At 44.3% G+C, this 243,793-nt stretch overlaps 2 protein-coding genes, 1 long non-coding RNA gene and 1 pseudogene across 10 annotated transcripts; all 4 read right to left on the bottom strand.

Annotated features, from left to right (window-relative positions):
- Nucleotides 1-1,753: 1,753 nt before the first annotated feature.
- MATN2 (matrilin 2) lies at nt 1,754-138,048 on the bottom strand. 7 transcript variants are annotated; one of them, XM_045050201.1, is made up of 19 exons: nt 137,811-138,047; nt 123,776-123,946; nt 90,098-90,667; nt 80,923-81,045; nt 63,595-63,717; nt 50,249-50,371; nt 40,639-40,761; nt 34,140-34,262; nt 30,474-30,596; nt 30,097-30,219; nt 18,284-18,415; nt 16,706-16,843; nt 13,642-13,764; nt 9,761-10,174; nt 6,756-6,908; nt 5,423-5,494; nt 4,939-5,016; nt 4,461-4,559; nt 1,754-2,306 (listed from the first exon to the last, which is right to left on the bottom strand). In XM_045050201.1, exons 2-19 carry the CDS (start codon nt 123,918-123,920, stop codon nt 2,251-2,253), a joined length of 2,841 nt encoding a protein of 946 aa, XP_044906136.1. In that variant the 5' UTR covers nt 123,921-123,946; nt 137,811-138,047; the 3' UTR covers nt 1,754-2,250. The 7 variants fall into 7 exon arrangements, with proteins under 7 accessions (XP_044906136.1, XP_044906134.1, XP_023103890.1 ...); XM_045050199.1 differs by having other exon boundaries at nt 4,939-5,073; nt 137,811-138,046; XM_023248122.2 differs by having other exon boundaries at nt 4,939-5,073; nt 16,721-16,843; nt 137,811-138,045.
- LOC109496120 lies at nt 75,685-80,903 on the bottom strand (annotated as a pseudogene).
- On the bottom strand, nt 99,384-99,975 carry LOC123383232. The gene is made up of 2 exons (XR_006592777.1): nt 99,747-99,975; nt 99,384-99,579 (listed from the first exon to the last, which is right to left on the bottom strand). It is a non-coding gene; the product is annotated as an uncharacterized LOC123383232 (long non-coding RNA).
- A 13,490-nt stretch (nt 138,049-151,538) lies between the features above and the next one.
- Nucleotides 151,539-230,064, bottom strand: LAPTM4B (lysosomal protein transmembrane 4 beta). Of its 2 annotated transcripts, XM_023248771.2 has the most exons (7): nt 229,746-230,062; nt 198,298-198,409; nt 181,987-182,060; nt 181,510-181,632; nt 178,206-178,304; nt 173,453-173,548; nt 151,539-152,717 (listed from the first exon to the last, which is right to left on the bottom strand). In XM_023248771.2, the coding sequence occupies exons 1-7, from the start codon at nt 229,842-229,844 to the stop codon at nt 152,640-152,642; spliced, it is 681 nt and encodes a 226-aa protein (XP_023104539.2). In that variant the 5' UTR covers nt 229,845-230,062; the 3' UTR covers nt 151,539-152,639. The 2 variants fall into 2 exon arrangements, with proteins under 2 accessions (XP_023104539.2, XP_044905517.1); XM_045049582.1 differs by lacking the exons at nt 151,539-152,717; nt 173,453-173,548 and adding an exon at nt 177,805-178,050 and having other exon boundaries at nt 229,746-230,064.
- Nucleotides 230,065-243,793: the final 13,729 nt, after the last annotated feature.

Here is a 243,793-nt window from a genome sequence, read left to right as displayed (position 1 = left end):
CTGAAGAATAAAAACATAAATAGTGTACATGTTAAGCCATTTAATCCTCTTGACAATCCATTAAGATAGTACCGTTAGTCCCATTTGACAGATGAAGAAAGCAAGGCCTGGAAAAGTCACACAAATAATGAAACCTGAATGCAAAACTTTTAACACCTAAGACATATGTACAAATAACAAAACAAGGAAAATGGGGAAGTATTTCAGATTCTAGATAATCTTAAATATCTTGGATTAATATGTAAATGTGATGAATTGGTTGGAGACCTTTTTTTCTTATGAAGGCATTTTCCTTCCCAATATGAAGAAAGTTGAAAACCTTATGATGAAATGTATTCAATAGCTAAAAATGAAGTGGGGGGAGGTACAGTCTAGAGCCACTAGGGGGAGCAGGGACTCAACAAAAAGTGAAGTACAACTGTGCCAAGGAAGCAATGCCTGAACTAGAAGTGTATCTCAGAAGGTAAGGCCAACCCAAATCAATACTTCCTCATGAAAACCTGTTTTCAGGGTCAACTGGATGACTCAAATACAAATATAAACTGAGGTTTGATACTCTGAACCACACAACTTTTATACTTAAATTCCAGTGATTTTCAGATAGGATTGAAGCTTAGATGTTCTCACTCTACCACACTGCCTTTTGGGAGGACATTCTGATGAAAACACTCATTTTAAAATATTTAAACAAGCATACTAAAGGTGTTTCATTTAAAAAGCATCATTTGGCCTCAAATACAGTAGCTTCCATGGGAAGGATGTCATGTTGGGGGTCTTCATTTCTTCATGAAGTTGTTACCTGTATTGTTTCCTGCTGCTCTAAGTGCTTTGAAAGACTTGATGTCTCCTTTGACCCTTATATTCCAACTTTCTTTTTTTCTCAGGGATGTGAGATCATGCAATCATGACCAGAAACCAAGAGCCAGATGCTCAACAGACTGAGCCACTGGGTTCCCTGATTTGTTTTTTTCTTTTAGTAGGCTTCACACCCAGTGGGAGCCCAATGCAGGGCTCCAACTTATGACCCTGAGATCAAGACTTGAGCTGAGATCAAGAGTCAGATGCTTAGCCTAATAAGCCACCCAGGCGCCCCTAGTACATTCCTTTTATTTTTAAATTATTTTTATTTTTTTTAGTACATTCCTTTTAGATGGAGTAGTTCTGAGGTATGGACTGTGCTACAATTTGACAGTTCTCTTTGTGATGATTAGGTTATTTCTAATTTGTAAATTCGAGTAACATTCTGTACAGGTTTCCTTGCCTGTATGTGCTAAAGTCCTCTAGTTAGATGCTGGTAAGTGCAGTTGCTAGAGTGCAGGGTTGTGGGCATTTTTAGTTTACTAAAATGTCCATTTGCACGAGCATGCCTGTTTGCATTCTCGCTAGTAGTGTACAAGCGCTCCATTTTTTACATCCTTGTCATACATACTAATTTTTGCCAAGCTGATTGTTTTAACTTGCATTTTCCTGATTGCCAGCAAGTTTAAATATTTTTTGAGAGAGAGGGAGAGTGTGTGGAGGAGGGGGGGAGACAATCCTAAGCAGGGTCCACGCAGCACAGAGCCTGACGTGGGGCTTGATCCCACGACCCTGGGATCATGATCTGAGCTGAAATCCAGAGTCGGACCCTTAACCAACTGAGTCACCCAGGTGCCCCAAATACTTTTTTTCAAATGCATATTGACCATTTCCCATATACACATACCTTGTGTTTAAAGTTAAACTAGGAATATTTACACAGAATACCATCCTCTGAAGTGGTGAACTTTAATACTGTATAAAAAAAAAATCCCAACTTGTTAATTCAAGTACATACGTTCTATGATTTTATGCATACATCCATATACATATATCAAGGTAAAAGTCCAATACAAAAAAATAGCTTTTCCTATGGCCAGTGTTCTACAGAATTCAGACTGCAAACTATTTTGTAGTCAAATGAGATTGCAACACACTAAGGCAGGACAAGGCAAAAGCAAATCAGGTCCACAGTATGTTACAGAATATCTTGCATAGCTTACTTGCTCTCACTTGATAATCGCATTTTAGGATTCTGAAGGATTTTTTTTTTCTCAATAAATGTATACAAGTTAGTGTACACTTTTTGTTCTATAGCAAACCAGCTCTCTCAGTACTACTTATGTTTTACTTGACAACCTAGAAGTAACAACAGCCTGAGCTTTGGGGCTCCGAACTGCTTTCACTGTCAGCCTTGATACGATGTACAAATATGTAGAGCATTTCAAATCCTCATCTGTATCTCAGGCGATTTTCCAGGGCTTCCATCCTCTGTGTCATTTCTTCTAGTAAATCTCAAATTAAGGAAGAGGAATCTGAATTGCCTGTTTTTATTTGCATTCAAATACAAACTTGATTTATCTACATAAAAATTTGTCCTGAAAAATAAAAATTTTTCCACTTCTGTTAAGTTTTTTTTTTTTAATTTTTTTAAAGTTCATTCATTTTTAGAGAGCGACAGAGCATGAGTGGGGGAGGGGCAAAGAGAGAGGGAGACACAGAATCTGAAGCAGGCTCCAGGCTCTGACAGCACAGAGCCCAACATGGGGCTCAAACCCATGGACCATGAGATCATGACCTGAGCCAATGTTGGATGCTTAACCAACTAAGCCCCCCAGGTGCCCCTCTGTTAAGAATTTTTAAACTCTGACTTGAGGGGCGCCTGGGTGGCGCAGTCGGTTAAGCGTCCGACTTCAGCCAGGTCATGATCTCGCAGTCCGTGAGTTCGAGCCCCGCGTCGGGCTCTGGGCTGATGGCTCAGAGCCTGGAGCCTGTTTCCGATTCTGTGTCTCCCTCTCTCTCTGCCCCTCCCCCATTCATGCTCTGTCTCTCTCTGTCCCAAAAATAATAAATAAACGTTGAAAAAAAAAAACAACTCTGACTTGAAGGTTTTCATTTAACACATGCTATCAACACTATAAATCTCTTTCAGGTTAAATGTTTCTTTAACATCAAAGCCAGAGAGTTCAGTTAAAATTCTTTTAGAAAAATGTTTAATTCTACTCACATCTGTGTGCTTGTAAAGTAGTTTGCCATAGCACACCTTTGGGAGCCAGAGTGATAATGTTGGGAATGTGAAGAGAAGGATGAGGCCTTAGTAAATAATGTCAGGAAAGAAAAGAGATTGGGGAGTTTTCACCCATGATGCCAGATACAGCGAAAAGGTACCAGCCTTGAAGTCTTAAGACCTATGCTCTTTTTTTTTTTTTAATCTAATGTTTATTTTTGAGAGAGAGAGAGAATGTGAACAGGGGAGGGGCAGAGAGAGAAGGAGACACAGAATCAGAAGCAGGCTCCAGGCTCTGAGCTATCAGCACAGAGCCCGATGTGGGGCTCAACTCAAGCACAGCGAGATCGTGACCTGAGCCGAAATGGACGCTTAACCGACTGTGCCACCCAGGGACCCCTATGCTCTTTTATATGTAACTTCCTTAGTCACTTCTGAAACACCCTCAGAAGTGGGGTGGGAAAAGGCAGAGGAGAGGGGCATTAGAACAAGCATTTGTCTTCACGTAAGCTCCTTAATCCCCTCCACCCATCCCCTTGGTGACAGAGTGAGAGCCTGGATTCATCACCCACGTTAACCACTGTCAGGTTGTTTTACTTGAGGGAGCATATTTCCAGCTTTCAGAAAGGGAATTGCTACATCTGTTCCTTATTATATCAACCCATTGGCACAGAGATAGTTCAGGATTCAACCATTTCCCTATAGGCTAATTGATGCATGTGGAGATAGACATCAGCCAGCTTTAGTAAGCTTACTGTAATTTGAAGTTCAGAGCAGCTGGCAGTATAAAAACACTGAATCCTCATTTCTCCATTATCTCAAAGCATTCCTTTTATTTGTAATAATTGGTTTAATGAATCATTGGACCCTGCTGTTCCCTTGATAGCATGTTTCATCTTAGGGTGCTGATATAAAAGATCTCTGCTGCCAAACAAACAAACAAAAAACCCTAGTCTTCTAGAAACTACACACTGACCAACTGTGGCTGCAGTATGGCTTGGGGCCAAAGGAAAGGTCTGGAGTTTAGATGGAGTTTGAAACCTCTTCAGTCCACATTCTTTGCCTGTACTTACAGTACCTTTGATGCACATCAGACCCAGTACATTTCCTTTTCCTCCCAGCAGAGAGGCAGTTAAATTTTCAGTCTGTTTTCTCTTTACTTTGCAGACTTTTACTTTCCTGGCAGACTGGCCTTCCTGCTAAACCCCTAGAACAGCAGATAGCAACTACGTGCTTGACCCTGGCCACGAAGCTTGGCTTGCCCTTGGCTCTCAAACACCTATCAGGTTGCTTAAGTAAAAAAGCCTTTCTGGGAGTTCACTACTCTTGACTTCATGGAAATAGCTTCATTTGATATACACCCACAAATAGTATTTGTGAAGTTTGGTAAGATTCTTTGCATTGCACATAGAAGCATAATACTAGAAAAGGATATAGCGTTGTGTTAACTTTCTCACTTCTTCATTTGCAAGGTTCTGGAACATTATTAGGTTTTCACATTTGCACTGATCGTGTTTTTCTTCCAAAGGACTTCCTGAGAAAGCACACGGAAAGTGTTCACTCACCTCTATAACCCACCAGGCTTCCCAGATGCATAATAATAGGACTGAATCAGCATACGGAAGAAACCAAAATGAAGGAACTGTTCAACTTTTTCCGCACAGCCAAATCCAGTAAATACCAGGAAAGGGCCGTGTACACTTCCAACACTGCCTTTCGTGTGGACTGCAGGGAAGGCTGCCCCAGTTTCTTTCAGTTAATTTTTTTTGAGTTCTCGTTTTACTTAAGCTGTTCTCTTATCCTCTATCCTGGTTCCTCCTCCCTCCTTACTTTTCCTCCTCTCAGCTGAGTTTGTTGGCAAGCTAAGAGGCTGGTATCACATTCCCTTCTAGTAATACTGTATTTGGAATTACCTGAAGATTTTGTTGAATGGAAAAGCTTTTGTGTGGACCGTGAAACACTGTCTTCTTCAAACAGATATCGGTGTTGCACTGCAAAATTAGAACAGGAAAGTAGGTCTCGGATATTTATGGTGACTGGCTCAGATTCTGTAAAGAGAAAGAAAACTGAAGTCAAACCTGCTTACCACGGTTGTGGTTCTAAGACAGCCATCAGCTGTCTCAGTAAGGTACTTGATGTTCCTAGCATGTAGTACACGGCTTTACTTTGGGGACATACTGTGGCAAAAGACTCAGCAGAGAGGCTATTACCAAATAGGGCTTAAAGTGGAGAGTAAATATTTCCTATCTGACCAAGGGAAAAAAGCCATAGTTAACGTAATTCAAATCTTACTCACTTTCACTCCTTTACAACTTTTGTCTGAGGGTGGAAGCATCCACCAAAGGTTCTAGAAACACTGCTTTTTAAAATTTACCTATTGGCTTTTTAGGATTTTACCTGTTGGCTGGTGGGCCTTCTTTGGCAGTTCCCCTGCTGGGGAGTCCTGACTTCCGTCGGAGTCTTCCAGAGCTGAGAGGAAAAAGATGACCAACAGGAGTGACAGCTGTCTGCATGCATGTGTGCTCTTTAGGAAACTGGTCCCAGACCAGCTCCTCACCTACCAGCTGTAACCCAGGGGGATTTTGGTTTTATTTGGTGACGCCAGTTTCAAGAAGCAATTGGTTCCCAGGGTAATCCAAGATCACTCTGGGGGTGTTCTCTAGTAAGAGAAACCTGGACCCCTCAAGTGCATCTTCCTTAAGAATGCCTCCAAAAATGTCATGTCTACAAGGTGGGTGGGGAAGAAACTTAAAGTTGTCCAAGGACTAAGCTCTAGTGGCAAAGGCTCCACTGAACATTCCAGTTTGAACTAAACAGCCTAGAGGTGAAATCAAATCTACTCGCATCAGAAATTGGAAAGGCCTGGGGTGCCTGAGTGGCTTAGTCGGTTAAGTGTCCGACTTTGGCTCAGATCATGAACTCATGGTTCATGGGTTCGAGCCCTGTGTCGGGCTCTGTGCTGACAGCTCAGAGCCTGGAGCCTGCTTCAGATTCTGTGTCTCCCTCTCTCTCTGCCCCTCCCCCACTCACACTCTGTCTTTCTCTCTCTCAAAAATAAATAAACATCTAAAAAATTTAAAAAAAAAAAGAAGAAATTTGAAAGGCCTTTCCTCCCTGGGTCCCCCTTCATCTCGTTGTTCTTTCCTTTAGAGGAGTGAAACACATGATTTCGCTTGGGATTTTACTGGTGACTGAACCTGGGACATAAGTAGGGGAGCTGGGCAGAGCTGCTATAGAGAAGCTTCCTGGCCCAGGAGTGCAGTGGAGATAAGCAGAGGGAGCTCTTGGACATAACGGAATCTACATTCTGTAAATAGGAGTGCTCCGTGCAGGAAGGCATTCTTTAAAAATTTGAAATATGAACCCCTTTCCACTCCATCATAGGCATATCCTGAAATTGCGCATCAGCTCTCTGATGTGTAGAATGGTTGTTTCGTAGTTAAATGATCATTTCTGTGGGGGTTTTCTGGGGATTAAGTATACTGGTGTGTCAAAAGATTTATCATACTGCTCAGCACGCAGCAAGCACTCATCAATTCTAGCTGTTCCTTTTGTCCTCTCTCTCTCCCGTTCCCCTTTTTGTGCTTAGTGTTTCCAGGCATTACTGGCCCTGAACACCAGGGAGGCACTTTTTTAAGCACTTTGAAGGAAGAGGTTGAGACTTTCTCATTCAGGGGTCCATGCCGTCCCGTGTGATGTGAGGACCTCTCCTATAGGTAAGCGATAGTACCTTCACATATGCCTTTCTTTAGTTTTTCACTTATCTCTCCCATCGTACTGAAGTCTTCGGCATAGAAGAGATGCTTGTCCGTGGGCTCAGAGGCAATCTCTTGTAGCTCTTCCTCAATAGCTTTTCCTACCCCGACAGCATACATAGTTATACCTAAGTTGCAGAGCAAATTAAGAACAAGGTAGTTAGAGCTGTGCTCCCGGGGTCTGGAAGTTGTCTGTACGGCACCCAGAGCCAGGTGGGGATTAAGTGGTGTGACTTGAGGGGTCCATGTCCCCCTCCCTTTGTTTCTCCACCATTTCTGTTTTGGCCCTACGGAAAACAATGAGGGGTTTCCAAGAGGGAGGAAGGTGAAACCTCTAGGGGAAGTTGGGAGCTAGACCACCAACCTGTTGCTCAGCTCAGGGCAAGGTCATTTAACAAACCTTCAGCTTCTGCCTGAATTAGCCTTAGGGATAGAGTAGAAAAGAGCACTATCTTATGGCTTACTAAATGGGAATCTCTTCGGGGAGAATTCTAAGAAACAGGTCAATTTATGACCTTCTAACCTAGATTCTACTTCTCCAAGGTACAGGACAGGATCCTTAAAGGAGGGGGTGGGAGGGCGGGGCAGGGGAAGCTGCTCTCCACTCACATCTCTTGGAAGGACAAAGCCTTATGAGGGGTGCTAAACTGAAAAGGGAAATCTGCAGACCAGTGGAAATCCCCAAAGTGTGAAAGAAAGAACAAACCCAACTACCAACCTTAGGTTTCAACAGAGACATGAAATTGCTCCAAAAGCTTTTCTAAACAACAGAAATCACTAGACTGCCTTCCTCCATAGGTGCTTCACTTGAAAGTAAAACATGGTAAGAACTTAAATTCTGCCTGATTTTCAACATTTTTTTAGCACTGATATCTTGCTCTGGCTAATTCATTAGGCTAGATTTTTTTTTTTAATTTTAAATACACATAAAAATGGCTCTTTAAGCCAAGGGGAAAGAGTTATGTCTTGTTCTAAGTCTGTATAAGGTCAATAGGCGAGTTCAACATATTTGTCCAGGAGCCCAGTGACCTGATCAAACTCCCTAAAAAGGAGAACTACTATTTTAAGATTATATTAGCTATGCATAGGAATAATTAAAGTCATCAGAGGATGTCATTTCAGGTAAATCTTGTTGGTTAAAAAGTTTTTTTAATGTTTATTTTTGAGAGAGAGAGACATAGCGTGATCTGGGGAGGGGCAGAGAGAAAGGGAGACGCAGAATCTGAAGCAGGCTCCAGGCTCTGAGCTGTCAGCACCGAGCCCGATGCGGGGCTCGAACCCACGAACCATGAAATCAGGACCTGAGATGAAGTCTGGTGCTTAACTGACTGAGCCACCTAGGCGCCCCATATCTTGTTGATTTTAGAACCAAATTTCACCTACCACTTACCTGTCTTTGGGTGATTTGTGGAAATTTAAGTAGGGGAAAGAGTAAGGTAGATGGGTCTTAATGGGACAAATAAGAGGGCTAACCACTGTCTTTGGAAACAAGATGCTTCCCCGTGTGCGCTTTAAAAATGCAGGGGTAGAGGTGGGGCACCTGGTCGTGCAGCAGATTCAGCATCCAACTCTTGATCTCAGCTGGCGTCAGGATCTCACAGTTCATGAGTTCGAGCCCCACATCAGGCTCTGCGCTGTTTGGGATTTTGTCTCTCCTTTCTCTGCCCCTTCCCCCACTTGTTCTCTCTCTCAAAATAAAGAAATAAACTTAAAAAATGCAGGCTAGTGGGGTTCATGGGTTTGACATGAGCTCTAGCAAGCTAGTCTGGAAGCAGAGGAACTGAGTATGAGCAGCCAGTTTCACAGTCCACTCAGATGATTTAGAACAGGACACTTTTTGTGGCTACTATTCTATTGGGCTAGAGGAAAAGGAGTCAATGTTCTATTCTCGGACAATAGAAAGAGGAGGTACAATACCAATAAAATGGCCTCCTTCACAAAGCGTCGTTGAATGTCAGTGTGAGCCAGCCTTTCTGTGGGGAGGAATGGAGTTCACTAACGGGATTGCTAGTACTTTCTCTCCTTGTTCATGGACTCAGATTAGTCACACACGTCCTATGTGCCGTGCCTGGTCAGGGAATGGCTCCGTAAAGTCTTAGGCGAAGGCCTGGTCTGCACACCCTTTCCCCCCTTATAGGACTTGTTAAAGCAATGTACCCTCAACAAGTTCTTAAAGAAAGTGGCTTTCAAGCAAACTGCTGCAAAGTCTCAAGTTTCCTCATCTCCCCGAGGAATCCAGTCACTTCACCTTACGCTACCTCTCCCGACCATCCTAGCTTTCGGGTTTCCTTTTCGGAAGGCTGTACTCCTCTGCCATACTTCACATCTCTGCACAACTCACGTGAGCTCAAGCCCCCGTCTCCCCCACCTTAGGCACTGTGCTTGTACGGCTGTGCTTGCCTGAATAAGAGCCTAGAGTGGTAATCTCTTCCAACATTTTGATTTTCTCAGAAGCTAACTTTTGCCTCCTACAAACACAAGAGTGTTCGCTATCAGAAGGCTATTGTGCTTTCAGAGTTCACCTGAAGCACTGGTTTAAAAAAAAAAAAAAAAGTATCAGCAAAAGTTCCTCCCACCAGGAATCTATTTTTACCGAACTCTTGAGGTGATTCTAAAGCCACCAGACCAGTGTTTGGAAACGGTCATATATCTATCTGCGGTTAAACAGCACGTGCAGACTCGCTTCTCTCCCCTGGAGGTCACACACTGGGAAATCGCAGTTGGTGACTACTCAGGCGTGTTTGGTGTCTAGACTAACAGCACAGCCCGCAAGACGCCCGCCTCCCAAGTCCTGGACGCCCGCGGGCTCCCTTTACAGCCTCTAGGTGGCAGTGCAGCACAGGTGAATGAGCACTTGCCACGAAGCCTCTCCCAGTGCTCAGAGGCTCTCACTCCTGTCACCCACCACCCTTTGACCACCCGGTGAGTTTAAGAAACCCGAACCTGAAGTGATGTAAGCCACACCTCCATCCCTTATTACCGTTGGCCTGGGCTTTACTGGCCCATTCCGAGACGTCATCCTGAGCCCGTCCATCTGTGAACACGATGGCCACTCTGGGCACCCGTGCGGAGAGAGGTCTGGCCCCTTCTACTTGGGTAAAACTTCTCTCAAACATGTGTTTCAGGGCCAGCCCGGTCATAGAGCCCTTGCCCATGTATTTTATGTGGGCCACGGCTTTCTTCATGTCTTTGGCCGAGCTGAAGTTTCTCAGGGTAAACTCTGTGCGGACCTGCGTGGAATACTGGAGCAGTCCCACGCGAGCAGCTTTGGGGGAAATCGCCAAGGAATCTATAATGCCAGTGACAAACTGCTTCACAATCTCAAAATTCTCTTCTCCGAGGCTCTTGGATCCATCGATCACGAAGACCAGGTCAACTGGGCCTTCAGTGCATCCTGCAGGAAGGAGAGGAAAGGCGAGGTAGTTAAAGGGTCACATAGAAGAAAACTACGCTGCAGTTGGAGGCTGAGCCACTTTGGAGAACTACCTTTGTTCTTCAGATAACACACGGGGCAGGCGGAAGGTGTGGGAGTCAGGAGCCACGATAATTTTCACATTTGCCTTCCCATGTGGCTTGTTAAATTGATAAAAAGAGTGTTTTTCGTAAGCAAAATCACACAACAGAGGCACAAATCGTCAGGGGAATCAGGTCCACACCGTACTCTGGGTCACTGACAGCCAAGTCTGGCAGGGACTGTGTCTAGAGTACTGTAGGGCCTGACAGCTTCCAAAAGATTCCTATAACTTCCCTCCAGGAGGGTGACATCACCCCAGTGCTGGCATTCTGACAGACGGCAGAGAAGGAAATCCTTAAATTCAGCTCAGCCATCATCTCTTCCAGGGAGTTCTCCCTAGGAACCCAGCTTGTATTACTCTCTCTCTGTGTACTCGTAATAATGGCTAATGTATTCAACGAAAATTGGCTTCTTGAGCACCTGCTTCACGCAAGGCAGCAGGCAGGATTGCAAGAGGAACCAAGGCAAAATCCCCCACATGAAAGTGCTTAGAGTCCAGGGTGGTTGGTACAGTCCACACGGCACACTAGCTACCTGAGGATGTGTCGATCTCTCTGGTCTGCAAGTTCCTCCTCTGGTCTCACTTCTGTACCCCCACACCTGGCACGCAGCAGTTGTTCAATAAATGCTTGTTGGCAGATTAAATGAAAGAGGTGGTGCCCATTGGGGAGCACACCTATAAGTAGCCTCCTGACCTATTCAAGCTGAAAAATGAATCATCACTGTGAATTCTTGATCTATATGGAAGCTATTCAGGCAACTCAGATGGTTGGCAGGAAAGCTCTACGTGACTACTTAAGCAATCTGGCCGTGGACAGACTTTGTTATTTAGGGCTGCATAAAACAAATTTACAGATCCTGAATGAATGATCTCATTTCAAACGGTCTACAGTATGTGATATAACATTCTCTTTTATATATCAAGCAGTTGTCTAATATTTGAAAGTAGAGCACAACAATAGAAACAATATAAACACGGACACACAAAAGCAAAATTATTTCTGGGCATGGGCCCAAATAATATGCAGTGGGGGGGGGGGGGCGCGCGCGTGTGCGTGTTGGGGGATTGACTTCTCCTTTCCCATTAAGTTCTTGTCCCTATTATTTAACTTATTGATTGCTTATTAGTAAAAGAAGAAAGGTCAGTTCAGAGCTTCATTTACATTCATAGCCTATTCTTGAATCGAAAGGAAGGAAGAAAAAAAGAAAGAAAAGAAAGGAAGGAAAGGAAAGGGAAGGAAGAAAGGAAGAAGGAAGGAAGGAAGGAAGGAAGGAAGGAAGGAAGGAAGGAAGGAAGGAAGGAAGAAAGACTCTCAGGAGGTATGCACAGGGCTCTCTAGCAGACTGCAAAAAGACTGGAATAATTTTCCAGCAGTAGGTCTGTTTTCTCCCCTCCCCCACACACTCTTCTTAACGGAACAAAATCAGTACCTGCAGCCTCCATGCACAGAGGCACAGAAGGCTTCTCCAGGAAATAAGAACACTAGGTAGAGTGGAAGAGCACAAGGCAAGAAGTGCTAGAGTTTTGCTTTCAGACCTGGGAAGAATGATAGCTCCCTTGCTGGCTACTCGTTTGCAGGACGGTCACTCCAACTGCAGCTGAGCATTTTCTTTTGGTAGTTAAGTCAAGGAGACCGCAATGGAGCTGTGATTTGCTTTCAGAACATAATTTTCACAGAGTTCCAGAATTTCAGGGTTGGACAAGACCGTTAAAGTCACTCGTGCAGCCCTCCTGTTGCTTGCATCTTTACAATATCCCTACCCAGCAGCCAGTTCAGCCCGGACCTGAACACCTTTCCTGATGGAGAAGTCATCACTTCACCATTGAAGCCCCATCTCTGGACATCTCTGCGGTTGATGATTACAAGAGCTGCCACTTGTCAAGCAATTAGTATGTGCCAGCACCGGGCTAAGAACCTTCGAATACCTGATCTCATTGATCTCTCCTGACATTTCTGTGAGGTATTATCCTCATATTATAGCTGAAGAAACGGAGACTCAGAGAAGTTAAATAATTTGTCCAAGGTCACCCGAGTACTAAGAATAGGGTCAAAGTCCAGGTCTGCCTGACTCAAAGCTCATGATCTTAACTAATTAATCACACGGCTTCCCTGAAAGTGTCTCTGTCCTGCTTCTGGGCTGTAGTTTCTCTTCACTGTTCTTTCTTTCCCTGGGGGTATGTTATAGATCATGAATGAAGTCACTGTCACTTTGGCATTTGAACGGTACCTTAGGTCTTTTTCTATAAAGATCCCGTTTCTTCGTTCATTTTTCACTTGACATCATACTGAATGAACATTGTCACTGTGATGGTTTCTAAATCTTGCTTGTCACTATCCTTTTTCTTTAAATATGTTTTCCTAAAAAATAATACATATACTGGAACTGAATTCAAACATTACAAAAGGGTATATGTATATGTATATGTATATGTATATGTATATGTATATATGTATGTGTGTGTATATCTATATCTCTCTATATTTACATAATACAAATAGAAGTGGAATTGCCTTTAAAATATTGCCAGAGGCCCCTGGGGGGCTCAGTCAGTTAAGTGTCCGACTCTTGGTTTCAGCTCAGGTCATGATCTCACAGCTTTGTGGGCTCTGAACTAACAGTGTGGAGCCTTCTTGGGAGTCTCTCTCTCCCTCTCTCTCTGGCCCTCCCCAACTTGTACTGTCTAACTTTAAATTAAAATAAAATATTGCCCAACTGCCCTCCTAAATGTTGGTACCAATTCAGACACCCAGTTGATAACTTTATGACTGCCTATTACACTAGACCTTTGTCAACATAAGGACTCATCAACCTTTCTGATCTCTGTAATAGGTAAGAAAAAAAAAGGTATCACAGCTTTAATCTATCACTATACATCAGCTCTTTTTTAAAAATGGTTTTTATGTTTTATGTTGTGTTTAGAAAGGTCTTCTCTATTCTGAGATTATAAAATAATTTTAAGGTTTTTTTTCTGCTACCTTGGAGGGGTTTTTTTGTTTTTGTTTTATTGGTTTTTTGTTTGTTTGTTTTTTAATGTTTAAACTTTGCTCTATCTCTCTCTTCCTAAAATGCAATGCCCAGAACTGAATGTCATTCCCTGGCACAGAGCAGAAGACAAGTCTTACCTCTTTGTTTCCAGATATTCTTATTCACCCTAAGATTACTCTAGCCTTTTGGCTGATAGTGAACTTGCTGTCAACTAAAACCAAAAGTTTTTCCACAGGTGCTTTAGTTAAGCTCCATTATGAGACAAGCAGAGAGGTGAGGGATTTGTTTCCTGAAAATACTCCAAAGAGCAATTGCTCCCAAACCAAATTAAAGCAGAAATCCAAGTTCAGATCACTTACTCTTGCACCGTCTTCCATCCTCAGCTAGAACAAATCCCTCTGAGCATTTGCAGATGTAGGAATTGCCACGATTAACACAAATGTGTTCACAGCCGTGGTAGGTCGATTTGCAGATATCCTTCCCTGAGGGAAATGCAGAGAGTTGAGAAACCCCATCCATGCAGGAATGAGCCGGACTGAATGGTCAAGTCAGGACAGACCACAGAAGGAATCCATTTTTAAAAAACCCATCCTTATTATAAAGGAGAATTAAGCCTTTTTTATTAAGATTTTTTTTTAGTGTTTATTATTTATTTTTGAGAGAGACAGAGAGAGAGCACGAGCAGGGGAGGGGCAGAGAGAGGGGGAGACACAGAATCCAGAGCAGGCTCCAGGCCCTGAGCTGTCAGCACAGAGCCCGACGTGGGGCTCGAACCCACGAGCTGTGAGATCATGACCTGAGCCGAAGTCGGACGCTTAACCGACTGAGCCACCCAGGCATTCCTAGACCTTTTTCGTTTTAATACTCGGGACAGGGAGTGGAAAGGGAGGAGTTTCCTCTCAGAAAGCCCCAGCCCCCACAAGCCTGAATGGTAAGATGGGTGAGCGGGTGTCCTGTGTTTCTTATTAATTTTTGGAATCATATGAAGTTGCTTTGGGTTTTGATTTTCCCAAGCTGCTGATTTTTCCCCGTAGATATCCCAAACACCCCAGCCTTAATTAATGAGCATTTCTAATGTGTGAGGTACTTTAAACATTTCAGAGTAGTCACACCCTTCAAGCTCCACAACGTCCTGTGAGGAGAGGAAAGCAGGCACAATTAGAGCTGTGTATACATGAAGAAACTCAGAAAATGTCGTGGAGTTGCCCGAGGTCAACAGGGCAAGTTGAGAGCACGGCTGAGACGGCTGTCCCCTGTGCACTCCTCCCCCATCACATGAAAGCCTGTGGCTCTTTTCTGTCGTTAGCTCCCTAGAAAGAAAGCTTCCGGTAGAACGGGGTTAATCACTCCAGATCCCCCCAGAAGTGGGAATGGGGGTGTCTGACCTAGTGACCAAATTCCAAGAAGTAGGCGTCGTGCCTGGTGTACAAGTGTATAACCGCTCAACTTAGCAAAAAACACGCTGCAGGAACAAATGGTGTCCGTGTGGACGCCTGCGTTTACAGAAATAAAATCATGAGCCGACAGTTCGGGCAGACACAAGGAGCACAGCCGTGGACGTGGTCCCCACAGTGCAGAGTGAAGGCAAGACAGGAGGGCGCAGGGAGGCCTGCAGACTTCCGCCAGGGTCCCAGGGGCATCCCTGGACTCAGCCGTTCCAACAGAACTCTTGCTAAAGGTAGAAGCCCCTCTTCCCAGTGGAGGAATGAGGAACGTGGGTTCCACTCAACCCGGCTTTGCTGACATGTGGGACGCCCCCAGTGGTCTCAAGGGAGTCTGGGAGGAGATTCCCCCGAATCAACTTCAAAAGCAAATGCACTGATTTTGTCTTAACTAAAACAGAGCCATCCTGCCCACTGGAGCAGAGTGTCATAAAAGCAAGACGGCTTCAAAAGTCCCCCAAATAGGGATTAGCAGCTCAGAATCTCACAGTGGAGAAAGATCCCTGCCCTGTGCTCTCCTAGTGCCCACTCCACTGGGTGCATCTGTCTCCATCTGTCTCTCTCTGGATGCTGTGATGGTTCATTTTATTTGTCACCTTGTCTAGGCTATGGTGCCCAGCTATTTGGTCGAACACCAGTCTAGATGTTGCTGTGAAGGTATTTTTTAGATGAGATTAACATGTCAATCATTAGACTTTGAGTAAAGCACAATACGGTCCATAGAGCTGGCCTCATGCAACCATTTGGAGGCTTTAAAAGACAGAAAACTGGGGGAGCCTGGGTGACTCAGTCGGTTAAGCATCCAACTCTTGGTTTCAGCTCAGGTCATGATCTCATGGTTCGTGAGTTTGAGCCCCGCATCAGGCTTTGTGTTGACAGCATGGAGCCTACTTGGGAATCTCTCTCTCAATCTCTCTCTCTCTCTCTCTCTCTCTCTCTCTCTCTCTCTCTCTTGCCCCTCCCCAGCTCTCTCACACACTCTCTCTCTCTCAAAATAAATAGTTTTTAACAAAAAAGAGAGAGAGAAAGAATACTGAATCCCTGTCACCTGTACCCCAAGGAAGAAGGAATTCTGCTTCCAGACTGCCTTTGGATAAAAGCTGCAACATCAGTTCTTCCTAGGTCTCCAGTCTGCTACCCTGCCCTGATATCAGATTTTCTCTCTCTCTCCATCTGCCTCTATCTCTGTAAATATGCGTACGTGCGCACACACACACACACACACACACACACACACATCCTATTGGTTCTGTTTCTTTGGGGAAGCCCTAATACACCTTCTAAGTAAACTCTCACAACCTGTACCGAGTGACCTACAGAAGAAAATGATAGAGGAAAATGGATAAATAAAACCCACAGAGGGGCGCCTGGGTGGCTCAGTCGGTTGAGCGTCTGACTTCAGCCAGGTCACGATCTCGCCGTCCGTGAGTTCAAGCCCCACGTCAGGCTCTGTGCTGACAGCTCAGAGCCTGGAGCCTGCTTCGGATTCTGTGTCTCCCTCTCTCTCTGCCCCTCCCCCGCTCATGCTCTGTCTCTCTCTGTACCTCAAAAATGAATAAACATTAAAAAAATATCTAAAACCCACAGAAAATCCCTTAGTCCCTCTCTCACCCTCTACCCTTACTTATAAGGTCTTCCAAGAAGAAAAAGCACTGTAATTATCCTTGGATCCTCATAGTGATTGCTGGCAGAGATTCTAACTGTCCAATGATTAGCCAGGCTCTGTGGGAGGCTCTGGGCATCCACATAATGGTTGTGGAAGGGCCAGCAACTGGGAGAAAACAGACAGAAGCCAAGAGCCTGACAGCTCAGGACCTTGACCGAAAAATTCCTGAAGAATTAAGGCTGCTCCCTAACAAACACTTTCAGAGTACCCAAGGCAGGAACTTGTCATTGTAACATTGATTATAAAGGAAGATTTAAGTATTAAATGAAGCTATGTAACTGTCCAAGTCCCACAGATGGAAAAGTTCATCTCTACCTTGAGGCCACTTACTTCTGCAGCGTTTCCCGTCCTCGGCAAGCCGGAACCCCTCCCGGCACTTGCAGATGTACGACTCATCACTGTTCACGCAAATGTGCTCGCAGCCATGGTCTACGGCTTGGCAGACATCTTTCCCTGGGGACAGCACAGCAAGTTACAACAATTTCGCCAACAGAAATTTCCCCCAGGCTTCACCTTGGAGGATCCATCCACCTCGGCCACCACATACCCCGGGGCTCCTTGAGCTCAGTGGTCCATGGGAGGAAAATAAAATTAAGGATGAAGTTCAGTGGCTCTAATTTAGCTTCTTCAAACTTCCTCAGTATCACCCCCCCCACCCCCCCACTCACCAGCACCTACTTCGGTGTCTCATTAAATTCATTCAATCATCAGCTTTCTGCAGATGCAGTTTCTGATATCAAAAGGAAACACCTTTGGTATGTCATGATTACTTAGAAGATTAAACCTCAATTTAGATTAGTGGCATTGAAATCTAATTTTGGCTTTGTCCCTGACACATGACTTTAGAGAATCACTTAACCTCTTGGAGCCTTATGTTTCCTGTAATAATTCCAGTTACCTACGTTTTCTTCAAATCTATCAACACGAGTTGCTCTTTGTAAAGTGCTTTGAGAAGCTTGTGGAGAAAATGACCGATAGGAATGAAAATCATTTGCTCAGAGTTACACGCTCCCCTTTGGGTTAAACAGAGGCATATCATGGCCCCTCGAAGAGACTTGGCTTTCTGGGATGTAAGAATAGACTCATCATAAGGTAGTCTCTGTGAGAGATTCGTGCTACCAGCAATAACAATATTATTAAAGATGAACAGGGGCACGTGGGTGGCTCAGTCAGGCGTCCAACTCTTGATTTTGGCTCAGGTCAGGATCTCACAGTTCATGAGTCTGAGCCCTTCATCCAGCTCTGTGTTAACAGCGTGGAGTCCATTTGGGATTCTCTGTCTGTCCCTCTGTCTCTCCCTCAAAAATAAATACATAAACTTAAAAAAAAAAGAAGATAAGCAAAGAGAAGCTCAGAGAAGTTAAGCAACTTGTCCAGCTAATAAATGATCTTGGGATTTCTCGGATTTCAGACCGTCTTCCTATTAGAGCATAACCACTAAATCACTGCTTCTTGCCACAGGGTATAAATAAGCAACTTCACTTGTAGCTCCAGCATTGACTTTTTTCATTCGTCCATGTGTTTGTTTGTTTTCTTTCAACGGACTTCATTTTTTAGAACAGTTTTAGATTTAGAGAACCTGGGAAGATAGCCCAGAGAGTTCCTACAGACTCCATATCCAGTCCCACCAGTGTGGGCATCTTACATTAGTGTGATACATTTGTTACAATAAACAGACCAATACTGATACATGAATACCAACTAAAGTCCCTGGTTGGCTTACATTTCCTTAGTTTTTACCTTTTTTTCTGATTCCATCCAGGGCCCCACATTACATTTAGTAGTCGTGTGGCATTGGCTCCGGGGGATAACTGATTTAAACAGAGATCAGGAAGGCGGAATTCATGCAGAGAACAGACACAGGAACGTGAGGCAACTCCAGCAGAAACTTACTTTTGCAGGTTTTCCCATCTTCCCGGAGTATATAGCCTTCAAAGCACTGGCACACAAAAGAGTCTCCCCTGCTCACACACGAATGTTCACAACCATGGTCGCCCAGAGCACAGGGGTCCAATTCTGAGAATCCAGTTGGAATAAGAAAAACAGAAGAAGGAAATGATTCATACATACATCAGTGACTTATTCAATCTTAAAAGACATTTTAGACACCTTAAATTAAAGCAGTGTCTTATCCCACAATGCATGTTTCAAAACAGAAAACGTGTCTACGAACAAAAATTGTTCATATATAGTGAATAAGACAAAATCGTCTCCATAGGAAAAATGAACAAAAGACACGAAATACCATTCATAACAGGAGAGATATAAATGGCTTATAAATACTAGGAAATAAGTTAAACTTCACTGGCTACCATATATGACTGTAACATGAACTTATCTACACATCTACTCATGTATGCACGTATGTGTCACCCTTGTCCATTCAGTCATCAACTACTTCCCGAGCCCCTACTCCCAGTCAGGCACCCTCCTAGGCTCTGGGGATTTAACAAAAGGAATAAAACAAAGTTTCTGCTGTTGAGAAGCTTATATTGGACAGCAGGCGTGGGAAGGGAAGGGGGGAGACAGATAGACAAGTCTATGTATCCGATGGGCAAAGCACCACGGAGAAAAGCAGGATAAGGGAGTGAGAACGTGCCCGGGCTGGACGTCCCGCTGCAGTCAGATACAGTGACACTCAGCAGAGCCCTGGTGAGACCAGTGAGTGTGTGGTACCTGGAGAGAACCGCACCCTCAGCAAAGAACAGCATTTGCCAACTGCAGAGGTAGGAGTGTGTGTGGCATGTTTTAAGAAAGGCAAAGAGACTAGCGCGACCCCAGCAATGCAAGCCTGGCAGGCGACAAGGCCAGCGAGGCCAGAAGTGGCAGACCATGCGGGATTCGCAGGCAGCAGGGGGATCTGAGTGAGAAAGGGGCACTGGCGGATTTTAAGCAGTGCAGGGACACGAGTGGCTTTGTTATAAAGGAGCCGGGGCACTTGGGTGGCTCAGTCGGTGAAGCGCCCGACTTCAGCTCGGGTCATGATCTCGTGGTCTGTGAGTTCGAGCACTGCATTGGGCTCTGTGCTGACAGCTCGGAGCCTGGAGCCCTCTTCGGATTCTGTGTTTCCCTCTCTCTCTGCCCCTCCCCCACTTGCGCTCTGTCTCCCTCTGTCTCAAAAATAAATACACATTAAAAAAAATTTAAAAAAAAAAAAAAAGGAGCCCTCGGCACGGGCGAAGATGGAGGACGGAAAGCTGAAAGAAACCTCCCACAATATGCCTGGTGGCCCTGACCAGGATGGTGGCACGTGGTCAGACTGTTGGCTGATGACTGAAGGTAGAGCCCACACGCTTTGCTGATGGGATGATATGAAGGGACCACCTTCATATGGATGTGACGGAAGAGTCACGGATCACTGAGCTTGTGGGACACAGCAGAACGAATGGCTTTGCCGTCCACAGGGCTGGCGTGGCTTCTGTTAGTGCATCTGTGCAAACCAAGCTGACGTTGGAGAAGTCTGACACTGAGGACATGTGGGAAGTGACTTTTTATAAGAACGACACCCAGTTCCGAGAGTCGACGCCAATCATTTCAGATGGAGAAGAATTTTACAATGGAGAGGCACTGACGTGGTTAAATAAAGGCTCTGAAGTACATAATCACTGCTATAATCAGTCACGGACCACACATTTATTTCTAAGCCATTTTTGCAGTATTTCTTTTTCGGAGGGGAGTCCTGAGAAGCACCCTGTGGGGTAGTGAAGGCAGCTGTTGTTATTCTCACTTACCAGCTGGGAACCGAAGTTTGGGAAGGTTAATGGCTTGCCAAGGTCAATTGCTACTAAGTGATACCGCCAAGACTCAAAATGTAATCTTCTGACAATAAATTGCACGTTTTCCCCTACGACACTGCATTGCTGTCTCCTAAAGTGAGCTTTCAAACATGGAGGGAAATTTGCCTGTGTCTTCCTTTGGGCGTTAGTGCTGCCAGAACCTTTGACCGATGGGAAAATGTTGCAGTAACTAAAATGATAACTGCAGAAGAGAGTCGAAGCAGAGCCGGGCTGTCCCGTTTGCTCTGAAAATGACTTACTTCTCTGAGCACAATCTAGACTCTTGATTAACGCAGAACACTCCCCGATGGCTTGGGGTAGTTCCTCACATAGTGTTGAGTGGAAATATAATTGAGTGATCCATAATACAGACAGCTGGCTGGCTGTGGAGGTGAGCATTTTTTTCCACCGTAAATTTATATCAAGAATACTCCATCTTCCAACATAATAAAATAGCTATAACTCTTTCAGTCCAGCCTTGTCAAGCCATAATCCAGACAAATACTCACCCCCTCAACCCACCACACCTCTTCTTTCTGCAGCTTCCCCCCGCATGCCCTGTCCTGTCCTCTCAGCTTCATATCAGGCTGCCATTGAGAAGAGTGGCTGAGTCTTCCCACATACCGCCTGAGCCATGGTGGTCCGCACCTGCCCCCGGCAGACGGGAGCTGCTTTCCTTTATCAGGAGCCTGCTGAGCCCAAAGCCACTGTCTACGTCACCCTTGGCTGTAGACCATCACAGGAGCTCCCGGCCCAGCTTCTGAGTTCTCCTGGGTATTCCTATTAGCAGCTGTTTGAAACCTTATTGGGTGCATGCTTTTAAAGCATGTGCAGAGTTTGGGTTTTTAACCTTTTCCCTCCTTGCCCCTTCGGAGCATCCGATCAGTTAAGCGTAGAGCAGTGGTGAGTTCTCCATCTCACACGAGCATCAGAATCACCGGCAGAGATTTTTTTAAAGGCAAAACAGACACACGATTCAGAATGCAAATGTATTAAAGGGCATACTTCCCCTAAGGAGGGGTGTCTGGCAATATCTGTCAAAGTTACAAAATGTACCTCTGACCTAGCAACTTTGCTTCTGGAATTCTCTCCTGCAGATACCCTTGTACCATATGAAGGGATATACTTTCAAGTTGTTTCAGGCGGCACTGTTTGTAATAATGACAAGGGGGAAGCAACCCAAGCACCCAGCAATATGGGACTAGCTGAGTAAATGTTCAGTAAGCAGCCGCAAAAAGAATGAGAACGTTCTCTATGTAATGGTATGAAATGTCCAATATATCGTTGAGTGAAGAAAAAAAAGTCATACAATGGGGTATATACAGTATACCATTTTTTGTGTGTGTAAGAAAAGGGAGGAAATAATATATTGGCTTTTACTCACATAAAGAAACATCTTCATAAAGAACAAACGAATGAAAATGGTGTATTAGCTATCTGTCGCTATGGAACAAGTTACCCAAAACCTAGCAGCTTAAAATAAATAACATTTCTTATCTCACATAGTTTCTGGGGGTCTAGAATCTAGGAGCGGCTTATCGGGGCAGTTCTGACTCAGGGCCTCTCATGAGCCTGCAGACAAGCTGTTGGCTGGGGCTGCAGTGATCTCAAGGCTCTAGTGAAGCTATAGGACGTGCTTCTGAGCACACTCACGTCTTTATTGGCAGGATTAGGTTTCTCACTGGCTATTAGCTGGAGGCTTCAGTTCCTCAGCACGTGGACCTCTCCATGGGGCAGCTTACAACAAGGCTTCCCCCAAACTGAATGATCCAATAAACGAGAGAACACTCACTATAGCAGCCACAGTGTCTTTTATAACTTAATTTGAGAAGTGACAAGCCATCATTCTTTCCATATGCTATTGGGCACACAGACCAACAGTGAAGGAGGGGACTACACAAGTGTGTGAATCCCAGGAGATGGGGATCTCCGGCTGCCATCTTGGAGGCTGGCTACCACCACGTATGGATAGGAACTGGAGGTAGGGAATGGGATGGAAAGGCAAGAGGGGGAGCAAACCTTCTTAGTGTATGTCTTTTTGTATTGTTTTGGCTTTTCAACCATGTAAACCACTGATCTATTCTAAAAATAAGTTAAAATTTAAATAAAAATTCTTATGGGAAACAAAGCGTTTACAATGAAGAGCATGCCTTTCTCTCACCTTTGATAGTCTACATCATTACTTTTTTAAAAAAATTCTTGGGGCGGGAGTGGGGGGACACCCGGGTGGCTCAGCAGGTTAAGCGTCCTACTTTAGCTCAGGTCATGATCTCACGGTTTGTGAGTTCAAGCCCTGCATTGGGCTCTGTGTTGACAGCAAGGAGCCTGGAGCCTGTCTCAGATTCTGTGTTTCCCTCTCTCTCTACCCGTCCACTGCTCATGCTCTCTGTCTCTGTCTCAAAAATAAATATTTAAAAATAAAAAAATAAAAAATAAATTACAAAAAATTTTTTGAGAGAGAGAGTGTAAGTGGGGGAGAGGGGCAGGAGGTGGTGGGGAAAGGGAGAGAGAGAGAGAGAGAGAGAGAGAGAGAGAGACAGAGAGAGAGAGAGAATTCTAAGCAGGCTCCACACTCTGTGGAGCCTAATGTGGGGCTCGATCCCACCACCCTGGGATCATGACCTGAACCAAAATCAAGAGCCGGATGCTCACTCAGGTGCCCCTACCTCATTACTTTTAAAGCACATACCATAATTCATTTAATCAATGTTTTATTGGATGGGCATTTAGGTGGTGCCTAGTCTTCTAGCATTATGAACATCACTGCAGTGGATATTCTTGGGCACATGGTTTTACATGCAATGTGAAGGTATATCTGAAAGATAATATCCAGAAGCAGAAATTTCTAGTTAAAAGGTAAGAGCATTTCCAAATTGTCTTCTAATGAGGTTACATCAGCGTAAGATGCTTTCTGCTTCAGGGAGGCTAGGGTGCTTCCTGGATGCCTGGCTGTTTTAAAAGCCCCACAGATGATGCCAATGAACTACCAGGGGTAGGATGTGGCAGCAGACTCAGACCTTATGCTCAGAGACCCTCTCAAGTGTCTAGATTACTCTGCGCCTCGACCACCACGAACCAAGCACCACTGTCTTCCTCTTGGGCTGCTGCATCATCTACTAACTTGTTCCCACACACCTTTTACGCCCTCCGGTCTCGTCCTGAGTCCTCTTTCTAAAAGGCGCATCTTCTCCCATCACTCCCTCCTTCTGCCTGAGACCCTGAGGATCTTCAGAAAAGACACAGGATCCTTGGCAAGGTTCCCAGGACCTTCCCTTGAGCTTCATCTTGCCCGCCCTCCCCAGCTCTGAGCGCCATCTTTCAGTGCGTGCCTCAGTACCAAGCCAGGGCCCTCCCACCACTGTGGTCTGCACGGCCATCTGCCTCTCCTTCCTCCCCCACCATCTCTGGAGGTCTTCCCGGACCTCCCCACACAGGGCCTCCAAGCAGCAGGCATCTGCCTCTCTGGCAACGTCACCACTGTCACTGAACAGGTAGTCATATGTTGGTTTAGGTTTTCTCCTGCCTCCTCATCGGACTGTGTTCCCATGGGCTCTGATCAAGGGACCACAGACCGTACCTGCCCTTCCCTCCATCTCCCAGTGCCCAGCGCAAGGCCTGACACACAACAGGCCCTGTAAATACCCGGTGAGTAACAGGAGACATTTTCTCAGTTTTCTACTCTGAAAATCAAGGGTAACCAGACCCTCCTCCCAGGGGTTTAGTGTAGATGTTTTATTTTAATTTTTTAAATGTTTACTTATTTTTGAGAGACAGAGAGAGAGAGAGAGAGAGAGAGAGAGAGAGAGAGAGAAACACAGAGTGTGAGTGGGGGAGGGGCAGAGAGAGAGGGAGAGAGAGAATCCCAAGCAGGTTCTGCTCTGTTAGCACAGAGCTTGACGTGGGGCTCAAACTGATGAACTGTGAGATCATGACCTGAGCCGAAGTCCAAGGCCAACTGACTGAGCCCTCCAAGAGCCCCGGGTGTAGATGTTTTAAACGAGAACCCTGCGGAGGGTGGATGCTGGTGGGCCTCACTCTCTCCCCTACACCAGCCTTGCAAAGTGTACCCTTCACATTTCCTCAACAAGACACCCAGTTTCTGCATGTCAGGGATGTTCTGGGTCACTCGTAAATTAAGGAACCACTTGTGGTAAATTAGAAAACGCCAAAATGTGGGGGGCACCCGGCTGGTTCCGTCAGAGGAGCATCCAACTTTTGATCTTGGGGTCTGGTGTTGGAGCCCCACGTTGGGTGTAGAGATTACCTAAAGGAATAAAACTTTAAAAAAGAAAAAGAAAATGCCGAAGATGGGCTGTAGTCACCTTCCTGAGCTCGGGTTCTAGCTGCTTCCTATTCAACCAAGTCTGGAAACCAGCTTGGAGTCAGCTTCTGCCCAGAGCCAGACACTCCCCTCTAGGAAAGGACTCCAGTGGTTCTGAACAGGCAAAGCGAGCCACCATCCCTGACTCATGACCATGGGGTGCCTTCAGCCCCGGGAGAACGGTGGGTACCCCAGCAAGGAGATTATTCATTCAGCAGGTGTTTCTGGAGCACTATCCTCATCTTTGGGTTGGAAGGGGCCTGGGCGATAAACAGGTCCAGCCTTTTATTTTACAGTTGAGGAAGCCGATGACCAGAGACGGGAAGTGACTCTCCCAGGGTCCCTCTGCAGAGGTGAATCGTGTCAGCTGGGCTGGGGGCAAAGGTGTGATTAGACCACAAATCCACCACCCCCGTGTTTCTAGTGGCACATGCAGTGGTCATCCTGGCTCGGTGGAGTCTACTCAGACTGGGAGGTTCGCAGAAGACAAAAGAAAATAGTTTTCTCAAGGGAGGCCAGGCCTCCAAACAGTTTAGTGGAAGTCTAAACGCTGCCGGTGATCTGTCCCCTCCTATCCTTCCAGGTCCGGTTCTCACCCGCCACCCTCTGGCACTCAATACTCGGTACTCAGTACTCTGAACACTCAACTTCCTCCAGTTCACTCTCTGCACCTGGGCCTCTACACGCTGTTTCCTGTGCCTGGGATGCTCTTCCTCCTCTGTCTTCGGCTGTTCCAGCTGCTAGACCAAAACACCACAGACTGAGTGGCTGGGAAACAGCAGAAATCTATAGCTCACAGTTCTGGAGGCTGTAAGTCTGAGATCAGGGTCCCAGTGTGGTTTCGTGAGGACTCTCTCCCAGGCTGTAGACTTCCCCTAGTATCCTCACATGGTGGGAGGGGCTGGGGGGGCTCTGTGAGATCTGGTTTATTAGGGCGCTAATCCCATTCATGAAGGCCCTCCCATGCTTAGGACCTCATCACCCCCAAAGCCCCGCCTTCTAATATCATCACCTTTGGCGGTTAAGGTTTCAACATATGAATTTAGGAGGATGCAAACATTCGGTCCATAATACCCCCCATCTCTGGCTTGCTCTCTCCTTCAGTCTCCAGATGGCCCGTCAAACATCTCTTTCTGCGGAAACTTTCTCTAGACTAGCTGAGGCCCCCCCGCCCCGGCGCATGCTTCTGTGGTACCTCTTCTTTCCACATCACGAGAGAGGTTTCTAATATCTTTCTTCCCTAAAAAACTTTAAACTCTGTCAGGGCAGAAACTGAACCGGCATCAACCCCAGAGAAGCCCAGCGCCCAGCGTGATGCGCCCAGCCCACTGACGGTACAGGGTAAACACCCGTGGAGAATGGGAACAAACGGACCAAGAGCTTACAGAAGTACCCAGACTAAATCCAGAGACGAGAGCGAGGACAAATTCTATTGGGAACCATCACTTACAGGAAATGGATGAGAAGACATTCGAGAAATCTCAGGATGTGGGAAGAAAACGTTTTCCCTCCAACAGCAGCCTCCTCTACCTTTCAACCTTCAGGAGGCAGGTCCACACGTGTAATTAAACCCTCAGCGTGAATGAGATCTACAATTTGTGATCAGGATGATGACACATTTCGGGACAAAGCACAGGTTTTTAGGTTTTTAGGACCCACATCTAGCAGCCCTGTGTCCGGATGCGGGCTGAGCGCTCACATCTGGATCCCACATCCGATGAGTCACGGATGTCTGTGGTACAGCGATCATAAGGTCACGTGTTCCGGGGACTCGCACCTCTGCGGTGATGACAGATGGCAATCCTGTGTCTGCGGTTCCACATAGGAGGTTGTTGAACCAACCCCACCCCAGAGGGAGGAGAGCCACAGGGGCCGGCCAAGAGGGTAACGAGGCCCGGGAGATAGAATTACACCATTTTCTGGCATTTTTTTATAATAAAACTAGGAGCAGCCAATGATTTGCTGACTCTGCAATGGCTTTTGCTGAGACAAACCAAAAAAATAGCTGAAGTGAGACCTACTTTTACAGGGCATCTCAATCTGGGCAAGAGGTCCTGAATCAGGGGACCCAGGTTCTATTCCTGACTCTTCCACCGAACCTCAGGGCCAGCTTGGAGGCACCAGTTTCCTTTCTCTGCTTCTTTACCACAAAAGAAATGCAAGACCTCTAAGCTTCCTTCTGTTCCATCGAACTTACAATACATTGAGGGTGAGGGTGGTCTTCTCCCCTCATTCCCTGCTATGGACTGAATTGTGCCCCCCTCCCCCACCCTCCCTGCCAAATTCATATGTTGAAGCTCTACTCCCCCAGTGTGGTGGCATTTGAGGTGGGGTTTTGGAGAAGTACTTAGGTTTAGACGAGGTGGAGACCCCATGATGGGATTAGTGCCCTTTGAGCTTATTCTCTCCTCACCCACCGCTATGTGAAGACACAGCAAGAAGGCGGCCATCCACAAGCCAAGAAGAGGGTTCTTACCAGAACCTGACCACGCTGGCACCTTGACCTTGGACCTACAGCCTCCTGAACTGTGAGAAAATCCCAACCCATGGTACTTTGCTATAGGAGCCTGAGCAGATTACAACACCCCATTTACCTTTGCTCAGAGCTGCTTCCCTTCAAAGTCAAGCCGGGGAGTATCAGGTCTTGACAAGGCCTCCACAGACCTACCTGTGGTGGCTGGACTAGAATTCCCAGTGCTCTGCAGCTTTTGGCCCAGATCCCCGCCAGCACCCTCCCCTTGCCGCAAGGAAGCAAGGGCCGCCCTAGGGCAGCCCTTGGGCTCCTGAATCTGACCTTCCCCAGAGTGGCCCATCTCTAGGACCCCTCCCACAGAAGCAGGCCCAGCCCTAGGAAGCAGACCTCCACGCCGCAGGGCAAGGCGCTGCCTCAGTCTTGTCCTCAGTACAGGGCAGCGTAACCGTGAGAGTGAGAGGTAAGACCACAGCAAGGGTACCTTAGGGGTTTATGTCAATTTACAAGTTCCCAAAGCACGTCAAATTTTGTCTCTCCCTGTGCCATGTGGCAACAGGAATAATCATTCCAAGTTGACAGTTGAGCGATCAGATCCAGAAAGGGTCAACTCTCTTGCCCAGGGTGGAAGCAACAAGGTTCAAACCCAGCCTTTGGGCTCTTCAGTTGAGCATCCTTTCTACTCTGCCACATTAGTTCTCAGATGTGTACAAAGAGTCCCATACCACAGGGCGAGTCCTGGGTAGGAGAGGCCAGCTGTGCCGGCAGGGGGTGCAGAAGAGGAGCTCCCGGTGGGGCCTGGCAGCAGAAAGTTCCCGTGGGGAACTCATCCGCAGGCTGGTTTCCACCCGCAAGAGTGGGAAGGGAAGGCTGTGCTGCGTGGAGACAGGGCAGCTGGAGGTGCAGTGGGCTGGGTGCTCCGAGCACATCCAGACTGTGGACTTGCCTGAGGCTGGGATGCCCTTGCCAATGGTCTACTGCAGGGAAATCACCAGGAGCTAGAGGGTGGGAGAGGCCTCTCAGCTGCAGCTCATAGAAGACACTATCTCATTGCCCCATTACCCTCCCCACCTGATCCCCTAGTATGTGCATCAACCTCTCAAGGCAAGGAAGGCTCCTGGGGAGAATCTAGGCAATCACAGCTTGGAGGCCAAGTTCAGGATGAAGGGAGGACGGGTTTCATCCCAGAGGCCAGAGAGCCCAGGGGTGTGGGGGTAACAATGCCCACTTAGTTCCAGGGCCCTGGGACCCTGGGTCTGCTCTGGGTTCTTTAGACCATCTGCTATCAAGGCTCTAAGTGGAGGCTGCCTTTCTGAAGGGCGAAGGACACCCTCATACGGTGAGCCAGGCCTGGCGGGCCCCCAGCAGGCCCCCCTGCTCCACAGCTCAGCAGGCTTTTCCAAAAAGTTGGAGTCATGTCATCAGGCTCTTTGTCATCTGGCACAGAGCTGGGAAACGTAGCCCCCAGTTAACTATGGCCACACTGAAAACAGAGCCCATTATTACAGGACAGAGCAGCCAAACTGAATCATCCCGGGGCAGACAGACAGCCTTCAATTAGGGGAGTAGCTCAACGCCTATGTATCAGCTGCTGGTACCACCGTCTCTTAGGTACCACCATTCCCAAAGGATAATTCTAACCCATCTGAGGATCTCACAAGTTTTCATACAGTCACAACCGTACATAGATATATACACATCAAAACTCACTTCTGATTGTACTTCAATTAAAGGGAAAACGCGCAACATTTAAAAGGGTCAGTGCCATAAATCAGCGGTGGACCTGGGTAAGGAGGGGAAGGGGGCATGTGATTGTAAGAAAAAGGGACAGCGCTTGTTGGGAAGGGCCGTGAGAATTTCTTAGAAGTCCTGCAGCCAGTTTATAGTGAGCCCGTGATGATCACAGTGAGCGGAGGGGACAAAGGAAGGGCATGGATAATCTAAGATGATGGAAAATTAAAGCAAACCAATAAAAAAACCCACGCAGCTGGCTCCGGCATGCAGTCAAATGTCGATGCAATTCCACGCACCCACCCTCCTTCTGCACCCCAGTGCCCACACCCTCTCCGTGCTGGCTGCAGCAGCGGTCCAGGAGGCAGCTGGCAGGCAGGCAGCCACACGTTAGCCATAAATGGATAATCCATTTGTCGAGACTCAAGAATCTGCCTCAAACTAGGGAAATGTTTTCTCACAGTCTGCACGGAGGGGCACACCCAGCTCTGCATCAGTCCACCTGCCCATGTGAATGGACAATAGAAAAAGGTAGATACATCAGGTTGTGGCCACAATTGTATCAGTAGTTAGGGAGGCCAGCCCTGTAACCAGAAAGACCAGCAGGACGGGGAAAGAAAATGATAGTCCTTTTCCTCCATTGCTGACACCTTCTGTCAAAGTGTCCATTTTTTAAATTTTTACCTTAGTCTGCTTGGATTGGAGGGCAGAAAGCACAAGATTCTTGAGTGAGGAGAGAGGGAGGTCCAAAGGCTTTTTTTTTTTTTTTTTTTTAAATTAATGGAGCAGGAGTTGGGGCCAGCTGCAAGGAAACATGTACCCAGGAAACATCACTGCCAACTTCTCCATCTGCTGCTAGGTTATGAAGATGGGAGAGGGGAGGTTTCCCAGGAGTCTCCTCTTCTCCCAGAACTGACTCTGGAGTTACACAGACCAGAGTGGAACCCACCCCTCTAAAAGGGGTGACCTTAGGCTCCTTCCTTAACCCGAGCTGCAGTTTCACCGCATGATGGGGATCCCACAGTATTGCTGGAACTCGGGGTTGTGTGTGCTTAGCACAGTGCCCGGCATGAGTTCAGCCTTGAACAAGGGGTCCACATCATCATCATTATTGCGCATGGCAGGCCAGCTACCACTTTCTGCCAGATTGTGGTAGAGAAGACGAGGCCAAGACATAGGGCCCTGTCCAGCTTCGAAATGGCCCCGCGGCAGACGGCAGAAGTAGGAAAAAGCTGTGCTGGGACGTAGGGCGAGGAAGCTCCCAGGCAGGGGGAGCGGCACCGGGGCTCAAATCACTGAGAGCGGCCTTTAACCCACACTCAGTGCCCAAGAAGCCCAGCCTGGCACATGCTCCACCCACAGACCGCCGGTGGCAAGTCCCGCTGGTCACCAGACCCAGAGCACTCACTGGCACAGGTCTTCCCGTCACTGCGGAGCACGTGTCCCTCGGGACACTGACAGGCAAAGGATGTGTCCGTGTTGACGCAGGAGTATTCGCAGCCATGGTTGGTCAGCAAGCAGTAATCCGCCCCTGCAAAACCAGACAGCCAGCTGAGGTGGTCAGTAAGCCTCTGAGCTACTGATGAGGGGAGTCAAGTGGCCACAGTCTTGCTTATCCGCCCCCCACCCACTCCACCAAGGCATGCGGTCCCCAGGGGACATCCCCCACAATCTCCCCGGAGCAGAGAAGGAGAGGACCACGAGGCGCCCTCCTCTGCAGCGGTCAGATTTTCCACTCGTGTTGCAAACCTTTTCCATGTAAGAGAAGCATAGAGGGGGACTCACTGGAACAGGTCTTGAGGTCCTCGTTGATGAGGAAGCCTTCTGAGCACTGGCAGACGAAGGACTCCTCGGTGTTTAGACACAGCTGCTCACAGCCATGGTCCTGCTCCGCGCAGTGATCCACTCCTGCGTTTGCCACACGGGAAAAGACAAAATAACCTGATGGAACAACACTCACCAGCACCGGGGCATTAACACAAACCTCCCTGGAGAGGGGAGCCTATAGGGGCCTTTGACTTCAAGGGCATCGCAAAGAGCAGTGCTGGAGGGTTTTGTGCAACCAGGTGCAACTGGTCTCCGGAAAATCAGCCTTGTTTGCTTGTTTTCCTTCCCGTGTCTGGGTTTAGAGAGTCAAGTGCGCGTGACTCCTGTGCTGGTGTGAAAGCCAGCAGCACTTTGTGCCAGGGCCTTGGCACCATAATCTGCAGTCCTCAGGGCAGGCGTGAGCCCCATCTCGGGGAGGAAAGCGAGGCTCAGGAAGGCCGAGCTGCTTGCCCAAAGCCACACAGGTGACGGTGCTTAAGACTGAAGGCTGTGGCATCGAAGCAGCTGGGCTCAAATCCCACCTGCACCAACCCCTTCCTCGCCAAGAGATGCTGGGTAGTCAGTCGCTTGGCCTCTGGGTCACCATTTCCCGACTGGAGGAAGGGGGGTGATGATGGGCGCTTTCTTAGAGGAATGTGGCAAGAAGGAGAGGAGTTGATACACGTAAGGCCCTCAGAACTGTAGCTGGCACACAGTAATCGCCGACTGGATGCTTCTTAAGTATCGCTGGGAAAGAACTCATTGTATAGTTTCATTTTTCTCTGGAAGTGACACAGAAAAAGTGTTCTTATCCCCCATACCCAGGACACCCAGATTCTGAAAACAAACCAAAGCCACAGCCTGCATGTGTGGCCGATCCTGGCACCTGAACGCTGTGCAGCTGGCCCCTCTGGGCAGCGAGCACTGAGGGACAGTGAACACACAGCTGTGGCGAACCGCTCCCACAGACGGCCCTGCAGGCTGCCTCCCAGATTTCCTTGATGGAGAAAAAGCACACCCAAGGACTGGAGACACACTGAGGACCTTGTGCAGGGCCATCAAGTAGGCCTCTTGGACTCCTGAAGGGCCTGGGGCTAGTGCCTTCTGGAACATTCCATTGGTGGATGTGCCTACTGCAAACGCTTGCAGGACCTCAGGAGCCAGAAGCCTGTATTCACATCTTGGTTCCACCGTTAACCAGTCGTGTGACTGCGGGAAAGTGACTTGATCTTTTTGTGCCACAGTTTCCCCGTCTTTAAATAGGGACAAGAATGTAGATGCCTCAAAAGTCTATTGTGAGGATAAAGTGAGTGAGTGCCTGGGAAGTGCTCACAGAGTGTGCACCTCATAAGGGCTGGCTGTCATGGCCTGGGGCTCCCTGAGTCCTTAAGGGGAACAGGATACCACGGTTCTCTGGGAACTCCTAGGAAGAGATCACTTGGTTTACACTTTCTTGAAGCTGACTAGGTGGTCTTTTTTCCTTTAACTTTTTTTTTTTGTTTATTTATTTTTGAGAGAGAGAGTGAGACAGCAGGGGAGGTGCAGAGAGAGAGGGAGAGAGAGAGAACCCCAAGCAGGCTCCAAGCTGTCAGCACAGAGCCTGATGCAGGGCTCAAACCCATGAATGGTGAGATCGTGACCTGAGCCGAAACCAAGAGTCTGATGCTGAATGGACTGAGCCACCCAGGCGCCCCCAGGCGGTCTTTCTTATGAGATCCCCAGAGAGAAAGTATAGCCCAATCACTTCTGGCCCCCTCCCCCTGAGCTCCTCTAGGCTCCTTCAAGGCATGCTGGGAGGGAGGAGAGGCTATGGCCTCCGGGGCTCTATGCGGGCTCAACCAGGTCATGCCCAGCCTGTCCTGGGATGCTTGCCAGGGCTGTCAGCTGGCAGACCCTGTACCCCCGAAAGAAGGCAGACTGTACCCAGATCCACCTTGACCAGGGTGTGTCCTTGTCAAATGGAAGACTTCCGGCTCCCCACTCACTTCTCATAAGACCTCAGAGACTTCCAGAGGCAAATGCATAGCAGTGCCAACTTTCTAGTTCAAAAGTTGACCTCTGGGATCAGTCCTTAGAAAGCCTAATCGAGGTGCTTTGTTCCCCCTAACGACTGAAGGGGAACCAGTTTTCCTCAGGACTGCTCTGCCCCTAATACTTCATCTGTGAAACCTCCCCTTGTGGCAGTTTGAGGTCCAAATGCTGAACAGCTGCACTGTTCTCATTCACAATCTATCTCTGTCCCCAAAGCTGGAGCAGATGTGAAGCCTGCTGTGTGGAAAGCCACACACACAAAGGGCCCCTTCTGCGCTGGCCATGTCACGGAGCCCCTCTCCCAGCAGACCAGGGTCCCAGGCATCGGCCGCAGTGCTCGTGTGCCCCCGCCCCCGCTGGCCTGGACCAGTGGAGACTGTGCCTCATAAAACAGGACAGAAGCCGCCAGCTGGCAAAGCCTGCAAGTTTCCGTGCGTTTACATCACCGAATGGGGGTTTGTTGTGCCTCTTACACAAGACAGTTAAGAAAGGCTTAACAAAAATCCCATATTTCCCAGCTCTGCCCTCAGATCAGCCCTGTGGTAGCCCATGTACTTTCTGAAGTCTGTCTCTTTTGGCCTCTTGTCCCAGCCCGGAGCCTCTCTGGTCACTCTCCCAGGCTCCGTGGGAATAATGAACAGTTATCTTTCATTGTGCTTTCCTTGGCCCAGGCACAGGCTAAGAGCCTAAATCGGTCTTGACTATTCCCCTTAAAAACCCTCGCAGATCGGGGCGCCTGGATGGCTCAGTTAGTTAAGCATCCGACTCTTGGTTTCAGCTCAGGTCACGAACTCGCGGTTCATGAGTTTGAGCCCCAAACTGGGCTCTGCACTGATATGCAGAACCTACTTGGAATTCTCTCCCTCTCCCTCTCCCTCTCTCTCTGCCCCTCCCCTGCACTAGCGCTCTCTCTCAAAATAAATAAATAAGCATTAAAAAAACATAACATTAAATATATAAATAAATACATGAATACATAAATAAAACAGATGGGAAAATCAAAGCTTGGCAAAGTTAAATAACTTGCCCAGGGCCACACATCTAGTATGTAGTAGAGCTTGGATTTAGATTCCGATGGGTCTGACTTAATCAGTGCTCTCAACAGCGAATAATAACATTAGCTAATATTCACTGAATGTTTATTAATATTCAGCAGCACTTTTCTTTATTTCTTTTTTAAATTTTTTAACGTTTATTTATTTTGAGAGACAGAGAGAGAGCATGAGCGAGGAGGGGGCAGAGAGAGGGGGAGACACAGAATCCGAAGCAGGCTCCACGCTCTGAGCGGTCAGCACAGAGCCCAACGCTGGGCTTGAACTCATGGGCCACGAGATCATGACCGGAGCCGAAGTCGGATGCTTCACCGACTGAGCCACCCAGGCGCCCCGTAGCAGCTCTTTTCTAAGTGTTTTATACGTATTGATTCTTTTAATCCCCACAAACAAACCTATGAGGTAGGTGGCACGAACAGTCCCATTTTATGGATGATGAAACTGAGGCGAGGAAGGTGAAGCCTGTTGGACCGTCAGGCTCACAGGAAACCCAGCAGCTTCAGAAGTGAGCCTGCGTGTGAACCGCACCCTCCCGTTGGAACCCCCGCCACAGCACACTCACGGCTGCAAGTCTTGCCGTTGGGGTCCAGACTGTAGCCCCGACGGCAGCGGCAGGAGTAGCCTTCCTCCGTGTTGATGCATTCATGCTCACAGCCCGGTTTGTTCAGTGCACAATAGTTGATTCCTGAGGAGAGAGAGAGAAAGGGCAGACCTCCTGCAGGCTCTGGACCTCCCCCAGGGCTGTGGGGTCAGCCCCTCACAGCAAATATTCAGTAAATAAGGTGTTCTATTGGATGGAGAAGACAGCTCCTGCTCTCAGGGAGCTGGCTGGAAGGAGAACCGGGGATCAGAAGTCTAGATTCTCCAGCATGGGTCTTTTTCCCCTATGATGGCCAAAAGCTGGTGAAATGGGTTGAGGACCCCAAATCCCAGCCCACCGCTTCCCGAGAAAGATGGAAAAGCTGGGAAAATCCAATTGGGCTTTCCTTCGAGTTAACCTCATCACTAGGGCTCAAAGCATGTAGGGAACCGCTGTCTTCAATGATATCTGACAATGACATTGGACAGCGCAAGGCAGAGTAAACAAAAACTGATGGTGTAAGATATCTAACTCTCTAGGAGAGGCAGGACACGGCAGTTACATTAAGAAGGGTCCAAATGCTCAGCCTCGCTCGGGGAGAGATCATGACAGCCTCCATATCAAGCAGCTGAAGACACATCTGATGCCCCCCAGATTGCTGCAGTTCGTCCTATGGCGACATTCACCCCCGTCCAGACTGTGTTTCTGCCAGCAGGTGGGAGCGTCATCATAAGCAGGAGCCAATTAGCATTTCATTTGCTGGTAGAAAATGCTAAAACCACAAGATCCTCCCCCCCCCCACAAAGAGCAGGTTATGGGGGAGATGGAGAACTGTAAAAGGAAATAAAATGAGCTTGTGGGGGGGCCTTTAGGAGACTGGTGCTGGAGGAAATCGTCCCTCTTGTGGCTGAGCCGGATCTGTTTAACTGCGTTGTTCTTTCTTGTAGGGACGTGGCAGACCCTGTGGGTTGCCTTGCCAACAACCGTTACCCTGTCTTCTTGGGACTAGCACCCTGACCCCACAGCCATGAGTCGTGACTGATCTCAGCCAGCCTGGCAATCATCCCTTCAAGGGTCCGTGATGTGCCCTCCCAGGCGACCGGCGGATGGAACTTGCCACGTGCACAGAGTTTGAGCAGAAGTGGATGCGGACTGAGCACATGGAGGAGAACTCTCACCACACACAGGGAATGGCCTGGGAGAAGAGATGCCACCACAACGGTCATCGGCCCCTGGGAACTTTCTGTAACTCATCCCTTCCGCATGAGGGGGGCCAGAAAATCGTTAGCTGTGTGTGGTTTCAGTTCATCAGCCCCGAACTCGTCAACAACCTTACCTGTGTGGAGCAGAATACAATGCCACAAAACTAGGGGCTTCAGTGAAGGAAAAGGGGCCTGTCAATAGAACACTGGCCACATACCAACAGACAAAAAAAGAGAGAGAGACAGACAGACAGAGAGACAGAGTACAAAGGGTGCTACAGTCTGGAGCCACATAGGGGAGGGTCTGCAGGAATCCTTTTGTTAACGCCTTAGAGAGGGGTGAAGTTACTTTCAGTAAACCCAGTTTTAAAAAGGCAGCACTCAGCCACTATGGAAAACAGTACGGAGTTTCCTCAAAAAATTAAATACAGAATTACCAGATGATCCAGCAATTCCACCTCTGGCTATTTACTGAAAAGAATCAAAAGCAGGGACTTGAATTCAGCCTTAAAAAGGAAGGAAATTCTGACGTACGCTACATCATGGAGGAGGCCTGAAGACATTATGTTAAGTGAAATAAGTCAGACACAAAAGGACAAATATTGTATGATTCCGCTTATATGAGGTAACTAGAACAGGCAAATTTAGAGAGACAGAAAAGAGAATGGTGGTTGCCAAGAGCTGGGGGCAGACAGGAACGGGGAGTCGTCGTTTCATGAGTACAGAGTTTGAGTTTGGGGAGATGCAAAAGTTCTGGACTTTAAGGGGATGATGGTTGTATAAGAATGTGAATGCACTAGGGCGCCAGCGTGGCTCAGTCGGTTGAGCGTCTGACTTCAGCCCGGGTCATGATCTCACGGTCCGTGAGTTCGAGCCCCGGGTCGGGCTCTGTGCTGACAGCTCAGGGCCTGGAGCCTGCTTCAAATTCTGTGTCTCCCTCTCTCTCTGCCCCTCCCCCACTCATGCTCTGTCTCTCTCTCTCTCTCTCTCTCTCTCTCTGTCAAAAATAAATACACATTAAACAAAAAAAAAGAGAATGTGAATGTACTTAATGCCACTGAAGTGTATTAGAATAGTCAGGGGTGCCTGGGTGGCTCAGTCGGTTAGGAGACCGGCTCTTGATTTCGGCTCAGGTCCTGATCTCACGGTTCGTGAGATGGAACCCCACTCTAGGCTCTGTGCTGACAGCGCAGAGCCTCCTTGGGGTTCTCTCTCCCTTTCTCTCTGCCCCTCCCCCACTGGCACTCACACTCTCAAAACTAAATAAATAAGCATTTTTAAAAAATGGTCAGAATGGCCATTTTTATATTATATATATTTTCTCACAATTTTATAAAAGCCAGCATTGTCTTTCAGAAAGATTTATATTACAAAATACCTAAACTGAAAACCATTTAGAATTTTTTTTTAAATTTTTTTTTTAACGTTTATTTATTTTTGAGACAGAGAGAGACAGAGCATGAACAGGGGGAGGGGCAGAGAGAGAGGGAGACACAGAATCTGAAACAGGCTCCAGGCTCTGAGCTGTCAGCACAGAGCCCGACACGGGGCTTGAACTCAGGAACCGTGAGATCATGACCTGAGCCAAAGTCAGACGCTTAACCGACCAAGCCACCCAGGCGCCCCAAAAACATTTAGATTCTTAAAGATGTTCTCGCTCAGCTATCTGGCAAACAGCAATTCAACACTGACTCCAAATGGTTACTTATGGCAAAGTAACTGCAGATCTCTGCTTTCTTTACATGCTTGAGTTACATTTCTTTATGCGCGTGTTACTTAATTAGTATTTACGGAGCGCCTACAATGTGCCCCGTGTCTGGTCTGGTCTCCTCGCTAAATGTATGGTACTACATGTGGGACAGGCTTGCAGGTAGCTTTATCTGGTGAAGCCCAGAGTGTCCAGTGAGCCCCATGAGAGGTCAGTTGGCAGAACGGTCAGACAAAAAATTGTATTTTATTTTTCTTAAGTTTATTTATTTTGAGAGAGAGGGAGAGAATCATGGGGTAGGGGCAGAGAGAGAGAGAGAGACAGAGACAGAGGATCTGACAGCAGAGAGTCTGATGTGGGGCTCAAACCCATGAATTGTGAAATTATAACCTGAGCCGAAGTTGGAGGCTTAGCTGACTGAGCCACCCAGCTGCCCCTCCGACAACACAATTTAAACAGAGCTCATGCGTGCCAACTCGTAAAAAGCTGGAGACTTCACTGAGAAGGTAAGACATCAAAACATGTAAGATTAGTGACCCTGGACAGTAAATTATAATGCCAATGGAGTGGCACAGTTAGCAGGTCTCAGAAAAATTGGTTAGGCTACACAACGTTAAAGCCGTGTTCCTTTGGTTTAGCAAACCCAGGTCCAGAGAAGAAAAGCAGCCTGTTCAAGGCCACACAGCCAGTGTGAGTGACACTGCTAAGACCAGCCCTGCCATCTCCATCCTGTCTCTTCAGAGTGTGATGCCTCCAGCTCCAGGGAAAACCAGCTATGGTGCCCAGCATGAGCAATCCTGGAGCCCAGCTCCCCGGGTCACACCCACATATGATTCCACCCTCGGGCCCCCCCTCGACAGCCAGGCCAGTCCTGGCTTCTGTGCTTTGCACCACCGCCTTAATAATTTATGCCTTAAATCAATGACACTACTTTCCAGAGAAAGAAATTGTGCCCAGATGAGGAGGAAGAATAAATCCCGGCCGAGAGACTTTTCTTCAGTAGAATTCTGCCTTGAACTGTGTTTTCCACCTTAATTGGATAACGTCAAATTCCTCTGAAAAATAGATGTCTTATTAGATTTGAAAATAGCCCACATCCATCAACTGTCTATTAAACGTAAATGGCTGTACCCTGAGCTTGAGATCTGTAATGCTCTTGAGATCCTCAAACTCCTAATAACAAACTCCAGATTTAAATCTAATTTCTTGCTTCCCTCTTCCACGTAATGCTCTAGAGAGACAGTGAGTGCTCGTTGTCGTGAACAGCTGTCTGCCATAATCGACTAAGTGCAAACATGAAGTCAGGGGCAGCTCTAGGAGGCTGACCTCAGGAGCCCAGGGCTGGGTTTGCAGCAGACAATGGAAAATGTAACGATGAGGCAGGATGTTGGGAGAAGGGCTGATGAGGACATCGGCTTTTAGACACAAATTCCATTTTTCTTGGATGAAAAAGTAGGGCACCTGGCTAAAGAGGAAATGGAGCTATAATCACTCAACATATATGAAGGAGCATTGGGGACTGTGGAGAGGGCCACGACCCGCGAACAGGCCCGTCTGTGGTGGTCAAACTGCTCCCAATGGTCACTGCCTCTCCACTGGCCCTTCTGTTCCCCACTTCCCTGCCCTCTTGATAACAATGCATGCATGTACCACCTTGGACCCCTCTCTTAGTGCACGTGCCTCTCCTGGCAGGATGTGAGGCAGAGGTCGAGGGAATCCTAGATGACTGGTAAGAGGTGAAGACTTTCAAGCATATTCCCCTGCCCTGATGGCCACGTGCCTAACTTGTTCCCCTTTTCCTCCACAATGTGTGTGTCTGAGTTGAACCGGATCTAATTATTCCCCACATAAGAGCTTTCGGTCCACAAACGAGTCCACCTGCGACTGATTTTCCCTGGGTGTAGTCAGCCACTAACACACTTAGACCTAGAAGAAGGTGTAAATAGCACAGAGAGGCGTGGCCAGTCCAGAAAAGTTGGTTTTCCACCATAGTTATGCATGTGTGGTCTAACGAAAAATATTCCACTTCATTGTTTTCGGGTGTTGAATGATGCCATCGGTTAAAATTCCCATTTCATGCTCAAATGGTTCCAGGGTTTGCATCGAGGCTAGGCAGCAGGGATTACCTTTTGTAAGGCACCAGTTTCGAAAAGTGGTGTCTACAACCATCTACCACCATCCAAGGTCAAACACTTATTAGAGTGAGTTGGTAAGTCCACACGTGCTGGGAGCAGAATGTGGCTTGTCTGGATTCAGTGACATAGCCCACAGTGCTTTTTCAAAAGAAATACACGGTCAAACTTTTGGAAATTCAGTCCTGCTTTGAGGCAGAGCACTGCCATACATATCACCAAGAAGAGGTGGTGAAGAAGCGCATAAGAAAATACACCCCTAAATGGAGGCTCCAGAAAGTTCTACAAACACCACTGCCAGAAGAACACAAACAATTCAGCGTACATAAGTGTGGACTGACTATGGAAGTACTTTTAAAAAGTTCACAACCTGTATGGCTTAAAAGGGCCATCTTTCTTAATTATTTTTTAATGTTTATTTATTTTTGAAAGAGAGAGAGAGCACACGAGACGGTGGGGGTGGGGGCGGGGAGCAGAGACAGAGGGGGACAGAGGATCCAAAGTGGGCTCTGTGCTGACAGCAGACAGCCCGATGTGGGGCTCAAACTCATGAACCACGAGATCGTGACCTGAGCCGAAGTCAGACACTTAACCAACAGAGTCACCCAGGCGCCCCAAAAGGGCCATCTTTCTAACAAGACTGAGCAATTCAAATAAGAGTTGCAATTTCTCCAGGATGATAAATCTCAGAGAGATCCATTTACTCACTCGTTCAATCATTCATTCGTCTTGTGTCGCACTTTCACGTGCCAAACCCTTGAGGTGTTGAGGATTCAAGAGTGAGAAAAACAGGAGAATCTTTGTCCTTGTGGACTTCCCATTCTAGTGGTTTCTCAGGGACAGTCTAGTGTAAAGAGATCCCATATGGGGCTCATGCTCTAGATCCCCCTTGATGTGCCAGCCGACAGGCATTTGAGTCACTCAGCACATCATTAATTTCATCCTGCTGACGCCATGTACCTCTCGAACGCTGCGGAAATACCCCAGAGTCCTGTTTTTTTCCTTCCTTTATGTCAAAGAGGATAGAGCAGCAATTTTCCCCTCTTAGCGGCCAGCAAGTGTCTCATCTGGTAGGACCGGAAGAAACGAATCCCTTTTACCTCCTGTCTCTGGGCCCAGGCTTTTCTTTCGCAAGGTCCCAAATACATGCTGTGGGGCTAAGGAGGAGGGAGGGTGTGCGCCCTCATTTCATGTAGGTTAGGGCTTCGGTTTGGGCCTCGACTTTGCTCAGTGAATCCCATAGGCAGACTCAGTCTAGTCAATCTCTAAAAATCATCTCCATCACAGAACTGGGAGTGACAAAAGGTAAAATAAAGGGCAGAATAGTATCAGTGAGCACAAATGCTGAGTACACGTATACTTGCTGAAGTTTTGCAAGGAAAAGGAAAATTAGCAGAGCATTTATCAGAACAAGCCCTTCTACAGCCAGTGCAACTTACTTCTGCAGGTTTTCTTATCTGGATTCAGGATAAAACCTTTTAGGCAGCGGCAGGAATAGGAGTGATCTGTGTTAACACACTCGTGCTGGCATCCATGATTAGGTGAGGCACAGTAGTCTATCTCTGGAAAGAGAAAAATCGTAAGAATGGTGAACAAAATAATAAACATCACAGAGAAAAACCAAGGGGATTTCATTCTTTTTTTTTTTTTTCAACGTTTTTTATTTATTTTTGGGACAGAGAGAGACAGAGCATGAACGGGGGAGGGGCAGAGAGAGAGAGAGACACAGAATCGGAAACAGGCTCCAGGCTCCGAGCCATCAGCCCAGAGCCCGACGCGGGGCTCGAACTCACGGACCGCGAGATCGTGACCTGGCTGAAGTCGGACGCTTAACCGACCGCGCCACCCAGGCGCCCCGGATTTCATTCTTAATTATCCCTAAATAGTAAATTCCTGTAACCTCAAACAGTCCTGCTATGAAGGGATCTCTCAGTGAAGCTATCTCCATGTTTAGGGATATGGCCTCCCAGAGGGAACTTTCTCAACATGTTACAAAATGTTTATGCAGCAAGTGAATCTGTGAGATGCTTTCCTTGTCTGGGTTCACGTTAAAAGCCACTAAAATAAAAGCGTGGTTGAGTGTTGTTTGTTGTCTCGCAAGCTGGGAAGAGGGAGCTTAGCTCAAAGTTTTATGGAATTCATGCAATTAAAACAATGGAAATCTTCCCCAAGTCGAACTCCAGACCACTTAAACCCCTCAGACACTGAGCCAAACAATAGGACACAAAGTCAGATCCTGGGAAAAAGAAGGAATAAGTGACAGAGACATCCTCAGTGTAGAGTACTGCCCTTGTTACATCACGGGACTCATTTGCACTTAGGTTTTCTCAAGGTTGCACAGTCAGAGATTGTGATCTCTAGGTACACGTTAATTTAAATCAAAACACCAAGAGAAAAGAAAGGTTACATGGAATTTTTTATAATGGGATTTTACTTATATGAGTATTTTTAGATAGGGAAAGAGACTTCTATTGAAGGGTCTGATTATTTTGCTATAATGGAATTAAACACACGGTTTAAAACTGCCTGAAATAATTAGCAGCTGATGGGGTCATAAAAGAAATATTTTTGTTTTGATGAGGATTTTACTGTATTACAGAATATGTGACCTATGGATATCATGTTAATAATGAAGAATTTTAATAATGAAGAATTTCCTAGCCTGTAACAGAGGAAACAAAATGAGTAAGAGAAAGGCGCACAATAGCCTTAAAAGGAAAAACATGTAGTTTTTAAAATCAAGTAGTTTAAATCCTCCAACTTTGGGCATCTTTTTCAAAATCCATTTGACTGTTTTAATCCTTTGCGTTTCACACATATTTTAGAATCAGCTTGTCAAAGTTTCTGCAAAAAAGCATACTAGGATCGTGATAGATACTGCTTTGATGTACAGATTTGGAAAGGACAGACAGCCTAACAGTATTAAGCCTTCTGATCCATGAATGTGATATATCTATTTATTTAAGTCTTCTTTAATTTCCCTTAGCAATATTTTGTAGTTTTTGTAGTATAAGTCTTTTACATCTTTTGTCAAATTTGTCCATAGGTAGTACATATTTTTGATGCTATGGTAAATGGTTTTTTTAATCTTAATTTTTGATTCTCCATTGAAAAAATGTAAAAAATAGTTGTTTTTTGTACATAGACCTTGTATCCTGCAATTTTGCTAACCTCACTTAATAGCCCCTTTTTGTAGACTCCACTGAAGTTTCTACATAGATGACCCTGTTGTCTGTTAATAAAGATGCTTTAATTCTTCCTTTCCAACCTAGATTTCATTTCTCCCCCCGCCCTTCTTTTTTTACCCCTAACACAATGGCTAGAACCTATAGCACAATACTAAAAGGAGGTGGTGAAAGTGGGCATCCTGTTTTGTTTCTGATCCTATAAGGAAAGCATTCAGTCTTTCATCATTGAGTATGGTGTTACCTGATGATTTCCCCACTGATGCACCTCATCAGATGGAGGCAGTTCTTATCATTCCTAATTTGCAGAGAGGTTTTTTTTTTCTTTTAAAAATCATAATTGAGGGGTGCCTAGGTGGCTCAATCGGTTAAGTGTCCAACTTCAGCTCAGGTCATGATCTTGCAGTTCGTGAGTTCGAGCCCTGCATGGCGCTCTTAGCAGACAGCTCAGAGCCTGGAGCCTGCTTTGGATTCTGTGTCTCCCTCTCTCTCTGTTCCTCCCCCACTCTCTCTCTCTCTCTCTCTCAAAAATAAAGATTAAAAAAAATTTTTTTAATCAAAATTGAATGTCAGGTCTTGTCCAATGCTCTTTCTGTATCTTTTGAGTTGGATTTTATGGTTTCTGCTCTTTAGTATGTTAATATTGTGTGTTACATTGATCATGTTTTGAATGTTAAATCAACTCTGGATTCCTGGGATAAATCTTACTTGGTCATGATGCATTATCCTTTTTACATATTGTGGGATGTGATTGCTAAAAATATTTAAACAACTTTTACACGAATTTTATGAGGGATACTTATGTGCAGTTTTCTTTTCTTGTAATGTATTTTCCTGGGTTTTGTATCAGGGTAACGCTGGCTTCATAGAATAAGTTGAAAAATGTTCCCTCTTCAGTTTTCTGGAAGAATTTATGTATTGATATTAGCTCTTCATCCTATATTCACCAGTTAAGCCAACTAGTCCTGGTGTTTTCTTTGTGGGAAGGTTTATAAGAACAAGTTCAATTTCTTTAATAAACAGAGGCCTTTATTCATATGATCTAATTCTTCTTCAGTTAATTTTAATTAGAACAGACTATTCATCAAGCAAATAACACCAAAAAACATGTATTTGTCAATTATCTCTCTATATTACTACCTAATTTTATGAAGAAAGGTAATTAGACATGATAATAAAAAGAGCAGTGAGAAAAAATTTTCTCTTAAGTTAGCAAAAATTTTTTCTTTTTTTTTTTAACACTTTTTTTTTTAATGTTTATTTATTTTTGAGACAGAGAGAGACAGAGCATGAACGGGGGAGGGTCAGAGAGAGGGAGACACAGAATCTGAAACAGGCTCCAGGCTCTGAGCTGTTAGCACAGAGCCCAACGCGGGGCTCGAACTCACGGACCACGAGATCATGACCCGAGCGAAGTCGGCCGCTCAACCGACTGAGCCACCCAGGCGCCCCATAGCAAAAATTTTTTCAATCGCCTCCTCAAAACGCTTACAGTAGAGTATACATTGGTAAAACTTTTTGGAAATAACTTTCAATATACATCAAAAGCCTTAAAACTGTTAACAGACTTTGACTCAGTAACTTTCCTTTTGTGTTTTGTTCCTAAGAAAATGATCAGAAAATGCAAAGACTTACATATGAGGACATTTATCACAATACAATCAGAGTAGCCAAAAAAATTATTGAACACTTTGTGATACATACGTACGATTATCATGAAGACATTAAAATGTTTTTGATAAAGTTTAAAATGACATGTGAAAATACTCATGATTTAATGTTATACTGTATGATCTCAACTCTATAAAAATATATTCATGTGCATAAAAAGGCTGGAGGGAAATGTAGCAAGTCAGTATTAACAATGGTTATCTCTGGGTGATGACAGATCATTTCATTTTATACAACTTCATTTCTATATGATCTAGTTTTCTACAGTAAGTATATGTTACTTTTGTAGTCAGGAAAGGTATTAAAAACAAGTATGTACATTCATAATTGTGAAACTAGTTGCCATGGAAAATAGCATTAAAAAATAGAAAAAAGAACAGTGTGGGAAGTGCCCAGTAATGGAGAAGAAAATAATCAGGGAAAATTGCTGGGGACAACGTGTATAGCTTCTTATGTCTATACCCAAACATAAAATACAGCCAACAAACAAAGCCATTTTAGGCTTTCAGTATAGGGAAGTGGCCATGAGCTCACAGGTATCACTGGAATTTGGGGGAGCAAACCTATGACTATAGAGAGGACAGGCTGTATGCTCTGTGGACCATACTACATTACTATGTCTCACTCTGTTCTAGTCATATGGACTTCCTTATTGTCCCTCATCATTGCCAAGTCTCACAGTTCTTGCCTCAGGGCCTTTGCACTGGTGTTGTATTTTCCCCTGCTTCAAAAGTCTCCTCCTTCCCTCACCTCTTTCAAGTGTTTGTTCAGATTCCACTTTCTCGTGAGCCCTGTATTCTCATCTACTCTGCTCCAACAGAATGTAAGCTATTGCCCAAAAAAAACAGAAGTCTTTTGGTTCGTTTTATGTAGCATTGCATGCTTACTGTCTCCAATGGCATCTGGCACATAGTAGGTGCTTGACAAATATTTGTTGAATGAATAAACGGTTATCAGTACCACTCTTCTTTACATATAAATATTTATTCATTTTTGAGAGAGAGAGACAGAGACACAGAGACACAAAGAGAGAGAGCGTGTGTGAGTGGGGGAGGAGCAGAGAAGATGGGGGTGCGGTACAGAGGATCTGAAGTGGGCTCTATGCTGACAGCAGCGAGCCCAATGCAGAGCTTGAACTCATGAACCGTGAGATTATGACCTGAGCTTAAGTCGGATGCTCAACTGACTGAGCCACCCAGGTGCCTCAGTTATCAGTACTACTCTCAATGGAGTGTTTTGGAGGGTTTAGATGTAAACACCGCCCACTAGGAACCAACAAGGGATCACTAAGGATATAAGACAGCTCTTATATAGTTCTTCAGGCTTCTTTGGGCAGGCTGCTTAAAAAACCTCCCTCCGTGAGGATCTCAGCTCAGCAATTAACATCTTCTGGGTACAGACATTCAGCCAGTTATAGATGCAAACAATTAATTATTCTTTCATCCAGCACACGTTCCTCCATCTGGTCTATGAGGCATAGGGCCTTCATCAGCAAATCGGTCCAATGTCTGTGAAAGTACAGATAGTCCCTACCACGTTTTCCAGGCCTAGCTAGTCTACTAAGCGAAATAAAGTTATTCTGATATGACTTAGTCCTAATGACCAAGAAAATACAAGAAGCCTAATTTGTTCTTAGTTTCAAAATACAAGGAAGTCATTCTCAGCTCAGTTTAATGAACCACTTTCTAAGAGTCAGAGCCGCACAAAATGGAATGCACTGCATGGGGTGTAGTGAGTGTCCTGTCAGTAGGAGTATTTAAGTGCAGGATGGATGACAGCATGATGGGAATATTGTGAGATGGGTGGTTGGGCTAGAACTAGTTTGAACTTTCAGGTCCCCTCCGATTGAGAATCTTTGATTCATGTACAAAAATTCATCTCACAAAAGTAAGTAGCATATTACAGTAGGTTAACCATAAGTTGGCTATGAAACCTAAATTCTATACATTCTATATTTTATGCCTTGGATTCAGTATAAAATTATTTCCTTCCTCCAGGTTTCACTTTTAAAGCAAGTATAAATATTCATGTAGTACTTTCCTCTATGCAAAGCATTCCTACTTGAAAAAGGATGGAAATGCCAACCAAGTTATCAATGGAGTCTAAAAAATAATGACTATAATGATCTCAAAGTCAGCAAATAATAAATAGCAACATGCTATTATATGTTACAAATGTCTACAATTACCTTTACTCACTAGAACAGGTATTAGATGATTAAGCATGAGACTTGAAACCCCCAGTCTCCTTGATACCAAAGACATGAATCCCTGTCCAGTGGACTGAAGTCTTCTATCTTTCTCAGGAAAAGACCCTGAACGTCTGAGAATGTTCTCGTGCCTGGCTCAGTAGTAGTGGTTTCAGATCAGACCTTAAAAAGTCTTGCCATAATATGATCTAGCAATTTGGAAGCAGGGATTTGAACAGATACTTGTACGTTCATGTTCATAGCATCATTACTCACTAGGGCCAAAAGGTGGAAACCACCCACGTGTCTACTGACAGATGAATGGGTAAACAAAATGTGATGTATACATACAATGGAATATTATTCAGCCTTAAAGAAGAAGGAAATTCTGACAGTGATGGCAGTGATGGTTGCATAACAACACATAACAACACGAATGTTCTTCATGTCACTGAACTCTACACTTTAAAATGGTTACAGTGGTAAATTTTATATTACGTCTATTTTCCCACAGTGAAAAAAAGTCTTGGCAATATTTTGCAAAGTAACCATACCTGCATGTTTCCACTCTTCTCCCTTCTACAAAATATTCAGATAGACTTGGATAGGTTGCTTTAGGGGAAAGAACTGATATAAAAGTGGTGCTTTTGGGGGGCACCTGGGTGTCTCAGTCAGTTAAGCGTCTGACTTCGGCTCAGGTCATGATCTCACGGGCCGTGATTTCGAGCCCCGCGTCGGGCTGTGTGCTGACAGCTCAGAGCCTGGAGCCTGCTTGGGATTCTGTGTCTCCCTCTCTCTCTGCCCCTCCTCTGCTCACCCTCTCTCAAAAATAAATAAACATTAAAAAAATTTTTTTAAGTGGTGCTTTTTGAATACTTACATATTTTAAATTATACTCTTTGTTCAGGAACATAAGGCTCTATTATATACACTTTGGTTTAATCATAAATTAATCACGTTTGGTATATTACATTGACAGTCTACATTTTCAGACAATAATTACACTTACTAATTGGGTTAGCCTTCAAATATACTTTTGGTTAAAAATAGAGACGAAATTTAAGGAACTGAGTATCTTTTGTTTTATTTCATTTTTTTTGCAAGTTTACGAGAAGTGGAAAAAATGTTTTAAAAAAACCTCTCAACACCACAGCAGCAGCCAGGCCGACTTGGCTGGAAGCTGATGTGATGTCTCATTAATTACTAACAGGATGACTGTCTTGATTCTGAGTTTCCACCTCCATCCTGTTTCTGTCTTTTTAACTGGCCCCTATTTCACAGTTCTTGTCCCTCACAGATGTGGGGTGCTCCCAAGGGTCTCCATTCTTCCTGCTGGGCTTCACTTTATTTCCCACTCTCGCAGCTTTCCAAGAAAGCCGGGCGGGGGGGGGGGTCTCCTTCCTCCTGGCAGTAGCCTTTCCAGGTCTAGTTCTCACCCTGCCCCCAAGCATGATAGGAAGGGGGTCCTTTTTCTAGGGGACACATCTCCTGGATGCTGCCCACCCAGACCCCTCTGAGTACCCAGCCCTGCCTACTTCTGAGTCTCGACTCCGACAGGGTCCAGAGACACGCTGGAATTGCTGGGCTCCGTGCCTCACTGGCGAGGCCCCCCAGCTGGACCAGTCCTCCCCTGCCTCCCAGCCAGACCTCTTCTCCCAGTGCGCCTGAGCTTCCGTGTTGACTGGAGGGTCTCCTTGCCTGCATCATCCTGGGGCCTGTAATTCTCCGCATCCCCAGGGATTCTGGGATAGGAGACATACTGAGCCACAGGATGGGGGTGATGGCGAGCCTCTGGGAACTGGGGGTGGGGGTGGGAATCGGGGGGTCTCAGGCAGGGAAGGAGTTTTGAGGAGGCAGGAGGCAGACTGGATAGGACGCGTGTTTTCCTCCAGGTCTCATCCCAGTGGAAGCCTGGGGCCAAGTCTTGAATTTTTTATGCACTATTAAACTTAGCTCGGGCATGTGGTATATGCTCAATAAATACCAATTTAAAGTCGTTGAAGGCAGTATCATGCCTTAAAAGAACTTGCTCAGCACCAGACAATTTGCTAAATGGTTTATATGGATTACCCCATTTAGTTTTCAAGACAACGCTATGAAGCAGGCAGTATTATGATCCCCTATTACAGTTGAGGGAACTGAAGCACAAATCAATTGCCCAAGGCCAGCCAGTGAAAAAGCAAAAGAGCTAGAATTTGCTCTGAGGCCGAGACTGCCCTTGGCAGCACATGGCCTCCTCTCTGAGGAACAGACCAACCCGTCAACCTGGCAACCACCTTCCCAGCTGTTACCACAGCCCGGGTTGTTGATTTACGGTTCAGAATGTTCAGAAGGGAAGGGAGACCAGGACCAGAGGAGGCCACTCATCACCCGCTTCTTCTCCCAATAAGCCGCATGCCAGTCGTGTGCCAGGTGTGGGCCTGAGCCTGTCTGGCTTGTATCTTGGCACATCTTTCCTCCTCCCGTCCACCCTGGTCTCAGCCTTCTTTGCCCGGTGAATAAATGACAGCTCTGCCTTCAAGATTCAGCCAAAATATCACCTCCTCCAGGAAGGCCTTCGCCTTGTCCATTGTTACTGGCACATGGTTAGGGCTCCAGAAATGCATATTTTGACTGGCCGTGTTCCTTGCAATTCCAGGCTCCACCCTTGTCTCCAGCTCCGGCGTTTCTAAGCTATTGATATTTCGGGTTGAAGAGCAAGCTTAGGTTTCAGGAGTTTTGTGGGGGTGCTTTTTAAAAAACTGTCCACGTATATCCTGCTTTCCATAATCAATGTGTTTTGGAAAGGCGGTGGGTACATGAACTTTTTATGAATTGAAATCCTATTTTCTCCTTGATGTATGTTTCGGAGATTACGTACACTAACCTGGTATTCAGCTGCACTTTTTAAAAATGCTGGGCCCTAATCCTTTAAAAACAACCTTCTCTTGGGGCGCCTCGGTGGCGCAGTCGGTTAAGCGTCCGACTTCAGCCAGGTCACGATCTCTCGGTCCGTGAGTTCGAGCCCCGCGTCGGGCTCTGGGCTGATGGCTCAGAGCCTGGAGCCTGTTTCCGATTCTGTGTCTCCCTCTCTCTCTGCCCCTCCCCCGTTCATGCTCTGTCTCTGTCCCAAAAATAAATAAACGTTGAAAAAAAAATTAAAAAAAAATAAAAATAAATAAAAAAATAAAAACAACCTTCTCTCAAGTGAACCCCTCAACAGGATGATCGCCCATACATAATCCCTTAAGTACTCTGACATACCTTTACATGTAAAAGAACGCTTTTGGAATCCTTTCGCAAAACATCTCTAGTTTGTAAGTTCTTATGGTCAGATGTGGGGAGCTCAAGTGAATTCTGACCTGTATGCGTGTAGTTAAAATCAAATAGAACTAAATATATCAAACAAAAGAACGAGCAGTTCTCTGGAAACCACCCTCCACCCGCCCCTCCCCCACCCCGAAGCAACCACATTCAACTCCTTCAGGCTCAGCGATTTTCTTATGTGGAGGCAGAGCTGAAGCCCACAAGCCACAGAGCTTCAGTGAAAGTATTTTTTATGCTCTGTTAATACTGATGGGCACAGCCCGGCTGAGCCAGCATGAAGTCAGATGGTCTCATCGTCAGCACGTTCAGCAGATGCTGGAAGAACATTCCCACGTGTGGTCTCCAATGAAAGACACCTCTGTCAAATGCCTTGAAGGGTGATATTGAGACAGGGTGGACTACGGTCCTAGGACAAGTGACGAAAGGCCTGACAGAGGAAGAATGGGGCAGAAGTCATCAGACTCCGCAGCACATCATCTTGTGCCACGATATGCTTGGGAGAATTCCCCGGCCACGGTGCCCACAGCAATAGCAGGAAAGAAAGTTTTTGTTGTTGAATCACTGTGCTATGCACCTGAAACTAATGTAACACTATGGTAACTACACGGGAATTAAAAGTAAGTCAATAAGTAAGTAAATAAAATGTGCGAGCCAAAAACTGTCAAACACACACACAAACTCTTTTTGTAGGTAACTTACTTGCACATGTTTTTTTATCTGGGTTAAGAGCAAATCCTTTAGGGCACCGGCAAAAGTAGGAGCCGTCAGCATTCACACACTCGTGTTCGCATCCGTGGTTTTCCGAGGCACAGTAGTCCACGGCTGTAAATATGAAAACACAGAGTTGAAGGAGACACACAGACAGGAAAGGGAATAATAGTATGGAATGGAAATAACAGCATACTTATAACAAATATCAACGAGGATTAAGATGGTTGTCCCAAAAAAGTGCGTATGAATAAATATGATTCCCAGGCACCCTTCCCGCGACCACCCAAAACATAATCAGGGGTCTAGATCAGCAATTTACTTCAGAAGATAAACTAAAGAGGGGCGCCTGGGTGGTTCAGTCGGTTGAGCATCCGACTTCAGTTCAGGTCATGATCTCACGGTTGGTGAATTCAAGCCTTGCATCGGGCTCTGTGCTGACAGCTCAGAGCTTGAAACCTGCTTCTGCTTCTGTGTCTCCCTCTGTCTCTGCTCCTCCCTCACTCGAGCTCTGTCTCTCTCTCAAAAATAAATAAACATTAAAAAATTAAAAAAAAATACAGGTATAAAGAAGATAAACTAAAGAACACATGACCAATTGTATTTAAAAGTTAAAGAAATGCAGGGTGCCTGGGTGGCTCAGTTGGTTGAGCATCCGACTTCAGCTCAGGTCATGATCTCACAGTTCATGAGTTCGAGCCCTGAGTCAGGCTCTGTGCTGACAACTCAGAGCCTGGAGCCTGTTTCAGATTCTGTGTCTCCCTCTCTCTCTGCCCCTCCCCCGCTCATGCTCAGTCTCTCTCTCAAAAATAAAGATTTAAAAAAAATTATTAAAGTTTAAGAAATGCAAATCAAAACAATCACAAAGCCTACGACACTAATAACTATCAAACTGCAAAAATAAAGAAGGGATAAAGCCCGATGGTGGCAAGGCAACATGGAAACAGAGTCAGGGCTGGTGGCATTATAAATTGACAAAAAATCCTCTTGGAAGGACGTTTGACAGTGTTCACTGTGGAAATGTGACCCAAAGAAATAACTGATAAAAGGGAGAAATTAAGCATATGAAATAAGCTATTTATAGCAGCATTATTTAGAGTGACAAAAAAATCTGGAAAATAAGATGGACATTCAATAATGGTAAATGGCTTAGTAATTTATAAAAAATGCCTTGTCCTATTTGTCATTAAACCTACAAATGTTGAAACCAATTTGACAATAAACTTCATATATTGAAAAAAAATAAAATAAAATAAAATTACTAACAAATTAAAAAAAAAATCTACAAATGTTTACTGAACACCTTACTGCCGGCCTGGCCCTGTTTTAGGTGCTAAGGATAGAGCAAATAACAAAACAAATAAAAATTCCAGGCCTCGGGGCGCCTGGGTGGCGCAGTCGGTTAAGCGTCCGACTTCAGCCAGGTCATGATCTCGCGGTCCGTGAGTTCGAGACCCGCGTCGGGCTCTGGGCTGATGGCTCAGAGCCTGGAGCCTGTTTCTGATTCTGTGTCTCCCTCTCTCTCTGCCCCTCCCCTGTTCATGCTCTGTCTCTCTCTGTCCCCAAAATAAATAAACGTTGAAAAAAAAATTAAAAAAAAAAATTCCAGGCCTCAAGGAACTTACATTTGGATAGTGGTGGTGGTGGACAAAAAATACAATAAGTAAATAAGATAGGCTTGCAGAAGGTGGAGAGAGTATCCTGGGGAAAAATAAAGCGGGGAAAAGCCGCAGCCACCATGGGGAGGCTAGAAGGATGGTAGAGGGTGACCGAAGTGGTCAGGAAAGGCATCATAAGAAGGCGGCCGTTGGGCAGAGTCCTAAATGAGGGTCTGAGGGTTGAGCCAAGCAGATAATGGGGAGTAAGCATCTGAGCAAAAGAAACAGCAAATGCAAAGGCTGCCAGGTGGGAATATGCCTGGTGTGCTGCAGGACAAGCAGGGAGGCCAGGGTGGCTGGAGCAGAGACAGGTGGGAGAGGAGAATGAGTGCACGTCAGGAGGGACTGAGGCCACTACGAGGACTTCGGCTTTCACTCTCATTGAGGAGGGAGTCATTGGAAGGTTCCGAACAAAGGAATCGAGACTAGATGATAGAGAGCAAATGTGACAGTAGAAAACCAGTTAGAAGCCTAGCACAATAATCCCAGTGGGCAATGGTGGAGGGTTCAACCACGTTGGTGCAGGACGGAGGTGGGGGCGGGGGGGAGACAGGGGAGCGGTGTTCTGGTTAAACGTGTCCCCCAAAAGAATGAGGGAGTCCTACCCCCAGTACCTGTGAATGTGATCTTATTTGGAAATAGGGTCTTTGCTGATACAGTCAAGTTGCGATGAGGTCATATGGGTGGGCCCTAATCCGATACAACTGGTGTCCTTATAGGAAGAGGAGAATGCCACGTGAAGACACAGACATACAGGGAGACCACCATGTGAGGACAGAGGCTGGAGGGATGTGGCTTCGGCCTGAGGAACACCAAGGGTCAACAGCCACCTCCAGAAACAAGGAAGGACTCTCCCCTACAAGTTCCAGTGGGAACATGGCCCTGCCAGCACCTCAATTTTGAACTTCTAGCCCCAGAACTAGGAGGTACCACATTTCTGTTGGCGTAAGTCACCCAGTTTGTGGTCGTTGTGATGGCAGCCCTAGGAAGCTAATACACCAGGTATGAGTTGAGGTGGGGCCAGTGGGGGTCCTGCCGGAATAGAGGCGAGCCAGGAGGAAGAAAGAAGGATTGAGGCTGACTTGGGGGATCTGGCATGAGGGCGGAGTGGCTGTAAACTGACGGCGGGGCCGGGGTGGGGGGTCAGGAGCACAGGTGCACTGGGTTTTGTGGGAGGAGATTCGGGCATTAGGCAGTTGTTAACATTATAATCCTAACATAATTGTAAATAGGAAGACAGACAAAATGTGGTGAAAAAAGTAGATCTCAAAACTGAATATTTACAGAGGTGACACCCAGGTAAAACAGAGCTCCAAAGGCATGCCTGAAGCCTGGGAATTAGAAATAAGAATTCTTGCTGTGTCAAGGTGGTGGGATTATGGATGATTTGTTTCTCCTTTAAAAAACATTTCCCTCTATCACTTTTAGGATATTCTGACATCAGAAACTTGGAAATAATAAAAAGGAAATGGAATCTGCAATTAATACACATGTGTGACTTGAAAAACAAAACCCTGCGCTGCTAGGGCAAGGACATACTTAACCCAGCGATCAAAAGATGCAAAGGGTAGGGGCGCCTGGGTGGCTCAGTGAGTTGAGTGTCTGACATCGGTTCAGGTCATGATCTCACGGTTTGTGGGTTGGAGCCCCACGTCAGGCTCTGTGCTGACACCTCAGAGCCTGGAGCCTGCTTTGGATTCTGTGACTCCTTCTCTCTCTGCCCCTCCCCTGCTCATGCTCTGTCTCTCAAAAATAAATAAATGTTATGGAAACCAATTTGACAATAAATTATATTAAAAATAAATAAATAACTTAAAAAATTTTTTAAAGATGCAAAGGGAAAATCTACAGTTTTTTTAAAATGTTTTTATTTATTTTTGAGACAGAGAGAGACAGAGCATGAGCAGGGGAGGGGCAGAAAGACAGGGAGACACAGAATCGGAAGCAGGCTCCAGGCTCTGAGCTGTCAGCACAGAGCCCGATGCGGGGCTTGAACTCACAGAGTGTGAGATCATGACCTGAACTGAAGTCAGACGCTTAACCGACTGAGCCACACAGGCACCCCAAAGTCTACAGTTTTAAAGGGTAATAACCTGCGTTTTGTTTATTCCTTTGCTTCCAGGCTTCATTAACTCTCTGTCTAAAGTATCATTTTTGTGACTTCACCTCCCCAAAGAGTTCTAACAGAGCCTAATAATGGAGGGTTTAATACACAAGTCATTGTGGGAACAGGACATTCACATAGTTACAGGATCTGCATGTCATGGGATGTTAGCCAGTGGCTGGAGTTGAGTCAAAGCATAAACATTGCCATAGCACCAAATCCTTCTAAAAGTTAATAGCTCATCATTCAAGAACCATTGTCATATTAAGCAAAGAATTGCAGAAACGGAGGACACAGAGATCAAGGACACCAAGCCCTGGCACGTGCCCGGCTCTGTGTCACAGAATCGGGCCATGCAGTGGCCCGCACTGACCTGTGTTGGCAGTAGGCACTTCCCACCTCCAGCCTCCACATGTTGGGCCTCATCTTAAGAATCTCCCAACCCCTGATATGGGTATCTGCCATCAGTCAGCCCATGCCATCTCAGGCCACCTACATTTTAGTGATCCCCCCAAAGAGAAGAGATGTTGATCTGACTTCCAAGTTCTGACTTCCAAGGTCCGGGAAATTGACAATACTACAATGAGGAGTGAGCTGGTCTCTGTACCTGAAGGCAGGAGCTCAGATTCTCCCTCTCTCTTGAAACTTCCTCTGTATGTACCATGCGGGTGTAATTTCTGAGTCCAGCCATCTATGTCCCTCAGAAGAACTCCTGAGTATGCTGGCCCCATATTAGACTGAGGACAGGTTGGAGGCTTTGCTTAGGCCTAAAATCTGAGCCTTATACTCCAAACTTGCCTTTTTCCAGAATGCTCTAGAACATCCAGGGGTGGATCAGGGGTTAATAAAGTTGCAGATGAGCTGTTTTAACTGACCTCCACTTAACCAATCCCTAATCCATCAATGCTTTTCATTCCTTCTGAAAATATAGGACCTGATGCCCAGAGCACACTAAATATGCATGTGTGCTCTCTCTCTCTCAAAATTAAATAAACTTAAAAAAAAATCTTAAAAAAATTTATAAGGATTCTGCTCTTAGATTGCTTTATAGAAGTCTTCAAATCCTTGCTGCAATTTAAAGAAAGCAAAATTGAAAATCATGGAGCATACATTACGGGGATGTTTTATGCAAGAAAAAAATTTTAAATCATGCATTCAACAAATGAACTTAAATTAGTAATTTTTAAAGGTGTAAGTAAAGGTGATTATTATTAAAAGTACATTCATATGTTTTATTAAAAAAAATTTTTTTTCAACGTTTATTTATTTTTGGGACAGAGAGAGACAGAGCATGAACAGGGGAGGGGCAGACAGAGAGGGAGACACAGAATCAGAAACAGGCTCCAGGCTCTGAGCCATCAGCCCAGAGCCCGACGCGGGGCTCGAACTCACGGACCGCGAGATCGTGACCTGGCTGAAGTCGGACGCTTAACCGACTGCGCCACCCAGGCGCCCCTTTATGTTTTAAATGAAAATAAAAAGGTTAAGGTAAGTTTGGATATGCAGTTTTTACTGATTCCACTCTTTGAAAAATACCTTCCGTCTCTCAGCCAACCACAGGCCCAATCTCACAGAGTAAGAAGGCTTCTCCTGGACTTTGATTCTCTTGCTGGTTTTGTTTTTTTATGTGCTCAGTAATACGGGGAACTGAAGGGGTGAGGAGAGATTGGCAGGGCGGGATTTAAGCATTCCTGGGTCTTAAGACCCTGGACTGTAAAACCCCAAGGTGTCAAATCCCACCTTGATTTGAGGGCCACTCTCTACCTTACTGCCAGGCTGCTGGGCACAGCAGCGGAGGCCATCAGTACAACATTACATGTCGGGGAGCCTGCTTCCAGGCACGTGAACCTAAAAGCTTTTTAAGACCAAGAGAGATCCAGTCCATTCAACTCTGACATCCTTTGCCACACATTTTGGGTTCTTTGCATAACTTCCTTGGTTGCAAAACTGTACTTGTAACAAGAGAGGCCAAGTTTAGGGAGATGTATGGATGTGCTCTATGTGTGTAACTCAGAAATGCTTCTGTTGTTCCAAGTCCTCATCTCCTTCAATAAAATCCTTTCTCAGTTATTTGCCTGACATATCTATGCTCTCATTTATAAGCAGAAAGGGTAATTCCCTGGCTGTAGGGAATTGGACCCTCCAGATCACAAAGTGTTAAAATCTCAGGGTTAGAAGCCAGTCATGCCACATTCAGTCTCTGCCTAATATGTGCAAAATCACTCAGCTGTGTCCAAGGATAAACGATACTTTGGTGCAAGGTAATGAAGCCTAAGATCAATGGTCTCTGATTTACAATGTGGTCACAATCCAAAGTTGCCTCAGTGGGGATCAGTCTGCAAGGGGATGGCATTAGTAGAAATAGGATATTTCAAAGAGGAGCATTTGGGCTTTAAAGCTTGTTGATGACAGAGTAAGAAAAACCAAGTTCATCATTAGAGAAATTGGAGAAGCAGTTGACTTGCTGAGTATAACAGAAGATAACACATATAGAGTCAGATTCACAAAACCTCTCCCACCAGGGCACAACTGGATTTCTCTATGCAGGATCTCGAAACCTGGACAAAGTTTCTTATCCATTTTGATAACAACAGGGAAATATTCTGAGCTGAATTGTCTTCTCCACCCTAAATTTGTACCTTTAAGTCCTGTTCCCAGTCAGGCTGTGGCTGTATTTGGAGACAGGATCTTTAAAGAAGTGATTCGATTAGGATGAGGCCATTTGGGTGGGCCCTAATCCAATCTGACTGATGTCCTTACAAGAGGAAGAGATATGGACACACAGAGGACCCAGGTATGCATATTCACAGAGGAAAGACCACATACAGAGACAGCAAGGGAGTGGCCTTCTACAAGCCAAGGAGAAAGACAAGCCTGCTGACACCTTGACTTTGGAAACAGCCTCCAGAACGGTGAGAAAAGAAATCTCTAATGTTAAAGCCACTTGGTCTACGGTTTTGTTACAGAAGCCTTAGGAAACCAGTATAGGGACAAATCCAATACTTAATGTCTTGAAATGGGGGAGGTCAAGCTCCAAACATGAGCAGTTACCTGATGAACTAAAAACCTGACATTTCAATATAAAGATGGATCCTCCCACACTTGTCCCCCACTTAATTATCAACAATCCCCTCCTTACTGAGGGCAATTGGTAGAGGAGAATCTAGTGGAAAAAAATATCTCTGAAGGCAGCAGTAACGCTGTGCTAAATCCCCAAGCTATGTGCCACCATAGTTCTGAGTATGGGCCTCAGGATGATTTCTTTTTCTTCCAAGATTTTATTTTCATTCAAGTTAGTTAACACATAGTGTAGTATTGGTTTTAGGAGTAGAATTCAGTGGTTCATCACTTACATATATCACCCAGGGCTCATCCCAACAAGTGGCCTCCTTAATGTCCATCACCCATTTAGCTCATCCCCCTACCCAACACCCCTCCATCGCCCCTCAGTTTGTCCTCTAGAGTCTCTTGGGGCGCCTGGGTGGCTCAGTAGGTTAAGCATCAGACTTAGGCTCAGGTCACGATCTTGTCATGGTTCATGAGTTCGAGCCCTGCATCAGGCTCTGTGCTGACAGGTCAGAGCCTGGATCCTGCTTCAGATTCTGTGTGTGTGTGTCTCTCTCTCTGCCCCTCCCCCGCTCACACCCTGTCTCTCTCTCTCTCCAAAATAAATAAACATTAAAAAAAATAAAAATAAAAAAGCACAAATTCTTTAAAAAAAGAGACAGTCTCTTATGGTTTGCTTCCCTCTCTGTTTTTATCTTGTTTTATTTTTCTTTCCCTTCCCCTATGTTCACCTGTTTTGTTTCTTAAATTCCACATATTAGTGAAATCATATGGTATTTGTCTTTCTCTGACTTATTTCGCTTAGCATGATACACTCTAGTTCTGTTCGTGTCATTGCAAATGGCATACACCTGACGTACTATTAAATGCAAGCATTCATAAGACAAAAATTTATAAAGGATATAGAAATTCAGACTTAGCTAATGTTTATCGGTTGCCCATGTAGCAGACAATATAATGATAGTAATAATATTCACAAACACAGCACTGTCCCAATGCCTTACACATATTAACTCAGCCCTCACAACAATCCTTTGAAATAGGTATTATTGTTATCCTCAATTTACAGATAAAGTCAAACAGAGACAGGTCTTAAGAGATTTACAAAATGTGGTAACAACAGTACCTACTTCATAGGGTTGTTGTAATTCTACATAAAGTATTTCAATGACTTAGTAACATTCAATAAATGTAGATTATATTTTTATTGCCCTGCATCTTTATTCAGATACCATTGAATTTGGGGGTTATAGGATACTTTAATGCCATTCATTTGTTCCACAACCATTTATTAATTACTATACAATCAGGCATTATGCTAAACCCTGGATGGTGACGACAAGCAAATACTATACATAAGACATCTTAGAAGAAAGGCAGAAAGGAGAAGCCAAGCTTTTAGCAGTGATTACTTCCAGAAAGTAAAAGTGGGGAGGAATGACTTTCAGGTTTTGACTTTATACACATCTATACTCCGACAATTTTTTAATATGCAAAAATTGATTTTGTAATTTAAAAATCAATCAAGGGGACAAGATTTTTTTTAAAATACACGAGTGCTTGAGATTGTGATCAATCGCTCAGCCTCAGTCAATGCACTGAGACATACCGCAAGTCTACTCTGAAAGATGAAAAGTACGATCATTGACTTCTATCCCCAAGGGTTTACAATCTGTTTAGGCAGATAAGATGCAAACAGGACCAAAGTTATCCCCAAAGACAAGGCAGTGGGTAAACACCAGAGGTAAACAAGCACAGCAGGAAATTCACCCTTAAAGATAGAGATAAGTGGTCTCTGAAAAATGCTGTTTTGGGTGGAAATTAACACAGCTTTAGTGGTAGCTGATGGATTACAAATACAGGGAACTCAATACAAAAAAGGACCTTAGTTGGGAATCTACTCTCAATCACCTGAATGTGGAAATAAATTCAGTCCTGTCCAGAGTGAAATGAGCAGTTAGGGAAATGGGACTTCGACACTGGAATTTAATGTTCTACTAACTCCGAAGTGTGGAAATGCTGCCTGAGTCTGGCTACGAATTGAATTTTCATGCAGGTCATAGTCATACTTCTGGGATGAGTCAAAGTACTAGAACCTCAGCTTTGAAGATGCTGAAACCGAAAACAATTGTATCCATTCACCCGTAGCTGGATGTGGTGAATTTCTAGCACATCTTTAAATAAATAGTTTAGGCTCACTGCCCCCACTGTCTTACCACCTACCCCTTCTCCTGAAATCTGCCCTTTATCCCTCCCCTCTTGATCATCATCAGTGGGCTCCTGGTCATCTTTGTGTCCCTAACGCCCAGAAGAGGGCCTGGCAGAGAGTTAGGAAATATTTGCTGAGATGAATCAGTGACTCAACTCAACGGCTTTTCCCCTAAGTTCTGTTCCCTTTGGCCTCGCTGGAGCATGACATTAATATTGCCGTGGCTTAGAAATTCTCTTTCTCATCTTATCCCATGACTTTTGATTTTCTTACCCACCTCTCCCACTCCCACCCCTGCCCCCAACCTCAGGCTGTTCCTTCAGGGATATTTTTCCTGCCCTACTTGTCCCCCCTGTTCCCTACATGTGGCTCAGGCCAGCAAAGTTCAGGCCTTCACTCTCTCCTCACTCCATACTTCATGACGGCCAGGAAATGAAGATGATGATGATGATATATGCTATCATAGTAATAACTGTCTCGCGTGTATGAGAGACTTTACTCGTTACCTTATTTAATCCCGCAAAACACTATGATGTAGGTATTATTACTCTACGATATGGGTGAGAAAACCGAGGCTCAGAAATGCAATGACCCATGCCCAGCCAGCAGCAGACTGGGGTTTGAGCCCAGTAAGACCTGGGCTCACAACACACAACACACACACACAAATAAATGTTTAAAGTAAAAAATAAGTAGAAATTAAAATTCAGAAAGAAATGGACTGAGCTGCTTCCCGGCTACATCGATGGCTCTACCCATCTCTCCTCACATGGTGCTCCTTTCTTCTCCCTCTTGACACATCCTTGTCGGGGTCCCACCACAACTTCATACTCACCTGGTCTAAAACTACTCATTCTCTTTCAGAGTCATGGAAGCTCAAACTCAAGTGAAAGCACTTTTGAGTTTTCCTCCTCCCCTTTATTTACAGCCTCTCTTCATCTCTACTCCTTCCCTCTCCATTTCTTCAGTCACCACTCAAACCCCGGCCCTTGTCACCTCTCCCCTGAAGGCTGCCAGAGTCTCCTAACTGGTCTTTCCATCCCTCACCATCTTCCTTCTGGAATCTATCCTGCCGTGCACCACAAGGAGATTAAGTTTCCTAAAATGAGGCTTTGCATTTGCCATTCCCAACTAGAAACCTGTCAGTGTCTCCTTTCCAGAGATGAAGCCCAGACTCTTCAGCCTGATTTTCAAAGCCCTGAACACTATGGTTCCACCTGGTATCTTCATCTTCTACTTCACAGCTGTAGGAATTCTCTGCTTCAGCAGAGCTGGTCTCTTCCATTGTTTAAGTCAGACTGGTCTTAACTAGGGTGATCCTATCATTTATCACCCAAAATAGAACCCCTTTGAAAGTGAAAGGGAGGGCTATTGAGAATTGAGCCAACAAGGCATAAACTGGGATCGTCCTGGATTAACTGGGATTTATGGTCCCCATATTCTTAAACGTTCCCATCTACATACGGGCCACCCAAACTAGCAGCTGATGGAATGCTTCCATAGTCCTTACCAGCCTTTGCTTCCCTAAATTTCCTGTCTAAGTCTGACACCCGGGGTCTTCATCTTTGACAAGCCCCTTCAGACTGATATCTTCAGGTCAGGTTGCCTGTTAAGCTTTCAGTGTGGCATTCCTGTGACAGTCTCCCCCTCCTCCACCGGCTCCCAGGAGCAAGGCCTGCCCCTCCCAATGACCACTGCTGTCCCCACACCATTACTGCCCTCAATGTCTCCCCTTGCCCTGGACACTTGTCCAATGGCTACCCTTCCTGCATTGCCCAGATGTCCCCCCATGCTAGCCGTCATAACGACCCTCTTCTCTGACCTTCTGTAGCCTCTATTACCGTCACCACTTGTTATGCACTCAGCATAAACCCATCAGAAGCACTTGACCTTCTGAAAATTTGTAACATATCCCTAACCAAGGAAACTGGCAACAATGGCCCACCAGCACGTAATCATCTCACTCCCAGCCCCCAACAGGTGCTTGGTTGGGGAGGAGGATGACAGGAATATCTGGTGGATGACTCCTGGATCACACACAGTCTCTCCCCATTTGCCCATTCTTCTGCCTTGATGCCCCCCCCCCCCAAGGAAAGGCATTCTACATACACTCAGCAGCAGAGAAATGCCCATCTCTGATAAACACAGTCCACAACAGCTCCCTGGCAACCATAGCATCTACTCTCATGCTTGTTGCTCTTCAGCAAATGTCAAACCCCCAAAGTTACAGCAAAACCCTTAGAGACACAAAGGTCCTCTAATACACAGGGATGATTAGGCAATTATTTGCCAATACTCAGAAAACTGGGTTCCTCACCACCCTCCAGTTTCCCAAGGGCCAGGGCAGGCCTCCTGCCCCAGCCATGGCCCCTACTGCCCGCCCCCCTGCCGCCTCCACCCCATCACTCACACATGTTCTGGGCCTTCCCTGCTCCTTCCCTCACCCAATTAAGCAGTCACCCTCACCCCTTTTCCTGAAGCTTATCCCCTGGCCTTATCCCCAATGGCCTGATTTCCTTCTGACCCAATAGCACCCAAAGTTCTACCCATTTAACAACTGGTGAGGGAAAAAATATAGGTTAAACAAAATAAATAGTATGACTTCATTTTGTTAAGCATTAACAAAATGTTTTGAATTAGATATTTGTATGGGGGAAAGTCCAGCAGATAATACAACAAACGATTAGCAGGGATTTTCTCATGTGTTTAATCCTCATCCTCAACGAAAGTATGTTGCTTGCAGAATACAAATGAATGAAGCAAAAATAGTAGGAGTTGGTGTTTACATGTCGGCTTCTTTGTTGCCCGTGCTAGTGGATGTGGTGCCTTGCCACCTATCGCTGTCCCCACCAGCAGATTAAGAAAAAAATAAACGGGGGCGCCTGGGTGGCTCAGTCGGTTGAGCGTCCGACTTCGGCTCAGGTCATGATCTTGTGGTCTATGAGTTCGAGCCCCGCATCGGGCTCTGTGCTGACAGCTCAGAGCCTGAAGCCTGCTTCGGGTTCTGTGTCTCCCTCTCTCTCTGTCCCTCCCCTGCTCGTGCTCTGTCTCTCTGTCAAAAATAAATAAACATTTTAAAAAAATGAAAAGAAAAAAGAAAAAAATAAACAGAACCGCTTCGGAGACCAATTCCATCTGTGACGAGTGGAGTTTTCATTCCCATCAGTGTGTACAAACAAGCAAGCAAACCCATTCTATCCTCACCTGCGAAGAACAGGACACCCATGTTTTTGCTTTGTTGCTTTTTCCTTCCACATCCTTAGCTAAGTATCAAAGTGTGCTGGAAAATGTCAATTCTATGTGCAAAATAATAATCATTCACTATGGGAAGGAAGACATACGAGGCCCCTGAAAACCATGGGGTGTGGGCAGAAGAGAAAACGCAGGATTTAGAGTCAGAAAAATGCAGGTTCCAGGTCTGGTGTGAGTCGAGCCCTTTCCCTTCCTTTGCCTCCAGATTTTTTGCCTCCTAAGTACTGAGTTCAGTTAATGGAACACCTACTGTTTGCCGGCACTGTTTGTTGGAGGAAGGACGAAAGAGACCATGCGAGTTTCAGGTGTGTTGCAGACCCACTGGTCGGGGGCGTGAGGGATGTGCTGGCCCGCTCTCCAGGTGCTGAGGAGAACCATCACCCTTCACTGAAGAAATCAGATGCCACCCCACCTTTCCTACCTCCCACCAGGTCACACAATGTGGAGTTGCTCAAGTGGGAAGTCACTCACCCGATGGCAAGTTGGTGCCTGAAATTCTAAGCACTGCCCCTGAAACTTCTTCCCTGGGGTCTGCATTTGAGGCCACTGTTCCTTGCCTCTGACAATGGTGTCTTCCTGCATACAGCTGGGCTTTACACCTAGCGGCCACTTGGGACTGTCACCGAACTGCAGATCTATACTTAGGAGGAAGGCTGCCTACGTCCCTGAGGGGCCACTCAGCAAGCTCGCCCACCGGCAAGTGAGTGTGCAACACATGAGCTGTCCTGAAGTCAGGCCATCCCAAACAGCCTCCGCATTGGCTGAAGACCAGCCCAGTCCTTTTCAAGCGATGTAGTATATAAAGGGACAATTCTATTTACGTAGATTACCATAAATATGCCTTTTGCTGAGGACCCAGTAGGAGAAAATGCCAGCTGCAGCCCTAAATGAAGTCTTCAGAGTTCGCATTCTGACCAAAACTGGGCCAGACACCTGAGCACTTTGTTGAAACTCAAAAGAGAGCAGCTGGGTCCCTGGGGGGCTCCCCTTCCCTCCTCACGGTGCTCAACTTGCCCTTCCTCATGGAACGAGGCGGACGAATACTCACCCACACATCTCTTCCCGTCCTCGGCCAGCATGAAGCCGCTGTAACACTGGCAGACAAAGGAGCCCAGCACATTCACGCAGAGCTGCTCACAGCCGTGGTCCTCTGCCGCACAGAGATCCTGGACTGGGGCAAAGTCACACCGTCAGAAGACACCTCCGTGACCCTCCGCCCTCCGTGTGTGGCCAGACAACAAGCACTTGCTAAAATAACCTTCGGAATAACCTTTAACGTATTGAATAACTGTAATCCTACCATCCAGAGGCAACCACGATTAACATTTCGGTGGATTTTTATGTGTAAATAAAAACAGATCTTTCAAAGTTGGAATCATTCGCCTCTATTAAATGCATCGAATAATTTCGAATTAACATCAGGTCTGTCTTTTCCTCATGTTCATGAAAGTGCTCTGAAGTATTCCGATGGTTCCTGAGAACTAGAAGTTATCATGAGCAGGCATCTGTACCGGTCAGCACCAAGTACCACTCCTGTTCTTCGAGAACGAAAATGCTTTGTAATCACAGTCCCACAGGTTTACAGGAGATAATCTGCACTGTCTTTGACATTTTGCAGATGGGGAAGCTGAGAGAGAGCACAGTGGGAAGACCTGTCACTCCACCCAAAAAATGGCAGGTCCCAATTCTACATCTGTCTTTTTGGACGTACTTCTCCTCATTCCATTTGTCTACCAGAACAATCTTTGGAAATCCTCCTTGAGCTTCATTTATTCACGCCAGCAACACACGAGGAAAAGGCGAAGCCAAAGGAGGTTAGGTAGAGGTAACAAAGATTACTAGGGATAAATGGGTGTATGGTTATTAGTGAGCCTACGTCGGTCAAGTATTTATTATGCGTCCACAAAGTGCTGAGCCCTGGGGTTTCACACAAATGCAATGTAAGAATGCACTCACAGGAATGCATTTGCTGCAATGAAACTAAAAGTATACCAGAGGATGAAAAGGCTCAAGGCATTTTCAATCCATCACTGACTCAGTCTCTCCTTTGCACAAACAGGCTGACCCGATAAACATTACTTCTCAGCTAGGAGAATGCCTTGGTTTCTTAACTAGCTCTTCCAGTGACTTTACCATTAAAGTTGGAGAAAATCAAAGAGCATTAAAGAAATTGAATACATTAAAAAGAGTTTTCTCTGGTTAAAAGTTATCACTATGAAAGCTACAATAAAAACTCAATTAACTAGAAAGCCTGATTGATCCCTGAATCAATCCAATGGCTACACTTCAATGTAATCACCTGTGTCACCGAGTTGTATTATTTATTATGCTTTTAGATAAATATATAAAATTGATAAAAAGATAAAAGCTGATTGATTCATCACCTCTATTAAATGCATTAAGTAATTTTTTTAAATAAAATCTGCTTCTTAACATTAAAAAAAAAGGCTTATGCCTAATATTCCACAAATAAGGACTTAGGCTTTCAAGTGCTAAAAAGAAGTGTTTTCATTCTCAAATCAATAAAGTAGATGAAGAAAATTATAGATGCAAATTCTTCTATTACCAGTATATTTTACCTTAGATTTCCAATTGGGAACTCCAATCGAGAGTTCCATTGGATTTAGATAGAAGAAAAACACCAATAACCAGAAAAAACTTCAGCTCATGTAAAAATCATAGTGAATCATTAAAGAATGATAAAACCTACAGTTAAGTTATAAGCCTAAGCTAGAGACCTAAGAAAAGTCTGAACCACAGGATACTCTTCATTTATCAATAAATGAAGCACCTACAGTGTCCCAAGCCCTGGGGATACAGTGGTGAACCAAACAGAGGAAGGAGTTCCTGCTGTCACCCAGCTTGTATTCTAAGGGTAACATGAAGCTCTGGGAAGAGCATTTCTGACTGAAAGAACGGCAAATGCAAAGGTCCTGAGGTAGAATAAACTAGCCCCATCGTCAAGGGTAGACTGGAAAAGGCTGGCAGGTATAGGCGAGAGAATGGAAAACGGGAAAGGTACTATGGGCCGAGGGAGCAGTGTGAGTGAACGTGCAGAAATGAGGAAAGTAGGAGAGTTGTGGTAGCTAAATCCCATGCTGAGAATTCCAAGGGAAGTAGCAGGAGGGGGGATCAGAAGGACAACTGACACCAGATGGCAGAGGGCTGGAAGGTAGGCTGAGAAGTCCAAGCCGATTAAGCAGGTGATGGGGACCAGTCAGGGTAAAATCCATCAAAAGAGAGAGAGGGCAATGCCACCTGGGTTGTCCTTTAGAAGGAGGGATCTGGCAGCTTCTTCGGCTCTGGGAAACTTAGAGGACTTCTAGCTGTTAAATAAAATCACTGCTTTGTTTGGGAACAGCAGTAGGTTTTTTTTGTTTGCTTGTTTGTTTGTTTTTTAATTCCATGCAGAAATAGCTCTGGTCTGTCTGCACACGGATGGAAAAATTAACCTCCTGATATGAGGACCTTCGCTTGTTCTTCAGGGCCAGAGTTTTCTGCCTCCCATATCGGCTGTCAGTGCAGGCCTGCACTCTTCCCCTTGGCGTGTATCACAATGTTAATTGCATAGGCATTTAAGTAGCCGTGTATTTACTGTTGCCCTTGCTAGACTCTAAGCTCCCTAGTGGGGATGAGACAGTGCCTGCACAAAAGCCTCATGATTGGAAAATGTCACCCCAACACACTGGAACAACCTACCCCCCAAATCCCAAGTCCCTCTCTAAAGTGAGGGGGCATGAGCTTCTTCACCTGGGTCTCCCTTCCCTGCTCTAGCTGCTGCTTTGCCTCCTTTGGTATCTAGCAGGAACCCCACCTAATAGCGGTTACAAAGGAATAGTGGGAGTACAGGTGATTTTTAGGCTCTTATAATGATCTGCTTTCAAGTTTTCTAACAAGAGTTTCTAACAGGAGCTTTTATAATAATGAAAAAAAAAAAACCCAACATGCTACAAAAGAACCCCTCTGAAAGCAGCATTTTGAAAGCAAGGAACCAGGAGCTTGAAGCAACCATCTTTTTTTCCAAAGACCTCTCCCCAGAGGGTAGGTAGAGAGGCAATGCATATTCCTTTTGGGACAGGGCTGGGACACCCACAGAACGGCCTGTGAATAACTGCAAGATCCAGTCTACAGGAGCAGCAGCGTCCGACCTTGGCTACCCATCAGAACCACCTGGGGACCTTTAGAAAACCCTGATGCCCAGGGCACCCCGCTCCTGAAACCAGACTGGCCAGGGTGGAATGCAGGCAGCAGGGTTGGCGAAAGCTCCCCAAATAACTGCAGCGTGCAGCCGGGTTGAGTGTCATCGAACTGGATACAAAGTCCCTTACAATCATCCAAGTGGAAGGTGCCCAGACCCAGGGCCAGTCTCCCCCCTTTATTAACGGAGACTGTGAGGCTGAGTTTCCTCTTTTAAACCAATCTCAGAATTACCGCTGTCCTTGGTTCCCTCTCCAAAGTGGCTGACAGAATCGCAGACACTACGTGCGGGCACGGAGTGTGGTAGGAACAGGAGGCTTATCACTCACATTCCAGAAGTCCGGCCCCACAAAGAGCAAGCTTGCCAGTTGGCTTCGTGTGTATTGTACTTTCATAATGTTTTTATAATGTTGGGGATTTATGGCCACTGGTGATCTGCACCGTCCCCAGGGAAATCTTTGAGGGATTAACTTAATTCAATAAAGACAAAGGAATACATGCAGACTAGGCTCTGACAAAACAACATTGTTTTTCTGGCAGTGGTCACTTCCATTTGAAACAAACACAGATATTTTTGAATGACTCCTGATGCTTTTGAAAAACAGTGCTTCTTTTTCTCACAGCCGGAGGGTTTCACTGAAGGGTAATAAAACCATGAGGGATGGGAGAAGCCCTGAATTCAGAGTTCCCATGATCCTTCCAAGCCTTCTCTACCTGGCGACCCCCATCATGGCTCATGACTTCAGTCAAATGTCGCCTCCTCTAAGAAGCCTTCTCCAGGTTGGCTGGGCTTAAAGGCTCCTTCCTCTGGGAGCCACTCCAGCGCTTACGCATTTATCCAATGGTATTGGAAGGACCTGATCACGTCTGCCTGCCCCGCTGGAATGTGAGCTGATCTGACTCACTGATTTCCCAGAGCCTTGCCCACTGTCCTAGCGCGTGTGCTTGGTGCTCCGTAAGTGTTCATCTGCTGAAAGAAGAGTGACAAGGGCCCACACTCCCTGCCTCCCAACAGGGATGCTCCTAGAGTCCTAAAAATACTCTCTTGCATCAGAAACGGGATCCTGGCAGGATGAGTATCATGGGAACAAAATTCCTCCTGAGCCTCTACCTCTCCCTGTCCTCAGAAAGAGGTGTTCCCATACCAGAAGGGGGCCCAGAGTGCAGTGACATCTGGGAGCCAGCCCCCAGCTGCAGATGCCAGTGTGGTCACGACAGCTAAGGAACTGGCGGCCTTGTTATCTGCTGCATCCCTGTACCTAGCACGGTGCCTGGCTCGGTAAAGACTTACGAATGAGAGAATGAACCCATGTCCGTGCTACATAAGCATGGGGTTGTCAGGTATTTCTCCCTCATCAATCTTACCTGGGCTGAAAACTCCGAGAGGGACAGGATTAGCCTGGGAGTTCCTCCGGATGCCTGTATAATACCATGCATTTCACACAGCAGGTGCATAGTGGACATCTGTTGATTGGACTTGACTGCCACCAGCCTGGAGTACTCAGGTGGCTCTTATTTGACTGCTCCCCATTAGAGGTCAAGTTCTCCCTCATGATCTCCACAACCACAATTTAACACTCCACTTACAATGATTACTGAACCCTATTTTCTCTACCATCTGAGGGCAGGGCTTACTTTGCTCAGCCCTCCAGCTCAAATATCTAGCACGGTGTCTGGCAGATGGTCAATTTTTAAAAATATATTTGAGGGGCACCTGGGTGGCTCAGTCGGTGGAGCGTCAGACTTCAGCTCAGGTCACGATCTCACTGTTCATGGGTTCGAACCCTGCACTGGGCTGTGCTGACACCTCAGAGCGCGGAGCCTGCTTCGGATTCCGTGTCTCCCTCTTTCTCTGCCTCTCCCCTGTTAAAGATCTGTCTGTCTCTCAAAAATAAATAAACATTAAAAAAATTTTAAAATAAATACAAACTAAAAAAATATCTGAATGATTGCATTGATTCATCCATTTGTCAAACTGTTCAAAGTACTGGGAAAATAACAGTGAATAAAAGAGGTAAAAAATCTATCAGTTGATCTCTGTGCCCACGGAGCCAATATTCAAATGGGGAGCCAGTGGTGTGTAGGGGGCCAGCTCCCACTAACCCCCATGACAGATAGTGCCAACCTCTCCCCTACTCTGTAGTCAGCAAGGCCAGGCAGGTGGCTTGAAATCGGCCACGGTGTCAGTATTTACACCACAGGAGTCAGTGAACATTAGAAACCAGAGCATTTTCCCCCTGCAGATCTGGTTGTTAAACATCTGCCAGCACACCACTGATAGGGGCCAGACATAAAATAAACAGGTAAAACCGTATGTTAGATCTCTTAAGTGCTGCCAAGCAAAATTAGCAGGAAAAGGGAGTAGGGCGTGTGGAAAGAAGGGAACTTCTGTTTTATATTGTGTGGCCAGAAGGTGGTCTCACTGAGAATTTTGCCTACATCACAACTGCAATATAGTGTCACTTTATGGGTGCCTGTGAAAATTCCACACCCAGACATAGATTCAGATTTCTTTAAATAATGTCAACGTATCTTTGACTAAGCTGTGGTTTGTGAACTCTCTGCTGAATTGATCTGATACGGCCAAGTAGACAATTGTGAATTTTATAACAAGAGATCTCACCAAACGCAAGCAATGCCTTACCAGAAGGCGATCATTAGCACAGGGCTGACAGAATTTACTTGCTTCTTTTAGTTCCTTGGGAATTACAGGGAGCGATGCTAACTTCAGCTGCTCAGTCTTCCCAGGTGAGATAAATCACTGAGGGTTTGACAAGTAAGAGCCCCACAGTTGTGCTCAAATCCAACCCTAGTGTTTGCCCCGAGGCACGCACGCACCCTAGATTTAAGTGCCTTCCTTAGTTTGTGCTCTCGAAACCCTGGCGCTGTGCCTTGGCTGGAGAACTTGGAAAACCTCCCATCTGGTTACACTGGACGAGAAGCACGGGACAAAGACTGTGGCTGCTGTGGCTGACATCATGCCAGGCGAAATCAAAGGGTTTTTACTGGCTTTTCAGAGTTTGAGACAAGCCACACTGCATGCTGTTCACACCAATGACAGTTTAAGCTAGTTTGGAGCTAAAGCAAAAAAATGAACACCTTTAAAGACACGTTCCACTTTTCAAACAGCTCCTGCTGTTATTTAGCCTGAGATGTAGAAATCAGAAGTTATCTTTCGCAGCAAGAGAGAAGAGAAATGTATTATTAGGGCTGTTACTTCACTCAAGTGGGAAACAATGGGGTTCTCCCTGCACCAATCTGAAGCCCTTCCAGAGTTAAGACTCCACAAACCGAAGCCTGTGTTTCAAGGACCATCCCCCTTCTCTCATGGTGCCTGAAAGCACTAATCTTATTTTGACAGCTGCAGTTCGGATTTTAAGACTTTCAACAGTAAATGTGAGTCATCAGCCTTGTGCTTCTACGCTGGAAGAAACAAAACAAACCCAATGTCACTGAGAAAAACAAACCTGTCCTTTTGGGCAAACCCCAGCTGTGCCTCGAATCCTTCTCTCCCCAAGAGCTGAATTATTTTTCAATCAGTCCTCCTATTCACTCACAGAATTTTCATTCTCTTAAAGGGATATCCCCCCAAATAAAGCCTTAACACGTAAGTAAATCTGACCGAATGAGGTTGATCAAAATAAATAAACATGCACAAGTAATGCCCTATTCTTACAGAGCACTTTGCAATTTCCAAACGGCTGTCACATCATCACGTTCTTAATATAAATTCCTTACTGAGTGGAGCCTCTCAGGGAGAGATTTAGTTCAAAGTGCGTAGGTCAGTGGTTTTTAAACTTGAGCTTACATCAGAATTTCCCGGAGGGCTTGTTAAAAAAAAAAAAAAAAGGAATGTGTGTTTTAAGTTTATTTATTTATTTTGAGAGAGAGAGAGAATCCCAAGCAGGCTCTGCACTGTCAGCAGGGAGCCCAACGTGGGGCTCAAACCCACGAACCATGAGATCATGACCTGAGCCGAAATCAAGAGTCGGATGATGAAAGGACTGAGCCACCTAGGTGCCCCTGAAACACACATTCCTAGGTCCCACCCCAGAATCCCTGATTTGGTAGCACTAGGGTCAGGCCTGGGAGTTTGCATTTCTAACCAGTTTCCCTGCAAAGCTGAGCTGCTGTCTGGGGGGCCACTCTGAGAACCACTTTTCTAGGTGCTTGAGAAAAGAGGAAAGCAGAAAAGCAGGTCTATGAGCTTCAAACTCGCTTTCCCCTGATGTGTGGTCATCCTTTCCCAATGGCCGGCTCTCTGCTCACATGCAGTCAACTCAATTCTCCCATGAGAACGCTACTCACCCCAGATTCCTTTCTTCTCTTCTTCTTCTTTGTTTTTTAACCCTGTAGCCTGGCCCAGCCAGAGGGCGAGCAGACTGCACGGGACCCTCTCCGAGTTCCGGGGCCCAGCAGCCAGGGCGGAGAGGAAGCTCCGTGACCGCACGCCCTCTGCTCAGCAGTCCTCCTCTTCTGCTCAGGGCGGTCCTAGCAGAGCCTGGGGCCAGGCAGGCCATTTGTTCAGAAGCTGCGGGCTGGCTGTTTGTGGGTGCAGCCTGCTTGTTCCTCCACTCTGGCTCCTTGCTCTCCTTGTGGGCTGCCCCAAAGCTCAGACCCTGACCTTCCCTTTCCACGCTCTCTCTCTCTCCCTCCAAGATTTTATCCATTCTCAGGGTCAGTTGCTACTACCAAGCACATCCAGCCAGGGCTTTTTCCTTGAACTCTAACCCCTCTCTCCAGCTGCATCCAACCACTTGTGTGGGCTCCTTCCCAGATTCACTAGTTTTCCCTCAAAGCCAGGTTTCTTCTCTGAAGTGATCTGTCATTCTAAATCGTGCGACCAGGGGCGCCTGGGTGGCGCAGTCGGTTGAGCATCCGACTTCGGCTCAGGTCACGATCTCACGGTCCGTGAGTTCGAGCCCTGCGTCAGGCTCTGGGCTGATGGCTCAGAGCCTGGAGCCTGCTTCCCATTCTGTGTCTCCCTCTCTCTCTCTGCCCCTCCCCCGTTCATGCTCTGTCTCTCTCTGTCCCCAAAATAAATAAACGCTGAAAAAAAAAATTTTAAATCGTGCGACCATCCCACACCCCTTATCCCCTCGCTATGTCATAAACTCCTCCCTGGTGTGGGAATTATTGCTATGGTCTCCTAATTAATTCTGCGGGCATAAGGAAGCGTGCACTGAACTGACCGAGCTGATTAGAATTGTAAACTGATGGCATCTTTCACCTTCTGCTCCACACGTGTGGAGCACAAGGGAAAGCAAGACCTGAGTGTTTCTTGGGTCTCAGACATATAAGAGAAACACTCATTTTCTTCCCACCACCGCATAAGAGTGCCTGGCCCCTAGAAGGAACCAATAAGTATTGGATGAATAAATGAATGAGTGAATGGACATAGGGTGGGTGGATGGATGGATGGATGGATGCATGGTACTTCCCCACCCACTCGGTACCTAATTTGAATCCCACGCATATGTTACTGCTAGACTCAATTTACTACAAGGTAGTTTTACCCCTGACACCCTGTGCTCAGTGCCCCTACCCACCAAAGACTGCTGCTGGGAATCGAATTGCTCCATAATTGGTTCCAGCTTACATTCCTTCCCTCATCCACCACCAATGCCCCAAACAAACCCTTCCAGACAGGCCGTCTGGTCTAGTTAGAACCCTCAAAGACAACAAGCCCTGCATTGTTAGAAAAACCCCCTCCTCCACAACGCCTCCCCTGATTGTTCCACGATTCTCTCTCCAATCTCTTATCTTGCAGGCTTTGTCTCAGCACCACTCACCTTCCAAAACCACCTTGTTCTGACTTTCTCTCTATATATATATTAGCTTCATTGAATCATAAATGACATACAATAAACTGCATAAATTTAGAGTATGCAATTTGATAAATTTGACATGTCAACATATCATCATCATAATCAAGATAATGAACATATCCATTACCCCCAGATCCCCAAAGTTTCCTCATGCCACTTGGTAATCCCTCTACCTGCTCCCTGCCCCCCTGCCCCTGGTCCCAGGCAAGCACTAATCTACTCTCTGTCACATAGATTAGTTGCCGTTTTCTAAAATTTTCTATAAATGGAATCATACAGTGTGTACTCTTTTGTTGTTTGGTTTATTTCACGCAACATGGTTATTTTGAAATTCATCTAGCTTGCTGCATGTGTCAACAGCCACTCTGTTCATTGCCTAGTCACATTACATTGTATGCATATATCACAATTTGTTATCCATTCACCCACTGATGGACATTTGGGTTGTTTCCAGTTTGGGACTCTTACAAATAAAGCTGCTGTGACCATTTGTGTTCAAATCTTTGTTTAGACATAAACTTTAATTTATTCTCAGTAAATACCTAAGAATTGAATGCCTGGGTCATATTGTAGGTACATATTCAGCTTTGTAGAAAACTGTTAAACTGTTTTCCAAAGCAGATGAACTATTTTACATTCCTGCCAGGAACAATGACGGTTCCTGTTGCCAACTTTGCCAACACATACTTTAGGGTCAGTATTTCAAAATTTATCCAATCTAGTGGAAGCGTGGTGGCGGGTCACTGTGGTTTTAATTTGCATTTCTCTAATGACTGATAATGTTGAATATGTCTTCACAGGCTTCTTTGCCATCCATCTATCTTCTCTGGCTAGTGTCTGTTCAAATCTTTTGCCCATTTTGACTGGGTTATTTCCCTAATATTGAGTTCTAAGAATTCTTTATATATTCTAAGGTCTTTTGTTGGATATACGTTTTGCAAATATTTTATCTCAGTCTATGGTTCGTTCACCTTTTCATTTTGGTAGTAGCGTATTTTGAAAAGTAAATGTTTTTATTTTGATGAAGTGCAATTTATTGAGTTTTTTTGTGTTATATCCTATTTAAAAGATCCTTGCCAAACCCTGGGTCATCAAAAAACTTTTTCCTACATTTTCATGTGGACATTTAATTGCTTCCCTTCTTACATTTAGATTTAAAATCAATTTTGAATTAATTTTTGTATATGATGTGAGGTAAGGGATGAAGTCCATTTTTTCACACATGACAATCCAATTGTTATAGCACTATTTGTTGATGACATTATTCTTTCCTCATGAATTGCTTTGGCGCTTTTATCAAAAATCATTTCACCATATGTGTATGGGTCTATTCCTGAACTATATTCTGGTCCATTGATGTCACCTATACATACTGTTTTGTTCATTATTACTTTATAATTAGTCTTGAAATCAGGTAATTTAAGCCCCCAACTTTATTTTTTTTTAGAGTTTTCATTGATCCCATTATTTGCAGATTCCATATTTGCTAATTAATATACTTTCTAAAATTTACTTGTAACACAAATCAATATTTGCAGCATTTTCATGACCATTGATGTATGTGCACAGAATGGTAAAAATTCTAGCTACCTGATGCATATGTTCCCAGTTAAGGTCAAAAAAGGCAATGCTCTGCCTTCTTGTTTTAGCTCTCATACTACACACAAGCTTTCTTTTTGTGTTCTATTTAGTGCCATGTTTTTTGCCTTTTGTGCTTTTTGTTGGTGATTTCACTGTTTTAAAATGGCCCTCAGGTATAGTGCTGAAATGCTGTCCAGTGTTCCTAAATGCAAGAAAGCTGTGATATGCCTTGTGAAGAAAACATGTATATTAGATGATCTCCATTAAGGCATGAGTAATAGTGCTGTCAGCTGTGAGTTCAATGTTAACCAATCAGTAATATATACTCAATAAGGAGTCTTCAAAAGAGGCACACAGGGGCGCCTGGGTGGCTCAGTGGGTTAAGCATCGAACTTCAGCTCAGGTCATGATCTTGAGGTTCTTGAGGTTTGACCCCACATCAGGCTGACTGCTGTCACCACAGAGCCTGCTTCAGATCCTTTGTCCCTTCTCTCTCTGCCCCTCCCCCACTTGTTGTCTCTCTCTCTCTCTCTCTCTCTCTCTCTCTCTCTCTCTCTCTCACACACACACACACACACACACACATACACAAATAAAACATTTCTAAAAATAATAATAAAATGAATAGAGGCACACACAAAACAAGGTTATATATTCACTGATGAAATGCTGTGACCAGAAGCTCACAAGAACCTAACCCTGTATTTCTTCTAGGAACAATGATCTAGTAATCATTAGTTCAATGTTCACAGAGACTTATAAAACATAATAATGAATAGTAAGAATAGACTGTATTTAACTATGATAGTTCTTTTGCATGTTCATGTATATATATATATATATATATATATATATATATATATATAGGAGTCAGATAGTCAGTTTCCATCTTAAAAAGTCTGCTAGGATTTTGATAAGGATTGCTTTGAATCTATAGATCAATTTGGAAAGAATTGACATCTGAGCCATATTAAGTCTTCCATTCCATCATACAGTATATCTCTCCATTTATTTAGGTCTTCTTCAATTTATTGTGGAAATCTTTTGTACTTTTCAGTGTACAGATCATGCACAATTTTGTAAACTTTATCCCTAATTTACATATTTCCAGTTTCTGACTTTTGTTGCCAGTATGTAAAAACACAATCAAATAATTTGGTATCTTGACTTGTATCTTGCAACCTTGCTAAGTTCATTTGTTAATTTTAGTAGCTTTTTGAAGATTCCACCAGCTCTCTACATAAGCAAGCACATAGCCTGTGAATAAAGACAGTTTTACTTTTTTCTGTATGACTTTCTAATTTCTTTTTTTTTTTAATTTTTTTTTTAACGTTTATTTATTTTGGGGACAGAGAGAGACAGAGCATGAACGGGGGAGGGGCAGAGAGAGAGGGAGACACAGAATCGGAAACAGGCTCCAGGCTCTGAGCCATCAGCCCAGAGCCTGACGCAGGGCTCGAACTCACGGACCGTGAGATCGTGACCTGAGCCGAAGTCGGATGCTCAACCGACTGACCCACCCAGGCGCCCCTCTAATTTCTTTTTATTTCATTATGATATCAGTTAGGACCCCCAGTACAGTGTTGAGGAGAAGTGGTGAGAATGAATATACTCTTACTCCTTCTCTCAGGAGGAAAGCATTTAGTCTTTCACTCTTATGATATATTTATGATAGGTTTTTTCATAGATACCCTTTATTAGGTTGAGAAATTTCCCTTTTATTGCTAGTTTGCTGAGAGTTTTTGTCATGAATGAGTGTTGGATATTGTCCAACACTTTGTCTGCATCTACTGAAATGATTATATATGTTTTCATTTTTAAATATTTTCATTTTTAAACTTTTTCATTTTTAAATATGATGAATTATATTGATTGCTTTTTGAACGTTAAAGCAAACTTGCATTCTTCAGATAAACCTCATTTGGTCTTGATTACAGTATATAAATATGGATTCCATTTGCTAAGTCTTCAAGAATCTTTGCATCTGAATCCATGAAGGATGTTGGTTATAATTTTCTTTTCTCTTTTCAATAATATGATTGTTTTTCTGGATCATGCCCCTTGATTAAACTCTAAAATAAACACTATTAAGTCACTTGCATAGCTTGGAAAAAATAATGTCAGAAACATATCTGAAGACTGAAAGCAATAAAATGCATTTGATATGGTTCTTGAGAGAGAGAGAAAAAAAGGCTGGATAAGACAGTTTACATTTTTTGGCCAAGTGAAAATTTCTAAACGTTGTGTTTTCAATATTTTTCCAGATAGATTAAATATTCGAGAAGGGAGGGAAAATTCCTTATTTAAAAACATAAATAAAGAAAAGGAAAGAAGATAAAGTTCTTTCCGACTAGTGGGAAAGGAATTCAAGAGGAGGGGAATGGTGGGAAACAGACACGTGAAGACAGGCATACTTCATGAGGGTTTTTCCCCCATTTTTTTTTAAAAGGGGAAAGCAAAGGACATAAACTTCTCTTGAGCCTTATGGCTACTCACTCTGCTAAGCACTTTTCCATATATCTCATACAGAGGTATTAGATGGGAAAGACATTTTGGAGGACAGAAGAATCCACAATGTTGACTACCAGTACCTTCCAAATTGCTCAGATGGGCAGAACTTTGAAGGCAATATTTATTTAATATGCTTGGTCTAGTCTTTTAATGGAAGAGCACATTTTGAGACACTGACCAAGTAGTGTCCGGAAGAGGATAATTTGGACCACAAAGAGATCCCAAACCCAGTTACTTAAAGATGTGTTTATGCGTCCCCCGAAAAAGAGAAAATTAATGAGAGGTGGGGGGGATGACACTCTTCAATAATCAAAGGGTTTTCTCTTTATTTAGAAAAGGAAATATACTTTCTGGTATATAGCTTTAGCTGGCAGAATAGGATCAAAGGTGGGAATCACAGAGAGTAGGATTTTAGCTCAAGCATTAGTCCACACTGTCTGGAGGTGGGATGGAGGTGCTTTGCAACAACCTGGTATCCCAGGTAGTGGGTGAACATGTGCCATCACCAGGAGGGAACAGAATTCTTGGGTTATGTGGGAGAGGGAGCTCAAAGTCTGACAGCCAGGACCCATTTCCACCGGAAGGATCTCTGAATTAGTTGTGTCTGCCTCCTCTCTTCACACAAACAAGTACGAATAAAAAATGGTGGCAATGGGGGCGTGTGTGTGTGTGTGTGTGTGCACGCGTCCGAAGGCAACTGCCTAAGAGGTCCTCTCAAATCATTCTGTATAGTGAGAGTGTCACAGCAGTGGACTTGGGGAACGACAATCATTTGATTGTTAGTCCTGTTGAATTAGTTCTGAGTCTCCCTGGGGATCAGCGAGCCTGTGAACCTGGGTCTGGAGGAATTTCTCTGGTTGCAGGATTGCCCTACTGCCATCTGGGGGCCCTCAAGGATCATGGGACAGTATCAAATGGTGGTTAAGAGCTAATAATATGGACTCCTACATAACAGGGTTTCGATTCTGGTTTGGTCATAGTACTAGCCATATGACCTTGAGTAAACTGTCTAAAGTTTTGAGGGGAGTACCTTATTTTCCTTCTCTGTAAAATGAGATGATAAAACCTACTTTAAGAGCTTATTGTCAGAATAAAATGAGATAACACATATAAAGCACCAGGAGAGCTCCTGGAACATGGTGAGCACTCAGTAAGTGCAGTGGCTATAGTTAGACCTGACCTCTCACACTGAGCTGGGAGTGGGACACAATTGCTTTTGGTTGCAATTACCTTGGTTGTTTATTTGAATTACTCCCATGCAAGAAAGTGAGCAGGAACACTGCTGTTTTATTCACTATTTTTTTCCCCAGTAGTTTGCATGCTCCCTGGCACATCTTATATGCTCAAAAATGGAAAGAACTGTGTCTTATTCTTCTCCATGCCCACTGGCTTCTCTCAATGTTGGTAGGGGCAGGTCCCCGCCAGCCATTCATAAACAGAAGTCGGGGTATGACCCTGCCTTCCCTTGGCACAACTTTCAACTGTCCAGCCCAGACAGGCTGACAGGGATTTATTGATGAGACAGGTATGAATTTGTCACCACCCTTCCCATTTTATGGCTGTGGAAGTGGAGTCAAGGAATTTAAATAATCAGCTCGGCGTGAGACAGGCACAGCCTGAATGTCAAGATTGAAATTGAAGTCTGTGGACTATACCACTGGCCCAGATAGAATTTCAGACATGCAAACAAGAGTGATTATCTTTGAGAAAGAGAAAGAAAGGGGGGGGGGGGCGGGGAGAGAGATAACTGCTCTTTATGACTGTACCTACTCAGCTAAGTCTGGTGCTGACAGTGAAGGGAGGTTAACTGCTTCCGGGTGACTGGAGGGCTGGGTCAGATGGGACAGCAGACCCCTGGCTCCAGCTCCTTCTCTTCTCCCTTAACTCCGGCCCTTTCCTACAGTCCCCCCGTTGCTGATGCCAGTGGATCTCAAGAGCGTGGCAGCAATCCACGTCAGAAGTTCACTGAAAATGCATTCTCCTGCGCCCCACCCTAAACCTGTTGACTCTGAATCTCTGGGGGTGACACCCCGGGGGTCAGCTTCCTGAGTGGCTCTTAGTTACTGGAACCTGAGAACCTCTGACCTGGGCCGCCTTGCTCCTGTCTGTCTGAAGCCCAGGCAGTTTCTGCTTCATGCTCTTTGCACCCACAGCCCTCCTCCTATAGTGGGGATCCCAGGACAGATCAACACTGGGGAGAGCCTAGGGGTCTCCAGGCTTGAGGTGGGACCAGGCAGGGATTGACAAAACCCGGTGTGGGGAAGGCCTGGCTCATGACACTAGGGGGAGGACTTTTTTATTCTTTATTTGCTAGTCCCCAAATTCCTCTGACTTGACTAAGCCAGCCCATGGAAAATGGACGTCAGCAGATGCCTGGATTGCAGCAAGCCATTGAGGCAGAAGACAGGGGGGGACTTTCTTGTGTTCCTAAGAAGGGAAGGGCATGACAGGAGTAAGCGAGGTGGCGAAAGGCTGAGCATTCTTCAGAGCAACACCTTGCAGAGGGGAGCTCCCGAAGAGGCTGGGAGAGGGGGCGGGCGGAGCTCTTGAAGAGGGTCGGGGGATGTCTAAAAAAGATGTTTAGGTTGTTTGCTGAGCAGTGTGTGAGGTGACCTTGCCAGGGCTCCCCCATTTTCCCAGCGAATTCTATGAGCGGTGGGTGTGAGCAATTTTTGTTGTGGAAACTCAAGAAGGGTCAGAGGTTCAAGCAGAAGATCAGGATGATTCAGGCTGCACTCAAAAATCTGGGACCCTGAGGTCTGGGAGGAGCCCAGGAACACATAGCACCGGGAAGCTTTGTGTTTCCAGAGGCCACAGAACTGGAGGAGTCAAGCAGATGTTCCCTAACCTTGGGGGGCAGGAGGCTTCTATCCAGCTATTTACAACCCCGAAAATGAAGTGGGAAGAAAACAGGAAAATGTGGTTTGGCTCTATATATGCGATACTAATTACAGCCATTTGTGCAGATGCTTTCCATTAATGCTTAATTGCTTACCATGAGGTATAATAACAATTATGTGTTGCATGAACTGCGTGTCAGATTAGCTGAGTTTTATTTGCCTCCGTGTGGGCCGGTCTTCCTCACATCTTTTTGTTGTTGTTGTTCTTGTTGTTTTGTCTTGTTTTGTTTTTATTATGTACTACATTGATACACTGCATAACCTTCCAGAAAGGGCAGATGAACATAACTGAGTTATTCTTCATCAGTCGGGAAAAGGCTTCTTTAATCAATATTCTCCAAACCCTTTGACACATGGTAACGATTAACTCCAGAGATGCGCTTATCTCTTTGCATCAAACTCCAATGATACGGATAATAAAGGCAACCCCTTTTTCCTTGCCCCCGTTACAGAACCTGTGGATGTGCGCAGTGGCTATGCCGGGGATGACCAAGCACACGGCCATGACACCGATCCCGGGCAGAATCTCGAACCACATCGCGCCTCGGCTGCCAGGAGCAAGGTTCCCCCGCCAGTCTTCCTCACATCTTGAGTAAGCCTGGTTTGGTAGCCTGGTTGTCTATGGGCTAACACAGTGGCTTTACTTACAACTTAAAAACATACATATGTAGGCACCGCACTCAGTGTATAGGGAATTCTCTCCTCTAAGAGGCAGATTACCTCTTGCTGGTTCAAATGTCAGTATGTTGTCTAGTTTGGGAGCTTGGCCAAAAAAAAAAAGAGAATCTGAGTTCTCTCCGCACTTTTAATCTGTTTGACCTTTTTTTTTTTTTTTTTTTCTCATTTAGGAGACTTTATAGGTCTACTAGATCCCTGCTACGAGATCACTGCACACCTCTAAAACAGAACTGGAATAATCGTTCCCAGCCAATGTTAATAACTCATCCTAAGTCAATGCTTCAGAGAAGAGAATAAAATACAGAAACAATTCCTCAGGGTACAGTTCATAGAGACAGTGGATGAAAAGGCTCTCCAGTGGTTCCCCCTAAAGAACAGGTTGGAAGAAAAAGACACCAGCTCATGAATTCAAAAAGGCTGTTTCTAAGGAGATGCCTCCAACAGTCTTCCAAACTCCTCCTGCTGGCCTACTATGTGCTGTGCTGGCTCTGGTCCAAGCACTATGATGGCGGGGTGGAGGATGGAGGTCGACACAAAATACACGAGTTATAAAACCTCCTTTCTTTCCTTAAGGAGATGATGACTAGGTTAATTGAGGAGCCACATATGAATTAAATAGGCCCTAGGAGAGAGCAGAGGGCAGAGGAGGACAGTGCAGATATACCAGCAAAGCAATCTTACTTCTGCAAGTAGTCTGGTCCGAGTTGAGGATGTATCCTTGTCTGCATCTGCAGACGTATGAGCCCGGGGTATTGATGCAGAAGTGGGCACAGTTATGCTCCAGGATGCTGCACATGTGGACCACTGTAAGGGAAGACACAGCAAGTTAAGGCAATGATGACGCCTTCTCTGACTTCATCCACCCACATTCACCCAGAACCTTCTGTGAAGGAGAAAGCAGGACCCAAAGGAAAACAAGTTGCAGTCCCTACCCTCCAGGGGATTCAGAGCCTCTCATTGGACTAGTCAGGTCTAGATAAATGCCACCAGGAATCTATAACAGGCCACAGGAGGTTAAAGGGAAATGATGCTAAGGTGCCATATGAAATTGCTGATATCCACTAAAATAGGTCAAAAATGATCTACAAAAAAGAGAAATGTCATGGTTCAATTGATAATACTCAATTGGGGAATCAGAAAGTTTGCTGATACCAGAGGGGGCTTTGGCTAACATGTGGATTTTCAGTAGGCAGCAATGGGGTTGTAAGAAAAGCTATTAAATGAGGATATGGTAAGAGTCAACAATTTTTGGGGGCCGTAAATCCCAAGAGCAATCTTTTAATATGCGAAAGTGTTATACACAATATTTTGGAGTAAAAAATTCATTCCTAAGTTCCATGTTTCCTTAATCTTTCTGTCAATTTAAAATATTACTGAATTTAGTATCTGAAGTACCTCAGCTTTCAGATATATCAATTCTTGCATAAGTCTGTCTGGAGCTCATAAAAATTCTCTCTCTCTCTTTTTTTTACATCTTAATTTATTATTTTATTCAATATAATTCAACTTGAACATATTTAAAATTAACAAGCATCATTATAAACAGAGTACAAGTTATGCAAGTGTTCTCATAAACAAAAAAGATGTCCATATGTAGAAATACATCTTTATGAAGCCCAAATAAAAGAGGCTTTCAAAAGCTAAGAACAATCTCATTAATCCCGTGCTTAGGAAAACGGAGCTACTGGTGAAACTGATGGTGTATCTTAACATATATGTCCGGTTACTTCTAAGTAAGAAATACAGTGGGAAATAAATAAAGTAGGGGATTTTTAACAATACAATTAAGATTGATTGTTGTGAGTTTATGATAGTCTGTATTTTAACTCCTGTTAAGATACAAATAATGGGGACACTTGGGTGGCTCAGTCGGTTAAGCGCCCCACCCTTGATGTCGGCTCAGGTCATGATCTCAGGGTTTTGGGGGTATGAACCTTGAGACGGGTTCTGTCGGGCTCTGCACTGATAGTTCAGAGCCTGCTTGAGATTCTCTTTCTCTCCCTCTCTCTCTGCTCCTCCCTTGCTCGCACACACACGCACGTGCTCTCTCTCTTTCTCTCAAAATAAATAAACTTATCCATTCGTTAGTTGATGGAACTGGAGGGTATTATGCTAAGTGAAATAAGTCAGTCAGAGAAAGACAGATATCGTATGTTTTCACTTGTATGTGGATCTTGAGAAACTTAACAGAAGACCATGGGGGAAGGGAAAGGGGAAAAAATAGTTACAAGCAGAGAGGGAAGGAGGCAAACCATAGGAGGACAAACTAAGGGATGATGGGGGTTGGGGGAGAGGGGAAAGTGGGTGATGGGCATTGAGGAGGGCACTTGTTGGGATGAGCACTGGGTGTTGTATGTAAGGCAATGTGACAATAAGTTACACTTAAAGAATAAAAATAAATAAATAAATAAAAATTTTAAAAAGATACAAACAATGTTTGGAAAGTTAGTAGTTAAATCCTATCAATCAGTTTTACTTTGGTGTGAAAAAATATGTTTCTGTGACCATGGACAATTTTCTTAACCATTTTATATAAAATGGGGATAAGAGGCACCTGGGTGGCCCAGTCAGTTGAGCGTTTGACTCTTGATTTTGGCTCAGGTCACTATCTCATGGTCATGAGATTGAGCCCCACGTGGAGCCCTACGTGGGGCTCCACACCGAGTATGGAGCCTGCTTAAGATTCTCTCTCCCCCTCTCCCTTTACAGCTCCCTCAAAAAATGGGGCTAAAAATAGCTCCTACCTCATAAGAGCCTTGTGAGGGTTAAAATAATTAAGATGGTAAAATACTTAGAACCGTGTCCCAGGGACTGCTCCATACACAGCCGCATGTAGCATTGGGAAGCGTGGTGGTTTATTGTCTTATTTTATATGTGGGAGCTCATCCTACACGTAGTGGTCATCACCTTGGATTTTCACTCAACACTAACTGCAGATTCTATCTGTACTGATGTATATACTATCTACAGGGAATCTAAGATGCACCCCAATGTGAAAGACGTTAAGATGTGAAGCTGCAAACAGGTGATCCCCATTATTCACAGATTCCGTATTTGTGAACTCGCCTACTCACTAAAATGTATTTGTAACCCTGAAATCGATACTCACAGTGAAATCAACACAGACAGGCTCAGTCATGAAAAATTTGAGTCACCTGATGTGCGCACTGCCAGCTGAGGTGGCCTCCTTGTTTCAGTTCTCAGACAGTACACAACTGTCCTTTTTGAGGTCTATTTTTGATTTTTGGGCTTTTTTTTTTTTGTGGGTGATTTTGCTGTTTAACATGGCTCCGAGCAGAATGCCGAAGTGCTAGCGTTTCCTGATGTGACGCGTGCGTCTAGTGCTTCTGGGTGCAAGCAGGCAGCAGGCGCCTTAGAGGTGAAAGTGCGCTAGATACACTTCGGGCTCTGGCTTCAACAACAGTGCTGCTGGCTGTGAGCTCAGTGTTAATGAATCAACATGTGTATCACATAAGGTGCCTCTAGACACATAGAACAGTTTATGTATTGATCAGTTAACAAAAATGTGGAGACTGGAGGCTTGTAGGAACCTAACTCCCTATCTCCCCCAGGAGTCGTGGTTCAGTATTTGCAAATTCAGCATCCACTAGGACTTTATAGAACATAATCACTGAGAATAATGAGAATTGACTGTATATCTCAGGTCTGATCAAATATGTTAGATCTGTTTTATTCCCTTCAATTGCTTTATCTATCGGTCCTATGATTCTTCCTCATTGTATTTAGCCATTTCCCCATCAGCCGTCATTTGCACGGTTCCCAGATTTTCACTTGCATTGACGCTGGGATGCATATTCTCAGATACATCTCCTTGAGCACAAGTGCGGTGGTTTTGCTAGGACTGGATCCTAGTTTGAAGAGACGTGGCCTAATTGCCTTGCAAGCTGGTTCACACCAGCAATGCATGAGAGTAAAAAACCTCAGTGCTCGGGATTATCAAAATGGTTAAGTTTTGACAGCCTTATGAGTGGAAAATCACTATCCTGTTGTTAAAATGCATTTGCTGTGCACTGTTCTCTTTCTTTCCTAGACTGCTGGAGCCCAACTACCCACAGGCATGGCAGGGGGCGGGGAGCATTCCTGAAGAACTTTCGGTGTGTCCTTCTCTGTAATGAAGGAAGTCTCAAGTTTGGAAACCAGCCACAAACCAGTTATCCACTGGTGTGAGGCCCAGGTGATGACCGGTGCCCATCTTCTCATCTGGACCCTGGCAGACAATACAAGGGGGCAGATGTGAGGCAGAGGAAATAGCTGTTGGGCAGCAGGCAGCACAGTGTTGAAGAGGGTGGCTTCTAGAAGCAGACTGCCTGAATGCTCAGCTTCACAACTTATTATGACTTTGTAGGAATTACTTAATTTCCTTAAACTCCACTTCCTTCAGCTGTCAAATGGGGAAATTAAAAGAGTCTTGTTTTGGCCATGTGCCGTAAAAGAATTAGAACCAGGAGACTGTGATTTGGTATAATGGAAAGCGTACCAGATAAGAAGCCAGAAGACTTGGATTCCGGTTCTGCTCTGCCTTGATCAAGGGAGGGAAGTTCAGGTAAGTTGGGTAGCCCTTTTAGACCTGTTTCTTTACCTGTAGAATAAAGTCATGAATGGTGTCTAGGGACCCTTAGTACAGACACTTATTATTTTGTCTGGGTAGCACCACCCCCCATGCCACCTTTTCCACAAACTGCCCTTCCTTCTCACTTCAAATGCGTGGGACCTGTAGGAGCTGCCCATGTGTTGGTATGAGGCAGCCCCGCTCCTGGATGCCACTGACCAGCACAGGGTGTGACTATCAGAGTCCTTTCCTGGCATCCAGGAGCTAGAACTGAGGGAAGAGAGGCTTAAACCAAGGGCAGGTACCTGTCGGGGGCTGACAGGGTGCATGCTTTCTGCCCATGGAACAGAGAGGAACGGGAGGCAGAAGGAGAAGGTGGAGAGAAAGTGGGACTGTCATTCGTTACTCTTCCACTTATTTCCACGGGGTAATATGATACGGCCCCTCCCCCTTAAAAGCTAGTTCAAATTGAATTTCGGTTACTTTCAAGCAAAAGAATCTCAAATCTTTTTACTAAGATAAAGTAAAAATTTTCCGTGTGTAAAATTTTACGGATGAGTGATTGGTGTTCCCAAAAGCAATGGGGTCCTCCCACCCCTGCCATCCCGTGGGACCGGCCTCTGTGGTGTGCTGAAGGGGAGGTGACTGTCCTGCCTCCTCCACTGGCCAGCAGTGGACACATTTCTCAGAAGGCCTGGTGGGTTGTAACTGGGTCAAGGCCTTGTGTTCTGGGGAAGCAATCACTCATCAGCAGACTAGGTCACTGGCAAGACTGGATATAAAAAAAAATTTTTTAATGTTTATTTATTTTTGAGAGGCAGAGAGAGAGACAGAGTGTGAGTGGGGGAGGGCAGAGAGAGAGGGAGACACAGAATCCAAAGCAGGCTCCAGGCTCTGAGCTGTCAGCACAAAGTCCAACGCAGGGCTCAAACCCACAGACCATGAGATCATGACCTGAGCCAAAGTTGGACACTTAACCGACTGAGCCACCCAGGACTGGATTTTTTTTTTTTTTTTAACTAGGAAATATGAATGTGCATAAATGCCTATTAACAGATGCATAAATGATCGAAGGAATGGTAGGGCTGACTGGGGGTCTAGAAAGAAACAATTACTAGGTACGTAGAGTCAGCGTTTGTTGAAATCCATCTAGCCTCCCGCTTAACACCAGAGCCCTAAAGGGCTGTAATAAAAAGTGTAGACTTCGCCCAGGCTGGTGGATGAAAGGTGTGTCTTAGGAACACTATTAGAGCCTTAATTTGTGCCTGGCCTGGGCGGGGTGGGGCTGTTAGGGTAGGAACTGCCAGCCTCTAGGCTCCAAATACCCGGCTTGGCTGATACAACAGGTAGCAAGAGGTTACTTAAAATCAGCCCCGCCCAGGTTACAATGAGTCATCAGAAAGCTCAGGATAGACCTGCATTTTTCATCGCCTAAATTCAGTGTCCTCTCTCCCTGGGTGGCAAAAATGGCAGAGCCCAGGATGTGTAGGTTTTGGTCGTCTTGTAGACAGGGCCTCAATTCACAGGCTACCTGGTCTCCAAGTTTCCCTGGTGCCCTCAGGGGTGGCCTGAGAATGGAACCTCAGCGGCCTCCGCCTTGCTGTGGCTGGTGTGGGAATTCACCGCCGGCAGATAAAAGCCGCTGCTGTGCCCAAGTTCATGTCCACACAGGCAGTGACAGCCAGAGCCAGGTCTCCCACTCAAGGGCAGTCTGGCTCCAGAGCCTAATCTCTTCCTAGTTTGACAATGAAGGACCGGCTCTGCCCACACAGGAAGACTGCCTGTCTCCTCCGACCCGATCCGCAGATAAGCAGAGCTTGTCAGCTCTGCTCGAAGCACAGGAGCCCCAGCCCTTCTTCCCTCTGAAATCTTGTCCCTAGTTGCACCATGGCCTCCACTCTCCTGCCTACCCCTTCGTCAGCATTTTTCAAACATGGGTCGTGTCTCTTTAGCAGGTTATAAAACTAAGAGAGAATCTGGACTAGTTCTTTGCTGCTTCTGCTGCTGCTGCTGCTGCTGTTACTGTTGTTTTAATGAAATGGAAAAATCAAGTGAAAATATCTTTCCTTTCCTGGCTTACTGCTGTTGCCCACCGCACTCCCCTCAGTTAGCCAGGAAACTCCTATTCATCTTTCAAGTTTTTGTAGCACCTAATGGTCAAGATGTGGACACTGAGCCAGAATGCCTGGGCTCACATCTCAACGCTACCACAGTGCTGTGTGACCTTGGATAAGCCATTGAACCTCTCTGGGTCTTAGTTTTCCCTTCTGTAAAATGAGAATTATAAAAGTACCTACTTCACAGGTTTCTTGTGTGAATAAAATGAATTAATGTAGGCTAATAGCTCAAAACAGTGCATGAACATATTAATGTCAATAGATGGTAATGATTAGGGGCACCTGGGTGGTTCAGTTGGTTAAGCGTCTGACTTCGGCTCAGGTCATGATCTCATGGTTCATAGGTTCCAGTCCCGCATCGGGCTCTGTGCTGACAGCTTAGAGCCTGGAGTCTGCTTTGGATTCTGTCTCCCTCTCTCTCTGCCCCTCCCCCACGCATTCTCCCCCCGCCCCTCTCAAAAATAAATAAAACAGTTAAAAATTTTTAAATAAGTAAATAAATAAATAAATGGCAATGATTATTAATATTATTATCTCCTTTTTAAAGCTCTCTAGAAGCTCCTAGGGAGACCCAGGTATTCTCTGACCAGAGTTCCCTCAGTCCCTGGTGCCTCTCCAAGGCCTCGGAGGTGCACATTTTGGAGACCCAACATCCCACTTCTCTGTGATGAGAGCATCTTTCTACCAGCCTGGAACCCTCAGGCCTGGCACGTGGAGGGTAGGGTAGGAGCTTGGGCCAGAGAAACTGCAAACTGAATCTCCGATCCTGCTATCTGAAGTTGCTTATCCTTTCTAAGCCTCAGTTTCCACTTCTGTAAGATGAGAATAATAATAGCATCTGCCTCATAAGCTTGTTGTAAGTATTAAATGAAGAACATATGGAAAGTAGCCCAGGACAAGCGGATTTGCTAAGTATCATATAGGTGGCAGGTGGGGACATTGAGACTCAAGTCTGCTCTTCCCCTACCCTACAATTTCCTATAAATTCTGGGGTGAATGTCAACCTCAAAGTTGGTTTACTCAGCATGGCTGGACTGTGGAGGTGGCCACCAGAAAATGGTTTACCTTAAAAGAGGAATCTATAACCCCTGGTGTGCAGAGGAGTGAAATGAGCAAGAGCTTCGGAAGGAGAACCCACTACCTGCTGGCTATATGTTCTCGGGGAATTCACATAAGCAGGTACTAAGGTGTGAAGGGGGGAGGGATGGTATTGTGTTGCCTCCCCCAGATTTTTGTGAGGATCAAATATAAAAACAGAAGAGTGCTTTATAAATATTAGTTATTGAAATCTTTACTGCACAGTTGATAAAGAGGCCTCAGGACCTCCTCAACCTGTCAAGACGGTTGACAGGTCTGCTCAGCAGAACCCTGCCACGTGGTGGGAGAGAAACTGGTCTCCTCCGGGCAGGCAGGGGGCCTGGGTTCTTGGGCCACACCAACGAATGAATGGCATAATCCCAATATTTTCTTAAAAGCTTCCAGATTACAACAAAGTGCGGGGCGGAGGATCCAAACTGCCTTTTAATTTTGCTGCCTGACCATAAAGTACACAGAAAAGGTCCTTATTCACACAAGTCCACATCCTTAGCCTCATATCGCCTTTCCATTTCCTGATAAATCCAGAGCGCTTGTAAAAGAACTCCATTGACATTTTCCAAGACAAATGAATAAACCCATCAATACTGTCACGGAACCAATTTCTTTTTTAATATTTCCAGGAAAAGGGGAACATAAATTCTGCAGAAGTCATTTAAAGTCATAAACCTTAAAATGTCTGCAGCGCGTTCTACTGGTTGAAGTTTTACCGGGCAACCTGGGCCATGGCACCCCATTGACACGGCCCTTCTGCATGCCAGGCCAAACGGCACTTTTGAAAACTCTCCAAGAGACATTGCAGAGAAAAAGGCTCTTTTTTCCTTCATGGCATTGATTTTTTTAAGTACATCTTTTGACTTGAGAGTCAAGAAACAATGGAGTCTCTGCTTTTTGAGGTTAGTGCTCAGCAGGGGATTGAAAAAAAAACAACACATCAAAACACACCATCTTTCCTCCCTGAGGCTTCAGCGGGAGGAGTGGGGGTCCCAAGGCTGTATAAGAGTCTGAGAAAAGAGTCCTCAGAGCCCCCGCTCTTGGGGAGCTGGAGATGAGTCTGGTCCTAAGCTCATTCTCCACACATACCCATACTTTGGAACACTAGTTATTTCCAAATAGGTTTTTTCCTTTTGCTTTCCCATCAAAAAAGCATGACAGTTGGAGGGGACAGGGACAGACGGATAAGAGCAAGGTAACACCGGACACTGTTTACCAGGTCAGGAGGCACGTCTCCAGTTTCCAAGGACTAGAGAGGAGGCTGGGTGGCCCCCTGAGCCCCTGCCCCCCTGGAGGAAGAAAGGACAAGCAGCCAGCTGCAGAAGCAGGAAACTGGGGAGAGGGCAAGAGGACCTGCTGCGAAAAGCTGAGGCAGGAGCCCTGGGCACAGGTAACTGAGCGCAGGCTGGCAAGAAAGGGAGAGAGAAGCCTTGTGGAGAGGAGGGTCAGAAAGCAAGAGAGGGCAGAGGACCCCTGAAGCAGAAGGCAGCTCAAGGATGTGGGCAGGTATCCCCCTTACAGAAGGAGGGGACCAAATCTCAGCCCTCCCCGTGCCCTGGGCCTCTTCGAAGAGAAAATCTCCACCACTAGCACCACCATGGGGCAATAATGCTTGGTATTTGGCCCCATCCAAGGAGACATTATGGAATTTTTTTTCCCTCCCGTCCCCATGTCTACTCCAACTCATGAATTCTAGCTTAAGGAACGCCAGGGCAGTCCAATGTGTTGGAGAAAAGCTTTGCCCATCTACTTGTACTCATTCTGCTGTCTGAGTTCAAACGTCCCTTCCCCAGAGGATTCTCCCTGGGCACCCTGGTCTAGGTTGGGTCCTGCCCTGAATTCTTCCTCTGTGATACTGTTACAACTGCAGTTACTTACTTATCTGCATCATTACAGCCTCACTATCTGTCTCCTTGGCCAGAGTGTAACCCCAGGAGAATGCCATGTCTATCCTGGCCTTTGCTGAACACCCCTTGCCAACACAGTACCTGGGACAAGGTAGCACAGAAACAACACAGGGAGATGAAAAAAGGAATCCTCATGAGTCCCCCTGGAAGAGCCCCAGAGGAGCAGGACTTACTGCACAACTTGTTCTGGAACACCGAGGTCAGCGACTCCATCTGGCTGAAGTTGGCCACCAGGAAGACGTGGTCCTCATGGGGCTCGCTCCCGATGGCCTTCAGTGTGTTGAGGTCCACCTGGCCCACACCAATGGCAAAGATCAGGATGCCCGTGTCCCGTGCCTTTGCAGCCACCTCGGCCACGGAGTCCTGCGGCCTCCCGTCGGTCACGATCATTATGACCCGCAGCACATTCTCCCTCAGAGGCCGGGCCCCCTCTGCTTCTGAGAATGCGATATTCAGGGCATACTGGATGGCCAGCCCCGTCATGGTGCCCGTGGACAGATGCCTCATCCTCTTGACCGCACGCTCCACTTCAGACTTCCTCTTGAAGGTCTTGAGGGAGAACTCGTTCTTGACAGTGCTGCCATACTGCAGCAAGCCCACTCGGGTGACGTCAGGGCCAATGTCCAAGAATTGCAAGATGTCCACGATGAACTCCTTGACTTTTGCATAGTCGTGGGTGTTGACGCTGCGGGAGCTGTCGATGATGAAGACCAGGTCTGCCCGCTTATTCTCACAGGAGCTCTCTGGGGAAAGAGGAGAGGTCAGATCCATTAGAAGAGTGCTGAGGCCCAGGGCAGCCTGGCTGTTGTTGGAAATCCTAGGGCTGGGGGTCACCTTCCAGACCTCCAATCTCCACGGGCTTTTCTTCCCCGCCCGGGGAAGCTGTAAGGGTAAAAAAATGTGCATGACTGTGTGATCGTGAGTATTGGCTACAAAGATACTATTTATTTTTGCAAGATAAACGGACACTTCAGTTTCTAGAAAGCCATCAATACCGTTTTTAGGTGGGCACACACCTGAGCGGGGCCGAAATGATTTTATTATTTACTGCATGCCACATAAGCCTGGCTGGATACTGCAGGGAATATGCAATAAGCCTAGGATGGGACCACCGTCAAGGAGCTTACGATCCACCTCGGGAACTTAACTAACGGAACAAATGAAAGAATAATTATGCGGTGCCGACACTATAGATGTTCAGAGAACGGGGATGTTAGGGGGCTGGGGTCAAGGAGATAAGACGTGAACTGGTCTCACGTGGCGTTCGCATCCAGAGAAGGAACACATGGAGGCAGACACGTGAACAGAAGCCTACGATGGCACGAGGGTGGTGGAAATGGAGTGAGCGGTGAAGGGCTGCTAGGAGGTGCAGAGAGGAACGGAGTTGGAGGGTAACCCCAAGCCAGCTACGAAAGGCCTGGGAAGTGTGCACCTGATGCCACCGGTGATGAGCACAGTATATTAGCATCACACCATGTAACCTAGCTCACCTGTAGGGAGGTTACATAATAACAAGCCAATGAGGGTGGCAGTGGTTTGCAAGGTGGTTGATGCCGACCATTGCCGCACTGGTTGAGAGGGGGCCTCCACCTCAACGAGGGGAGCAGGTGCTGAAGCTGGAGAAGGGACTGACCGAGAGACAAAGGACACAGTTAACGGGAAAAAGGCAAATGTTAAGTCTCTCCCTCACCCCCACCATACTTGTTCCAGAAACCCCCAAACAAGGAGGCTAGAAGAGGTTTGAGTCTGTGGGTGAAACTCATCACATCCTGGGAAGAGGCTGATAGGGGATGAGATGAGAGGCCTCCTCCCTCAGAGGGTGGAGGAATTTCTCCGATGTTCTGAGCTACTGCCTCCAGCCAAAGGGGGGTGCCTCCTCCCCTTCCCGGACTCTGTAGCTAAATCCAGATTTGACAGGGATTAGAAAAGGGATCCCAAATACTTGCCCTAAATCCCAATCACCACAGCTGCAAGAAAGAGAGAGAAAGCCAAATATGAAACAGTGAACCCAGTCATCGAGATGAAAAGTGGGAAAGGCCCATGAGGTCATCCTGTCCAGGACGGCTTGCCAGGCTGTGACTCGCCCCCAGCGCCTGCACACACACCTCGTCCACCGCGTGGCCTCACAAGTCTTCCGATCTGGGGGCGAGGAAGCACCCCCAAACCACAGCCTCCTGGCAGGAGACCAACCTTGTGCTGCACCCACACATAAAGCCGGGGCTGTGTGAATTCAAAATGTGTTTCTCAAACCAGAGGCCCCAGAAACTGCCTTCAAGGACTCTGGGAGAAAGATCAATATAAAACCTGACGTTTGTGGGATGTTTTAAAATCTATTTTCCAGAGTGCATTCTTCTCTATGGTCTCATTTGATTTTCAGAACAAGCTCTTAAGGGGAAAGCCTAGTGTCATATCCATTTGGATACACAAGAAAATGGAGGCACTGAAAGTTTGAAAATCCCTTTTAATACAGAAAAAAAACCTATATGGAGACAATACCAACACCCACAGCATTAGGTGGTAGCTACAATTCAAGGAACTGACGCTGGTGAAGAGCGTAGCCTTGGGTCCTGTGTGTGGGAACCCCCTTATCTGCCCACACCGCCCCCCATTTGTCTCCTGCCGGGCCCAGGCTGGGGAGAAGGCTGCTGTTCCTGCACACAGGCACCTGCCCTATGAGGCAAGGGGCTGAAATCTTGAACCCCAGGGGCTGTGTCCACCCCGAGAAGCAGCTGGAAGGGGTGCCTCTTGTAATTTTCACAAAGGTGCCGATGGTCTAGCATACAGCCCTGGGTTGGAGCCGTGGACGACAGACCTGCAGGTCCCAGGACACAAGACAAGGGCCAGGACCCAGGCTGGCCCCTCTCCAGAAGCCACCCGCACCCCACCCTTGATGTCTGAACTCACTGCAGGGAGAATGTGACCCAGTGACCTCCGCCTGCTGAGGAGAACTGCAACCAGGCTCAGACCCTGCCATGGAGGAAGACATTAAGGAAAGCCTTCTTGGGAGGGAGAGAGGAGACAGCAGACTGACTTCCTGAGAGCTCTTCCTCGGGAGATTTTTGGAAGCAGGAGGTCCTCTGGGGTTGGGATCTTTGCTGTGGGTCTTAGTCATGGTGTCAACATCCCATCAAGCATCAGAGTCAATTTAAAGGGAAGCCTGGAAGTTCCATGGGGAATTACGTGCTAAACTGGATTAGCTCCCGTCAAAACAAATGTGTAGTTTCCACAACGCCTGGGCATTTACAAAAACACCACAAAGGTTCGAAATATTGTGGGAGGTGCCAAGGGAGCTGTGGCTGTGAGCTGAAAGCCAGTCCTGGCAGCCCGAGTGACCGAGTGCTCCTCAGGAGAACTCCTCACGTCCCTTAGGGGCTGAGGACCACAGTCTTTCAGCTTGTCCCTGAGAAGGCCAGTCCGGTGGTTCTCAAACTTGAGGTGCCTCCCAATCGCCTCAAGGATTGTTCAAAACTAAGATCGGTGGGCCACACCTCCAGAATTTCTGATTCTGTAGATCTAGAGTGACACCTGAAAATGTGCATTTCTAGATAGTTCCCAGGCAAAATTGATGCTGCTAGCCCAGGGACCACACTTTGAGAACCCCTAGTTTAGGTACTAGAGGGATCTCTGGAGAAACGAAGTTCTGGCAAGTCTGGACCTCACCATCTCACTGTGAATTCTCCCAAGTGGGAAACAGTCGCATTCATCTGCCTAACCACGCAGGTGGGAACCGAGTAAGTCTTCGGTCAACATTTGCAGAGTTAAATTTTTTTTTTCAACGTTTTTTTATTTATTTTTGGGACAGAGAGAGACAGAGCATGAACTGGGGAGGGGCAGAGAGAGAGAGGGAGACACAGAATCGGAAACAGGCTCCAGGCTCCGAGCCATCAGCCCAGAGCCTGACGCGGGGCTCAAACTCACGGACCGCGAGATCGTGACCTGGCTGAAGTCGGACGCTCAACCGACTGCGCCACCCAGGCGCCCCAACATTTGCAGAGTTAAATGGAATTCTGGGTGGTGGAGCAAGGTTTAAGGTGAAAGGGATTGAGCCACAGCAGTCAGTTCAAGGAGGTGGATGAAAACCACAAAGTCAGGAAGGTCTAGAGCAAGTGTAGATTCTGCTAATAGAGACATAGATTCTAGACCCAAATCTTGCCATTTTGTGAGGAAGCATAGCCACTTTGGAACTTTGGTTCATAGACTCATAGACTAATAAACTCTTAGAGCTGGAGGGATCGAAATAAAGTCCAAGTCACTCACTTTACAGAAGGGGAAACTGAGGCTTAGAAATGTGATTCCACCTCTGTGAGGCCTTATGGCTCATTAGGGTCAGACCTGGAACTATACTAATGGCCCTTCCTCTACCTCATGGTGGACACCTTGGAAATTCTCAATACAGCTGGCATTACAATATGGGCTTTGTAGATGCTGGGGACATTCTGAAATATTTGCTGTGAAGAATCCCACAGCTTTTCCACGTGGGGACTGCTAAGAGGTGTTTCTAGACTCTCCTCTGTGTGTTCCCTTCACATACAGGTTCTGATAAATGGCATCCCTGTGTCCCTAGCCTGGGAGAAGAGCGTGCAATCTTCCTTCTGGCCCCTCATGACAGACTTTCAACAGCACTGGATGAGGGTCTTTGGGCACATCATAAAATGTCATCCCTTGAACCACAAAGTGACAGTCTGGACCTTGTCACCGGCACTTCAGTACAGTCAGCTTGTCTTCAAAGCCCCCAAAGTTGGGGAAACTAGTGCCTCTTACCCTTGAACCTGAGCCAGGACAATTTTAAGCAACATTTCTACCCCAGCGGGATTACAGTTGCAACCTTGGAAGGATTTCCTCTCCTCAGGGTTGCAGACCCCTGACTAATCAGCCTCCCTTGCTCTGGCTAAATTCAATCACGGCCATGTAATTGTACAGTAAATATTTGGTGCCATCTGCCTGGGAAGATCAAAGCATGTTTGAGGAAGGAAAATATGTGTCTATAATAAGGGTAAAATCATTTCATCCGGAGACTGAAAAGGAACTCTGAAATGCTTAGTGATACAACAGACAGTCCTATGACCTGAGTGTAAGTCCAGCCTCTGCCACCTTCTGTCCATGTGGTCTTGCGCCTCTCCTTACCCTCTCTGACCCTCACTCTCTTCTTCTGTGAAATGGTGACAATAATACCTGCCAGGGATGTTGTGAAACTCAGAAGAATATAGTAATAATTTATAGCTACTGTTTATTGAGCACTTAATGAGTACTGGGCCTTGTTCTGAATACTTTCCAGTTGTTGGCTTCTTTGTTCTTCATGAACACCTTAGGGAGTAGGTGCTGTTACTATCCCATTTTACAGGTGATGACAATGAGCCTAGCACGGCCAGATAACTAGCTCAGGGCCTCGTATTTAGGAAGGAGGGGAGCCAGGATCTGAACCCATTTTGTCTGCCTCTGTACCCCACGCTCTTAACCGCCAAGCAATACTCAGGAAGGATTTTATTCTTTTAGACCTGTCACCCTCAGCATACTCAAGATACACCAGGACTGCACTGGCCCTTCCTTCCCTGGAATCACAGCCTGGAAGCTATGGCTCAAACTTGCCTGCCTCCTGCCAAGGCCTTCTCTCTGCTACATGCCTATTTGTCTTTTTAAAAATTGAATAAAATGATAAAACAGATGCTTGCCTCCCTGAATAGCAGTAGCCCAGTAAATCCGGCTGCTGGTCATTTCCATTCTCATTCATCTGACAAGTGCTTGTTGAGAGACCAGTAGGAGCAAGGCCCGGGGAAACTGCAGGATGGATGTGGGTGATGGAGGGCCGAGGGAAACTGCATCCCATAAGCGTTTGGTTTATGTGAATTGTGGTATATGGGCTGGTCAAAGAAAGACAGCTGGAGAGACGGACAGACCAAGAGAAAAGACTACCATGTGGGGTGCCTGGGTGTCTCAGTTAGTTGAGTGTCCGACTTTGGCTCAGGTCATGATCTCACGGTTAGTGAGTTCAAGCCCCGCATCGGGCTCCACACTGACGATGCGGAGCCTGCTTGGGATTCTCTCTCTCTCAAATATTAATTAAAAAAAAAAAAAAAAGACTACCATGTAACACAGCACCACAACCCTACCCAGTGTCATGCTCAATGAGTACATGTCCACAGATGCCTGAGACATGGCCCCTGAGGCCACCTCGTGTGGCTCTGTCACCTTGTGCCTCCTCCAGACTGTGACTAGTTCTTGGGACTTACAGGTGATTTCATGGATATTTCAGAGGCAGTTCAGACTATTTTTTATCCTATGCCCCCAAAGTGACTTAGCCTGCAACTCCCCTGTATTTAGGGCACTTGATTGGGACACGTGCTCCTTGGCTAGGGCTGCAAAGACCACGGTCAAGTCCCTCCGTCTCCAATTCCCTTATGAGTCAGTCGCCAGCTGCTGTATAACCCCTGCCAGACATCTGACAGTAAATGTTGATGAGCTACGGCCCTCTGTGAATCCATTATGCTCTACTCACAACCTCCTAAAGAATCCCTGGGGAACATCCTGAAAACTTGATTATATTCTATTAGGGAAACACCCTGGGCTTCTTGATGGCATCTAAAACATACTTTGGACTCATTAGCAAATCATTCCCCACTTGGTAAGATTTTCCAAACATTTTTCCAAATGCTGGGGCACTCACGGGTCTCTCAACACCACCACACATGATGCCGGGAGCAACTGCGAGTAAGCAAGCCAAACTACGGAGTCAGGACCAGAAGGGACTTCTGAGTGCTGGAATGATGAGTCAAAACTAACAAGATGAAATCTAATTGGTATAAATGGTAAGCCCTGCACGTAGGGCTCAAAAACCCAAGGGTATAAACCATAGGGAAAGAACATCTGCCTGTCAGCCAGTCACGTGATAAAATCTCAAGCCAGGATGGCAAATCCCAAGCTTTGCACGCCATCCCCCTGGCTTCCCGACCTGGCACCTGTGAGACCCCTAATCAATCGCAGGCTCAGAATCAAAGTTCTGCCACAGCACAGCTCCCGGCTTGGCACCCTGAGTTCCCTCCACCTGGTGTCTGGAGGGGGCTTGGGGAATGAAACCGATTTGCCAACCAGACCCTTTGCAATTGGGCCCTTAGATCCCACCCAACCATAATGTCCCAACCTTCTTCTTCTTTTTTTTTTTTTTAAATGTTTATTTATTTCTGAGAGAGAGAGGGAGACAGAGTGCAAGTGGGGGAGGGGCAGAGAGAGAGGAAGACACAGAATCCAAAGCAGGCTCCAGGTTCTGAGCTGTCAGCACAGAGCCCAACGCAGGGCTTGAACTCACGAACTGCAAGATCATGACCTGAGCTGAAGTCGGACGCCTAACCAACTGAGCCACCCAGGCGCCACCCCCCACTCCCCACCACCCCAACCTTCTCATCAATGGCTTTCCTGGCCTGAGAGAATAGAGAGACTCTCCCGCAAATGGAACTTACTCTTCTCTTTACAGCAGAACTTCCCTATAAACGAATATTTTGGTGAGTTTCATTGATCAGAATCACAATAGCTAAACCTGGCAGCTGTAAATTCTCAGGATACTCTTTCATCAAAGCAATTTCTTCCAAAGCCACCACCTAAGGGTCACTGACAGCATGATCAATCATGTTCATGGGAGAGGTGCCTGGATGGTTCAGTCGGCTGAGCGTCTGATTCTTGATTTCAGTTCAGGTCATGATCTCACAGTCCGTGGGGTCAAGCCCCACATCAGGCTCCACACTGACAGCACGGAGCCTGCTTGGGATTCTTTCTCTCCCTCTCTCTCTCTCTGTCCCTCCCCTGCTCTCTCTCTCTCTCAAACTAAACAAATAAACTTTAAAAAATAATCATGTTCGTGGGAGAACGAACTAATAAAGGCTTTGGCCCAGCCCTCCCTACCCTATACCTTATCCCCTGACAATATTAGTCTGTAGTTTCCTACATCCTCTCTAGGCTGCCTCCTCAGCTTAAGACTCAACCCTGTGGGCACCTATTTCTGAAAACCTTTCTTTGATGCTCCCACCCCACCAGCCTAAATTAGGCCTTCCTCTGAGTCCTCGGGTACCTCCCCCAATTACCTCTGCTTGGATGTGTTCCCACCAGCATCTCACGCATGGAGCTACCCAGCCACATGCGGTATCTTCTATGAATCCCTGTTATCCACATAGTTCCAGGTATGATGCTCCATCATCTTTTTGATGCACATGTATGACTGGGAGGGGTGGAAGGACAGGGAAGAGAGAAGGTGCAGATACTCCTCCAGGAACTGGGAGCACTGGGAGCACTCAGTGGAGATATAAGAAAGAACCCCCATAACAGTAACCTCAATGTCTTGATGACATCAGAAACACCTGGGGTGTGGGGGCCTCTGGGTGGCTCAGTCAGTTAAGCATCTGACTCTAGACTTCGGCTCAGGTCATGATCTCATGGTTCAGGGGTTCTAGCCCTGCTTCAGGCTCTGCATTGACAAGGTGGAGCCTACTTGCTATTCCCCCCCCCTTCAAAATAAATAAATAAACTTAAAAAAGAATAAACACCTGGGGTGTATATTTAAAATGCCGAGCTCCAGGCAGCACCCTAGACCTAGTCAGTGAATTCACCCTAGGCAGTGAATCTGACTCTCTGGGGCTAGTGCCCGGGAATCTACACTTGTAATTCTTTCTGTTGATTCTTGAGACAAATCTGAGAGCTCCATCCCAAGGGGTATGTGAGCCAGAAAGATCATGTACCACTGAGCCAAGAGTCCAGAGGAGAAGACAGTATCAAGGGAGCCCTTTCCAAGACCGAGAGAGACCTTGTAAGTATGGCAACCATACATCCTGGATTTTCCCATGTTCTCTTCTGATGTTGGATCATGTACATGTCAGCTATGTCCTGGCTTTCAACTAGGTTCAGAAAATAAATAAGGCAGGCACCATTATTGCCCCCAGTGCTGACCCTTAGAGTCTGAATAACAAGTCCACTGGCATGGGGCAAAAGAGTGGTGGTGGGATAAGGATTTCAAACCCACGCCAGTCTGATGCTAAGACCTGCACTGTTAGCCCCTACTTCCCAGTACGTGAAGTGATGTAAAGAGTCTCCTATGAACAGGAAAATGTCCCAGAGAAGAGCCTTACCTAACTGCAACTCCTGGTTGCCAATTAACACATTTTTCCCTCGATGAAATCTGGGGAGGACTGGAAGCAGAGACTGGATGAGCCCCGGGAGTTAAAGCTCAACTCAAGACACACTCCCCCAGGGCACATGTCTTCTTCACTCTCTACCCTAGGCCAGTGCCTTGCGGTGGGGGGCACCACTGTGCCTTAGCCCCAGGGATTCACCTGCTGCACGCATCCACGTCCAAAAGTGCCTTGTGCCTCACCAGGCAGTGCCGACACTAAGCACCATTCGCGACAATGTGCCATGATGTCATCCCACAAATACCAGACTTACTGGCCTGCAAACCCACAAAACAGCAAGACAGACCTCTGGGGTCACCACTGGGCTTTATTCATCTGTGTTTCACCACCCCCTGGCTCGGGGCTGGTAGACAGAGGGGAGAGAACTGAAGGCACTATGGGCAAAATACAGTGCTGGAGTTGTTGGTGTTGACGGGTAGAAGATGCAGTCCCTGGCCTCCGGGGGCTTACAGTCCAGGGGTTCGGTGAGACAAGCATACAGAAGCCTGTGGAATGACGCAGGGTAAGGTGAATCATTATCTGGTCATCCTAATCATGGCATAGGCTCAGCCAGAACAGCCCGTCCCTTGACCATAAAGAAGAGTCGCTAGAGACTGTAATTCTGAACAAGGAGGCACAAACAGCAAAAATATAGAGCAAATACGTGCTCTACCTCTTGGCCAACTACTGAAGAGGAGAGTAACAAGTACAGCCAGATGGAGTTGATTTCCACGGACTCCCCCCTTGGCTCCCATTCGTCCCGCTTTGAATGCCTGGTTGGGGAGGAAAGAAGATGGAAGAGGGCTGAGGGAAGGGATGTTGTGGCTGGCCAAGCCCCCATCCTGCCAGAGCCCCTCCAGTTTTTTTCTCTGCTCTGTGTTTTCTTCTTCTCCTTTTTTTTAACGTGTATTTATTTTTGAGAGAGAGAGAGAGAGAGAGAGAGAGCAGGAGAGGGGCAGAGAGAGAGGGAGACACAGAATCCGAAGCAGGCTCCAGGCTCTGAGCTGTCGGCACAGAGCCCAACGTGGGGCTCGAACCCACGAACCACGAGATCATGACCTGAGCCAAAGTCAGAGGCTTAACTGACTGAGCCACCCAGGGGCCCCTTGTGTTCTTTATCACAGACCTGCTTATTCCAATGAGCTGGGTAAAAAGTCGAGCCACCACATACCAAGTGCTTCTCTCAAGAACACAGGAGATACGGTCAGAACGTCAATCCTTATTCTATTAAGGTCTTTCAACCCCCCCCAAGCTGAACCAAAGGTCCCGGGCAGCAGCTGGAATTTCACTACGGCCACGTTTGCTCCGTGTCTACCTTCCCCGGCTATCACCAGGGAGAACGTCTGCAGAGCAGACGGAGACGAGTGCACTGGGAGGGATGGGTGACGGGTGCTATCTGGCTGTGGAGATGCACACTGGGAAGCTTTTGTGCAAAATATACTCTCCAATGTCACAATGAGATTTTGCTGCTGTTGTTCTTTTTTAAAGAAGGTTCTGGTGAATGAACTTGCATCTTTGGGTAGCAGTGAGGGATTCTGGATCGACACCAGCTCAAATTTCAGTCGTCCCTGCTGATTGTCATAAATTCCTTTAGGAACACAGCTCTCTCAGGCCCTCAGGGAGTGTGTACCAACGAGCCAGCAAAATGGAAAAGAAAAAAAAAAAAAAAAAGGAAAAGAAAGAAAGAAAAAACATGCCACATCACACCAGTCTCCTCTAGTAGCTGTTACATGAGCTGAAAGAAAAGACATCATATGAGGTTCAACAACTGTGGTTTCCAGAACCCTGGACAATTTTCTTTGCGAAGGAGCCAAAGAGAAAGCTGCCCCGGTTTAGCCCTGGAGAAAACAGTTTCCAATGAACTGAATGAATTTCCTTGCAAGGTAGAGCAGTTTGTTAAAGTTTCACTAAAAAAAAAAAAAAAAAAATGCCCCTCACATCTTCTCTCAGAGTTTGTCTTACAAACAGGCTTTCTCCCAATCGATAAAGAAAAATATAAAGAAGTCCTAAAATAATCGATGGTTTTTAAACTCACCGAGGTGACGGAATAGGTGCAGAGTGAGTTTGGTATTCTCTATCAAAATCCCTCTCGCTGTCTTTCTTCCTTTCCCAAATTGAGAAATGACTCATATCTTAACATCGTAACCTACACACACACACACATACACACCCTCAAAACCCGCCCTCCCCCCACGAGATAGCACAGAAAGTACTGAGAAACAGTTAGGTGATTTCTTCTCTCTGCAAAGTGAAAAACAGCGTAGGCGGCTTTAAAAAAGCAGTGGGCATTTAACCCACAGGAGCGTTTTAACTTAATAAATTGAGCAATTGCCTCATCTGCTTTCTGGGAGTTTGGCAAATGGAACTCGGGAGCAGAGCAGAGAGGCCCGGGAATAGCCGTGCAGGGTCAGGCCGAACAGATAACAGCCAGGAGGAAGGGGATAGAGGCCCTGACGCGGAGTCTTGCACCCCTTTCCCTGCAAGGGGAGGGCGCAGGCACACACAGAGGGAAGGGAGAGTGGTTTCCACAGCCCTTTGCCGGCAAAGGCAAAATGGGTCTTTGGAGACACTTCTCTCATCATTCTGGTTTGGCTGAGTTATGCAAACATTATAGAACCCCCCTCTTTGTGCTAGGCGTTGAGGATACAGTATGAGAACCAATCTCAGCCTGGGAGGAGCTGACAACCTTTTAAAGAAAGACAGATTCATAAGATTTATGAAAAACACAAGCAACTAGAGCCTGGAGGAGAGCACTGATCCCAAGATGGCGGAAAGGGAGATGCTGGAGAAGCTGATGGGTACTACATTATTTTGTAATATTATTCTATTAGTAGAGGACGAGCAGGTGTTGGTCAGGCAGAGTGGGAGTGGGCACTTGAGGCAAAGGGTCAGTGTGAGCAAAGGCCTGGAGGTCGGAACAGGGTAGGGGGCTCACGTGCATGGGTAACCACAGGGGGTGTGGTATGGCTGGGTCTTGAAGGGCACCATGGAGGATGACAGGGCCAGGTAGGGAGGGCTGCGTGCACCTCCTATTAAGAAGTTTGGACTTTACGGGGTGCCTGGCTGGCTCAGTCAGCACAGCATATGACTCTTGATCTCAGGGTCATGAGTTTAAGTCCCACATCGGGCATCGAGTTGCTTAAAAAAAAAAGAAGTTTGGACTTCGCTAAGGAGCCAACGGGGAACCACTGTGTGCCATCCTCCTTTAGGGGACATTCTAGGGGCTCCTGACTCAGCCCAGACATCACTCTTCCCCTTCCCTGGCCCAACCCAGAACCAGTCTCTCCAAGCCCACCCTCCCACCCCTTGCTTTCCCTTCAAGACCCCAGCCTGGTGTCAGATGTAAATTAATATCTTCTATGTATAAACTAATGGAGAAGGCACCAGAGAGAATTTTAAGACAGTTCCCTCATCTTTAGGAGTTGAGTTTCTGCCCCGTTGGTATCTAACCCTGGAGCGAGTCTGCCTGAAGGACTTTCAGGGGTGGAGCAGACAGCTTAGGTCAGCAACCGGACTCTCCCAACGCCTCTCTCTTCCGTGTCCCACTCCTGTACCTCTGTTGCTCGCCCCAGTTAGTTCAGATGTCACCTGAAATCACCACTGATGGAACGTCAGTTGGCACTCAGCACGAAGTGCTACCTCTTTCAGGAATCTTCCAATAGTGCAGAAGCAAGAACGACAAGAGCCATACTTCCCAGACCCCGGGGCAGCTAGGGCTCTGGGTAACAGGTACCACCAATTAGATGTCCTCACAAAGGAGGAAGCAAGGTGGAGTCTGTTTCTGCTGGCAAGGAAGGTTGTAGAAAGACAGGCTTGGTGTTCTAGTATCTGCTCACCAGCTTCTTGGATGCAGTTATGATGACAGGAGCATTCTGATCCCAGCAATGAATTCTTGTGTGACGGACCCAATTCCCACTTCTCCGGTCTTTCCAACAATTATGTAAGTACCTCATTCCCAGTATGAAATCCCTTTATTTTTTTTAAGTTTATTTATTTATTTTGAGAGAGACAGAGATAGCCTGAGTAGGGGTGGGGCAGAGAGAGAGAGAGAGAGAGAGAGAGAGAGAGAGAGAGAATCCCAAGCAGGCTTCGCACCATCAGCGCACAGCCCGATGTGGGGCTCGAACTCATGAAACCGTGACATCATGACCTAAGGCAAAACCTAGAGTCGGATGCCTAAACCACTGAGCCACCCAGGCGCCCCTGAAATCCCTCTCTCTTTACAATACCTAGAGAGCTTTGTTTCCCGCATTGGTCCTGGTGGTTCCCTCAACTCCTCAACATATCTGCATTTTGCCACCACGCTCATCCGCAGTGGGTTCCTACTGAGAGCTCCAAACACACTGAAACAAACAAACAGAAATACTACTGGGCATGTTCAGTCCTCTTCACAAAGCTCACCTGAAGGCCTAGTGCCTCCAAGCTTTGTGAAAGTGGTGCCAACTCTCCTCCCTTCCCTGAAACCTCTGCATGCCTCCCCCACCCTTCTCGCCACAGTGACTCCCCCAGGCACTTAGATCGTTCTCATTCTCCAACTCATTTGGAAACTGTCCTCTCTCCACTTTGATACGATGCTTCATTTCCTCCATCCTTACTCATCTTGGCGTAGGTCTCCACTCCCTAAAATATATCGAGACCGTGGGTTACACAAAAGGACAACTACTGAGCCTGCTATTTGCTTCCTCGTCACTCATAGCGCTTGGGTGAGTGCTCGGCTCCAGCTGCTGTACTTGACTCCATTAAGCTTAACGCCCTATGTTGGGGTTGCCATGGAAGCCAGAAATAACATTTCAAGCATCCCTCACAGCCTTGGTGACTTTGGTTTCTAGGCTGTTCTACAAATAGTCTTTCTTGCAGCTGATCATTAAAATGAAGATCAGCTAATAAGACAGCATGTTTAATGAACTAAAGTGGTATTTGTTACCGACCTGATAATCACAAAGTATTTAGGATGTGCAAACCTTAAGACCGAAAGGGACCTTCAAGAAAGGATTCACTGTCCCTATTTTACAAGCAGCGAATGTAGATCATGCGGTGTAATGGTAGGGCAGCCTCCTGACTCTCAGGCCACCCATGTGCCCCACCTAACACACATTCCCCATCCTGGGCAAGTTACTTGCTCTAACTTCAGTCTCCTCTTCTGTAAGATGGGGACAATGACTGTACCTACCTCATAGGGTTGTCATGAGGATTAAGTAAGTGAATGTGTGTAAAACATGTAGAATGGTGCCTGGCACAAAGTGAGAGTCAAAAAAAATCACTTATTGTGGTTATTATGATTATTATTATCCCCACCTGGTATTATATTGAAGGCTATAGGGAGGCAATATGGCCTAGCACAAAAAACAGCAGACTGGGAGTCCAGTGGTCCATGTTCTGATCCCTACTCTGCCACATTAGCTACATAACCTCCTTCTTTTGGGGAAGGGGGTGGGGCATGTCACTTTGATCGCTAGGGTTGGAATAAATGATGTCTCAGTTCCTTTCCAGTTCTAGTACACCACAGTGTGAAAGAAATTAAGTTAGATAGGGCTGTTCCTTGACCTTTATAAATGGTTATATCCATATCTACAATGATAGCTAATGTTTACTGAGCAATGGTTATATATCAACACAATGCTAAATGTTGTACATGTATTAACTCCTCACTTTTTGCAACAACCTGTTGTCCGCATTTAACAGGTGGGAAACTGAGACACAGAGAGTTTAGAGTAAGGTCACACTGGTAGTAAGTGGTCGAGCCAGGATTCAAATCCGGGAAACTGAGTCTAGAACTCATACTCTTCAGGATTAACCTACAAGAAACGACAAACTTCCACACACAACTAGACAAGGGTGCGATCTGCATGACTTTATATGACATGAATGTTCCCTAGTTGTAACTGTAGGATACCCTGCCGGCTGTATCCATAAATTCCCAGCAACTGGCACTGTTCAAGAAGGTTTTGGGAAACTTGCCACAGAATAAAATAATTCTTAGTTCTTCATTACACTCCAGAGATGATCACCTCCACCAACATCCCTCACCTGGATGATGGCATTAACTTCCCAACTGGCATTTGCCTTTGCCCCTCTACAGACTGTTCTCAATCCAGCAGCCAGAGTGATTCTTTAAACACAAGGGAAATCACCTCACTCCTTTGTTTAAAACCCTTCTACGGTTCCCATCTGAGAGAAAAGCCAAAGTCCTAACCATGGCTCCCAAAGGCCCACATGTTACTTCTCTAAGCCACACTACACTGGCATTGCTATTTCTAAACACTTCAGGCATGGTTTTACCTGCTGTTCCCTCAGCCTGAACATTCTGGATTCAGTGACTTGCCACCCCCCACCCCCCACCTTTGGGGGCGTGTAGAAAGCGCCCCCTCTCAGTGAAGCCTTCCCTTTCATGATCTAAAATTCCCCACCCCCATCCCAGCCAGCACTCCTAACCCTCTTTCTGGCTTTATTTTTCTCCATAGCATTTATCAACTTCTCTCATATATATTTTACTTATTTATTTTTGATTGTCTGTTTCTTCCATTAGAATACATGATCCATGAGATCAAGGATGTTTGCCTATTTTGTTCCCAGCAGTGTTCCCAACACCCCCATCACTAAGTGACTCAACAGCTATTTGTTAGATGAATGAAGGAACAGGCACATATCTGGGGTCTTGTGACACGAGAAGACAGCATCAGACCGTGACTTGAAGAAGGTTTCTTACAACTTTATTCTCACCTCTCAAAGGTTATTCCTGGAAAAAAAGACTCGAAGCAGCATGCCTGGATATTTATATTTCTAAACTTCTATAGAAACAAGATTAAATCTACTCTTGCATGAGAGAACCTCTAAGAATCCAATAGATAACAAGGGCAAAAATAAGCATATATTCCTTCCATAACAAAAAATGTTTTAAAAAGTGTTTAAAGGTTGGCGATGCACATTTACTCTAGCTCTTGAGGCAAAACTAGTACCAGAGAACGGAAGTTACAGGATCAATCTCGGCATGCTATAGGATACGGACAATATGTATGGATTTCAGCCAGCTGAAATTCCTAGAAAAATTCATTCCTAGAAAAAGATTCCTAGAAAAATTCATAAAGCATTTACTATACAAGTTTTAAATTGCATTAAACACATTTAAATTGCATTTAATACATTTCATTTATTATACAAGCCTTAAATTTGCAAAAAAAAAAAAAAAACAAAACAGTAATAAAATTTAAGGCTTTGACTTCTTTTTTAGTTTTTTTTTTAACATGCACCAACCATTTGGGTAATTTTTTTTCTTGTGCTCTCTCTCATCTGTCACCTTAATTATTACTTCCTTCCTTCCATTTTGTGTGCTTTCAAGAAAATGGCTTACCACAGTAGAGTGGACAACACTAGAGGTTGACTACTTAAAATTCATTCCTCTCCCTGACCCCTTCCTACTCCCTTGCCTAAGATTTCAAGCAGAAAAGAGCTGCCCATGAGCTCCATGAGGGCAGACCCCACCCCACCAGGAAGGATTCTTTACTGAACCAAGCCAGTCATGGTTATCTTACTCTCCAGACTAGGTCGTTGGAGTGGGCATTCAATCCAGTTTGAGCCAGTGAGGAGTAAGGGAAACTCTACTGAAATTTCCAGAAAAGGTTCTGGTCTCTGACAAAAGGAATGAACCGGGGAATGTAAAAGTACTCTTTACTCTCTTCCTGACTTGACCATGATCATGGAAAAAAGTGATGTTTGGAGCTACGGCAATCACCTTGTGACTACAAGGCAAAAGCCCAAGGAAGGAAAGCCAATCTCCTGGGACAACACATCTAAAATCTAGAAAGAACTCTGGCCTCAATGACAAAACAGAGCTGCTGCCACCAGCTGGGAATCACTGACCTCCAAACTTCTTGTGAGATATTTAAATCTCTTTTCATAAAACCACTGTTAGCTTAAGCCAACTGCAATTTACCTACTACCCAGAGAATTCACTACTGATACCAAGCTTGCTACAGAATAGCTGCTCAATAAAAATGTATTCTATGTATGAAGGGATGGATCTGATGGTACAAATTTTGCCATTTGAAAAAATAAAATTTATTAGACTATTTTGCTAAGTATGCATATTTTCTAAAATACTCATGTAGTCAATTCAATAGAGATTCTTCTCTAAGACCGATATCTGATTTAAGGTTTAAAATGGTTAAAAATGCTATTTTATATGTCAGTAGATGCTCAAATAAATAAATACAAATTAGTGATACAAATAATATTAATAAATGTCATCTCTCATTCATACATTCATTCATTCATTCATTCAGTACACCTTTAGTGGGAGGCTACTAGGCCAGATGCCTTAGACCCAGAGATGAAAAGACCTAATTCCTAGATTTAAAGATGTGACCGTAGAGTGGGATCTGTTAATTCCATTTTGCAATGCACAAAGTGTTTTTTAATAATACATTTTAAAATTGACAATAACAGCAATGAGCATTTACTGAATGTTTCCTCTGTGCCAGTCTCCGCGCTAGCCCTTTGTCTGCATGGTCATTCCCACTTCTTATCATCCCCATTTTACAAGTGAGACAACTGGAGGTTAGGGTGGTTTTGTTACTTATTCATGGTCACACAGTGGAAAGCCAGAATTCACATTTAATAAAAGTTAGCTACTGTTATTTTTTTTTTAATTTTTTTTTCAACGTTTATTTATTTTTGGGACAGAGAGAGACAGAGCATGAACGGGGGAGGGGCAGAGAGAGAGGGAGACACAGAACCGGAAACAGGCTCCAGGCTCTGAGCCATCAGCCCAGAGCCCGACGCGGGGCTCGAACTCACGGACCGCGAGATCGTGACCTGGCTGAAGTCAGACGCTTAACCGACTGCGCCACCCAGGCGCCCCGCTACTGTTATTTTTAACACCAACTGACAAGAGTGGTGGCAGGTGTGGGAAGATTCAAGAGCCACAGTTGACTGCAAGCCCATAAGAAAATGGCATTATCAGGAGATTATCAGGAAAAAGGAAGCCATCTTAGGCTGTCTCTGCAGAGCTAGAGGCTCCTGATCCAGGAGTGACAGTTCAGGACACCATTCTGTATTTAAAGGAAACATAGGCAGGGTTATTTCTCCCTCCTGAGCTTTAACCTGTAAACCAAACTAGCAGTTAGGCATCTCCAAGGGATGTCCCTTTAGATGCCCCTTAGACACTCCAACTGAACATGGAATTTGATCTCACACAAGGTACTCAATGTTTGTTGAGTGAATAAGAATTTAGTTGCTGTGGTTGTGTGTGGTAGTTTTAGGTTACAGCGGTTCGCATTCAGGGATTATGTCTGTCTCGCCTGTGTCTGGGGCTGGCCTCAGCTTCAGTGGCTGGTTGGTTTATGGCTTGGTTCCAGCCCTGACTCAGTCTGACCACTGGCTGGGGCAAATATCTACATGAGAAGAGACCATATGGCAGGAGGAGAAAAGAGCTCCCCTGAGCCCTGGGAGACTTGGTCTTAAGTCATAGGTGCTGCTGGTGAATCACTTCATCTCTGGGCTTTGGTTCCCTCATCCTGGTTCTTAACCTTTATTTGTACCAAGAACTTCCATGGCAGTCTGGTGAAGCCCATGATCCCTTCTCGGAATAAACTTGTTAAATGCCTAACATAAAATGCAACACCCACTAGGATGGCTACTATTTAAAAAACGCAGTATACCAAGCGTTGGTAAAAATACAGAAAACTTGGAACCCTTGTGCATTGCTGGTGGGAATGTAAAATGGTGCAGCCACTGTGGAATACAGTTTGGCAGTTCTTCAAAAAGCTAAACAGAGAATTACCATATTTCTCAGCAATGTCATCCTTGGTATATATCCAAGAAAAATTGAAAGCAGAAGCTCAAATGGATACTCGCATGCCAATGATCATAGCAGCATTACTATAGTAACCAAAAGGTAGAAACGACCCACGTCCATCAACAGACGAATGGATAAACAAAATGGGTATCTATATCTATATCTATATCTATATCTATATCTATAGATAGATATATGTATAATGGATACCTATCTATCTATATATATAATGGAATACTATTGAGCCATCAAAATGTTTGGATACATGCTACAACACGGATGAACTTAAAAACATTATACTTAGTGAAAAAAGTCAGACACAAAAGCATGAAAATTATATCACTCCACTTATATGAGGTATCTAGAATAAGCAAGTTCACAGAGACAGGAAGTAAAAAAGAAGTCACTTGGGAAAGGGAGTCACTTCTTAATGGGTACTTTCTGATTGGGATGATGAAAAGTTCTGGACAGTGATGCTGGTTGCATAACAATGGGAACATACTCACTGAATTGTACACTTCAAAATGGTTTAAGATGTTTAATCTTATATGTACCTATTACCACAATAAACAAACGGATGAATAAATGCAACGGCTAAGAAAGAGGTCAAGTATTTGAACTACAGTTATCAAGATATTTTAAAAGCTGGAGATATAGTAACAAATGTACTTTTTTTTTAAATCAGAAATATTTATTTATATGGTGCACTTAATAGGATACTATTGCCATTGACATTTTTTTTCGTTTTTTTCCCAATATATGAAGTTTATTGTCAAATTGGTTTCCACACAACACCCAGTGCTCATCCCAAAAGGTGCCCTCCTCAATACCCATCACCCACCCTCCTCTCCCTCCCACCCCCCATCAACCCTCAGTTTGTTCTCAGTTTTTAAGAGTCTCTTATGCTTTGGCTCTCTCCCACTCTAACCTCCTTTTTTTTTTTTTTCTTCCTTCCCCTCCCCCATGGGTTTCTGTTAAGTTTCTCAAGATCCACCTAAGAGTGAAACCATATGGTATCTGTCTTTCTCTGTATGGCTTATTTCACTTAGCATCACACTCTCCAGCTCCATCCACGTTGCTACAAAAGGCCATATTTCATTTTTTCTCATTGCCACGTAGTATTCCATTGTGTATATAAACCACAATTTCTTTATTCATCAGTTGATGGACATTTAGGCTCTTTCCATAATTTGGCTATCGTTGAGAGTGCTGCTATAAACATTGGGGTACAAGTGCCCCTATGCATCAGCACTCCTGTATCCCTTGGGTAAATTCCTAACAGTGCTATTGCTGGGTCATAGGGTAGGTCTATTTTTAATCTTTTGAGGAACCTCCACACTGTTTTCCAGAGTGGCTGCACCAATTTGCATTCCCACCAACAGTGCAAGAGGGTTCCCGTTTCTCCACATCCTCTCCAGCATCTATAGTCTCCTGATTTGTTCATTTTGGCCACTCTGACTGGCGTGAGGTGATAGCTGAGTGTGGTTTTGATTTGTATTTCCCTGATGAGCAGCGACGTTGAGCATCTTTTCATGTGCCTGTTGGCCATCCGGTTGTCTTCTTTAGAGAAGTGTCTATTCATGTTTTCTGCCTATTTCTTCACTGGGTTATTTGTTTTTCGGGTGTGGAGTTTGGTGAGCTCTTTATAGATTTTGGATACTAGCCCTTTGTCCGATATGTCATTTGCAAATATCTTCTCCCATTCCGTTGGTTGCCTTTTAGTTTTGTTGGTTGTTTCCTTTGTTGTGCAGAAGCTTTTTATCTTCATAAGGTCCCAGTAGTTCATTTTTGCTTTTAATTCCCTTGCCTTTGGGGATGTGTCAAGTAAGAAATTGCTACGGCTGAGGTCAGAGAGGTCTTTTCCTGCTTTCTCCTCTAGGGTTTGGATGGTTTCCTGTCTCACATTCAGGTCCTTTATCCATACAAATGTACTTTAAAAACATTAAATAACAAGGACAAAAGGTGGGCCCACTAACTCATATATCTCAAAGTAGCAATTCATATCAACTGTATTTTGAATTATCTCTGACAACTATAATGTGTCATGAAAATATCTGTGGTCTCTGTTGGTGATACAGTAATGCTACTATTCCTGTGGTTTGTGGTTTTACAATCATAATAGAAGGAAATGCTCAATTGCAGTTAAGAGGTTAGTGAGAAAGCGTGTAATTTTTTTCCCCATCCAAAGTAGGGACCCATTGAAGTCTATCCAAAGGCTCTGTGGTGGTCCATACCCCACCTGCCCACCCATTAAAAACACCTGTCAACTACATGATCTCTAAACTCTCTTCTAGGTAAACTGGCATGATCTACGAGTGACTTCAGCTTCATCTACATGTCATAAATAAGTTAATATCTCTGACCAGATTTGTCCTTATCTGTAGCTGGGAACTGTGGTAAAATCTCAAGCCTCTCAAGGGCTATGTGAGGGAAAGAGAGAGAAGGCAAGCAAAAGGTGCTTTCCAAAACTGTAAAGCCCTCTTATAAGTGCTAGGTGTTATCAGGGAAACCTAACAGTCAATAGAGACATCTTCCCCCCGACCCCACCCCCTGCACACCATCCTCCAGTCTCAATATTCCTTCAGAATTTTGGTATGAGCTTTGTGAACTATGGGAACAAAACACTGAGCACTTTTGTTAAAGAGTACCATGCTCCATATTAAAAGATAGTGTTATGACCTATAATGTATGCCAATAGATTTGAAAATAGAGATGAATTAAGGAAAACACCAATTATCAAAATAGACTCAAGAAGAAATAGAAAACCCAAACAGACTAGTGACTGTTAAAGAAATTGAATTTGTTATGAAATATATCCTCTCTACAGAAGGCACCACCCCGGATGGCTTACGAGTACATTCTACTAGCTCTTGAGGACTTCTTCTCTCATGGATCCTATATGAATTCCCTCCCAAAGACCCATACGACCCTAAACCTCGACAGGTAGACCCGCTTGACTCTGCAGTATCATCGGCATCCAAGACCACGCCATCCTGGCACACTATAGGTACTCAATGCACACCTGTTTAACAAATGGAATAGGTGATAAAACTGAGGCAAATCATGAAACAAAAAATAACATATAAGAACTAAACGATCTGGGTACAGGCACATAACTAGGTAAAATCAATGGCTTTCCTATTCCTCTGCATTTTGGAGACAAATTCAAGTTTGACTGGACTAGAAGAGTGGAGGAGCCTGCTTCCTTCAGTAGATGGGACAATCACACAGGACAGCCACAGGGAGACAGGCATCTGAGCACATTATGGACAAACGGTACCTCTAGGAGAAGAGAACACTTCCCTGGCTACCCCAGCAATGAGTCCCAAACTTTTAAGGATTCTGCATCTTTCACTTGGCCTGACATAGCTTGTAATGTGGGGATTCTCAGGACATATTCATTCAGTCAATGGATCCCGTAGACTGGAACAAGTCCTGATGTCAGGCTGGGGAATTAAGAGCTAGAGATGGAAAGCAGCTTCTAGCAGCCTTTGCCAGGTCTGAGCCCTCTGGACGAGATTCCTCCAGTTTACGTTATGGTCCAACCTGACTTTAAAGGCCCCTGAGGCTCATTCTCCCCAGGTTTCTCAAGGCCAAATGCCCCACAGGGCACGTCACCCATCGTGCCTTTCTGAAGGCCCCTCCTGGCTCTGAACACATGTCGTCAGATGCCTACATTCCTCTTGTTTCTCCCCCCAGACCCTTCCCCTGCATCAGCTCTTTGTACATCTGGCCATCAGCCTCCTCTTTGATGTTCTCACTCCTTGGCTGGCTGCAGCCTTATGATAACTTCTCCCTCCTCCTCCCTTCCCAGCCCCACCAGCCTCCGAGCAGCCAAAATACACATGTTGCCCTCCTTTCATCTTCCCCTGTAAATCAGCCTATTCTGGATATATTGAAAGAAGGCTTTTCTGAGCTAGTGGTTCTAATTCTTGGCTTTTGAAAAATCTTCTTCGGACTTGGCTTCCCATCCTGGCTATGCTGCCTTCATTTCCCATCTGCAGCCCTAGGACGTTGGCTGTCCAACCCACCACGTTTGTCCAACCCGCTCTAAGGACTCAGAAATACCACATCTCTGAAGTCTTTGAGTGTGCTTCTCCGGTGTAACTCAGCAACAGTTTTATCAAAGGAACATGTCAGAGAAGACGTGCTGTCCTCCACAAAGGAAAGTGAAAAGCAAAGCAACTGGCTGTGAGCTGAACTGTGTCCCCCTACAATTCACTAGTTGAAGTCTTAACCCTAGTACCTCAGAATGTCACTGTATTTGGAGATGGGATCTTTAAAGAGGTAAAGTGAGGTCTTAGGCTGGGCTCGAATCTAATACGACTGGCATCCTTATAAGAAGAGGAAATTTGGGGGCACCTGGGTGGCTCAGTCAATTAAGCATCTGACTCTTGATTTTGGCTTATGATCTTGCAGTTTGCAGAATCGAACCCCAAGTCAGGCTTGGCGTTGAGCGTGGAGGCTACTTGGGATTCTCTCCCCCTCTGCCCTTCTTCCCTGCTCGAGTGTGCCTGTTCTCTCTCTCTCTAAAAAATAAAAATGAAAAAAAAAAAAGAAGAGGGAATGTAGGTGTAGACAGGTACAGAGGGAAGGGCAGGTGAGCACGCCGGGAAATGGCAGCTAGCTGCAAGCCTAGGAAGGAAGCCTTAGAAAAAAGCGACACCTTGCCCACCTTGATCTTGGACTTCTAGCCTCCAGAAAGGTGAGAAAATAAATGTCTGGCATTTAAGCCACCCAGTGTATGGGACTTTGTTATGGCAGACCTAACAAACTAATACACAACTCAAGTCTCCATAATATTTCCTCTCCAGAATAAATGAAATGTTTATAGGTTGATCATTCAAGGCAACTTTTTGAAACAGCTCCTCTTGCTATTTTCAGTACCTAGTGGTCATTAAATATTTAAGTGTGAATTTTTTTAAGTAAAGATGATTATTTTTATAAACATTTCAAAAGAATATAAAACATTCTTTTAATATTTTCAGTGGGGACATGAAGATATATAAAGCATGTTATCAAATATGCAAATGACTCTAAATTGCTACGTTAAGAAGGAAAAAGATAGGACTCAAAAATGAGGAACTGAAATGAAGAAGATAAAATTTAGCACATAAAAAAGCAAAGTATCCCACTTATGTTAAAAACACCTGCTATATGTCAGCTACTAAGCCAAGTGTACTAAAGGTCTAGTCCTAATAACTGACTACAAGCCCTCCATGAATTAACCAAAAAAGTGAACACAATTAACCTGTAATCATTCTTTTCATTCATTCAGTTACCATTGCCAGAAGTGAAACTCAGGGATTCAACAAATTATATGTTGCCAGTCACTAAAAATTTCTCAGTTTCTCCCTTGTTTAAACTATGTGCTTGGAAAGGCTCCTAAGGCAGATTGTTCTTGGAAAGCAAATATTTAGCTTTTTTTTTTTTTTTTTAAATAGGGAAGAAAGTCCTTATCTTCCAGTTCATTTCCTAATTCCACAGGCAACTCCATAGAATCTTGGAATGTGAGGGTTTGCCGAGGAGAGGTTTATTTAAGCTTCTACACCCAAGGCTTCCAACATCCCTGAAGCCTGAGGAGGCAAGTTGTTTCCTTCCTGGAATAATCTGGTGGCTACAAAACTTCATATGAAAGAAAAATCTGTGTCCTTGAAAGCACAAGTGTTTGGTTCTGCATCTCCTCTTCAAGGTCTTAATAACAAGCCTGGACTCATCCATAACAGCCTTCAGAGAGCCCTTCTACATCTTCTATTTGTTCAAGCTAAACTTTCTCAGGTCTTTCAAATGTTTTCCACATGCCCTAGCTTCAGAAACCTTCACCAGCCCTGTGGCTCCTCTCTAAAAATGCCTCTTTGCTCATTTGTTAGTTCATTTACTCTTCTCTAGGTATCTACCGAGTGCCTGTTGTGTTCCTGGCACGTTACTAATCACTGCCAATACAACATAGACAATGAAGCAGGCAATCGCTGTACAGGCTGTAAGTGCTGTGCTGAGACATATGGCATGCTGGGGGAATGCATTGTTGGGGTATTAAATGCCAACCTAAAAGACTGGGAATGCTTCCAGTGAGTCCTGAAAGATGAGTCCAATTCGGTTGGATAAAAGAGAAGAGGCAGGGTTGCAGAAAAGGGTTTGAGCAGAGGGAAAGGTAAATTGTATTCTCATATTCTACCTCTGCCGCTCAATGGCTACATGACTTTGAGCAAGCCATTTAGCCTCTGTAAGTTTCAATGTCTTCATCTGTAAAATGGGAATAATAATACCATGCAGAATAAACTGGGAACTACCTAGTACAGTGCCTGACACATAGTAGATGACCCCCCCCCCCACCCAAAAAAAGGTAGACCTCATTATCATTACTTTATTATCGTCAGTGAGGGAGACCTGGGACGTGATTGGCCAGAGGGGTAAGACTGTATGGCTTGCCTTTCCAAGAGGACAAGCCATCAAAGAGAAAAGAAGAGTGGCTATGTCAGTCACAGAGAGGGATGTCCCCCACCGTGATCCCCATGCACGCACACTGCAGCTGCCAAACAGATGGGCAAGCTGAGAATAGAACATCCTGGAACTGAAGAAGGAAATGAGGGAGGGTGGGAAAGATTTAAGAGGGAGAGATAAAGGAGAGTTATGGAAGAAGAAGGGGATAAAGAATCTAAGAGAAGAGAAAGGAAGAAAGAAGGAGAGAGAGAGAAACTGTAGGAGGGAAAAAAAAAAATCATTGTTTTCCCCATTGGCTAGGAAAGCTTTTAACTTTGTAGCTTATTGGAAGTCACCTACTATGCTTAAAAGAAAAAAAAATTCTTCCAATGTTAATTACAAGATAGGAATGAGGAATTCAGTTTATGCAGTTTATTAAACACGAATGATAACAGAGTCATTAGTTTATATATAAAACAGAGCAGAGGCATGAAGAGATGCATTTAAAGATCTTTTTTTAAACGTTTATTCATTTTTGGTAGAGAGAGACAGAGTGCGAGAGGAGGAGGGGCAGAGAGCGAGGGAGACACAGAATCTGAAGCAGGCTCTGGGCTCTGAGCTGTCAGCACGGAGCCTAACGTGGGGCTGGAACTCACATACCGTGAGATCATGACCTGAGCCCAAGTCAGACGCTTCAGTCCGACTGAATCACCCAGGCGCCCCAAGCGATGCATTTTATGCCTCTGGGCTGAGCAGCAGCCATGACAGCCCCTCCACTGAGTCCTTGTTTCCAGCAGCAGTTGTAAAGCAGAGGATGCTGTGGAGGGCTGAAGAGGGGGGTGTGATTTTACTTCAAAGGATTTTATTTTTGAAAAGCCTTTGCTATAGTTAAAACAATTTGATTAGCTCTACGCATTAACCTTCAGTATAATTAGTTCTGATGACAAAGACACACACCAGCCACTTGATGGTTCAGATGTGTGCTAATCACTCTGCTGTAAGAGGCCGGCTCCCAGTGCAGGCTGGGGGCCCACCTTTGCCAACTCCCCACCCCGGGGTAGAAAATCGCCAGCAGCTTATTTTCAAAGCTTCAGAAGGGGTGGGCCCAGCCCACAGTTTATTTTCTCCAACTGCAGTTTCTTAGCAGACGTTACTCATCCCGCAATGTTTCTGGCTCATGCCCCACAGCATCTCCTCCTTAAGATCTTTGCCTCCTGCCCATCCCCCCACCCCACCCCACCTTCTAGATTTCTGTTCTACAGTGGTTCTCAAATGGAGATCTCCAGAAATGCGCCCAACTCAGACCTACTGAATCAAATACTCTGGGCTCAGGGACCAGTAGTCTGTGTTCTAACAAGCCTTTCAGGAGCTTCTGATGTGCAATAAAGTTTCAGAACCACTGTTCTGCTGCCTGATCCCAGTGCCCCCTTACCCCCTTGCCTGATCCTACTGCCTGATCTCACTGCCCCCAACCCCCCACCCCCTACCTGATCTCACTGCCCCCATCCCCCACCCCCTGCCTGATCTCACTGTCCCCATCCCCCACCCCCTACCTGATCTCACTGCCCCCATCCCCCACCCCCTGCCTGATCTCACTGTCCCCATCCCCCACCCCCTACCTGATCTCACTGCCCCCATCCCCTACCCCCTGCCTGATCTCACTGCCCCCAACCTCCCACCCCCTACCTGATCTCACTGCCCCCATCCCCTACCCCCTGCCTGATCTCACTGCCCCCATCCCCCATCCCTGCCTGATCTCACTGCCCCCATCCCCCACCCCCTGCCTGATCTCACTGCCTCACCCAACCCCCTTGCCTGCTCCTATTGCCCCCAACACCCCTGCCTGATCCTACCTCCCCACCTCTGCTCCCAGCTCAATCCTACTGTCCCCTCTACCTCTCTGCCTGACCCTACTACTCTATCCCACCCCTCTGCCTAATACTGCTGTTTCATCCCTCTCCCACCCTCCTACCTGATTCTACTGCCCCACCTCTTCTGTCTCCAAACTTCTGCCCCCTCAGTCTCCAGAATATGGCTCTGTCTTGGCTCTCCCACCTGGAGAAAGTGGAAGAAAGCCAAGGATCGAAGTGGGCGTTTCACCACAAGAGCCAGAGAAGGAGCGTCTGGGAGGCCCGGAATCAGTGATGTCACCACACCTTAGATGAGACATGAAGATCACGGACTTCAACCACCTCCCTTTGTAGATGAACAGACTGCAGGACACAGCGACTTGCCCAGTGTCACTTGCTAAGTAGAAATGGAACCAAGACCAGAAGCATCCAAACGGGGATGAAATCAGCCATCTGTGCATCTCATCCTCTCAGTCGTTCAACAAGCACTGAGCTTTCCCGAGGACAGGACGGACCAGTGCCAGGCCTTGAGGTCCGCAGACCTCGGGGTAACCGGCAGAAGCAGCAGCACCTCCAAATGCGGATGGGCATTTCATGGCCTGCTCAAAAACTCCTGGTCAGCGAGCAAGCTCGAGGGTGAGGTGCCCTCTTCTTTGTTCAAACACATATCTTCCCCTGAGCCGCGCATCTTCTCCCTAAGAGGGGTGGCAGTGGGCACCTTTTCTTTCTGGGTTTGCAGAAGCCTTGACAAGTTTGCCAAATCGCTTAACTTCTCTAAGCCTGGGCTTCCTCTTCTGCAAATGAGATAAGCCAATAACCACCTTGCAGTGTTTTATCTCTTTTCTCTCGGATTAAATGAGCTAGCAGGTCCCAACTCACAGCAGGGGCTCAGTAAATGAGAGTAGCCTCCAGAGGTGCTGTGAGATGTGAGAAACAGTCTTTATCTTCAAAGGTTTGTAGTCTAGTGGTAAAAACAAGTACAAAAATAACTAGAATAGGAATCCATCTTGAGTGGGTGCCACTATTACCCCCAGAAATACAAGGCAGACGGGGTTGACACTTTGGGAGAGGACCTGCGGTGTCTGTGGCCGAGGCCAAGAGGGTCCCACCTGGTTGGGAGAGGGAAGAGCTGGCCCTGGCTGATGCACAGGCCTCCGCTAAAGGAAGATATTCCAGGTAGAAGAAAGAGAGTGTACAAAGCCCCTGAAAGCACAAGGAATGAGACACAAGTTCAAATCGTGATAAGGTGGCTTCAGGGCATGTAGGATTTGTGGCCTCAATGGGTCTGTCACTTGAGGAGCCAAAAGCTCTGATGGCCTCTGGCATGTGCTTTTCCTCCCTCACTGAGAGTGCCAACACTTGTCAATTAGGAGGATTGTTTTAGGATGTGGAAATTCATTTACTGGCAGCCAACACTTGAAAATGTGAATAATTATCAACGTAGGCAAAAACTGCCATTGGCAACAGAGAGTAGGACATTCTTACACTTGATTCTCTTGGCCAGCCAATTCCTTCGGTCATGCGGCTAATTTAGGAGGTTTTGGGTCCTTATATGAAACACATTGCATTTTTACTAATATTTTGATGTCAGATTTAATTGGAAATGTGTGCAAAGATGGAAGTAAGTCCCTTATAAGCACTGTGATTTCCAAGGAACAGAACTTGGGGCTGTGTGCTATGAGTTCTTAGACTGTCTTCATTAGCTTTATTTTTAACTGGTAAGTTAACTGTTGTTAAATTTCACTGAATTCTGTAGCCTGTATCCCTGAACACCTCTGACCCCTGGAATTTTCCCTAGCAGAGCGTGTGCGTGTGTGTGCACGTGTGTGCATTCGCTGGGGGAGTGGTGGTTCAGCTCCCACCACCTGTTAACCGTACTATGGGGCTAGCCTCCTTTAGAATCTCTGCCTCCCACTTGAAACACTCTCTCTTAAAACATAAACGTGAATTCCGTGTGTACTACTGATGTGAAGGGGAATCTATCACAAGGAAAGGAAAAGGTTTCGAGGTTAGTTAGCAGAAATAAAATGGACTACATTGGTAAACTGAGAAAAGAATGCACGTGTCAACAAGACCTTGTAAAAGACAAAAGAGGGAGAGCCAGCTGGCAGAAGTGTAGACAGTTTGTGTACTCTTGCTCTAGGAATAAGGAGAGTCAAGAGTACAGTGGGTTAAGGTTTCCAAAAAGGGTGATATGAATCCAGTGGTTGTCCTGGCGACAGGTCCACCCCCATCCCCCAAGTAATAAAGGGAAAAACTGTGCACATGCAAGACAGAGGTAGTTCGGGTGGAGGCAACATGACCTCTGGTTAGCCCCTCCTTGAAGGGGGCCTAAGGAGGAGGTGGGGAGTTTGGGAGGGGATGTGGGCCACTGATAAAGAAGGAGTACAGAGGGGAAGATTCTGGAGGCTTCTGCCGGCTTATTCTCTGGGTACGGCCCATCCTGCAGCTCCAATTCCACCTGCTGGCATTGTTGCCTGGAGGGGACTTTGGGCTAGAGAATGCATTCTGTCATTTTCTGGTGGCCTCTGCAAGTATAGGCTCTCCCTGCCCTTTGCCACAGCCCACGAGGACTGAGACTGTCCAGATGGCACAGTGAACGGAAAGGGAGTCAGCAGTGATCACCATTGTTGCCGTGTTAAAGTCTCCCAGGCATTCCCACCCCTGCCCTAAGTGATTTGGTTCCCTCCCCCAGGCTGTCTCCAGCTCAGACCACCCACCTCACAAGCATGGCGGTCTCCAGTGCCTGACCAGGTCCCACCTCCACGCTCCAGCCTCACTCCTCCCCCCTGCCCGCTCAGATCCTCAGGGAGGATCTCCACCTTCACTAGGAATGCAGCCCTGAACCAGCTGTTTGCAAAGTGTGGTCTGGGGACCCGGAAGGGTCCCTGAGAGCACTTCCAAGGGTCCATGAGGTCAGAACTATATCCATAATAGCACTAATGTTTGCCTTTTATATTCTTATTCTCTCACGATTATATAGAGTGCAAAAAGTTTACTGATGTGGTTTTAGGTTCTGCCACTAACCTTTAAGAAACCATCATTTGTCAAGTTTTGGTGTCATATCAAAGAAGAATATCCACAATTATCTGAAAAGGCTATTAGAATGCTTTTCCTAACATGGACGAAACTAGAAGGTATTGTGCTGAGTGAAATAAGTCGGTCGGAGAAAGACAGGTATCATGTTTTCACTCATGCGTGGATCTTGAGAAACTTAACAGAGGACCAGGGGGAAAGGGAAGGGGGAAAAATAGGGAGGCAAACCATAAGAGACTCTTGAATACAGAGAACAATCTGAGGGTTGATGGGGGAATGGAGGAGAGGGGAAAATGGGTGATGGGCATTGAGAAGGGATGGTTGGGATGAGCACTGAGTGTTGTATGTAGGCGATGAACCATGGGAATCTACCCCAGAAACCAAGAGCACACTTTACACACTGTATGTTAGCCAATTTGACAATAAATTATATTAAAAAAAAAAAAAAAGAATGCTTTTCCTTTGTCAGACTACAAATCTGTGTGAGGCCATGTTTTCTTCATGTAGTCCAACCAAAACAACATTTCATGACAGACTAGATGAGGTGAGAATCCAGCTGCCTTTGATTAAGCCAGACATTAGGGGTGCTTGGGTGGCTCAGTCAGTTAAGCATCCAACTTCGGCTCAGGTCATGATCTCACTGCTCGTGGGTTCAAGCCCCACATTGGGCTCTGTGCTGACAGCTCCGAGCCTGGAGCCTGCTTCAGACTCTGCGTCTCCCTCTCTCTCTGCCCCTCCCCTGCGCATGCTTTTTCTCTCTCTCTCAAAAATAAATAAATATTAAAAATTTTTTTAAAAGCCAGACATTAAATTGGTTTATAAAAACGTAGAACAGTGCTGTTCTTCTCACTATTTTTTTAAATTTAGAAAATGTCATTTTTTTATACTAGTATTTTATGTTATGGGTTATGTTGGGGGTTTATTTTTTTTTTAATTAATGAATTAACTAAGTAAAATATTTTTTAAGTGTTTATTTTTAAGTGTTTATTACATGTCTGTCTGCCCCACTACTTCCTAATGGCAGTTGTTCTTTCTAAAGCCCCCACATCTGCCAAGTAGCAGAAACCCCAGATGGATGAATGAAGTACGGGAGGAGCCTACGTGGTCACACATCACCACTGATTACCACCTGAGCAGCCTGGAAACATGCATAGGAGGGGCAGATAAATACTGCATTATTTTTTTTTTTAATTGGCTCAAGCTGTTACTGGAACCCTGACTTGAATTTAGACATAAAATATAATCTTCTCTTTAAAAAAATCAGAAAGCCCAAATGAAGAATTACCCTAAGAAACAATTCTGTTTCTCTGTTAAACTTGCACAGACCACCCTTGCAAGTAAGCAGCTAGTGAAATACAGCATGTAGTGCATACCATAACTACAGCCAAAATGATTTGCCACAGAAGTGAAATGTGCCTGGGCAATGTTTAGAACATAAAAAACAGAAAGTCGAGAAAAGCAAACGCCCGTAAAATGTCAGACACCGTATGGGGCGCCTGGGTGGCTCAGTCGGATAAGCGACCGACTTGGGCTCAGGTCATGATCTCACGGTTTGTGGGTTTGAGCCCCGCGTCAGGTTCTGTGCTGACAGCTCAGGGCCTGGAGCCTGTTTCGGATTCTGTGTCTCCCTGTCTGCCCCTCCCTTGCTCATGCTCTCTCTCTCTCCCAAAAATAAATAAATAAAATTAAAAAAAATTTTTTTTAAATGTCAGACATCATATTTTAAGAATGAAGAGAAGGTCACATGACCAGGGCAAGGACTACAACGAATGTGGCTTCTGTATCTTCGTTCCCTGTCAAAGGAGACCAAAAGCAGGTGACACACGAGGACCCAGGCCAAAGTTGTGGTGTTTGCCCTTCCGGCTTCATGACTCTCACTGAACCACGTTCACGAGTCAAGCAGCCCTCTGGAGCATCCGGGAGTAGCCACTGGCCACTCTCTGGGGTGGGGACATGTGCCATGCTCCATCCTCCTCCGTGTCCCTGGCGCATTCTCCGGCAAAACGAGAAACAGGAGGCAAAACTGGATGTGGGGTTGATGCCTTTGGCAAAACAGGACGCCGTCTCTTGTGTCAGAAGACAAGGGGTTTCTACGTCAGAGCCTGAACTTGGGGTGAAGGAGAGGACAGTGAGTGCTGACAACTAGGGAAGACCCAGTGTGTGTGTGGCTGGGGAGGGGGAGGAGGTATTTAGGGCTGAGAGGAAGATGCTTTTCCAGCTAAGTGTGTGGTGGCTCATACTGAAAGCCCCGTCAGAAACCTAACTGCTGGTGATCTAGGGGTCAGGCATTTTCCACTCTCTCTCTCTCTCTTCCTCCGTGTGTGTGTGTGTGTGTGTGTGTGTGAGTGTGTGTATAGCTATAGATATATGGATATATGGATATCTAGATATAGATATCTATATAGATAGATAGACAGATGGACAGGCATATTTGTCATCTTGAAATTGTTTTTAAAAAGCCCTTCAGTGTAGTAAACATCCTCCAGTCCTTGCCATTTTTGCAAAAGTCTTACGTTGCAGTCACTATGGAGATGGAGATTCTCAAAAGACTAAAGACATGGAAGGCCCAGAATCAGGGGGCCATCATTCAGTTAACATGAGTGAGGATTCCAACCTCTCAAAACAAAGTTTTTTTGGGTTCCCCCTGGTCTCTGATTATAATTTTGAATGCTGAGGCTACCAGGCAATAGGGTAGTTCTCTCAATGGACTTCGTAGGGAGTCCGAGTCTGTCAGCTGGCCCACAAGCTATAAAACACAGTTTCAGAGAACGACTTCATAAAATGACAGTTGTGGTTAAACTACCATTCATGGCATACCTACAATTTACATGTATTACCTTATTTTCTCCTCACAAAAATATTCCGAGGTCAGCATTAATATTCCCATTCTATGGATGAGGAAACTGAACCTCAGAGAGACAACACTGGCTAAATATACACATCTGGTAAGTAACCAGAGCCAGGACTTGAACCCAGGTCTAGGCCAAAACCCATTCCCTTTCCACCGGCCAACCTTCCTATTGCTTCCACACCCTGGGCTTTCCAGAGCCTGTGTTTACAACCAGGTCCGTTTATCCATATCTATGTGTTTTCATGACCTTTTCCTTCTCTTGGAGAAAGAGGAAGATTCACCTGAAGAAAACATGTCCGCAACAGAAGCCCGAGATTTTCTATTCTTCATATCTTGATCTGGCTCACCGTGCCCCCGCCTCTCTTCTGTGGCCGCTCCCACCTCCCACAAGCCGGCCTGCTCTTTTCCCCATGCTGCCATGCAGATAAGCTGAACAGATCCAATAAAAAGCTCCTATCACACCCCTGTTCAGATAAGTACACCAGAACCTTTTCAGATCTCTTCCTTGTGTATTGGAGAAAAGTCGTGAACCTGAGATTAAACGGAAGGCCTTGAAATAGAAGGGTGCGATTTCATTTGGAAAACCCCATGCACCCGTTGCCTATGAGATCTGCTCCTCACCCCTCCCCACACACCCAACAGGAGTCCCAGGGAGGAGCTTCCCGACTGACGTGTGTCCACCTCCTAGCCTGGACGTCTGCCCTCAACCACCTCTTCCCTCCTGCTTCAGCGACAGAGGCATCGACACTCACCCAGGAGGGCCGTCTGGGGGTGAGTCCGAGCGTGTCTCCCTCTGGACACGGACCTCGAGGGAGGCCGCTCCCTGGCCTCAACAGGGAGGAGAAGGAGGATCTGTCCGAGGACCAGCAGAAAGCAGCCCACCAGCATCTTCTCCATCTTCAAGAAGAGGAAGAGGGGCAAGGCTGTGACAAACACAAGAAGAGGAGAGAGCAGGGTGAGATTTCCAGATATCCTTGAATTCTAGGTGCTATAGACCCACTGTTTCACCTTTTCAGTGTCAGACATGCCACTTGTCTTTAAAATGCCATTCGTGGGGCGCCTGGGTGGCTCAGTCGGTTGAGCTTCCGACTTCAGCTCAGGTCATGATCTCACGGTCTGTGAGTTCGAGCCCCGCATCATGCTCTGTGCTGACAGCTCAGAGCCTGGAGCCTGTTTCAGAGTCTGTGTCTCCCTCTCTCTCTGACCCTACCCCTCGTGCTCTTCTCTATCTCAAAAATAAATAAGCATTAAAAATTTTAAAAATAAAAAAATAAAATAAATAAAATGCCATTTGTGGGGGGCGCCTGGGTGGCTCAGTCAGTTAAGCATCCGACTCTTGATTTCAGCTTAGGTCATGATCTCATGGTTTGTAAGACTGAGCCCCGAGTCGGGCTCTGCACTGACAGTGTGGAGCCTGCTTGGGATTCTCTCTCTCTCCTTCTCTCTCTGTCCCTCCCCCGCTCTTGCTCTTTCAAAATAAATAAATAAACTTTTAACAATGCCATTTATGTGTTTGATCCTTAAGAACTCTAGCAACTTCCATCAGTAGGTCCTTGGATACTCTGACGGCATGCATACTAAAATTTTTCATCACTTTTGTATCTGTAAGACCGAATGGAAAACTTGAGGGGAAAAATACATATATATATACTGAAGTTTCTCCTCAATTAAGTTTATTATCAATTATTTATAATCACATTCTATATCTTGGATTTGAAAAAGGAATAACTAGGGGTGCCTGAGTGGCTTAGTCTGTTAGGCATCCACCTCTTGGTTTTGGTTCAGGTCATGATCTCATGGTTCATGGGATTGAGCCCCACATCAGACACTGGGCAGCTCAGAGCCTGCTTGGGATTCTCTCTCTCCTTCTCTCTCTGTCCCTCCCTCACTCACACGGGCACACACACACTTTCTCTCTTTCTCTCTCTCTCAAATAAACTAAAAAAATTTTAAGAAAAAGGAAAAATTATATCTGAACATTACAAGTAACATTATTCCTTCAGTCTAATAACAGTGGATGGCACAAATTAATATATATAAATTTCCCAAGGAAATCATATATGGCTGGCCTCACATAGCATTGCAGAGTGAGCTTCCTAGCCTCCCTGCCTCCCACACACATCTATTAAGAGGCAGCATGGTGTAGTGCTTAAAGGCTTGGACTCTGGCATAGAACTTCCTGGCTTTATGCCTTGACTCTGACGCTCACTAACTGTGTATGACCTTGGGCAAGCTACTTAACCTCCCAAGCTTTATGCGAAGATGCGGTAATACTAGTTAATTGAGTGAGTTGATACACATAACTAAAGCATTGAGAATAGTGCCTGGAACCCATGGAGAGGTGGGGACAAGCAAAGGAGGAAAGGGGCTGGGGGACCAGAGAAGAATAGGATCAAACCCAATTTGAGCATGAAGCTCTCAGATGCATAAGGAATTTTAACCCTGAGTTGAGTTTCAGGTATCCACAGGAGCAAGGGGTCCTTCAAACCAGAGGGGCACTGTCTCTACCAAAATAGCACTGCCTTTACCCATTTTCTGTATTGGTGCCAGAGGCCAGCTGGTATAAAGGCTTAGAAGGATTCTAAGCAGGACAGTGAGAGGGTCACAACCAGGTTTTCACAGGATGGCCAATCTCAGTGCTTCACACGAGATGAGAAAGGTACTTGGCCACATGGTGAATGATGTCAAGACTGTTCAGCCTGGAAAAACCTCATGGAGAAGGCAGTGTCCTGGAACTAAGTTTAAATTTATCCTCCCATTTTCTATGTGTAGAGTAAGTATCATAGCAATTTGTTAATTTATATAAATTAGGTGGGGAGGAGGGAATATTTAAGGAGGAACAATAATTCAGTAACATCATCTGCATGTAAAATCTTTACTAAGTCCTCATCTTGTGCTTGGCGATTTCACCCAACTGACTTCATTTAATTCTCACACCTATCTTGCAGAAATCAGGATTATTACTTCTGCTTTTTGGAGATGAGGAAACTGAGGCTCAGAGAAGCTCAGCGATTTGATCAAGGTCATGCAGCTAAAGTAAGTGGCAAGCAGAGATTCAAACCCAGGGTAAGAAGGCCAATTACCAATTCTCTGATTAACAGAAAACTCAATTAGCTGCAAGTCAAGTCCCCAGAAGTCAATTCATGAAAGGGCATAGCTATCTTCTCGTCAGAGGCAGGAAGAGGGCAGGGCCAGGGCAAGGACCATTTCCCAAAACTTAAAAAAAAAAAAATACTCAGTAATTTAGTGAATTCCTTTCAGGAACTGACCTGGAGATAAACCCAAGCCTGTGAACCTTCAAAGTCCACAGTTTTTCACACTTGGCTGTATAGAGCTAGCTCACTTTTCACTAAGCATTAAATTTATTTTAAAAATAGCAAATGTTTATTCAGTGCTTACTATTTGCCAGGCACTGGGCCAAATGCTTTAAATGTATTAAGTCATTAATTCTTACAGTAACTCAGAGAAGTTAAGTAATTTGCCCAACGTTATACAGCTGATAAAGCAGTGAAGCTTCAGAGAATACTGGCTCATTACTGATAACTACTACTCCCAACTTTTTAAATAAATTAAACTCTTTACTAGATTGGTCCCTTTTCATAACTTAAAAAAAATTTTTTTTCAATGTTTATTTATTTTTGAGAGACAGAGAGAGACAGCATGAGTAGGGAAGGGGCAGAGAGAGAGGGAGACACAGAATACAAAGCAGGCTCCAGGCTCCAGGCTCTGAGCTGTCTGCACAGAGCCCGATGCGGGGCTCAGACCCACAAATTGTGAGATCATGACCTGAGCCAAAGTCGGACACTCAACCGACTGAGCCACCCAGGTGCCCCTCCCTTTTCATAACTTTAACTGTAGGATTCCTTCTGAGAAAAGGAAGAAAACCTAGATTTTGCCTCTTTCTCTGGTCTTAAACCTACTATTTACTTTCAAGGTTCCTGGATACTTATCATATTTTATATGACATTATTAGTGTGTTATTTATATGTGATTTATTATTTTAATGTTCTCTCCTTCCTCCAAACTGACCAAATACAAAGTCCACCTTCATTTATTTCAAAATATATACAAGTTCTCAAAGCCCACTTCCAACCTGACATATTTGCACTCAAATCCAAACATTTGCACACATCCAAGATGTGGTGAATAATTACCATTTTCAAGAAAACAATACCATTTCACATGGTCGGGTTTACTGCTGATTTCAAGAAGTGTTTGTGTTTTCAGGTCCCCATTATTAACCAAAAGGCACTAAGAGTAGGTGAAGGGTAGGGAGTTAAAAATCAGTAGAACTTGGGGTGCCCGGCTGGCTCAGTCAGTAGAGCATACGACTCTTGATCTCAGAGTCATGAGTTCAAGCCCCAAGTTGGGCATGGAGCCTACATTAAAAAAAAAAAATTAAAAAGGAAATAAAATAAACAGCACAAGGGGCACCTGGGTGGCTCAGTCAGATAAGCGTCCGACTTCGGCTCAGGTCATGATCTCACGGTCTGTGGGCTCAAGCCCCGTGTCAGGCTCTGTGCTGACAGCTCAGAGCCTGGAACCTGCTTTGGATTCTGTGTCGCCCTCTCTCTCTATCCCTCCCCTGCTCACGCTCTCTCTCTCAAAAACAAATAAACATTAAAAAAAAATAACAAAATAAAATAAACAGCACTAAGTACTTCTAGCTGTCTAACACTGAGCAGACAACACTGTGCCTCAGTTTCCTCATCTTTAAACTGGAGATAACAAATAGAGCTGGTTGCTACATTGATCAAATCAGTCCATATATATAAAGCACACAGAACACTGAGTGGCACACAGTAAGTGCTCAGTAAGGTTAGCTACTTGTTATCATTATGCAATCAAAACAATTAATATAAAGTACAAGTTATTCATGTTGTCATATTAAGCCATTTAATGAACATGAAATTAACCTCTGTGTTTTTTTATGACTATTATAATAAAATGACACAAAAATATATAACTTAAAAATACATGCTAGTATCTGAAAGAATTTAAACCTTTCCATTCTTACAATGCAATGGCATGGCAAGTCACAGGCTGGTAGAAAAGATTTGTACAACATATCTGATCTATTACTGATAGCCAGACTATATAAGCTCTTATAACTCAATAAGAAATTCTAATAACTCAGTAAGAAGAAGACAAACAACCCACCTGCAAATATGTGAAATATTTGAGTGGTCACATCAGCAAAGATGATTTTCTAATGACAAATAACTGTATGAAAAGATGTTCAACATTCTTAGTCATTAGAAAAATGCAAATTAAAACCAGACTGACGACCACTCACAACTACGTGGATGGAACTAGAGGCATTGTGCTAAGCGAAATTAGTCAGTCAGAGAAAGACAAATATCATCTGACTTCACTCATATGAGGACTTTAAGATACAAAACAGATGAACATAAGGGAAGGGAAGCAAAAATAATATAAAAACAGGGAGGGAGACAAAACATAAGACTCTTAAATATGGAGAACAAATAGGGTTACTGGAGGAGGGGGAGCGGCGATGGGCTAAATGGGGAAGGGGCACTAAGGAATCTACTCCTGAAATCATTGTTGCACTATATGCTAACTAACTTGGATATAAGTAAAAAATAAATAAAACATGAATAATAAATAATAAATAAATAAAACAGAAGGAAAAAAACCAGACTGACGGAGCACCTGGGTGGCTCAGTCAGTTAAGGGTCCAACTTCGGCTCAGGTCATAATCTCACTCACGGTTTGTGGGTTTGAGCCCCACATCAGGCTCTGTGCAGACAGCTCAGAGCCTGGAGCCTGTTTGGGATTCTGTGTCTCCCTCTCTCTGCCTCTCCCCCACATGTGCTCTGTCTCTCTCTATCTCAAAAATAAACATTAAAAAAAAAAACAAAACCAGAGTGAGATTCCATGACAAGTCCACTAGAAAAACTAAAATTAAAAAGACTGATATAACCAAGTACTGGTGAAGATATGAAGACACTAAAACCCTACTATATTGCTGGTAAGAATACAAAATGGCGCAGCCACTTTGGAAAACAAATTTCCAGTTTCTCTTAAAGTTTAAAACACACTTGCCAAATGGCATAGCACAGGAAGACCAATTGTCTTGGTTTGCCCATAATTGTCCATGGTTTAGCACTGAAAGTCTTGCATCCCAGAAAACTCCTCAGTCCTGGAGAGACTGAGATGTTTCACCTCCCTACCAGCAGCCCCAATCCTTGGAATTTACCAAAAAGATACAAAAACACAGCTACATAAAGACTTCTACTCAGATGCTCCCAGAAACGTTATTTATCAAAGCTAAAAACTGGAGACAACCCAAATGTCCACATAATAGCAAATGGATAAATAAATTGTGGTGTATCCATACAGTGGAATACTACTTGGCAATTAAAGTGATGAGGTACTGGATGAATCTTAAAATAATTATGCTGAGTGAAAGCAGGCAGATACAAAAAAATTATACACTGAATGGTTCTATTTGTGTAACATTTAATAAAGAGCAACATTGTATGACAGAAAGCAGATCGGTGGTTCCAAGGGCCTGTGGGTGGCAAAAGATCAGCTACAAAGGGGCATGAGGGAAGTTTTGGGGGGTGACAGAAGTGGTTAATAGCATGATTATGGTGGAGGTTACATGGCTTTATGCACTTGTCAGATTCATCAAACTGTCCACTTAAAAGTGATGAATTTTATCTCATGAAGTTATATTTCAAAAAAGCTGTTTAAAAGAAACTAAAGTGAATAGGGGAAAGAATACTGGGTGCATGTCGACATAAAACCAGTAATGACAATATAGGCAAGACAGATTTTTTTAAAAATGCAATGGCAGTGAGGGGTGCCTGGGTGGCTCAGTCGGTTGAGCATCTGACTCTTGATTTTAGCTCAGGTCACAATCCAAAAGTTGTGGGATCGAGCCCTGTGTTGGGCTCCATGCTGAGCATGGAGTCTGCTTGGGATTCTCTCTCTCTCTCTCTCTCTCTCTCTCAAATTAAAAATGAAATGCAATGGCAGTGGGGGCGCCTGGGTGGCTCAGTTGGTTGAGCATCCGGCTTCGGCTCAGGTCATGATCTCACGGTTTGTGAGCTCAAGCCCCCTGTCGGGCTCTGTGCTGACAGCTTAGAGCCTGGAGCCTGCTTGGGATTCTGTGTCTCCCTCTCTCTCTGCCCCTCCCCCGCTCACGCTCTGTTTCTCTTTATCAAAAAATAAATAAAATGTAAAAAAAAAAAAAAAGAAAGAAATGCAATGGCAGTGATACAAGCAAAAATAAATCAGTGCATGGAACCCATATTCATAATGTTTCTCAGCTGGACACTTACAGCTGCTAGTATTTGAAGAACAGGAGCCAGTTCTAGCTGGAAAATGGACTGATGCTAGAGAAACAGTCCCTTCATGTATGGGCATAGGAGGATTGTTGTGCTGGGAAACAGAGGTTAATTCAATCTGAAAAGATTCCATGAAGCATTTAGGGTCATGGAAAGAATATTTTTTAAATAAATACATTAGCTTTGACTTTTGTTTGAACAATTTTTCTCCTCTCCGTGGGACAATGAATCTTTTCATTTAGCTTTAGCAAGGGGATGGGGAAGAGAGAGAGGAGATTGTTCTAACTCTGGGTTCTTCTAGGCATCACTATTCCAAGTAAATGGTCAGGCGAGTAGAATCGCATCAGAGCCAATAGGATGCACTATGGGCCCTAAGAGGAGAGGCCTGGCCCTATTACAATACCCTGTGTGACCTCAGTTAGGTGACTCACCTTTCTGGGCTTTAATTAATTAGCCATAAAATGAGAGGCGTGACCTGGAAACAGTGTTTCTCAACCCAAACGGGACCACAGGCCAGTACAACCCTGCGATCCTAAGGCTGGATATGACCTCCTACCAAGGTGGGAAACTCTGCCTTCTGGACAAGAAGAGAAAGGGGGGAGGGCCACACCGTGAACTGGCCATTTTGTATACTGTCATCTCATTTAACCCCTACAATCATTCTGCGAGGTGGATGAGTTTATGAATGGGACACTAGGATTCACAGATGCGAAGATATGCTCCAAGGCCTGAGAGCTTAGCTAAGTGACAAAGCCTATCCCTGCCATCTCTCAGGCAGGCAGCCTACTTGTTAGAAAAAAGATTTGGAATAGCCTCCCTAATGTTGACAATTCTTGGACCTCGGATTCTATTGTTTTGCTCCTCAAAGGCCTCCCCTGTCAGCACGCTAACCACTCTCTGTGTTCACAGAGTCCCCCAGGACTGGAGCCACAGCAAGATCCGAGGCTCATCTTCCACCTGAGACCGGAATCCCCACCTCCTTCCTGCCTGTCTGGCCATCGGAACCCAACCACTGCTCAGACTCAAGGCCATGGCTTGCATGTGGCTTTCAATGTTAGACTGCCCTTTGCCTTCAGGTCGCCCTGACATTGCCTGTCTGTGATTTTTTCACCCAGTGAAAAAGGCCTGCTTGTCAGCTCAGCCTTTCCAAAGTTCAAACTCATCTTCTTCCACTCAAGCCCTTTCACGGTCAGGGTAGCCCATGTGCTCAGCCACCAGTCAGGAAACTTGCAGCCAGCCTCCATGTCTTCCTCGTATCACCATCACATTCACAAGTGGGCAAACCCTGGTTTCCCACCTCTCCCCGTCCCACCCTCCTGCCTGTCCTATTGCCACAGCAAGGCTCCGTGCTCTCCTTTTCTCGCCCGGACTCTTCCCGGAGCTTCAGAACCGCTCTTTCTGCCTGGCGTCCTTCACCCACTGGTTCTGGCCCTCCTCTGTTCAGAACCCATCTATGGCCTTACTGCATCACATTAGTGGTCAAGGCTCTCCTTGACTGACTGCTGCCCACCCCTCCAACAATGGCAATCCCACAGCCACCCCGGACCTCCCACTGGGGCCTGAAGAACTGAGATTCTTGTCATAGCTGAGTGCCTCCGTCCATGCTGGTCCCTTGGCCTGGAAGCTCTACGTTAGTCAAAATTGCATTCATTCCTCGAGGCTCAGCTCATTGTGTGACCCACTCTCTAACATGTTCTCAATTTTCCCAATGAGGATCGACTTTCCTATACACCCCTGACAATGGGTTTGTTGTCTGCTCCAGCACTTGAGTTTTCTTGCTGCCATATCTGTCTCCCAGCCTAGTCTGTGAGCTGTTCCCTGGGACCATACATTGTCATCGCTGTATCACCCACATGCTGGGTGCCGAATTTTATAAATATATTTTTAGAAAATAAACAAATGTTGAATAAGCACATTTATTGATGAATGAAAGATCGATAAATGTTGACTCAAACTGGCCTTAGTTCTGTAGCTGACAAGTGTCATGCCCCAACTCATGTCTTCATATACATACTACATTTGCCTAACTGCAGGTGACTCCAATGGCTATCTCTTATGACGGGAGGATCCCCTCCCTCAAATTTCTCAGCCAAGTTTCTCTGTCTGGGTGAAGGACACCAGGCAGAAAGAGCAGTTCTGAAGCTCCGGGAAGAGTCTGGGTGAGAAAAGTTAAATATATAATTTTTTAAAGATATAGATAAAATATCAAATATCTAGTTATAACAACTCATGTATCAATTTAGTCACAAACGCATATTCAAAACATTTTAAATTACAAAATAATACATCACTTTACAAATAATGCTCTTTTCATTAAAAATGTTTCATAGGGGCACCTGGGTGGCTCAGTCAGTTAAGCATCCAACTTTGGCTCAGGTCAGGATCTTGAAGTTTGTGAGCTTGAGCCCCGCGTCGGGCTCTAGACTGACAGCTCAGAGCCTGGAGCCTGCTTCGGATTCTCCCTCTCCCTCTCCCTCTGCCCCTCCCCTGCTCTGTCTCTCTCTCTCTCTCTCTCTCTTTCTCAAAAATAAAAATAAAACATTAAAAAATGTTTCATAGAACAATGTTTTGTCTTGTTTCCTAAGACAATGTTTTCAAATGCTTGCCTAACATCAATATTTTGTCACCACTAAAGATACTTTTTGAGTCTTCTAACATCTTCACTTGTGTCTAAGTTGTCTGAGATCCAGCACTTTCCAAATCCATATAGGATGCTGTCACTGGAAGTTTTATCTCAGGCCAGCAATTCCCACTCATATACCATGAGGACCGTGTACGTTCCAGAGGCATAAATTCACCATCTCTGCAAATTGTTCATTCATTGTGTTGCTGTTTAAAGGATTATATCCAGCATCATCCAATCCTTGCAATTGTGAAACTGTGCTCTCAAGAATAATTACAAAATCTGAGTTGCTTTTTTTATTGTTTTGGTCAATTGACTTCTACATGAACCCAAACCAGCACACTGACTGAAGACATTTTGAACTTATGTGTATTCCCCAAACAACGGTTTGTTCAAAATATTTGATAGATTCCTTGTACTTTGAGACACTTTGCAAGGACTCAAATATAGGGCAAGTTCTTCTTTTCTGAGGAATAATTTTTGGGGGGTGCCTGGGTGGCTCAATCGGTTGAGCGTCCAACTTCAGCTCAGGTCATGATCTCACGACTCATGGGTTTGAGCCCCACATCAGGCTCTCTGCTGTCAGCATGGAGCCTGCTTCAGATCCTCTGTCCCCCCTCTCTCGCTACCCCTCCCCCCTCAGAAATAAACATTTTTAAATAAGGAATCATTTTGGGGGGGGGAGCTCTCTTCATCTTATGGTATATATGGTCATATATATATATATATATATATATATTTATATATTCCTTCCATATCTTTTTTCCCTTTCATGCACTCAAGCACCAAGTCCTTCCATTTTTTCTCAGTGATGTCCCTCATGTCTTCTTCCCTCTCCAGTCCATACCAAGGTTGCAGACCTTATTCCCATCAGAGAGACCACAAAGGTCTTGGCAGACACTGCCAATTATCCCCCAGTATCTTCCTTCCTCTCCTTCCTTAGTAATAGAAACCCCACTTTTAACTGGACACGTGATGGGCTGGAACAAAGACCACAGCTCCTAGTCCTTGCTTCTTGCCTACGTGACTGCCTGCTGGCCAGTGGATTCCAGTGGATATGGTACGTACAACTTCTGAAAAGACTCCTTAAGGAGGGATGAGGGAATGACCTCCTTTCCTTTTTCCTTCCTGCTGGCTGGAATGAGAACATCCCGGCTAGATACCTAGCACTCATTTTGAACCCTGACCCACCACGGAAACGGAAGCCGTGCTGCATGGTGAAAATAATGAAGCGCAGGAGTGTGGGTCCCTGACTTTACTCTCACTTTGAACTCACCGCCTCCAGGCTTCTAGAACGCAAGACAGAAATAAACTTCCTCCTTTAAGCCACTGTTATTTCAGTTTTTTCTGTAACTTGGAATTGATCATACTCCTAATTAACAAACTGTTTCCAAGCCTCTCCTATTGAATCCATCTAGCGCCACGGCTGAATTCAATCTTCCCAACACAATATCATGCTTATCATGCTCTTGCTAAAAAACTGCCTGAGATTTCCACATACCAATAGGATAAAATCTAGATTTCTTAGCTTACATTCAAAGCCCTGTTATCTGGCCCTATGTTGTAAATGCTAACCTCAACTACTCTCCCCACCTACCCCACCAGTACACACACACACACACACACACACACACACACACACACACACTCTTTCTCTCTCTCATTAACCCTTCATCCAGTCCCATAACCTCACACAATGTCTCTTTGCTGGTTGGATTGAGTTTATGACAACTGACACATGGGTAGGTGGTCACTCCCTTTCAAAAGGAACTGTGAATGGAAAGAACGCGAATGACCCTTAACAGTAGAACAGACACACTGTGGCAGAGTGTGGATATTACACAGCAAGAGAAAAGAATGAATTCCCATTTCATGCATTAACATAGTAAATTTACAAACATAATATTGAATAAGATAGAATTCAAAAAGGACAAAACTCATCTCTATCATAGGAATCAGGATAGGCGTCAGTGCACAGAAGGAGGCATGCGGGGGGGGGGGGGGTTCTGGAGTGCTGAAAACGTTCTACTAATTAAGTAGAATGCTGGTTACACATTCACGAAAAAATAATTGTGCTGCCTCCCTGCTTTGTGGCACTCAAAGCCCCATGACCTGGCTCTGTGTTACAGTGCCAACCTCAACGACTCCAAGCAGCTCCCTCTCCCCCCCCCCCCGCCACCGCCCCAACACATATACAAACACACACATGGGGCTGAGACTGGAACTCAGCTTCTTCAGGTGCCAAGATCGGTGTGCTGTGGGTTGTACCCGCACTACCTGTCATCACTGTCATCGTCACGACCACCCATTTCTGACAACAGCCGAGACCTCCAGAATCAAGCCCAGCCCTGCCTTTCCCTCTGAGTCCTGAGAGTCCCGAGTCCTGAGTCCTGAGTCTCAGGGTCCTGCCAGGTAAGGCAGTCGTGGCTGTCTGCCGAGCCACATGGCAGGCTTCAAAGATGACCTCACAGTCTGGAGCTCCAAGTGGCAACTGGTTCCTTGGAAAGGCCTGTCTGGCACTATTTACTAGCAACAGTGATGACAGGCTCCGCTCTGTATGGGGCTTCAGCCTCCCTCTTCCCCTGACCCTCCTGACCTATTCTCACATGAATGCTAAACAGGGCAGCCCTCCTGAGCTTCCCTAAAGGTGGGGAGTCCCAGGTAAGGGCTCTCTTGAACACGGGTGCTGCAGGCCAGAGGACAGCGAGTCCTGGGGAAAGCACCAGAGGCTTCCTCACCCCCTTGACTGGTCTTAAACCCAACCACTCATTCCCGAGTCTTAGCAAGTCCTCTGTCACTGCCTGCCCAGCTTCACGCCCAACACCGGTGCCCGCCGGCGTTTCCATCCATCACACCCTCTTCGGTCTGCTTTTCCTGAGGGCTGAGCCTGTCTCTGCCTCTTTCTCCAGACACACCTCTGCCTCATCCCTTGCCTTCTCCTAGGCACCAGCCAGAGCTGCTTCTAGGAAACTGTGGGATTTCCTTCTAGAACCTCCAAAGGCCCTCTTATTTCTTTTGGATTTTTCAAGGCTCAATCATCCATTTCCTTTTCTGTAAATCTTGGGCTTCACTCCAAATACCTCTTGCGGAACAGAGAGATACATGGTGTTTGCCGGTAAGAGCTTAGGGCATGACAACCAGCTCAGGAGATCTCAGAGGTGGATCCTGCTATGGCACCCCCAGTGCATGAGCCCAGGCCACAGTGGCTCCGGCTTGCCTGGGCCTGGATGCTAGGAGCAAGGAACCGTGGAGCTCTGGTTTATAAGAGTCCTGGCAACTGGGGGGCCTGGGGCTGAATCCTACCGTCAGGAATGAAAGTTGGGACAGGTAGTGAAGAGCCACAGATACCCGCATTCTCAACAGGGGATTCTAAGGGACCAAGCTTCAGGGGCCAAGAGGGAATTCATAGGACCTGGTGACTGAGCAGATCTAGGAGAAAACAGAGAAGGAGATGCTGAGGACTGGGCTGATTTTCCTGGCTCGGGCAGCCCAGTGGATGGAGAGGCCATTACCACAGCAAGGAACTCAGGTCTGAGGGTCATCCTTGAGAACATCAATCACCCTGCTGTGCTCAGAAGCCCTTGGGGGGTTATTGAGCCATGCTGGACTGTTTGGGGCAGGCCATAAGCCCATTTTGGGATCTTGATATGGTTTTATGAACCTGTCCCTTGGAAAGCAGGCAGGGAGAACTATGTAGGAGTGACTCCTGAATGGAAAACTCCAGTTAAATACGTGTGGATTATCTGCCACCTTCATGTATCTGTGGAGAGGCTATCTTCCTGAGTTGAGGAGGAGGTGACTGGTCATAGGAACAGCTTGCTTTTTCTGGAAAGAGAGGTGGTGAAACTCACTTTAGGTTGTGCCTGGAACTGTTCTAAGGACTTTAATCCTCACAGCCCTGTAGGTATTATCATCCCCATTAGACAGATGAGGAAACTGAGGCATAGCATAGCTGGGTAAGTCTAAGGTTACTAACCTGTGAGCCTCACAGCCATAATATGAATTTAGGCAGGCTAATCCCAGACTCCATGCCCTTGGTGGTAAGCCCTACAGCCTCCCATCTCCTAGAAGGTAGGTTCAATGCACTTGGCGCAGAAGCATCCCGGCTCCCTGCTTTCTGACAATTTGGAACTTTGTCAATTGGGTTAGTTCAGGGTGAGGGTCTGTTCCCGAGGAGGTTCCTTCCTGCGCATCCAGCCCTGGAGACCTTAAAGAGAGAGGGTCCCCCCTCCCCAAATTGTCCTCGGGGTTTCTAGCAACTACCACAAAATGCCCTCCCCTTTCCCTCCTTTCTCCACAATGGAGAGACACAAGAGGGAGGACCAAGAACAAAATCCAGATGAAGGGCATTAAAATACCAGCCGACCGAGGGGAGGAATCCGACTGCATCTGGCCTGCCAGTATTACACGAACCACACCGATGCCCGCTCAACAAGTCTCCCCTTCCCCGGGTCGCTGGAGCCCAAGTCCGGAGTCTCCGCGGCGGCTGACAGCGCCCCCACGGGGCACTGCGGTCCGGCGGCCGCGCGGTGCGCCCCGCGCGGGGAGCGCGTCTCGCTCGCCCGGCCGAGGTGGCCGGACTTCTCCCCGCGCCGGGGGTCCGGGCTGCGCCGCCCTCCGCTCGCGCCCGCCCAGCGGGGTCGGGGCAACGGGCCCCCGGGCCGGAGGGGGCGCCTGGCCGGAGGGGCCGCGCGCAGCCGCAGGGGCCCGGGGCGAGGCGGGCGCGCAGGCCTGGGGGCAGCACCCGCGTGCGCCCGAGCTCTGCGGCTCGGCGGTCTGCGGTCGGCGTGTCTGCGCCTCGGGGCGGCGGGGCCGTGCAGAGCCCCGGGGAAAGCGCGCCCCGCTCACCTGCAGCCGCTGCCGCCTCGGACGCCTGGGCAGCGAGACGGGCGCAGCCCCCCGGGTCTTCGGCGTCGGCCCCCTCGCCGCTCGGAGAGGCGCGGTCCTCCTCGGGGGTCGCTCGTGGGAGCCGCGGAAGAAGCTGGAGCCGCGGCCGCTGTCTCCTCCTTCGCCGCTTGCTCCAAGTCCCATCCCAGAGCGCTCCCCTCGCTCGCTGGCTGCCTGCGAGGCTCGGGGCCAGCGCGGGAGGGCGGCGGGAGGCGGCGCCGCGGCGAGGGTGGGGAGCGGGCCGGGCGGAAGGAGGGGTGTCGTCTTTGGGGATGGGGAAGGCGCGGACAGGGAGCGGCCGCGAGCGCAGCCCCACCCTGCAGGCAGCCCCGGCGCTGGGCACCCTGGCCGGACGCCCTGCTCGCTGCCACCCGGCTCCGCTCGGTGCCTCCGCAAGCCCAGATGGGATTCGGACTCCAGGGGTCTGGACCGCACCCTTTGAAGGGGCTTGGCGGGGTGGGGTTGGGGGAGAGCATCTCCCGAGGGAAGGCAGGCATGGCAAGGGGACCGTATCCTGAACTTGGGGTCATGATCTCCAAGAGGCGTCCACCGATGACGGGGATGAAGAAAAAATGGTGAGAATTGGGATAATTGGTGACAAGTGCCAGGACCTGTCTTGGCAGTGCCCAGAACACCCCACCAGTGCCAGTTCATATTAACAGAGCGTCCACTGGCCAGGGGCCAGACCAGGCCCGGGGGTGGAGAGGGCAGTAAGGACGCCAGGACAGAGAGGAACAAAGATCCTACCCTGGAGGAGCAGAGAGAGTCTAGTTCAAACAAGACTTTTGCAATTATGGGCGAAGACGTTTGCAACTTTGTGAAGTGGGAGAACATGACCTTCCAGGTCCCTGCAGAACTTCGGAGGTTCTGGATTGGTCAGTGGCAGGGAAAGGGCCTGGTATGCCACTCCACAGGCTACATACATGCCCACCAGCAGGGGTGAGTGGGAGTGCCCACCAGCACATCTCCTAATAATGGATCCAAAATTCTATCCCCAAACCACTAACCCAACACACCCAGGTCAGGTTTTAACAAGCTGTGGAGCAGAGGCAGCAGAACTAACGAGTTTCAAAACCTTTGGAGGTGCCAGAGTCTGATAATTTAAGTGATCTTGGCTGCCTTTACTCCTAAACCATCACTCCTATTTTATGATAGAGTTGGTTTCCAGAATATTAATGAACACCATGTACAAAATCAATTCCCTCAAAAAGCTCCAGGAGTGGGAAGTAAAAATTCCAGTCATAAAGCAAGGGGTTAACATATTCAAGCTATCAGGCAACTCCGTGGTGCCATAATGCAGAGAAAGAATCCCTATCCTGCACCTTAGGCCCACTGGGCACTCCTGGATGCCTGCACAGATAAGAAATCGTTTCTTTGTATGTCTTTGGGAGGAGGTAGGTAGAGGTCAGAAAGCAGAGGAAAGTCTTCAGGAAATGTTTGGTCTCTTAAGTCTTGGATCCCACAGAAGAAAATTCTTCCTGAGTCTGGGCCAGTGAAAATCCCCTAGGAGCTGGGGAAGTTGAGTTGCAGTTTATGGAAAATTGCATTTAAAATGTGTTGCCTTATTCCAAGACACCAGTATGATCCAGTAATTTACCAAGAAAACAACAGCAATTCCAAAATCCCTCCAAATTTTAAGGGATTGTAACTAAGTAACTGATTCCAGGGATTCTAGTATATGCCAACTCAAATGGGTGTTTTCTCCAGGGAGTTCTATCAGAATTCTTCCACATAGGAAATCTCTGTATGAAGCACTCCTGGGGCCAAGTCAAACAGGCCAATGAGTTGTTCTACCTTGTGGAATGATCTTCAGGTCTGCCAGACAAAATGAAGCAAAAGTGAGCTCAACATCCTGAAATCTCAAGTCAGAAAAAAACAATGCCTTTATTTCCCAGTTACCTTGGAGGTGAATGCAAGTTGATAACAATAGAGGCTTTGGGGGAAAGCCCAAATTTGCCTTTTCTGCCAGAGGCCTTGCTACCAGCTTAGTGTACAGAGAATCTTATTCAGAAGTGTGAGGTTAAGATTTTCAGTTCTCACACGGCAGTCGTACAAGTGGACAGGATGAGGGCATATAGTATCTGAAAGTTCAAGGGCCAGTTGGAATCGGGGCGCCTGGGTGGCTCAGTTGGTTAAGAGTCTGACTTCGGTGGTCTGTGGGTTCGTACCCCGCGTTGGGCTCTGTACTGGCAGCTCAGAGCCTGGAGCCTGCTTCAAATTCTGTCTTCCTCTCTCTGCACTTCCCCCACTCATGCTCTGTTTCTTTCTGTCTCTTAAAAACGAATAAACGTTAAAAAACATTTTTTTTAAAGAGTTAGTTGTAATGGATAACTTTAAACTCCTTATACCTGGAAGCTATATCAGGTTCAAATCACTTCTCTCTGCACATGTGGTCTATTGTGGAGTAAGGATTGAGGTGGGGAAGGGCGTCATTTGACCCAGACCTCACGATCATGACTAACCTCACATATAGACTTTTGACATATGAATTCATTTGTTCCTTGTAAACATTAAAACTTACTGTTTTGGTTTGTTTTGCTTCCTAGAGGGCAGATTGAAATGGGACTATTAAATGGAAGGGGACCAGAAACCAAAGAGCAGACAGGTTGGTTCACAGACCCATAGCCTAAAATTAATCTTGTACCGAATGGGTGAGGAGAAATGTATAACTGCAATGTTACCTCACTTACACTGTGTCTCTCAAGGCGGTTGATGACGTTTGAGTCCCATGTAAACTGTTGGAGCTCCCCATTCTCTCATCAAGGAGAAGGGCAGTATGTCTCATCTGGGAGAGGAGACATTGCCTCTTTGGGCCAGCTGCCAATTGGTTGGGATGGGGGGTTAAAAGGGGAGCATTGCGAGGCAGGGGCTGGGTTTGAACTCCAGCCCCGGGCAGTGCTTCCTTCTGGATGCCCCGTCAACACGGACCACCAGTTCCATGTCCAGAGGATCTTCCTTGAGGACAGGCTGGCTGAAGGTACTGTTGTCCCAGGTGAAATGATTTCTAAAAAGACATACTATCCCACCTTGGAAAAATAAGATGAAACTGAAAAGGAAAAAAAAAAAAACAAAACTATAGCAAGTCAAAATTTTATTTAAGAAAACAACACACATTTCAAAGAGGACTCAAATGTTTTCATGTGACCTTGAACTTGAACCTGGCATTCTGCTTGTTTCCTGATATTGCCCCATGCCATGCAGTGGAAGGGACTGGGCTGCTATGGCCTTAACCTGGAGTTTAGAGCCTTGTAATGGCTGTGAAATCGGGTTGATGAGGCTACCTATCAAAAATGAGATTACAGCATGGAGTGAGGAGTTTTAATGGCTAGGCAAGAGTGAGTTGAAATCTGACTTGTTTTCTTGGATATTGGCAAGGCTAAAACACTGGAGACTAGTCTCCCCTTTTGAGTGGAGGATGGACCCCTAGGCGTGAAAGCATCACTCAGCAACACAGACTGCTGCCTCTTTCATCCCTAAACCTAGGAATTGGCACAAAGCGGTCTGCTGTTAGAAGCCAACAGCCTCATCCCTGTGACACTCAACTACCTACCTTCTGTCAATGCCATTAATAAGTCTATGTCTACACTGGCCGCCCGGTGTTGAATCAGATTACAAGATACTTGAGCAACGGCTGTGTGTATCTATCCTACAAAACCCTCCAGGATGCTGGCAGGGCTCAAAAATGGCGACTCAAGAGTGACAAATACAACAAAAATATCAGAAATCAGGACTTTTCCATGTTCTCTCTTGCTGAAGAAAATAACTGGGGCACAGTTAGAACTGGGGTTCAACAGGAGGGGAAACACTACAGACAGTCCAGTGGAAAGAATAAGGCAACAGATACGCTGCTGAGAGCCACAATAAATCATATGATGGAGAAAAATAAGAGGCAATGCAGTACAGAGAACAATTTTGTTGGGAGAGCAGTCTCTGAAAAGAAGCAACGGGAAATGTCTCGATGCATTTAAAACGAGAACTGACAAAGCAATTCCCAAGCACAGAAAGCTCCAGAACATTACTGGCTGCATGTTGTACTACATGTGAACAAAAAGAAGTTCAGAAGAGGATGCAATAACCAAAGTTTTAAAGAGTTGAAAATGTCTTTAATTTTAGTTAGAGCAAAATGTCTAAGACCGCTCAGCGTCCCTGGCCAGGCCGAATGAGAGAGCGCTGACCAGCACTGTTTCACCTTCAGCTCCAGCCTACGCTTGGGGGCAGAACAGTAGGTCAGAACCATTTCTGAAAATCAATGACAGGCATACCTCAGAAATATGTGGGTTCGATTCCAGATCACCCCAATAAAGCAAGTATCACAATAAAGTGAGTCAAGTGAATGTTTTGGTTTCCCAGTGCATGTAAAAAATTACGTTCACACTATACCAGCGTCTATTAAGTGTGCAAAGCACTATGTCTAAAAAATGTACATGCCTTAACTTAAAAAGATTTTATTACTAAAAACTGCTAACATCATCTGAACTTTCAGTGAGGTGTAATCACTGACCACAGGACTCCAAAAGCACAAATGACACAGAAACATAGATAAATTGGAATTCATAGAAATCAAAAGCTTTTGTGCTTCAACGGACACCATCAAGAAAAGACAACCCACTGAATGGAGAAAACCTTTCACAAATCATCGACTGATAAGAGATTTGTATCTAGAATATGTAAAGAATTCTTACAATTAATAATAAAAATGCAGCCCAGTTAATAAATGATCAAAGTTTCTGAATAAACATTTCTGCAAAGAAGATATTCAAATGGTCAATATGCAAGTGAGGAGATGCTCAACATAGTTTGCCATTAGAGAAATGCAAACCAAAGCCACAAGACATCACTTCGCACCCACTAGAATGACTGCAATAAAAAAGACTGGCCAGCGGTTGTACCAAAACCTGCGGGCCAGCACCCGCCCCTGCACCCACCCCGTTCCCATGGCCCTGCCATGAAACAATGGGAGAGATGGTTCCTGGCAGGCGACCGCTCCCAGGGCACTGCACAGACAGCAGACTGAAACACACCCCATTCTTCCCGTGAAAAAGGCCTATTTACTTGTTCTGGAACTGCTCCAAGGGACAGGCTTCAGGTTTACTACACATCCAGAGGCTATGGAAGTGCTCCCAAGCAATGTGGGCTTGGGGGATGCCATTTATGCACTCTCCCTTGGCCTCACTACGGCTTGGTAGTACCATTCAGCAAACAGCTTATACACTTGTCTGGAACCCCAGTTTTTGCAATGTCACCAAGAGGGCGCCTCCAGATCACCTGGTCTGGAGGCCAGTAGGATTTACAGTTGTGGTCTTGTAAGTCTGTATATATTTGCCTACCTTAAAAGCTGCTGCCTGAGGGACCAGCTCCCAATCAATCTGAAACTAGGTGCTGACGGAGGTCCCTCCCTCGGGAACACACAGGTCTTGGCATTCGCTCACCAACTGGGACCCATCAAGAACAAATCAGGCTGCTTAGACAATCACAAAGGTTCAAGAGACAACCAAAAGCTAGGGCAAGTTTAAGTTTCATCTACACAAGACCACTCCTTCAAGATAGAGAGGTGGCCGGTTCATCTAATACACAAAAACAAACCCAAGAGTCAAGCACAATGAGGAAACAGGAATGTGTTCCAAACGTAAGAACAAGATACAACTTCAGGAAGAAACCTTAACGAAACAGAAATAAGTAATTTACCTGATTCAAAGAGTTCAAAGTAATGGTCATAAACATGCTCACCAAGCCTGGGAGAAGGCTGGATGAACACAGAACTTCAGCAAAGAGAAAATATAAGAAAGTACCAAACCGAAGTCATACAGCAGCAGAATACAATCACTGAACTTCTGCCACACGAAATCTTACACACGAATGTTCATAGTTAGTGGTCGCCTTGAGCTGGGGAGGTTGGGGATGGAGACAGAGAGTGACCTTTTCTGGGGGTGGAGTTTCTTTTTGGGGCAATGAAAATGTTCTAAAATTGATTGTGGAGAAGGTTGTATACCTCTGAATAATATTAACCACCATTATATTGCAGACTTTATTTAAAACATTTTTTTAATGTTTTTTTTTTTTATTTATAAGCAGGGGAGGGGCAGAGAGAGGGGGCCAGAGGATCCCAAGTGGGCTGTGTGCTGACAGGCTGACAGCAGTGAGCCCAACAGAGTGAACCCCAAACCATGAGATCATGACCTGAGCTGAAGTCAGAAGCGCAACCAACTGAGATACCCAGGCACCCCAAGTTGCAGACGTTAGATTGGTGAATTGTATGGCATGTGAATTACATATTAATAAAGTTTTGGTTTATGGGAAGAGGGCACATTTTAAAGAGTTTTTGTGTTTTTTTAATTTTTTTTTTCAACGTTTATTTATTTTTGGGACAGAGAGAGACAGAGCATGAACGGGGGAGGGGCAGAGAGAGAGGGAGACACAGAATCGGAAACAGGCTCCAGGCTCTGAGCCATCAGCCCAGAGCCTGACGCGGGGCTCGAACTCACGGACCTCGAGATCGTGACCTGGCTGAAGTCGGACGCTTAACCGACTGTGCCACCCAGGCACCCCGTGTTTTTGTTTTTAAGAGAGAGGGAGAATGAGCTGGGGAAGGGCAGAGAGAGAAGAGAGAGAGAATCCCAAGCAGGCCCCGCAAACAGCAGGGCTTGAACACACAAACCGCGAGATCATGACCTGAGCCGAAACCCTGAGTCAGGTGCTCAACCGACTGAGCCACCCAGAGGGTACATTTAAATTTTGAGTCCTCATGCAAACATGTTGGTCTCTTTGTGAACCAGACTGCTCCGTTTCCTCCTCTGCACTCTGTTTTGAACGCTTTTTCTGGAACCAGGTCTCTCACACGTAGGCAGGAACGGCTTCTTGCCCCTCTTCACCGTCCTTGCCTGTGCGTTCCCATACCTTTTCTGATTATTCTCTGGTTATTGTTCTACACTGTAGGACTCCTGCTGGTGGGACTTCTGTACTAGTGTCTGTGGTCCCTGCCACAGGGAAATTCATGCGGCTTTACTATCAGAGTCTTGTGATATTCTTGTAAAGGATGAAAGGCAAACATGCTTCATCACACAGTCTTTCCGGGGCCTTTTTAAATCTAAAGTGCCCCAGAAGTGGGCGAGCACAACTGCCCTTTGGGGTCACGGTGGCTGTTCAGAATTCTGCCCCCTATACCCAAGGCGTCAAAATTCTGTGGGGCCTCAGATTTGGTCACTGAGTGCTTTAACGGTACACTGATCTACTGGGAAGGGACAAGAAAGTTCCGAGGGGCAGACACATCTAGTAATTTCACTTTTCATTCACAGCCCTAGTGAATTAAGCTCACATAAAAGGAACTTGATCACAAGAATAGTACGAGCTAAGAATGCCATTTTTCTTTGGATTTCAAATTGAAGCAGAGGATTAGCTAGCCTCTCAGCTGCTCTTTAATCTTTCTTCAGAAATCAATCCTTTTAGGGGCGCCTGGGTGGCTCAGTCGGTTAAGCGTCCGACTTCGGCTCAGGTCACGATCTCGCGGTCCGTGGGTTCGAGCCCCGCGTGGGCTCTGTGCTGACAGCTCAGAGCCTGGAGCCTGCTTCTGATTCTGTGTCTCCCTCTCTCTCTGACCCTCCCCCGTTCATGCTCTGTCTCTCTCTGTCTCAAAAATGAATAAACGTTAAAAAAAAAAAATTAAAAAAAAAAAAAAAAGAAATCAATCCTTTTATTACTGTGTTGCTGTTTTTTTACCTATCACCTTTACAACTTGTTTTCTAGAAGTCAGGATGCCCACCCCCCAAAATTACACATTACAGCAGCTGGCATGTTGGTAGGGTTTTCTGGAAGAGTGACTGTCTCTCTCCTTGCACAGTCGATAGGAACGATTTTTTCCCAATGGGCTCCTCTGTGAGAATTGATCTGTGTGATGCTTCAGCCCCACTGAGTTGTTCTTCAGAATTTGCCACAATCGCCATGGGTGGGATTACAGGTGGTTTTCACCTCTCTGGTAAGCTTATCTTATTCTTGTTCTAACAGCTACTTGTTCCTTCTATCTGCCAGACAAGTGCCAGGCAGTGAAGACAGAACACTAAGGAGGACAGACACAAACTCTCTATGAGCTTCTTATATACTGGAGGATTACAGACAAGAAAAGCGCCAGGAACCATGGAGTGTAAGATGTGCCTTGACTGGGTCACTGGATATGCTACAGAATAATACCTTCCAGACCAGTGGGTCATAAAGGCTTCCAAAAGGAAGTGATTTGCAAGGTGAGATCCAAATTATTGAATCCAAATTACTGAATTATTGGCTTCTTTTTTTTCCTTACATTACTTACGTTACTTTTTTTAAAAACCCACAAGTTTACAACGTTCCCCGGTGCCCAAATCATACCTGGATTCACTATAGAGATGTCTAAGGAAGGAAGCTCTCGGGGATGCAGGTGATAGAGTGCATTAACTTCACAGGGCAGAAGAAAGCCTGCAGCCCCAAGGGAAAGGACTGCTCTCTTCTGTCTCCTTCGATAGGCGTGAAAATAGACACACGGACACAAGCTTCCTGGGGCAGGGGCAGGGAAGGAAGGTGAGTCTCAAGGCCTCCAACTATTCCTCCAAGATAGTACAAACCAATTACAGCACTGTTTTACTTACATACTAGTCTGAGTTACGATGCCTGAAATCTTAATATGCATATTTTCCTCAACAAGGATAAATCCGTGCAGTTTAAAATGGTGCCTAATTTCCTCGAAAGCAATTGCTCACTTAAGACAATTATCCACTCTGAAAGGCCCACCGCATTTGATCTTTCTTCCTGCCTGAATACATTCTTTAAAATAAGAATTAAAAGCTGATATTTGCAGAACATCTTCCAGCCTAACTAAATAGGAAATTGACAGCTTTCCTTGTGTAATGCAAACTTCAAGGTTAAAAGATCCATCCAAGTTTACAGCGTTCACATGGCTTTGCATGATGTGCTTTCCTTCTTGGGACGTATTCATTTCAGTTTGTGGAAATCAACCATTGTAAGTGAAAGGTATTACAGAATTCTGAACTTCTAGAGGTCTCAAAGGTACACCGCACCCACATACATGGACTCAACTGGCACTTAAATCCTGTCTCTGCCGCTAACACTAACCTGGGATCAGTTTTCCTTTATTTTGTAACATTTATTTTTGAGAGAGAAAAACAGAGCACGAGCAGGGGGAAGGGCAGAAATAAAGACAGGAAGACACAGAATCCGAAGCAGGCTCCAGCCTCCGAGCTGTCAGCAGAGCCCGACCTGGAGCTCGAACCCACGAACTGTGAGATCATGACCTGAGCCGAAGTCTGATGCTTAACCGACTGAGCCACCCAGTGCCCCAGCCCTTTTCCTTTAAAAGAAAAGTCTCATTTCCACATCCGTACAAAAGAGATGAAGAGTTAGGATACGTAAAGTGCTTAGCAGACTGGCTGGCACATAGGAAGGGCTCAGTAAATGGTAAATGTCATTCCACCTGATCAAAAGATAGAAGCCACAGGGCTGGAGACTGATCGGATATGAGGAAACAAAGAGGGACAAAGCAGAGGACCTACATCTCAAGGAGGAAAGGAAGACTGGAAGGATGGGGAGGCCACTAGCTGATACACGAGTCAACAAGTGCAGATCTGAGGAAATGGAGGCCAGTTTTCCACTTGGGGCACAGTGAATATGACATAAGTCATCAAGATAGAGAAGACTGAGCATTGATAAAAGCAGGGTTAGAGCTGCTATGGAAGGGAGCTCTATGTAGAAACGTGTCATTTTTTAAAATGTTTATTTGAGAGAGCATGAGCGTGTGTGTGTTAGCAGGGGAGGGGCAGAAAGAGAGGGAGAGAGAGAATCCCAAGCAGGCTGTGCACTCAGCGCTCGGAGCCTGACATGGGGCTCAATCTCATGACAGCGAGGTCATGACCTGAGCCGATTATCAAGAGCCGATCACTTTTAACCCACTGAGCCACCCAGGCGCCCCCAGAAGATCTGCGTAATTTTAAAAAGCCTGAAGTTAAAAAGAACTAAAGGAACATCCTGTGAAAGTATATTAATGACAAAGCATCATTACAAATACATTCCTTTAGCCAAAATGAGTATCAGGTGAAAAGTGACATCACACAAAGGCCACCACACCGGGTCAGAGGGGCATCTCCGCCACACAGGACACAGGGTCCTTTGTACTGTTGCTGGTAGCCCAGAGGGTAGAGCCATTGTTCCCTTGTCTTCTTCAGGTGGACACCACAGAGGGAAGCAGCTCTTGAGGCTGGATGTCTCAAATCTAGGATCCCAGAATCTGGGAACTTAGGACTTCTCCAGGTCTGCGCAGGCGGAGTGGGAGTTGAGACTTCACAGCATCGGAGGTGGGAGCAGTGAGTAGCAGGCAAGATGAAGACCCATTCAGTCTGAACCTTTCCTGAGAGAGATGTGGCTCAAACCTTCGATGCTGGCTAATCACGCCCAATCTCCCCGGGCTCACACAGTTCTCTTCCAAGCTCTCTTTGCTCTGTTGCAGCAATGCCCTTGGACGTCCTGGCACACAGCAAGGAATAGATGTTACGCTTGCATTTGCTGAGTTAAAGAGGTTCCCATAAGCAGCTTACTTAATACACAAAAACTGTGTGTGTACCGTAAATGACTTTTTAAAAAGCATGTGTAAGTTTTAGACGGGATAAAACAAACCAAACTGGAGTCCATTACGCCGTTTTGAGCCCAACTCCTCATCCTGAAGCAGCAGCTGTTCCTGCTAATTGGGATCACATTGATGGGTGGATAGTGCTAAGGCTCTTGCCTTGATGTAATTTTTTCTGGGTTGGCCAACGGCAGCTTCTCTCTTCTGTCTGGGTACTTCAGTCAGCAAAAGGCATGCGTGGGCTTCTGGGCAGGTCACAGGTCTGGCTGGCTTCCATAGTCCAGAGTCATTTGGCAGAAAACTTGGCCAGTGTGCAGAGACACTTTTAAGTGAATTTCATGGGTGTGGAGACATCCTCGCAATGCCTCCTTTTTCCTTCCCTTTTAGTACATGTGTCTGAGCTGCCAAAAAACCCATTTTACACAGCTCCAGGCACACTGTTTGGTGTACGTTAGATGTGAAGGTGGGGAGTGCTAACAGTGGCCTAGCTTGTACTTTATGCTGGCAGTGTTTCTGCATGACTCTTTTTTTGATACCTTGGCAAAGACACTGCTCTCTCCCCTCCAGAACATTAGAGACTGTCTACATGACCAGCAGCCGTATTATTTAATGATATTTAAGTCCGTTTCCAGACAGGCTGCAAAAACTCACAGCTTTTTTTTTTTTTTTTTTTAAAGGGAAATGTTTTCACAATCTCATTAGTTTTCCTTTATCACAAAAGCTCAGTTTGCACAGCAGGATTTTTTTTTTCCCCCTTGAATGATGAATATTTCAAAAACGACACATCCCTCTATGGGGACAACAACTTTAATGGTTACAGTCCATAAAGATGGTCTATTGAGATCATTACTAAGAAGTATTGCTGATTAACAAACTGAGAGTGAAGAGGAAAGACAAATGAAATGAGGTGTGGTTTGGGTGAGCAGTCAAACTAAAAATATTTAGGGCCAGAAAGACGAGTAATTAAAAAAGAAAAAATGGGTGGGGCAAAAAGGATGGGAGGGGTAAAGTTTCTTGCATTCTCAGGAGACAACAAGACAGGGTGGAGGGCAGGGACAAGGACACCAGATTTGGGGAGGAGATGCTGCGTATGATGTTTGTGTTGGAAGAAGGGACAGGAAGGGGTGGGCAAGTCTGTTGGGTCTTAAAACTCTTCCATATGGCTGGGCATTCTGGAAATCTGACCAGCTTGTTCAATGAAAGCTCAGTTTGTAGGGCTGACAGACCACATCTAAGCTGAAAGGTGTTAAGCGCCCCGTTCCCTCTGGCCCAGAAAACTGACTCAAAACTCTCTACATGGGCTGCCTCTTGGTGGGTCCATTTGCACACCTGGTGCTGAGCTGAATATTCAAGACCTGGGAATAAAGATCCGGGGAGGGTGGTCGAGATGAAAAAGACAGAGGCGCTCTCATCAGTTTAGTGACTAAGAGGCGTACAGGCATGGGAACCACGGAGGTAATGACTGCAGACAGCAAAACAGAGGAGAAAGGGGGCAGATATTAACGCTGGATCTTTTATTTTTTTTAAATGTTCATTTTTGAGAGTGAGAAAGCAAGGGGCAGAGAGAGGGAGAGAGAGAATCCTAGCCCGACGCAGGGCCCAAACTTATGAACCACGAGATCATGACCTGAGCCAAAGTCAGATGCTCAACCGACTGAGCCACCCAGGGACCCCAAAAGTTGGATTTAAAATACATTTAAGAAAGGTGTTTAACTAGACTGGCGATAAGATAAAGACACAGTGGGGGCGCCTGGGTGGCGCAGTCGGTTAAGTGTCCGACTTCAGCCAGGTCACTATCTCGTGGTCCGTGAGTTCGAGCCCCACGTCGGGCTCTGGGCTGATGGCTCAGAGCCTGGAGCCTGTTTCCGATTCTGTGTCTCCCTCTCTCTCTGCCCCTCCCCCGTTCATGCTCTGTCTCTGTCCCAAAAATAAACAAACGTTGAAAAAAAATTAAAAAAAAAAAAAAGATAAAGATACAGTGAATTGCTGGGTCACAGAATCTGCTCCTTAGAGTCATTTTATTTTTATTTTTCAGTTTATTTTCAGAGAGAGAGAGTGCAGGGTAGGGGCAGAGAGAGGGAGACGGAGAATCCCAAACAGGCTCCAAGCTGTCAGTGCACAGCCCGACGCAGGGTTCAGTCTCACGAACCGTGAGATCATGACCTGAGCCAAAACCCATGAGTCAAATGCTTAACTGACTGAGCCACCCAGGCGCCCCTCTGTGGGGTCCAAACATCACAACCTCCCCACAGCGGAGTTGGGAGGACGATTCCTTACCCTGCAGAGGTAACTATGGAGGCAGCTTTTGTGCAGCCTGGGTGATGCTGTGAGGTGGCAAAGGCCGCATGGCCAGCCCCATCGTGGATGCTCAGAGCGAAGAGATACTCTGTGGTGTGGACTGAGGGTCACGTGAACAAGATCCGCTCTGAGGCTCCTACACAGACTCTCAAAATCAGCACTTCTCTCTGCCTGCCCATGTGTGCCATTTTTCATACCACCACCATTAGACAAAGAGCTGGAAAATCACAGGGAGGAACACGCAAACCACCGTGACATGCCACGTGCCTTCGAGGGTCAGTGAAACTGCCAAGAGGCCTTTTTCCATTCCTAACACCTCTTAATATGATTAACTTAGTGTTGAGTCTTCTGGGCACAAAGCTTCCAGGAACAGCATTTCTCAGGGTGAGTTTATAAAGAACACTCACGAGATATACCAAGAGAAATCACCGAGGCTGATTCTCAGGGATAAAAATCTCCCCTCCCACCTCTCTCATTTAATCTCCCTTGGCATGGAGTAAAATCTGAACTGCTTATTAAAAGTACACCATGGACCTAAACCACCATACGCAAAACAGCCGAGCACGCGGAGCTGGGCAGAGGTGGGGTTTAGGAGTGTTCGAAGCTCGGGTCAGTTTGGCTCCATTTCTCTTGGCCTAAGATGCTCTGATTTTATCAGCACTGAAATATTAAAAAATACATATGTGTGAAACAAGCTGTAAAGCTGCCTCCTCAGGCCAAACTACGTGTGTCGGCATGGCCACATGTGGGTGGGAAGGGTCCCTAGGTACAATGACCACAGAGTCAAAAGGTTATTTTCTCAGATGTGGGCAAATGTCACTTTAATTGCAAAGCCTTCATTTACAGCACACTCAACAATGAACAAACAGGAGAACTGTGACTTCTGAACATACGAAATGTATAAAAGTCCCTTGAAATTCAGATAGTCGAGACACGAGCATTCCACAAGAAAAGCACCCTTCCTCATTTTTCTGAAGACTGTCTTATGTTTCAAAGATGACAAGGCATACTCAGAATCTCAAAACAGTAGGATGTTCCTTGCAGGGAGAGAAGAAGAAAATCTTGTTTCATACTATTAGGCAAATACTTAACGAGAAGGGTCCTGGGTAGGGATGGGAAGCCAGGAGGAAGGAAGCACCAGATACCATGCGAAACTAAACAGATCAGTTCCACCTCTGTAACACAGATGGGACATGCCACTCCACGACCCCCGACACGGGGTGTGCAAGAACAGCCATCGGAGAGCGGCTGCCGTCACTGGCTGGGATTGCTGGAGGGTGTCAATTTAGCCCATGGACAAAATCCTTGAACGGCAGATACAAACTGTCACTGACTTTAAGTCAAAAAGAATCTTAAGGAAATTCTTGTTTTATTTATATAGATATGGACTCCTATTTATCTAATTAGAGCAATGATTACACAGTTGACATTCTTGTTCCATAAGGGTTTGTTCAAACACTGGAATGGCTTAAGAAAAGCATCGTCTAATTTCGATTTTATTTTACACTTTGAAAAGAGACAGAGGGAAGACAGAGAAAAAGGATGACTAATTCCCCCCGACTCTGGGGCCCAGCAGGTACAGACTTCTCTGACTCCAGGTTCATCCACACTGCTGGGAAGTTTCAACGTCTAGGGAAAACCAGGGAAGACTAGGTAAGCCCGCTGCGCCCCACCCCTACACAAAGAATTCTACAGTGAGTCTATCACAGTGCTCTAGCTGAAGCGTATCTTTAAAACTAAAGAGGGACTCAACTGAACATCTAAATTTTAAAACTGTAGCGTTTCAGCAACAAATAAGCTCAGAGAACTCAACCCAGAAGTGAAATGAAAGAACTATTGCTCTGACGTCTGAAAATCAAGCCGCTGCGCTCAGCTCTGCCCCACTTTCAGGTTTAGGCAGACACATAAGGGGGTGGTGGCTCCTTGGACGCGCCATTCACAGTGGCATCATCGTAAGGGGGTAACAGCACCTGAGAAGAAACAGAGAAGACGAGGGTTAGTGTGTAAAGGTGCACATACATTCCCCTGAGCTTTAACTTTAAAGGAACTTTCATGCAATTAAACGTTTACCATAGCCGGTACCAAAGATCAACTTGCCAGCAAGTGGCTACCCTTCGATGAGAGACTTTTTCTTAAGGAAGAAAATGGGAAGAGACTTTTGGCCCTTCTGTAGGTTCTCCTCACCCTGTTCACATGTGCCTGGAGGGACACAGGACTGTGTCGCTAGGACTAGGAAGCAGGCGACTGTGGCTCTCCAGAGCACGAAAGGCTTCTGGGTGAGTTCCACGTGTGCACACAATTGGGGCAGGCACCTAACTGACCACAGGAGCCACACTCATGGTTGAGATCAGCCACAGTTTACCGGCACAGCCATGGTAAGTTACTTAACCTACATTTCTGCAGCCATAATAGGTGGATACCTGAGGTCTATCAAATACCTAACACTGCTTGATGCAGCCCTGAGATGGTCGATATTATCTGTCAATGGGTGAAGAGAAATAAATAAGAATAAACACTCATGTTGATGGACAACCTTTCTGTTCACATTTCAGGTACAAAATCAAGCACTTCTAATTGTTCATGAGCTGTCAACATAAGAAAACACTGACTGATTTGGGGAGTAAAAAACCAACCAGGGAATAGCAACTCAATATAATTAGCCTTGATTCAATCAACTAACATTTATTATGCACCTACTGAATGACAGGCATTGTGGGTACAAGATAATTCAAATAAAAGACAGTCTGTGCCCTTAGGAATTGAGAGATGAGATGAACGAAAACCTTACCCACCTCAAGTGCTTTGTGGAAAGAGGAAGAATATTCATTCACAAATGGAACAGAACAAAACAAAATTATGGACATCACTTAAACTGAAAGTAGTAAATAAATGTAAAAGTCAATTTCCTGCCTTTTCATTTATTTATCCCTTTAGCTTCCATAGGGACATTAAAATTTTCTTTTTAAGTTTTTGTCACACCCCATTCCCCCAATACCACACACAGGCACACTCTTCCCTCTCTTAACACACCTGATTGCTGATTTTTCTCTTCTTCCGGTCTGGGAGCTCCTCTTGAGGTGCAGCCCTGTCTCACTTAGCCCCAGAGATGGCCCCAGTCCCTATTCGCTACTAGGAACTCAGATGTTTGTAGAATAAATGATGGAGGCATCCCCTGGGCTGGCCCTGGGAGAGTCTGTATGGTACATCAGAGGGAGAAGTGCAGCCGGGCATTCTAGGCAGAGGACATCTACACTGGCTAGAGGCCAATTAGGAGACTGGAAACCACCCAGTCATTTGAACAGAGAAAATTTCATAAAGAGTCATTAACAGAGGACTGGAGGTGAAACAGGTAAAATCAGGCACGATCAATGCATGGGTGTGAACACGATGTTAAAGAACGCACACGGAAAACTCCTTTAGGCCTCTCGGGAGGATACGTGGCATCAGGCCCAGAGCAAAGAGGAGGTGCTGCAGGTAGACAGGTAAGAGCACCGGCAAAGGGAGGAAACCTGAACGTAGAGTACCTTCTGGGACCGGAAGGAAAGACGGACAAGGGTCAGAGCATGACCGGAGCCCTGTCTTTCACGAGCAGGCACTTTACCCAGTAACTGGCAGGAGCATCTTGACGAGGGATCCTAAGGGTCTCGGCCTGACATGGGAGAAAAGTGTACTCTCTACAACAAAGCCACAGCTCCGCTCCCTGTGTCGGAACATAGGTGTGTGTGTGCGTGTGTACGTGTGTACACATTCGATGTGGCTACTTAGAACCGGTGGCAACAGCTGGGATCGACACTAAAAACATTTACATTTTCCACGACTGAGCTTCAGCATGATGCTCCTCGGCCTCATTAAATAACGAACTGGTTCCTATCTATCATTATCCTTGGAGAAATTATTCTAAAACACAGCAGGGCTACTAAAAAAGGACTGAAATCAAGCCATTGTATCCAATTTATTTTCTTTCCTGAGCAAAACACAACACTCAGATTCTCCAAAAATGTACACCAAAGATTAAACATGAAATTAAAAAAAATTTTTTAATGTTTATTTTGAGAGAGAGAGAGAGAGAGAGAGAGAGAGAGAGAGAGAGACAGCAGGAGAGAGAGGGAGACACAGAATCTGAAGCAGGTCCAGGTTCTGAGCTGTCAGCACCGAGCCCAATGCGGGGCTTGAACCCACGAGCTACAAGATCATGACCTGAGTCAAAGTTGCCACTTAACCAGTTGAGCCACCAGGGGGCCCCTGAAATTTTTTTAAAAAAAGAAAAAAGTACTGTAACTTTGTAATTTTGTCAAAATATACCTACTTTCGCATTAAGATTGGCAGTTTGTCACTATTTCTTGTGATTTGTCTTCAAACTTGTATTATTATTATATTTTTAAGTTTATTTATTTATTTTGAAAGGGACATAGAGAGTGCGAGTGGGGGCAGGGGCAGAGAGAGAGGGAGAATCCCAAGCAGGCTCTGCAGGCGGTCAGTGCACAGAACCTGATGCAGGGCTCGAACTCATGAACCATGAGATCATGACCTGAGCCGAAATCAAGAATCTGACATTCGACCGACTGAGCCACCCGGGTACCCCTTCAAACTTGTTTTACAGTTTCATTTTACAACAGTTATCTTCACATCCCAATATTGGCCTTTTGTCTCAAATATTCCTATTGCCTTGGACCCTTCATCCAAAGTCAAGAGGCCTGGTGACAAGTTTGCCCTTTCAGCGGGGCTCGTGACAGTCTCACCTATCCTCGCGTCCCCACAACCACACTGAAGATGGTCTTCACACAGTACCTCACGCTCTTTTCACTGAAAGTCATCCGAATGGAATCAGTTTTACATTCTGAAGGGATAGCGTCATTTTTTTTAATCGAAATGACGTTAATATTATTGACAATTTCACGGAAGGGTTGGTGACATGGGACTGCCATACTGTTTCTATTACAGTCTGACAATGCTGACTAAAAACACTTCCTGTTGTCCTTTTCTTCTGAAGATCAATAAAGTACTTAGAAATCTGAAAAAACAACTGTAGAGTCAATTAAGATGGAACATGCCAATTAAGATGCCACATAACAAAACTGGTTGAAATCCAATTACTTTGACATTTTTAGAAGTTGGCTTTTAGTTAAACTCAGTCTTTCATTTTTAAAAATTTAGTCATTCACAATGAATGACTACAAAAATAATCTCTGAGGACTAAGAATATAGGTCACGTCCTACTTCAAACTAAAGGCACTGCCTGGAAAACGGCAGCTGCCCGACGAGTAGACAAACACAGAGACGTTACAAATCTCAACCACAGAGGACTTGACTTCAAGCAATATTCAATCTAATGAAATTCTAATCTAAGTACAGTCCCTTGGAGTTTGTCTTAATGGGAGCTCAACCACAGGGTGACTGTGTGATCGTGTCACTTTCTTCCATGCAGAGGGGAAAATCCCTCTTGCCAGTGACCCCAGAAGGCAGCTGTTCACTAGGAAGATTAGAGTCTGTGTGTCCGTAGTGTCTCTTTCGTTGGGAGTTACCTTGCTAAGTGACACTGTGCTTGTGGGAAAGCAGCTCCCTGGTCATTGCAGTTCAACACAGCAAATACATCAATACATAAAACAGTTGGAGGGAGAAATAAATTAACACCAAAGGTCAAAAAATGTAACACAGAAGTGATTTCATAGAAGGATTCCATAAATCCACAAGTCATTAAAATTTGGGAAACGAATTCATTCCATCAAATACTAAGAGATGATAAAATGGTCGAGAGAAAAGAACTATTTATTGGTAACAACAGGAGATGTTTGGGTACTATGGTTAGAGTTGGACTTCAACCATAATAGTAGAGCTTAGGCATTAAAAGCTTACATGGAACTCTACAGTTGTCAGCTTTACACACACACCTCCCCAAAGTATTATATGTAAGTTACATACATGTCCACAGACATTCACAAAATTACATGTCCAATTTTGTGTTTTGGGAAGAGTGTTCAGAGCTTTCATCATGTTCTCAGAGAATCTTCCCCGGAGATCTGGGGGTCAAGACCAGAGATCAATATGAGGTACAAGGTAAAGTGCACCAGAAGGCTGCTTGCTGGCCCCTGCATCCTACCAGGGCAACGTAAATTAAACTGAAACCAGTGACCAGGACGATGGCTGTGTGGCACCTTGTCCACGCTGGGGCAGGGGGAGGAGAAACCCTAGGAAAAAAAGCGAACTGACAGATGACCTTACACAGTCAAAATACTTGGAAAATAGTATTAGTAGGTGGTTGACAGATCTAATAGCCACACAGAAAGGATGGGGGCTTAGGTAACAGGAAAAAAACATGGCAGCTGAAAAAACAAGGCAAATGTTTACTGGGAAAAAACAAAAACTATACAAGAAAATGTATACCACAGAGCTCTGCACTGAACAATATTCACGTATGTGCATCATCCAAAGTAAACACTGACTGATGGCAGCACCAGAAAATCTGATATGACTGTACGAGGAGGACTAGGGAAGCAAGGAACATGAGGAGGAGAGTGAGAGTTAAATCCTATCCAACAACAAGAAGTCAAAAGAGATCTTGAGCAGATGACCAAACAGCAAGGTAGACACTAGTTTAAAATACAGTGGTAAACACTAGAAGAAACAAGAAAAAGAGTTTGCAGCACTTACTGCTGGGGTAACAGGCAAGAGCTGGGCAGGATAAGTAAGAAAGCAATCTTTCTGTGCAGGATCTTCAGCTATGTATATGTAATACTATGTTAACAACACAAATAACATTTAAAAAATGAAAGAGTAAAAAAAAGAGTAAAAAAAAAAAAAAATGAAAGAGTAATCATGGCAGCGTTGAAGTCGAAGTCCATCATCAAGGGGCAACTTTCAACCTGAGGGTGGTGGGCAGGCTAAGGGCTGCGTCATTCCTGCTGGCTGGAGGCAAGTTGTGGATTTGACAGGAGCTTCTGCAGGGGGCCTGGAAGATGAGCTTGACTGGCCAGATCTGCAACTCTCAGAGCAGGGAAGGGTGGGAGGGCTTGGACCCCAGCAGTACAGACACTTAAAGCAACTGGGGAGCACTGTGCTGGCTGAAGTTATTACCTCAGGTGCAACATGCTCCCACAGAAAGGGTGATCAGGACCAGCCCCCACACCCACCTGAGACCCCCCTCCAGTCCTGTGAGTCCCAACCTCCACACCGGAACATAGTGCAGAGCACCCCACACTCCAAAGAAAACTAGAGAACTATGGTGCCCTGAAGCACCCCCAAGGAAACAAATGTGTGCAACAGGAAAACGAACAATTCCCTCACTTACCATGTTCTTCCCGCTCCTCATGCCCAGGTCAACAGCAGCCCCATATCTGACCCCACCCTACCCTACCCCATCCCATCTATTCCCAGGATTCCTGGCCTAGCGCGCTCATTACCGATCTGACTCCTTCTTGTGATTTTTCTCTCCTGGAACGCTCCTTTCCTGTCACTCCATACAAACCCAAACAACCCCGGGCTCATGTTAAATTCACTTCTAATATGGAGATCTGAAATGTTCCAGCCTCGATCACACTCTTCTCCACTTAATTATGCTGTACAATCACAGTACAGTAAGTTCTTGAGATAAAAACACCACAATGATAGATTTTCATATTCTTTATAGATGATATGAAGTCGTAAGAACAACACTGGAAACAGCAGTAATTATAATACGACCCTCTGAACTCAAACCACAAAATCACTTTCCTGAAGCACTTATGTAAGTTATCAATTGTATATTATCTTGTACTATTAATAGTCTCATATACACTTACCTTTCTCCTCTCCAAAGAGTTCCTAAAAAGCAGGAGTCTCACACTTCTGTATCCCTCTCTCAGAGCTTGTTCTTAGACAAAGGGGTATTCAAATGTGAGTTCTACCACTTAGTTGATGTGTGGCCATGACCATATTCTAGAGGCAATATGGCGGTGGATAGCCATCAGGATCTGATATCAGACCCGGGTTCAAATTCTAGCTCTGTGATTTATGATCCTTGGGTTATGAAATCTACCTGAACTTCAGTCTGCAGATCTATACAATGAAGACCACAACAAGCTCCCTTTGAAAGGGTGTTATAAGGATTTAAGGGAGTTAACATAATGCTAATGTGCAGGATTAGCATTTGGATGCTCAATGAATGGCAGCGATTTTCCAACTACAGCCAGACAATTGAAACAGTGCTATTTTATCTTAAACTAGCTCACCTACGCGCAGCACGCTCTCCTCAGGAAAGTGACACCAGTAAGCCCTCTACTCACATGGTTATTTCCTTGGGTTAGAAAAGAAGTTCTCTCTTCCTGCCCCAGCTCTGGTGGTTGCAGAGAGTGTTAGAGGCTAAAATTGAAGCTGCTCTGGGCCCTGCTTGTTGAGGCAAACAGATGACTGGATAAATACCCATGAGGGAAGGTCACTGAACCAATAACCTATCTGACATGGACCCTCTCTCAAGAATCCTGAAGATATTCCTGTTCTGGAATATGGAAGGATAGTCCTAAGGTTGTGCCGAGAAACTCCTTTGGAAACAAGCCAGCTCATGATTCCTTTTACTTCAAAAGCTAGGAGCAGACAGTATACTCATCTCCCCCTACTATAGGATTTGCCGTCCCCACACCTCCCATGTCCTCCTTTACCAAATCTAAACAAAAGTAACTGAATGATGAGAAAAGACACTACTTGTCCATGAAAAGTGGATGCCATTTTTACTGTAAGAGATGTGGGCATATAGTTATAATTCTAAAATCCACAGCAAGGTTTGGTTGAAAACACCATAGCCAGCACTCACGCCTTACCCACGTACATGGGGGCACCTATCAGAGGGCAGCTGGGCTGAAGGCAGAGATGATGATGGGCTGAAATGTGGAGCAGGATGGCCTATGTCAACAGCAGGGGTCATCCCGGGAGGGGGGAAAAGTACACGCAAACTGCGTGTCATGAAAGACCGAGGCACCCCCAGGAAGGTTTAGGTAGTTTGCTGCCTGGAGACCTGGGTGCGTGAGGTGGGATTACAACGGATGAGTCTGGAGCTACAGGCGGGACCCCAGCTGGTCTTGGAAGCAACGGCAGGGAAGTGGCACCTTCTTTCATAGAAACCAGCAGTCCTCGCCATTTTGGGGAGGGGGGGTGGATATGGGTCTTTGGTAACTGAGGAGGCACAGATTGTTTTTACAAAATCAACCGCCCTCCTCTCCCCACAAAACATGAAAAAGCCAAGAAAATACCACCGTGAATTTAGACTTTTCTTGTTTTGGCTCCTCGGGGGAGGGAGGGGGTGGTTTTCGTGAAGGGGCCTGGTATTTGTGAAAGCACGACAGCTCACGAGAGCGAGAGCAGCCGCTGTTGACAACACATCAGTAACAGTCCCTCAAAGCTGCTTCACAAATAAGATGGAGTTGGCAGGACGAAGTTAGGATTCCGCTCCCTCCTCTCGTTTCAAGGAAATACTAGAATGCGTGCAGCTGAGACTGAGGTTATTGTAGGGGTAAATCCTGAATCTGTTCCTATTTATTAAGAGGGAAACAATACCAAACCACCCCACAGGTCACAAATAGCCATCACACAGCCAAGTGGAGTAACCCACAGTGGAGAAATGTTGCAGTAATAATAAGTGGCACAGAACCCCCTGAAGACTTAAAAAAAAATTTTTTAATGTTTATTTTTGCGCGTGCATGAGAGAGAGAGAGAGTGTGAGCGGAAGAGGAACAGAGAGAGAGGAGACACAGAATCCGAAGCAGGCTCCAGGCTCTGAGCTGTCAGCACAGAGCCCGATGCGGGGCTGGAACTCATGAACCAGGAGATCATGACCTGAAATGAAGGTGGACGTTCAACTAACAGAACCACCCAGGAGCCCCTGAAGACTTTTTTAATTTTTTATTTTTTCTTTTGGAGAGAGTGTGTGAATGTGTGAGTAGGGGAGAAGGGGGGGGGGAGGAAAGGGAATAGAGAGGGAGAGAGGGAGAGAGGGAGGGGGAGAGAATCTTAAGCAGGCTCCGTGTTCAGTGTGGAGACTGGTGCAAGGCTTGATTCCACAACCCTGGGTTCACAACCTGAGCTGAAACCAAGAGTCAGACACTCATCCGACTGAGCCACCCAGGTGCCCCCTATGAAGACTTTTAAATAAAGGGTTGACAAATCAGTTTTATGATTTACATCAGTCTGGCAGCAACAGAGAGAAGAAAACTGAAAAGTAGAGCTGAAAAGACTAAAGGACTAATCGTAACAAGTTTAAAGATGACTGGCCAAGGTGACAAGGTAGACATTGCTACCATTCACTGGAATGGAAGAAAAGCAGCAGATATGGAAGAAACAGTGTGATCTCCGCAGCGTGCTCTTTTGTGGATGACAACTGGACGGTCGGGGGTATAGGCTCGGAGCTGGTCTGGTTCACATCACCTAAGTGACTTCCACCAAATGAATAAAAAAGAGAGCAAGACAAATGATTTATTAAATGTTTTCCATTCATTTCATCAATGAGTGTTGGTGCTGCTGTGTGCCAGGTACTGAGGATACCGCACTAACTGAACCACACAAGGCCTGAACCAGCAGACAGCTCATCTGCTAGCCGAGGGGGGCTGATGAACAGAATTTATTTTCCATGGGGAAGAGCTTCTCAACCAGTATCCATTCACAAGAGTGTGCCATACAAACACTGTTTCTTCCTGTTTGCCACCGTGTCGAGAAGCCTGAGGCCCGCTGGGGTAGTGGCTAAGAGCATGGGCTGTGGGGCAGACCATCTGGGTCTACCAGTCCCAGCTCCGAGGCCTCGGGCCGGCCACGTACCTCTTAAAGCCCTACTTTTCTCCATCTATAAACAGGGGCCATAACAGCGTTTCTCTCACAAGGTTAGTGAAATAAATAAACCTCAGCAATGTGCTTATTAGTACATGGAATGTACTCAGGCTCAACAAATCACTTTATCCCACGCAGTTTTGAAAGGATGTTGTGGCTTGCAGTATTGGTCATACTGCAAAATAAGACAAACGGGTGTTGAAATGACCCAGAAATAAGACAGAATGGAAATTAATTGGGTCAAGAAGTTTTTTTTCCATATATGAATGGATAGATAGATACAGAAAGAAAGGAAAAGAGAGGGAGGGAGAGAGAGGAAGGTGTGTTTTTTCTTTTTAAAAATTTTTTAATGTTTACTCATTTTTGAGAAGGAGAGAGAGAGTGTGAGCGTGTGCAAGCAGGGGAGGGCCAGAGAGAGAGGGGGACAGAGGATCCCAAGCAGGCTCTGCATTGACAGCAGAGAGCCCGACGTGGAGCTTGAACTCACAAACCATGAGATCACCACCCAAGCCGAAATTAAAGTCAGACGCTTAACCGACTCAGCCACCCGAGAGCCCCTACTTTTTTGTGATAGTAAACTACAACAAGACTTTATGGAGCCTGGGTGGCTCAGTTGGTTAAGAATCCAACTTTGGCTAAGATCATGATCTCGTGGTTCGTGAATTCGAGCCCCCATCAGGTTCTCTGTTGTTGGCACGGAGCCCTCTTCAGATCCTCTTCGGATCCTCTGTCTCCCTCCCTCTCTGCCTGCCCCTCTCTCTCTCTCTCTCAAAAATGAATAAACATTAAAAAAAAAAAAAAAAGACTTTAGGGGCACCTGGGTGGCTCAGTCAGTTAAGTGTCCAACTTCAGCTTGGGTTGTGATCTCACAGTTCGTGGGTTCAAGCCCCGCGTTGGGTTCTGTGTGGAGTGTGGAGCCTGGAGCCTGCGTTGAGTTCTGTGTCTCCTCCTTCTGCTTCTCCCCAACCCCTGCTCACTCTCTCTTGCAAAAATAAACATTAAAAAAATTTTTTTAAAAACCTTATGGAATAAATCTTTATATAAAAGACAGTGGGTAATATATACTAACACATAATAGCTTTAGCTACTATTTTTCAAGGCTTTGTGACTATTTTGCAAGCAAATTATTCTTTTATTGATTTTCCACTAGAGTCTGTAGAAAATGTAAGCTTGATTTAATCTAGAGGCAAAACAACAAATAGGTGAGAATTAAAACTTTCTCAGGAAAAAGCTGTCCTTTACAAACGCCAAAGGGTTAGGTGCTGTTTGTGAACCCGCCTGCAGCAGAAAAAGCTCAACTCTGAGATCTACCAAGGCCAAAAGTTGGGATTCTTAAACTCCCCAGGATGGTTCCAACAGTTGTCCTACAAATGCCTAGAGAACTTGGCTTAAACTTCCACTAAAGCAGAGGTCTGTGAACTACGTGGGCCAAATCTGGCCTGCCACCTGTTTTTTGTGTGGCCTATAACCTATGAATGGTTTTTACATTTTTTAACGGTTTAAAAGAAGAAATGCTTTGTGATCTGTGAACATTACATAAAATTCAAATTTCAGCACCCATAAATGAGGTTTTATGGGAACACAGCCATACTTACTCATCTATGTATTATCTACAGCTGGCTTCACACTAGGACAGCAGGGCTGAATAGTTATGACAGAGACCATCTGGCTCACAAAGCCTAAAGTATTTACTCTCTGGCTCTTTATAGAAAGTTTGCCTTTGCCCGTACTCAGGAAAAGCATTACCCTGATTTCTGCCCTTGGAAGACAGAATAATGTCAGATTTGAAATTACACGGCCTCAAAACAATCTCAGAATTTCGAGGCACTTAGGTCTTCCAAAGGTCCTTTTAAATTAATTCCAAGAAGTCAAAATATTTTCTCTTCTTCACCATTTCTTACATCCCACATGGTCCACAATGTATATACAGTTACAGTGTACCTTGTTTAAAACAGGCGGCGTGTCTTACATTGGCCACACCATATTGGCCTGTTTAGACGAGCTTTTCCTTACTCATGCCAAACAGGGAAGGAGAGACAGCTGGCTTACGAATCTTCACGATTAACAGAAATAACCATTTGGGCATTTGGGACAGGGTCACCACGGACATAAAGTCTGGGCTATCTTTAAGGAACCTAGGTTAGCTATTTCCAAACTTTTTTAATATCCTCACGTATGATATAAATAAGTAAACATACACATAATCCCATTTTTTACCTCTAAGATACACATTTTCATACATTTTAACCCCTGAATGGAGGCTTCACCTTGTAATCGACAGCACCTTACAATAAGCAGTACCTGAAATAATGGTGCAATTTACAACCGATGGCATCTTGTTTCCAACATGCCAGGAGGCGGAGAGAACATAAACAGACTTTTTGGGAGGTTCTTGTAAGAAATCCCCACTGAGCCCTGTCTGCCTACATAATAAGGAATCATTTCCAAAGGCAAGTAAAATAGAAGATGATTTTATCCTCAATTCACTGCAAAACTACTCTAAACTGCAATTACTTGATATTATAGGAGGAAGTCATTATTTCTCTTAATTCTCAATAGAGAAGCTACTCAGACTCTTTTACAGATTATATCCAGAATATAGAAAGAACTCATACTTCAAATATTTCAAATTGGGTCAAAAATTCTCACCAGTGAGTTATTTGGTCTGGAAATACCAAATTAACATAGCTGCCCAAACTGAAAGCTAAAATGGTTTTGAGCACTTAAATATCTAATATTTAAATAACGCTATCTAAATGAATACACCTTTAAAAACCTGTACTTTTGTCTAAAGTAAAAGCACCTCATTTAACTACAGAGGAAATGGAAGGGATGGCCGGCCTGCTATCATGCTGTCTATGAAAGGCATCCCAGCTACTTCCTCTCCGCGACCCCAGCCTGATGTGCTACGCCACCTACTGTGCCTCCTCCTTAATGATTCTACACCGCTCCTTCCAGAGGCGGCCAAGGCGGCAGGAAGAACGCTCAGTACCTCAGATCTCAGCTTCCCATTTTACCCAGCTCCCCCTTCCCTGTACACCTCCCTCCCTCCCTTGCGTCAGTGGAAAGGGAGAAATGTCTCCTGCTTTCACTTCCAGCATCCAATGAAGCAATGTTTAATTTTCTATTACAGTGTAATTTGTGCCTACAAGCGTCATTTTTTCATAGCTATAAGTGCACTACCAACTTCCATATTCTGCTTTTCAAAGCATCACAAGCCTTTCGTCTGTTGTTAAACTGTTCGTAATAATTTTCATGACAATAATGACATTTTGTCAAGTGGATATATCCTTATTTAACCAAACCAGTCTCTAATTATTAGAAAATGAGCTTAGGGGCGCCTGGGTGGCTCAGTCAGTTAGGTGTCCGACTTTGGCTCAGGTCATGATCTCGCGATTCGTGGGTTTGAGCCCCCACATTAGGGTCTCTGCTGTCTGTGCAGAGCTTGCCTTGGATCCTCTCTCCCTCCCTTCTCTCTGCCTCTCCCCTGCTCTCTGTGCTCTCTCTCTCCCCAAAAATAAACAAATGTTAAAAAAAAACATGAGCTTGGGGTACTTTTGCTGTTAAAAACAATGCTGCACATACATACATTTTTTAAAATTGCTTCCTTAAAATACATACCCAGAAACTTTTCGTAAAATATGTTAAAAAATAAAATCCAAGGTCTCATTTGTTCCTAGAGCAAAAATCAATACACACTCTTTTTTGGACAAGGGTGATACGTAAGTCCATTTTTGTGTTGTTTTAAAGTAGACTGCAATGAAAATTGAGGGTAACTTAATCCTCTGTTCACTGCAAAACTACTATTAATTGTTCTCACTTGCTATTATTATAGGAGGATTACAATTAAGCAATTGATTAATAGCCTCTTACCCAGGGTCACAAGGAAAACTGGGTTTATTTGAAATGTTCTTCCAGAACTTTTAGGTTTCAAATATTTGTATGTTGACTGGACTGCTCCATGTCCTCAGTGGATGAAATAACTGAAAAGTTATATGGGTCAGAGATAATTTCTAGCAGACCAGGAGATTTTTTTTAAATGCTGTATTTTACAATGGAAGGAAAGAAACATGAACTGAGTTAACATCACATCCGGTCAGCTTGAACCATAGAACATACATGAGAGCAGGTGAAAAGCTTTCAGGAGGAAATCTCGGGGGCAGCCAGTGCAATCTCATGCACAACCAGCCGTGTGAATGTGGGAGCAATCGGGAGGCTGTGTGGGGCTGAGTTACAGGAAGGAGGGCTGCTTAGCACAACTCTGAAGAAGGCAGCTGCCCTGCCGTTACACAAAGCTTCCTTTTAACCTTTGCTTTTCTTCCCACTCTAAGTCACCCTCCCATCCCTTCCACTGTGCTAAAAAGCAAAAATAAGCAAGCAAAATAAAAAAGTCCCACGGCTTCTTTTTTTTAATTAATTTTTAAAAAGACTTTATTTTTAAGTAATTTCTACACCCAACATGGGGTTCGAACCTACAACCCCGAGTCGTAAACTCCACCAACTGAGCCAGCCAGGTGCACTCCCCCCACAAAGTACCGCTGCTTCTAAGGTTTGTGACTTGACTTGAGAAGAATCAGCTCAATGAACTGTGTAGCTGCTTCACTCCTCACCCCGTTCAGGCAGGTGCCAGGCACGGGAGGTGAGAACACATGGTCCTGGCTGCAGTCTGCCGACAGTCTAGGAGGAAGCCGGTGCATAAGGACAGAAGCCAGGTTGCTCAGGTCCGTAATGCCCCTCCTGCCGCTCGCCAGCCGCGTCATCCTGGGAAGCGACCCCCATGGTGCCTCAATGGACTCTTCTGTACACAGGGCTTAGGAGACCCTACTCCAAGGACTCTTGGGGGATGAAGTGAGCTCATATACTCAAAGCACCCAGCACAGAGCCTGGCAGATGGCAACCACCACGTAAGCGTTTGGGGAGAGAGCCATGCTACTGAAGCTCCAGGGCAGGAAGGTAAAACAGAAGCAAAGAGCAGAACATCGCTGGAATTATTCAGCCCCCAGGTGGATGGCATTTGTGGGAACTGTTGTGGAGACAGCACACCAAAAGGTGGTTGGACCAGGTACCTTCCAAGGTACTGTCCTACCCTCAGGCTAAGTGGTTTTATGTTTTATGTACAGTCACACAAGAGATATCCCTGAGACTCATCTTACTCCGTATCCCCTCGACTATCAGCTTGCTTTTCTACCACCTACAGCTCCCTCAAATCCTTCTCCTCTTCCTCTTTCCCTCCACCATGGCCTTGGATCAGACCTTTATCGTCTCCATCGTCATAGTCACCTTGACTCTGGAGATAGTCTCCTAACTGCTCTCTCCGCTTATTGGAGAGTTTACCAAATCTCTATCAACCTCTCACATCTGCCTTGGCTTTTTAAAATTACAAGGGGAAAAAAAAGAAGCTTAAGGAGATCATATAAACTATTAAATTGCAAGGCCAAAGGACACCTACGATCGAGATGTTACAAGTAAGATCCCCCTTTTGTATTCCAGCAGGTAGCAGGCCAGAAGCTTCAGGGTCTAAAGTCACAGGCTACAGTTTTAAACTCTCTAGCAGTCGTGTTCTTAGCACACCTTTCTCTCCCCCCACCCCTCACTGCTTCTGGACCCTCTGGTTCCTACAGGCAAACAACAGTGATGAAAGATGTGCGCTGTTTATAAAGTATGTTTAATGAATCCGAGATGCCCAGGACTGGAAGAGATCTTGAGAGCCAGCCTAGTAACTTAGTTTTCTGGGAAAGCCCCCCTTACACTGTCTCAGAAAGTGATGAGTTTTCTCAAGAATCTGCAAGATGAGAACTGTACATTCACCTGGCATCAGTCTAGCTTCTCAAGTATGAAGGACCTTCTTCTGAAGTATAACCAAAAATCTCTCTTGGGGGGCATGGGGGGAGATACAAGGTCTCATGTTACTTAGTCGGGCACTTGTTTCTAACCATACCTAACCTATTCCTAGGAAGGAATGAACATCTGATTTTTAAAAGCAACAGGAGGAAAAAATAATAAAGAAATAAAAGCAACAACAGGGGGAAAAACAGGGGTATTTTTTATGCACAAATTTTAACAGTCATTGAGACCACTACTAAATCCCACTCCACTCCACCCCAGCAACCCCACCCCACCCCCCGCCCCAGCCAACCAAGAACTTGTTTTGGGGCTTTTCTGACAGTCCAAGGTCAGCCTTTCTTAATCTCAGGTCCCTCAGAGGGAAAGAGCTGCTGGGGAGATAATCTGGCTTTCATCAGGTCCCTGACTTTTTTCTTAACTGTGTTTTTCAAGCAGTCAGACTCAAAACAGGGCCCCACACGGCAAAATACTTTCTGAAGTCAACACAGTAAGCCTGTATATAATGTTAATCTGGATTAGCACCCACAATGTGACATGGCATAACAGGCTCTATGTTATGATGTTTAAAATTCTCCTGTGTATCCATAAATGGTTAGGAATTTTCCTACATTACTCAAAGTCTATGATTTTTTTTATCTGGAATCAGAACTTCAGACATCATCTTGGCTAAATATTAATCTCACTGCTTTTAAAGTGCTCCAATTCCAAAGGAATCAGGTTCCCTACTCTGGGATTTAACTAAATACTGGGTATTACCATGACTCAAATCTTCACTGGTGTTAGCAAGACAAGACTGCATAGATTAAAATAGTTTTTAAAATCTCAATTTGCATACATTTTAATGTGAAGGAAATCTGTTTCTATAATCTACGTGTTTAGTATTTGATACATTTTTCTTCTTAAGGCCAAATTTTGATGGCAGTAGGGGAGAAAATGTGGTATTATATAATATGTATCTGGAAAGTGATTTCTACAACAATGTCCTCAAAGGAACAGTGTGTCTCCTCAGGGAACCCAACAGCGTGACACAGGGACTCAGAGGGGACACTGTGGGATTTTTAAAAATTTCAAGGAAAGCACAGCAACAACTGGTAGATATTATACTCATTTCTTTTTCTTTTTTTCCAAGTTTATTTATTTATGTTGAGAGAGAGGGAGAGAGTGAGTGAGCAAGGGAGGGGCAGAGCCCAACACGGGGCTCCATCTCACAAACCACAAGATCATGACCTGAGCCGGGATGCTTGGGTGGCTCAGTCAGTTAAGTACCTGATTCCTGATTTCAGCTCAGGTCATGATCTCGTCACTTGTAAGCCCAAGCTCCGTGTTGGGCTATAAGCTGACAATGTGGAGCCTGCTTGGAATTCTCTCTCTCCCTCTCTCTTTGCCCCTTCCCCACTTGTGCTCCCTCTCTCTCAAAATAAACTTTAAACAAACAAAAAGATCATGACCTCAGCTGAAATCTAGAATCGACTCCTTAATTAAATAGGCCACCCAGACGCCCCTATTATCCTCACTTGTACTCTTAGATTCTCTGGACCTGACTACTTAATGCAATGGACAGTTAGGTATTCCTTTTGGCTTATGGGCACCATGAAAAAAAAAAAATACCAAGACCCTAGAGCATTATGAACTAACAGAGTTGGTGACCACTCTGTCTTAATCATTTCTTTTAAAGGTTTTGCTGTAGTTTGGTTGGCAAACTGGAGGTTAGATTAACTCAGGGAATGAGTTCCAGTACCTGATAACTCCTCTGTCCTCCACCTAAGCAGTATTCGGAAGAGTACATATACGACTAATAATATGTGTACTATTTTAGAGAAGAAAAAAAAATTAAAAAGAGAACACATTTATTTTCTACCAACAAGAGCCCCCAGAGGATGTTTCCACAGAGGTCACCCTGAGACTATTCAGCCTGGGAGAAAAGCCATCTGGCCTAATACTTGATAGGAAGTGAAAGGCAACATGTTATTATGTCAGTGTGGATTCCCAATAAAGACAGGGACAAAAGAGAAACACATTATTACATGCTACCAGGATCTTAATATAGCTATGGAGTCCAGGGAAAATGACAGAACTAGATCACTCCAACCCCCACTCAGGTCTCAGAGTGAGGCTTCGGCATATTGGGATTTTTAAAGTTGGAATGCTAACATTAACTCCTTTCGTTCTAGTCAAAACCATTCTTAAACATGCGGAGCCCTGCTTAAAGAGAAATATGTTGTCTTGGGACGCCTGGGTGGCTCAGTCAGTTGAGCAACTGACTTCGACTCAGGTCATGATCTCACTGTTTGTGAGTTTGAGCCCCGCATCGAGCTCCGCATCTGTGCTGGCAGCTCAGAGCCTGAAGCCTGCTTCAGATTCTGTCTCCCTCTCTCTGCCCCTACCCCTACTCATGCTCTGTCTCTCTCAAAAATAAATAAATGTTAAAGAAATTTTTTTAAAAGAAATATGTGGTCCAAACCTAGAAATCCAGATTACGGTCTCCACCTAAAGAAAGCAGTGCTCCTTGGAGAAATGGCTGATTATGAGTCTGGGACAGAAAACGGACGAGAGGAGCCTGGAGCATCTTGTCAACCAGACAGCAAGGAAGCCACACTTCTGTCAAAAGATTTGGGTGCCAACCTGAAGAGGCTCCAATTGGCCAAAAATGGCACAATTTGAACATTAATACAGATATAAACTATATAATATACGAGCTTTTTAGAGAAAGCTTTTATATTTTTCCCTTAGAAAGTTCCAAAAAGGCATGGAATAACAGGTTAAAGTTTTATTTAGGTTTACTGACAAAATTTATCAAGACACTTTACTTTCCAACTGGACACCCCCAGACTCTTCTCATAACAGGCCTTTTTTCCCTGAGTTCATTTGTTCCATAAAAAACAAAATAAAACAAAACAAACAAAACCTTCACTGGTCACCACTAGAGAATGACAGACCAATGTATCATTTTGAAAACTGATAAATAACAAAAAGAAGTATATTTATCCAGGTCACAAGTACCTCTGGGTAACCCAATCGAACATGAGGGAAAGTTTCTCTTTACAGAAATATTCCAGCTAGTAGTGAACAAGGACTGACAGCCTGTCACCATCCTGCAACCCCTCATCAATCACCAAATCCAGGCATTAGGTATCACTGGTTGCTGACGTTCCAAAAAGGCAGAATCAGTCAGACATTATCTGCCTCTTGATGGAAGAACAAATGATCAATTATAAAGTCATGTTGCAAAAAAAAGGTGGGGGTAATGAATATGGAAAATCCCTAGATCCGGGTACTAATCTACTGGGAATACAGAGGACTACATTACAGGCATACGGTCAGACAAATCTAGTCTGTAGGACAAACTAGTTTCTTTAACAACAAAATTAGAGTCTTAAAATACAGAGTGACCCATTGTTCCTGTTTCAAACCACTAGAAAAATTATGACATTTATGAGGCACTGGAAATCTGAGCACTTACTAGGTATTGTATGATATTAAAGCATTATTAATTTAGTAATAGTAAGGACTCTTTTAAAAATAAGCACAATACCATCCTTTTTTTAACAATGTGGTTTTTTTTTTTTTTTTTTTTTCAAATATTTGAGAGAGAGAGACAGACAGAGCGTGAGCAGGGGAGGGGCAGAGAGAGAAATGGAGACACAGAATCCAAAGCAGGCTCTAGGCTCTGAGCTGTCAGCACAAAGCCTGGTGTGAGGCTCGAACTCATGAACAATGAAATCATGACCTGAGCTGAAGTCGGATGCTTAACCGACTGAGCCACCCAGGCGACCCTAAAAAAATCTTTAAAAATACCGTCAGAAAGCTGAGACTCAGGTGATGATCTAACACTGTATTTTGGACTAGACTATCAATGCAATCCAGTTATGAGAAATGATAAATCTTCCTTCCCCAGAAATACTCTTCTTTAAACACACACAGAAAAAGAAAAGGTTCACTGGGGAACTCCGAGAAAGTAGAAACATTATCAGCAACTCAGTGTCCCATCTTAAAAACAGCAAGTCAGTACAGCACAATCAAGAAGATAATGACCAATAACCACTACCAAGCAATCCCCCAACACCTTTGTCAAAACATCAGGAAACCATTGCAGTTGGCAGTCGTCCAACGTCCCAAATCCTAGTTACCCCTAACCACTGCCAAGCTGGAAGCTTTTCTGAGGAAAGAGGTCTATTATTAGAGGAGCTGAAGATGTCCAGTTGAAAAGTACAACTATTTTCAGTTTATATTTGCCTAAATAAAACCTACCTGCTATCCCATGTCTAATTCTGACTCTTTCTAAGGGAGAGAAAATAAAAGCTTCCTCTAAAAAAGCAAGTTGGCTGCATTTTAGGGACTTACTCATGGCTTTTAAATTCTCTAAGCATCCCAGTTTCTACAAATATCAGAATATCCTTGGATTTGAAGGTATATCTATACAACGTGCACCCTTTTAGTCCTTCCACCTTGCTTCTATTAAGAATACATACCACTCTTTGGAAAGCACTGAAAAAACCACCACCACTGACAGTGTATCGACACAAACACGTGCAGTACAGGCATTATCTTCTCTGGATACTTCTCAAAGTTCTGTAAGTCCCATACATCATGATATTTAAGGATGAGGTTGCTTGTTTAGCAACTTTATTGGTTCTTCAAACTCAAAAATCTCAAACTTTGTTTAGATTTTTCATTACATCAGCAGGACAATAAATGTACTCTGGGATTTCCTCTTGAAGAAAGGGCAGGAAAAAAGAAACTTACAGGTAACTAAGTACCCAGAAACTCAGAGAAGGAAAAAATTCTTTAAGCCAGTAATTTTATCAAAATTATGATAATTACAAACAGCGATTTCTTTAAAGAGATTTACTGACCCAAGAGGAATTCTTTAAAGGGTTGAGCAGAACATGTGTTTACTGCAATCAGGGCATAGGATTCTGCAGGACCCATCCCCACCCCACCCCCCACAAAAGGGCCTCTCAGCATCTGGTGTGTTGGGCTTCGTGCACCTGACCATGGCCTCTTGTTAAACCACTGCTCACACACATGCGCGTCAACCCAACAAATGTTTGGTGAGCACTTAGGAAAACGATTCGTGTACAGCATGCTTTCTCTCAGAAATCCCACATAGTTCTCAGTGTATCAGCTTGTACCTATATATTTAATATAAAGCACGATACTGTTTTATTCCCATCTTATACACAGGGAGGTCGAGTCAGGGACAGGTTAAATCACTTCAGTAAGGTCACAAGGTGAGTAAGTCACCACAATGTAAAAACCAAAACAAAATATAAAACTCTGTTCTGGTTTAGACCTAACACGCCATTTGTATTTACCCTTCCATGTGTCCTGTCCATTCTGTCCCCTCCAATCCCATCTGTTACAAGCCATCCCACACATTCATGTCATCCATCACCAACCTTTGCATCAACTGCTCCTTGAGCACGCACTTGTCCCGAGCACTGCGTCAGGCACTGTGCCGAGCACAAATTCGATGGAGACATAGGCAGGTTCCTATCTAGAGGGCTTACACTTTTCCTATGAGCCAGGCAGATTAAGATAATTTCCATAAAGTACAAATGATTTTGAGGACTCTTCCAGTAAAATCATGTTTTCCACAATCCTATTAAATAGGTTTAAAAATTTTAAGTATGAACAACTAGAAGCAAAAGAAGAGTTAAAAACACAGGAACCTCTGCCACCCTCATTTCTCTCTCTGTACAGTCACGTTTCTCTAGGTTTCAACTCACATTCTCAATTCTCTCTCAAGTGAGAGCACACAGTCATAGTAGGCAGAACTGATATCTAGAACTTCATACCATGGTTTAATAATTCAAGTTTAAGATGCATAAATATGGGGAAGGCACATATATTATCCATCTGTAATATTTTTAAAAATAAGCCAGAAGTTGAGCCATCTAGGTTTTTTAATATCCTATAAGGAAAACAAAACACATTTCATTCAACTATGAATCTTTTGATGACTAAGCAGCTCATGAGTATGTGTCAACAACAGTAAGATCACAGCAAACACTAGAAACATCTAGAAGCTGTCACATAATATGGCAATCTCCACGTTAAATGACTTTGCACCTACCGTAGTGTCATTGCTGGTAACATAAACCAGGACATCAGAGGAGTTCCTGCCATTGATGTATCGGTAGCAGTTCCAAACACAGCTAATCAAGTAACCCTGTAAGTGAGTAATAACTATTAGATCTTTCATTTCAACTTCAGACGATTTTAAATACCACCCCCCCACCCCCAGTTACAAAACTTTTATTTACATAACTAGTACGTGCACATAGTAACTCTACTAAACCAAAAAGTCTCTAAAATTACAAGTGTTGGGTACTTTTCTGCCAAAGGGTGCTGCTATAGCTTATTCTATCACACCACCCCGGAAGGCAGTGGGGGGCCGGGAAAGGGGGGATAGGGAAGAGCAAGAGAATCTGTGAGAAAAGGTAGTTGGAAAGAGCAACGGCCACAAACATTTACTGCCCCCAGTGTCACAGGTCAACTTATTAACCCATTTCTCATCACATTTTAATTCTCTGTCTTTGGGATCTTTATTTTACTTTTATTATACGTGATTAAACAAGTCATACACAAGTTAATTTTTTCAAAAACGTTCACAGCACATAAATTTGCTTCATGGTCAATAAAATTCACTAAAACATTTCCCATTTTCATAATGAAATATCCAAAGATAATTAGAATTAATGTCTCGAATAAAGATATGAATAAATAATGTCAGGAGCCAGGAATAAAGCGTGAGCTCGTGGGAGGTGTTCTGTGTAGACTATGAGCCGCTTGCATTCCGCTCCAATCACCTGGAACTGGATTAAAGGACTTCAAAATCCCTTTCTAGCTGTACAATTCTTTGATCAAAAAATGTAATGATGTGGAAAGACTGGAACCCTCGTATGCTGCCGATGGGAATGTAAAATGTTCCAGCCGCTTTCCACAAGAGTCTGGTGGTCCCCAAAAGGTTAAAGAAGGTACCATATGATCCAGCACTTCCACTCGTAGGTATGTGCTTCAGAGAAATGAAAACATGTGTCTGCACAAAATCTTGTACACAAATGTTCACAGCGGCATTATTTGTAATAGCCAGGAAGTGGAAACAACCCAAATATCCATCAACCGTCGATGAGGTAGATGAAATGTGGTACACGCATACGCTGGAACAGTGTTCAGCCATAGAAAGGAAAGGAATTCTGACATATGCTGCAACCCGAATGAACCTTGGAAAATATTACGCTGAGTCAAAAACGGTCAGTCACAGAGGACCACATGCTGTATGATTCTATTTACATGAAATGTCTAGAACAGGCAAATCTACAGAGACAGAAAGTAGGTTAGTAGTTGCCAGGGGGAAGGGTTCTGGGGGTGGTGAGTGATAAAAATGTTCTAAAGTTATGCTGCTTAACCACAGAGCTGTGTTCACACAACTCCATGAATATACTAAGATCCACCGAATTGTACCCTTTTAATAGGAGACTTTTATGACACATGAATTACACTGCAACAAAGTTGTTTGTTATAAAACAAAGTTGTTTGTATAAAACAAAGTTGTTTGTTATAAAAGAAGATATTTAAGGACGAAAGGGGTGCTTGTCAACATTTCTCGGAAGAGTGAGATAAAACACTCTGCTGTATACTCAGAATGCTGTCTTAAGCTGCATTCATACTTAATGGTGATTACTTCTTATATTTAAGTATGCTGTGAGGATGTTAGGATGAAAATGTATAATGCTACTTTACAACATGTTCCTGGACAGCAATAATCTGAAACCAGATATCAACAATGAGAAAGAGAGGAAGGGCAGATTTCTTGAACAACGTACACAGTATGTTCAATTTACTCAAAGCTTCAGTTTACTCAGTAATGCCATTGTTTCTTCAGTGGGAAAAAAAAAAAAAAGCCTTAGACTTTTTGGGAATTCCAATACAAATGAAAAAGAATGTTTGGACATATCAGTTACGTGTTATGTAAGAAGACTAACTACTCATCCATTTTTTTAGCAGTGAACTGTAGCTGTTCTTTAAGGCAACGTGAGGCCCCTGCAAAGACAAATCTGTAACAGAAAAGCTGAACAGCAGAGGGGAAGTGCCCGGGGACTGGGACTTCACAAGCTCAGGTGGCATTCTCGAGGGCCCCCTGCAACACCACGTGCATTCACTTACTCAACACTCCAACAGGGGGAAAACCTCTGGCCTATTGTCACTAAAAACCCAATAACTGACTTCAGTGACCTTATTTCTTTCTTGACATTTCTGTAAGCTTATTCAACTTCAGGAGAATTAAATATCTAATATGTTTCCCAAATAACCTTGCATTGACAAATCATGTCCATCATGTATTTGCAGAGCTAGGCGGTAAGCATTGCTCCCTTTGTGGCCTTGGAACAGACTGAAACGGACTACGCGTCCTGGTTTGGGCTCCTAGGGAACCAGTGTGGTGATTAATCTTATTAAACAGTAACAGTGAAATCAGGTCGTGAGAGCCACTGATCAGGTAAACTGATATGTGAAGTCACAACATGTAGACTCATATTTATTTAATCATTACTGAGTCTCTACGTGCAAGGCATCAGCTTAGTACTAAGTGGAATATAAACATGAAGGCATAGTCTACGTTCCCAAGGAAATGCAGTCTAGTTAATAGGTATGTATGTAACGAAATATTAGGAGAAGTACACATTTCCCACAGGGTGGGGGCAGATTTGTATTGTGCCTTTTATTAGATCATAACGATAACTAAGTGTTTTGCAATTTATAAAAGCACCCTCGGGCAGAAATTGTTCTTATTCACGACCAAATCCCAGTACCTAGAACACAGCCTGGCACACGGAATACCCTTAATAAATATTTACAGAGAAAATGAATGAATGACACATCTTCCCATCCATTAGGGCACTTAAACCTCACAGTCACTGCACAGAATGTTTTCTTCACCATTATTGCTAGTTATTAAATGAGGAAACCATGGCTCTGGCCACTCGGCGAGAAGCAGCAGTGACAGAAGCTCAATCAGACTCAACAACTCCAAGCATTTCCAATACGAATGAAAATGCCTTCAAGAGCACTCGGAGGTCCCAGCCTCCGAGCTCCTGGTAATGGCAGAAAGAGGCTTGGTCAGACTAACCTTCCTTCAGGCAAAAATGATAGAATCTGGAGTAAGACATGTGCACAACTTGAAAGCATGGAGGGTAGGTGGGGGGACCGAAAGCAGGCAGAAACTAAAGAGTCTACCTGTGAAAGACAAACTACCAGGAGGAGAGGATTGATAGTTGATGACCTTTTGCCAGACGGTGCTGCCAACTCTGCATGTGACAGGGGTGACCTGGGGTGGCAAAGGACAACGTTCGGGGCTAACTGCGCAGCCGGAAGGCTGGGGTGAGAGGAGCAGAACCACACGGAGGGGTAAAGCCTCCAAATCCGTGTATAAAACTGGCCCAAACCTGAAGCACTGAACTACACGGGCAACATCAACATATTCAGAGTTTCGTGGGGAAAATGTAGACACAAATAATCCCCTACTCCTCTTCATATTACCTGTTTGAAGTGACTTTTCTCCCTAAATGAGGCTTCTTCAAGCTTACTGATGCTTGATTATTTAAAAAAATTTTTTTTAAGTTTATTTATTTATTTTGAGAGCAAGAGTAGACAAGTGGGAAAGGGGCTGAGAGAAGGAGTGACAGAATCCCAAGCAGGCTCCACACCGTCAACACAGAGCCCGAAGCGGGGCTCAAACTCCTCAACTGTGAGATCACGACCTGAGCGGAGACCCAGAATTGGACGCTCAGATGTTTAGCCGACTGTGCCACCCAAATGCCCCAAGGCTTGCTTTTTTAAGAACTGGGTAAGTTTACACCAAAATAAACACAATGAAAGACGTTAAGGATTAAAAGTTCAAAGTCTAGTAACAATTTAGAAATTTTTACTTATTGGTAGCACACAAGCACAAATTATAGTGAAGTTTTTATCATCAGGTTCACAAAAATGAAAAAGGAGAGCTGGTACTCAACTGCTGAGGTGGGGGAAACAGTGCTGACAGGGTGTCAGTCACCCAGTTTGGGGGGAGATCAATTTGACAACCTATCAAAAGCCCTCCAACTATATATACCCTGTAAGTTTAAGAAATGTATCCTGAGGAAATAAATATACTGAAGATGAAGTAAAAATATTCATTGCAGGAGCGCCTGGGTGGCTCAGTCGATTAAGCATCCAGCTTCAGCTCAGGTCATGATCTCATGGTTTGTGAGTTCAAGCCCTGCATCAGGCCGTCTGCTGTCAGCACAGAGCCAGCTTCAGGTCCTCTGTCTCCCTCTCTCTGCCCCTCCTCCACTTGCTCTCTCTCCCTCTCTCTCTCTCTCGAAAATAAACATTTAAAAAAATATATTCACTGCAGCACTATTAACAAGTGAAAAAGTAGAAACTGTCTTGATGTCCAACAAAAAGTAATTTATTAAATAATGATAAATTCATACACCAGATGGTTAGAGAACACTGTTCAAAATATATTACATTTTGAAAACAAATTACAAAAGAAAGTGCACACAGACATTGTAATGGCCGTTGCAGTATATAAGACATACAACCTAATGTATAACATTAATGTATTCCCACCCAAATGGATTTTAGAATAACCCTTGGTTGGCCTGTGGAAATGTGGTTACTGTTACTCTCCTATAAATAAGAGAAAGAACAGAATTGTTAGGAAATAAGAAAACAGTTCAGAAATCTAAAGCAAGAAAAAAAACTGACACAAGTTTGCTTACTTCTTCAACATTCATGAATACATTTAATAATATTTAAGCCGTAAGTAAAATATTCACACTTACCTTAAAAGTCAAGATAATGCTGATAAACAGAAGAATAATAAGGACCAAGCAGGTAGGATTCACGGACATGATATCATCTCTATAGGGAAAATTAGGAGGCTGCAAATAAAAAGTGCCTCATTAGCAAATCTCATTAATCATTCAGGATTATACTCTTTAGGCATTCACCAGCTATGCTTATTAAAAAGCAATTAGTTAAAGCAGACAGTTATTATGTAAGACCCCTACAAACTTTCTAGCCTACCTCTACTAATTAAAGAGTAACAAACGGTTTGTGGGGAGAGGTCAGTGTACTCATAATTCAGGCAATAACTCGTGAAAAGAAAAATCACAGGAAGGTTCATTAAATGAGACCTAAAATGTAACACTGCCTCCTATGATCCAAAAAGTTAGAAGTCAGTAGTCTATATATACCTCTGACATTTAGATTTTATGCAAATTCTGGACCACACTAAAGGGCTTGCACAGGGCAAGGAGGAAAAACTATTAAAATCCTGTTTTATTTATACAGGGTATTTTTGCTAATACTGCTTCTCTTCAAAGAGCAAATCTTTTACACTAGTAGGTATTCACAGCGTTAAAAACCAAAGACCAAGCCCTACCATCTGACCATACGGATGAAGTATCAGGTCAAAGAAGTCCCTTCAGGAGGACCCAACCCTGCCCCTATGATTGGGGGTGACAGGGCCCCACCATGAAGCCCCCTGCTCCGCCTGGGGGAAGCCCTCCTCTAACCGGCCTGGGTCAGTGTGCGTGGAAGGCAGCTTGGGAAACCATGTCCCCTTTCCTCTCTTCTTCATCACCTAAGACCATAACTGTTTGGATTCCACATGAGCAGTATTGTGAGACATAACAAAGAGGTTCCAAATGTGAAGAAAGAATACAAAGAAAACCCATGACTCATGTGCCCGACTCCTCCTCCCCCCAGGAAACATCACCAACTGGTTTTCAGTCTCCTTTCGGTTTGGACAAAATACCCAAGAAATAAAACCTGAATCATTCTTTGTGATCAGCTCATGAAACTGGTCCCTACCCTTGGAGACTGGAAGGGTTCTTGTAGTACTAATCTTAAAGGTAAGAATAAAACAACTTGGTGCTGGTTCACAAGACCAACACGAAATCATATTGTTACTGTGTCTAATAAAAAAAAAAAAAAGGATTAAAGTGGAAGTTTGTGACTCCTTCCACAAACATCTCTACACTCTTTCCTCCAGAAAAGCGAGCGTGGTTTCTACGTCCAGTTAAGGCCTATAGAACACAGGCACAACTTGTTTTAGCTGCACTTTACAAGACTCCACATGAACAGAACAGGCATTAGAATTAAGTGGGTGCCTTCCGCCAGCTTTCTCAGATAACGGTCCCCGCAGACTCCTGTATCTCAGCTTGTCAGCGGGGCCTTGCTGTCACTGGAGCTTTAACATCATCCTCAAGCATCGTGATAATCCATAAGCCTCACCACTTCAACTCAGACTGATCTTGAAGTAGAACAGACTGAAGACACTTGTATTATTTGGTTTGTAATTACAAATAAAAGTAGACGGTGATTTTTTTTTTTTTTTTTTGCTGATACTATGATTACTGTCAGCAGTATCCCCGATGTTATCATTTTACCACTGGCAGCTCTAAGGCTAAGTGACTGAACAATGTGGGGTATAACAAAGCCAAGGTAGTATTCTGAGTGTTCTAAATGCCTGCCTGCACCTTACACATTTCTGCAATATATGGGACGGAGCACACAGGACACTCTTCAAGCAGTCACAGGGCTGCCATAGGGCTTGTCTTATAGTGTCTCCTAACTCAGCACCACCCCCTTTACCAGCCCCTCAAGGTGACAGGCTATGCTGAAATCATGCTTCCTGCACACTTCCAAGGTTGACTTTAGGAACCCAGCACTAGGTCCTCATTACAGAGTAAAAACACAAGTCCTTAAAGAAAAAGGTAATTCTACAACCTGCTCGTTATATAGAAACCCTCTCATGCAGAAATACTCAAGCTGTACCACAAGAGATAACATACAATTAGGAAATACACGTGGACAATACACAAAAAAACACACGTGGCAAATACACAAAATTTTTCTTGACACTACAGGCTACCGAAACATGGACCTGCTGGGGTTTTTTAAAATTTTTTAAAAATGTTTTTATTTATTTTTGAGAAAAAGAGAGAGAGAGAGAGAGAGAGAGAGAGAGGGAGGGGCAGAGAGAGAGGGAGACACAGAATCTAAAGCAGGCTCCAGGCTCTGAGCTGTCAGCACAGAGCCCGATGCGGGGTTCAAACTTATGAACTGCAAGATCATGGCCTGAGCCAAAGTCAGACACTTAACCAACTGAGTCACCTAGGAGCCCCTGGACCTGTTATCTAAACCAAGAATAAGTTATTACTAAAAAGAATGACAACCATAACAGTGACAACCTAATGCTTTTAAGGAGCAAAACGCTGGAGGCTTTTCACGCGAGGTCTGCTAAGTATTAGTTACGTGATCTGGGCATGACTGCCTTAAGATCGGAAACTTCTGAGGCCACAATTCCTTCCCTCCCTTCCTCCCCCTGCTCCATCTCTCTCTTTTCCACTGAACTTCCTCTTGGCCTCCCCTGTCACCTGAAATCCTCAGCTTTGTACCTCCCATCCCAGGAAAACCCTGCTCCTTCCCCAGAGCTCACAGACAATGCAAACTTCCAAAGAGTGAACATTCTCCCCCTTTAAAACATTCTAAGATTTTGAAGAAATTAAATTTGAAGGCACATTCACAACTTTAAAAATGAAGGCTAAAAATGTAAAGGCACAGAATTATTCTAATCTCACACCTTCCACAAGCTTCTGAACACCCAGTGACCCACCGCATTTGCTCAGATGATCACAAAGGGCATTTAACAGAAAACCAGTCCCCAAAAGATACTTGAGGAAGATAGGGGCTCTATGGTCAAATCAGTTTGGGAACCAGCATATAGTATAGTTCCACTTTTCCCATACAACAGCAAAGGCAAAATGCTATCCTTCGCTAATAACTGAGCAAACTACATCTTACAAAAATAATAATCAGTAACTAGCTTATTGATTTATGTAGGTGCATCTCATAGAGTCACTACAGCCCCTACTTATCTACTCCAGAGGTTATGTTGTCCTGACAAGCATTCTAAGAAACCAAAAATCTCATCTTTAAGACAACACTCAAAAATTTCTAATCAGTAACTCAGAAGCCAGTGAAAGACACACAAAATCACAAGTGTGTATATGCTGATGTCTCGATCCCTGACTTGCGGGTTTCCCTCATGAAGGAACCGTGGTGGGGACGGCCACATACCAGCTGTCGTATGTATTCCTGAATGGAGTTCGGATACACAAGCACAGTGACGGCAACCAAGGTGTTGAGGGCGAAATCAAAGATCTGGTAACAGAAGAACGGGATGATCCAGGCAGCGCGTTGCTAAATAGGACAGAAAATACAACGTCAATGTGTTCCACGTGAGAAAATATGGTTTCTTCCCAATTCAGACAAAACCTTTCTTGATCTGAAGGGAAATGGAGGACAAGAAATTCAATAAACCAGGTCATGACAACTGACAAGCCAGACAGCAGTGGTCAAAAACAAGCCTCTGGACATTTCTGAGACTACAGAATTGGTTTTCCATCCACATCATATTAATGTGAGATTTAAACTTCCAAAGATTCTTACAGGAAACTGAGACTTATCACTTCTTCCTTCTTACAAGTAGCTGCACAGGTTACAAGTGTAAGGGATCAAGGAAAAAGCCCAGCCCCTTATTTCAAGGCTGCTTACCTTGTATGCTCCGTAAGTAGCCATCGCACAAATCAGGATCATGAGAAGAGAAATTGCAATCGCAATGCACATGTCTGCCAAAAGAAAAAGAGAAAATCAGTACTAGATCCACTGTTTTAACATTTTTTTAAATATTATTTATTTTGAGAGAGAAGGTGTAGTAAGCAGGGAAGAGCCAGAGAGAGGAGAGAGAGAATCCCAAGCAGGCTCCACACTGTCAGCACAGAGCCCAAGGTAGGACTTGAACTCATAAGCCGTGAGATCATAACCTGAGCCGAAATCAAGACTCAGACGCTTAACTGACTGAGCCACCCAGGCACCCCGTATTTTAACATTTTTTTCATCTCTCGTCAAAGGCATTTTGTTTATAAACCAATTATAAGTGAGAACTTTATACGAAGTAAACCACTTGGAGCTCTTTAAGAAGTTGAGAAGATGATAGTTAATGGACATAGAAGAAGAAAAGAAGAAGTTCTCCCTGAATCATAAAAACGTCTACAGATAACATACTGACTTACGCGTAAGTTTATTTTGAAAATGGGAAAGCGATCTTCATTACAGATATTTTTTTAAAAAAAAGTTTGGTCATCTGGTCCACTGAATTAGATATACAATAAATTAGGCATTTTTTTAAGCATGAGTGCCTAACATGTATTTTATAAACTCATGTGTGTCTTATGCCCCCATTAAAACCCTCCACTGGCTTCTCATTTAAAATAAAATCTCAGTTTATCATAGCCTGTATGTCTGTAATTTCTTCTAGAGCATGCCTAATCTCTCTCTAATCTCCTCACACTTTCTCACGTACTACAATCCAGCCACACCACTCGGTTCACTAAGTACAGAGAGAACACCCCACTGTAGGGCCTTGGCACCTGTAGATCCCACTGACTGGGGCACCTTCACTCCCAGTACCATAGGACTAGCTCTGCCTTTGTATCATTCGCACCTCAGCTCAAACATCAACACCTCCAACAGCTCTTCCCTGAGTATTCATCCTACTTCCGGTTCCTCCCACATCAATGTCGTGTTTTCTTTACAGCACGTATCACTATGATCTTGTTTATACCTGTTGTGTATTATCAGTCTCTCTTTGCTAGAGGACTCCTCCTGAGGGCAAGAACTTTCTGCATCTTCTTTACTACTGCAACCCCAACATACAGAAGGAGACAGATGCCCACCACAGGAGCCACTAGCCACATGTGGGCCCAGAGCACCTGTGATGTGCTCAGTCTGAAGTGAGATGTGCTGTAAGATTAAACTATACTCCAGAATTCAAGGACCTACCACCAAAAAAAAAAAAAAAAAAAAAAAAAAAAAAAGTAAAATATCTTGGGGTGTCTGGGTGCCTTAGTCAGTTGAGCATCTGACTCTTAATTATGACTCAGATCACGATCTCACGATTCAAGAGATCAAGCCCCAGGTCAGACTCTGCACTGACAGTGTAGAGCCTGCTTGGGATTCTCTCTCCCTCTCTTCTCTCAAACCCTCCCCTGTTCGTACTCTCTCTCTCTCTCTCTCAAAATAAATAAACTTGAAAAAAAAAAAAAGAATGTAAAATATCTTAATCATTTTTATACTGATTACATGCTAAAATATTCTGGATATACTGAGTTAAATAAGACAAACCAGTCGGATGAGCATCCAACTTTGCCTCAGGTCATGATCTCATGGCTCGTGAGTTCGAGCCCCGCATCGGGCTCTGTGCTGACAGCTCAGAGCCTGGACCCTGCTTCGGATTCTGTGTCTCCCTCTCTCTGCCCCTCCCCCACCTGCAATCTGTCTCCCTCTCTTTCTCTTTCTTGTAAATAAATATTAAAAAATTACAAAAATAAAAATTAAAAAAATAAACAAAAAGTAGTACAGTTAATTTCACCTGGGTCTACCTTTTTAAGTGTGGCTTCCAGAAAATTTTAACTTACATATGTGCTTGTACTCTCTTTCTATTGAACAGTGCTGATCTAGAACACTGCCTATATCACAGCAGGGACTAAATGAACATTTATTCAAGAGGTCATGTTATTATGTCTTTAGATTCAGATTAATTTTTTTAATGTTTATTTATTTTTGAGAGAGAGAGAGAGAGAGAGAGAAGATGAGCAGGGGAGGGGCAGAGAGACAGGAAGACACAGAATCTGAAACAGGCTCCCGGCTCTGAGCTGTAAGCACAGAGCCTGATGCAGGGTTCGAACCCATGAACTGTCAGATCATGACCTGAGTCAAAGTTGACGCTTAACCGAGTCACTGAGGAGTCCCACACCCCTAGAGATTCAGATTAGTACATATGACTGGGTTTCTTTTTTTTTTTTTTAATTTTTTGTTAATGTTTATTTTTGAGAGAGACAGAGACAGAATGAGAGTGGGTTAGGGGCAGAGAGAGGGAGACACAGAATCCGAAGCGGGCTCCAGGCTCTGAGCTGTCAGCACAGAGCCCGACACGGGGTTCGAACTCAAGAGCTGTGAGATCATGACCTGAACCGAAGTCGGATGCTCAACCGACTGAGCCACCCAGGCGCCCCCACATATGACTGGGTTTCTAAAGCAGTTCTACTGTGGGATTCTCACTAGCTAAGACAGTGCAAAAACCCATGCAGTAAAACATCTGTATGGTGCCGGCAGTTTCTGAGGCATTTCACGCATACCCCATTTAGTCCTCTTAACTCTGAGACGACATTGTTCCCACCAAGCAGACCACAAAACGAGGCTTAGAAGTTATGAAACCCGCTGAGACAGTATTTGCACCAAAAGGCTGAACTGTGACTAGTCCTGCTCTTGGATTTCAAATCTCTGGTTCTGCTAAGACTGCTGCTTCCTCTTCAGCTTTCAATACTGACCAATGAACCAATGTGGCCGATTGCTTCCTACAGGTGATCCTCCAAAGGAAAACATCCCACTTCTAGAACCATCCTCTCTGCATCCTCAGCTTCAGAGAGGAGAGGACATTTTAGGAAGGAGGTTTACAAACAGAAGAATTGGATAAAAGTACATTCTAGGACAGCAACGCAGGTATATCAACAAAGACCATCTGCCATATTTAAAATTTTAAAAATGAAGGTTCCTGAGATTAATCTATATGGATTTAGTGGAATAAATTCAACATTTCATTCTCAAAAAAGAAAAAAGATACGGTTATGAAATCCTCAGAGGATGACCAGTACTAGCCAGTACTTAAAAAAATTCTTTAAAGTATACATACAGATTTTGTAGTTTATAATTTTAATGTTAAGTTGGCTTACCTTTTCCCTCTTATGAGGGAAGAGATACCTACAAGGAAAGTTCATGTATGCCCTACGGTATTCTTGTAGGGTCGTGAGGGGAATAAACTTGAATACATTTTATACGCAAAACAAAAGCTGAGAGACTTAACTCCTTAACAGCAAAGGGAAAGTCTCTCACACACACACATATGTAAGCCCACGTGGATGCATTCTAGCATGCCATTTGCATATGAAGCAATGAGGGTCATCAGGCTCTCCGTTCCTACATAAAGCTATGACCACCGTGGAACGTCCATTGTCTGCTTTTACGGTCCCCACTTATATGTGTGCTTTCTTTCCGGAGTGAAGTAGGCGCTGTGTTATTATGTTAATCCTCAGGACAACCCTAAAAGGTTAGTACTATTAATAATTGCATTTTAGAAAAAGATGACTAGAAGAAGGCAAGTCCCTTGCCCAAGGCTGCCCAGCTAGTAAGCGGTGGATGGGATATTCTCCCCAAGAAGGATGAGTCTATACTCTTCACCGGGATGTTACCCAGCTGGGGAGGAAAACCATGCAGCCTCCCTAAAAGGAATTGGACGTCGGTATGTACTTGCTATGTGCAAAACCTATGAGAATTTATAGCAATCTCTGAAACCGGAACTCAGGCAGAAGTTTATTATTTTCTTCTTTGTCTACTGAGATGGTTTCCAAATTCTGTACAAGCATATTTTATAATGAGAAAAAAAATTAATGGAAGCCAGCCCATTTATAGGGTATTCTTTACTTCACAGATCTTAAAAGAGACTCTAGGTATACAAACTCAAGGTTGTATTCAAACATTTAAAATATTAATATAACCTAAAAAACACTAATATAGCCTGCATATCCTATTCTGAAGTAAAAAGAAACTCCAGAACTAAATCTCATATAATTATAAAAAATGTTTAAATTTACCTCCTTCTCCAAGAAGAGAAATTAGGGGCACAGGGGCGCCTGGTGGCTCAGTCAGTTAAATGTCCAACTCTTTATTATTTCAGTTCAGGTCATGATCTCATGGTTCTGGGATTGAGACCTGTGTAGGGTTCTGCACTGCCTGCATGGGATTCTCTCTCCCTCTCTCTCTCTCTCTCTCTCTCTCTCAAAATAAATAAATAAAACCTTGTTAAAAAGATAGAGAAATTTAAAAAGCACAAAAGTAAGAGAAAAGTCATAGAATATCCGTTTACCATTCATAGTGAGATACTACTTACCATAAAAAAAAAAAAGTTAATTTGAGATGAGGAAATTTTCAAAATTCTGTCCGTACAAATGATTATACCAACCACACCAACTGGACTGAATATATGACAAGCATGTGAAATAGCTTAGGTAGAATCAAAGTGTAAATCCAATAAAAACACGGAGCAGAGAAGACACAGCAGGCTAATACACCTTCTATCTCCTAGCAATCTGGAGCACATGCTGGCTCCTCTGACAGTGTGTAGTGAGTGCACCCTGGTGGACATGAGTAACTCTGAGGGATTAAAATTCATTCCTTTTAATGACGTCAGACATAAAAGAGGAAACAGTTCCAACAACAACGTACGGATTTTTAAAATCAGTAACAGTACTGGTCGGTGACAGGGATAGATGCCCTTTACTTATTATTTTTTTTTAATATTTATTTTTGAAAGAGAGAGAGAGAGAGAGAGAGAGAGAGAGAGAGAGCGTGAGCAAGTGAGGGGCGGAGAGGGAGACACAGAATCCAAAACAGGCTCCAGGCTCTGAGCTGCTAGCACAGAGCCCGACACGGGGCTCGAACTCACGAACCGCGAGATCAAGACCTGCACCCAAGTGGGATGCTCAATCAACTGAGCCACTGAGGTGCTCCACCCTTTACTTATTCTTGACACATTATTTCCTAGTAGCAACCCAGTCAGACACACTGTCCTCACACTGTTCCCTAAATTAACGTCCTGCCTCAATAATGCAGCTCTAATTTGAAAAGGATCCTAAGAAAAGCTATACCACAGGCCACAAATGGCATAATTAGATAATGTTTTCTGATAGTCAATCACGGAAATAAAAAAGGCATATAACGGAGTTCTATGAAATGTGTCTCTATTTTTTTCTAATTTTCTTTCTATTATTGGTGAGACTAATATTTTTCTTAATCACCCAAACCTCTTGCTTTTTTCCTATTTGAGTTGGTTTCAATCTCTTGTAACTGAAAGTGTTCTGCCTGACACAATTTGCAATATATTAAGAATATTACCTTTTTGTCTATCATAAATGTTGCAAACAGCTTCCCCAATTTATTTCTCTTTCAACATTATCATGCTAGCCTATGATACAAAAAAGGTGTATGTAGGTGTGCGCATATATGTGTGTTTTCATATAATGATTCAAATCATTTCTTTCATTTTTTTTAGTGGCCTTGATTTCATGAAATGTCTTTGTTTAAATATTCAACTTCTATGGGGCGCCTGGGTGGCTCGTCAGTTAAGCATCCGACTTCAGCTCAGGTCATGATCTCATGGTTGGTGGGTTCGAGCCCAGCATCAGGCCCTGTGCTGACAGCTTGGAGCCTGGAGCCTGGAGCCTGCTTCGGACTCTGTCTCCCTCTCTCTGCCCCCTGCCCTGCTCGTGCTCTGTGTCTCTCTCAAAAATAAACAAACATTAGGGGCGCCTGGGTGGCGCAGTCGGTTAAGCGTCCGACTTCAGCCAGGTCACAATCTCGCAGTCCGTGAGTTCGAGCCCCGCGTCAGGCTCTGGGCTGATGGCTCGGAGCCTGGAGCCTGTTTCCGATTCTGTGTCTCCCTCTCTCTCTGCCCCTCCCCCGTTCATGCTCTGTCTCTCTCTGTCTCAAAAATAAATAAAAACGTTGAAAAAAAAATTAAAAAAAAAAAAATAAACAAACATTAAAAAAATATTTTTTTAAATAAATATTCTAATTCCACTTTCCCTTATATTTCTTGGGTTTCTTTCCTTCCCATAAAACTTGGAGCTAGCGAGATAACTACTTCATTCATGTACCCATCTTACTTCTTTGGTCATAAGTCACTGCCATGTCTCAAGTTTCTGTCATTTTGGCCACATTCCTGGCACCGCAATTTATGAAAACAAACACTCTGTGGAATATATTCTCACCCCTTAGGTCTAGAGGAGAACTATTTTCAGATGGATTCACAGCAACAATATGACCTACTGAAAGCAAAATATAAAGCCCTAACCACCCAGGTTCAAGTCCCTACTATGGGGTCCCATGTTCTGAGGTTGAAAGTTTGGGGAAGAAACAATAAGGCACTAGTTTTATTTCATTAAAACAGAAGGAAGGTTCTAACACACTTTTTGTATAAGTGTGTGACAACTGTTTGCAACTTTTTATTGAAGTACATTCAGAGAGAAGAGTTTTTTGGCAACATGCTAATTTAGAGCTTTATTCTTAAACTCAAAATTTATTTCATAAACAATCAATAGGTGTGTAATATGGGATAAACACTGTGAGGACACCATCAGGACATAACCTCTGTTCTGATGTTGAGCATCAGAACTGGGAAGGGAAGGAAGAATCCAAGAGGAGTTCGTTGATGAAGAGCTAAGGGAGGTCAGAGGGGCAGGATTACTTTTAGACAAGGGGAAAAAAGAATTTTTTGGAGGAAATGGTTATTTGGGCTGGGTTGTTTTCATATATATGTATATATATATATGTATATATCTATATATATATGTATACCTATATATATATGTATACCTATATATATGTATACCTATATATATATGTATATCTATATATATGTATATCTATATATATGTATATCTATCTATATATATATATATATTTTTTTTTTTTTTTTAACTGAGCTATAATTCACAGAGCACTAGGGTGGCTCAGTCGGTTAAGCTTCTAACTCTTGATTTTCAGCTCAGGTCATGATCTCACAGTTTGTTAGTTCAAGCCCCGCGTTGGGCTCTGTGCTGACAGTGCGAAGCCTAGTTGGGATTCCCTCTCCCCCTCCCCTGGGCTCATGAGCTCTCCTCTCTCAAAGTAAATAAATACACTTTAAGATAATAATAATAAAATGAGCCATAAAAAAGTTAGGAAGAACTAATTAATTCAGGAAACTTACTTAAAATGTCAAGTTCACAGAATCTAATATAAGGAAATTAGTTCCTGCCAGCTACATGCTTATATTGAGATGTATACTGATATAGTTAAGTCTCTATATAAAAACAGAAAAAGCAATAAACAGCATTTACATTTTTTGTGTGATTAGTGATTATGTTCACTGGAGAACCAAGATGTCATGACTAGACCGTGAGAAGGAAATAAAAGAAATTTAATTAAAAACATGAATGATCTATAGATCATTTAATGCAATCCCTATCAAAATACCAACAGCATTTTTCACAGACCTAGAATGAATAATCCTAACATTTGTATGAAGTTCTTATAAAATAAAGAAGTTTCTACACAGTGAAGGAAACAACAGAACTAAAAGGCAACATACTGAATTCCAATTCAGATATTTGCAAATGACATATCCAATAAAGGATTAGTACCCAAAATACATAAGGAACTTATAAAACTCAACACCCAGGGGAGCCTGGGTGGCTCAGTTGGTTAAGCGTCTGACTCTTAATTTCAGCTCAGGTCATGATCTCACGGTTTGTGGGTTCAAGCCCCACATCAGGCCCCGTGCTGAAAAGTGCAAAGCCTGCTTGGGATTCTCTCTCTCCCCCTCTCTGCCCTACCCTGCTCACTCTATCTCTCAAAATAAATAAACTTAGAAATTTTTATATATATAAAAAAAAACCTTGGGGCACCTGGGTGGCTCAGTCAGTTAAGCGTCCAACTCTTGGTGTTGGCTTGGGTCATGATCTCACACTTTGTGGGTTCAAGCCCCATACTGGGCTCTGTGCTGACAGTGTGGAGCCTGCTTGGGATACTCTCTCCCCCTCTCTCTCTGCCCCTCCCCCACTCACTCTGTCTCTCTCTCAAAAATAAGTAAACTTAAAAAAAATTTTTTAAAAACCCTCAACACCCAAAAAATGAATAATCCAATTTAAAAATGGGCAGAAGACATGAAAAGATATGTCTCCAAACAAGACATACAAATGGCCAACAGACACATGAAAAGATGCTCTATATCACTCATCAGGGAAATGCAAATCAAAACTACGGTGAGATACCACCTCGCACCTGTCAGAATGGCTAAAATCAACAACACAAGAAACAAGTGTTGGTGAGGATGTGGAGAAAACGGAACCCTCGTATAGTGCTGGTGAGAATGCAAACTGGTGCAGCCACTCTGGAAAACAGTATGAAGGTTCCTCAAAAAGTTAAAAATGGAACTACCCTATGATCCAGTAAGTACACTACAGGGTATTTATCCCAAAAGTACAAAAACTAATTCAAAGGGATACATGCACCCTTGTGTTTACTGGAGCATTCTTTTCAACACTCAAATTATGGAAGCAGCCCAACTGTCCATCAATAGATGAATGTATAATGAAGATGTGGTGTGTGTGTGTGTGTGTGTGTGTGTATACATATACATAAACTACTATTTGGCCATGAAAAAGAATAAGATCTTGCCATTTGCAACAATATGGATGGAGTCAAAAAGCATAATGCTAGGTGAAATAAATCAGTCAGAGAAAGACAAATACCATACGATTTCACTCATATGTGGAAGCTAAGAAAACAAACAAAGGAGATAAAAAAGAGACAGAAACCAAGAAACAGACTCTCAACTCTAGAGAATAAGCTGATGGATACCAGGGCGGGGGTGGGTGGAGAGATGGGCAAAACAAGTGATAGGGATTAAGGAGTATGCTTGGGATGAGCACTGGGTGTTGTATGGAAGTGATGAATCACTATATTGTACCTCTGAAACTAATATAACACTGTATGTTAACTATACTGGAATTAAAAATTTTAAATAAAAAAATAAAAACATGTATGATCTATATGGAAAATTTTTGGAAATATTACTGATGGATGCTGAAGAAGATGTGTATTAACTGGAAAGTTGTAAGCCGTAATCAGACATTTAACAAACATTGCACACATCTCTGTAAATTCAAAAATCATTGACTTGTACATTTAAAATGGGTAAGTTTATGGTATATAAATTATACCTCAATAAAGCCATTTTTTAAACAGTTGTAACTGGACAAAATACAACATATAAGGTATCACTTCCCCCTAAACTAATGTGTAAGTTTAACATTTGTAATTAACAAATTCGCAACAGGATTGCTTGAGAACTGGACAACTGATGCGAAAAAATAAATAAGCAAAAATGGTCAGAAGATTTCTGAAAAAGAAGGACCGGGTCAGGTTCACCATATACTAAAGCATGTTTGCTGAGGACATGGGGAATTGGCACTGAGCGTTCATTCCCACCTAGTGTGTCTGCCTATTCTACAGAGGCTAGGAAGCTAAAAACCTGAATTTCCCAGACTCTCTTGCAACTGGGTGCTGCTAGCAGAAAGGTCTCCCCAGGTACATGTAGACACATAACGACGACTCTCTCCTCCAACCAAACACCTTGGGTCCTGCCCATGGCCCATTTAGTCTGGTTTTGGCAAGAATCCTACTGAGTCAGCTTACTAAAAACCCCCTCTCCTCAGTATCTGATCACCCTGATAATCTGATCAAATTTCCTTATCCCCCAGCCTCTGTAACTTGCCATGCTGGTCTGCTTTCAGCAAGAATCCTGTTGAGTTGTCTAGAGTTGTCTAGCAAGAATCTCCCCAGCTTTGATGTTTCCTCTCAGTAATTTTCCATCCACTGACCCCCCCCCCCCCCACCTGCTCCTTGGTGACAATGCTCCACCGTCCTTGCTGGAGAGGTAGTTGAGTCTGACCTCTTGCCTACTGCAAAACCCCTCTTGGGTAAAGTCTTCCTTACCATCTTTAACAAGTGTCTGAATACCTTTCTCATCAGCACAGTAAAACTGAAAAAACAAGTCTCAGAAGTAGGCATACTGCATGAATCTATTCTATAAAGCTTATTAGCATGAAAATTAAACAACAGATCAATTAGTGACACAAATATATGTGGACATCTATAAAGAAACACAAAGGAATGATCAACCATTCAGCAGAATGGCTAGTTCTGGGATCAGAGGAAAGAACATGCCATCAGGATGGGACACATAGTGCTCTTTCGAAAGTAAGCTAAAATTCAGTGTCTTAAATCGAGTGATGAGTACATAAGTACTTGTACCATTGTTTGGTATTTTGTAAATACTGTTTTATACCTATTCGCTATTTAGTAAGAGATAATTCTATAAAGAATGAAAAACTCCAAATTATTATTAATGAAAAAGGCAAGATGGGGCACCTGGGTGGCTCAGTCGGTCTGACTCTTGGTTTTGGCTCACGTCATGATCTCATGGTTTGTGGGTTCGAGCCCCACACTGGGCTCTGTGCTAACAGTGCAGAGCCTGCTTAGGATTCTCTCTCTCTGTCTCTCTCTCTGCCCCTCTTTCTCTCTCTCAATAAACTTAAATAAAAAAAGAAAAAGCAAGATGGATGTTCACTGTCCATAAAACTTCTCTGAAAGGTTTGAATTTTTTCAAAATAAAGATTTGGAGAAAAAACAAGATCCTCACACTAAATCCATGCTGCATGGTAAATCACATCCTGATTTCAAACACATTAAAATGCAAACAACAGCAACAACAAAATGCGTCATCAGAGAAGTTACAGGTAAGAAAAGAACACAAAAGGAAGAACACTGGATGCTTGAGCTAACTTAGTTCCTGCTCAGCCTCTGGCCAAGCTGGGACCTGAAATGAATCCAGGGAACCTATAGGCTGCATGTATCCAATTTTAAAAAGACATCTGGCAAAGTTCTTTATTCTTGTAGGCAAAGGGGAGAAACGTGCACCCAGCAAAGTAGTTTGGTTAAGAGGAACATCCAGGTACACAGGTGAATGATTCTACCAGAAGTCTTCCACTCGCCTTTCACCATCCAGTCCGTTCTCTGCCCCAGAAGGCAGATGTGTATGGTTCATCAACAGCCTCCCTTACCCTCTGGCTTTTGTGGAGTTCAGTCAACGAGAAGCCTAGACAGGAGATCAGAGGGAAGGTGACGTTGCCTTGGGTTGGCCGTGGGCCTAGACCTGATGTCACTGCTCCTAATGAGGAGGTTAACCCTGTAGGAGTCTCTCATTCCCAGCTCCAGTAACCACAGCCTCCTACCTACCCCTCCTTCCATGTCCCTTCATTATCCCTAGTGGTCTTCTTACATCTACATCGTTACAAAAGGTCTTCTTGAAAATATTCGTTGGAAGTATCCTAAAAAAAAAAAAAAAGCAAGGGGCGGACTCAATTGGTTAAGCGTCCAACTCTCGATTTTGGCTCAGGTTGTAATCTCATAGTTCGTGGGATCAAGCCCCATGTCCCCATGCTTGGGATTCTTTCTCCCTCTTTCTCTGCCCCTCCCCCACTCACGCAGCCTCTCCCTCTCTCAAAAACAAATAATAAACATTAAAAAAATAAGCGAGATATAGTCAAAGCATAGAATATGCAACCCTTTGAGTCATATGATGTAAAAGATAAATATATAGATAAGAGACTGGGAAGGTGGATGGATGAAAATAAAGGACTCGGACGGTTCCTATGGGCCGGCTTCCCCTGCTGTTGCACATGCAGGTCTATTTCCTCAAGACTGTTGGGATCTTTATGCACAAGTGGACAAGCTGTGTAGACTGACTGCCAAGCCTGTATTGGGGTATGTGAATAGACAGCAGGTAGGCAGCCTGGGGCCCTTTCCAAATGACAGGGCAAGGAGAGCTCTACACTGTGGTGCCAAGAGCCATATGGAAAGCCCTAGTTGATTGTTCTTTTTTTTTCCATTTCTTAGTTTTTTTTAATCAAAACTTTCAAACACCCAGAAAAGTATAGTGAATCCCCATCACTCCTTTTGCTTGTATTGTTTCATCTCTGATCACTCCGTTTCTGTCCATTCTACCATTGGCGGGAATCTGGACTGTTTCCAATTTTTGGCTATTATAAATAAAGCCACTATGACCATTTTTATAAGTGGCTTATGATGGACACAAGCATTATTTTCTGCAAGGTACAGATCTAAGAATGGAACTACAGAGTAGATAGATGTATGTTCAGCTTTAGTTTTCCCAAAGTGGTTGTATGATTTACACTCCCAGAAGCATCCTGGGAGCTCTCATAGTCCCACATCCTGATGGACAGGTGGTATTATCAGTTCTGTTAATGTTGGCCATTTTGGAGGGGTGCAATGATTCACTGCTGTGCTTGTAACTGGCGTTTCCTTTATAACTGATAAAGCAGAGAGTATTTTCATATGCTTATTGGTCATATGGATATCTTCTTTCGTGAAGTACCCGTTTTCCCCCGATTGATTACACTCAGGACATTTATCAAACGCTCATCCTTTCTCCAGTAAGTGCAGTGGTGTCTTTATCCTAAATCAGATGGCCATATATGGTAACCATCCATTCTTGATTAGTTTTATGGCCATTTCCTTCCTTAGGCCAGGTGTGTCCATTTGGTAAATAAAACTAAGTTTGACTAGAAAGACCAATCTGCTGCAAAATTAATCAGAAATTAATTTGAACGATCTGTTGTTTGACACTCTGCACAGCCCTGACACTTCCAGTCACAGTTCTTTGCCAATGCACTAAAATTTCACAAATAAAATGAAATGCTACAAAGCCTACTTCTACACAAAATAAGTTATGAGAGTCTAATATAGTGTGCTGCACATACATGCTTTTCAATCATTATCCTTCAGTCCTCTAAATCAATAGATTATAATCATTTCAAAATCATTTTAGACTTATAGGAAAGTTACAAGAACGGTAGAAAGTTCAGGGCTCCTGGGTGGCTTAGTCGGTTAAGCATCCGACTTTGACTCAGGTCATCATCTCACAATCTGTGGGTTCGAGGCCCGCACTGGGTTCTGTGCTAACGGCTCAGAGCCTGGAGCCCGCTTTGGATTCTGTGTCTCCCTCTTTCTCTGCCCCTCCTCTGCTCTCTCTCTCAAAAATAAACAAACTTTAAGAAAAAAAATTTTTTTTAAAACAAAACAGTAGAGTTCAAATATACCCTTCATCTTGCTTCCCCTAATAGTAACCATTTATCATCAAAAACAGAGTAATGGTCAAAACCAGGAAATTGACACTCCTATAATGCTATAATAAACTACAAAACTTATGTGAATTTCACTTGTTTCCCCTATTACTGTCCTTTTTCTGTTCCAGAATCCCATACTACATTTAGCCGTATCTCCTTTGTTTCCTCTGATCAATGACAGTTCCTTACTCATTCTTAGTAGAGACAATTGAGGGGATGGGTGTGTCACATAAGAAATATACATTCATAAATTATAAATATGTATTATCACTAATACTTTTACATTATATAAAATAAATATAAAAATACAAATGTTAAAGGGCCAGATTTTTTTTTTAAGAGAAATCCTCATGTTTTCTTTCTTTATCCCAGTGGATTGTCCCATACGCCTCATTTTGATTTAAATAATACATCTTCTTCTACCAGATCATTTTAGGAAAATATCATAAGGAAAAGTGAAACATTATTCCTGCTTTGTCCTTCTGGATAAAATCTTCAGATGGCCACCACCATTCCAAAAAGGTATCAACTTAAAATTGCTATATTCCATAATTTTGAAGCACAATTTAAAGCAATTGATTGTACCCATTTCCAGGACTATTTAATTCTATTCATATGTGAGTTAAATATACAAAGGCTTGTCAAACGCAGTGAACTTTTATTTACAAACTTATTTTCAAAAAGAGATCAAAACATGTGAAAAGGAAATGTAAGAGGAAAGAAGTTAAAAAAAGATTCACTCAAGTGAATATCCACTCTTCTGTACCTTTTTTATAACGATGAGATTTAAATGACTGATAGTCCTAAACGTAATTACAAACTCTTCATTCATTTTTTTCAAATATATGAAATATGAGCGAGACCTCAAATGCACTGGAACTAATATCCAGGACATTAGAGAACAATTACTATTTTAAAGTCTTAAGTACCAGCAAGCCTTTGAAGACAGCTAAATTAAGCCTATACGGTCAGAAACTCATTACCCAGCTTAGTCTCGAGCAATTAGAACAAGGCATATAGTGTTACTGTTTAATTCAGAGAGAACGATAGCCGTATCATTTAAAACTTCTTTTTCTAACCTCAATTACCTTAGAAAAGGAAATCCTGCTACTGGCAATGGTAAAAGATCATTTGTTTTTAAATGTCAATCAAACATTATATTTATAGCTTACATAGTCTTTTAGCTCAGGGGAAGGAAGGCAGAGATATTAATTTAATATTAATGGAACTCATTAGCCTTTCTGGGAGAATCCATAAGAGTAACAGGGTTAATTCAAAATAGAGAGAAAGAGCAGGTCTCAGTCTGAGAAGGTTCCAAACCCCAAGAGAATATAATGTTCTGACATTTACTGTTGGGGCTCCTACAGGGCTCAATCCAGGACCACTTTACTTTTCTCTTTACTATGTCCTTAACATAAATACCATTTTTAGGCTGATGTCCTCAAATTTGTATCAGCCCGGACATCTGAGTTCTGGGTTATAGGGTCACATAACCAACCACCTTTTTAATCTCCGCACTTTAAGACAGCTCGTGTCTCAACTGTAACATACCTAAATAAGAATGGCTAGTAAAGCAGCAAAATATACTGAGCACTTATTATGGGCCAGACCCCATTCTAAGCATTTTTCATGCACTAATTGATTTAATCACTGCAATGATCCCGTGAGGCAACTATGATCACCACTCTTTCAGAAGGAGGAATGGAAGACACAGAAAGGTAGTAACTAGCCCATGCTAACATTTAATACACTGCATGGTCAGCCTTCTGCTTCAGAGCCTAGACTCCTAATGACCCTGGTGAGTCACTTAAAGCAAAGTCAAGTCCCCTCCCCCAGGTGAGTCACTTAAAGCAAAGTCAAGTCCTCTCCCCCCAGGTGTGTTCGTATCTCCTGACCCCAGACTCTCTCTCACCCCAGTGAAGATCAGCTCTTTTACTCAAGCTGAAAAGCAGGGATCATCTTTGATTCCTCACTTTCCTTCTTCATTCATACCAGCAAGTTCTCTCAATCCTACCTCCAAACCCACCCTCTTCCTCATCCTCAGTACAGTCTGGATCACAGGGAACCCCCCCACTCCCCCCGCCCCACTGCAAACCAATCTCCTAAATGCATCCTCCACTCAGTGACAAAAGGGATCTCCGTAAAACACACATCAGCACATAACTGCTGAATTACTAAAAACCACTGAAAAGCATTTTTATCACTCTGAGAACAGAACCCACAAGCCTCAACATCTTCCAAATGTTCCCGGTCTATCCCTAAAACTGCATCTTGAGTCACTGTCTCCCCACCTTACTCATTTTGCCCCAGCATTTTTTTTAATGCATTTGAAGTTCTCCAAAGCCAAAGAGAACTAAATTTGCACGATCTTTTGTTTGGGATTATGCACAGCACTGCCCCTTTCAGTTAGTGTGGACACAGTGTGACTATAATTATAAAAGATGCCTATGAGCTTAGAACTGGGGTGCCTAGCCTCCTTCTGGCCTATCCCACACCCACATCCCTGTGTATGTTTCTATTTATTGGAGAAAGGCCTAAGTCCACTAAATAATGAGCAACACAGTTTCTGGAATGGAAAATGATCATCTCCTAGAAGACAGGGAAATACAGAAAGTAATAGAAGACACAGTGAGGTACACATGACCCTTTTGACCTTGTTTCCTGCCATTTACTCCTCTAAAAAAGGCCAAAAGGCCCAGGGTAGAAAGACCAGGACAAAGCAATAATTTTAAAAACGAGAAAGTTAATGTAAAGAAGGAAAAAAAAAGAAAAAAGAAAAAACAAAAGAGACCTTATTTAGACTCTTACACCTAGAACAGAGGCAGAGCACACGTAGCACATAAATATTTGTTGATCTGATTTGTAACGATGGAAAGAAAGTGAAGTATCAGTTCAAATGGCCCATGAATCAATATTTGTAATTTAACAGGAAGAACTGGAAGCAGGATTCCCTGCCCTTGAAAGTACCAAAATATCTACAACCGCTATCTGATGTACTTACTGGCATCATCCATGAACTCAAAGTCACCTCCTAGCTCAGAACTTGAAAAGTGATACTGGTCTGGGTCAGCCAGGGCGCTCAACAGAATCAGCAGTACCACAGCGTTGATAATCTGCAATAAGAAAGAAAAAAATTTAAGTGCCCCAAGGATATGGTCCTTATAATAGGAACTTAAACTGACCATATGGAATTCAATTTCAACAGAGGCTCACAATATTGAAACAAACAACAGGTAGCCCCCCTGCGGGAGCAGGCTAACATTCCCAAGCCAGAAGCACCACCTGTCCATAGCCAAAGGCTCATGGCTTGGGCGTAGCAAACGGTCAGATTTCACCCCTTGCCCACCTTGGGGCTGGCATCCCAGAACAGTGAGCAACACACACAATCATACACAGCAGCCCTGATGCCCGGGGTTGGAAAAACACAAACTCTCCAGTTAGCCAAGTGCACCGTGATAAGCAACCACAGGTCTTTCTAGGCGATCAAACGTTTTCAGAGGGTCAGACGATCTGAGCTTTGAGACCATGTAGGGAACAGAGAGAATGAATGCAAAGTCACAGTGGCAGAGGCATGATGGTTCCTCCTGTTGTAGCTCAGGTGAGCCCCTTTCCACCCCAGGCCCATATCTCTGCCTTCTGGACACTGCAGAATACATAGCCCTCAGGTACTCCAAACTTAGCTTGTCTAAATGGAAATCACCATCTCCCATCTCTGCTCCTCTTTTTGTGCTCTATCTTTAAAAACAGCATCACCATTAATAATTAAAGGGGAAAACATTCAGGCACTGTGCTAACTTCTTTATGTGGAGTCTCTCTCTTAAGCTGTCCAATAACCCTAGTGAAATAGGCCCTAAATTATCCCCATGTTATCAATGAGAAAACCGAGGCCTGTGAGTTAAGAACGTTACTGAAGATCGGGCAGCTAACACCCTGCAGAAATGAGACGTGAATCCAGGAATTTTAATTCCAAAATGGAATCTCTTAGCCTCCTGTTTATATTTGAAACGTGATTATCTTTGAGCTTACCATCTACCTTACCCCCACATCTGACCAACTGGGCAATTCTGACTATTCTACTTGTACATCTGTATTTCCTTTATTCTTCCTGGCCATCCTTGCTGCATGCGACACACGTGTACCAACTGTGGTGGGGCTAGAGGGGCAGGTGTGCTAAGAGCTTGGGTGAGGCTTGAGATGAGACTGGGTTGTTATCTCCTTTTTGTGTGTATTACTCTTGTCCAAATGGGGATGGAATAAAATGAACAGCCATGAAGATTACATAAAGGAAATTCTTTTACTAACAACAGTAAATAAAAGCATATCCTACTATAAAAGTCGTATTTGGAATACCTATTTACAGAAGAGGTTCAAAGGGAGGGTTAGGTTGTCTGCTCTATAAAACATCCACTCCAGAATCCATTTTCTTTTTCTTTCTTTCTTTCTTTCTTTCTTTCTTTCTTTCTTTCTTTCTTTCTTTCTTTCTTTCTTTCTTTCTTTCTTTCTTTCCCTTCCTTCCTTCCTTCCTTCCTTCCTTCCTTCCTTCCTTCCTTCCTTCCTTCCTTCTTTTCTTTCTTTCTCTCTCTCTCTCTTTCTCTCTTTCTTTCTTTCTTTTTATTTATTTATGAGAGACAGAGTATGAGCAAGGGAGGGGCTGAGAGAGAGGGAGACTGAATCCACGAAGCAGGCTCCAGTCTCTAAGCTGCCAGCACAGAGCCCGACACGGGGCTCAAACCTGTGAACCATGAGATCATGACCTGAGCCGAAGTTGGATACTTAACCTACTGAGCCACCCAGGTGCCCCCAGAATTCATTTTTCAATGGCAATCCCAAGGTGGTTGTTTTAGGATTATTGTAGGATTTGGAATAATTCTTTTTCTTCCTCTTTGTTCCAAATCATCTCATATGGTCTGATTGTTTTTTGACAACACATGGTTAAAAAAATTTTTAAGGCACAAAAGGGTATATAGTGAAGTCACTCTCAGTCCTACTGCTATCCAATTATCCTCCCCACAGTGGTTATTAGAACCACTTATTTCTCTTCAAAGATCCCAGAAACTTCTTAGCACATTTTAAGGAGAGTGTGTTTAGCCAAACTCTATTTGAACAAAGCTTTTCAGAACACATCTAAAGCTTAAAGAAAGGTATGAGTTAGTCCCACAACTGGCATGTGATGTTTGGCAAGGATGTTCTTTGATAAACTGTCAAGTTTTCCTGGCATTTCGTTCCTTCTATACTCTTGTCTTTGAAAAAGGCAGCCCAAAGATTATGGGCTGAAGTAAGATCAGATGAAACAACCTAAGAATGTAGTTTGAAAAAGCAAAGCACCACACGAAGACAGCATAGTCACTGTTACCGCACTGGGTCGGTTTTAAGGTTGAAAAGGGAACTCTGAGATTCATGGGCAAAGCTTTAACCTAATGGTAGAGTAGGGAGGGTAAGAGCAGATGATGGCAGAGTGAGAAGCAGTGCAGTGTCTGGTTAAGGTAATGCAGGCCACGTTTAGAGATTCCATAGGGCTTGTGTTAAGAGAGTTTGGATTTTATTCTAAGGATAACAAGAAGCCCATGAAGAATATCAAGAAAGGGAAGACGGTGACCTGGCTGGGGTTCAAATGAGTAAATCATGTAAAACATCTAGAAGGGTGACTGGCATACAATGGCCACTCACGTTAGTTCACTTACCTCTTCGCACCTCCATGGGACCCACATAAAAGCTCCTGGCTGGCATGGAACATTGCCTGGCTGCCAGATCTGAACCAGTGCTACGCCACGGCTTCCCTGTCCTTATAGTTCCGACGCATCTGTCAATTCTCTGGGGTTTTTTTTTTCTGATTTCAGATTTTATTACAAAATTTATACTAATCAAAACAGTGCAGCACTGGCATAAAACAGACACATGGACCAATGGAACAGAATTGAGAGCCCAGAAAAGACTCATGCATATATGGTCAACTGATGCTTGCCAAGGGAGCTAAGAATACTCAGTGGAGAAAACAACTGTCAGTTCTTAATCAGCTTGTTATTATCCCCATGCCTAGTTTACTTATCACAATACATTTACTAACTGCAGCAACAGATAGGCACTGTGCTAAGTGCTTAGCAAGAATTCTCCAGGACTCCGAATACAAGGCTAAGTAAGTCATGTGCCCAAATAACACAAAGCATACAGCAGTAAGCATGCCAAGAGTTCAGAGCAAGACTAATGGAAGTTCAGAGAAAGGTATTACTGAAACTTGAGGCTGAGACTCAGGTCATGGGGAGGTACAGCAGAGATGCGAACACTTGGACAGGGGCTGCAAAGATGGGAAGATTTTGGAAACTGAGTGGTGTGGAAAAGAACACGTTCAAGTCTGAGTAGGGCCACTGGGATGGGGCCTGTACTGAATATAGCAAGTAGTTAGATGTGACTGAACACAGCACACGAAGGGTAAATGTAAGGGAATGAGAAGAGAAATGCAGGTTGGGGCTGGATGGTGAAGAGTCCTCAGGGGCAGGACAGGAAGCTGGGGCTTCAAGCTAATAGCTAATGAATAGCTCATAAGCTGGGATGAGACACGATTAGAGCCATGTCATTAGGAAGATCAAGCTGGAAGAGGCAGGGAGGCTAGGCAGGAGGCAGGCCCCGGATCTGGACAGCAGTGCAAAGGTCTGCTGAGGGGTAACCAAGGTTTTCTCCACTTCCCTCTAATTCTCAAGACAGCGCTGAGACTCTGGTCTTACACGTTACTTTCAGAGGTTATGGGACCTTTCCTCAGGTCCTAGAATGGAAGAGCCATGGTTGGAACCACAAGGCCTTGCCACGTGGAGGCAGCATCACTAGAGACAGGAAGTGACTAAATGCAAAGACAAAGGGACGCAAACCAGATTGGAGGTTTCAAGGCTGGGTGACGAGATGTATCTTGTTATTATCAGAAATAAGAGGGGAGATCACAGAGGGACTAAGATGAGGCTGATTTTAGAGATGTTGAACTGGAAAGAATTTCCAGGATGTCCAAAGAATCACGTTGTTAGCTTGTCCATCTGCCCCTCTCTTTTTATTCTACCTTTGGTGTTCAGGCCTGCCCTCAGTTTTGTTCTGACCGCCTGATGCCTAGTCTTACTGTTGCTCCTGCTCGCTCAGGCTCACGTCATTCATGACAGCTGAGTTCTGGCTCCTGGTTCGGTGTTCTTCTTGCTCCACAGCAGGCCCTGGGTCCGATTCCTGGCTGTGCCTGCGGCTCTCTGCACACTGTCATCGTCTCCTCTGTACCGCCAGCCCTGTGGCTCTTCTCTCTGTTCCCCAGCCACAGACCACAGTCCTGGGGCCGAATGCCCTGCCAGCTGCCCTAGTTCCTCACGAGACAGTCCAGGGAGAAAGGACACAGATAAAACAAAAATGTGATGGGAAGGTCATTATGACCAGTCACCATTGTGTTCTTTTCATCACATGGTGAAATTTTCATAACAAAAACGTGTGATGACACATATTTACTGTGTCCTAAAACCTCAACTGCCGACAGGAATGTGGCATGCCGTGGGTGGTATATATAGTGAATAGAGTAGGGTGACAGGGTGATCCGTGAGGACCGAGGTCTGTGCAAAAGGGCCGGGGGAGGACTAGCCATGGTAGTTACTACACAGAATCAGCTGGAAAAGGCCGAATTAAGTCAAAGCCCTAAGAACACCTGATAAAAAGGACTTCCTCTAAGAGAGAAAATGGAAGTTATCCAATCGTCAGTTCTGACCAAGAATGAAATGTCACCAGAAATGAGAACCAAGAAGATGACAGGACTTTCCAGGAGCAGATGATGCAATGACCACAGCTGAGCTAAATGTAAAAGAAAGAGTGAGCATATTTGTGATCTTGTTCAGCTAATGCTCACCTCCTTTGGACTTCATCTGTTTTGGTAGGTCATATACAAATTGTTCCCATTCTATTGACAAAGTGTTCCTGGGGTATCACACATTTTTTCCTGGTTCTTGACAATGATTACTTCCATATGTAACTAAATTCAACTTCTGTCCAATTACTTAAGTAGTCAGGCCCTTGTATATTCTCCAGGGATCCAAAGTGCTTCTACCCTTAAATCATTTTTCAGATCCTAAGTGAACAGTGATATCTGTAGTTTGAATCACTGAAAATGTTAAATGTAATTATCAGCTCATTTTTTAAAAACATCGATAAAAGCACCTTAATAACACCCCAGCCCACTGAGGTAATAATAATTACACAACCGCCAAAAATTTGCACAAAAAGGGGCGCTTGGGTGGCTCCGTCAGTTGAGCGACCGACTTCGGCTCAGGTCATGATCTCATGGCTCATGGCTCATGGGTTCGAGCCCCGCGTCAGGCTCTGTACTGACAGCTCGGAGACTGGAGCCTGCTTCGGATTCTGTGTCTCCCTCTCTCTCTGCCCCTCCCCTACTTGTGCTCTGTCTCTCTCTGCCTCTCAAAAATAAATAAATGTAAAAAAAATTAAAAAAAAAAACTTTGCACAAAAGCGGTGTCCAAAAATGACTTGTGCAGATTTATCTATAATGAAAACTTGAAACAGAAGTAGGAGAAGGGTGGGAGAAGGGTGGGGCACCTGGGTGGCTCCGTGGGTCAAGTGTCCAACTTCAGCTCAGGTCACGATCTCATGATTCATGAGGTCAAGCCCTGCATCGGGCTCCATGCTAACAGCTCGGGGCCTGGAGCCTGCTTTGGATTCTGTGCCTCCCTCTCTCTGCTCCTCCCCTGCTTGCACTCTGTCTCTCTCTGTCTCTTTCTCTCTCTCAAAAATAAAGAAACATTAAAAAAATAAAAAAATAAAAAAAAGAAATAGGAGAAGGGCTTAATATTACTACAAAATAACAGAATCCTAAGGATAAAAACCCATATTTTGAAAAAAGTTAACAGTAAGAAATATTCATAGTACGTTAAATGAAAACTACAGTATAAAAATGTTATATGATTCCAATTCTATTATTTATATGTGTGATATGTTCACAAGTATAAATCACAGACCAAGAACGCAAAAGTGTACAATGTTACTTAATACAAACCAGGTAGATGACGTGTACCTTTAATTTTCATTCTACCTTTTTCATATCTTCCAGAGTGTCTAACATCAGCATATACTGCTTTTAGAGTTAGAGACAATTATCTAAAACTTCAAAAATATTTTTAATATAAACTATGTTACAAAATATTATTATTGAACTTGCTTCTCTAAAAAACAGTTAACGAAAGAAACTGACCAATGACAAGTAAATCTGGCTGGGCATTCAAGTCAAATCTTGGAAATAGGTATTTCGGGGGAGAAATGTCATAGTGAAATAAACAATAAATAAGGAATCTGCCACTTCCAATAACGGTGAACCAGGTAATACAAACCAATGTCCCTCTGAGGACAACTAGGAAATCTGAACAAAATACCCACGTACGTGAGAAGGTGTGGCAGCTAATGAGGCAATGAGAATTACTGGTCCAAAATCCAGGAAAAGGCAGAAATACCCCAGGGGCATTTGTCGATTCTGGAAAAGACGGATAAGAGCTAAGAGCCTAAGCAGCACCCCTGACAGCCTTGCTGGGCCGGGGCATCAAGAGGCTGCCGGGTGGGGGTGGGGGTGGGGGTGGGGGCAGATCCCCCAGGGCTTTGCCCTAAGACCCTGCAGGGTCACCACTGGAGGAAGGTACACCGGAAGAAGACCAGCCGTTAGAGGGACACAGCCCAGCTTTGCAGCATCTGAGTCTTGAAACTGGATAAAGGCAATCCCCAGTTGCTAGACCCCTAATAAAAGCTATTAAAATCCTGGAGGAGAAAGAGATCATCCTATGCCTTGAATTATTTTTTTAATTTTTCAAATGCAATGTCCAAAATACAGCAAACAGGAAAGACAAAACTCTCAGAATAGAAACCAGAAAATCCAATAAAATACCCACTTGTTTTACTAGAACAAACAAAAAACAGACAACAGAAACATAAGTACTCTTGATATAGAAGTTAATGAGCATGTGCTTTAAAGTTAACTATGATGAGACACCTGGGGGGCTCAGTCGGTTAAGCATCCAACCTCAGCTCAGGTCATGATCTCACAGTTTGTGGGTTTGAGCCCCGCATGGGGCTCTGTGCTGACAGCTCAGAGCCTGGAGCCCGCTTCAGATTCTGTCTCTCTCTCCCTCTGCCCCTCCCCTGCTTGCGCTCTCTGTGTCTGTCTCTCAAAAATAAACAAACATTAAAAAAAAATTTGTTTTAAATAAAGTGAACTATGCTAGGGGTGCCTGGGTGGCTCAGTCGGTTAAGTGTCCAATTGACTCAGGCTCAAGTCATGATCTCATGGTTCATGAGTTCAAGCCCTGCATCGGGCTCTGCACTCACTGTGCAGAGCCTGCTTGGGGTTCTCTCTCTCTCCCTCTCTTTCTGCCCCTCCCCAGCTCGTGCTCACTTTGTCTCTCAAAATAAATAAACTTTTAAAAAATCAAAAAAAATAAAAGTATCTTTTTAATAAATAAATAAATACATAAATAAATAAATAAATAAAGTGACTATGCTTATGAAAATCAAGGAGATAAAGAAGAAACACAAGGAGAATTTTGGCAGGGAACTGGTATAAAAAGAAGCATATGACAGAGCTGAAAAGAATACAGAGGCTCTAGAGTGAGAAACTACAGTAGCCAAATCAAGAACACAGTGGATGAGTTTCATCCATTAGACAAAGTGCAAGAAAATTAATGAGTTGCTAAGACAGAAGAAAACGTTCAGATGGTTGGCTTTAACTAAAAAAAAAAAAAAAAGAAGCCAGAAGACAATGGAGTTCCAACTTCAAAATGCTGGGGAGGAAATGCCAACCTACAGTTTTATATCAAGAAAAAAAATCCTTCAAGAATAAAAATGAAACAAAGAGGCTCTTGGACAAAACGGAGGGAATTTGTCACCAGCAGCTCAGCAGTAAAGAAGCACTAAAGGGTATTCTTTGGGCAAAAGAAAAATGATGCCAGATAAAAGGCTGAAGAGGTACAAAGAAAGAAGAATAACAGAAATGATAATTATGTTGGCAACTGTGAATATCGATAACCTAATAACAATAATAATGACTGCAAAACATAAATAGATTCAAAATAGACAATACCATGTAAGTCAAGAGCAGATCACTGGAACTGAACTGATCTTAAATCCTTGCATTGCCCAGGAAAAGAATGAAAGTACCAGTTAACGGGAGATTTTAAAGAGTTCAGGATGTTATGTTGTAATCTGTAGGGCAACCTTTAAGAGAATAGTCAGACTCGAGTGGTAGGTAGACACATGACTGCTTGTTCGGTAATAACCGAGCTGTTTATATTTTGTGCATTTCCCATATATGTGCAATATTCATAGTAAAAATGGTTAAAAATAATTTAAAAAATAAATATAAATTATAATCAGATATGTGGTTTTCACATGATTGGCTAATTTTTTTCAACTTTTTTTTTTTTTTAAAGCAGATGCCCAATGCGGGGCTCAAACTCAGGACTCCGAGATCAAGCATCACATGCTCTACCAACTGAGCCAACCAGGTGCCTTTAGATGGCTAACTTTTATATTCCCACATTTGAAAAAACAAAATTAAGCTAATAATGGCAGCTGTGCCTTTCACTTGGGTCCAACATCAATGGGCAAATCAAAATGAAATGAAAGTTTGAACTTTTTACTTGAAATATTTTTAAATCAAATTTTAGAACTCTGATCCAAATGTGCTTCCTTATTCAATTCAAATAAGCCCCTGTCTAGATGGTCCTGTTCTGATATTGAAATACATTTCTGACATTTGCTATTTCAATTCAAACAATTGTGGTAAATATATTTTGGGAAAAAAACTGGATTTATTGTAAAACCCTATTTGCCTAAGAAATTTTGTAAATCAGTTCAACTATTATGTTCCCAACATTCTTCTTGAAACTGGGTTATACAACGACGAATAACACGCGGTCCTAGCCCCGAAGATTAGTATTTCAGTGGGGCAAACACATCAACAGCCAAGTAAAATGCAGAATGCTAGAACATTCATTAAGCAATTCATTCAATTGTTCAGAAGTTCAGAAATTACCCATGAGGCAACAAACATATGCCAAGCACTATGCTAAGCATCACATCCATATTACAGCAAACACCACAAGGTAGCTTATTGTCGAGTGGGGAAGACAGTTAAACAAACCGGATGTTCGTTCAGAGTGAAAAAGAATTCTGCCGTACTAGTGGTTCAGGGAGAAGCTGAAAGACTTTGCAGGGAGATGACACTGTTAACACCACAGAGAGTAACAGACTTCTGGAAATCTTGAGAGACAAAAGATTACAGCACAAATAATTTTAGGGTATCAGACTCAATGACTAAGAATTAAGTATTAACAGACAGTCCCAGGAAACAAACACATAAAAATGAGCCACTCTTCTCGGCCCTTTGTGTTGAATTAATATTCTAGGCTAATGTTTTAAACTCCCGAAGCTATAAACCAAGGGACTACGTCCAGGTTACACACAGTGAGGGAAAAAGGCTCAGCAGTGAAATCAAAGTTGTACCTTTCATGAGTGCCACATTTCAATCGGCAAATTTTTCAAATGTAGAAATGTTTTCCCCAAATTCAGTGAGACCCTCCTGATTCACCTTGTAGCCCACAGTGCCGTCACGTTAACCTGTCCTCCTCAAGAAACCACCACCACCAGTCCCATTTTATACCACTGGAGCAGTCTTGCCTCCCCTGTGAAGTGTGACAATTATTGCATTCTGCAAATGAGCACACTCAGACTGCACAGGAAACCCCACACAAGGTCACGTAGTGCTCAGCTGAGACTCAATCACTGATCCTTTGATCACAAATGTCATATAGGCTCTTTTTGGGGCACCTGGGTGGCTCAGTTGGTTGAGCATCTGACTCCTGGTTTCAGCTCAGGTCATGATCCCACGGAACTGAGCCCCACATCAGGCTCTGCATTGACAGCGTGGAGCCTGCTTGGGATGGATTCTCTCCCTCCCTCCCTTCCTCCCTCCCTCCCTCCCTCTCTCTCTCTCTTCTCTCTCTCTCTGCCCCCTCCCCATGCACTTTCTCTCTCTCTCTCTCTCAAAATAAATAAACATTTTTTTTTAAATGCCACACATGCTGTTTCTAGTAAACAGGTTCCTCTCAAGAAGCCACCACACCCAGTTCACAGATCCCACGAACTCTGCTAACCAATCCCCTAGCACTTGCTCTGAATTCTTTTCAAGGGAGTGTTCCAGATAGCCACTCTCACTGTGACTGGAGCAAGCAAAATGAAGCCGATCTGCCACCCCAGCAGAAGCATTCCCATTTCTCCCAATGGACTTGGCTGGGTTCTCCCAATGGACTTGGCTGGGTTCTGATTTTCACCCTCAGGCTGAGGCACCATTATATGCTCTCACAAATATAGAGCCCATGTAATTAATGAGAAAGCTGTCTGGACAGTGGCAGAGGATGGTCGCCTAGAGGAAGCCAGCTAGGGGAATGCTGTCCAAAGAGTCTCTGGGAGAGTTGAGAGTGAGGGGTGTGGATGGGGAGGACAAGCATGTTCCCTTTTATGTCTTAAAGAATATTCTGGGTCTCTGAACGTGAAAAGACAAGCCTAGCCTGCAGCCTAGTTTAGAATGGGCTATGGAGATCTAAACTCCATGCATAAGAAAAGTATCACATGCTACAGGGTTAGAAGACTGGAGTTTGGAAAAGACCAGAGAAAATATAAAGTGCAAAAATGGCTAAATTAACATTTTTATACAGCAAGCATGGTCTTTTTGTGTTCTGATATGCTGCTCTCTTCATTAGGTCTATTAGTCCCTACCTGTAGCCATCCTATTCCAACAAGGAGGATTACCAAAAGATATGCTTTGAAAGACAGTTTGAAGTGATTTTATTATTTTACTCTGTTTAGTTTCAATATATATAAGAATACTTTGTTCCTGTAGCTATTCATCAGGCAGAAGTGAAACTCATGAAACAGAATATCTTTACTAATGAAAGAGTCAGTAACAGATTTAACCACTAGAATACAAATTTCGTATCCAGTTCAAGAACAGTGTTGTTATATTTTCCTTTACTGTTAAAATTTTCTAACAAAATAGCAATACATTCAAAACATCCCCAAACAAAACCAAGTATCAGAAATTAAAGACAAGTAAAGAAATTAAAGACAAGTATCAGAAATTAAAGACAGAAATTAAAGACCTGGGTGGCTCAGTCGGTTAAGTGTCTGACTTCAGCTTAGGTCATGATCTTACAGTTTGTGAGTTCGAGCCCTGTGTCGGACTCTGTGCTGACAGCTCAGAGCTTGGACCCTGCTTCAGATTCTGTGTCTCCCTCTCTCTCTGCCCCTCCCCCACTCATGCTTTGTCACTTTCTCTCTCTCAAAAATAAACAAATTAAAAAAAATTTTTAAAAGAAATTAAAGACAAAAAACATATACCTTCACAATTGAAACACAGCTTGGAAATCTAGAACAGGAGCTGCAAAAGTATAACCTGAAAGCTAATTTTTAAACAGTCTTGTCAAATTAAAATCAAATGCAATGACATAACCTAACTATCTCTTAGATAATAAATGTTTTCTTGGGGCACCTGGGTGGCTCAGTCAGCTGAAGCATCTGACTTTGGCTCATGTCATGATCTTGTGGTTCATGAGTTCGAGTCCCGTGTCAGGCTCTGTGCTGACAGCTCAGAGCCTGAAGCCTGCTTCAGATTCTTTGTCTCCCTCTCTCTCTGCCCCTCGCCTGCTCACACTCTGTCTCTCTCTCTCTCAAAAATAAATAAACCTTAAAAAAAATTTTTTTTAAAGAAATGTTTTCTTCTCTGAGTAAGGTAAGAAATAATGATGAATTGTTTATATATGGAAAGGAGAAAGATTATAGTGTATGTCATAAATATTCATTACTATGAATCTAGGCAAGAGAACATTCTTGAAGGTGATGTCAATATCTGATAGTTACTTTTAGTTATAAAACAGTATCCGATTACTTTGAAAGTAGATAGCCTCTGAAGATCATAATCCCTACCTATATTCTCAAAGTGAACAAATGAAAAGATTATCTAGTAAATTATTAACTACCTGTTACTAACATAAATACATAAATATCTTTAAGATTCTATTCTTGTTTACATACTTTAGAATATGTACTAAGATTATCTGAGAAATTCCCATTTAATTTCTAAACTGCTAGTAAGGAAAAAAAACAGGCAAAGAAATATGCTCAGGTAAAAATAACAAAAGAATCTAAGAAAGTCTCTATTGTGATTTACTAACTTATTTTTTAATTTAAAAAAATTTTTGTTAACGTTTATTCATTATTGAGAGAGAGAGACAGAGACAGAGCATGAGCAGAGGAGAGGCAGAGAGAGGGGGAGACACAGAATCCGAAGCAGGCTCCAGGCTCCGAGCTGTCAGCACAGAGCCCGACGCGGGGCCCGAACCCACAGACTGTAAGATCATGACCTGAGCCGAAGTCAGACGCCCAACCGACTGAGCCACCCAGCCGCCCCTCCTAACTTAATTTTTAAAACATTTTCAGAAAGGCTCTATGGCATTTCTCTATTATTAAAGTTTGTTCCTTATAGCCATACTCGTAACTGTTACTTGTTCTGTTCAATACCTTCTGAAGAATAAAAACTAATAGGCAAAAGTTTCAACTACACGGGCAAGATTCTAACAAAATGAATTTAATATCACAAACATGAGTTCACTAAAGCACTGCTACCAAAAGGGTGGTCTGCAGACAGCAGCTTCAGTGTCACACACAGGTTATTTTGAACGTAGAAACGCAAAACCTACTGCAGACCCAGTGAATCACAAATGAATGTCAATACAACCGACGACTGGCAAGGTAGGTGAAAGAGAGTTTCAATGTGTTAAGAGACAATGTCAACCTAGGACTGAAGTATCTTTGAACAATGAGAACCAAATGAAGATATTTTCAAATAAAAGCGGTTAAGAGCGTGCCACCAACAGAACCTCACTAAAGGAAATTTTTAATGTTTTCTTTTTAATTTTTGAGAGAGAGAGAGAGAAAGAGAGAGAGTGACAAAGCATGAGTGGGGGAGGGGCAGGGAGAGAGGGAGACACAGAATCCGAAGCAGGCTCCAGGCTCCGAGCTGTCAGCACAGAGCCTGATGCGGGGCTCAAACCCACAGACTGCGAGATCATCACCTGAGCTGAAATCAGATGCTCAACCAACTGAGCCACCCAGGCACCCTGAAAGGAAATTTTAAAATACATACTCAGAAGAGTGAACCCACACAACAGGTCTGAGGTGTGGAAGCAAATGATCATGTACCATCTACAGTTTGGGTATTAAATATCCATTTTTAAAATAAAAACTATAGTGATTGCAGAAAAAAAGGAGAATAATGCACAAAGAGAGACACAAATATATAGGTAATTCTAAGCAAACACTTACAGATCAATGTTTAGGAGCTTTTAAAAAAGACATTAATGGGACACCTGGGTGGCTCACTCAGTGAAGCGTCCAACTCTTAAATTTTTTTTTTCAACGTTTATTTATTTTTGGGACAGAGAGAGACAGAGCATGAACGGGGGAGGGGCAGAGAGAGAGGGAGACATAGAATCGGAAACAGGCTCCAGGCTCTGAGCCATCAGCCCAGAGCCTGACGCGGGGCTCGAACTCCCGGACCGGGATCAGTGACCAGATCGTGACCTGGCTGAAGTCGGACGCCTAACCGACTGCGCCACCCAGGCGCCCCTATGAAGCGTCCAACTCTTGATTTCAGCTCAGGTCATGATCTCACTGTTCGTGGGTTCGAGCCCAGCACGGGCTTTGTGCTGACAGTGGGATCCTCAGTCTCCCTCCCTCCCTGCACCCAGCCTCAATCACACACGTGCTCTCTCTCAAAAATAAACAAACATTAAAAAAAGACACTAAAATTTTTTTTAAATGACTGGAGTTCAAGGACTTGTTCAAAAAAAAAAAAAAAGGCAACGATATCATTAACTCTAAATTTTGATAAGTATATATGGTTACATTTCTTGAGTGAACAACCAGAATAACAGAAATGGAGTATAACTTCCAGAATAGCAGACACAGGGGAAAACAGCGGAATAGAGGAAAAGAGGTAAGCAGCAACACAGTCCGCGTGAAAGGCGGCAGCAAAGGAAGAAGGAAACGGAAACAGCGACCGGAATAAATCCAGATATGTTAACATTGTTAATGTCAGTGGACTAAGTTCCGCAGTTAAAGACCAAGACGGTCAGGCTCTCCAACGCTGCTGCTCCCATCCACAAGCCCTCGTCTATGCCTCACCGCAGCGCCACACAATCGCGCAATTACGTACCAATATTTCTTTGTGTGATCATTAATTAACTTATATTAATTCTGATTAATATTTATTGCCTCTACTAGACCACAATTCGATGTTGGCAAGGACTGGGTCTATGTTGAATCACCACTGTATCCCCAGCACCCGGCACACTTCCTAACACACAGTTCTGAAGAAAACAAAAATTCTGTTAAAGGACGAGGGATGAGGGGCGCCTGGGTGGCCCAGTCGGTTAAGCGTCCGACTTCAGCCAGGTCACGATCTCGCGGTCTGTGAGTTTGAACCCGGCGTCAGGCTCTGGGCTGATGGCTCGGAGCCTGGAGCCTGTTTCCGATTCTGTGTCTCCCTCTCTCTCTGCCCCTCCCCCGTTCATGCTCTGTCTCTCTCTGTCCCAAAAATAAATAAAAAACGTTGAAAAAAAAAATTAAAAAAAAAAAAAAAAAAGGACGAGGGATGAGGAAAGGAGGGAGGGAAGACAGCATCACGGTACCTTCTAGGCTTCAATTTTGTACAACTATTTTCTTTGGAGATGGGAAGTCCTTAAACCATAAGCGCAGCAAACAGTTTTCTGATCCCTAAGTTAGCGGCATTTTATCTTATATAGATGATCGTATGTTTTCATGCTGAAAGTGCTATGCGTGTGGCTTTCATTTTATCCTTTTAAAATTTCTTAAGCAGCCAATAAAAACTCCACTAATGCAGGACACCTTGGGAAAAAGGCATTCATATTGTATACCACTTACTTTTATCCAGTCATAACTATTTTTATGACTCATAATCATTATTTACAATTATTCATTTTTTGAATTATTAACTCCAATCTGGAAAGAGAAAATGAAGTCTTGAGAATCACCCAGTACTGCTTTGTAGACTAGAAATTAAAGCCTTCCATAGGTAGTACAGGTTGCCCGCTGGGCAACAGGATCTTAAAAATTGGGCCACCCTTTGGGGACATGTCAGACTAGTAGATGTCCCCCAAATCTTCTCTCCCCTTCTTTCACAGTCATGGACTTATCTGGATACATAAATGCCCAGCGACAGATAACATCTCCCAGTGTCCCAGGCAATTGGGTCACAGGTCTTATTTGGGGCTACTGATATATAAATGAAAGCAATGTGTGCAATTTCCACGTCACAACCTTAAAACACAAAGTTGCTTGTCCTCCATTTGTCCTTTTTCCCTTCCAGCAGGGATACTTGGGATAGCACAGCCGCTCCAGCAGAATAGGCCTCTGGGGGACCTCATGGAACAGTCTGCTACTGACCCTGGACTGTTCTATGAGACAGAACGAAACCTTTATCTTGCATTAAGTCCTGCAATTTGCACCTGTTATAAGACTTTACTTACACCGTAACAAATACAGAGGTTAAAGTTCATCTTAACACAAAAGAGAAAAGAACAGATAACAGAGAATCCAACGCTACCTTAAAAAGGAAGAAGAGAAAAAGACCCCTAGACCAGCGGCACTAGATGAAAGTTGGGGTAATCAAAACAGACCTCAACAGGACCATCGAAAAGCAAACCCCTCTCTTTAAGCATAGTTAGAAGACCTCCAGACCCAGGCTAGAGACTTGATGTTTGTAGCCCTCAATGTTACCTCTTCTGTGAAGCTGGACTCACCAGGTTGTCTTCATGAAAAGCAAGTCAATACTCAAATCATTCGATAATCATAATTTAGTGTCCTCTACAGAAAAAGGATACAAAGGCCTAGGGATAGGAACATTCATCTCATCAACGATTCTATTATGAATATTAGCAAATTGGTATTCTGGTTTTATATGTCAATCTACTATCAGTTGGTGTGAATCAGTCATTCAACCTTACGGTGTTGATGAGATCCAATCTCTGGTCCAGGGAGGTTGAGGGCTCACAAAGAATGGACATCCCACCTGGCCTTGCCTAGGTGACCTCCTAAGTGCTTCTTTCTCTCCAACGTGTAACACCTTTGTGTTTGCAACCCGCGAGCCCTCTGCTGTTAGCATGTACGTCAGTACCTGCTATCGTACCAAGTGTCATTGCTTCACCATCTTTGCACCATGGAATCAACTAGCCATGTAATTTTAGCAGCTCAAGGTGAATGAATGAATGAAAGAGCTCAACCTTACTTTTACGAATAATTCGAAATTATATTTCTTTTAAGTATTTTTTGGTGTTAATATTTTTCCCTGAGAAATAATTTTCCCTTGGAAGCTGCATCTGCAAAGATGCAACTCTAAACCTTTAAAAGTTTGTTAAAGGGGCACCTGGGTGGCTCAGTCCATTGAGCTTATGACTTTGCTCAGGTCACAATATCGCGGTTCATGGGTTCAAGCGTCAAGTTCATGGGTTCACGATATCCCAAGTTCACGGGCTCTGTGCTGATAGCTCGCAGCCTGGAGCCTGCTTCTGATTCTGTGTCTCCCTCTCTCTCTGCCCCGCTCCCACTTGTGTGCTCTCTCTCAAAAATAAACATTAAAAAAAGTTTTTTCATATTCATTTAATTCATTTTCTTAATTTACACCAAAGTTAGTTAGCATATAGTGCAACAATGATTCCAGGAGTAGATTCCTTAGTGCCCCTTACCCATTTAGCCCATCCCCCCTCCCACACCCCCTCCAGCAACCCTGTTTGTTCTCCATATTTAAGGGTCTCTTATGTTTTTGTCCCCCTCGCTGTTTTTTATTATTTTTGCTTCCCTTCCCTTATGTTCATCTGTTTTGTATCTTAAAGTCCTCATATGAGTGAAGTCATATATTTGTCTTTCTTTAATTTTGCTTAGCATAATACCCTCTAGTTCCATCCACATAGTTGCAAATGGCAAGATTTCATTCTTTTTTGATCTTCTTTTGAAATGAAGATCAAATGAATGAAAAAGACTTCATTCTTTTTTTCATCTTCGTTATCCATTCATCCATCGATGGACATTTGGGCTCTTTCCATACTTTGGCTATTGTTGATAGTGCTGCTATAAACATTGGGGTGCATGTGCCCCTCTGAAACACCACACCTGTATCCCTTGGATAAATAACCTAGTAGTGCAATTGCTGGGTCGTAGGGTAGTTCTATTTTTAATTTTTTGAGGAACCTCCGTACTGTTTTCCAGAGTGGCTGCACCAGCTTGCATTCCCACCAGCAGTGCAAAAGAGATCCTCTTTCTCTGCATCCTCGCCAATATCGGTTGTTGCCTGAATTGTTCATGTTGGCCATTCTGACAGGTGTGAGGTGGTATCTCATTTTGGTGTTGCTTTGTATTTCCCTGATGATGAGTGATGTTGAGCATTTTTTTCATGATTCTCTGTCTCCCTCTCTCTCTGCCCCTCCCACTTGTGTGCTCTCTGTTGGCCATCTGGATGTCTTGTTTGGAGAAGTGTCTATTCATTTCTTTTGCCCATTTCTTCACTGGATTATTTGTGTTTTGGGTGTTGACTTTGATAAGTTCTTTATAGACTTGGCACATTAACCCTTCATCTGATATGTTGTTTGCAAGTATCTTCTCCCATTTAGTCAGTTGCCTTTTAGTTTTGCTGATTGTTTCTTTTGCTGTGCAAAAGCTTTTTATTTTGATGAGGTCCCAATAGTTCGTTTTTGCTTTTGTTTCCCTTGCCTCCAGAGATGTGTTAAGAAGTTGCTGCGGCCAAGGTCACAGAGGTTTTTACCTGCTTTCCCTTCAAGGATTTTGATGGCCTCCTGTCTTACATTCAGGTCTTTCACCCATTTTGAGTTTATTTTTGTGTATGGGGTAAGAAAGTGGTCCAGGTTCATTTTTCTGCATATCGCTATCCAGTTTTCCCAGCACCACTTGCTGAAGAGAGACTGTCTTTATTCCACTGAATGTTCCTTCCTGCTTTGTCAAAGATTAGTTGGCCATAAGTTTGTGGGTCCATTTCTGGGTTCTCTAATCTGTTCCATTGATCTAAGTGTCTGTTCTTGTGCCAGTACCATGCTGTCTTGATGATTACAGCTTTGTAATACAGCTTGAAGTCCGCAAAAAAATTTTTTTTTAAGTTTGTTAAAACACTTGAAGAAGTGTGATCTTTACTTAAGTTTTCTTTTTCTTCAAGTAAAATGGGTTAGCCAGTTTATAGCTCAAGAACTCTTAAGGCTCCAGAAACTCTACTAAGGGACAAGGGAGTTGGGAGAGAAGTAGGAGTAAATTATGCTGTTAGGGCTCACATATTATTTCTGTTGGCATCCTTTCACGGTCAGTAAAGGATCTAACCCAAAGGGGAAGGGAAGGGAAAACTGAAGCCTCTTCCTTTATGGCAAAGATTCAAAGTAAGTTGACAAAATAAATATATTCTACATTTAAACATAATACACATCATAGTGTAAAACTCGTGTTGACTGCTTTAAAACCTGACATTTTGTTAGTTAAGTTAAATATATTTAAAGTGAGTCCCAGAGAAGCTGATATTAATAAAACAGGTTTGATGCCAATCTTTATTTCATGGCCAGCCTATCTTTAAACGTCCTGATGAATGTCTATCATAATAAGCCACAAGCTAAAAGACATATTAAATATCACTGAATACAGAGAACTGACAGTTGCCATAGGGGAGGTAGGCGGGGGCACCCAAGGGAATTATCTTGATGAGAACTGAGAAATGTATAGAATTTCTGAATCATTATACTGTACACTTGAAACTAATATAACACTGTATGTTAATCATATTTTAATTTTTAAAAATAAATAAATATCACTGAAATTTACCAGTCAAAATTTTATAGAGCTACCTTTGATCCTTTATATTAGGTTGGGGCAGAGGGTACCTGTGCTTTTTGAAAAGGGCTCATTGGAAGTGCCTAGGTGGCTCAGTTGGCTGAACATCCAATTCTTTTGATTTGGGCTCAGGTCATAATAGCAGGGTTGTGGTATCGAGCTCCACATCTGATTCCATGCTGAGCGTGGAACCTGCCTGAGGTTCTCTCTCCCTCTGCCCTTCTCCCCTTCTCTCTAATAGAAAAAAAAATTTTTTAAGTAAAAAAAATTCAAAAGGGCTCAGTGGAGATCTCTCAAAAATCAAGTATCCCTCACTACCCAAATCTATTTGATTTCTGAATTCAGATGGGGAAAGTCTAGATGTCAAGAGAGACTTATATCACTAACTGCTAAAAATTCCCATCCATATTATCCGCAGCCTTAGCCAATGAGAGACTGGTACTAGAAAGAACCAGTATCTTCTATACCTCATATCTGGAGGACTGTAACACATCCTTTCTAGTTTTCCAGCCACCTAAAATGGCCTGCTATTTTAATATTCCTTAAAAACTGAATATTAAAAGCAACTAGAGAAAAGCACTTGGTTACATTCAAGGGAACCCCCCACAAGACTTTCAGCAGATTTTTCAGCAGAAACCTCGCAGGACAAAAGGGAGTGGCATAATATATTCAGAGTGCTGAAAGAAAAAACTTCCAACCAAGAACACTAGCAAAGAGTTCACTCAGAAGTGAAGGAGAAGTAAAGGGCTTTCCAGACAAGCAAAAACATAAAGAGTTCATCACCACTACACCAGCCTTACAAGAAAGGTTAAAGGGAAAAGAAAGGGCACTACTTAGTAACAAGAAAACATGTGAAACAATAAATCTCACTGGAAAGATAAATATATAGTAAAGGTAACAGATTAATTATTTATAAAGCTAGTATGAAGGTTAAGAGAAAATAGTAAAAATACCTTTGATTACAATAATAAGTTGAGGAGTATATGTGTCAAATGTGACATCAAAAAAAAAAAAAAACATGGCAAAGAGGGTAAAAATGTTGAGCTTTAGAATGGGATCAAACTTAAGTTGTTATCAACTTAAAATAGACAGTTATATATAAGAGCTGTTATACGTAGGCCTTGTGGTAACCACAGAACAAGAACCTATAGTGAATACACATAGATAAAGGAAAAGGAATATATGTATACCTCTAAAGAAAGAGAAAAAAGAAACAAAGAAAAACTACAAAAACAGTGAACAATTAAAAAAATGGCAATAAATACATACCTATCAATAATTACTTTAAATGCAAGTGGACTCAATTCTCTAATCAAGACAGGGGCTGAATGAGCCCCATCTATATGCTGCCTATAAGAAACTCACTTTATTTTTTTTAAGTTTATTTATTTTGAGAGAGAGAGTGAGACAGAGAGAGAGAGAGAGAGCAGGGGAGGGGCAGAGAGAGAGGGGGAGAGAGAATTCCAAGCATGCTTTGCATTGTTAGCACAGAGCCCAACTTGAGGCTCAATTCCCATGAACCTTAAGATCATGACCTGAGCCGAGATCAAGAGTCAGATGCTTAAACAACTGAGCCACCCAGGTGCCCCAAGAAACTCACTTTAGATGGTAAAGGCACACACAGACTGAGAGTGAAGGGATGGAAAAAGAAACTCCATACAAATAATAATTAAAGAAAGCTGGAGTAGCTATATTTACATCAGATAAAATAGACTTTGAAATAAAAACTGTAGTAAAAGACAAGGTTAGTACATGATAAAGTGGTAAATCCGACAAGAAAATATAATATTTGTAAGTATTTACGCATTTAACATAGGAATACCTAATATATAAAGCAAATATTTATAGATCTGAAGAGAAAAACAGACACCAATACAATAAGGGTAAGGGATTTTAATACCCTACTTTCATCAATGGATAGATCATCCAGACAGAAAATCAATAGGAAATACTGGCCTTAACACATTAGACCAGATGGACTAACAGATATACACAGAACATTCCATCCAAAGCAACAGAATACAAATTCTTCTCAAATGCACATGGAACATTTTCCAGGACAGATCATACATCAGGCCACAAAATAAGTCTTAACAAATTTAAAAGGATTAAAGTCATATCAGGAATCTTTTCTGACCATCGAAGTATGAAACTAGAAATTGATTATATGAAAAAACCTGGAAAATTCACAAACACGTGGAGATCAAACAACATGCTACTGACCAACTAAATAGTCAAAAAGGAAATTAAAAAAAATTTTTTTTATCTTAAAATGAACACAAATGGAACTATAACACCAAAATTTGTGAGATGCAGCAAAAGCCTTCTAAGGGGAAAGTTCACAGTGATAAATGCCTACATCAAGAAAGAAGTCTCAAATAACCTAACTTTACACCTCAAAGAACTAGAAAAGGAACAAAGCCCAAAGTTAGTAAAAAGAAGAAAATAATATAGGGCAGAAATAAATAAAATAGACACTAAAAAGACAACAAAGATGATCAATGAAACAGATCTGGTTCTTTGAAAAGATAAACAAAAGTGACAAGACTTTAGCTAGACTCGCGGGGGCCGGGGGTGGGGGGGTGGGGGGGTGGGTACTCCAAATCAGAAATGAAAGAAGAAATGTTAAAACTGATGCCACATAGGGGCGCCTGGGTGGCGCAGTCGGTTAAGCGTCCGACTTCAGCCAGGTCACGATCTCGCGGTCCGTGAGTTCGAGCCCCGCGTCAGGCTCTGGGCTGATGGCTCAGAGCCTGGAGCCTGTTTCCGATTCTGTGTCTCCCTCTCTCTCTGCCCCTCCCCCGTTCATGCTCTGTCTCTCTCTGTCCCAAAAATAAATAAACGTTGAAAAAAAAAATTTTTTTTTTAAAAACTGATGCCACATAAATACAAAGGATCACAGGAGGCTGCTATGAACAATTATTTGCCAACAAATTGGACAACTTACCAAAAAATGAATAAATTCCTAGAAACCTACAATCTACCAAGACTGAATCATGATGAAACAGAAAATCTGAACAGGCCAATCGCTAGTGAGGAGATTGAATCCTTAACCAAGAACCTCCCAACAAAGAAAAGGGCACGATCAGATGGTTTCACTGATAAATTCTATCCAACATTCAAGGAATTAATACCAATCCTTCTTAAACTCTTCCAAAAAATAGAAGAGCAAGAACTCCTACAAACTCATTTTATGAGGCCAGCAGTGCCCTGATACCAAAGCCAGACAAGTATACCACGAGAAAAGCAAATTACAGACCAATATTCCTGATGAACATAGATGCAAAAATCCTCGAGAAAATGTTAGCAAACCAAATTCAACAATATATTAAAAAGAATCATACAGCATAATGAAGTGAGATTTTTTATCCCAGGGATGTTAAGGAGGGTTCAACATCCACAAATCAATGTGCTACTTTGTATTAAAAAATGAAGGATAAAAAACCATATGATCGTCTCAATATATGAAGCAAAAGTAATTGACAAAATTCAACATCCACTGATGATAAAAAACTCTCAACAGAATGGTTATAGAAGGAATATACCTCAACATAAAAAAGGCCACATATGACAAGCCCACAGCTAACATACTCAACAGTGAAAAACTAAAGCACTGATCAGGAACAAAGCAAGGATATCTCATTCTCACCACTTTTATTTAAGACAGTATTGGAAGTCCTAGCCACAACAATTAGGCAGGAAAAATAAATAAAAAGCAAGTAAAACTGTCACTATTTGCAGATGACATATATAAAAAACCCTAAAGACTCCATCAAAAAACTGTTAGAATAAAGGAATTCAGTGAAGTTGGAGAATATAAAATCAATACTCAAAAATATGTTGCATTTTGGGGTACCTGGGTGGTTCAGTCAGCTGGGCGTCTGACTTCAGTTCAGGTCATGATCTCCTTGCTCATGAGTTTGAGCCCCGCATCAGGCTCTCTGCTATCAGCACAGCTGCTTCAGTTCCTGTCTCCCTCTCTCTCTGCCCCTCCCCCAGCTCATACTTTCTCTGTCTCAAAAATAAATAAAAACATAAAAAAATTTTAAAAAATATGTCGCATTTTTATTCACCAATCCTGAGCCATCAGAGATAGAAATAAAAAACAATCCTATTTATAACTGCACCGAAAGGAATATAAAAACTAGGAATAAGTTTAACCAAGGCGATAAAAGACCGGTATATTTAAAATTATTATGGGACATTTAGGTGGCTCAGTCAGTTAAGTGTCCAACTTTGGCTCAGGTCATGATCTCACGGTTCGTGGGTTTGAGCCCATACTGGGCTTTGTGCTGAGAGGTCACAGCCTGGAGCCTGCATCTGATTCTGTGTCTCCCTCTCTCTCTCTGTCCCTCCCCTGCTTATGATCTCTCTCTCTGCCTGTCAAAAATAAATAAACGTTAAAAAAATAATAAAAAAACTGAAAGAAAATAAATAAATAAATAAATAAATAAATAAAATTATTAAGACATTAATGAAAGAAATTGAAGACATAAATAAATGGAAAGATATTCTGCACTCATGGGTTGGAAGAATCAATACTGTAAAAATGTCCACACTACCCAAAGCAAGCTATAGATTCAATGCAATCTCTATCAAAATTCCAAATGTCATTTTTCAAAGAAATAGAACAAATAATCCTAAAATTTGTATGGATCTACAAAAAAACCTCAATATTCAAAGCAATCTTGAATAAGAAGACCAAAGCTGAAGGCACGATACTCCCTGATTTCAAACTGTATTATACAGCTACAGTAATTAAAACAATATGGTATTGGCATAAAAGCAGACACATATATCAATGGAACATAACAGAAACCCATGTATACATGGTTAATTAATTTACAGCAAAGGAGCCAACAATACAGAGTAAGGAACAAAGTTTCTTCAATGAATGGTGTTCAGAAAACTGAAGAGCTAAGTGCAAAAGAATGAAACTCGACCACAATCTTATACCACACACAAAAATTAACTCAAAATGGAGTAATGACTTGAATGTAAACCATAAAACTCCTAGAGAAAAACACAGGCAGTAAACTCCTTCACAAGGTCTTAGTAATGATTTTTTAATCTGACACCAAAGAGAACAACAAAAAGTGGGACTACATCATACTAAATAGCTTCTGCACAGTAAAGAAAAACCTCAACAAAATGAAAAGGCAACGTACTGAATAGGAGAAAATATTTGCAAATCATATATATGATTAGGGACTAATAGCCAACATACATAAAGAACTCTTACAAGTTAATGGCAAAAATCAATCCAATTTAAAACTGGGAAGATCTGAATAGACATTTTTCCAAAGAAGACATATAGATAGTCAGCAGGTACATGAAAAGTTGCTCAACATCACTCGTCATCAGGGAAATGCAAGTCAAAACCACAATGAGATGCCATCTCACACCTGTTAGAATGGCTATTATCAAAAAGAAAAGAAATAACAAGTATTGATGAGCATATAGGGAAAAGGGAACACTTGTACATTGGTGGTGGGAATGTACTATGGAAAGCAGCCTGGAGGTTCCTCAAAAAGTTAAAAATAGAACTACCATATGATCTAACAATTCCACTTCTGAGTATTTATCTTAAAAAAAAAACAAAAACACTAACTTGAAAAGATATCTGCACTCCCATGTTCACTGCAGCATTATTTACAATAGCCAAGCTATGGAAACAACCGAAGTGTCCATCAACAGATGAATGGATAAAGAAATGGCATGATATATATATTGAGGCTACACACACACACACACACACACACACATATATTGAAGCATGAATGGACCTCAAGGGCATCATCCTAAGTGAAAGAAGTCAGATTGAGAAAGACAACACCACAGGATCTCTCTTACATGTAGAATCTAAAGAACAAACAAAAACAAGCTCAGAGAACAAGTGGTGGTTGCAGAGGCAGGGGGTAGGAGGTTAGAAAATGGGTAAGGGGTGTCAAGGATAAAAAGAAAAAAAATACAGTGCATTACAGAGCAAAAAAAAAAAAAAGAGTCTTACACGCGGCGGGTGGCTGCTTTCATTCTAACACCCTTGTTCGTAATTGTTTAATGCCTCCCCACTGCCTACAGAATAAAATCCAAACTCTGTAACCTAGTATTTCAGTCTTTTACACTCTAGTATAGTAGGGAAAACACTAGGCAATGAGGATTATATAAGTACTGGGTATCAACCCAAATTTTGCCCTAGACTTACAGACTAAGTCATAGCCTCTGACACCTAAAAAGGAACTATCAATCTTAAATGAGCATATCACCACCTATCCTATCTGAACCCCAGGGCTGTTTCATGATCTAAATAAGAGTAAATGTGAAAGCCCACTAAAAACTATCCATCATTCTACAAACACAAGCTGTCGATTTTACTACCCAGTATTACCAACCAGACAAAAAAAAAAAAAAATCAATATTTATCACACCAGAATTTCTTGGGCTACAAAAAGAACCCATCAGGCTTGAGTCCACAAGCATCCTGGGACTTTCAAAGTGAACTGGTTGGTCATTTAAAAGGTCAGGTCGTAAAGCTAATGAAATCAGTTTCTCTGACCTCTTTAATCCTTTATAATCTGATATGCGGCCAACTACCCCATGAATGGGGTACAAAGAGGCATTCAGTATGTATTTGCTGAATGACTAAGTTCCTAAAATACACTTGGATGATGATGAAAAGGATGACACATACAGAGGGTTACTCATCCCAGGTGTCAAGTTCAGATGCTTCCAACTACCAGTACCACCTTTCAAAACACTCTAAGAAAATCACATGGTAAAACAATGAAAGAAATTACAAAGGAAAAAGTATTGTTTAAGTATGTCAAGAGGAATGCAGGTTCTGATGGTAAAACATATTCTATATGAAATGGGGGCTGTAGCCTAAGGAGGGGAGCAAGTATTGTTACTGTCCTCTTTCTCCCAGTAACAGTCTCGGTTTCTCTGGGAAATTACTCATCCCTTTGCTCTCAAACGGGAGAGGGTTTTGAGCAAAGTTAATCCTACTCCTGGCTCACATCCCTCTAATCAATAGTTCAAGAGCAGGAGAATATCCCAGAACTACATTTATCCAGATATTCTAGTCACAAAAACCTGGTCTGCTTGGTTTAGGGGTGGACATGTAACTTACATTTATCAAATCAGAATGAATCTCAGGATTTAGGGCTTAAGCAATGGCTTGCAAAGGAGGGTAACCAGAAAAGGAAGGGGTGGGAAACAGGGGAAAGACGTGGCAGAAACCACTGTGCTGTTTAAGCCAACTGAAGTTGGCTTGCAACACACAGGTCATGAAATTCACAGACTTCCCTAGAATAGAGGACCAAAGTTCTTAGAAGTAGGCTAACAAGTTCATATTTATGTTTGAGAAAAATACTTCAGGGAACTGCATCTATAATAGACTGAAAAAAAAATGGACTGTTGATGGCAAAGCTAGAAGCAAGGAGACCAGTTATTAGACTGTTATAATAGCCAGGTGATTGCTTACGAGAGCCTAAATGAGGAAAATGTTAGAAAGAAGAGAGACCAGAATAAGGAGGTAATCACAAAATCAATAGGACATGGCAACAGAATAAAGGAAGAAATTAAGGAAGGTGGCAGGAGAAAGGCATCTAGCCGAGGAGTCTAAATGGACGGTGAGAGACAGACTAGAGTATGGGCGAACGTGGGGAGGCAGTTAATGGATTCAGGTTTAGAACAGGAAGTTTTGATGAAGAAAGAATGGAAACCCCAGAAGACTACATAGCAATCAGCCTGCTTCAAGTACTCCTTTTAAATTACGAACCCTCTGGAAACCAGGACAAGTCAGCCTTCATTCTCTGTGAAGATGGATAATCATCTTATTTGTCTCTCTGAAAATGTCTGTAGTTATTAAAGGTTATGTAAAAATTCAGCTTCTTTTCAGGGCAAGAGATTAAACTGCCTTTCAAAAGAAACAAATACAAACCTCTACCTCACACTGTAACACAAAAATTAATTAGAGGTGGATCACAGATGTAAATATAATAGCTAAGCCACAAAGTGTTGGAAGAAAATAGAAGAGAGTATCTTTACAATTTGGGAGTAGGCAAAGATTTCTTAGAATACACACAGTACTAACCATAAAAGAATAAGCTGACAAATTGAACTTAAAACTTCTATTCACCAAAACATACCACTAAGAAAATGGGTAGATAGCCACACACTGGGAGAAAATAGTCACAAAACGCAGAATCCAAAATATAGAAAAAAAACAAAACCCTGGGGCACCTGGGTGGCTTAGTTGGTTAAGCGTCCAACTCTTGGTTTCAGCTTGGGTCATGATCTCACGGTTGGTAGGTTGGAGCCCCACATCAGGAGCCTGCTTGGGATTCTCTCTCCCTTTCTCCGCTCCTCCCCTGCTCACGCTCCCTTGCTCTTGCTCTCTCACTCACAATAAATCAACTTAAAAAAAAAAGTCTTAAAAAAAAAAAAAAAAGACAAAACTCAAACAATGGGGCGCCTGGGTGGCTCAGTCGGTTGAGCGTCCGACGTTGGCTCAGGTCACGATCTTGCGGTTTGTGAGTTCGAGCCCCTCGTCGGGCTCTGTGCTAACAGCTCAGAGCCTGGAGTGTGCTTCAGATTCTGTGTCCCCCGCCACCCCCCCCGCCCTCCACCCCACCCCTGCTTGTGCTGTCTCTGTCTTTCAAAAATGTATAAACATAAAAAAAAATTTTTTAATGGGCAATAAATAGCACTTCACAAAAGATGATATGAGTGCCAAATAAACAAAGATAAACTGTTCCACATCATTAGTCACAAGGGAAATGCAAATTAAAGCTATCATAAGCTGCAACTACATACCCACGAAAATGGCTACAATTAAAGACTGACCACCCTAAATGTTGACAAGGACATGGAACAACTGGAACTCCATACGTTGCTGGCAGAACCACTTTGGAAAACTGCTCAGCAGTTTCTTATAAAGTTAAATATATTTCTACTCCATGACCAGCAATTCCACTGCTAGGCATTTATTCTAGAGAAATAAAAACATATGTCTGCAAAAAGTCTTGTGCAAGAATGTCCAGATCAGCTTTATCTATAATGGCCCCAACCTGGAAACAACCCAAATGTCCATCATCTGGCAAATGGACAAATAAATTGTGATTTATTCAGACAATAAAATAATACTCAGCAATACAAAGCAACAAACTACTGATATACTCCAATTAACATGAATGAATTTAAAAGATGCTGATGCTAAGTGAAAGAAACCAGATACAAAAGAATACATACAGTATAATTCCATTTACATGAATAGGTAAAACTCACCTTTAGGGTGGGGGTGAGGCAGTGGGAGGGATTAACTGGGAAGAGGCACAAGGGAACTTTCTGGGGTTTTGGAAATGTTTTCTAGGTGTGTGGGTAACACAAGGTGTATGCATCTGTCAACTCAATGAACTGTACACTTCTGTGGATCTCACCCTATGTAAATTATGCCTTCATCAAAAGGAAAAAATAAAACAAAAAAATGATCTCTAATAGAAATACCTGAAATCAACATGCTTCATTACTGGACTGAAGGAAATCTTTGTTATTCCAAGGGAAAAACAAAACACACACCAACTTTAAAAATTTTTTTAACGTTTATTTATTTTTGAGAGACAGAGCGTGAGCAGGGGAGGGGCAGAGAGAAAGGGACACACGGAATCCGAAGCAGGCTCCAGACTCTGAGCTGTCAGCACAGCATCAGACACGGAGCCCAAACCCACAGAACGGTGAGATCATGACTTGAGCCAAAGTCGTTCACTTACCTGATTGAGCCACCCAGGTGCCCCAGAAAACACACACACAACTTTTAAAAGGTAAAAACAGGGGCACCTAGGTGGCTCGCCGGTTGAGCCGACGCACTTGATTTTGGCTCAGATCATGATCTCACCGTCTGTGGGCTGAGCCCAGTGACAGGCTGGCTCTGCCTCTGCGCTGAGAGTAGGGAGCCTGCTTGGGATTCTCTGTGTGCCTCTCTTTGCCCCTCCGCCAAGCACTCTCTCTCTCAAAAATAAATATAAAAAAATAAATAAAAGATAAAAACAAGTGGAAACAGGCAGACTAAAATATCACTCAGACCACAAACCAACCATGGAATTTTATGTAAATCACCTATGCTCTCTTGGCCTCTATTTTCTCATCTATAAAATGGGAGTAAGAAAATCTACCACACCAGGAATATGTAGACATCAAGATTATGCAAAGCATCTAGCATGTACCTGGCACACAAAACCTTAGTAAGTGGTAGTGGTAGGAGCAGCAATTAGAAAATGCGTTAAAATGACCCACTTTACCCATCTGGTGTAAGAGTTCCACTGAACTCTTATTTGAATATCTATGCATAGCCCTATCCTTTTTTCCTGACAACTCTTCTCTGATAACTGACCCTATTCCACCCAGATGACAGGTGGGGTGAGAAGGGTAGGGGAAGGGGCGTGAGATGCCTTGCTCTTCAGTGACCCTGTTCCCTCATCTTAAAAAAATGTTCGTGTAAGTCAAAGTTATGGAAACCAAATTACATTTAAAGGTATGAGAGAAACTCACTATTAAAAAAAAAAAGGTCTAAAACTATTTCATGAAATGCAAACGACTTTTTATGAAGATTACCAGTACTATAAATATAAAGTCAGGTTTCTCATTTATTAGGTTTACCTAATGTAGCACTCTTACATCTGCTAGAAAGCTTTCTAATTATCGTTCAAAAGGCCATGCTGTTTCCAAATGCTAACACATGCACAGCAATAGCTACTTTCCACAAAGAGCATGTTCAAACATTACACAAAGCATGCAGAGTACTGTCCTTTTATCACACCAGTGCTGTCTAGTTGGATTACAGCCAACAACAGGGCTCAAGTAGATTTATCTTTCCTGCAGATCATGTAGTACATTTGCCTAATGCAGTGCCCTAGATTTTACAAATTACATTTACTGATGTACTTGCAAGTCTGCAGACTTGAACATTTTCAAGGAGGATGCAAGACATTTATATAAAATAGTATGTCTTGATCATCAGTAAAAGCACTGTTTTGAGGCCACCTACTACCCTTTTGCTGGAATTTAAAATTTCTGTAAAGCATTTCTTGGCTTTTAGCAAAGTCAGGGTTGAGCCAAGACGCCGATGTTCTCCTCTCTGCGTTCAACTGCACAAAAAGAATCCACACATACCAAAGATCTGTTCGAAAGCTTTTAAGGCCAAAAATGTCTATTGTGTGGCCTGTGATAGGCACTGACTAAAGGAAACTTGAAACTATAAATAGGACACAGAACACCATATGCCTGGGGGAAAATATTTTGCTTAAAATGGCACAACGACACAATTCTACATGATGTTCATATTATGTCAAAAAAAGTGAGTATGAACCAACAAAAAAACCCCTCTGACGATTAAGAATTTATTCTCACGAAAAAGTTCAGTATGCCATCTTAATACCATTTTTAAGGGATTTCCTCATGATGCAGTGGTATTCACTGCAAAGTGGCTCGGGTCTAACTCTCCAACATGATGTCACAAAACCCGAAATGCAATGGAATCGGAGTCAGTGTTGGCGCAGTCCGGGGGTGCCAACAATCAACCTGGAGGAGGCATACAGGGCCAGAAAGACTCCATCAGGTTTCCTCAGTGCCCCCTGATAATCCGTGCTCCCCATACAAACAAGTTCTTAAAAGCTCCAACCTAAAAAATAAATAAATAAAAATTAAAAAAAAAAAAAAAAAAGATTTGCCTGCAGCGTCTGCTAAGAAAGGTACAGGGATCACCTGTAAATGGGCAGGAAAGTAAGTGGGTGTAAAATGGCTTCCCCGGGCACACTGAAACTGAAACGCAGTAAATCCTGGCAAATCCCTTCCTAGAGTAAGGGCTTCACACCAAACGTGTGGAGGGACGCATTCACGAAGCGTGCCAAGAACCCCCAACCATTCCTCCTCGGGACCCGAACGCGAGCTGAAGACCGGACAGCAACCCCGAGGCCGGGATGCGAGCTGGGAGAACGGGCAAGCCGGGACTGCAACCGCGACCACAGGGGTGGCAGAACGCGCCCCGTCACCCCACGACCCAGTCGCGGCGCGACTAAACACAAAGCCCAACGGGTGGTGAGGAGAAAGAAAGGAATGGAAAACACGTGGTCCGCAGATCCGATCAGGGCTCTCCCGGCCACCAAGTGCACTTTTACCGGAAGCGGGGGAACCCGCCGCAGCCCGCACGGCCCCCGACTCTGGGCCGTGGCTGGACCCCCGCCACAGGTTGGCTGAGCCGGGGATCGCGGATAGGCTCGCGCACAGAATTAAGTTTCTAATAATACAACTTTAAGCGGATTAGCGCCGGCGTAGCCCAACGCCGAGGCCGCACTCGGGGGCGTGCAGAGTGCAGCGGGCGCATGGGCCGGGGTCCCGGGGTCCCGGCGTCCCGTGCCGGGAGTGGGGGCTCGCGGCGCCGGCGCCTCCGCCCCGGCAGGTGCGCCCCCCGCGCGTCCCCTCGCTCACCAGGTACCAGACGCCCAGCAGGATGGTGCCGGTGCGGACATGGCAGCACAGGCAGCAGCTGTTGGAGTAGAACCGCGTCCAGGGCGCGACCATCTTCATCGCTCGGGCCGCGGGCGCCGTGGCGCGAGCGCGCGCCCAAGTTTGCAGGAGCGTCGGCCGCGTCGCTCGGGGCCCGCCGGGGGGCTGCTGCCGGCTCCCCCGCCGCTGCCGCTGCCTGCCCGGCTCCCCCGCTTGCCCGTGGCCCGCGCTCCGCGCCTCTGCCGAGAGCTCCGAGCGGCTGCGGCGGCCGGACCCCGCGCTCCGAAGGCTGCAGGAGGAGGAGGAGCGGGAGGGGGCGGGGCGGGCCACGTGACTCGCGCTCGGGCTCATGATGTCACCGCCGGCTCCAGCCAGCTGCGGGCGCCCCGGGCCGGGGGTAAATAAATCAATCATCCTGCGCCCTGGGGCGGTCCCGGAGTGGGCCCGCGGTGGAGTTCCGGGCCTCTCCTCTCTCCTGTGGTCATTTGTGTAACTCTGTCACGGGTTTGAGATTCTTTTACAGTCTGGCTGGTTGTGGTTTCTCCCCTTCCACTTCTATTTGGCAGATAATCTGTAGATGCAAATGCTATCACTGTTATCTTGCGAACTGGAAAGAGGGAAAACTGCAGGGTGTGATTCCGGTCAACTGCAGTACTTTGAACCGCTGTTGGAGTCGCCAGGAGCAATTTGTCTCCTCTTCCCAGCTCAATTACTGTGGTAGTAGTAACCTTTTCCCAGAAAATAGGATGTGTGTCAAGGACATCCTCGCTGTGCTTCGAGTAGCATTTTTAATCATGACTGCGGCTCTAAAGAAACAATCATAAAGCCAATTACTGCCACAAGGGCTCTGAAGGACACAACATAGAGCGTTAAGAGGTACTGAAAGAAAGGACTCCAGTTTGGAGTTATTTCTTCCCATCTGTTGTTTTTTCTCAAAGCGCCCTTGTCCTAGGTTAGCCTCTAATCACCGTCTAAGCCAAGCATCTCAGATGAGTTAGATCATTAGCGCATGTCAAAGTTTCATTTCAGACTTGGAGCAAGAGAAAAATTGGTTGGATTTAAATTTCTTAAGGACAGGTTATATAGGAAGGAAGGTGTTAGATGAGGCTGTTTAAGTGCAGGACTAGTTAGTTTTACAAGGCTGTAAAGCTGTTACATTCTTAGTGTGTACCTTAAACCTGGATCCAGAGGGACCAGAGAGGCATCCCCAGAGATGTCAGGTGTGGACCCTTAATTGGAAATTATAAGTAACATCATCGTGGGAGATAATCAGAAATAAGGAAGAAGAAAGATCAGCTTTTGTTTTGTTTTCTCACGAAGAAGTTCTGTTTTCTCTCACACAAGAGAGAATTTTCTCTCTGGGGTCTTCCATTTAATGTGTAATTATAAGGGCACCTGGGTGGCTCAGTCAGTTAAGCATCTGACTTTGGCTCAGGTCATGATCTTAAGGTTCCTGAGTCTAATCCCCTGGATGGGCTCTGTGCTGACAGCTTGGAGCCTGAAGCTTGCCTTGGATTCTGTGTCTCCCTCTGTCTTTTTCCCTCCCCCATTTGCATTCCATCTCTCTTTCTCTCTCTCAAAAATAAATAAAGATTTAAAAAAATTTTTAATGTGTAATTATAGCCATAACCATTTTTAAATTTTATATTTATTTATTTAGTTATTTATTTACTTATTTATTTTACTTTAGAGAGAGAGCATGAGCAGGGGAGAGGAAGAGAGGGAGAGAGAGAATTCTAAGCAGGCTCCACACTCAGCATGGAGACTAACGCAGGGCTCTATCCCATGGAATCAAGAGTCAGACACTCAACCGACTGAACCACCGAGATCCCCCCAATTATACCCATAGCCTGTCTTAAACTTCGGTGGGACAAGCAGGAAGTGCACTGACCAGGAAAGGAAATTGTGAATCAGGATGGGGAGTGCTACTTTCCAAATTCAAACTGCCAGCATGTTCCTAGAGTTACCTCCAGCTTTGCCCTCCCCACCAGGATTTCAGATTCGTTAGGTAAATGATTCATTGACTAAAGGGAATTTCATATTTCACAGAGCTTGCTATTCAAGAGCTGAGTTTACAGACGGTTGCCAAAATGCTCTAGATAAGAAGAGAGACAGAGAGTAGAAAAAAACCTGGCTGGAACAAGGAGATAAGGAGAGAAACAATACATCTGCAAGCAAAGTTTGTGAAATAAAACTTGGAGTTATATTTATTTGGATGCAAGAGGATTGGGGGGATTGGCAAAAACAAACAAACAAAACCAAAGAAAAAAAACCAGAGGCTTCCCACAGAACTTAGTCACAGCTGGGTTACATCCTCAAACAGCAGCATATGTAACTGGAATACGGATTGCAGGGGTACAGTTATGTAGACAGGTCACTTTGTTTTCATTCCCTAGGCACCTCAGCATCTGGGGTCACACTTGCTCTGTTTTCTGTAAGAGCAAAGGGCGACAGCCTGCGTGACCTTGGTCAGTCACTCACCCCTCCTCTCCCATTCTTCTGTCTCCACGGTACCTTCATCACGGAGACAGGGAAACTGAAAGGTCTCCATTTTAGAAAGGCTCTATGCCGGATATTTCTCTGCTAGGCTCCATTTCCTCATACTCCATACTTTACCTTGCATCTGAGTGAATCAAAAAAGCTATGTTCCACTCCACAGGGGGAAGCAAGAAAGTTAATCATTCTACGAGTTTCATCCTAGGCCCCTAAACACCTGATAACATCTCAAAAGAACCGAATCCCAAACATATTCCAGGACATTGGCTTCCAACAAACCTCCATCAACAGCATTGGCATCAATCCCCCCACCTTCAGTGATTTATGGAATAACATCGTTCATTTGCCTGACACTTGCCTTTGATGGGACCAAACCCTGGGTCCCTGGAGGAACACATACCCTGGACCCCTCTCTAATATAAACTCCTAACCCCAAGTGACGGGGAGGCCCACATCTCCTTTTCTGAGTCTCCCAGACGCACCACCTGCTATACTCTATCACTTACACTACTCAATAAACTCTGCTCTCACTTCCTTCTGGCTCACGTTTGATTTCCATCCTTGGTGATGCCAAGGACCCTTTGGAGTGGTCCTACAGGGACCCTCTGGGTCCTCAGACTGGGCCTGCCTACATCATGACCAAATTTTATATATTTATTTTTTAAGTTTATTTTTTTATTTGGAGAGAGACAGAGCGTGACCGGGATGGGAAGGCAAAGAGAGAGGGAGAGAGAGAGAATCCCAAGCAGGCCTCGCACTGTCAGTGCAGAGCCTGATGCAGGGCTTCAACCCAGGAACAGTGAGATCATGGCCTGAGCAGAAACCAAGGGTTGAACGCTCAACTGACTGAGCCACCCCGACGCCCCCATCATTACCAAATTAAAACCTTACCATTAGGACTTGAGGCCTTGCAACTTCTCTGTCACCCAGGTCCCTTCCCTTGCCTTCTTGTACTTCCCATTTTTCTCTCCCTGTATCCTCCCTGGGCCCCCTTCTTCCAAGGGTGGGTATTTTCCAATGAACTGACAGAAACTTTTTCTTTCCATCAGATAAAGCCACTCTTGTTCCTTTTTCAAATCTCGTTTTCTCTGGGACGAATTGTATTTCACACTATCGGCTAGTGACCCAAAATGCCCAGGGTTAATTTGAGTGATGACTATTTGTAAGAAGTAAAGACACAAAGGCTGGAAGATGAGAACACTCTGCTCCTGATCCCAAAATTGACTGTGTAGTCTACAGCACAGGTCACCACGGCATTAGTCAGAACGTGTGCCCTGTGCCGAGTATCCCTACAGATTAGGACAATGCAGTGGGAAAGCCTAGCGCCATCAATTACATTAAAACAGGGGGGAGTTAGCATTTCAATTGGGCCTTGTAGGGGTGAACAGAATGTAGACCAGGAGCACAGATATAGGGGATGGAAGAAACACTTGATCTTGATCCAGGACTTGCATAGGGCCAGACACTCTTTGGGAGTAGGAAAGGTCTCCCCGGAGCTTCCTCTATGACCTGGGCTAGGGTCTGTCCCAGGAGAGACCTCAGGAACCCCCTCAAAGGCTGAGAAATTCAAAGAGCTGCTACCATGTAGCTCCCCTGAAAAGGAGAAAGGGAGGCAGCACCTTCCCTGGAGGAGTTGGAAAAGGAATCCACGTGCCTATGACACAGGGTGCTCTTGAACGTCTTCTTCAATGATGTAAGTACTGCTCAGTCCTTGGTGGTTCAAAAGAAAACCTTATAGGTCTCCTCATGCACTCTCCAAATAAACCAGGGATCTGTTCATTCATGCAGTCATGAATCTGGTAAATGGAAACTTAGCAACTACCTCCTTGGAGCTGAGTGTGGCTTTCAGCTCAGAGAACATGAGACACTTTCTACCTAAAGGGAACTCACAACTTACAGAGGGAAATGGAGAAATAAACGGAAAATACCATGAAAGCAAGATAAATGCCACTATATGTTTAGCACAGGGGGCTAGGAGAGCCCCATATCTCAGTTTTGGGGAGATCAGGGAAGGGACATCTAGGTTCACACCTGTGAAGTAAGTTGGTGTTGGCCAGGAGAGAGACAGAGGGCAGCCCCAGACAGGATGGGAGCAGGATATGCAAAGGCCCAGCATCTGGCAAGCTCACAAGTTTACAAACAGCAAGTACTATGATAGCTGGGAGTTTACATTTGAAAGGAAGGAGGTCAGAGTAGAGAAGATGGGGCTAAGGAAGTTTTAGGGCTGTCAGTATGGGGGGCGGGGGGGCTTTTCATACCAAGCTGCCCTGAGAGGTCTGGAGCAAATCTCCTAAGGAAAGTGGGGAGCTTCTGAACTACTGAGAGTTTCATAAATATTAAACCCATATGCCTCTAAGCTCAATTAATGTCACAAGGTACATACAAACGAGACAGGGAGGACTGGCCAAATTATTTTTGGGGTCCAGTGCAACACTGGGAATGGGGGCCTCTTGTTTACAAATATTAAGCAACTCAAGATGGCGACATTAAACCACGCGTGGGCTGTTCTAAGCAGGGGACCCTGTGCTATTTGCCCGGGTCACACGCCCATGAAGCTGGCCCTGAAGATAGGCCCCGTGTCTCTCTCTCAGATTAAAAACAAGACTCAACAACAACAAGAAAAGTGAAAGCCATCAGATAACAACGGTTTCGTGGAAGCTGTGATAAACGCCAATTTTATAGGAGTGTGCGTAAGAAAATAAGTAGTATGTCGGATGATTCATCGAAGAGTCTGGATCTTGTCCCAGTCGGGGGTCAGGACTGTGAAGGTCAGAATGCGGAGCTGGCTCCAGGCCTGAACCGCAGCCAAGGTGGAAGTCAAAAAATAATGATTGATGTGCTCTCAGAGACCCACATAATTAATCATATATTTATTAAAGCACACATTTGGGTTTGATTGGGTTCTGGTCTGGGGTTGTGAGAAGCAGGGCATAAGACACAATTCCTGCTTCTAAGAAACTCCTAAAATAGTGAGAGGGACAAAGATGGGCAGAGGGATTCATTAGAGGGAGATAGTGTGGCTAACGATAAAGCAACAGTATTCTGGTCCGCGGTGATACTAAGATGTTACTCTAGTTGTTTATCAGTGTGTAAAGATTTGGAATGCACTGGAATACATCGTATCAGTCAGAGTCCAGGCGGGGAAAACAGGGATCATTCTAGATACTTCACACTGAGGGAGGGTAATACAGGGAACTGGTTGCTGCAATAAAGTATTTTCTGAGTGCCAGTTTTGTAGCTACAGCTCAAAGCGATCAACTCCCCTTTGCGACAGTTTGCTGAGCCCCCACCCCAACTACTTCCCTCATCAGGCCCTAACACCCCTAGGTTACAACACACACTTACCCAAGGCCAGAGGCCCCAAATACCTAACCTCAGTGGCCCTTTTTTCCTCGGGTCTGCAGAATTATTCAAAAGACCCAATCCCCAGTGAGCCCTCAAAACCTGGCGGGGCGCCTGGGTGGCGCAGTCGGTTAAGCGTCAGACTTCAGCCAGGTCACGATCTCGCGGTCCGGGAGTTCGAGCCCCGTGTCAGGCTCTGGGCTGATGGCTCAGAGCCTGGAGCCTGTTTCCGATTCTGTGTCTCCCTCTCTCTCTGCCCCTCCCCCGTTCATGCTCTGTCTCTCTCTGTCCCAAAAATAAATAAACGTTGAAAAAAAAATTAAAAAAAAAAAAAAAAAAAAACCTGGCTAACCTCACTGTGCTTGCCATACATAAGCCATCTCTTGCCGTTCCAACTTGCTGCTACCCTGTTCCCGGCACAACCCCCCAGGTCCCCCGCCCCCCCCCCCCCCCCCCCGGCCCCCTGCCTGGCTGTCTTCTTTCATTTGGAGCCATAAGTAACAAAGAATTCTGCCTTTCGTCTATCCTCACGTGTTACTGTATCGTGTCCCACCATCAAAAGAAAACTTAAATTTTATGGCAGAGTTGCACACAGATGAGAAAACAGAGGAGAGACAAAGAGGCAGTCGAGACACTGGCAAGAGGAGAAAGGAAGCCATGGCCTCCTGCGTGGCCGGGCAGAGACAACAGAAAGGACCACCAGCAGAGGTGGCTGAGCGGGCCGTCAGGGCCACTGTTAGGAACACCTCCCAAAACAGAGAGAAAGAGGAGGATGCTTTGGCCTCTCCCCTGCTCCTAACCTCCGGTCTTTCACCAGTACTTCCTGTTGGCTGAACTCCCAGACACCAGTTGATGAGGGGCCTGGGACACATACTTTCCCGTTTTATAAAACCAGCAGGGGGCACACCCACGTTCTGAGCAGCATTATTCCCAAAAGACCGAAGTCAACACAGGTGTCCATCGGCAGAGGAACGGATAAGCAAACTGCGGCATATACATACGGTGGAATATTATTCAGCCTTAAAAGAGGAGGGAATCATGTCACATGCTATCACAGGCATAAACCTTAAAGACATTATGCTAAGTGAAATAAGCTAGTCACAGAAAGACAAATACCGCCTGATCCATTCATCTCAGGGATCTAGCAGAGTCAAATTCAGAGAAAGTAGAATAGGGCTTGTCAGGGGCAGGGAAGGGGTAGGAAGGGAGGAGGAAATGGGAAGTTGTTGTTTCAATGGGTATAGAGTTTCAGATTTGCAAGATGAAAAAGTTCTGGACACCTGTTTCACAGCAATGTGAATATACTTAACACTACTGAAATGGACACTGAAAAAAGGTTAAGATGGTACATTTTATGTTACACGCAGTTTTTTTACCATAATAAAACTTCTGTTATTTTTTTTAATGTTTATATTTATTTTCGAGAGAAAGAGAGAGAGAGTGCAAGCAGAGGAGGGGCAGAGAGAGAGGGAGACACAGAATCTGAAGCAGACTCCAGGCTCTGAGCCGTCAGCACAGAGCCCGATGCAGGGCTCAAACCACGAACTGTGAGATCATGACCTGAGCCAAAGTTGGAGGATTAACAGACTGAGCCACCCAGGTGCCCCAGAAGATATTTGCAAACAATATATCTGATAAAGGTTTAGTATCCAAAATCTATAAAGAACCTATCAAATTCTACAGCCAAAAAACAAATAATCCAGTGGAGAAATGGGCAGAAGACATGAACAGACACTTCTCCAAGGAAGACATCCAGATGGTCAACAGACACGTGAAAAGATGCTCAATATCACTCATCATCAGAGAAATACAAATCAAAAGCACAATGAGATAGCATTTCACACCTGTCAGAATGACTAAAATTAACAACACAAGAAACACCAGGTATTGGTGAGGATGCAGAGAAAGGGGAACCCTCTTGCACTGTTGGTGGGAATGTAAACTGGAACGGTCACTCTGGAGAACAGTATGGAGGTTCCTCAAGAAACTGTAAACAGAACTCCCTATTATCCAGCAGTTGCATTATTAGGTACTTACCCAAAGGATACAAAAATACGTATTCAAAGGGGCACATGCACTCCAGTATTTATAGCAACATTATCAACAATACCCAAAATATGGAGAGAGCTCAAATGTCCATCAACTGATGAATGGATAAAGAAGTACACACACACACACACACACACACACACACACACACGATGGAATGTTACCCAGCCATCAAACACACGATGGAATATTACCCAGAAGTACACACACACACACACACACACACACACACACACACACACGATGGAATATTACCCAGCCAACAAAAAGAATGAAATCTTGCCCTTTGCAATGACATGGATGGAGCTAGAATGTATTATGCTAAGTGAAATAAGTCAATCAGAGAAAGACAAATACCATATGATTTCACTCATATGTGGAATTTAAGAAACAAAACAGATGAACATATGGGAATGGTGGGAAGAGAAGAGGGAAACAAACCATAAGAGACTCTTAGTGATAGAGAACAAACTATGGGTTGATTGAGGGAGGTGAGTGAGAGACGGACTAGATGGGTGATGGGTACTAAGGAGGGCGCTTGTTGGGATGAGCACGTGAGAAAACAAAGCACACATATAAAGCACTAAATAAAAGTGATGAATCACTGAATTCTACCCCGAAACCAATATTGCACTGTATGTTAAGTAAAATTTAAATTACAAAAAAAGTGCCATCAGGGAGTGATGTCACCAAGATTACAACATAGTAATGGTAAAACGCATACATGATGAAATGAAGTGAGGTGAATGAGGCATTGTGACGTGGCATTGGGCTACTATTGACCTTCTGAGTATAAGTCAGAAGCAGGATCCTCTGCTTCTCCACCGCAGTTGGCTGGGGGTAACTGAAATCATGGAAAATGAAACTGCCGATAGGCACAGGGAGGGCTACTATACAGGAAAGTTGTTAAGACAGTAAATCCTATGGGTTCTCAAGAAGAACATTTTTCCTTTTTATCTTTCTTCTTTTTGTTGTATCTATATGAGAAGATGGCTGTTAGCTGAACCTATTGGGGTAATCACTTTACAATATATGTAAACCACACCAACCCCCTGTACACCTTAAATTTATATAATGATGTATGTCAATTATTTTTCAATAAAACTGGGAAAAAATCGAATCGTGCTTAAAATGAAAACACTGTAGACTTTCTGTAAAAAAATGGGACTGCTAATGGTACTTTTATGGGTGTTGGGAGGTTATTACAGAGCAAACAAAGTTAAATGCTTTGCACATAGAAAATGTAGTAAATGGCAGATTTAGGCAAAATTAACATTATGCAGCCCCTCCTAGTGTTTTACGTTTGTTAGGTAAGGCTTACAACAAACCTGGGAGCTAGGTATTAAGCTTCCCATTTTTCCCAAGTTTCCCATTTTTCTCAGATGAGAAAACTGAGGCTCAAAGACTTTAAGTGTCTTGCTACGAGGCAGTGTGAGGGCTAGGATTTGGATCCGGGATAGTCTCACAGAACTTAAGTGCATGCTGTTCCCCATGCTGCCACTTAGATCCTATCCTCAGAGATTTAGAATCTGAGAAAACAAAACACACGTATAAAGCACTAAATAAAAACATCACCCAGTACAGATTGCCCCTATACAATGTGTTCCTGAAAATACATATATGGAACAAGATTGTCCAAAATTTGGTGATATTCTTTTTGTTCCTAGAGAGTTAAAAATATTTCTGTTTCTACCCCAACTTTTTAAAGAAGCTTTGGTGCCCTTGGTGGCTCAGGCGGTTAAGCATCTGACTTCAGCTCAGGTCATGATCTCACGGTTCATGAGTTCAAGCCCTGTATCGGGCTCTGTGCTGACAGATCAGAGCCTGGAGCCTGCTTTGGATTCTGTGTCTCCCTCTGTCTCTCTGACCCTCCCCTGCTCGCGCTCTGTCTCTCTCTCTCAAAAATAAACATTAAAAAATTTTTAATAAAATAAAATAAAAACAAGTTTCAATGATATTGCTCTAGCTTTTTACAAGTTTCTTAATTTGTTTCCTTCACAAACGAGGAGCGTCAATTAGCTGAGATGGTGTGAGAGACCTCTGATTAGGGTATTCACAGCTTCTGGCACACCCAAGGGGTCCTCTCGAGTGTTTTTAGTTTATGAGACCTAGGTTTCTTATGACTCATATCAGCACTTTAATTTTCCATTTTCCATCCACAGTTATAAATTAATAAGGGATAAGATGCAATAAAATATTTAAATGCTCGTACAAAGAGTTCCTTAAGAGAGCAACACTACTGAAATTGGCAGCATCAGCAGGTGAGATCACAGGATGGGTTGTTTGTCAGCTGAGAGATGAAAGTCCAGAGTCCAAATCCAGCACAAGAAACGTTTCCTAAGAGAGTGTGTTAGACTGTGTCACTATCTATTCACCAAATCATCAGATTCCCTGTCCTTGGTACCCTTCCCACCAGGAAGACTAGACATCCCTGCCCTACTGAATTCAAGAGTCCTCATGTGACTTGATTTGCCCAACAACATGGTTAGAAGCCACGTGGGCAGAAGTTCTAAGAATCAGACGTGGGTTACCGGGCTTTTCCTCCTCTACCTGGAAACAGTAAGTGTGACAGGTAAGACTTCGTCATCCGCAGTCCCAGAGTGGAGACAATGACATGGATCAGAGCCACAGCCAACCCATTTTGGGCAGAGAGTATGAGCAAGAAATGACTTGTGGGGTTGTTTGTTAGCGCAGGGTGACCTCGCCCCTCCTAATGATACTGGGTATGGGTGTGCGTTCAGGTAAATGTGGGTTGTTGCACCAGCTGAGTGTTAATAAGGAGGGGACTGAGCGCCCCAAAGTGGCACCGACAGCAAAGGCACCAGAGAAGTTGGCTGAAATTTTTTCGTGGGAGATTGAGGCAAACAGAAAGGCTTCACAGAGGAGTTGGAACCTAATGTGAACTATGAAGAACAAGGCCTTGGACAAGGGGTGCTACCTCTTCCCTATCCTATTTCAATGTCTGGCTATGCATTTCCAAATACCAGATAACTGAAAGGTCAACAAAAGGAAAGATAAGGATATAAGATGTTAAGGTGTTTTTTTTTTTTTTAATTTTTATTTATTTTTTGAGAGAGAGAGACACACACATATAGAGTGCAAGCAGGGGAGGGGCAGAGAAAGAGGGAGACACAGAACTGGAAACATGCTCCAGGCTCCACCCTGTCAGCACAGAGCCGGACGCAGGGCTTAAACCCATGAACGGTGAGATTATGACCTGAGCCAAAGTCGGACGCTTAACCAACTGAGCCACCCAGTGCCTCTGTTAAGCTTTCATTCTTAGGAAAATGATTTGAGTAAAGTGAAAAATATTCACAAGAATATAACAAACCCTTGCTATAACCGTCACTGAGATTTCATCACATCCTCAAATTTTGCCAACTTTGCTTCCTGTTTTTTTCTAAAGAAATAAAATATTACAGACACAATAAGTTCAAGCTTTCTGCATACCCCTCCCTGATTTTATTCCTCTCCTTTAAAGAGTCCACATTTACACCTTAGTAAAGTAGTCATTGAAAAAAGGCTAGAAACCATCAAAATAAAAACCCTACTTTGAAAAAAATACATTTTTTGAAGGCAACATTGAAAAGCATACTTTTTTTTTAATGAAGTACAATTTATTATATCCAGGTGTAAACACCACACAATCATCAGTCAGAGGAAGGAAATGAGAAAAAGATAAGACAATTTTTAATGACCACATTATTGTTTTCCAGTTATTCTCACATAGAATTGGGAAACAGTATTATTCTAGGTCTTAAGGGTTTAACAGGATCGTAACATCTCAGAGTTGGAAAGCATTTGGAATCAACTTGAATCGGTGTCTTTATTTCACACTTGAGAAACTGAGGCCCAGAGAGACAAAGCAATTTGTCCAAGGTCACACAGACAATTTGTGTCATAGTAGAGCTTTGTCCCCACGCAGCATTACCTTCCAAAACTGATAAGAGACTGAGAGAGGAAGGCCAGCTATCTCTCTGTGTGAAGTATGGGCAGCTGTAGGAGGTGCAAGGAGAAAATTTCCCTAGGTGCTGAAGGTAATGGGTAAGGGTAAAGGGAGGAGGGCACCTTTGTGGAAAAGACTGGTCTCCTTCCACTGGAGCACGGGCCCCTTAGCAAGTCAGGAAATGCCCAGTGACTGTACCCCAAGACCATGGCCTGTAGTGGTTTTCTGAAGGCGAATGCTGCCTGTTGGGGTCCCCTGACAACAAGGAGCCTCCCTGGAAGCTCCCATGAACTGGCCTTAGGACTTGGTAAGACCTGGAGTGAAACGGAATTCTTGGGGCCTCAGGATCCTGAAGACTTCGGGCCGTGATGTCCCAGCCTCTCCTCCCTTTCTCTCTGACCAGATCATCCCTGGGCAGGGCTGTCGGTGTGTTTTAGTTTTGTTTTTGTAGTCTGAGGGAGGTTTTCTGGCTTTTTTTTTCCCCCTAATTGATGTGTTTCTTTTTGCCGTGGTTTAAATAATACTCAGAAACAAAGCGTGCATTTCAATGTTGTTTCCTTCCTGAAATGGGGGATTTAGATTAAGCAAATTCCCCGGGAAGTTTTCACAAGGGTATTTTAATTCAGTGAGTCAACCATTTTAGATTACACGGAGCAATCCCTCTTTCCCTGTGCCAAGTCCCTTGCTGCAGAGAGGATTGAACGCATTCCGGGAGGAGTGCCGGAGAAAAGGCTGAAGGCGTTTTGTTTATGCAAATGTTTGGCAGCCTTTCCTTTTCTCCCCAAGGGGAAAAATTTGCATTTTGAAAAATGAACTGTGCTAATACCCCTGAGTCCATACTGAAGTAAATAAATGATTGAATAAATAAATAAGTGGGGAAGAAGAGATAAATCCCCTGGTGGAGGAAAATTCCAAATAATTTATGTAGCTACTTTGCCTGCAAGGAAAAGGAGCACCATTTCTCACTCCTTCGGTGTGGGCTGTGCATAGTGACTTTCTTCCAAAGAGCACCATACGGAGAGTGGGGCAAAGGGTGACTTGGAGAAACCGGACAAACACGACCTTGGCCAGGTGATCAAGGTCAACAGCAGCAGTGATTAAGTCCTGTTGATGGCACGTACCCTCGATAGGGTGTGATGAGAACGGCACTTTATCTCTCTGATCTGCCCCAAGACCCATTACCCGGGTCTCATCATGAGAAAAATATTAACAAATCCCACTTGAGGGACATTCTACATATCTGAGAAGTACTCAAAATTGCCAACGTCATCAAAAATGAGGAAAATGAGAAACTGTCACAGCCAAGAGGAGCCTAAGGAGATAGAAGAAGTAAATCTGGTATCCTGGATAGGATCTTGGAAGAGTAAAAGGTCATTAGAGGAAAACTAACGACATCTGAATAAAGTCTGTACTTTAGTTAATAAGAATGAATAATCATAATCATAATCATAATCATAATCATAATCATAATCAAGAATGGGGCGCCTGGGTGGCTCAGTTGGTTTAGGTGTCCTACTTCGGCTCAGGTCATGATCTCATGGTTTATGAGTTCAAGCCCCACACGGGGCTCTGTGCTGACAGCTCAGAGCCTGGAGCCTGCTTAAGATTCTGTGTCTCCCTCTCTCTCTCTCTGCCCCTCCCCTGCTCGTGCTGTTTCTCTCTGTCTCTCAAAAATCAACATACACGTTAAAAAAAAAAAAAGAATGCATTAATATTGGTTCATTGTGACAAATGTACCATGCTAGTGTTAAGGTGTTAATAATAGGGGAAAATGAGTGTGGGGTATCCGGGAACTTCGGTATTCTAGTCGTCATTTTTCTGTGTATTTAAACTGTTCTAAAATGTAAAGTTCATTTTAAAAAGATAGAAAAGTGAGGTGTGCAGTAATGAGGAGAGGGGGGAATTATTTTAAAATTGTGTTAGGGTACCTGGCTGGCTCAGTCAGCAGAGCGTGGGACTCTTGATCTCAGGGTGGTGAATGCGAGCCCCAAGCTGGGTGTAGAGATGACTGAAAACATAAAAATTAAAGAAAATAGTTTTAGACAAAATTTTTAAAGGCTCAGATAATTATGAAAACAGAAGTTTTTTTGCAAACTTTAAATCTGCTATGGCATCACTTATGCCAAGTAATTCAGCCTCAACTTGTTCCCTGTAGAGGGAGAAAACAATGTTTTGTGATTGAATATGAGAAACATTT

Source organism: Felis catus, chromosome F2 (genome assembly GCF_018350175.1).
Source record: "Felis catus isolate Fca126 chromosome F2, F.catus_Fca126_mat1.0, whole genome shotgun sequence".
Classification (NCBI taxonomy): domain Eukaryota; kingdom Metazoa; phylum Chordata; class Mammalia; order Carnivora; family Felidae; genus Felis; species Felis catus.
The sequence above is the reverse complement of the archived record's forward strand: the minus strand, read 5'-3'. Positions and strand labels throughout refer to the sequence as shown.

Coding starts and splice junctions, on each gene's coding strand:
- MATN2 (XM_045050199.1), bottom strand. CDS start 123,920: ATGGAGAAGATGCTGGTGGGCTGCTTTCTGCTGGTCCTCGGACAGATC. Junction 81,046..90,097: donor GTTCCAGAACAAGTTGTGCA/GTAAGTCCTGCT, acceptor CTTCCCTTACAG/TGGTCCACATGTGCAGCATC. Junction 63,718..80,922: donor GGACCAGACTACTTGCAGAA/GTAAGATTGCTT, acceptor ACTTTGCCCCAG/TCCAGGATCTCTGTGCGGCA.
- LAPTM4B (XM_023248771.2), bottom strand. CDS start 229,844: ATGAAGATGGTCGCGCCCTGGACGCGGTTCTACTCCAACAGCTGCTGC. Junction 182,061..198,297: donor TGAGTTCATGGATGATGCCA/GTAAGTACATCA, acceptor TTCTTTTGGCAG/ACATGTGCATTGCGATTGCA. Junction 173,549..178,205: donor GCATTATCTTGACTTTTAAG/GTAAGTGTGAAT, acceptor ACTCACTTACAG/GGTTACTTGATTAGCTGTGT.